General features: G+C 61.0%; 21 protein-coding genes across 40 annotated transcripts; 10 read left to right on the forward strand and 11 right to left on the reverse strand.

Moving 5' to 3' along the window:
• The first annotated feature begins 2965 nt into the window (after positions 1 to 2965).
• ENTPD8 (ectonucleoside triphosphate diphosphohydrolase 8) lies at positions 2966 to 6291 on the forward strand. 3 transcript variants are annotated; one of them, XM_081236333.1, is made up of 9 exons: positions 2966 to 3271; positions 3355 to 3472; positions 4062 to 4212; positions 4339 to 4498; positions 4587 to 4817; positions 4893 to 5156; positions 5304 to 5414; positions 5623 to 5757; positions 5830 to 6291. In XM_081236333.1, exons 1-9 carry the CDS (start codon positions 3146 to 3148, stop codon positions 6016 to 6018), a joined length of 1485 nt encoding a protein of 494 aa, XP_081092459.1. In that variant the 5' UTR covers positions 2966 to 3145; the 3' UTR covers positions 6019 to 6291. The 3 variants fall into 3 exon arrangements, with proteins under 3 accessions (XP_081092459.1, XP_081092458.1, XP_081092460.1); XM_081236332.1 differs by having other exon boundaries at positions 4587 to 5156; XM_081236334.1 differs by lacking the exon at positions 5304 to 5414.
• Positions 6292 to 6444: 153 nt separating this feature from the next.
• NOXA1 (NADPH oxidase activator 1) lies at positions 6445 to 15831 on the reverse strand. 3 transcript variants are annotated; one of them, XM_081237079.1, is made up of 14 exons: positions 15422 to 15831; positions 13802 to 13884; positions 12835 to 12943; positions 11610 to 11744; positions 11132 to 11239; positions 10118 to 10177; positions 9828 to 9871; positions 9189 to 9321; positions 7896 to 8040; positions 7615 to 7673; positions 7219 to 7373; positions 6964 to 7078; positions 6758 to 6872; positions 6445 to 6654 (listed from the first exon to the last, which is right to left on the reverse strand). In XM_081237079.1, exons 1-14 carry the CDS (start codon positions 15596 to 15598, stop codon positions 6566 to 6568), a joined length of 1527 nt encoding a protein of 508 aa, XP_081093205.1. In that variant the 5' UTR covers positions 15599 to 15831; the 3' UTR covers positions 6445 to 6565. The 3 variants fall into 3 exon arrangements, with proteins under 3 accessions (XP_081093205.1, XP_081093204.1, XP_081093203.1); XM_081237078.1 differs by lacking the exons at positions 11132 to 11239; positions 11610 to 11744; XM_081237077.1 differs by lacking the exons at positions 11132 to 11239; positions 11610 to 11744 and having other exon boundaries at positions 6964 to 7092.
• Positions 15832 to 16209: 378 nt separating this feature from the next.
• EXD3 (exonuclease 3'-5' domain containing 3) lies at positions 16210 to 98484 on the forward strand. The gene is given in 24 exon segments (XM_081238060.1): positions 16210 to 16279; positions 28944 to 29045; positions 38841 to 38905; positions 42187 to 42360; positions 42698 to 42865; positions 47850 to 47903; positions 48969 to 49108; positions 57003 to 57100; positions 63265 to 63338; positions 63444 to 63482; positions 64978 to 65144; positions 65537 to 65660; positions 65940 to 66150; positions 66265 to 66374; positions 66891 to 67053; positions 67133 to 67299; positions 67766 to 67826; positions 67829 to 67920; positions 77488 to 77541; positions 77757 to 77888; positions 91402 to 91495; positions 93174 to 93212; positions 93511 to 95447; positions 96585 to 98484. Coding segments are annotated over 22 exon segments (3153 nt in total). The 5' UTR covers positions 16210 to 16279; positions 28944 to 28963; the 3' UTR covers positions 94356 to 95447; positions 96585 to 98484.
• A 741-nt stretch (positions 98485 to 99225) lies between these two features.
• On the forward strand, positions 99226 to 100493 carry NRARP (NOTCH regulated ankyrin repeat protein). Its single transcript, XM_081237240.1, has one exon. The coding sequence runs from the start codon at positions 99305 to 99307 to the stop codon at positions 99647 to 99649; it is 345 nt and encodes a 114-aa protein (XP_081093366.1). The 5' UTR covers positions 99226 to 99304; the 3' UTR covers positions 99650 to 100493.
• A 26148-nt stretch (positions 100494 to 126641) lies between these two features.
• TOR4A (torsin family 4 member A) lies at positions 126642 to 133091 on the reverse strand. Of its 5 annotated transcripts, none has more exons than XM_081237288.1 (2): positions 133012 to 133091; positions 126642 to 128175 (listed from the first exon to the last, which is right to left on the reverse strand). In XM_081237288.1, exon 2 carries the CDS (start codon positions 128136 to 128138, stop codon positions 126888 to 126890), a length of 1251 nt encoding a protein of 416 aa, XP_081093414.1. In that variant the 5' UTR covers positions 128139 to 128175; positions 133012 to 133091; the 3' UTR covers positions 126642 to 126887. The 5 variants fall into 5 exon arrangements, with proteins under 5 accessions (XP_081093414.1, XP_081093410.1, XP_081093413.1 ...); XM_081237284.1 differs by lacking the exon at positions 133012 to 133091 and adding an exon at positions 130113 to 130412; XM_081237287.1 differs by lacking the exon at positions 133012 to 133091 and adding an exon at positions 129254 to 129484.
• NELFB (negative elongation factor complex member B) lies at positions 131924 to 141595 on the reverse strand. 2 transcript variants are annotated; one of them, XM_081237282.1, is made up of 13 exons: positions 141351 to 141595; positions 140854 to 141017; positions 140572 to 140671; positions 139991 to 140221; positions 137852 to 138037; positions 137170 to 137282; positions 136480 to 136582; positions 136186 to 136281; positions 135873 to 136015; positions 135693 to 135799; positions 133229 to 133370; positions 133012 to 133120; positions 131924 to 132803 (listed from the first exon to the last, which is right to left on the reverse strand). In XM_081237282.1, exons 1-13 carry the CDS (start codon positions 141450 to 141452, stop codon positions 132657 to 132659), a joined length of 1743 nt encoding a protein of 580 aa, XP_081093408.1. In that variant the 5' UTR covers positions 141453 to 141595; the 3' UTR covers positions 131924 to 132656. The 2 variants fall into 2 exon arrangements, with proteins under 2 accessions (XP_081093408.1, XP_081093409.1); XM_081237283.1 differs by having other exon boundaries at positions 141305 to 141358.
• A 5936-nt stretch (positions 141596 to 147531) lies between these two features.
• CIMIP2A (ciliary microtubule inner protein 2A) lies at positions 147532 to 151188 on the forward strand (the record flags this gene model as incomplete). Its single annotated transcript, XM_081237066.1, has 7 exons — positions 147532 to 147587; positions 149243 to 149457; positions 149539 to 149801; positions 149898 to 150024; positions 150170 to 150264; positions 150557 to 150674; positions 151100 to 151188. The coding sequence occupies 7 exons, from the start codon at positions 147532 to 147534 to the stop codon at positions 151186 to 151188; spliced, it is 963 nt and encodes a 320-aa protein (XP_081093192.1).
• Positions 151181 to 153661, reverse strand: TUBB4B (tubulin beta 4B class IVb). Its single transcript, XM_081237641.1, has 4 exons — positions 153523 to 153661; positions 153120 to 153228; positions 152931 to 153041; positions 151181 to 152403 (listed from the first exon to the last, which is right to left on the reverse strand). Exons 1-4 carry the CDS (start codon positions 153577 to 153579, stop codon positions 151343 to 151345), a joined length of 1338 nt encoding a protein of 445 aa, XP_081093767.1. The 5' UTR covers positions 153580 to 153661; the 3' UTR covers positions 151181 to 151342.
• A 4136-nt stretch (positions 153662 to 157797) lies between these two features.
• On the reverse strand, positions 157798 to 162555 carry SLC34A3 (solute carrier family 34 member 3). Its single transcript, XM_081237097.1, has 11 exons — positions 162269 to 162555; positions 161903 to 161992; positions 161424 to 161552; positions 161199 to 161342; positions 161013 to 161124; positions 160746 to 160941; positions 160457 to 160546; positions 160027 to 160360; positions 159838 to 159954; positions 159640 to 159764; positions 157798 to 158360 (listed from the first exon to the last, which is right to left on the reverse strand). The coding sequence occupies exons 1-11, from the start codon at positions 162351 to 162353 to the stop codon at positions 157896 to 157898; spliced, it is 1887 nt and encodes a 628-aa protein (XP_081093223.1). The 5' UTR covers positions 162354 to 162555; the 3' UTR covers positions 157798 to 157895.
• A 2237-nt stretch (positions 162556 to 164792) lies between these two features.
• RNF224 (ring finger protein 224) lies at positions 164793 to 165269 on the reverse strand (the record flags this gene model as incomplete). The annotated part of the gene is made up of 1 exon (XM_081237241.1): positions 164793 to 165269. The coding sequence occupies exon 1, from the start codon at positions 165261 to 165263 to the stop codon at positions 164793 to 164795; it is 471 nt and encodes a 156-aa protein (XP_081093367.1). The 5' UTR covers positions 165264 to 165269.
• A 1993-nt stretch (positions 165270 to 167262) lies between these two features.
• CYSRT1 (cysteine rich tail 1) lies at positions 167263 to 168825 on the reverse strand. Its single transcript, XM_081237735.1, has 2 exons — positions 168391 to 168825; positions 167263 to 168096 (listed from the first exon to the last, which is right to left on the reverse strand). The coding sequence occupies exon 2, from the start codon at positions 168086 to 168088 to the stop codon at positions 167693 to 167695; it is 396 nt and encodes a 131-aa protein (XP_081093861.1). The 5' UTR covers positions 168089 to 168096; positions 168391 to 168825; the 3' UTR covers positions 167263 to 167692.
• Positions 168826 to 172259: 3434 nt separating this feature from the next.
• On the forward strand, positions 172260 to 173220 carry RNF208 (ring finger protein 208; the record flags this gene model as incomplete). Its single annotated transcript, XM_081236847.1, has 1 exon — positions 172260 to 173220. One exon carries the CDS (start codon positions 172260 to 172262, stop codon positions 173055 to 173057), a length of 798 nt encoding a protein of 265 aa, XP_081092973.1. The 3' UTR covers positions 173058 to 173220.
• A 538-nt stretch (positions 173221 to 173758) lies between these two features.
• LOC308618523 (ring finger protein-like) lies at positions 173759 to 176075 on the reverse strand. Its single transcript, XM_081236495.1, has one exon. It carries the CDS (start codon positions 175305 to 175307, stop codon positions 174729 to 174731), a length of 579 nt encoding a protein of 192 aa, XP_081092621.1. The 5' UTR covers positions 175308 to 176075; the 3' UTR covers positions 173759 to 174728.
• A 128-nt stretch (positions 176076 to 176203) lies between these two features.
• NDOR1 (NADPH dependent diflavin oxidoreductase 1) lies at positions 176204 to 183982 on the reverse strand (the record flags this gene model as incomplete). Of its 3 annotated transcripts, none has more annotated exons than XM_081236493.1 (14): positions 176204 to 176501; positions 176641 to 176735; positions 176803 to 176921; positions 177007 to 177153; positions 177280 to 177394; positions 177562 to 177669; positions 177747 to 177967; positions 178075 to 178196; positions 178413 to 178616; positions 178738 to 178839; positions 178919 to 179017; positions 180049 to 180146; positions 183433 to 183510; positions 183848 to 183982. In XM_081236493.1, the coding sequence occupies 14 exons, from the start codon at positions 183980 to 183982 to the stop codon at positions 176378 to 176380; spliced, it is 1767 nt and encodes a 588-aa protein (XP_081092619.1). In that variant the 3' UTR covers positions 176204 to 176377. The 3 variants fall into 3 exon arrangements, with proteins under 3 accessions (XP_081092619.1, XP_081092618.1, XP_081092617.1); XM_081236492.1 differs by having other exon boundaries at positions 176204 to 176556; XM_081236491.1 differs by having other exon boundaries at positions 176204 to 176556; positions 177007 to 177394.
• A 139-nt stretch (positions 183983 to 184121) lies between these two features.
• On the forward strand, positions 184122 to 185662 carry TMEM203 (transmembrane protein 203). Its single transcript, XM_081236496.1, has one exon. The coding sequence runs from the start codon at positions 184356 to 184358 to the stop codon at positions 184764 to 184766; it is 411 nt and encodes a 136-aa protein (XP_081092622.1). The 5' UTR covers positions 184122 to 184355; the 3' UTR covers positions 184767 to 185662.
• Positions 185663 to 187892: 2230 nt separating this feature from the next.
• TPRN (taperin) lies at positions 187893 to 196309 on the forward strand. The gene is made up of 4 exons (XM_081236494.1): positions 187893 to 189837; positions 195289 to 195550; positions 195647 to 195753; positions 195864 to 196309. The coding sequence occupies exons 1-4, from the start codon at positions 187915 to 187917 to the stop codon at positions 195924 to 195926; spliced, it is 2355 nt and encodes a 784-aa protein (XP_081092620.1). The 5' UTR covers positions 187893 to 187914; the 3' UTR covers positions 195927 to 196309.
• A 1252-nt stretch (positions 196310 to 197561) lies between these two features.
• SSNA1 (SS nuclear autoantigen 1) lies at positions 197562 to 199210 on the reverse strand. 2 transcript variants are annotated; one of them, XM_081237644.1, is made up of 3 exons: positions 199105 to 199210; positions 198430 to 198629; positions 197562 to 198109 (listed from the first exon to the last, which is right to left on the reverse strand). In XM_081237644.1, the coding sequence occupies exons 1-3, from the start codon at positions 199154 to 199156 to the stop codon at positions 198002 to 198004; spliced, it is 360 nt and encodes a 119-aa protein (XP_081093770.1). In that variant the 5' UTR covers positions 199157 to 199210; the 3' UTR covers positions 197562 to 198001. The 2 variants fall into 2 exon arrangements, with proteins under 2 accessions (XP_081093770.1, XP_081093769.1); XM_081237643.1 differs by having other exon boundaries at positions 199090 to 199166.
• ANAPC2 (anaphase promoting complex subunit 2) lies at positions 199155 to 210357 on the forward strand (the record flags this gene model as incomplete). Its single annotated transcript, XM_081237642.1, is given in 16 exon segments — positions 199155 to 199232; positions 199234 to 199266; positions 199269 to 199296; positions 199299 to 199423; positions 199714 to 200336; positions 201302 to 201434; positions 202432 to 202606; positions 202777 to 202896; positions 203218 to 203335; positions 204028 to 204209; positions 204561 to 204702; positions 205062 to 205137; positions 205237 to 205440; positions 208930 to 209059; positions 209302 to 209537; positions 209626 to 210357. Coding segments are annotated over 16 exon segments (2616 nt in total). The 3' UTR covers positions 209839 to 210357.
• A 2652-nt stretch (positions 210358 to 213009) lies between these two features.
• On the forward strand, positions 213010 to 214001 carry TMEM210 (transmembrane protein 210; the record flags this gene model as incomplete). Its single annotated transcript, XM_081237067.1, has 4 exons — positions 213010 to 213097; positions 213261 to 213396; positions 213614 to 213643; positions 213815 to 214001. 4 exons carry the CDS (start codon positions 213010 to 213012, stop codon positions 213999 to 214001), a joined length of 441 nt encoding a protein of 146 aa, XP_081093193.1.
• Positions 214002 to 214995: 994 nt separating this feature from the next.
• LRRC26 (leucine rich repeat containing 26) lies at positions 214996 to 216048 on the forward strand (the record flags this gene model as incomplete). The annotated part of the gene is given in 3 exon segments (XM_081237259.1): positions 214996 to 215668; positions 215758 to 215956; positions 215958 to 216048. Coding segments are annotated over 3 exon segments (963 nt in total).
• A 931-nt stretch (positions 216049 to 216979) lies between these two features.
• GRIN1 (glutamate ionotropic receptor NMDA type subunit 1) lies at positions 216980 to 238993 on the reverse strand (the record flags this gene model as incomplete). Of its 8 annotated transcripts, none has more annotated exons than XM_081238348.1 (21): positions 216980 to 217048; positions 219471 to 219581; positions 220792 to 220937; positions 221043 to 221152; positions 221343 to 221504; positions 221703 to 221860; positions 221959 to 222107; positions 222192 to 222304; positions 222428 to 222546; positions 222622 to 222786; positions 223029 to 223156; positions 223245 to 223386; positions 226066 to 226149; positions 226247 to 226391; positions 227473 to 227647; positions 227718 to 227839; positions 230782 to 230882; positions 231628 to 231690; positions 233702 to 233878; positions 236432 to 236566; positions 238736 to 238993. In XM_081238348.1, the coding sequence occupies 21 exons, from the start codon at positions 238991 to 238993 to the stop codon at positions 216980 to 216982; spliced, it is 2832 nt and encodes a 943-aa protein (XP_081094474.1). The 8 variants fall into 8 exon arrangements, with proteins under 8 accessions (XP_081094474.1, XP_081094475.1, XP_081094478.1 ...); XM_081238346.1 differs by lacking the exon at positions 216980 to 217048 and adding an exon at positions 217300 to 217416; XM_081238349.1 differs by lacking the exon at positions 231628 to 231690.
• Between the last annotated feature and the right edge of the window lie 9445 nt (positions 238994 to 248438).

Consider the following 248438-nt stretch of genomic DNA (forward strand, 5'->3'; position numbering starts at 1 on the left):
TCTTTCATATTCTTTTCCATTATGGTTTATCACAGGATATTGAATATAGTTCCTTGTGTTATGCAGTAGGACCTTGTTGTTTATCCATCCTGTATATAATAGTTTGCATCTGCTAACCCCAAACTCCCATTCCTTCCCTTCCCTACTCCCCCTCCCTCTTGGCAACCGCAAGTCTGTTCTCTATGTCTGTGAGTCAGTTTCTGTTTCATAGATAGGTTGGTTTGTATCATATTTTAGAGTCCACATGTAAGTGATATCATACGGTATTTGCCTTTCTCTGTCTGACTTACTTCGCTCAGTATGATAATCTCTAGGTCCATCCATGTTGCTGCCAATGGCATTATTTCCTTCTTTTTTGATGGCTGCGTCATATTCCATTGTTATATGCACCACATCTTCTTTAGAAAGGATGGTCTGTTCAACACCCAGTGCTGGTGCCTCGGCCAACCACGTGCAGAGGAGGTGGACTCGACCAAGCCACACACCTTACAAAGAATAATTCAAAATGGTTCATAGATCAAGGTACATCATGAAACTAAGAGACTTGAGAAAGAACTCTTCATGACCAGGGGTTAGGCAAAAAGTTCTTAGTAACAACACAAAAAGACCATCCACAAAAAAACACACTAATAAATTTGACTTCATCAAGAATTTTAAAATTTGCTCTGTGAAATACACTGTTCAGATAAGATACGGACTGAGAGAAAATATTTGCAAACCTCACACAGGAGAAGGGGCTGCACCTAGAATATATAAAGAATTCTCCAAACTCAGCAGGAAGAAGTCAAACGATCCAACCAAAAGATGCGACACTTGACCAGAGAGGATACACGTGTGTAAAAAGCACGTGGGGAGACGCTCAGCATCCTCAGCCCTTGGTGCAAACTGAAGCCACAGTGAGGCTGGACTGTGCATTGGTCAGATCGGCTGAAATGAAAAGTTGTGACGCAGACACTGGAAGGACGCAGACACCGGCTCTCTCACACTGGAGAACATCTGCGCAGTTTTGCATCGAGTTAAACCCAACAGTCTGTCGCCGGGGTGGGAGCGAAAGCACAGGTCCAGCGAAGCCTCGTGCATGAATGTCCACGGCAGCTTTTCACAGTTGGAGAGCGGGAACCCCGATGCCTCCAGCACCGGGGGTTCAGCAAACGGTTCATCAGAGTAGCCAGTCTCCACGTGGGCACGGGGGAGACGCTGGGCCACAGGCCTCAAGCTGAGGGGAAGAAGCCAGGCTCAATTCATCTCTGAGACCGCCCTCCCAAGAACAAAACCTCAGTGAGGAGAGCCAGTGGGGTGGGGGCGCTGGGGCCGGGCTGGGCGGTTCTTGTTGTGGTGGCTGGGGTCACACAAATAGACCCGTGTGCACAAAAAGGGGCAATTTCACCGCACGCCTGCAAACCTCCAAACCACTGGACTGGGGCTGACTCTCGCCCTCCTCATGGGACCACAGCTGCCCTGACTCCGGGCCTTTGCTCTGGCCGAGCCCTCGGCCTTGGGCCCTTTCCAGTCACCTGACTCCGCTGACCTGCCCTTCCCCTGACCACTGGCACCGTCCTCCCGCTGGGGAAGGGCGGGGTCTGAGGGCAAAGTCTGAGCAGCCTCCGGAGGGGACCACCCTGGGCGGGGCTGGTGACCTCAGGTGGGGGTAGGCAGCAGCGGCTCGTCACCTGCCTGACAGCAGACCCGGGCTCAGGGGAGCGGTGACCAGCGTCGGGTGGTGGGCAGAGGCGGGACGGCACCTGGCAGGTGCCTGAGAGACGACAGACAGGCCAGCTTCCACGTTTCCGCCACTGCTCATCCACCAGCCCAGGTGAGGGGCCGTCTTGGTCTGGGGGTGCTGACCGGTCCTGAAGGCGTGCTCTGTGTGGAGTCTACCCAGCCTCTCTGCCCACCCACTGGGGGCTCAGGGTGCTACACGCCCTGGAGGGGGGTGTGAGGGGGGTACCGGTGTCCCTGGCCCTGCCTGTAACTTGTCTGTCTCTGTGAGGTGGCCTGTGGCCAGGGTGCTTTTGGGGACACAGGCTGGGTCCCGTCCAGCCTGGCCTGATGGTGGCTCGAGCAGGTCACCCGTCCTCTGTGAGCCGTGCTCTTCCCCTCCTTAAGATGGGGTCATGACGCAGACGGGCCGCCTGGAGCCCAGGGCCCTGCATTCGCCCTGAGAGGCGGACGCCCCCCGGGAACAGGCGCACTCCTGTGGGGATACTGATGCCGCACCAAGTCCATGAGCCTCAAAGCTCTGCAGACCTCAGACCATTTCCTTTGGACAGTGGTGGCAACTGGCCCGAGGCCCCTGGTGACCTCGTGTGCGTGGGCCCCCACTCAGGGACATTTGGGGGCTGGAGAGGGCCCTGCAGAGGCCTCAGCCACTGAGCTGGTGCCATGGCCCCGTGCAAACCACATTCCTGGGTCAGCCTGGGCCGGCTGTGAGGGACTGTCATGGGGCCAAGTGAAAAGTTTTAGATCAGAGAAGCCTGAGGTTGGGTTTTTAAACAGAAACCAGATGAATCTGTTCAGAACCCCTCGGCCTTCAGGTCCTTCAGTAGAGAAACCGTGCTTCCCGGGACCCGCTGACCTGCTTGGCAACAATTAGACATCCAGGCAGTCGGTCACCTGTCCCCACCGAGTTCAGGCCTGACCTCAGGGCTCTTAGAAAACTGTCCTGGGAGAGGCCTGGGGTGAGGGCTGCAGGGAGGAGCCAGGTAGGTGGGAGAGGCGGGGCCCGGGGTTCCCGGAGTTTACTGTGGAGCTGGGGCTCCTTATCCTGTGGGGGACGGGAGGAGAGCTGGGGTCCTGGGAGGGTGTGGGCAGTGGGGCTGCCAGATCACACGGGGGTAGCTCCGCTGGGCCCCGGCGTGGCACTAGAAAGGGGGTCTCCGGGACCTCCCCATTGCTGTGTGTTGCAGCCTAGCCTGTCGCCAGACAGGGCATCCTGGTGCCCAGCCCCTGCCAGCCCCTGTGACACTGTGACACCATGCGTAGCCCGGCTCTCCGGCGTGGTCTTTAGTCCTGCCCATCGACCCAGCCGGGGTGGGCTGTCTGAGCCCCGGGGAGGACCGAGGGGCTCTCCAGGGCAGCGGCACCTGCAGCCAGCAGAGTCTGGGTGCTCACTGCTGCCCACCCCACAGGTGCCAGTCCCGCCCCCATGGGGCTGACATGGAAGGAACGGGCCTTCACAGCCCTGCTGGGGGCTGCAGCGGTCTCAGGCCTCACCACGCTCATTCTCTTCCTGGTGGAGGCCACCAACGTCCTCCTGCCTGCAGACACCAAGGTGTGCCCCCAGACCCCACCCAGGGGAGGCTGGGCTGGGCCGTGACGGCCCCTACGCCCTCCTGACCCTGGTGTCACTCCCAGTTCGGGATCGTGTTCGATGCTGGGTCCTCCCACACATCACTCTTTGTGTATCAGTGGCTGGCAAACAAGGAGAATGACACAGGTGTGGTCAGCCAGGCCCTGGCCTGCCAGGCGAAAGGTCAGTGGGCAGTTCCATCAATGGTGGACGGGTGTTGGGAGCTGCCAGCCGCTGCCCGGCTGGGGTTTCCAGCTGGATGGAGGTTTGGGAAGTGGCACAGGCTGGAGCTGGGCAGTAGCAAATCAACCTAAAGGAAAGGGGCTCAGAGAGGTTCAGTGAGTTGCCCCAGGGGGCCTAGCTGGTTGGTGGGAGCTGGGCCAGGGCTCTGGATCTGTCCTGCCTGAGCCTGCAGAGATCCGAAGCAAACTCTTCCTGCTCCTGGGGCTCCAGACGTGGCATCCCTCCAATCTCTCCCCCGGACTTCACGTGGCCTCTCCCCTGTGTGTCTCAAATCTCCCTCTTCTGTCTCTTGTAAGGATGCCAGTTATTGGTTTTAGGGCTCACCTGTGGAATCCAGGATGAGCTCATCTTAAGATCCCTAACTTAATGACATCTGCAAAGACCCTTTTTCCAGATACGGTCCCATTTGCAGGCTCCAAGGGTGAGGATGTGGACGCATCTTTGGGGGCTATTTTTCAACCTCCCACAGGCCCTTTCAGCCCAGCTTCCTTTGGGGCCTGGAGCCTTGTCCTGTGGTGGTGTGTTTCAGGGCCTGGCATCTCTTCCTACGCCTCTGACCCTGCACAGGCTGGCGAGAGCCTGCAGGGCTGCCTGGAGGAGGCGCTGGCACTGATCCCAAAGGCCAAGCATCAGCAAACGCCCATGTTCCTGGGGGCCACGGCTGGCATGAGGCTGCTCAGGTGTGGGGGCTGGTGTGGGCCCGCACACGTCCCTGGGGTGCAGTGTGAGAGCTGTGGTCCCTGCTCAGGCGGGAAGGAAGAGGGGTGGCTTCTGCCATCTCCAGCGTCCTTGTCCTCTCCGTGCAGCCAGAAGAACAGCTCTCAGGCGGAGGACGTCTTCGCAGCAGTCAGCCGGGTCCTGAGCCAGTCTCCCGTGGACTTCTGGGGTGCTGAGCTCCTGGCTGGGCAGGACGAAGGGGCCTTAGGTTGGGTCACCATCAACTATGTCCTGGGCCTGCTGGTGAAGGTGCCACAGATGGTCCCAGGGTGGGAGGGGTGGGAGGGGGGGACATCGTGGCTGGCCCCAGGACTCAGTGCCCCCTGTCTGTGGCCAGTACTCTTTCTCTGGAGAATGGATCCGGCCTCTGGAGGGGACGTTGGTGGGTGCCCTGGACATGGGTGGGGCCTCCACCCAGATCACCTTTGTGCCTGGAGACCCCATCCTGGACAACACCACCCAGGCCACCTTCCGCCTGTATGGCACAGAACACAGCGTCTACACCCACAGCTACCTCTGCTTCGGGCGCGACGAGATGCTGAACCGGCTCCTGGCCGGGCTGGTGCAGGTGGGCTGCTCTGCGGGAGGTGGGCGGGGCGCCCTGCCAGGCGGGTGCTCAGAGGTGCCCCCACCTTCCCCGCAGAGCAGCCCAGGCCTCCTGGTGCGTCACCCCTGCTACCACAGTGGCTACCGGGGCACGCTGGCCCTGGCCCCCCTGTACGGGTCGCCCTGCGTCCAGGCCGCAGCCCCCAGAGACCTCGGCCAGAACCTCACCGTGGAGGGGACGGGGAACCCCGGGGCCTGTGTCGCCGCCATCCGGGGTCTCTTCAACTTCTCCAGCTGCGACGGCCGAGGAGACTGCGCCTTCGACAGGGTCTACCAGCCCCCCGTGCGGGGCCAGTTCTACGTGAGCCCCCACGGCCTGCCCTCGGGGCCCAGCTTCCCCTCGGGGCCCCAGGTGGGGTGGGGTGGGGTGGGGTGGGGTGGGGTGGGGCGGGGCGGAACCCGGCTCACCCTGGGCCCCCTGCCCGGGCACTTCGTCCCCCCCCCCAAGGCCTTCTCCAGCTTCTACCACACCTTCCACTTCCTGAACCTCACCTCCAGGCCGTCGCTGGCCACGGCCAATGCCACCGTCTGGGAGTTCTGCCAGAGGCCCTGGAAGCTGGTGGGTGGATCCGGGCCGCCCGCCCCCCACCTGGGCCCCAGCTCCCTGGGCTGCAGACTCCACTGAGCAGGGACCCCATCCCAGACAGTGTGGCCGGGGGGCTGGGGGGCTCCAGGCAGGAGACTCAGGGTCACATCTCCGAGGGGGACCAGCCTTGGGGGCCCAGGAGGTGAGGCCTCATGGGGCTTCTGGCCTCCCGGGCCCCCAGGTGGAGGCGAGCTCGCCCAGGCAGGACCGCTGGCTGCGCGACTACTGTGCCTCAGGCCTGTACATCCTCACGCTTCTGCTCGAGGGCTACGGGTTCAGCCAGGAGACCTGGGGCGGCATCGAGTTCCGCAAGCAGGTGACGGCTCAGGGCGAGGGGGGGTTGGGGCCTCGGGCGCTGCCCGCAGCCTGAGCGGCGTGTGGCCCGCAGGCCGGTGGCACCGACGTGGGCTGGACGCTGGGCTACATGCTGAACCTGACCAGCCTGATCCCCGCTGAGGCGCCTGCCCAGTGGCGGGCACAGAGCTATGGCGTCTGGGTGGCCGGAGTCGTCTTTTTGGTGCTGACCCTCATGGCCATTCTCGGGGCCACTGCGGTGCAGCTCTGGCTCCGGGACTAGGCCGGCTGCCACCTGGTGCTGGAAGGCAGAGGCCTGAGCTGGCCAGAGCCTTCCTGAGCCCCGACCCCCAAGGCTTGCCCTGGGGGATCTGGCCCCACGGTCACATGGCTCCCTTTTGCCCTTGGGGTCATTCTGGCCACGGAGGCTGTGCCGTGGCCCCGACCATGGCCTTCAGGTCCCAGCGCCCCAGCGTGTTTCCCATGTTGCACGAGGGCTGGGCCATCGCGACCCCTGCAGCCCTCAGGGCTGTGTGACTGCAGACCTACGGGTTCAGGGCCAGGCCGAGCCTGGGATTGGGGGCGACTGCTGGAGGTAGAGGGGGCCCGGCTCTTTGGGAGGGGCCAGCAGCGGGCCCTGGGCTCTCCAGGAGCTGTCAGAGCCAGTGTCCAGGCCCTGCGGGCTTTTCCCAGAGTGGCCACCCCACACCCTTGGAAGCCTCAGTCAGGCCCCCTCAGTGGCCAAGCCCAGGAGACGGCCACACCTCGGTAGGGGCAGATCTCGCCTTTATTAAACCCTCATCGCCACGGACTTCTTAGCGCCAAGCTCCTCATGTGCGCCGGACGGCCGGGACCACGAAGCACTTGGGGAAAATACCGATGCGGCCGTCACAGTGGCCCTCCAGCCACGCCTGGTCCACTGCAGGGGGCGTCAGGGCATCACCACATCTGCTCGCAGACACCGTGTCTGCCCTGGGGCCCTGGCAGGGCGATGGGTGGGGGGGGGGCAGTGCCAGCTCTACCTTCGCACAGGACGTCCACAGTGTCTCCCGGCTGCAGGGCCAGGTCCTCGGGCCCCTGGGCGGAGTAGCCGTGCCGGGCCACCACCTGGTAGAGGACAGGCCGGCCGCCCACTCCCTGTGGCAGCGGGGAGGGCTGTAGGGTAAGCTCGGCACGGAGAGAAGGGCTGGATGTCCCCGCCCCGGGCCGCCCCCCAACCCCGGCTCACCTGGCACTGTAGCCGCAGCTCCCCAGGGCCGGCAGCCGCGCCCCGCCAGGCCCTCTGCAGTGCCTCCTCCCCGGTGAGGGGCACCCAGCCCCTGCTGTCACTAGGGTCTTGGTAACTGCAAAGAGACGCCTCAGAGTGGGCAGCGCGGGCAGGGACTTTAGGGAGGGTGCTGACCTCTGACCTCAAAAGCCTCTCCCAGGGCCAGGACTAATAGGTGCCCAGCTTGGAGCCCTCCCACCCGGCTTTCCAGCTCACCTGAGCTGCCCAGTCTGGGCCTGGTGAGGGAGGGCCTGGCTCATCAGGGCCCGCAGGCTGGACAGGTCAGCTCCTCTTGGGGCCCTCAGGGCCAGGGTGAAGGTGCACTGCACTGTGAAGGTCACCAAGGACTCGGGGCCCCCTCCAGCCATACCCTGGGTCCAGGCAGAAAGGTGGTTGGTCTCCAAGGCCCCAGATCTGTGTGCCCAGGACTGCCAGGGTGGGCTTCGGGCCAGGGGGCAGGGCAGGGGCTGAGAGGGTGGGAGGGGCCTGGGGCTCTGGACTTGTGAGGCTTCTTTAGCTGGGGTCCCTAGAGGCATTCGGAGGATGGGGTCTGGCCTTGGAGCCCCACATCCCTGGGGGGTGGAGGGTGACATGAGGGCCAGTGCCTCTTACCCCAGCGCCTGCAGGATCCTCAGAGGAGCCAGGGCCCGGCCCCCCATCCGCCAGCAGCCCTGCGGGGCAGGGAGGAGTCAGGGACTCCGGTGGCTACCGATCCCCAAAGGAGAACATGTTGGAGTACAGGAGATGCTGGCACCACGCGCCCACCGGGAGCCCCAAGGCCACCAGCTTCCTCCCTGGAGGACAAAGAGGCTGCTCCCGGCCCCGCCCAGATGCCTGCCTGGGGCTCCTTCCACAAAGCACCCTCCCACCACCAGCTGCTCAGGGGGCCTCACCTGGAGGACCCACTGGCCAGCTTGCTCCACGTGGGGCCTCTGCAAGGAAAGCCACAGGCTGGGGCTCTGCCGGGCCAGGGTGGGGCCCTGAAGGCGGAGGTAGCTTTCCCTGGGCCTGGAGCTCGTCGGGGGTGGTGCCCAGACACTGTCCAAGCAGAGCCAGTGGTGAGGGGCATGGCCTGCAAGACAGCCTGGCCAGGCAGGAAGCCACAAATCTAACGCCGTTGGAGGTGAACTTGGGGCATGAACCAGGTCCCTATAGGCCTGGAGACTACAGACCGGCCACCTTGCACTGTGGGCACCAATCAGTCTTCCCCTGGCCCACCAGGAGGTGGCAGCTCCAGCTGGGGTTCCCAGTGACCCTGGGGCTGGGGACCGAAGCCAGAGACCTGCTGGACTTCACCCTGTGTTGGGACCCTAAGCAGTGGGTGTGCGGAGGGGCAGCAGAGGGCCCCAGTCCTGGCCACAGCGACCAGCTGGCTGAGATCCCGATTTCAGGTGGGATCTGAAGGTTGGACCAAGTCTGTAAACCGAGTGTTTAGATTTTATCAGACGTGGCAGCTGTTTAAAGCAGTCGGGAAGCTGCTGCCCATTGTCAGGGAGGCCAAGTGCTCCAACACCCAGTATGTGAACTTAGGGCCACGGGGTTTCATCAAGCACAGCTGTGATGGATGGCTTTCCAGGGCACCAATCTGTCCACCGAGTTAGCTGGACATCAGTGAAAGAGGAAGAGAAGTGACCGTCCTGTTTCAAACTGAGTCCTTTGATAAATTGAATGTGAAATTTAACCACCTTCTCTGTGCTGGGCGGCCTCCCGGCTCCTGGGGCTGGCTGCATACCCCTCCTGGCACACCTGCCAGCACACCTGCCCAGGAGAATCCTGTGCCCCTCCCTTCCTTGGCCTCACCCAGTGCCTGGAGCATCTCGGGGAGTCCCATGTCCAAGGAGGAAGGCTGGGGGCCCCAGCTGAGGGGTGGGAGCCTCATGGCTATGACGCACGAGCTGCAGGCCCCTCCCAGGCCCAGGGCGAGGAGCAGACACCCAGGCTCCTGTCTATGCACATGTGAGCGGCAGTGTGTCCCTGACCCATGGCGTCCGGTCACTGTGGCTGGCTCCCGCCAAGTCCCTGGCCTGCCTGAGGAAGCCAAATCTCTATCCCCCAGCAGGTGATGAGGCCACCTGCCCTGCCCTGAGACCCTTGCAGGGCCCAGCTGTGGCTGGTCCTGAAGCTCAGCCTGGGGCGGGGGTCCTCCAAACACTATGGCCCCTGCCCGCCCTGCCCGGGTCACCCACCTGCTCATCATTGGTGACCAGTGTGCCGTGGTCAGCCCGCCCAGCCTGGCCAGAGCTGACCTCCATCTCCGCATCAAGGGGCGTCCTGGGGCCACAGCGGGTACCAGGTCTGGAGGGGCCTGTGTCACGGGCCCTGCAGGGAAGGGGGAGGGGTCCTCGTCCTCAGGCCTCACCCAGCCAGCACGGAGGTCGAGGTCCTCTGGGAAAGGTGGGCCTAGGAGAGCCCTGAGCTGGAAACAAGGAGCACCCCAGTTGGACCGCCACCTGTGAGGCTGCATCTGGCGGGGCCGGCAGGGCTGCTCCCGTCGGCCTGCAGCCTAGCCTGCACCCCACCCCGGTGCCTCTGGTGCCCACCCCCAGGCCTGAGCAGAGCTTCAGTGAGGGGCAGGCAGGCCCCTTCCCCAGGAGCAGAACAGGTTCAGGACAAATGGGGGCACAGGGAGGGCTGAGCAAGGCGGGACCCCTTTCCCTGCACTGGGGCTCCAGCCAGTCCAGAAAGGGGACACAGCCACCCTGGCCCCTGGCCCGGAGTGGCCACACTGGGTCTGCAAAGGGGTTTTAGCCTCGGGCCGGAAGACAGGCCTCGCAGGGCCTCTGCCAACAGGGGAAGAAGAGTGGGGGGCCACGGCCCCTTCCTACCGTTCGGCAGCCCCAGGCCTGGCTTCACCACGTGCGTAGAGAGCCTGTGGGCACACAGTGACCCCCTCCTCAGGATGCAGACCCCAAGGAGCATCGAGGGCTGGGGGGCAAGGCTGCACAGTTTTCACTGGCTCTCTCCCGGGATGGGACGCCCCCCCACGTTTAGATCAGAAGGACGCTGAGAAGCCCGCGGGGAGGGTTTAAGGCGTCCTTAAGAGTAATGGGTCTGGAAGGCCCCAGCTGCAAAACGTCAGAGGAGAAGTCAGGTGGCTGGAAGGCTACCCACCCACCTGTGGCTGCTGAGGCCGGGCGTCCTCGTGCTGGCCGTCAGGGATGGCGGAGGCCACCACCTGGGGAGGGACAGCGAGGGGCCGGCCGAGTCAGGGGTGCCCAGCCCTCACTGTCCATTCTGAACCCCGAAGTCTCCCATCTGCCCGGGGGGCGCTGCCCAAGCCTGGCCCAAAGACGTTGGACCACGGTGGTGGGGGCAGGGAGGTGGGAAAAATACGTTTGAAGAAGGAAAACATCTGTGCTGATCATTTTAACTTATTTTTCATACAACCTTTAAAATATTCTTGTTTCTTAGAAGCAGTCATCTCCTGTGATAACAGGACTCCAAGTTGATGGATTAATGCAGCTCAGAGCCCCCTCCTCCATGCAGCCCTCCAGCAGAGACACACAGCACCTAGCCCTCGGGTGACCGGGGGGGTGTCAGGCCTGGCTGAGGGCCACCAGCTGGAAACCAGAGTGACTCTTCCTCTGTGCACCGGGAGTCCTCACTGCCCCAGCTACCACCCCGCCTTCGGGGTGAGCTGCTCCCCACTGTCCTGTGATTTTGCTGGTGTTGCCCCGCCCTGACCCACGGTGAGCAGAGGTGGCCCAGGCCAGCCTGCCTCACTCCTCCCCAGGGTCTTGCTCTCTGAGGCAGAGATGCAGGGAGGCCACAGAAACACAAAACCCAGGAGATGCTGAGGCCAGAAGAGCGAGTCGAGGGCGGAGGGAGGCACGGCTGGCACCGCCTTGGGGGTCCTCAGCAGCTTCTGGGGGGCTCCACCGCCAGGTTCCAAGACCCAGATCTGTGAGCCCCATTTGGAGACACTGCTGCCCACCCCGGGAGCCTTGTGTCCTCTGTCCACCCACCAAGGCCTTGATGACCCTGGGTGTCCCTGTGAACTCAGCCTGGAAGCTCGGGACACAGTGTGAGCTCAGCAGGGGCCTGGCTGCCCCCCGCTCTGCGGCCTGCTGGATGCTGCTGGCCCCGGAGTCCCTGGGGCCTGAGAAGCGAGAAGCTACCCCTTCCTTACCTTGGCCTTGCCCAGGAAATCCACGGGCTCCAGGTGTTCCAGGTGCCGCCTGTGCGGCCGGAAGACCTCACCCCTGGGGACCTGCCGAGGCTGCAGGGAGGCCTGTTTCTGGAGGGGCGTCCGGACAACGCAGACCTGAGCACTGGGCCAGGCCTGAGGCCACAGGAGCCGCAAAGCAGAAGGGACGGCTTGGCCCTGTCACCTACTTCCCATAGCCCATGGGAAGCCCAGCCCACACCTGGGCACACAGGCCGCTCCTTCCAGAATTTTCTTCAGCTCATATAGTCAGTCTTGGGGGCGGGACAGATGTGAGCCCCAAACTGCAGGCTATGGGCCTGGCAAGCCACCTGAGTCAGCTTAGGAGTCTGGCTCTGCTCACCTTCCCCCTCACATCCCCTCACCTGCTCCCCACCTTCCCCTCATCTCCCCTCACCTGCCCCCTCACCTGCCCCCCACCTTCCCCCTCACCTCCCCCCACCTGCACTTGGCCCAGGGCGATGTCCAGGTCATCGCGGGCCCCTTCTGGCCCCTTGGAGATGGCTTCCTCTAGGCTGTGGGTGGCCTCCGCCCAGAGCCCCAGCTGGCTCTGCACTGCAGCCACGTTGAAGAGTACCTGAGAGTGAGGCGTGGGTGATGGCAGGCCCAGGACGCCCCCCAGCCCCACCGCCTGGTCCCACACCTGGCCCTGCCCCTGGTCCAGCCACTGCGCTTCCCAGACACAGCTGCCCAGGGCTCTTCCGGGCGCCCAGCAGACGTGGAGCCCGCCTGGCTCTGCCCCTGGGCCGGCTCTGCCCGGCAGGCCTCATTCCCCAGACCCCCAGCCGGAGCGGATCAGCCCTCCCTGCTTTTCTGCTCTGAATGTCAGGCGGACCTCCCATCTCTGGAAGCAGCCTCTCGGCCTTTGCAGCCCCGTCCTGCACTTGGCCTGACCCCCTCCTCCCTGTGCTGCCCTGCTTACTGAACCCCCAAGAGTCTGGGGTGCTGTCTGAGGAAGGCCTCTCTCCGTCCCGCCCCTCCCCGCGTGTGGAAGGACGTTTTGGGCTGGATGTGCTGGGAAACAGCAGCAAAGCCGCCAGTGCTCCCGGGAGCCAAGGGGGGAGGGTGGGGAGCGCTCAGCCACGGCAGCCTCTGTCCCCACAGGGACACCCCGCTCCCACAGCTGCTGTCAGATGGCCTGCTGGGGTCACGGCCGGCCGACTCCCACAGTCCGCCTTGCACACAGTGCCCTGGGCCGGGGCCACCCCGGCGGGACTTCCCCCGCGGCTGGCTTACTGGGGCACGGGTGGTTCCCAGGGGCTCCGAGGCAGCACGTTTCCGGGAGCACTAGGAGCACAAGCGCTCCTCCTAAGCCCCTCCATCAGTGCCCGCCCCACCCCAGGAGGCCAGGAACGGCGCCAAGCGAGAACCCCAGGGCAGGGATGCCGGGGGCCCACAGCCAGGCCTGCTTCGGCCCAGCACCCCCCGCCCCGCCTGTCACCTCTCGCTGACCTCTGACCCTCCCCTGCGCCCCACGGTGGGATTTGGGGGCCCCTCTGGCCAGAGGGAGCACCTGAGTCAACACGGCCCCAGCTGTGACAGTGACAAGACAGCGGGACCCAGAGGATGGGGTCTTCAGGACGAGCGGCCTGGAAGGACCACCTGGGCCGCCTGCCCACAGACAGCACCCCCAGCGCCCAGCCGCGTCCCGCTCTCCGCACGCCCACCTCCCAGGCCTGCAGCTTGAACCGCAGGCCCAGCTGGGTGTAGTCGATGGCGGCATTGTCCCTCAGCAGTGCCAGGGTCCGCTGGAAGTCGGACAGGGCCTCCCGGAACCTGTGGGCGGCAGGGGAGCCTGGCGTGGAGGCCCTCAGCGGCCAGAAGGCAGGGGGCGGAGCTTCGCCCAGCCCCACGCTGCCCCGGCTCCTGCTGCAGTGGTGGAGGCCGTGGTGGTCACCCAGGTCTCAACACGGGGTCCACACACAGACGGGCTGAGCAGCACGTGGGGCTCCAGCTCTGCCCTCTGGGCGCCTCGCTCCCCTGCCCGCACCCCAGACCCTCTCCCAAACCTCGGTGTGCAGGGTGCCCTGGGCGTGTCCTGCCTGCTTCTCGGGCCCCACCCCATGGGCCTCCCCATGCAGAGCCCCGCTGGAAGCTCCCCAGCCCCCACCAGAATCCCCATCGCCCCCCCGGAAGGCTCCTGGGTCGATGAGGAGGTCTCCCCCAGAGCCCACCTGCCCCCAGTGGGACCTTCTGTGGGGGCCGGGCCTGTCCTGCAGCCCGGATCCCTTCTCTGGGAAGGGCCCGGCGCCGAGGGCTGGGTGGCTAGGGAGGACCCCCATCACCTCCATGTCCGGTGACACACCACTTCTCCAGCCCTGCCCTCGGTTTCCACGTGGGCAGAATGGGTATAATCGCGCTGTCCCGGCTACAGCAGGGATGCAGGAGCAAAGGAGGGGAAGCCGGCGCAAGCACTCTGTGATCCCCCGAACCCCGTAAAGAGCCAAGGGTCAAGGTGTGGCCCTGCCCTGCTTCTGCCACCACACGACCACAGCATCCTGTTCCTGGGCTCCCCTGGGGCCGCCCAGGAGCGGTGGGTAAGAGGAGGTGACCCGTGGGCAGAGAGGAACACAGGAAAGGGCTCTGCAGAGCCAAAGGGCCATCAGAGAAAGAACAGGGCACTTCTGTGCTCACCTCTCCAGCTGGAAGTTGGCCACTCCTCGCTGGAAGAAGCCAACGGCCATGCAGGCATCCTTGGTCACTGCCTGATCAAATGCCTGGGGACAAAAATGCCCATGGAACACCCAGGTCTGTAACCCCGTCACTCCTGTGTCACAGATGCGGTCCAGGCGGATGCCCAGCAATGGATCAAGGAATCCTGTTGGCCCCCATCATGGCCGCCTGCAGGAGAAGGTCTCCCGCGCCCACCCGGGGGGCCTCTGAGTCTGAGGCTGGGCGCACGCGTCACGGCCACAACCCCAAGCCGCCTGGGCTCCCGAGGTGCCTTGCGACGCACTCAGGGGCAACTCGGTGGCAGCACAAACCAACTTGTTTACCATGAGGACAAGGAAACCATCGCATTAATAATAGTTACTTTCGGGGGAGGGAGTTATGCAAGGTTTTTGTCTTTTTAAAATCCTAGTTTTGGTAGTTCGTACAAATTGACGCACTTCTCATCTATTAGAATCAGAAAGAGCAACAACACAAAAGTCTTAATATGTGTGTAAAACACAGCTCTTCCTGAAACTAGACTCAGAAATGACATCATCTGTTCCTAAGGGGAACAGCAGCCACCAGTTAAACACAAGCAAGAGGAGGGCATACAGCAGCTATCAAGTTAAATACAGGCAACTGGATTGGTGTCATGGCCAACTGGGGGGCTTGTTGAACTGAGTTTGACCCGAGTTGTCCCCTCTCTCTGGTTAAATCACGGTTTAGAGGAAGTGGTGATTGGATTGGCCTCACACTGCTGATTCCATGGTGTCCAGTGATCACACCCCCCTTGTTGGATAACATTTTAACACTGACATTGCTGCTGAGATAACTGTAGATTCATACACAGATGTGAAGAATGACAGGGTAGGTCCCTTGAACACGTTTTCGGTAGCTGTCACTGATGGCCTGAACAACACGGGAACCTGGCTCTTTCTGAGGGGGATTCGGTGTGCTGCTGGCTTTTTGTTGTCACCCGTGGAACGTGCACCACTGTAATAAACCTGGGGGCTTGAAGGGCAGAGAGTGGCCTTGCTGGCCCCTCGGCGGAGGCATGTGTGTGTGTGCGCCCGTGTGTACCCCCAGCTCTTGGTTCTGCTTTGGGGAGTGGGTGGGAGACAGGTGAGCACTCAGATCTGGGGTTTGGGCAGCAACCAGAGACCTTATCTCCTGGCCATCACCGCAGAAGGCCCAGCCCAAACCCTACACCCTGGGTGCCCCTTCCCAGCCCCATCCAGCTTCGAGCCTGTTTGCGGGTATGTTAGCACCTCGGCCAAGAGCACCTGAGCCAGTGTTCATCCCGGCCGTCCCCCAAAACTGCAGAGCCTGGCACATGGTCACCACACAGTGGAGGCAGTGCCAGAGCCCTGCACCCCCATCCCGGCCCTGACTCAGCTCCGCTGGGGTCCCCTGCCCACACAGGCCTCCCCTGCTTAGGTGTTCACTGAGGTGGACCTGGGGAGACATCCTCAGTGGCCATCAGGGAGGAAGGGCAGGGGTCCTGGGCTCACCCCTGCAGCTGGGACTTTATCCCACCCCTCACCGACTCCCCACCCAGGGCCAGAGAGCAGCGTCCCCCAGGGGGACGGGCCCCTGGCTCACCCGCAGCGCGGCCTCCGGGTCCCCGGCCAGCAGGTGCACGCAGCCCACGTTGAAGCTCATCCTGGCGGGCGGCTCCCGGACGCTCGAGAAGAGTCGCAGGGCGTAGTCCCAGTCCCCACGCGCCACGGCCTGCGCGCCCCGGTGCCAGTCGCGCACCAGGTCCCCGAGCGAGGGCATGACGACGTGAACACCAGCCCGGCCCCACGGCGGAAGTCGGAGATTCCTGGCCGAAGCGCGGCGGGCGCGGCCGGCGGCGTTGGGGGTCCCGTCACGGATCCGGTGGGGTGGCTGGGGGCCGAGGACCGCGGAGCAGGGGCCCCTGGATCCGGAGACCGGCGTGGGGCTGCGGGAGCCCTCCGAGGAGGACGGGAGGGTCGGGGACCGACACCGGCGCCAGGTACTCGGTGAGGGGCGGGGCGGGCCGGGGAGCGCCAGGTGCGCCAGGCGCGCCAGGCCTCCTGCGGCCCACGGCGCCCCCTGGCGGCAGAGCGGCCCCACCCAGTCAGCCCCGCCCCCGTACTGACCGCGCCCCCAAACGGCGGCCTGGAGGCTCTCCCAAGCCGGCCCCGCCCCACCGGCCTGACCAAGACCCTAGCCTGCCTCCCGGCTCCTCCCCGGACCCCGCCCCGCCCCTCCGGACTAACCACGCCCCCAAACAGAGGCCCGGCTCCTCCCCTCGAGTCAACCCCGCCCCTCTGGACTTCCGCCTGGAGGTCCGCCAGCTCGCGCTTCCCGGCCCGCCGCCCACAGCTCACCAGGCCTCGTCGGCCTCGGTGCGCTGGGGAAAGCCGTCCGGGCCCGCTGCTGACGCCGTGGCCGCGGCCGGGCCAAGGTTCCGGGCGGACCCCGCCGACTCAGGTAAGCGACCCCGGGGCGCGGGCCGAGCGTGCGAGGGGCGGGGGCTGTGGAGCACGTCCTGGGCCGGGCACTGGCCACAATTGGTGCCCCTGGGGCCTCCCGCGCCCGCGGCCGGTGCTGGACATGGGCACAGCTGGGAGGGCTCCGGGGGTGGGTCACCCTGGCTGGGCACAGCCAGTCTAGGACCCCGGGTCGGAGCCGGAGGGGAGGCCCGAGGCTCACGTGAGGAAGCAAGTCGTGGTCCTCCCCAGCGACCCTCTGGGGACGTCCGTCAGGGCGTCCTTCCGCCCAGGGAGACCCTTCCCCTCTCCGTCGTTCCCTCAGCCGGCAGGACTGGTCCAGCCCCCACCTCCCGTGGCTGGCGCTGCCCCTGTGTGGGCAGGTGGGCCCCACGTGGTGCGGCCCAGGAGACCCTGGACGCCAAGCATAGAGCCCCTGTGTACCCCCCCCCACAAGTCTCTGGTTGATCTTAAAGATAAAACATCCAGCTATTTTATCAGCAAAATGGGTTTATTAAGGAACAGCAGAGAATTGCAACTCAGGACAAGAGGGCTACAGCGAAAACTATAGGCAAGACCAGCTAATAAAGGAGAGGAATGTTACTTGACAGAGAAAAAGGAGGAAGTTGGGAGGAGCCGCTTGCAAGGAGAGCCCATTGGAGGAAACGGGGTTCAGGGTGGCGACGCTTCCCATTGGCTGGGCTGCTGCCGGCGGGGAGAAAGCCTCCCTTTTCCTCTGGGTCGATGTCAGGTACGTGTCTGCCTGTTTGGGGTCTGCAGACACGAGGAGTGGTGGTGTGTGAGAGCTCCCCCTTCCAGCCTTCCCGACTCCATTTTAATGAGGTTCCCTTCATTCAGTTTCACACCGTGAACACCAGAAGGTCCCCCTTTCTCCTTCACAGAGAAAGTAGAAGCCTGTAGAGACGGTGCACCTGCAGATGGAGCGAGGTGGTGCCTACCCACAGGGCCCTGGGGCTCCATCCCCAGGAGAGGCCGGGAGCTGCTCCTTAAAGTCGGGGGACCCATACAGGTGCCTGGACCTCTCCCTTCTCAGCACACATCCCACGGACACTCCTATTTATGTCTTATTTGCTGCCATGATCTTAGCACCTGTGTTAGGTTTTTTCAGAGAGAGTGATGATTGTTTTTTAAGGAATTAGGTCACGCACTTGTGGGAGCTGGCAAGTCCAGAATTTTCAGCCCGGGGATGGGGGGCGGGCGGTGACAGGCTGGAGACCCAGGGAAGAGTCTAGAGGCAGACATCCCTGTTCCTCAGGGGACCTCAGTCTTTCCTCTTAAGGCCCTCAACTGATTGGACAAGGCGCACCCACATCATGGAGAGTCTCTGCTTTACCAGTGTTGTTTTGTCTACTGATTTAAAGGTTAATTTCATCTGAAAAATAACTTTCACAGCAACATGTGACTGTATTTGACCAAATATCTGGGCACCATGGCCTTGTCGTGTTGACACATAAAATTAACCGTCACAGCACCCAACCCTAGAAACACTCCTGTAGATGGGCTCTGCCCTTTTCCGTACTCAGGACAGCACCCTCCAGGGTCCAGGGGAGGCTTGTGTCTCGGGAGATGTCAGAGCCCAGAGCCCAGCGGTAACACAGACACCCAACTGCCTCTGACGCTGGACTCCTCCTTCCTCAGTTGGGCCTGTGACTCTGCTCAGTTATGGCTGAGTCTCCTCCCTGTGTGGCCCTGGGCCAGCTCCCTGTACCTTACCTGTGCAGGCTTCCTTACCTGAGGACCAGGGACGATGAGGACGACCCAGCAGGGCTGCTGTGAGAAGGGCCTGCCATGATGCTTGAGAAGTGCTCAAAAGGTGTCCTGGGCCGCTGTGCCCCCGAGGACCCTGCTTCCTCACCAGTGTGGGCTTTGAGGTTTCCAAACTGCTGGCCTGGAGGTGGGCAGGGCCCGCACCGCACACGTGCTCCCTCCTCCCCGAATTCCCGTGTGGACGCTCCCTTCCTCTGACCAGACCTCCCACCCCCCAGCCTCCCCGCAGCCCTGCCCGGTCCGGCCTCAGGATTCCCGCCTCCCTCGCAGCCCCAGAGGGTCCCTGAGCTCAGCTGCCCCCTCCCACCGGCCCACCTGGGGCTCTCTGTCGCTGCAGCCCTCACCCCCACCCTGTCCGTCCTTGCAGCTCACGCCCTCCACCTGACGAGCCCCGCCCACCGGGGCCTCTGGTCCCCGGTCCCTTCGTCCGGGCTGAAGGAGCTTGGCCTCGCCGACTGGTCTCTGTCCCCCTTGACCGTGAGCCTCAGGGGGGTCACATGGGCCCCGTGCGGGCACTTGCTCCGCCCTCGGCCCAGCTCCTTCCTCATCCTCTCCTCGGGCCCCACCTCTGCCCCATTCTGCCTCCCAGCCCAGGACCCGGCCCCCAGGCCCCCCTGGCTCCCGGAGGAAAAGCGGCAGCTGGAAGGGGGTCCGCGCCTCCTCCCTGGGAACGCGCTGCTCCCGCGGGGCCCACCTGGGCTGGGCGCTGCCTCCTCCTCATCCCCACGTGTCTCCCTGGGGTGCTCCCTCTAGGTATCACATCCCCCCTTGAAACAGATGTTTGTCTTCGCATCTTGAACAAAACACTCCCCTCCTGTGCCCACACCATTTCTTTGTTCCCCTTTGCAGCAAGACTCCTTGAGAGGATTGCCAGTACTGCGTCTCTGTTACCTTTGCTGGGTGCTTTTTAGAAACTGTGGTATGACTCACGTATCATAAAGTTCATTTTTAAAGTGTACGATTCAGTGTTTTTGTCACGTTGACGGAGTTGTGCAGCCATCGCCCCTAACTCATCCCCCGCCGCAGTCAACTCCCTGTCACGCCTCCCCCAGCCCCGGGCAACCGGTGGTCCAGACTCTGTGCATTCGCCTCTTTTGGACAGTTCATGTAAGTGGAATCATAAAGCGTGTAGATTTGTCTCTGGCTTCTCTCCCTCAGCATCGTGGTCGTTGTAGCGTGTGTCAGTTCTTCATTCCTTTTAAGGCTGAATTACATGCTGTTGTGTGGATGGACCGGTTTTGTTGATCCACTGACAGGCATTTGCGTTGCTTCCACTGTTTGGCTCTTGTGAATCACACTTGTGTGCACGTGTTTGTGTGCACGTGTGTTTTCCGTTCTCTTGGGAACCAGGTCAGGTGGTCACTGTGTGTAGCTTTTTGACTGTTTTCCCATCGTGCTTTTTACTCTTAATCCTGCTCCAGGCAGCCTTCCCACCAGGGTTCCACCCAAGCACTTGTCAGGGTTTCTGGTGGCTTCCTTGGGGCTCTTCCGCCCGTCAGTGCCTGGCCTCTGGGACACGCCTTCTCCGGGTCTCCTGTGCTCCACCCCCAGCCCGCCGCCTCTTCCACCTCCTCCGGCTCTGTCCTGGGGCCCTGCCTCTGTGCACTCACCACCCGGGGTCCCGTTGTTTGAATCAATCTCTGGGTGTTCTCTGTGCCCACTACTCTGCACCTGTTCTATTTCCATAATAAAAAGATGACGACGTACCGTCCCTGTGCCCACCAGTGTACACGGATTACTGTTGCGGCTCTGCTGCTAATAGCCCAAAACTGGAAACAGCCTAGATGCCCTGCAGGGGGCGCTGGTCCAACAGACTGTGCGTCCACACTGAGGGAGCCCACTCAGCAAAAAGGATGAGCCTTGGGCACACACAGCAGCTTGTGTGCATCCCAAGGGAGTGTGCCGAGTGAACACAGACCCCGAAAGGCCAGACTGTGTGGTTCCGTCTATGCAACTTGCTTGGAACGACAGAGGATGTGAATGGAGATCAGATGGGCGACCTGGGGCGGCTGTGACGGGGCAGCAGGAGGGCCCCACGGCGCTGGGGCGTTCTGGTTTGCGACTGAAGCAACACAAGGGCCTGGTTGTGATTTGGGGTATGTGTGTATGGGTATATGGGACATCTATTGTTATTTGTTACAAGTATATGTATAGCTACAGTTATCGCAAAATAAAATGTTTAATTTTAAAAAATCCTTAAGAAGATTTCAGTTACAAGTCTTTTATTTTACAGATAGCCTGAAAATTGGAGTGATTAAATGACCTCTAAGATTCTTCCAGCTCTAAAATTCAATACTTTAGAGGTTGTTTAGAAAAACTTCCTTGTATCTGAGCTAAAATCTATTCCCCAGGGGACCTCCCCAGTGGTCCAGGGGTAAAGAATCCGCCTTCCAATACAGGGGACACGGGTTCGAGCCCTGGTGGGGAACTAAGATCCCATGTGCTGCGGAGCAACTAAGCCTGTGCGCCACAACTACTGAGCTTGTGCGGCCGCAACTACAGAGTCCACGGACCACAACTAGAGAGAGAAAACCCGCACACCACAACTACAGAGAAGCCTGTGCGCCACAAGGAAGACCCCACGCGGCCAAAAATATAAATAAATAAACTCTATTCCCCAGTAGCTGCAGAGGTGCCTGGAGCGGCTGTGGCCCAGAGAGCCCCAAGCCAGCCTTGGCCAGGACGTTGTTCGGCCGCTGCTGCCTGTGAAAACTTCTCAGGCTCCTCCTCCGTGGGGGCGGGGCTGCTGAGATTGGTAGGATCCTGTGATTCGTAAATCAGTAGAGGCCGGCACAGGGGCCGTGACCTGAGTGAGGACAAGACTCAGTGGCCAGCTTGGCGCTGGAACTTACTTCCAGAAGAGTTCAGTAACTGGTTGGTTCTGGAGCACAGATGTCAATCAAATGGGCAGGAATTGGGTACTTGGGAATTGATTTTCGCCCAGCTCAAAGAATTTTTGTTTTCTTTTTAAACAATGAGCACTTCCAAGAAAAAACAAAGTGCCACAGAAGATTTTTCTCCCAGGAAATAAAAACAGGCTCAGATGTGATAGGGGCACTTGGTGTCCGAGGCAGCCGTGTGGGTCTGGGTCCCCCCAGGCTGTGTCCATCGCACAAGGCCACGGAGAGCCTCCCAACTCAGAGCTCGGTGACCACGCTTCTCCCCGGGGCTCAGCCGGGGCACTGGGTGGGTCATCAGACCCACCGCTTCAGGTGTTTACAGGCTGCCGAGGTGAACACATTCGCCGAGGACCCTGCCCCTGCCCCTGCCCCGCCAAGAGGTCTTAAAGAAGAACAGCGCGAATGACAAGGAAGGGCGGCATTCGGACAAGAGCAGGGGCCCCTCCAGCTGGGGCAGCCCACGTCCAGGGAAGCCATGCACACAGCAAGTGGCTCCAGGTGAATCTCCTTGGAGGGTCAGAGTCGAAAGGAGAATGTAAAACAGGAGACTTTCAGTTCTGTCCTGTAGGATCCCGTGGTGAAGGGCTGCATCCTCCAGGGGGCTGGGTGTCTGGGTGCATGGGACCTGGAAGCAGCTGGGCACCCGTCTCTGCTTTCGCACACGGAGACCCCCTGCAGTTTCAGACCAGAGACTGACTGTGCTGCTGCTGGTCCCTGAGCTAATGTCCACTCGCAGCACCCCGCACGGCCACCAGCGTCCTGCCCCGGGATGGCTACCCTGCGGGCCAGGGCCTGTCCCTGAGCGAGGAGAAGCCAGGACGCTAGAAACTTCGAGCAAACCGACAGCAATGAGCCTGTAATACAGAACCACAGCTTGTGAAGGAGAGCTCGTCACGTGGAGTGATCTCTGGAGCCAGTGAGCGCTGCGGCTCCCAAATTCCAGGGGTGAAGGGCCGGTCCGGGGGGGCTTCCACCTCCCAAGGAAGGAGGGCCAGCCGGAGGGAAGAGGGACGTCTGGGCTATCACGACAAAAAGGCAGGTCCAAGACGCCTGCGTTTAACCAGAAGGCATTCGTCTGCAGTGGGGAAGGAAACTGTGCCCCCAAAGTCAAAACCAAGAAACAAAAGGAAGTAGAGGGAGTTAATAAAGAGAAAAGCTTAGAAGGAAATCATGCCATTTGCAGCAACATGGATGGACCTAGAGATGATCACGCAAAGTGAAGTAAGTCAGGCAGGAAGACAAATATCATATGGTCTCACTTATATGTGGAATCTGAAGGATGCAAATGAACTTATTTACAAAACAGAAACAGACTCACAGACACAGAAAACAAACTTGTGTTTACCAAAGGGGAAGGATGGGGTGAAGGATAAATTAGGAGTTTTGGATTAACATATACACACTACTATATTTAAAATAGATAACCAACAAGGACCTACCGTATAGCACAGGGAACTATATTCAATATCTTATAATAACCTGTAATAGAAAAGAATCTGAAAAAATATATATATAACTCAAAAAAAAGAGGAGAAAGCTTAATTAAATCAGGAGGTACAAAACCAAAACCAGTTATTTGTGTTTTCGTTTTTGTTTCTTTTTTTTTTTGGCCACACTGAGTGGCTTGTGGGATCTTAGTTCCCTGACCAGGGATCCATCCCAGGCCCTCGGCAGTGAAAGCAACGAGTCCTAACCACTGGACCACCAGGGAATTCCCCAAAATCTAGTTCTTTGAAAAGACCAATGAAATAAACTTTTGATGAGACTAATTAAGGGAAAACAAAAGAGAAGTAAAAACTTGCTGAACATTCATGAAAGGCAAGAACCACACACGTAAGCAAGATTTACACCGAACGCCCTGATGTTATGGTAATAAATGTGAAAACCTCCTCAAGAAATCGAGGCCTCCTATCAGAACGGGCCTGGGGGAAGCAGGAGACTGGAGCAGGCAATGAGCAGAGAGCAGATGGGCTCAGAAGTTCCCGCCGTCCGGGACGTGGGCCCCCGGGCTCCCCACCAGTCCTGACTGCAGCCCCAGGACCCTGAGTCAGGACCACTGGCCGCCGCTTGAGAGAGCAGATGTGTCTGGTGGTCACGGACAGCCATTGACACAAGCGGCCGGCTCTGCAGCTCAGACCCCTGGGCATCCGGGCGGGCGGGTGGCTGGCATCCCCTGTAAAGCTAAGATTCCATCGTAGTTTATTTTAACTTTTAAGAATAACATCTGTGGTTTGATTTCTTTTTTTCATGAATACAAAGCGGAGTGTGTTCATTGTATAATATTTAGAAAACACAAAAAGTAAAAGAGAAAACCCAGAGGACTGGCGGGTGCCCCCCGTGCCAAGTGGGTTGAGGCCCACGGGCCTTTGTTCCGACGTGGCCGCTTTGGGGACACACAGCTTCGTGACACACTGGAAGGATTTGTCCCCGTGACATTAAATATTTAATGTAAAATGTAGTTTTTAAGTAGCCATTCGTCATTCCTCCGATTTCTACCTCGTTTTTGGTTGTCAGGAGGCCCTCAGTCAGAGCCGGCAGGGAGCAGGAAAGCCCACCCGAATGGCGGTGACCCCTGACCTCTACCCCCTGCCCCCACTGCAGCCTGGCACCTGGTGAGAAAGGGTCCCGAAGAGCCTTCTGGCCGAGATTCCCAGGGCTGGTTCCTTTGTGCTGCAGGAGAAACTTGACTCAGTGTGACACCATCGCAGTGACCCTTGGTGTTTAAAGTTGGCGACCTTAATTTTTAAAGAAAGGAACAATCGTTAAGTCAAATCAGTAAGTTAAAAATCACGCCTCTGGCATGGAGGGACGAAGAGATCGACCAGTGTTGGCAAGGACTCGGGGGTGGGGGGTAGTTTCCTGAGGCAGCTGCCCTGGAAGAGGCCGCGGGTTCCCCGAGAGTTAAACACCAGCCGCGTCCGGCCCGGCGCTCGCTACCCACAGACGTGCCCGCGGCCGGGTCCACCCCGTGGCACGTTACCCAGCTGAGATGCCGCAGTGTGGATGAACCTCGAAAACATCGTGCTGAGTGGAAGGAGCCAGACAAGAAAGGACGTGTATTATGGCTCCGTGTGCATAGAGCGTCCTGAACAGGCAAAGCCACAGGGACAGGAGCCGGGTCATGGGTGCAGGAGGTCGGGGGGCCAGGGTGGGTGACTGCTGGCGGGGACAGGCGATCTTTTGGGGTGATGACAGGCTCTGGATTAGGGGTGATGGTTACACATGCCTGAATATACTAGAAACACTGAATTGTATACTTTAAAAGGGTCAATTCCATGGTATGTGAATTACACCTCAATAAAGCTTTAAAAAAATCACTGAGATGTACGCACAAAAGTTTACTTCAGTTTGAATGGCTTTCAAGTTTGCGCTGTTATTTAACTGAAGCGGCCGGAGTGACCACATCTGCAGGGCCCAGGCTTTGCACCCCCATGTCTCTGGGGATCCTGGGTGGCTCTGCATTTGGGATTGGGGGCAGCAGGGTATGTCTCCCCATAGCTGTTGTGGGGAGTGGCAGCTGGGGGTCCGGTGTCCCCTCGTCCTGCCCCAAGGGCCTGGGATTGCAGTGGAGAGGCATCCGGCCGCCTGCAGGGCCACTCTCCTATGTGGTCAGCTGCTTTTCTCAGTCAAGACCAGTGTGTCCAGCAGAAATACGTGAGCCACACGTGTGATTTTAAATTTTCTATAAAAAGAAAGGCAAATTTAACTTTAGTGATATATTTTATTTAACCCTGGCATACGCAACATGTTACTATTCCGACACGTACTGGATACACAGAAGTCAGTACTGAGACCCTTTCGGCTGTCACCCCGTATGCGTTCTGCGCTTACAGGAGGTGGGGAAATGGGGCCGGGAGGCCGCCCTTATCACCCTCCACCACCCCACCTGCCCCACGATGGAGGGCAGAGGGAATACCTGGGGGGACACGCAGCCAGCGCTCCCATAGTTGTGGAAAATGACACAGAAAAATGACAAAGGACGCATGATCTGGCGCCCAAACCAGAATGCTGTGCTGACCTCTCTAAAGGTCGCTCCGTCACTCCCCGTGGTGCAGAGAGAATGCATCATGTTCTGTGCTCTCCTGAGCCAGGTGGACAGATGGACAGATGGACGGGAGGCACGGGCGGGCCTGGGCCAGCAGTGTGGTTCTTTGTGGGGTCCTCCAGCTCTCCTTTCGCGGCTGTTTGAAGGGCAGCTTCGGGTCCGGACAGTGGGCGTGAGCAGCACGTGCGGGACAAGCGCGCACACAGGGCACTCCTCCCTGCGGAGCGCCCTGGCTGGGGCCTCGGTGTGGACGGGACCGCTGCGGCCGCGCGCCCTGGGACAGCACCGCCAGCAGAAGGGCCCAGAGACCAGCTCGAGGTGCTGCACTCCCTTCCCTGGTGCGGACTCGGCAGCTGGGAGGACGGTGCGCCCCCCGGCCACCCAAAGAGGGTGTGCGGTGGGGATGGGTCTCTGTTTAGAGACCGCAGCCTCCTGGAGGGGCAGGCCCCCCGGGGTCGGGTCAGACTTGGGGTGGGAGGTGGGAAGGAGCGTCTGGGGTTAGGTCCCGGCAAGGCGCAGGGTGCCTGTGCACAGGGGCCGGATTACCTGCCCCACTCGAGGTCTGTTAAAATGACAGTAAAGACATTAGAAAAGCCAACGTGCTTGAGGGCAGAGAGGAGGGAAGAGGGGCCTTGCAGGCTGGGAAAGCAGAGCCAGCCGCTGAGGGCTGCAGAGCCGGGGAGGCTCCAGCCTGGAAACAGGGCCTTGGGGAGGTCTGCGTGGGTGGGGACTGAGACCCCAGGTGGGGAAGGAAGGATTCCTTCCCGACAGACAGACGGACTGGTCTTCCAGGCCCCTGTTACCCACAGTGAGGCTCTTCCCAGGTGCCCCCCGCCCCAGGTTACCAAGCAGCCGTTCAGGGCCTCCTCTCCAGTGTAAGCAGCAGCCCCCAGACTCCGGAGGAAAACGGGACTGTGAACTGGGGGGAGGGCACTGATAGCGACCAACAAAACGAGTGGGAGCCACCAGGTCCTCGGGGGAAAGAACTCTTGGCTATTATTAAAATTCTGATAGTGGAAATGAATAATTAATGAAAGGGTTGCAAAATAAAGTTCAGGAAATCTCCCCCAGAGGCAGAGAAGAGGAAAGATAAGAATATTAGAGGTTCTTACAGGAAGCCTAGCATCCAAGTCAGAGGAATTCCAGGAGGAGAGGAGGGACAGCGGGAGGCCAGGACATAACCCAGGGGAACATGAGGACGTTTCCCAGGACGGAAGGACGTGAGCACGCCCAGTGGATCCTGCCCCACCCTGGATGCTGTCAGGGGAAGGTCCCCCAGGAGGAGAAGAAGAGTGTCCTACCTACGGTCGGGCGTCAGGTGGTTCAGGGCTCTCAGCACCGGCGTCAGGAGCTGCTGGAAGGACCGTCACCGTCACATCCCTGGGGACGGCCTCTCACCTACAGCCCGTGCACGGCCAGCCTTCCAGCCGAGGCTTAGTGCCCAGCGGAGACGTTTCCAGACAACCAAAGACCGGTTAAATGTCCCTCCCTTGTAGTTCTTCTCACGAAGCTCATGGAGAATGTGTTTGTCTAGAACCAGGAGGAAAACTGAGAAAGATGAAGGCTTAGAAATCAGGAAATGCCGGATGCACCAGGAGAAAAGATGGGGAGGGAGTCCTAGGGCAGCAGCTGTGCTGCCGGGCTAGAGAGCGGCCACCCAGATTGAGACAGGAGGGCAGAGGCTTGAGGAGGGATGGCTCTGGGAACAAGTGACTTCCAGGCTTGTCTGAACATCCTGGGGTGGTGTTATGATGCCGTCAGCGTCCTGTTAATGATGGCCTTGCAGGAAATCCAGCAGGGAAGAAGTCGTGTTATTTTTTCTTTAATCTTTCCCCCCGTTCTTTAGATAGGATAGTGTCTGTTGATCTGTCTTCAGAGTCACTGACTCTGTAATCTGCCATCTCCAATCTGCGGTCAAGCCCAATCAGTGGATTTTGCATTTCAGTTATTATACTTTTTATTGGATAACTGTCATTTAGTTCTCTTATGTAGTTTCATGTAATTTCCATTTGAACCTCTCTGTTTACTCATTTAAGACCATATTTCCCTTTAAGTTTTTGAACATGTTTTTCACGCATTCTTTGAACAGTTACAACGGTTGTGTTAAAGTCTTTGCTAAATTCAACCTCTGAGCTGCCTTGGAGTTGCTTTCCATTATGTGCTTTTCTGCATTTTTCTCCCCTTGAGTGTGGGTCTTATTTTCAGGCCTTGTGATTTTTATATGATGTACTGAACGTGGTAAATGTTACATTGTAGAGACTCTGGATTGTTACCTTCCACTGAAAAATGTTGAACGTTGTTCTAGTAAACAGTTATTTTCTAGCTGATTACCTTGAACTGGGGGGGGCATGGCTTGACATTTTGTTAGGGTGGATCTTTATCTTGGTGGAACTCAAGGTACAAAGTGTTCTATGGATTTTTTTATTTCTTTTTTTTTTTGGCTGCATTGGGTCTTCGTTGCTATGCGCGGGCTTTCCCTAGTTGCAGTGAGCGGGGGCTACCCTTCCTGCAGTGCGTGGGCTTCTCATCGCGGTGGCTTCTCTTGTTGCGGAGCACGGGCTCTAGGCGCGCAGGTTTCAGTAGTTATGGCACGTGGGCTCAGTAGTTGTGGCACGCAGGCTCAGTAGTTATGGCACACGGGCTTAGTTGGCTCCGTGGCATGTGGGATCTTCCCGGAGCAGGGCTCAAACCCGTGCTCCCTGCATTGGCAGGCAGATTCTTAACCAGTGCCACCAGGGAAGCCCTGTTCCATTGATTTTATGGGGGCTTGGTTTTAGATTTTGGCAGAGTTGGTCTAGGGCAGGGCTAACTTGCCACGGTGGCTGCGCTGGAGCCCAGAGTGTGCAGCATTGCTTGACTGTTAGTGCCCCTCTCGAACTCTCAGCCTGGGGACAGCTGCCTCTGGGAGCCCTGGGGATCCTGCATTGCTCACCTGCACTCCTGGCCCCGAATGACCCCTCCAGCTGGTGCCCTGGCTCACAGATGCGCGGCCTCCTCCTACACCGGAGGGACACTCTGCTCCCCAGGTTCTGGGTCATGGTCTTAGCTGGGAGGTCACCCCCAGCTGGGAGCCGGCCCATCCCTGGGGCCCCCACCCTGGGCATCACCCGTTGTGCACAGCCTATTGTCCAGAAGTCGGCTGCCTAAAACGTGTCTGGTGGACGTTGTCTGCAGTGGGAGGGCCGGCCCGACACCAGTCAGTCTGCATGGCCAGAGCACAAGTTTGGAGCAAACTGAACAAGGCAGGAAAGTACCCAGAGTTCACCCCAGCTCAGCCCTGCTATGCTCCTGTCTCCTGCAAATAGCGTGTCAGCAGAAGACACTCAGAGAGCTGTTTCGGGGCTGTCGGGTTCTGGGGGGCTGGGGCATGACAGTGAGTTCTCACCTTGAGCTTGGTCAGTCAGGTGTAAGACTGGACACTCAGGAAACAACCGAATCAGCGTGTTAGTGAGAAATGTGAATGTAAATGTCCAAAAGAATAGCTAAAAGCTTGTGGGAGTTGGGAAGGAGAAAGCTCCAAGGGCTCTCCCCTCCAGGCCTGTGTCAGGACTCAGGTTTACACAGGAGGTGCCGTGTGTGTCACTGTGGCATAAATCACACCGCAAATGAGGAAAAACTAGACCATCTCCGTAAATGTGGAAAAGTGTCTCGTATAAAATATACATTGGCAGGAGCCTGTCGGCCGCCTGGGAATGGTAGTACTTTGTTGCCAGCTGGATGGTTTAGAGCTGGGTGTGCCCGTGGGCTGGCTCAGGTGGGTCCACCCCTGAGGTCAGTGCTAAGTGTCCCGGGTCCAGCCGGGGAAGCTGAGGCCGCCTGAGCCACCCACAACCAAGCACAGAAGTGGGCCCTGCATGGCTGCCTGTCAGGGCCGTTCCCTTCTGTGTGGAGCCTGCAGCCTAACTGTCCCTCTCCACTGGTCCCTTGAGCAGCTCCCTGCCTTCCCCTGAGGATGGACCCTGGAGACCCCGCCGGAGAGCCTGCTGCTGGTGACACTGCTGGTGACCCAGCTGGTGGTGAGTGTGTCCCCATGGGTGAGTCTGCACCCCACACGGCCCAGGTCCAGCCTGGCTGCACTTGTCAGGGCTGGGCATGGGGTGGGTGTGGAGGGAGCTCTGTGTACAGGTGCATGCATGTGCACCAGGCGGGGACCCCAGGTGGGAGGCGTCCAGGCGATGTGGCTTTCTGGGGGCCTTGGACGTGTGGAGTGGCCTCAGTTGTGGACGGGAGCAGGCAGGTGGCTGCTACCACGGCCTTCCTGTCCTGAGGGCCATGGGCGGGCACCTCCCTTTGCCCTGGGAAATGTGGCCTTGTGGTCCTGCAGTGGACCGCCTGCTGGCCACTTGCTTGATGTCTGACACCGAGGGTTGGCCATGACTGGACGGACACTTCAGGGAGCCCACACTGAAGTGTGGGTGAAGCTGGGTGCAGGGGGCTGGTGGGAACGGCGGGGTTCTCTCTGGAGCCTAGCTCTGCGCCCCACACTAAGTGTGGACACAAGGCATCTTATCAGTCCTGCCAAGAAGGAGAGAGGACGAGGGGGCTGGGAGGTGTCTGAAGAGCGAGGGCCCCCAGACTGGCACTTTCAGCCTGGGAGCCCCGGGATCCCACGTGGTCCCTGGCCCCAAGAGAGCTGAGGCTCTGGCCTCCATTTCTCCTCCGGGAGCCCCGAACTCCTCGCGGTGGTGTCCGTGGGCTCCGGGAGGCTTTCTTTCTGAGTGTCTCCTGTGTTTGGTGAGTGTTGTGGGCAGGGCAGACGCGGGGCCACATGAAGCCTGATCTTGCCCTGCCAAGGACAGGTGGTGACATGGAAGAGGAGACCAAGGCTGGAGAAGGAGGGGCTCCTCCCAGGCCGGGATCAGGTGTCTGGTTGGAGAGTGGGGCGCCCCTCCCTGCTGGCCCCTGGCATCCTGGGGGGCCGTCCCTGTGCCAGGCTGGGGTCCTCTGGTGGGCACAGGGGTGGGAGGGAGAGCCCCCAGCAAGTAAGTAAAGCACTGCCCCTTCTTGCAGGTGGTGGGGAACCTGGGGCCTCTTCCCAACCTCTGCTCACCCACCCCAGGGTCCTGAGAGGCTTGTGGAGTCGGCCCCCCCATCTCCTGTGGGGTCCTCCGCAGGTGCACACAGCCTGCTCCAAGCAGAGTCTCCAGGGGGGCGCCCAGGCACCCTCAGCCGCCCGCAATGGGCTCGTTTTCTGCTCAAAATTCCCCAGACCTTCAGCCTGTGCTTTTCCCCACCTGTCCCCATTGTGCAGAGTCTTCAGGCCCTGACACCACCCTGTTGTGACTGGGGATCAGACCCAGCTCCTGGCCTTCTGCTGTGAGTGACCTCAGGCCAGGGAAGCCCTCTTCAGTGGGCACCTCTCCACCAGGGTCTGGGTACCTCCCCCAGGATGCTTCTGGCGCCTCTGCTGGTTTTGCCAAGAGCAGGGCCCTCATCTGTAGCCCCCGGACTCTTGACACCTGAGGCCCCAGGGCCTTGGCTTGTCCTGGACCATCTGGATGCCACCCTCCCCCGCCTGTCCTGAAGCTGGGGGCAAGAGGGGAGGGGACAGGCCGGGAAGACCTGTGGGCCTTCCCTCCCGTCCTCCCCTCTCCTGGGAACAAGAAGACATTCCCCAACTGAGAAGTCAACTGGGGTCAAACATTGTTTTTCTCCTGAAATCGTGGCCTTTGGATGAGCAAGTGTAGCTGAATCAGAAAAGCTGCCTGCTGAAGTCCAGCAGGTCCCCGGATCTTGGGCAGCAGTGGATCCCCCCTCCTTGGGAAATTCGAAAGTCAGGCAAACAGAGCTGAATCACTTCTCAGCATGGAGGGAGGGCCAGGCGCGAGCCTCCAGGAAGCCCTGTCCCCGCCCCGCCGCCCCTCACAGGCTCGTGCAGTACCAGGAGCCTCCAGGCCTGGCCCTCCCTGTGTCAGGGCTGGGGTGGGGGGCCGCCCAGCCCCTGGGGCTGTGGAACCATCCTTGGGCTGTGACCTGAGGGAGGCTGTGAAAACAGGCGACACAGCGCCCACCTTCCTGGCTGTGTGACCGTGGGCAAGTTACATACCTTTCTGTTTCCTTACCTGAGAAAAATAGTTGTCGCCCTATACTTAGCTCCATCTGTGAATGAAAGACTGCCGGCATGTGTGCTGTGGAGGCGTTAGCTGTGATCCTTTTTAGTCTTTGATCCAGTGGAATTTATTTTGCTGTGAGAGATGAGGAATGGGTCCATTCCGTCCTAGAGGACCACTGGGACACCCAACAACACTGAGTTCCCCGTGTTTGGAGTCTCCCCGGCTTTCTGCTCTGTTCGCCTATCTGCATCACGCTGTTTGATGGCGGTGGTTTTATGACCTGCTGCATCTGGCAGGACTAAACCTCTCGCTTTTCTCTCGTTTCTTGTTTATTTTCCATATAGACGTCAGAATGGCTTGTTTGCTTCTACAGAAATCCGTTGCTGTTTTTACTGGATTTCATTACATTTATGGTTGGCCAAAGAGGCATCTGACGCCATCTCATCCCAGTGTCAGGCAGGGCTGTGGGCTCGCAATGCCCTCCCACAAGGTGGGGTCTGCTTCCGCCCTTGAGTGGCGCTTCCTGAGCCCTTGCCCTGGGAGCCAGGCTCAGGTGTGTGCCTGAGGCCTTGGGGAGGAGCCCGTCTAAATTCCTGACCCACAGAATCTGGGATCCTGAGAGATGAATCGCTTATTTGGGGCCCGTTGCCTTTCTCTCTATTCTTCTGTCTTCAGCAGTGCTTTTTTTTTTTTTTTAATGTATCTTTGGCTGCTCTGGGTGTTCATTGCTGCGTGCGGGCTTTCTCTAGTTGCAGTGAGCGGGGGCTACTCTTCGTTGTGGTGCACGGGGCTTCTTCTCATTGTGGTGGCTTCTCTTGTTGCAGAGCATGGGCTCCAGGCACGCAGGCTTCAGTAGTAGCAGCACGCGGGCTCCATAGTTGTGGCTCGTGGGCTCTAGAGCGCAGGCTCAGTAGTTGTGGCTCACGGGCTCAGTTGCTCCACGGCATGTGGGATCTTCCCGGACCAGGGCTCGAACCCGTGTCCCCTGCATTGGCAGGCGAATTCTTAACCACTGTGCCACACTCAGCGTGCTTTTAAAAATAGATCTTGCACATTTTTATTACTTTTTAAAACTAGGCATGTCATCTTTTTAAAGTCCAGTTGTTCGTAGGACCTTTTCGTCCAGCAGATTTTCCGATTTGCTAGTGAAACCCAGAGGTTCCTTGTCGGTTCCCGTGCGCCCAGCTGGGTGGGCCCATTTGCTGGAGGGCCCCTCCCGCTGCTTCCTGGGGCCTCCAGGTGTGCGGTCCGGTCCCCAAGCAGCAAGGGCTTGCCTCTCCCTTGCCGGTGTCCGTGCTGTCTTTTTCTCCTCCCACCGCTGTGTGGCCTGATGTTTGGGCACCTGTGCTGGGGACAGGCGGTCTGTCTCTGGGGTGGGTGGTTTGCTGGATGAAGCAAGACCTTGTCACCGCACTTCCCAGGTGGGGGCGGCCCCCTTGGGCATCCCGGCGTGGCCAGACGTACACGGCCCGCTGGGTGTGGGCGCAGGGTGGGGGCTCCGAGGGGTCTGGCTCCGTCTCCTCACCCGTAGCTCTGTCCTGGCTGTACCCCGGCTCGGGGCGCCAAGCCCCTCCCAGACGTGTACGGAACCCAGACCAGGGCCCAGAGGACAGGGCCCAGAGGACCGACGGTGGGCTGGAGATAGTGGCAGCCCCCGCCTCTGCAGAGGGACTGTGTGTCCCTCTCCTGGCCATGCGCGGGCAGCAGGGAGCCTGCTGGCCTTTGGGAGGTGCCGCCAGGTGTGCAGACTGGTGGGGCTCCTGCTGCAGCCCCTCCTCTGGCCCCTCTGCTCTGCTCATGGGCAGGGCCGCTGCCTGCCAGCCACTGCCCGGGGGTGACTGCAGGCATCCTGGCTGCACCGCTGGGCTTTTAGGCTGCCTGCTGACAGGCAGGTGTGGTCCAGGCAGCCAGGGCTCAGCACGTCTGGTGCCGCCTCCGGCTGGTGCCGACTTAGACGACAGACCAGCTGTAGCAGCCTTGACCCATCCAGACCCTGAGCGTCCACAGGGCCAGGTCACGGGGTCACGCAAGGAGGGCCCAGGGGTGGAGGGGCTCTGGGTGGCTCCCTGAGGGAGGCCAGCTGTCCACGGTCCAGCTCAGCCACCAGATCCACCAGGAAAAAGTATCCGTTTCATTTCTTACCACCAGCTTTATGATAGCAAGTAACAGAGGTCTTTATAAAGTTAACCTGGCAGCTGGATTTTCTTCTAGAATGCATCTTTCCTGAAGTGAAGGTGACTAAGTTAACTGCGTGGTGTGTGTCTGTCCGGCCCTTCGTGTCCCTGCGTCCCTCCGGTGCCCATCAGGAGCAGCCCTGGAGGCAGCCTCGCAGCTCTGGGTGTCTGGTGGGCGGGATGAAGCTCAAGGACAGAGGGGACAGGGCAGAGGGCGGGCCACCCTAGTGCTACAGCTGGGCCCTCTGGCCGCCCCCTGGTTCTCGGGCCCCATGCATTAGAGCCTGAGCCACAGCACGTGTGGGGAGGGCTCCTGGGGCACCAGCGGGGCTCGCGCAGGGCAGGGGGCAGCAGCCCACGTGGCCACGGGAGTTCGATTCTTTTTTTTTTTTTTAATATATATATATTTTTTAAGTTAGATTTTTTCATTTTCTTTCTTTCTTTTTCTTTCTTTCTTTCTTTCTGGCCGCGTTGGGTCTTCGTTGCTGCACGCGGGCTTTCTCTAGTTGCGGTGAGCGGGCTTCTCGTTGCGGTGGCTTCTCTTGTTGCAGAGCACGGGGCTCTAGGCGCACGGGCTTCAGTAGTTGTGGCACGTGGGCTCAGTAGTTGTGGCTTGAGGGCTCTAGAGTGCAGGCTCAGTAGTTGTGGCGCACGGGCTTCGTTGCTCTGCGTCATGTGGGATCTTCCCGGACCAGGGCTCGAACCCGTGTTCCCTGCACTGGCAGGCGGATTCTTAACCACTGCGCCACCAGGGAAGCCCCAAAGTTTGATTCTTGAGCTTGAGTTTCAGTGTCCTCTGGACGCACTGCTGCCCACCCGCCCTCACCCACGTGCTCCTGGGGCGGTGTCGGGGCAGGTTCCAGGCCAGAGGCCACCTGCCCTGCCGCCCCTGCCCTGCCGTCTGGCCACCCCTGGCCAGCAGGTCCAGGATATCAGGGTGGCCCAGTCCCGGGCCCAGGGTGGGGAGGTGGCAGCGGTGGCCAGGCTGCGGCCGCGGCTGATGTCCACCCTGTGCACAGAAGGCCCCGTGCCTGCCCTGCTAGGTCGGCCCGGCGTCCTGTGGTGCATCCCTGAGTCGAGGGAGCGGGACTGGCCCACGCCTGGCTGGAGGGGTGGCCCCGGGCCGGGTACCCCGTGCTCAGTGAGTCCTCCTTCTGCCGGTCTTTGGTGCCCGCTGCAGTCAGGCCCGGGCCCACATTCATACCTGCCCCGGGGCCTCTGCAGCTCCACCTTGGGCTTCCCGGGTGTCTGCCCATAGCCACGGAAGCCAGTGACCTGTCTGCGCGTGCACGTCTGGCCGTGGCACCGTCCAGCAGTCACTACAGAGTGTCCCTCAAGGCCTGAGCCACGGCCTTGAGCAGGGCCGACAGGGTCTCCGCCGGGACAGGCAGCAAAGCCGCCTCCACGTGCAGTGCCCGGCGGGGGGGCCAGGCTGGCGGGTCAGCAGTGCTTGGGTAGCAGCTTGAGGGCCGAGGGGGTGAGTGACCCAGGGTGCAGCCTGGCCTGTGGCTTGGACCCAGAAGGGCACTGGGCCTGGGGGAGCCGTGAACGGAGAGCAGCCGGGCCCAGCCTGACCCTGTAAGACGTTCCTCACACGGGGCGTGGCCTGCAGGGCCCAGTGGGGAAGAGGGAGGCCTCTGGCTGGCGCCTGCTAGGCACTTTCTATTGGTAGGAATTCTCGACTTAACCGTGTCCCGAGGCCATCAAGGTATTGTGCAGGTGCCCTGCAGAGGCTCTGTTGATCTGTCTTCACAGTAAGATCTACAGCCCCTGGTGGGTTTTCTGTAGGTGTGAGATGGGGGTGACATCCCAGTGTTTTCAATAAGGTGATGCCGCTTCCCACACTGGCCGCACACCCTGGCCCATGCAGGCCCAGTTCCGGCTCCAAGTCCCCCCTCCCTGGGCCACACGCTCAGCCTTAACCCCTGTGGCTCTGGCTTGGGTGGGGCGGTCCTCTGGTTTCCCTGCGGTTGTTAAGACAGGCCCCCCGCACCCACTCACACTGCTACTGTTTGGGTTAGAATGTAGAATCTGCTGATTAATTTGGGGAGAATTGACAACTTTGCATTACTGATTATATGGTATAGCCCGTCCTTAATCAGGTCTTTTAATTTTTTTCTCAGTGACTTTTTTTTTTTAATTTATTTATTTTTGGCTGCGTTGGGTCTTCGTTGCTACACGCGGGCTTTCTCTAGTTGCAGCGAGCAGGGGCTCCTCTTTGTTGCGGAGCACGGGCTCTAGGCGCGCGGGCTTCAGTAGTTGTGGCACGCGGGCTCAGCAGTTGTGGCTCGCGGGCTCTAGAGCGCAGGCTCAGTAGTTGAGGCGCACAGGCTTAGCTGCTCCGCGGCATGTGGGATCTTCCCAGACCAGGGCTCGAACCCACGTCCCCTGCACTGGCAGGCGGATTCTTAACTACTGCACCACCAGGGAAGCCCCTCTCAGTGACATTTTATATTTTTTGCATGAACTTCTTTTGTTACATTTATCTCAAGAAATTTGAAATATTTTATGTTACTGTACCTGATTTTTTTTTTTTGCAGTACACAGGCCTCTCCCGTTGCGGAGCACAGGCTCCGGACGCGCAGGCTCAGCGGCCATGGCTCACGGGCCCAGCCGCTCTGCGGCATGTGGGATCTTCCCGGACCGGGGTACGAACCCGTGTCCCCTGCATCGGCAGGTGGACTCCCAACCAGTGCACCACCAGGGAAGCCCCCTGATATTTTTTAAATGTTCATTTCTGTCTGTTGCTAGTATGGAGGGAACAGTGGACTTCTTTTTTTTTTTTTATTTTTTGGCCGCACCAAAGTGGCTTGAGGGATCCTAGTTCCCCAACCAGGGATTGAACCCTGGCCCCCTGCAATGAAGTGCGGAGCCCTAACCACTGGACCGCCAGGGAAGTCCCAACAATGGATTTCTTAATACTGGCCTTGTGTTCACCATCCATGCTGAAATAAGTCCATTGATTAATTCTAATACTTGTCTTTAGATTCTTCATTGCTTTCTAAAAAATGAATCATCTGTTCAGTGCGTAACGACGTTTTTGGGTATTGTTTTTATTTTTAAAGACTTTATTTTTTAGAGCAGTTTCGGTTCACAGCAAAATGGAGAAGAACGTGGAGATTTCCCATCTACCCCTGCCCCTCCCACACGCACCACCTCCCCCGTTATCACCATCCCCACCAGATGGGACACTTGTGACAAGTGAGGGACCTGCCTGGACACGCCATCATCACCCAAAGTCCATAGTCTACCTTGGGGCTCACTCTTGGTGGTGTCCGTTCTGTGGGTTTGGACAGTGCAGAGTGACATGGTATCTACTGTTGAAGGTTCACAGAGCAGTTTCACTGCCCTAAACCCCCCTGTGCTCTCCCGTTCATCCTCCCTCCCCCCAGCCCCCGGCAGCTCCTGATCTTTATACCGACTCCATAGTTTTGCCTTTTCCAGAACGTCATAGAGTTGGAATCATACCGTATACTTAGTCTGCAGCCTTTTCAGATTGGCTTCTCTCACTTAGTAATTTGCATTTAAGTTTCCTCCCTGTCCTTTCACAGCTTGATGGCTCATGTCTTTTTAGTGCTGAATAATATTCCATTGTCTGGAGGGACCAGAGTTTATTGATCACAGTGCTGATGCTTTTATTTTTTCCTTTCTAAGTTCTATGGCCTTAATTTTTCCTTCTTGCTACTCTGCACTGGCGTTGAATGCACAGTGGGCATCCTCCTGGTGTTTCCGTCTTAGGGGAAAGCTTTCAGCATTGAGTTCTGTGTTCGCTGAGGGTTTTTTATAGATGCCTTTTGTCTGGTTAGGGAAGTTCCTTCTCTTAGTTTGCTGAGTTTATTTCTTAAATTATAACTAGAACTCTCCCTTAAGAGATGCTTGTTGTGCATCTGTTGAGAGCATCATGTGACTTCCATCCTTTATTTCACTAGCGAACCAGGCTGATGGACCTTCAGTTGTCCAACCAGCCTTGCTTTCTGGGATGGACCCTTCTGTGGTGTACACGGGTGTCTTGTCCAGGTCCGTGAGCCCGTGTCCTCAGGGGCTGTCCTCCAGGGTGTGGCTCAGGTCCCCAGCCTTTCCCTCCATCCCGCCTCCGGCGTGGAGCCAGCAGGTTGCCGTCGTCTCCTGGGCTCCTGATCCCCCAGGTTTGGCGGGGAGAGTCTGCTAGTGGCCTCGCCTGCCCCAGTGTGTGCACTGATGATCAGGTCCTGACTCTGACCCCTGACCCGGACCCACACCACGTGAGGGCATGGCTGGGGTCCTGACCCCTGACCCTGACCCCCACCACATGCGAGGTGTGGCCGAGGTCCTGGCTAAGTGCCAGGGGCGTCTCCCACCTCCTGGGCTGGGGTCGGGGACACGCCGGGAGCCCAGACCCCGCCTTGGCTGCTTTCCTTCCGTCCTCCCTGGGCTCTGGGCCCTGGCGCCTGCCGGTTCTGAACAAAAAGACCAGAAGGCTGAGACTCCACACTCCCAATGCAGGGGGCCCAGGTTCGATCCCTGGTCAGGGAACTAGATCCCGCATGCGTGCCGCAACTAAGACCCGGCGCAGCCAGGTAAATAAATACATACATACAGTGCGGTCATTCACTTAAAAAAAAAAAAAGAACCGGAAGGTTTGTCTGTAATTTCTCAGCGGGGCTGGAAAGGTTACAGCGCCCGGGCCTTTGAAGCAGAACTCGCAAGGCAAGGAGGGGCTGGGCCTCAAGGCCCAGGGAGCGGGGGTGGGGGAGTGGGTTAGGCCGGGAGGTGCTGCTGAGGCTGGCAGGGCTGCAGTGAGGCGCTGGGGGAGGCGGGAGCCCCGCCTGGAGTGCAGGGAGCATGAGGCCCCGGGGCGGGCCCGCAGCCAGGGGGCGCTGGTGGCCATGGGCACCTCGGAGCTGGGTCCCCAGTCCCCTAGCCTCGGAAACAGCGTTCTTTCCCAAGCCAAGAGCTGGCAGCAGCGACCTTTCCAGGCCAGCCAGCTCTCCTTGGCACTGACCTTGGATCTGGCCTGAGGGCGCCGACCCTTTTCCAGCAGGAGGGTGACCCCGACCTCCCCTGTCCCCGCCAGCACTGGGCTGAGTGTCACCTGTGTCATGACTCCACGCCCCGTTCTGCAGCAGGGACAGCGGCTTCCGGGAGCAGCTGCCATGGGGGTGGGGAAGGTTTGGGGAGTGGCCAGCCTGCATGGGGCTCACTGGGGCCGGGACAGGGCGGAGGGGAGACGGGGGGAGACAGAGGCTGGAACCACTTCGGGGCCTCGGCAGGGGCCAAAGGCCAGACATGGTGGGCAGTGGACGGGTGTGTGGGCGGCGTACCCCGCTGGGCGGGCCTTGCCCATGGGGGGCCAGGTCAGTACTGCCGACTTAGCCCGGGCGGTCGACGCCCCTTCCCCGCTCACACGGCCACTCTGAGGCCAGGCTCCCTGAGCTGTCAGGGGAAGCCCACCCCGGTGGGCACTGTGGGAAGCAGCCCTGCTGGGTGGCTGGGCCATGGTCCTGGGGAAGGGGCAGAGAGGGCACAAGGGGCCGTGGGCGCTGGGCAGCGTCTGCGGGAGCCCCCAGGCCTCGGCCCCCGCCTGCCTCTCAGCCCCTCCTCGGCCCTTGTCTTGTCCCCTCAGGCCGGGACCCGCTGCTGTTCCTGCAGACCCTGCAGACGCTGTGGTGCACTCGGGAGCTGGGACAGGTGAGCACTCAGGGTGTGGGCACCTGGCCGCCCGCCTCGGCAGGCTGCCGTGTCCGAATGTTCGGGGGGATGCATGGATTGGAGCCGTGGGACGAGGCCTGCTGGACGCTCAGAGCAGGCAGGGAGGGCCTGTGCCCACCACCAGCTTCCGGGCAGCGCAGGGCACCTGCCGGGCCTTGCCCGCTGCCCCCTCTCCCAGAGGGGCATCAGGACAGCCCGTCTGGACAGCGGGGGGGGATGCGTGTGGTCCGGCGGGAGGAGCTCTGGCGGGGAGGCTGCCAGGGTCTTCCACGGCCACTTGGGGGTCCTGCAGTGGCAGCCGCCACTGCCCAGACCGTGTCCCACCGTGACCTGTGCCAGGAGGGCATCTCTGCCTCGCAGCCCCCGGGGGTGGTGCAGTTACTGGCCCTCGGCCGCTCCTTCCCTGCACTTTGCTCCCTTGAGGCAGCGAAAGGGCGAGGGAGGCTGCCCTGGCTCCTGGGGAGGACGGGCCCACGCGTGGCTGGAGGGAGAGGGCCCCATCCTCTCGTGCCAGCCTGGCCTCCAGCTGCCCGCCGAGGGTGGGCAGAGTGCCCAGACCTGGGGCAGGCTGCTCGGGCAGGCGTCCGGAGCAGGTAAGCTCCAGGCTTCCACAGCGCTTCGTGGTGGAGGAGGGCCGGCAGCCGGCCTCCTCTCTGGACAGGCCTGGGCTCCCCACACGGCTGAGCTGCGGGGCCTTGGGCAGTTAGCGGCCCATCCACTGCCTGCGCTTAGGCCTGAGAGCAGCCGTCTCTAGCCATCAGCTGGAGAATCCAGAGTTTTTGCAAAAGCCAAACGTTTTTTGATTTTCCAGTTTCGTGCCCTGTGGTTTGAGGGTGAGACCCAGGAAACAGGGCTGTGGTGCTGTTCAGACTTCCTGTTGGGAGCGGGCTCGTTGGGAGGTTGTATTCTCTGCCCTGGTGTCGTGGTGAGCCGGCTTGTGAGCTCGGCTGGAGAGGACCCTCCGTCCCTGTTCACTGAAGGCAGGAGTCAGAGGCCCGCAGAGCCTGAGGACGAGCCAGGTGCTGCCCCAGGGGCAGCAGGGCGCAGGGTGGGGGGCCTGCAAAAGCAGCCTGGGGACAGTCTCCCTAATGGCTGTGCCTGGGCGGAGTGTCTGTCTCTGGATTTATTTCTCTGGGAAGCGTCTGCTTCCTCCACGTCACCACGCTTTCGGCCGGAGGTCCCTCCCGGTTCCTGAGCCCCGGCCTTGTGCCTCTTTCCCGGGGCTGATCTCAGCCTTCAGGTAGCCGGACGCCCAAGTCATCGGTTTCCAGGAGTCTTGGTTTCCGATGCTGCATTTAACGCCGCACCTTCCCCCCGAGTTCTGTTCGTCACTGGTTTGATGTGTAGGAGTGCATCGTCCTTCTTGTTTTCTGATTTTCACGTGTCTCCTTCGACTAACCTGTTGTTCACTTCCAAAGAAGCACAAGGCTGTGTCTTGATGTCGATTAGCTGTTTGTTTCTGGCTGTGAAGGAGCCCGGTCCATCTGTTTTGATTTTTGCACCAGACAGGCTTGTTTTGTGGTTAGTTATATAAATGCTCTGAGTTCCCTACTTGGCGAAAGCTCCCGCCTGGAGGGGACACACGTTTGCTCACCAGAGCTTGTCCTGGGTTCCTGTGAGCAGCCGGCACCACGCTGTGCAGTGTCCAAGCTCGGACATTTGTGATAACCAAGGAAGGACCCAGCAGCTGGCGATGCGGTGGCTCGAGCCCTGAGGACAAGGGTGCAGATGAGCCAGGGTGTCCCGGGGGCCAAGGGAGCAGCAGAGGGACCCGGGGGGCGGCCGCATGAGAGCAGCTGGAGCCCAGCAGAGCACGTGGAGTTTTCGGGGACCGGACAGGACAGGGAATCTGGAGATGGAGGGGAGGCCAGAGGGCAGGAGGGAGGGAGAGAGGAGGTGAGCCAGGGTCTCAGAGCCAGGGGTCCGGAGGATCGTCGACATGGACGCTGAGCCCACCACGCCAAGGGCAGGGGTATAGCACGGGAGGGTGACACGGGGCCAGACGTAAACCCCTGGGGCCCAACCCTGGTGCGTGAGGTCCACCCCAGGGCTGCAGCTACCGCTTAGGGCCACTTGCGTCTTATTCTTTACTTAGTTTTGATTATTTTTTTCTTTTATAATTTTAGACATATTTATATTCTGTTTTCATTCCCAAACCGATATCTTATTATTCTTTATCCTTAGAGCTTTGATCGCCCTGCTTGTGGTCGTCACTCACGGTGACTTGTTCCTTGTGTGTCCTGTCGTTTTTCATTGTGAGCTCACCTTAGTGCAGCTTTTTCCCTCTGGTGGCTGAGGGCCAGGTCCCCAGGGGCGTCCCCAGGACCAACCTCCTGAGCACACGTGGAAATAAATCCAAATCCAAAGGCCAGAGCTGGGTCCTTCTAGACCTTTCCTTTTCCCAAGCAAGGGGTGTGGTGCTGATGGAGACCCCACCCCCTCCTCGGGCAGTGCTGGACGGTGGCCCCCAGGCTCTGTGGGAACCGCAGCCTCCTGCTGGTGCTCTTCAGACCCCTGAGAGGTGTGTGTGGCCTTGCCCATCCATCCTGGAGGGTGACAGCTGTCCTCAGGGTCTGTTTGAGGCCATCTCAGGTGAGTTCCAACAGCCACAGCAAGGGCAGACCCTTCCAGAGGGCCCTTGGGTGCGAGGGCTTCGGCCCCCTGAGCTCACACCTGACGCCTGCAGCTCCACCCTGGACCGGACCCCAGCAGGTCCTCGGTCAAGGGAGCTGCAGTGACCTGAACCACTGGAGCGGGCATGGCGTGGTGGGCTGGCCGTGCACAGGGCCCCGCTGGTCACACAGAGGACGCCCAGCTGCTCTAGAGACGGTGGTGAAATGCACGTTGTACCCCTGGACGTGGGTGTCGGGGAGCACACCTGTTCTTGTCTCTGTCTTTCGGCTCTTATGTGTCTCCCAGAGCTTCCCAGCACAGGAGGTAGAAAAGTAAACAAAAGGCATTTTTCAGTTGGGTTTTTTTTCTTTTTTCTGTCTCCTGTCGCTTGCTGTGCCCTGCTGACCTGTCACCGTCTCTGAAGGGCCAGCGCCATGTCCCATGCGTGCCACGCGGTTGGTCAGGGCACAGAGGAGCTCCGCCCAGGGTCTGGCCTGGGGAGCAAGCCCCAGCCTTTGCAGGACCATTGGCCTGGACGGTCCCTGTGCCCGGACTGGGTGCAGCGGACCAGGAAGGTGTGGGCGGCTCCGTGCGGGTGGGGGAGGCCGGCGGAGGCCTCATCACAGTGAGGCCTTGTGTCTCCACAGCTCCGGGAGGAAGCCCAGAGGGGATTCGCCGCCCTGGAGGACCCGCTCGCCGCCCTCCTGGACATGCTGGACAGCAGCCGGGGCTGGCGGGGGAAGGGCCCCTCCCTGGAGGCCTGGGTCGCCCGCGAGCTGAAGCGCTGCTTGCAGGCACAGACGTGCCCGGGGCCGGCCCGGGTGAGCCCTGCCCGCGGCCCACAGCCTGCCCCTTCCCAGCCCGTCCCGGCCTCGGCACAGGGTTCCCACGCGCACCTGGCCAGGCCCCTGCGGCCTGTGGAGGTCGCCCACGGTGGTCGGGGGCTCTTGGCCTCCCGAGAGCCACACGCCGGGCCAACCTCGGCTCCCTTGCCTGTGCCCCTGCCTGCCAGCCCCTGCTCACCCACAGCGTCCACCCACTGGCTCTGGGCTGCAGGTGCTGGCCGCACTGGGCCTGCCCAAGCACCAACCCCCCACCCGCATCAGGCCCCGCGACTCCGGTTGCCTCCTCCACTGAAGCTGGATCTGGGGCCTCCAGGGCAGCCCAGGGCTGAAGCAGCTGCAGGCCCGTGCGGTCAAGCTCCTCGCCGAGAGCCCCCCCGGCCTCGTGGAGCCGCTGGTCAGCATCTTCCAGCTGCAGGACACAGACCGGAGCCCCCTGCTGGCTCAGGTCCACCGGCTGCACCAGGAGGGCAAGTTCAAAGAAGTAAGTGAGACCCTCCCTGTGGCTCTGGGCCTCGTCCACGGGCCGGGCCTCCACGTGGGTCAGCGGGGTGGGCAGGAGCCAGGCTGGGGCTCGAGGCGCCTAGCCCAGAAGTATCCCCTCTGCCCTCCAGCGTGGGGGGCCTTGCAGGGCTCCTCAGGTCTGGTATGCAGGGTTTTGGGGACCAGCTGCCCTGGGGACCATGTCAGGTTCGTGCCTGGTGTGGAGGCCCTGGGAGCCCCTCGCGCTGACCGGCTGAGAAAGAGGCTGGGTACAGCCCCCCACACCCTGCCTGGTCTGCACCACGTGCTCAGGGCCCTTCCTCCCCAGGTGCCTGCCGGCCTCTCCCCCTCGGTCAGCGGCGTGGAGACGCCCAGCTCTGGCCCAGAAGCCCACGTGGCTACGGCCCAGCTTCCTTTGTTAACTTCCAGAATTGCTCTCGGGGGGCTGAGGAGTGCGCGTGTGGGAGAAGCTAGCCGCAGTCTCTGTGCCCCGGGCCCAGATCAGACCCGGGGCCCGCTTCTGTCTTCTCCCGCCCCTGCCCAGACTCACCCAAAGGTCACTTGGTCCCATGTTGGCCTGGCCTGGGGGCGGGGGAGCCGAGGCCCCTTGGGGCCCAGCTGCTGCTCCATGAGGACAGACCCTCCCTGCGTGGGGGGCCTTGAAGCCACGACCACGCCAGGCCGGGGGACTGGCCACTGTGCTCTAGTCCTGGTCCGTAACAGCATGTGTCCGGGCATCTGTAGGCTGCCCTCGGCCTCCCGGACCTGTCGTGCGGCCCTGCCCCAGAGCCGGGGGCTGTGCTCTGGGTGGTGCCCACCCCTGCCTGTTTGCTGGGTCCCTCGGACTGGGTCGGGCCAGTGGTGGTGACCCTGTGAGGGTCTGCATCCCGAGGGCCCTGCTGGCTCTCACCCCGGGGACCGGCCCCGGCACACCTGTGGTTTTCAGAAGATCAGTTGTGGGGCATCGTGCCGGCTTGGGGCGCAGATTCTCAGCCACGTCAGTCAGGAGTCCCCAGTGTGTGCGACGCGTGTGGGTTGGGGGCCGCCCGAGGGGGAGGGCGTTTTGCTCCTTTGTCGTGGGAAGGGCTGGGCCAGGAGGGTGAACGTGGGGCTTAGTGGCTGCAGGTCTCTGGGTGGGAATTTGGGGGCTTTTGGAAGCTCAGTGGGTTTGCTGAGTCTCCTTTGTGAGCAGCACTGGTTCTCATTTAAGCCCAGAAGGTTCTGAGATGCAGAGGGAGCTCTGAGGTCATGGCCCAGTGTTCACCGGGGATGACCCGTCTGCGGGTGAGGTCGGGAGCGGCGGGGCCCACGGGTGAGCAGTGAGGGGGCGCTGTCAGCGAAGCTCTGAGCTGTGCTGCAGGCGCAGGGGGCCCGGGGCTCCGCGCGCCCCAAGGTGCGAGATACACGATGACCTCGCAGGGCAGGGGAGGTGGGGCAGCCCCGGGCACCCGGCTCAGAGGTGCCCTCTCCCTGGATGATGAGTCCAGCGCCCAGGGACCAGAGGCTCGCTCCAGGCTCACCTCCCCCGCTGCCTCATGGAGCCCAAAGATTCTGGCGCCAGGGTGCCAACAGGTGTGGGGTGCGGCTGGCACCCAGGCAGGTCCCAGGCCCACCCCACACAGGGCCCTCTTCCCGGTGAGGAGGCCCGTCGGAACGGAGGTGTGCGGCCCAGGCCGAGGTGGAGGATGTGCCGCGCGGCCACGATGGCGGTGCAGGGACCGGGCGCCCGGCTGCTCGGGGCTCGGCCAGGGCTGAACGGGCGCCGAGGCAGAAGGCGGGCTGGTGTGTCGCGTCTCCTGTTACGCTCAGGCCTTTCAAAGAGCGTCTGGGCGGCCGAATGCGCCTCCCTCGCGCTCTGAGGCAAGACTTGCACACAAAGGGGGCTCTTGTCCCGCACAGGCCCCTCGTGCGAAGAAAGGCCATTGTCCCCGAGCGGGGCGGCCCGGCAGGCAGTGCACGCTCCAGTGCCCACCGCCGCGCCGCCGAGGGGCCGCCTTCAGGCCTGTCCGCTCGGATTAGCGGGGACTCACGACTTAATGCGCTGCGATATTTCATGTCGAGGGCGGCGGCTGGCCCCAGCCGCGTGAATGCCTGCTTTTGTCTGCTGCATTATTTTATTTACATTTTTTAAACAGCTTATCAAGGTAAAAAGATAGCTTTGCTTTAAGAAAAAAAAAAAAAGCCCCTTGGCTCCAGGCCCGCGCTGAGCCGCCGAGGATGGAAGGCCCGTCCCGGGGCCCGGCCGCTGGGTCTGGGCACCTGCCCAGCCCCCCTGCTGGCCGAGCGGGCAGTCGGGCGTCCGTGCAGGGCTCTCCCCGCTGTCACCGCCCCAGCCCCTCTGGTCTTCTTAGTTACTTTCCCCCAAAGCGGCAGCTCTGGGGTCCGTCTGGTCAGAGGTCCCTGCAGCCCCGCCCTGACCCGGCCGCAGGGCAGCCCTCTTCTCGGTGGCTGGCTCTCAGCCTCCTGGGCGGAGGTCAGGGAGGCCCACAAGGTGCCAGGTGGGCCCAGCCCTGGGCAGTGTCCATCTGTAGGTCCCGGCCACTACCCTCCTCCCATTGGGCCTGCTCCCCGGCCTGGGTCTGGAGCCAGTTGCAGGCACCTGGGCCAGCAGGCGATCTTCCTGCATCCGCGGGGCCCCCCGACGTGGCCGCGTGTCCAGTGGTGAGCCGTGGGCAGCCTGGCCTGCTGGCCCCTCAGCAGAAGCTCAGACTGAGAAGTGACCAGAATCCAGTTCTCAGCCAGGCCCAGTAGATCCAAGGTGGAGTACAGGCTGGGGGCTTCCTAGAGGAGGTTCTGCTACCAGGTAACCGTGGCCGCCCCTGATGGAGTCAGGGCGCCCTCCCGTGGCCGGGTGAGGCCAAACGGTCCCCCTCCTCGTCTTGTGCCCCCCCAGCCTCCAGGCCACAGAGCCCCCCAGGGCTGCGGGGGCAGGATGAGGGCACTTCCCAGATTGTCCCTGGGGGTGTCCATGGCCTTCCAACCCTGGATGCTCTGGCCACACCCCTCAGTGTCCACACAGGCTGCCTGGCCAAAAGAGGGCAGCCTGGGTGCACAGAGGCTCCAGCCTGGCCTGGATAGAGGCTGGCTGCCCTGGAGGAAGCAGGCAGAAGAGAAGGGGACCCAAACCCTCTGACAGCGTCATCCTGTGGCCAGGGCTGTGCACCCCTCACGGGGAGGGGGGCGGGGGGTGCCTGTTGAGGAGCTGGATCCTCAGACGATGGAGGCCAACAGCCCAGCAGAGTGGTGAGAAGCAAGGGGCTCACCTCGCGGCCCCTCCCCTCCCCTCTCCCAGGTCACTGCCCAGGGCCTGATCTGGAGGGTGGGAAGGTCCCAGGCGCCCAGTCGTCCCTCCCACAGCCCCTCCTCCAACCGTGGCATGGCACGACCAAGCCCAGGTCCAGATGTTGGCCCTTCAGTAGCCTGGAAGCCAGGCAAGGGTCCAGCAGATGCAGGACACTGGGGACGGGGTTCTGACCACCCCAGGTTCTGAATAAAGTGTGTGAGGCAGCCAGTGTGTGCACTCTGGCCTTCTTGGATGAGGGTCCGGATCTCCCTCAACTTCTCGGGGGTTTCCTGTCCAGAAGAGGTCAGTGCCATCCTGTGAGGCTGGAGTGGTGCCCAGGAAGGCCCCCACGTGGTGGCACCTGCACCCTGCCCACAGCCCTGGGCCCCTCCCCCAAGCCCTGCACCCTCTCCTCAACCCTGGCTCCTTCCCTGGCCCCGCCCCAGCCCCTCCCCCATTTCTGCTTTATCCCCCTCGCCCAAGCCCTGCACCCCCCTTCCCCTGGCCCTGGGCCCCCTGGGGCCTGGCCGAGGCTGAGCTCCTGGACACCGGCCAGGCCGCGGGGCGCCGGGTCAGTGCTGCGCAGGGAGAGGCCCCCAGCCCCGCGCCCCCGCCGCGCGGTCCAGGCCTCCACCGGAGCAGCCTTTCCCAGGCCGCTATTTTGGGCCTTCTGTGAGCTGCAGGGGGCGGGGCCGGGCTGCCCGGCTAGTTATTTTTGCTCATAATGGGAGCACGATGTATGGAAATTATTAATAGCAGAGCGGCCTGCGCTACGTGCGGGCGCCCAGGGCCGCGCCGTTTCCTCTGCTGAGTCGGGGGAGGGTCACGCGCCCCGCGCAGGGCAGGCCGCTCAGCGTGCCCACTGCACCATCTGAGGGGCTGCCTGGGGGGGTGGGGGTGTTCAGAGCCTCTTGCTCTGGGGCTCCTGGGGCAGCTCTCTGCATGCCCCCAATGCAGGACCACGCCGGTCCCACTGCCATGGACCTGGAGCGAGCCTGCACCGTCCGACGACTCCTAGTCACTGGGGCACGCGGTGTGGCTTGTGGAAAGGGTTCAGAGGCCTGAAGGAGCCCCACGTGTCAGGGCCGCCGCAGCCCCTCGGGCCTCCCGGGCGCACAGAGTCCCACCCGCCCTCGCTGTGGGCACCGTGAATGGTGGGAGGGGATGCTCTCGGGAGGAGTGGGGCGGCAAGAGCGGACGTGGGGAGAGCGGTGTGCACCGTGTCCAGGCCCCATGGCTAGGGGATGCTCCCGGGGGGAGTGGGGCGGCAAGAGCGGACGTGGGGAGAGCGGTGTGCACCGTGTCCAGGCCCCATGGCGAGGGGATGGGGCTTCTGTCCCTCCCTCTGCGTCCTCCACCCTCTCATCGGCAAGCCAGGGCCCAGGCCACCTGGCTCAGCACGCACTTTGCGGCCCTGACCAGGCCGCACCCCAGTCTGGAGGGCACAGGGGTCGTTCCACCCGCCCCACCTCGTGTGGGGCCTGGCTCAGCACAGGGGGGCTTGTGGGCTGGAGCACTGCCTGATTTCCGGCCGCTTGGCCAGGGGCCACATGGCTGGAACTGGACCGGCCCCGTGGCTGTGCCTGCAGTGACTGGACGGTGACGGGGTGGGAGTGGGGGCTGCAGAAGGGCGGGAGCCCCCACCTGTGGCACCGCCTGTCCTCCCAGGCCCAGTGTCATCCTGTCCCTCTGTGTTTCCCAGGCCATCGTGCTGGGCACAAAGCTGCGGCTGCAGGCGGATCTTGATGTTGAGAAGGTAAGGGTCATTCTCATGCAAACTGCGTAGCTTCCAGCTCGAATAAGGTCCCGGGCTCCAGAAACATGGTGTAGGGAGGGTCCCTCCCACTGAGCCCTGAGCTTTGCTCCCCACACGGTGGGGCCAGGGCGCTGGAGGGCAGGGGTTACATGTGACTACCTGCTCATGTGAGGAGGATCCAGGACTAGGGGAAGGGAGGGGCCAGCAAGGGCCTGTGTGTGGTCAGCAGGCATTGGTGTAACGTGCTCAGAAAGTGGTCGATCGCCAGGAGCCCACCAGGCGTTCCTTCTCTGCTCTGGGGTGGCTGGAAGGGTTCTCAGGAATGGGGGCTCCCACAAGGACCGCCCACCTGGAGCCCTGGTTTGGCAGGTGGGCCTCCGTCCAATGTGGGCTCCAGACAGCCTGACCTATGTGACCACATGGGGGAGGGGAAGGCAGGTGAGGAGGAGTCTTCTGCAGGGGCCACTGGAAGGGGGCTTTGTCGAGACCTGGTTCTTTCAAGGGGAGTGGCCAGTATGTCCCAGCGCCCAACACCACGGCCAGGGGCTCCCTCGGGGCCTCCCTGAGGGCTCAGGCAGCTTGGGGTTCTTGTAAGCTTGCGCCAGGCCACGTGCTGGTGCCATCTTGCCCGTGACGGGCATTTCTGGGCCAGCAGGGCCATGGCCGGTAGTTGGTCTCCGTCCTGCCCACCCCACCCCGCTCGGTGACGACAAGGGGACAGTGGGGCCCCTCTAGGAACCCCCTTGTCTCTTGGAGCCTCTCATTCTTCCCAATGGAGATGGGGTGACCACAGAGCCCCCCAGGGACAGGGCCCAGGGAGCAGCGGGGCCTGTGTGGGTGTGCAGGGGCCCAAGCATGGGGCACAGGCCATGAGCCGGGCATGGGGCTTCGCGAGGTCCTCAGACACTCGGTTGGGCCCCCAAGCTCCCCGGGGAGGCAAGTTGCATGGAGCAGCCTCCAGGCCCCTTGGTTCTGATGCTCTGGCCACTCCCTGCACTGGGTTGGAAGTGAGTCTGGGGTCTTGGGTGTGGTGGAGCTGCGGCCTGAAGGTGTGTTTCCCCGTAGATGTGCATCCCCCTCCTCCTCCAGGACAAGGCAGACCTTGTGGAACGCTACGTGGATGGCTTTCCCGACCTCCAGCGGAGGCTGCTGGCCCTCATGGACTCCTGGTGCCAGCCCGGCTTTGACATCAGAGTCGTCGCCAGGTGAGCCCCATGGGGCCCCGGGGTGGGGTGGGGGCAGGGACTTGGCAGGGGCAGCAGGCACGTGGGAAAGTCACCCCACACCCCACACCACCTCGCCAGGTGAGCCCTGGCCAGGTCGGCAAGGGGCCTGCTTCGGGAGCCAAGAGGCTGGGCTGGCAGCCACCGGGTGAGAGAGTTTAATGCTCTGAGATGAACGCAAATAATTCTCCACGGGGACTCCTTCCTTATGCAGTCCTAGAAGTCATATCTCTTATCCATTCACTGGTTCCTTCGTTTCTTCCTTCATGTAATAAATCTTTGTGGAGAGCCTGCTGTGAACCGTATCCCAGCAGTTACAGAGAAGAGGCCGCATGCCAACAGGGAGCCCACGTGTGTGCGTGTGCGTGTGACACCAGGGTGTCCCCTGAGCATGGGCATCTGGAAGGAGAAGGGCTTCCTCCCACCTCCCTGGGGTGGCTGAGGGGCAGTGCACTGGGACTGCCAAGGCTCCTTGGGCACCTGTCCCTCAGCAGGCAGCGGGGCTGGGTGCCCTGTCCCTGCGCCCTGCAGCCCGGACCATCTCACTTGAGAGTCAGGCCTTGGGCTCTGGCGGCAGGCCTCCCTGGACCCTCCCTACGCTGGAGCTGAGACTAATTCTGTCTCAAAGGGCTGTTGTGACTTCACACCCTATGAAGTGAACAAAGCAGCAGGCCAGGCACACGTTGTGTTGCTGCCATTGCTTTTATTATGTATTAAAAAGGAGAGAGAAATATAGGTGGAGCAAACAAGAGTATGTACGGATGGGGAAGAGGGGAGACACACGGGTGGAGAGTGGGAGGGTCCTGTGAGTTAGATTTAACTGTGGATATTTAATGATTTTTTAAATCATATTTAATGACTTTTTTAAACGTCCTCGTGCTATGCTCTGAAAGGGCTCAGAAGCAATGACATCCCCTAGCGGTGAGCACGCCTAGCAGCCAGGTCTTGGGTTCTAGATACCATTCTCCATGAAAAGGAACAAAGGCTCCTTGGGGAGTAGACTGAGAATGAAAACAATAATAGAGCATAAAAACATGGTAATAGAGCATAATACCTTGGATTTTTAAAAAATGCAAGAGTTAGGGCTTCCCTGGTGGCGCAATGGTTGAGAATCCGCCTGCTAATGCAGGGGACACGGGTTCGAGCCCTGGTCTTGGGAGAATCCCACATGCCGTGGAGCAACTGGGCCCGTGAGCCACAACTACTGAGCCTGCGCGTCTGGAGCCTGTGCTCCGCAACGAGAGGCCGCGATAGTGAGAGGCCCGCGCACCGCGATGAAGAGTGGCCCCCGCTCGCCGCAACTGGAGAAAGCCCTCGCACAGAAACGAAGACCCAACACAGTCAAAAATAAATAAATAAATTTATAAAAATGTATGAGTCTGTGGGACTTCCCTGGTGGCGCAGTCGTTAAGAATCCACCTGCCAATGCAGGAGACACGGGTTTGAGCCCTGGTCCGGGAAGATCCCACATGCCGCAGAGCAACTAAGCCCATGCGCCACAACTACTGAGCCTGTGCTCCAGAGCCCGCGAGCCACAACTACTGAGCCCGTGTGCCACAAATACTGAAGCCCGCATGCCTAGAGCCCCGTGCTCTGCAACAAGAGAAGCCCGTGCACCATAATGAAGAGTAGCCCCTGCTCACTGCAACTAAAGAAAGCCTGTGTGCAGCAATGAAGACCCAACACAGCCATAAATAAATAAATAAATATTTTTAAAAATGCATGAGTGTGGAGTGATGCTCAAAGGCAGGGAGGAAAACTCTTTTATAGGGTATGTCACCTAATAAATGGAAAGGAATGATAAAGTTAGAAATCACCATTTTGTAACTTCCAATAAAATAATTGATTTAGGCACAGATCATAAAGAGATGCTAAGAAAGAAAGAGATAAACACAAATTACCCATATCAGGAATGAAAAGTAGAACATCACTACAGACCTTACAGACATTAAAATGGTAATAAATGGTGTTTACAACTTGATGCAAATATATTTAACAGTTTAGATGTAACAGACCAAATTCTTGCAAAACACAATTTACAAAACTGAAAAAATAGAAAATTTGAATAGTCCTATATCTATTAAATAAATTGCATCTGTAGTTTAAAACAAAGAAAACTATGGATTCAGATGGCTTCACTAGTGAATTCCTTCAAGCGTTTAAGGAAGAGATCGTACCAATCTTACACAAATTCTTCCAGAGAATGTAAAAAGAAAGAGCACATCCCAACTTTTTTTTTCTTCTTTTGGCTGCGTTGGGTCTTCGTTGCTGCACAGGGGCTTTCTCTAGTTGCGGCGAGTGGGGGCTACTCTTCATTGCAGTGCGCAGGCTTCTCATTGCGGTGGCTTCTCTTATTACAGAGCACGGGCTCTAGGCATGCGGGCTTCAGTAGTTGAGGCGCAGGAGCTCAGTGGTTGTGGCACATGGGCTCTAGGCGCGCGGGCTTCAGTGGTTGCAGCACGTGGGCTTAGTAGTTGCAGCTTGTGGGCTCTAGGGCGCAGGCTCAATAGTTGTGGCACGTGGGCTTAGTTGCCCCGAGGCCTGTGGGATCTTCCCGGACCAGGGATGGAACCCATGTCCCCTTCATTGGCAGGCGGATTCGTAACCACTGGACCACCAGGGAAGTCCCCAACTTGTTTTATTCAGCTAGTTTAAGGCTTGATACCAAAACTCAAAAAAGACATTAGGAGAAAGGAAAATTAAAGTGTATCTCATGAACATAGATGCAAAAATACTAAACAAAATATTAGCAATCAAATCAACTAATATATTAAAGAGTTAAGAAAATGAGAAGACAAGCTCAAAGTGCGAGAAAATATTAGCAAAGACACATCTGATAAAGGACTGTTATCCAAAACATAGAAAGTTACCTTAAAACTCAGCAGTAGGGGGCTTCCCTGGTGGCGCAGTGGTTAAGAATCCACTTGCTAATGCAGGGGACACGGGTTCAAGCCCTGGTCCGGGAAGATCCCACATGCCACGGGGCAGCTAAGCCCGTGAGCCACAACTACTGAGCCTGAGCTCTAGAGCCCACGAGCCACAACTACTGAGCCTGAGCTCTAGAGCCCACGAGCCACAACTACTGAGCCTGAGCTCTAGAGCCCATGAGCCACAACTACTGAGCCCACACACCACAACTACTGAAGCCCACGTGCCTAGAGCCTGTGCTCCGCAACAAGAGAAGCCACCACAACGAGAAGCCCACGTGCAGCAACGAAGACCCAATGCAGCCAAAAATAAATAAATAAATTTATTAAAAAAAAAAAAAAACTCAGCAGTAGGAAAACAAACAGCCTTGGGCTTCCCTGGTGGCGCAATGGTTAAGAATCTGCCTGCCAATGCAGGGGACACGGGTTTGAGCCCTGGTCCGGGAAGATCCCATGTGCCGCGGAGCACCACAACGACTGAGCCTGCACTCTAGAGCCCGTGAGCCACAACTACTGAGCCCATGTGCCACAACTACTGAAGTTGCACACCTAGAGCCTGCGCTCTGCAACAAGAGAAGCCACCCCAGTGAGAAGCCTGCGCACGGCAACAAAGAGTAGCCCCCACTCCCGGCAACTGGAGAAAGCCCGTCTGCAGTAACGAAGACCCAACGCAGACAAAAATAAATAAATTAAATAAATAAATTTTTTAGTAAAAGAAAGAAAACCAACAACCTGATTTTAAAAACAGACCAAAGATCCAGGTACCTCACCAGAGAAGATACACAAATGACAAATAAGCACATGAAAAGATGCTCTACATCATATGTCGTCGGGAAATGCAAATTAAAACAATGAGATATCATGACACCCCTATTGGAATGGACGGAATCCAGAACACTGACAGCACCAAGTGCTGGCGAGGATGTGAAGCAGCAAGAACTCTCATCGCTGCCGGTGGGAAGACAAAATGGTGCAGCCACTTTGCAGGACAGTTTAGTGCTTTCTTACAAAACTAAACACATTCTTACCGTATGACCAAGCCATCGCGCTCCTTGGTATTCACCCAAAAACACTGAAAACCTCTGTCCACACAAAAACCTGCACTTGAGTGTTTATAGCAACTCTATTTATAGTTGCCGACACTTGGAAGGAACCAAGCTGTCCTCCAGTAGTTGGATGGATAAATAAACTGTGGTCCATCCAGACAATGGAATATTATTCAGAGCTAGAAAGACATGAGCCATCAAGCTGTGAAAAGACAGGGAGGAAACTTCAATGCAAATTACAAAGTGAGAGAAGCCAATCTGAAAAGGCTACTGCTGTGAGATTCCAGCTACATGACATTCTGGAAAAGGCCAAGCTATAGAGACAGTAAAAGGATCAGGGATTATGGGGAGGGAGGAATGAATAGGAGAGCACTGAGGATTCTTAGGGCAGTGAAACTGCTCTGTATTTCACTGTAATCGCGGGTCAAAACGCGTAGAATGTACGACACCAAGAGTGACCCCAAGGTAAACCATGGACCGTGTGTGGGTGAGGACGACGTGTCCAGGTGGGTTGATCACTGTGACAAGTGGACCGTCTGGTGGGGATGCTGACAGTGTGTGTGGTGTGTGTCACCACACAGGGAACCTCCATGCTCTGCTCAGCTTTGCTGTGAACCTAAAACTGCCCTAAAAAGAGTAAGATCTATTTTTTCAGAAGTGAATACACCATGATCTAGTGGGATTTATTAAGGAACGCGAGGTTGGTAAACATTTAAAATTCCATCGTCATTCACCCTGTCAACAGATTAGATAGCAAAACTATGTAAGCATCTCAACGTATATAAAAATTGTAAAATTCAAACCTTATTTATGATAAAAACTCTCAGCAAACTACAAATATAAGGACACTTCCTTCATCTGATAAAGGATAGTACTGAAAATAAAAAAAAACTACAGCAAGCGTCATTTTCTCTTAAGTTTTCTTAAAGTATGGTTACTATATAATGAACTCTGTGTTCGGAGTGTGTAATTTTGTAACTTTTGATGTATGTATGTGTCCACGAAACCATCACCACAATCCAGGTGCTGAGCACAACTCCCGCCCCCCCACCCCCACCCCGCCATCCCCTGAGGACCGCTCATCTGCTTTGTGTTACTGTAGATCCCTTTTCATTTTCTAGTACATTATGTAAGTGGAGTTATGTCGTATGGCTTCTGTCCCCCAGCACAATTATTCTGAGATTCATCCACATTATTTCATTTCTTAGTGCTGAGTGATGTTGCCATGTGTAGGTGCACCATGCTTTGCTTATCCATTCACTCATCGATGGATATTTGGGTGTTTCCAGGTTTTGTCTGTTACACACCGCTGCTGTGAACATTCGTGCGCAAGTCTTTGCGTGGACGTGTGCCTTCATTTCTCTTGGGTGAACACCCTGGAGTGTGATGCCTGGGTCATGTGATACGTGTGGATTAATTTTTTGAGAAACCGTCAAACTGTTTTCCAGGGCGGCTGCACGTTTCCCATTCCCTCCAGCAGCAGGCGAGAATCGCCAGCCCCACATCCTCGCTGGCCCACGGCCTGGTCAGCCTGTAACGTCTGCGGTTCTAATGGGCGTGCAGTGGTATCTTTCTGTGCTTTTGATTTGCAGTCCCTACTGACTAAGGATGTAAAGTGTATTTTCATTTGCCTATTTGCCATCTGTGTGTCTTCTTTGGTGAATTAGCTGCTCCATCTTTTACACTTTAAAAAAATATATTTTTTTAATTTATTTAATTTGGTTGCACCGGTCTTATTTGTGGCAGGCGGGCTCCTTAGTTGTGGCATGCAAACTCTTAGTTGCCGCATGCATGTGGGATCTAGTTCCCTGACCAGGAATCGAACCCAGGCCCCCTGCATTGGGAGCTCGCAGTTTAACCACTGCACCACCAGGGAAGTCCCTACACATTTTTTAATTAGGTCGACTGTTTTCATTACTGAGTTTTGAGAGATTTAGAAGTATAATCTGGGTTATCAGACATGTTATTTGCAGACGTTTCACCCTGTGGTGCATCTTCTCATTCTTTTAATGATCTTTCAAAGAACAAAAGTTGAAGTCCAGTTTATAAATTAAAAAAGACTTTGCATCATGCTTTTAGTATCCTAGCTAAGAAATCTTTGCCTAACTCAAGGGCACCAACATTTTCTCCTGTTTACTTCTAGAAGCTTTATAATTTTAGGTTTTACATTTCGATCTATGGCCCATTTTTGGATAATTTTCATATGGGGTGCTAGGTGTGGATTGAAGTTCTTTTTTTTTTAACAGCTGCTGTCTGATTGTTCCAGCAGCATTTGTTGTAAACGACTGTCCTTTCCCACAGAGCTGCCTCTGGGCCTCTGTCTGGTGTCCAGATATGTGTGGGTCTCTCTGTTCTCTTCTACCGCTCTGTTTGTGGCACATGTTTTGACTGCCGTAGCCGTATAGTAAGTCCTGAGTCAGACAGGGTTAGCCCTCCAATGCTGTTCTTCTATGTCAAAGTTGTTTTTAATTATTCTGGACCCTTTGCATTTGTATATGAATTTTAGAATCAGTTTGACAATTTCTATCCCCCCAAAAAGCCCCCTGAGCAGGGGAACACAGCCAGGGCTCTGAGACCCCTGGCCAGCCTATCTGGAGCTTAGAGGAGGCAGAAAAGCACTTAAAAACAAACACGAAAGCTGTAATTGAGGCCCGTAGAGAGTTTCTGTGTCTGAAATAAACACCAGAGCTATACAGAGGGCGCCTTTGGAATACAGAACAGACTTGTCAGTTAAAGACGTGATGGCAGAATGAAAGTCTCAATAAAAGGTTTGGAAGATAAACTTGAAGATATCTTCCCAATGTCATACAAAATAAATTAACAAAGAAGGAAAAGCAGAGAGGAAGTTTTTTTTTTTTAAATGGCAGATTCTGTCAAGAAGACCCAACATCCAAATAATGGGAATTCCAGAAAGAAAGAAGGGAAAACATGGAGGAATTCACTCCAGACCCAGTCCTCGGTGGATGGAGAGAGACCCACACTGAGGACCAGGACCCTAAACCCTCAGAAAGAGCAGGAGTCAGACAGGTTCCAGGAGCAGTGCTGGCGCAGGCTTCAGCCCAGCCAGACGCAGTCCAGTGTGAAGCCTAGGGCACCATCTCCAGGTCCACGCCTCGCCCCTGGGAGGCGCCTGCAGAGCCGCTTTGCCCTGGCCTAGGGACAGGAGAGGCGCAGGGCCACCGGGACGGCGATGGACAGGGGCCTGGGAGCAGCCAGCGGCGGGGAGAGGGGCGCAGGGTGATGTGGGGTCTGTCCGCAGGACAGGAGGCTAAGGAAGCAATCAGACCAGCAAGGATTAACCCGCAGAGAAGAGGAGGCTGTGGCTAGGCCGCCAGTCATATTTGCACCGTCATGATATCATAGAAGCCGCTTGTGCCCAATTAACTGGAACCGTGGATGCTGTTGTTTGGGGTGAGACATCATACACAACACCTGGAACTGAATCATTGAGAGGCCACAGTACAAGGTGGTTCTTGGAAACATGGGGTAAATGTAGACCACCTCAGAATTGTCGTGCGGGTGACTGGCGGCAGGAGGGGCGTGCTGACGTGCTGCCTTTCTCTGAGCCTTGTAAGAAGACTTGGCTTTTGAACTGTGCACGTGTATGACATTGATGAAAGGTAAAATCTTTTTTTTTTTTGCGGTACGCGGGCCTCTCACCACTGTGGCCTCTCCCGTTGCGGAGCACAGGCTCCGGACGCGCAGGCTCAGCGGCCATGGCTCACGGGCCCAGCCGCTCCGCGGCATGTGGGATCTTCCCGGACTGGGGCACGAACCCGTGTCCCCTGCATCGGCAGGCGGACTCTCAACCACTGCGCCACCAGGGAAGCCCAAGGTAAAATCTTGAGATGCGTTAACCGAGAGAAAGCGGTGCTGGGCACGAGCCGTGTCTCTCTCCTGCAGAAGGTACCCGCAGACGACCTTGAGGCTGGAGAGGCTGAGCCCCAGAGCGCTGGGTCGGCAGGTCCTGCGACTGCTGGAGCAGCATGGCCTGGACCCTGGTGAGTGGGGCCCCCACACCCTGCGCTGGGGCGGGTGCCAGGCTGGTGCCGCCGGGGGTTCAGGCGGACCAGGGTCTCCCGACCCCCAGCTCCCTTCCCGTCTCCTCCCTGCTTCCCCTCAGCATCTGCCCACCTGGGGTGCCCCTGGGAGTCTGGGTCCCGTGGGTGAGGACCACCGAGGCCGCGCCTACACCGTGCTCCCTGCCCCCTCCCCCTTGGTGATCACGGACACTCTCTCAGAGGAGCAGTCTCACTGACAGTGTTTTATAGCTTCACTTTATGAGACTGTGGAAATTCTTCTCACTTCCTGGTCCATGAGAGTGTTGATCAGGAATGGATGTGGAATTTTATCAAATACTCTTTTTGCACCTGTCGGGCTGATGCTATGCTTTTCCCCCTTTGGTCTGTCCATGGGGTGGATTAGGTTGATTGACTATATAACATTAAATGAATCTTGGATCCCTGCCATGGCCCCGTCTCTGCCGGGTTGTGTTGCTACTTACGTAGACTGCTAGGTCTCGTTTGCCAACTGAAGCTGGATGTAGGCTTTGCCTTCCTGAAATGTCTGTTTCTGGCTTTGTGTACACGGTTAAGCTGGCCTCTGAACAGGCAGTGGATGAAGGCCTGTCCTTTCTTTAAACTGAGGGTGTTTGTCTAAGATTGGAATTCTTTCTTCCTGAGAAGTTGAGGGGAAATGGCCTGTGAACCTGGATTGCTTTTCATTGTGGAAACATGACTATTGATTCATCAGCTGTGGGGTTTTTTTTCAGGGAGTTTGTCTATGTCACTTACAGTTCCAAATGTACTGTCATAAGGTATTCCTAGGACTCCTTTTTTATGGCTGAGTAATGTTCCGTTTTATATTTACACCTCAGCTTCTTTGTCCACTCATCTGTCGATGACACTCAGGTTATTTCCGTGTCTGGGCTGTTGTGGATAATGCTGCAGTGAATGTAGGGGTGCAGGTATCTCTTTGAGAGAGTGATTTCATAGCCTTTGAATACATACACAGAAGTGGAATTGCTGGATCGTATGGTAGTTCCACTTTTAATTTTTTTTTTTTTTTTGTGGTACACGGGCCTCTCACTGTTGTGGCCTCTCCCATTGCGGAGCACAGGCTCCGGACGCGCAGGCTCAGCAGCTATGGCTCACGGGCCTAGACGCTCCGCGGCATGTGGGATCTTCCCGGACCGGGGCACGAACCCGTGTCCCCTGCATCGGCAGGCGGACTCTCAACCACTGCGCCACCAGGGAAGCCCCCATTTTTAATTTTTTGAGGAACCTCTACAGTGTTTTCCAGAGTGGCTGCAATGACTTACATTCCCACCAACAATGTACTAAGGTTCCCTTTTCTCCACACCCTCGCCAGCATTTGTTATTTGTTGGTTTTTGGATGATGACCATTCTGACAGGTGTGAGGTGATGTCTCATTGTGGTTTTGATTCGCATTTCCCTGATTAGTGATGTTGAGCATCTTTTCATGTGCCTGTTGGCCATCTGTGTGTCTTCTTTGGGAAAATATCTCTTCAGTTCCCCTGTCTTTTTTTTTTTTTTTTTTTTTTTTTGCGGTACGTGGGCCTCTCACTGTTGTGGCCTCTCCCGTTGCGGAGTACAGGCTCTGGACGCACAGGCTCAGCAGCCATGGCTCACGCGCCCAGCCACTCCGCGGCATGTGGGATCTTCCCAGACCAGAGCACGAACCCGTGTCCCCTGCATCGGCAGGTGGACTCTCGACCACTGCGCCACCAGGGAAGCCCTCCCCTGCCTATTTTTTAATTCAGATTATTTGGGGGGTTTTGCTACTAAGTTTTATGAGTTCTTTATATATTTTGGATATTAAGCCCTTATCTGTACGTGGTTTGGAAACATTTTCTCCTACTCCGAACGTTGCCCTTTCATTTTGTTGATTGTTCCCTTGCTGTGCAGGTTTTGTTTGATGTAGCACATATGTTGATTTTTGCTTTCATTGCCCTCCTTTTGGTTTTTTTGATCCTGTCTGTTGTATGCCCTGCTCAGCCCACTAAACTGAATCTTAAGCCTTCTTTCTTCTTGAATATATTCCCCAAGTTTCAATATGTATTATTTTTATTATTGTCCAGCTCAAGACACTTTAAATTTCTATTATAATTTTTTTCTTTTACCCATGAACTAACTAGAAGTGTGTTTCGTTTCTTTTTTTGTTTGTTTTTTTGGTTGTGCTGGCTCCTTAGTTGAGGCTCGAGAGCTCCTTAGTTGTGGCATGCAGACTCTTAGTTGTGGCGTGCATGTGGGATCTAGTTCCCCGACCAGAGATTGAACCCGCGTCCCCTGCATCGGCAGGCGGACTCTCAACCACTGCGCCACCGGGGAAGCCCTAGAAGTGTTTTTAATTTCTAAGCTATGATAGTTTGGGTTATCTTTCTGGTGTGGTCTGTTAATCTCACTGTGATCAGGGACCATGCTTGGTATGATGTCAGTCCTTTGGGTTGAAATGTGTTGTTGGGAAGAGATCTAACTTCTCCCCTTTGAAAGTAATCTCTCTTTTTCTCTGGATACCTTTAGACTCTTCCCTTTGTCTTTGGTGTTCTGCAGTTTCACTGTGAGGAGCCTAGTTATAGATTTCTTTTTAATTGTCTTGCTTGGGATTTATTGGGCTTTCGAATCTGTGGATTGGTGTCTTCAATCTGCTCTCGAATTTTTTCAGTCATTACCTCTTTCGGATATTGCCTCCTTCCCCTGTCTTCCCTCTGTTCTCTTCCTGGGACTCTGAATGTATATTGAGTCCCCGTATCTTCCATGTGTTTTCTTCCATGTTCCTTTCTTACATACTTTTCTTCCATGTTCCTTTCTTACATACTTTTCATCCCTTTTCTTCCGTGTTGTCTAATCCTGGTAACTGCTTCTGCTGTCTTTTTCACTTTACTAGTTCTCTCTTCATCTGTATCCAATGTACTATGAAATCCATCCACTATTTCTATTTCGATTGTTACGTTTTCAGCCCTAGAATTTATAGTTTGGTTCTTTTTCAGATCCGCTGTTTCCCTTTGTATGGCTTCCCGTTGCCTGAAGACATTTCTGATTTTGTTTTTTCTGTCTCTGCGTGCCGTGCTCCTGGCTGTGTTATGGTCTGTATCTAAACTTCAGCACTGTCTCTGGTCCTTGTCTGGTTTGTCTGCCTTGCAGGCTAACTTTGCACCTGCCAACCTTGAGAAATCATCTGATGAAGCTGCCTGCCCCCAGAAAGGAATTTATATATTTATTTATTTTTGGCTGCGTTGGGTCTTCGTTGCTGCGCGCAGACTTTCCTTAGTTGCAGCAAGCCGGGGCTACTCTTCATTGCAGTGCGTGGGCTTCTTGCGGTGGCTTCTCTTGTTGCGGAGCACGGGGCTCTAGGTGCACGGGCTTCAGTAGTTGTGGCACGTGGGCTTCAGTAGTTGTGGCACACAGGCTCTAGAGCGCAGGCTCAGTAGTTGTGGCGCACAGGCTCAGTAGTTGTGGCACACGGGCTTAGTTGCTCTGCGGCATGTGGGATCTTCCCGGATCAGGGCATAAACCCATGTCCCCTGCATTGGCAGGCGGATTCTTAACCACTGCGCCACCAGGGAAGTCCCCACTGACAGGTTTTGATTCAGCTCCTCTGGAGGCACCACGTGCGCAGAAGGGAGAAGCAGGAGGGGTGGGACCACCCAGGCCAGCGGCGCAGGTGCATCAGGGCCCTGGGAGCCAGGGCCACGGGCTGCGCTGGCGGTGGGGGGTGGTGGTTGGCACTCCACCTGAGGCACAGGAGCCCACCTCAGAGGCCTGGCTGGGCAGGAAGGAGCCAGCCCCCCTCAGGCTGCTGATTAAAACCCAAAGGGTGAGTTTTAGACTCAGGAGCTCTGAGGAAGGTCCCGACAACACAGACCGCTGGGGGGTGCTGGGCTCTGAGGGGCCAGGAAGACTGGAGTGCAGCGCCACCGCCCTGCAGCTGGGGACCTGTCCCTGAGCTGAAGCCAAGGGAATGGGCTGGAGGGACCCCCGACCCAGGCACAGGGGCCTCCAGGCTCACCTGCACACCTGCCCTGGGCACCCAGTCAGGGAGCTCTGAGAGCGTTGCCCGGTGGGAACGTGAGGTGGGGACATCCAGGCCCCGGCTGCCAGGGCCTCCCGCTAGGCTGGTGGTGGTTGGTTGAGGCAGGGCCCCGCCCACCCAGGACCAGGACCAGAACCTCGAGGGCTGGGGAAGGAGGTGGGCAGGAGGCCCACAGAGCCAGGCATGGTGGGCGGGCTGTGTGTGGGGCAGCCCACCATCCAGCAGCCCTGTCACACCTTTCTTTGACTTCAGGGGCCACATCATGGCCATGGTGGGCCAGCCCTGGCACCAGAGCAGCCTTTGGCGGCCTCAGGCTGGCCTTAGCTGCGTGCCTCCCAGGACAGGGCGTGCCCGCCTGGGGAGAGTCCATCCCTCCCCACAGGTCTCGGCCGGGCCCAAGGCTGGAGCAGTTGAGTGCCCGGAGCCCGCGGGACAGGTGGGGCCTTCCCTGCTGATCGTGCGGACAGGAGGGCAGCGGCAGGTTCTTTCCGTGGGGCCTCAGCCAGCAGCCCTGCTGGGGAGATAGGTGCCACCAGGCCCCCTCCTGGGTATATGCGCTGCCAGGCCTCTTCTGTAGCCCCCCAGCTGGCTCCAGGGACCTGTCCCAGCCAGGAGGCCTCACAGTGCAGGGCTGCCTCTTCTCAGTAGACCTGGCAGTTCCTAATTTCAGACAACACAGGCCAGTGTTTCCAATGTCCTAAAAGCTGACCCCCCCGAGGGAGGGGCACCAACGCCCCCCACGGTCCTTGCTGGGCATCCACCATTGCGGCGTGAGCCTCCACGTGGACTGACCCCATGCCCTCCTTGGGAGGACAGAGTCAGACACGATGCAGGGTAGGGCCCGCTCACCCCTCAGCCCTGAGCTCCCCCAGCCCGCCCTCCCCAGGCCTGGGTCCCGGTGGAGCCCCCAGTGGCTGGGCAGAGTCAGCAGGGCACGTCTGGGTTGTTTCCAGTTTGCAGCCTCTGGCAAGTGGCTGGGCCTGACCCACCTGCGCCTTTTCCTTTACGTTTGGGTTTGGATGAACCATCAGTGCAGGCTGCGGCCTGAATGCCTTCTGTCGATGTGATACTGTATCCATAGGCTTTTGACAAAGTATCTCATTGGCAAAGTGATGCATAGCATTGTAGAAATGTCAGGAAAGCTGGTGTCTGTCTGTCTCCATCTGAGTGAGCCTGGCTCCTGCAGCAGCTTCGACACCTTTGTCTCTGTCCTGAGCGTCTCTCCTGCCCGGAGTAACTCGTTCATCCGTCCCTCCCTCCCTGCTGCAGTCTCGTCCAGGCTCCCGAGCGGCCTGTGGGGCACGTCCGTGGGTCTGGAGCCCTCTCGTCTTGTGTCCCTGCCTCGGCAGGAAGCGGGAGGGAAGGCTGAGGGGCAGCTGGCAGGCCCCAGCCTCTGGGCAGCCCTGACCTCTGTGTGCTCGGACGGCGTCCTTGTAGCAAGGGTGCTCCTGTGCTGGCTGTGCAGTCCTGGCTGGGGCGGCCGCGGCCCCTCGAGAGCATGGGGTCCTGGCCAGGGTCTGGGGAAGGCCGGGGCCCCCACTGGGAGGTGCAGGTGGGCAGGCTCTGTGGTCAGCATCCCCCCCCAGACCACCAGGCTGCAAGGACAGCTGGCCCCAGGAGGGAGGAGCAGCAGCCAAGGGGGTGGACAGTGGGTGAGTGGACAGTGGGTGCCCTTCCCAGGCCCCCTTGGGCTCTGAACAGAATATGAAGGTGAGGCCAACAGGTAAGCATAGTTTGTGAACACATGAGCAAGACCACCCCTTCCTCGAGAAATTCACGTTCTGGGTGGGGGCAGGAAGCAAAGGCTCCAGCTGCCTGGAGACAAGGCAGGAAGACCCTGAGAGGTGGGCGTCCGGGAGACCCAAAGGGAGGATGGGCCCGGCAGGTGCGGGCGGAGGGCGCATGGAGGGCTCTGGGGTGCTGCACGGGGGCGGGGCACCCTCCTTCAGGGCTGGGAGGGCCACTCTGAGGCGGGTGGAATGGAGGCCGCCCGTGGGGCGGGTGGGGGGCAGAGGGGAGGAGGAAGACAGGCAGAGCCGCACGAGCCCCGACCCCTGCCCCATCCCGTACGCACTCCGTCCCAGCCCTGCCCAGAGCCCGCCCTCTCTTTCAGCCCTGTGTCCCAACGTCATCACCCAGCAGCGCCTGGCCGCCCTGCGGTATCTGTGCTACAAGCGGCTGGTAGAGGTGTGTGGACTGGGGCCCAGGGTGGAGAGGGGCTCCGAGCGAGGCCCGCTGTTGTGCTCCTGGGGCTGCCGCTAAGAAGGCTTGCACTGGTGTCCACTTTTGCAGAGAAGCGTATCTCGGGAGAGCTGGGCCGAGCATGTGCAGGTGAGTTCAGAGGGTCCCAGTGCGCGAGGACACCCCCCCCACCATGGGGCAGGGTCGGAGCGGCCGGGGGTCCAAGACCCTCCTTCACCACTTGTGAACAGAGCTCTCAGGCGCTGGATGAGGAGAGGTTCACGGAGAGGAAGTTCCAGACCATCCTCAGGCGCCCTGCTTGCCATGGCCCTGGGCCCCGAGGCCTGGTGAGCCTGAAGACCCCGAGAAAGAGGCAGGCGCCCCTTGGGGTGATGTGGGGACACGGAGGGCCTAGGGACTGTGACCCCATGGGGGTAGTGGCGTGGACAGTGTCGTCCTGCAGCCTCTGTCCTCAGGCCAGAGCTGGAGTGGGGGTCATCGCAGGTATAGAGCTGTCCCCAGCCCCAGGTGAATCGGCCTGGGAGGAAGGTGGGCTCTTGGGGGTCCCGGGTGCCGTGTGCACAGGAGCTCTGCAGTGGTCAGTGGAATGGGGGGGGGGTCCCCTCCCTCCTGCGCGCACGCGCAGGGCCCGGTGCCTGCGCAGCATCCAGTGGAGGGCAGTGCCGAGCCGCCCCCGGAGTGACCGGGCAGGGGGTGGTGAGTCACCGGAGAGGAACGCGGACCCCCAGGCAAGGCCCGGAAGGCCGGTCCCTCCTGGGTGCCAAGGCCGAGCCGTCCGGAAGGGCAGCGGACATCCTGAAGAATGTGAGGGGCTTCCACGTATTGTCCACGTGGGAACCTGCGGCCTGCGGGAAACGGACGGCCTGAGGCTGCTGGGGACAGAGCCGTGTGGGGAGGTGGCCCCGCTGCCGGCCAGCAGGGACTCCTCAGGAGGGTGGGGCCCACAGCGACCTGTGACCTCGCAGACGCGGACACCCCACCCCTGTTGGGACCCCTGTGGGCCACGTGGGCCTCTTGCTCCGTACCGGGCCTTGCCTCCCCAAGGGCACAGTGGGTGCAAGGGTGTTCCGTGGCCTCACCCTCCCCGGCACAGCGGCCACCCAGGGGCAGGGGTGAGGAGGTGCCGAGGGGAGATGCTGGTGGTGAGGGCCGGGGCAGACCATGCTCAGGGAGGCGGTGCTGGTCCCAGGCCGGCGAGCAGAGCCGCGGTGTTGGGCGGGGGCTCGTGCGTGCGGAGAAAGGCCGAGGCGGAGTGGGTAGCAGGACGGGCCGTGGGCTCAGGACAGCGACCCTTCACTCTGACACTTCCAGGCCCCTCAGCACCTTGGTTCAAGCCAGCTCGGTCACCATGGAGCCTCAGTCATAGGAACTGCTGGTCTTCAGAGGACAGCCACCTGCTTATAAAGGGCTCAGGGCCGGGTCTGAGCGGGGAGGTCAGGGCGAGGTCTGAGTCAGGGTCAGGGCCAGGTCTTAGCAGGAAGGTCAGGGCCGGGTCTGGTGGGGGGTTGGGGTCTGAGGGGGGATGCAGGGCCAGTCTAAGGGGCAGATCTGGGTCTGGGGGCTGCCTGGATGGGCCCACCCCCTTAGGGCAGACCAGGCGAGCAGCCCATATCCCGTCCCCCAGGGCCTCGTGGGGCAGGACCAGTGGCTGCAGGAGCAGCTGCTGCAGCTGCTGGTGTCTCACGACGACGCGGCCCTGGTCGCCCAGTGCGCCCTGGACCTCCTGCTACCCGAGGAGCGATTCCCGGCCTCGGTGGCTGCAGAGCTCCGCCAACTCAGGATCCAGGAGAGGTGAGCGTCCCCAGGCTCGGAGGGCCCACAGGAGGACGCCCTTGGGCCCCTGCCCTCGAAAGTGGCCACGAGTCGTACGTGCTGGTGGTTTGGGAATCAGAAGCACGGGAGAGCCGAGCAGGGGCGCAGGCAGAATGCAGACACACAGCAGGAGGCAGGCGGGTCTGCCCCTTGGGTGCTAGCGAGACCCCGGGGCCAGATCCCTCAGCCGGCCAGGTACTCCCAGGGGCCTGAGGACCCGGTCGCCTGCAGTCTGCGAGGGCAGGGGCGTGGGGGGCAGACCGCGTAGACCCCGGCCCACGCGCGGGCCCTGAGCACTCGCCTGCCCCTGGGGTCAGGCCGGGCTGTGGGGGCCCTGGTGGGGGCGGTGCTGCAGCCCTGCTCCTCCCCAGGACGGCCGAGGCCCCCCTGGAGGACGGGAAGGACGATTACTACCAGCTGCCCATCCCCAGGGAGCAGCTCTGCTTCCTGGCCTCGTGGGAGGACCTGGCCAGGCACCAGGACGAGCTCCTGCAGGTGGGTGCCTGACTCCCGTGGGCAGCCGGCTCCGGGGGCTGCTCACCAAGGCCTCCTGAGGCTCTGTCCCCACCGGGCACCCTGGCTTAAGGACTCTGGGCCTGAGTCCTGAGCATCGGTGTGGCGCTCGACCCCTCGTGTGGGCGCTCGCAGGGCCGGTCCAGATCTCCCCACAGAGGCCGCCTCCCCTGGACATCAGCCCTCAGGCGGCCAGGCAGGTTGGCGTGTCCTCCTCCCGGTCTTTGGCTGTGCCGTTCACGCCAGCCCCTCTGTCTGCAGCCCGGCCGGGTGGTCGGCATGGACCTGGAGTGGAGGCCCTCGTTCGGAGCCGGGGGCCGGCCCCGGGCGTCGCTCATGCAGGTGGCCGTGGAGGGCCGCGTGTTCCTGCTGGACCTGCCCCGGCTCTCAAGTCCGGCAGGAGGGCAGGCGCCCCAGGCCTTCTCCCGGCTGGTGTCCCGGCTGCTCGCGGACCCCTCCATCACCAAGCTGGGTGAGCGCAGCCCCCGGCCCCGCACCGCAGCCCTGCCTGCCCAGGGGAGGGTGTCAGGGTGAGGCCAGGGCCCCTTCCTTGGGTGCCCATCACAGCGACGGCCCCCGCCCACAGGTTACGGGATGGCGGGGGACCTGCGGAGCTTGGGTGCCTCCTGCCCGGCCCTGGCCCAGGCCAAGAAGCAGCTGCAGGGCAGCGTGGACCTGCTGCAGGTGCACAGGCAGGTCAGCGCCGGGGGGATGCTGAGGGCGGGGGGCTCCCTTCCGTGCTGAGCCGCCTGCACAGCGATACCGGGGCAGGGGTCTCACCTCGGGCTGGCGGGGTATCTGTGGGCCGGGACTTGTCCTTGGCCTCTCTGTGCCTTCTGGGCTGGCCCCGGCCCTGCTCCCTGGCCACAGGTCACCAGGGACCCAGGGCACAGGGTCCCCCAGGGAGGGCGTGTCACCACACGTCCCCACGCTTCCCCAGAACCAGCCCGGCTCTGCCTACCACCCCCCAACCCAGGAGCTCTCAGCACACACCCTTGGGGCTTAAGGCGTGGCCTCAGATCTGACCCGTGGGCAGGTAACCACGGCCCCGAGACCCTGACACAGCCTGCCTTGGCCGCCAGCACTCTCCTCCTGCGGCACCGTCCGCCATGGAGGACGCACAGGGCTCCTCGGGGGGCGGCCAAGGCGCGTGCGGTGGCCATCCTCCCTCTGGGGCGGGCCCCTCACCCCCAAGGGGGTGCTGTCTTGCAGATGCGGGCAGCAGACAGGCCAGCCCCAGGTGTGGACGGGGCCACAGGGCCGCGGGGCCTCAGCCTCCTGGTGCAGCAGGTGCTGGGCAAGCCCCTGGACAAGATGCAGCAGCTTTCCAACTGGGACCGGCGGCCGCTGGACGAGGGGCAGCTGGTCTACGCAGGTGGGCGCCCCCCGCACCCCTACCCCGCACCCCCGATCGTCCCCACGCTGGAGGCTGAGGCTGACCTTGCCTGTCCCAGCCGCTGATGCCTACTGCCTGCTGGAGGTGTACTGGGCTCTGTGCAGAGAGCCTGCCCGCTTCCACCTGTCGGGGGACCTGACCAGGAGCCTGAGGCTGGGACGCGGTGAGAGAGCGGGGGCTGGGGAGCTGCCGCCCCTTCAGAAGGCCTCGGCCTCGCCCCAGCAGGTAGGCGAAGCCCCCCGGGGCTCCTTTATCACGCTTCCTACGGGGAGATCCCTGTCCTTAGAACTGGGACCTTACAGGTGGGTGTGGGGTGTTGGGGAGAGCCGTCCAGAGGGCTTGCGTCCCGCACGCTGGACCCTCCACCGGGAAGGAAGGAGAGCAGAGCCGTGGGTTAGCTTCCTAAGGGAGGAGGAGGTCTAGGGCAGCCTCTGGCCGTGTCCCCGTGTGCCCCAGGGACCCAGGCCCTGCTCCAGCGTGCACACGACCACCCCCCCAGGAGACGTGTGCCGGCCCCTCTTGGGGCCCAGTGTGGGTGACCTGGTATCACGTTTGCTGCTTTTCTGCTGTTTTCTGCCTGAGTACACGTTGCTCAGGACGAGCTGACCTCACGGCCCTTGGGACCCTCTCTCCCCACTGGGTCCAGGGTGGCCCAGACGGGCCACAGCTGCTGAGCGGGGCTGTGTCGCAGGTGCCCACGGGTGAGGACGCGGCCCCCGAGGTCCCGGCCAGGGCCTTCCGCGCGGTGTGTGACAGATGCTGCAGGGGCTGGCGCGGAGCCTCCGCCGTCTGGGCATCGACGTGCTGGTGCTGACCACCGGCGAGGACCACCGCAGGGCCGCCGAGGTGAGCAGGCCTCCCGTGTCCGCTGGCAGAGGGCGCAGTGTCTGGGGTGGCCGCAGGGCCCCAGCTGCACGGACCCCCGCGCCACTGGGGCAGAGGGCGGGGCCCCCCTGGTTGCTGGGGTGGAGACATCTGTGGGTCCGGCACCTGTGGTCTGCAGGCGTGGAGCCCTGGAGGATCCTTTGGGGGTTGGCCGGACACAGGCAAAGTCGGGGTAGTCCTGGCCCCCTTGCTGTCTTTTGGCCCCTGGAAACGCTGTGTGCCCGCGAGGCCCTCCCCTCCTCCGAGAAGCAGGTGCTCACACCACCGCTGGAGGCACAAACCCCCCAGGGCCCTGCAGAAACCCCGGCAGGGCTCAGAATCCAGGGGTTAGAACATGGCTGGTAAGCGTTTTTTACCAGGTTTCCTGAGATGTGATTTACGCACCACACAATTTACAGTGTACAATTGTACATTCCCAGAGTTGTGCAGCCATCACCACAGTCAATTTTAAACCACTTTCATCACCTGTGAAGTTGTCCCCCGTGCCCCTTCCCCAGCGCCTGGCAGCCTGCCTTCGGTCTCCGGGGAGCTGCCTGTTGCGGACACTGCATGTCAATGGACTCGTGCACGTGGCCTTTCGGGCCTGGCTTCTTTCACAAGTGTGATGTTTTCCGGGCTCAGCCATGTCGTAGCATCTGTCAGCGCTTCACTCCTATTTACTACCAAATAACGTTCCGTCAGCTGGACCGCAGTGGATCCATCCACCTGGCCGCTGATAGACGCTCGGGCTGTTTCCACTCTCGTCTGCTGTGACTCCTGCAGCTGTGAAAGAGCATAGAGGTGGCCAGGTCATAACCTGGACTTTTAATATGTGGTTTCTTTTATGAATTTGAACACATTCTTCTGGAAGGGGTCCCCAGGCTCACCAGGTGGGTGGCCGGAGCACAGAGCTGGCCAGGGGCCCTGGGACTGCAGAGCCGTGGGGCGTCGTCAGCAGTGGCCCTTCCCTCCATGCTCTGCACTGCCAGCCGGGTCCTCCCAGCAGCCCCCACCCCCAGTAATGAGGAAGCTGGGGCCGGAAGAGCAGAGGGGATCTGCCCGGGGCTGCAGGGGGAAGCCGGGAGCCTCCCGTGCCAGTCCCACGTCCGTGCGAGGATGTCCACTCTCCCCAGCCCTGGCCCCTCACAGCCGTCTCTTCCGGACGCCTGGTCCTGGTGCCCAGGGGAGGAGGACGTGGTCGTGCCTAGGGTGGCTCTGGACGCCGTCCCTGTCGGAAACCCCTCTGTCCCCAACCAGGGTTGTTTCTAGCTTATGGGGGCTAAGACTAGGAGGGCCAGCCTGGCATCTCGAGGACCGCAGACCAGGCGTCAGCGGTCACAGGACCCAGGGAGGAGGGGCCTTCCCAACCGGCCCCAAGAGTACCCCAGTCTCCAGCAGATGGAAGGCAGGGTTTGGCCCCTAGTCTGCACCCGCACTCCCACGTTACCCTCTGAAGTTTTACATGATGCGGCCCAAGGGAGTTGCAGGTGTGATTTACTTGTCAGCTGACCTCAAAGGGGCCCGCCCCGGATGGAGGACCTTGGAGTATATGGGTGGAGCTTGTGTCATCACGTGAGCCCTTGACAGCAGAAACGGAAGGCAATCATCAGACTCAAAGCACAGGAAGGATTCGGTGTGGGCCGCAGGGCAAGGAGATGGACCTCCATCCAGCAGCCCCCGGGACTGAATCCTGCGGCAGCGAAGGAGCCTGGAAGCGGGTCCGTCACCAGAGCCGGGCCGCCGGCACCAGAGCACCGGGGGTCCTGTGCGTGAGCCCCTGGGGCCCGCCCGCTCCCACCCCACAGAGCTGAGTGTGAGTTCATGCTCAAGTGGCTGTGGCCACGTTAGAAAATCAGTAGATCTGGGAGCCAGGAGTGCAGTGCTGCTGTGATGATGCCTCAGACACGGGAGATGGAGCAGCCAGAGAGGCTGGGGAAGTGCTGGGGTCGCCACGGCCCAGATGGAGCAGAGGGGGAGCCGAGCAGGGGCTGGACTGGAGCCGGGGGCTTAGACCTCGGCACCTGGAACATCGCAGCCCAGGAGGCCACAGGCCCAGGGCCCTCCCAAGGGGTGTGGGAGGGGGACCGAGGTGCTTATTCCCGGGGTTGGAGCTGCAGCTCGAGCCCCTGCGTTACAGACGGACTTTACCCACGTCTCCCGTGAGGCTTTGTCCCCTCAGCCTTGTGGTCGGAGCCCCCAGGGCCTTGTTCTCAGTGCCCGCCCTGCGGGGGTGGGACGGTTTACTGCCACCCGCGTGGCGCTCGCGACAGCATTCTGGGCCGGGGTGACTGTGCGCACTTCTCACACCTGTGATGGTCTTGGGCGCGGACGTCTCTAGCGTGGGAGCTGCTGTGTCCCTTTGGCCGTTTACATTTTCTCTTCTGTGGATCTTTCCCAATCCTGCGTTTCCTTGTCCAGACCCCCCGAGTGGATGCACTGGCTGTTTCGTATAGAAGGGCTGTACTGTGGGTTTTGTCTTCTATGATGAGCGCTGCTAACACTCATAAACATTTTTTAAAGAAAGGCAGCACTGCTGGTGAGGGAAGGGAGGAGGGTCCTGCCACGCAGGGCAGGGGCCCGGGCGCTGTGTCCACGCTTGCGGGGAGTAGACCTTTCAAGGATGAGCCGGGGCGCCAGCCAAGCCGCACTGAGGTGCACCCTGGGCCTCCTGCTGCTTGGGCTCAAGCGTGAGAGGACGGAGTCCGCTGAGCGAAGAGCCGTCCGGCAAAGGGGAGCCGGGGCGTGACGTCTGGGTGGAGGAAGATGCCAACGCTCAGTGGTGGCTTCCCCGGGCGCGGCCTGAGCAGAAGCTGGGGGGCACATGGCCAGGCCGGGCAGCCACCCTGGCAGGAGCTAGACTGAGAAGCAAGTCCACGTGCGGACAGTGGCGCAGCGTCTGCCCCGACGGTCCCCCCGCCGCCGCCTTCATCCTCGGCTGGCTCCTTGCAGTAGACCCTGTGCCTCCAGGCGGTCCTGCTGCTCTGGGGACCCCGAGGGATACAGACGTGGGGAGGGAAGTGCATCCAGAAGAGTCTCCAGGAAGTGAGCTCTGAGCGGTTCTGGGGCCTCTGGGACTGATCCGCTGGTCTGATAGACGCAGGGCACTGAGGACCGGCCCCCAGGGCTAACGGGGCCACTGGTGGGCCGTGCTGTGATGCGGCCCGGCTCCTCGGAACATGGCTGCGGTTCCCCGTGGAGGCCCTGCAGAAGGAGAGCCCGAGGGGCTGGCCGGTGGCCGGGAGGGCCCAGGAGGAAGCCCCTCAGTCCTGGGGCCGCGGTGCTGAGGCAGCTCAGAACCACAGCCGGGGCTCCATCCCGTGAGCCGCTGGACGGCAACACTCAGGTTACACTCGCGGTCGCTGCTTCACCGTCGTCTTGCCTGTCTCGTCGGCAGGAAGTCACATCTCGCTGCACTTTGGCTCGCTTTCCTCCGAACATTAGTGCAGCTGAGCATCCTTCCACACGCTCGCTCGCTGCCTGTGCCCTTGTACTGTGAGGTGCCCCGGGCAGAAAGCAGCAGGCCTGACCCTGGCCTGGGAAGGCCCGCTGGCACAGTTGGTCCGGCCGGTAAACAGCTGATGGAAAACTTTCCCCGAGTGGTGGGAGGGGCTCATCATGCCCCAGCTGTCCAGACGGTGTGGTCTGCGTGGACGCCTGCTTCCCTTCCGGGTTGCAGAGGGTGCCCGGGTGACTGAACCGCAGCGCACACCGTGGGTGCTGAGTCACTAATGCGTCTGCCCGGTGACGCGTGTTGCGGTGGCCGTGCAGGGGGGACTCAGCACAGGCCGACTCCACCAGGCAGGCTCCGGGGCTTCAGTGGTTTCCTCTGCGCTTCGCCCAGGTGCTTGCTGTGAGCTGGTTCTGCTTCCTGTCCTTCCCTGATGGTGTGCTGAGTCCTTCCAGCGAACCCCCGGACCTAGGGGTGGTGTGGGGACCCTGCTGCCATCCGTCCTCCTCCCTCTGGCCTCACAGTTCACCTTGGCATCTGCAGGGGGAGCCCCACCTCGCTCCCCCTCTGCCTCCGCCTTCCCGTGATGGTCTGGAAACAGCCCCTCCGTGGGCTTTGCTTGGAGCTCGCTGACACTGTGAGCCAGGGTGGGGACAGTGACTGTCATCACGCCGAGTCCTCTGTGCGTGAGTGTTGGTCTCGCTCTTCTCCGAGGGTTCCACGCACGTTTTGTAAGCTCTTCACGAAGCCCTGCCGCGTCTATGAGGTTTCACCCCAGGAACCTTCTGCTTTGTTGCCATGACGTGTGGTGCTGCTTTCTTTTTTTTTTTTTTTTTTTTTTAATTTTAATTTTTTTGTGGTACACGGGCCTCTCACTGCTGTGGCCTCTCCCGTTGTGGAGCACAGGCTCCGGACCCGCAGGCTCAGCGGCCATGGCTCACGGGCCCAGCCGCTCTGCGGCATGTGGGATCCTCCCGGACTGGGGCACGAACCCGTGTCCCCTGCATCGGCAGGCGGACTCTCAACCACTGCGCCACCAGGGAAGCCCATGGTGCTGCTTTCTGTTCTGCAGATACACAGAACTGCAGTGGACCTTTAGTTCTTAGTTGCCTGAGCATTGATCTTATATCTGGAAACCTTGCAAAAGTCTCTTAAATTCTACTGAACTGACTGCCAGTTGGGGTTCTCTTTGTGGACATATCTTCTGCAAACAGGATGGTTTCATTCCTTCCTCTCCAGTCTGTATGGGTCTTATTTCTTTCCCTTATCCTGTCCCAGTGGTCGAGGCCCCCAAGGTGGGGTTGACTAGGTGGTGACCGTGGCCGTCTGTCTCAGTTCTGACTTGACAGGGAATGTTTCTCCGTGAAGCATGGTGGTTGCCAGGCCCCCACACCAGGCTGGGGAGGCTCCCCGGCTGCCATATCCGCTGCACGTTTCATCATGAAAGAAGCTGAATTCTACCTGATGCTTTCTCTGCAGCCATTGAGAGCGTCCCTGTGACCTGTGGATGTGACGAACCTTTTCAGTCTGGACCCAGCCTAGCCAGCCTGTCACGTGGCTGGGTCTGCCTCCAGGCCCGTGTCTGACACAGAACTTCTCTTCCTCACCATCTTCTCTTCCACCTCATAAACAAGCTGGGGAGTTTTTCCTCCTCTCTGCTTTCTGCTGCTTTGAGTAACATTTGGACTATCCTCTCAAACATTGGCTGACTTCCTGCAAGGCCTCCTCAGCCTGGTGTTTCGGGGGGGAGGCGTTTCCAGGAGTCTCTGATTCTTTCTTTTTTTTTTTTTTTTTTTTTTTTGCGGTAGGCGGGCCTCTCACTGTTGTGGCCTCTCCCCTTGCAGAGCACAGGCTCCGGATGCGCAGGCTCAGCAGCCATGGCTCACGGGCCCAGCCGCTCTGCGGCATGTGGGATCCTCCCAGACCGGGGCACGAACCCGTGTCCCCTGCATCGGCAGGCGGACTCTCAACCACTGCGCCACCAGGGAAGCCCGATCCTTTCTTATTTAATAGTTTTAGGACTACTTAGTTGTCTGCATCTTCTTGAGTCACTTGGTAGTCCGTACCTTTTTCTGGATGTGCCCATTTCACAGAGTGTTTCACGTACGTGGTGGTGTCCAGCTCCTCTGTGAAAGCTCCACGGTACCTGCAGGTGGTCAGCTTCATTCTGATTGTGGCTCACTTGTGCTCCCCCTCTTTGCTGATCTCACAGAGGTTTGTCAACTTACCAAGTCTTTTCAAATAACTAGTATTTGGCTTTGTTGATCCTTTCTATTTCATTCTTGTGGTTTTTGTCTCATTAATTTCTCTTCTTATCTTTATAGTTTCCTTCCTTTTGCTTGCTTGGGGTTATTTCCAAGTGGAGTGTTTAGCTCTTTAATTTTCAGCCTTTTAAATTTTATGATGTAAACATTCAAGGCAATAAATTTTTCTTGAAGTACGTTTTCACTGCATTCCATCCATTTTGATATGTAGTATTTTCATTACTTTTTAGTTCTAATAATTTTTGAGCATCTGTTATAGTTACTTATTTGACTTGAGTTCTTTAAAAGGCTGTTTTTCAGTTTCAGAAAACTTGGGGTTTGGGAGCTTTTTAGTTATCTTTTAAAAATCAATTTCTAACCTATCTGAATTGTAGTCTGTATACTGCTGATTGAGATATTTGTGAAGACTTGCTGTGTAGTCAAGCAGATGATCCTTTTTATAAATGTTCCATGTGGACTTTAAAAGGACACAGTCTCCTCCAGCTATGTTCATTTCCCTCTCTTGCTCCCACACCCTCAATAGGTCAAGCTTACTTAATGTTTGCTCAAATCCTGTGTATCTTGTTTGGTTGTTTTTCTGCCTGCTTCTATCAAAGAACTCGACAGTGGGTTCACCAAGTTCTCCTTGTAGTCATGTCAGTATTTGCTTAATATGTTTTAAAGTTGTTATTAGGTGCACATGCATACAACTTTTAGAATTCTTATATCTTCCTGTTGAGTGAAATCTTTTACAGTTATGAGGTGAACCTCTTTGGCTCTAGTACTGCTCTTTGCAGTAAAGTCTATTTGAACTAATATTAATACCACTTCTCCAGCATTCTTTGGTTAGTATTTCTATATCCTTTTCTCACCCTTTTGCTTTCAACCTTTCTTTGCTCTTATTAGGTGTATTACTGTACTTATAAGCTGCTTCTAGCTGGATTTTTAAAAATCTAGTCTGACAGTCTTTGCTTTTCAACCAATTAGTTTAATCCATTTACATTTATTGTAATTACTGATATAATTTGTGTTTAGTTGTACTATACTAATTTGTGCTTTCTATTTCTCCTACTTCTGATCTTTTTTCCCTTTATTTCTTATATTTTTTTGTCTTTTTCACCCTGGTTTCTATTTTTTTCCTCTATTAGTTTGAAAGTTATAAATTCTATTTCTGTTCTTTTAGTGATTGGCCTAGAAATTTTAACATTTATTTCTGAGTTAACAAAGTCTAAAGTTATAATTAATCCAGGGACTTTAGGTCAATTTAGCTTTCTTGCCTGCTTTCCATTTTACCTGCTATTATTTTCCAGTATTTTTAACACATTGTGGTTTTTCTTAGTTCTAAAAATTAGACATCATTAAATCTGTTTTATGTATTCTGTCCCTTTTAGAGTTTATGATGTATGGACATGCACATGCACTCCAAGAAAAAGCAGGCTCTTTTTCACTAAAAGAACTTCCTTTGCTTTGACCTTTCATTGGGGCCATTTTTCCGTGAAAACTCTGTTTCCTCTCTCTTCTGACAAAGAATGTTGCAGGGTTTATAGCTATAGCTTGACAGAACTCTGATAAGAGTCCACTGTCTCTTATACCTGTCGTTGATGTTGGGACATCTGCCTTCCGTTCTTGTCACTCCTGGTTTTACTCTTGACTGCCTTTTGTTTGGGTCTTTCCTCATATTTACTTCAATTGTGTGTGTTTGTTTTTAATTTTGTTTTTTATTAATCACATAGATATATATTTGTTACCACTACGAAGTAACCACTTATTGCTTTTTTTTTAATTGTGGTAAAATATACATAACATAAAATTGATCATTTTAACCATATTTAAGTGTACAATTCAGTGGCATTAAGTGCATTCATAATGTATGCAACCATCACCACTATCTATATCCAGAACTTTTTCATCATCTCAAACAAAAACTCTATATGCATTAAACAATCATTCTCCTTTTCCCCCTCCCACAGAGCCCCTGGTAACCACTGTTTTACTTTCTGTCTCTGTGAATTTGACTCCTCTAGGGACCTCATATTAGTGGAATCACATAATGTTTGTCCTTTTGTGTCTGGCTTATTTCACTGAGCATAATGTCCTCGAAGTCCATCCATGCTGTAGCACGTCAGAATTTACTTCCGTTTTGAAGCTGAATAAATTCCATTGTACATATATGTGTGTGTGTGTGTGTGTGTGTGTATTTGTTTTTGTCATCTGATGGTGGACACTGGGTTGTTTCCACCTTTTTGGCTATTGTGAATAGCGCTACTACTGTGTACCTTGATGTACAAGTACCTGTTCAGGTTTCTGCTTTCAGTTCTTTTGGATCTATACCCAGAAGTAGAATTGCTGGATCATATGGTAATTCCTGTTTAATTTTTTGAGAAACTGCAACACTGTTTCACACAGCAGCCACGCCATTTTACATTCCCACCAGCACCTCATGAGGGCTCCCAATCGCTGTACATCCTCATCAACACTTATTTTCCTTTATAAAAATAAAATAAAAGCGATCCTAATGGGTGTGAAGTGGTGTCTCATTGTGGTTTGCGTCACATTTCCCTGATGACTGATGACGTTGAGCAGCTTTACATGTGCACATTGGCCATTTGTGTGTCTTTGGAGAACTGTCTTTTCAGGTCCCTTCCTTGCCCATTTTTTAAGTGGATTATTTGCTCTTTCTGCTTTTGAGGTGTAGGAGTTCTTTATATATTCTGGATGTTAATCCCTGATCAGATAAATGATTTGCAGATATTTTTGCCGATTCTGCGGGTTATCTCTTCACTTCCTTGATAGTGTCCTATGATGTACAAAAGTTTTTAATTTTCACAAAGTCCAATTTATCTATTTTTAATTGTGTTGTCTTTGCTTTTGGTGCCATTGCCAAGAAATCATTGCCAAATACGTCATGACTTTCCCCTACATTTCCTTTTGAGTTTCACTGTTCAGCTCTCACGTTGGTGAGTTGGCCCCTCACACTATCCAAAGATCACTAATGAATTTTAAGGAACCATGCTGGACACGTCAAAGTTGTCACCTCATTGATAGATACTGTACCCCACCGTGGCATATGGGGGCTTCCATCCTGAGTCCTTTTGACATGACGCTTGTAGACTTTTTGATAACTTCTTTGCTTTCTGATCTAAGGAGATGCTCCAGCTCCTCAGATCTAGAAACAGCTATTTCTCCAAAAAGGCCTGGTTCCCTTTAGCATGGACCCTGTCTAGAAATCAGTCTGGGTGAGGGTGCCCGTGGCTGCAGGGTTGGTTCTTGTTTCTAGGCCTTTGCGGTAGGCAGAGTGATGAAATACTTTTAAATATATATCATACATCAAAAATATATATAACATACATCTGAAGCTTTCCATTCAGATCTGGGGCTTATTGTGTGATCTCACCACACCAGCGTTACCCATCTGTTTCATGTTACAATTCACACACAGATATTTCAGAATAGCAATGTTGATGTTATATCACCAACAATAGTATTACTGCCGGGTATTTTTCATTTGGGGTCTGTAGCCCTAGAGATACATGGTCGATTCACTGTGGCTTCGTGTCATCTGGAATGTTTCTCTCTTTGTGGTTCACTTGTTTCATCTTTGGGTTTTTAGAGGTTGCTTTTTAAATTTAATTTTGTTTGCAATTCTGTGAAGTGTCTGCACGATTCTGAGACCAAATCTATAACAGGAGGCGATGCCCGGCCTCAGGCTGCGTGAATCTGGTGGCCACTCAGGTGCCAGGCGGAGACAGCTCTGGGGCATGGAGGGGGGGGCGGGGGCTGACGAAATGGGGGCAAAAGAAGCCCCAGCCCCAGGAGTTGGCCTGACACCCTCACCTGCCAGTTTTTCCTCCTGCCCAGGTTGCCAGGCAGGAGGGAAGGATCATCCTGACCTCAGGGCTGCCGTACCACAAGGTGAGGACCCCACAGATGACTCACATCTGAGCCTCGACTTCCTGAGCCGCCCACACCTCAGGGTCTGCTTGCCGTGGGGCCAGTGGGAGGGGGGCTGAGCGGCACCACTGCCCCACCCTGGGCAGAGTGGAGGCTCTCGGCCTGGAGCTGGGAAGGCGGGGCCTGGGTGGGCTCTGGGTTCTGGCCCACCGCTTGACGGCTGCACGTGTCCACAGCTCCGGGCTCAGGTTGGGGCTGGGCGCTGCCTCTCGGTGGACTGCTCCCTCAAGGCCCGGCAGCAAGCCACAGCCGTGATCAGGCATTTCAACGTGCGTGTCACCCACTCGGACATCTTCAGCCGCTGCCAGGTGGGTGCTGCGTGCCCCTTGCCGGCCCTGGGCCAGTGTGGAAGCCCCAGGCTCTGACAGGTGAGGCCCGCGAGGCCCTGGCGGTGGCGGGACGGCCTTGGCATTTCTGCTCATGTGAGCTGTGGCCACTGCCTGGTCTGTGCGTTTCTCCTCTCCGCCACCCCCAGACGCCCATGCCCACGGCACGGGGGAGCTTGGCGGGGGTGGGGAGGGGGCGGTCACTGTAGTCTGTGGCCAAGAGGTGGCAGAGCGTCGGGGCCCGCATGGCCAAGGTGGGCAGCTGAGAGTGAAAGGGCAGCTCAGGGCGGGTGTCCGCTCAGGGTTGGGAATGTCCTCCTGGCCCAGGGCTGGCCTCCTATGGGGCTTCTGGAGGGAATACAGGGAACCCACCAAAGTGCCTCTGTCTGGGGCGGTTCCCGTTTTCCGAGGGCAAGGTCCAGAGCCACGGATTGCTGCTGGGTCCACCCTGATGTCTAGAAAGGTCTGGCTGAGGAAATCCCCAGGTCGGGGCAGCCGTCCCCAAGGTTAAGGTCCGTGAGGAGTCTGCAGCCTGGGCGCCAGGGAGGGGCCCCTCTCTGCTCCCCTGCTGGCCTGGGTGCTCTGCCCTGAGCTGTGCAGCTGAGGGGAGGTGATGCGGCCTTTGGGCCCAGCCCTGCCAGGCTGGGGCATGGCTGCCCTCGGCGTTGGGGTCTGCACGGGTGCGGCGGGCAGGGAGTGCCAGGGCCGGTCCCCGTGCAGAGTGCTGGCTATCCCCAGAATATTCTGGAGTTCAGGCCATGACGATGTTGCATTGGGAGCAGCTCCCCAAGCCCAGCTGTTTGGTGGCAGCTCAGCCTGGCTTCCCCCATCCGGGTACACGTGGAGGCCGGCCGGGCCCCGCGCTTCTGCACAGCCCCCCGGGCCAGCGCCCAGCAGAGTGGGAGGGAGGGAGGAGGGAGGGAAGCCCCTGTTTTCTGGTCCTTGGACCCCCACCGCCTGGCCTGGGGTTCAGTCTGTGCAGAAGCTGGGCCCCTGCCCTGCCAGGACGGACGGTGGCCAAGCTGGGCGGCGGGAAGTGCTTTCCCTTGGGCTGGAGCTCGGGAGGACGGTACCGGGTCCCTGCTCAAGGCTGCAAGTGTTGTAAAGACCCCAGGACGTCAGGCGGGGCCTGTGGGGGCATTTTCCTGAGCTTTTCAGAGCCTCTGCTGGTGTCTTCTTGAGAAAACGGAAGTTGGGTAGCCAGGAGGAAAACCCCACTCGCGCCGCAGGCCACTGGCTGGGGAGCGCCTGAGCCTTCGCACCTGTGAGGGCACAGAAGGCGGCCACTGCCCTTCGCGGGAAGAGCATCCAGGGCCCCGCTCCCCTCACCCCACCTGGGCCCCGTGGGGGGGCGTGGAGCTGGTGCAAAGGCAAGAGACAGAGCCGCACCCTGGCGGGGCCAGCCAGTGCCCCCGGGAGACAGGAGACAGTCCCGAGGGGGCAGCGGGGCCCAGGGAGGCCGCAGCAGGCGGGACAGATTTGCAGAATTCTAACCGCAGGGCGGGGAGGCAGGAGACCTGGAGCAGGTGGTGCACCTGCCCAGGTAAGGGGTGGCGGCAGCTTGGGGGGCGGGGCGCAAAGGCGAGGCACAGAGGATCCAGGATACGATTCAAGGGCGTGGCTGGGAGCCTAGGTTTTAGGCTGAGCCCCTGGCCGGCGGCCCGGCAGGTGCAGGGTCTGGGCTCTCGGGAATCTGGTCTGGAGGGCGCACCGGGGTACAGCAAGCTCTTGGGGCGGGGGGAAGGGGCTCACTGCCCAGCTGGGGCCCTGCCCAGCGCTGTCCTTCTGTGGTAGATGTGCATTCCACACGTGCCCAGCTGGTGAGGACAGAGGCAGGGTCCACGGCTCACGGCCCAGAAGCAGAAGGCGGCCACAACAGTGGCCACACGGGGCTGCCGGGGGTGGGGCGGGGCGCCAGGCAGAGACCTGTGTGTGCGGCCACACGGGTGGCAGGTGGGAGCCCGGGTGTGAGGCTGGGCAGCAGCGCCCAGTGGGCCTTAGTCGGGAAGGGGGTCCCAGGGCCGGGGAGCCTCTGAGGCCCGTGGCTGTCCGGCAGCCTCCAGCGGGGCTCAGCTCCAGAGCGAGGCAGGTTGGGTGTGCCCCAGGGCAGGACCCTCCCTGGGTGGCAGACAGCTGTTTGGGGACATCTACATCTGTGCACAAGGACCCCAAAAGGCCGGCATGGCAGGGCCAGGCGGGCAGAGAAGGGGGTCCCTGAGAAGCTCGGATTTCTGAATTTGAGCCCAGCCTCGCTCACCACAGAAGCATCTGGGGCAGGGTGGGAGGACCCAGCTGGCTCTGGGTTAGTGGACTGGTTCCCACCGTGGTCTTCAGGCCGTGGAGCTGGTCACGGCGAGCAGAGGAGTCTCACTGCCGACTTGCAGCAGTGTCTGCACCCGGGCTGGGCGCCTCGGGCCATGCTCTCCCCACCTGCCCCCAGAGCCCCTCGGCCACGGTGCTCGCGGCCTCCCCTCAGGAGCTCAGCCTGAGCAGCGGCCAGGAACGGCTGCCTGCCCAGCCCTGCACGCTGGCTACGCCTACACCCAGTCCAGCGCCAGAGCAGTGCTGTCCTCGGGGCTGGCCCAGGGGAACCAGTGGCCCTCTCGCAGGTGGACCCCAAGAAGCCCAGAAAAGGGGCTGCACAGATGCCCCGAGGTGATGGCCTGAGGCCCAGTGACCAGTAGCTCCTTGTGGCTGCAGACCCTGCTCTGCACTGAGAGGCCACGGCCAGGGCCAGGGTGGCTCCTAAGCCCATCTGGACATCAAAGGGCACTGGCCGCCGGCCAGCAGGGAGCACACGCTTAGGACTGACCCAGGGAGCGCCTCCGTGCTGTGCTCAGCCGGCAGGGTCCTGTCCTGCACCCGCGAGGGCCCGAGCACCCTGGACGCTGGCTCAGAGCCTCTGCTGCCCCTGCCCAGGCCAGAGCTGGTCACCTCCCTGGAGAGCTCCCGCCGCCAGGCTGAGTTTCCATTTTCTTTTCCTTCCTTCTGCTATTTTGGTGCCGTTCCCAGAGGGGAAACCCACTTGACACACGAAGCGTTCCCAGAGCCTGCCCGGCCACTCTCGGGGCTGCTCGTCGGGGTGCGAGGCCAGAGCAAGTGAGGCTGGAGGGACTGTGTGCCTGGCCACGTCGGGGAGGCCCCTGTCACAGGGAGGTGGCCCGCCCGCCCACCCCGGGGCCCAGTGGGCGAGGGGCAGTGGGTCTCTCGTAGAGGGCAGGGTCATGGCCCACGAAGTTGGCGACTTGGGCCTGGGATTGTCCATCGGGAACGTCCGCCAAGAGGACATTCCCAGTGCTGTCCACCATGGGAAAGGATCTTATCAAAGAAATTTGAGTTTAAAAAAAACCCTAAGCAGGAGCCCAGGCGTGGCCGGGCATAACGTCTATTTTTCTGTCCCTCCGGCCCCCTCTGCTGTGGTGGGGATTGGGCCGTGGCCCCAGTGACGTCAGCCCTTAGAAGTGGGCCCCAGGAGGGGAGGCCACTGCAGGATGACAGTCACCCCACCTCAGGGAGCTCTCAGCAGAGCCAGCTCAGGGGTCCCCAGGAAGGGGAGGGTGATGGGGGGGGAGCCTGCAGTTACGGGAGGCTGGGCCTCGGGGACAGGCTCACAGACCCCCCCGGGAGACCCCAGGGCTGGGCAGGGGCCCTGAGAGAGAGGAGGAGGCCGCCCAGGCTGATCTCTGGCACGGGAACGGGTGTGGGCAGAGGGCTTTTGGGGCCTGGGCATGCGAGGGGGACCCCGGGCCGGCGGCCCCCCAGCGCACACACCCACACCTTGGGGGCCTGCAGTGGTGGGGGCCCCGGAGCCCTCCCAGACCCAGGGGCCGGCCGGGGCGCCCATGCCCAGCCTGTCCCCGAGCATGGAGAACCTCCCTATACCCTGATGGCCAACTGCAGACGTAGGAACAGACAGGAAGAGGCGCAGCGGCCACTGACCCCGCCCCTCCCCGGCCTTTGTGCTCCGTGGCCCCCAGCCCCGTTCCCACACTCGGTGCCCCCAGGGTCACACAGGCACAGAGGCTGCAGAAGGAGCGGCCCCCACCCTGCACAGGCAGAGACCCCGGGCGGCTGGCTCCTGCAGCCGCAGGCGGGGCCTGTCACAGGCCTCGAGGGTGGCGGGAGCTACCAGACAGGTTTCATCAGGGGTTGGGGCCCAGCATGCCCCAAGACTCAGGATGCCAGCCGGGGTGTCGGCCCCATCGGCAAGCTCGGCATAGCCCCGCAGCGGTGACAGCAGGGAGGGCCCAGCTGATCACCCCAGGAGGCCCTCCCCCCGGCCTGCAGGGCCTTCCTCTCGGTCCCACCCCTCCCCTCTGGGTCTCATCCAGAGCCCAGCCTTGGTTCCCACCAGATGGCTCTTGGGGGAACTGAGGACTTGGATCGCGCTGGCCTGGGGACCCCTGCTCCCGGTGGCCCACTTCTTTAGGGAGGATCCTGGGCTGGCGTGACAGCCGTACCCACACCCGCGCATGGACGCAGGGCTGCCCGGGCACCAGCCGTCTGGTAGTCTGCCACCATGCCTGCCCCACGTGGGACTCTCATCCTCCCGCAGGGCTACCAGGGGCCCCCATGCGGTCCGAGATTTGTGATGAGTCCCTGGGAACAGCCTGGGCCAGGGGACCCTCTGGTCAGCGCCCGGGGAGGTCGGGTGTGTGCGTCCCCAGCCCAGCTCACGCCAGGCGCCCATCCAGGCACCCAGCTCCTTGCTCCTTTTGTGTCTGTCTGTGGGGAAGGTGCCCCGGGGCCCGGCGGTCAGGGCCACTCCCCTCTGGACCCTGGTCCTCACCGTGTGCTTCTAAGAGGTGCTCCCCTGTGCGGTCTGGGGGCCCCCCCAGGGTGTACCTCCTGGATGTTGATGGATGTTCACTTTCTAAAAGGGCTGAGATGCTTCAAGTCAGAACTCAGAGGACGCGGACTCGCCTGACAGAGGACAGGTGTGTAGCCCGGACAGGTCACAGTGCAGGGTGGGACGGCGGGCACACTGGTGCACAGACACACAGGATGGAGGGAACAGTCCACAGCCACGGCCAAGACGCTGGCCCCAAGCCAGGCCGGTGTGACGTGGCCTCAGGGGGAGCTGGTGGAGGCCAAAGAGGACAGGCCTCTTGGAGCTGGAGGGAGGGGCAGAGACCACGTGGGCACCCTCGGCTCAGTCCTCTCAGGCCCAAGGTCAGTAAGACACAAAGGCTGGGGTCTCCCGTCCCTCCGCTCTGTGCCCCCCTGGCCCACGTCAGTGCCACTCTCTGAGCCCCAGCCGCGGAGCCAGCAGGAGCCACTGGCCAGAGGCGTCAAAGGCCAGCTCTAAACCTGCCGCTCACTGGACTCCAAAGAAAGGGGAGGGAGGGTGGGGCGCAGATGACTTGCCTTCCGGGCGAGGGGCAGGCGATGCCAGCCAGGCCCGTGGGGTGGGTGGGGGAGGGCACCCAACTCAGTCCGAGGGTCCTGTGGCCGGGGCTGGGGCTGGCGGAAGGGCAGGAGGCGCACCCTCCCCCAGATGTCAGACATCACAGCCCGCGAGCTAAATCACTTGAAATGCAGACTTCAGGGTCCGTAGATAAGGTTTTGTTGGCAGCAGCCCCGCCTGTGTGTTCGTTCGCATACTGCCCACAGCTGCTTTCGCAGAAACCAAGCAGCCCTTCCAGGAAAGCCCCTGCCCCCCACCGCTGCTGCTGGGGTCGGTGGCAGGGATGACCGGGCCCAGGGGCCAGGCTGGCATCTAGCAGGGGAGGTGGTCTCTTCTTCCTTTTGAGGACCTGCCAGCTCCAAAGCCAGGGGGCCTGGCCCAGGATAGCAGGCCTAGCTTCTGCAGACCCACTGTCCCCTCAGCCCTGGATGCAGCAGGTACGACAGGCTCACCAGCCTTGGGGTCAGGGGCCAGAGGCAGCCAGCCCCTCAGGGCTGCAGATGGAGGAGGCCCCAGGTAGCTGTGGATTGGGTCTGGGGAGGGTCCTCAGGGTGACAGGGTAGGGCCTGCTCGGCAGTGACTACTCCTTCTGTGTCCGAACAGGGCAGGGGCCTTTGGATCGACGGGCAGTGCAGTGGGTGCCCTGTGGGTGGGAGACAGCGGGGGCAGGCATGTGTCACCCCCACTCCCACCCGGCCACCTGCCCCTCCCCAGCTGCACGGGTCAGACCGGCTGGGGTGTGGGGGCACCCCCTTCCCAGCCCCTCCCAGGCAGCCCCGCTCTCTGCCCACCCGCCACCCTGAGCGGGGCCACTGTGGGTGGAGCTCTGCTGAGAGCCCATCGTCGGGTACGTCTGGGACCAGCACAGACCCCGAAGGTCTCCACAGGGATACGGGGTCTCCACAGGGGAGCAGCGTGGCCGGTGGATACCTGGGCAGGTGGGGGCCTAGGTGTGCCCCCAGCCAGCCAGGGGTAGGGCAGGGCCTCGGGAGAAGGAACGGTGCTGTCCTCCCTGGAGCTGGGGGAGTGGCAAGGGAGAGTGCATTGCGGGGGCCCCCGGGAAGTGGGGGGCTTGGCTGGGTAGGGACTGCTTCTTCCTCCCCCTGTCTCGGCAGACGCACTGCACCAGGCGCAGGTGGCAGTAGAAGAGGGGCCCCTCTCCTGCTTGGCCTGACTCAGTGGCCCTGGAAGGTGCAGGAAGGGGGAAGGGCCGGGGGACGCCCGCCCCTGGGCTCAGCCCCGCAGCCACCGCTCCACACTGCCAGCGCCCCGACTCGTTCCAGCCTGCTGTCCACACCGGCCCCTCCTGACCTCACCGGACCCCACATCACACCCCAGCTCCTGCAGCACCTGAGCACCCACTCTCTCCACCAGGCCTGCCAAGCCCCAGTTTAGATGTCACCTCCTCCAGGAAGTCCTCCAGGCCCCCAGCCCAATCCTGGGAATACCACCACCCTTTGGAGAAGTACTCTGGAGCCCCCCTCTCCTTGGGCTGAGAGCACGGGGGCAGGAACTGTCCCCTGGCCCCCTGTGCAGGCCTGATGTGAGTGGGTGACTGCAGGGCTGTCACCTGCTGTCTGAGGGCCCAGCTCCACTTGTCGGTGGGAGGGGGACAACCAGGGCTGCCCCCAGCCCGTACCGCATCGGCCCCTCCCCGACTTCCCCAGCCTGCCACCCCTCTCTCCGCCGGCTGGCGCCCGCCCCCTCCCACACGGCCCTAGGCAGCCGAGGTCCTCCGCCCCCGCCCCCGCCGGCGCGGGAAGGCTGGCGGGCGGGCGGCCGTTTGCTTTTGAATCTGGGCCGGGCGCCCTGAGTGGCCCTTTCAAAGGCCGGCGGGGGCGGGGGCCGTTCCCAGGCGCGCCCCGCCCTCCGCGCCGCCCCTCCTCCCGCTTTCCCACGCGCCCGCCGCCGGCGGTTCTCACGGCCCGCGCCCCTCCCCCGTCTGGGAACGGCTCGCGCCTGCCGCGCTGGGGGTGCCCGGGAGCCCCGGGAAGGGGGCGCCTCCCGGGCTCATCGGGGACGGTGGAGGGGTATGGCCACCGGGGGGGGGGGCTTCGGGACCACTGGGAGGGGGCTGTGTGCCGCCTGGGGGTGTGCTCGAGGGAGGGGTGCTATGTGCTCGCAGTGGGGTGCTCAGGGGCCACAGGGGAGGTGTACGTGCCGCCTAGGAGGGTGCCGGGGCTGTGGCGGTGTGGACGGTGGGGGGAGGGGGAAAAACAGCTAGTGGGGATAACTGGGGGCCACGGGGAGGGGGCTGTGTGCTGCCCAGCGTCTTGCCAGGGATGGGCGTCAAGGGGGATGAGCTGCCTAGGGGGAGGTACTGAGGGGCCAAAGGGGATGGGGAGCCACCCCAGGGCCTGGTTCCAGAGGGCATCCTCTGGCCCAGATTCTGTTTGATTTAACCCAGGGCATGTGGCTACCCACCCACCCTCACCTCACAGGGAGAGCTAGGGGGTCCTGGCCATGCCTGCCTGGGGACAGTGAGCGCTGCCCCTCGTTGGGGTCTCCCTGCCGTGGGAGCACGTCCGGGGCCTCCCGTGCAGCTCTCTCACTCTCTCTGTTCCTTCTAAGAGCCTGGGGGGGCTGGGTGCCGGACTTGGGAAACGCAAGGACAGACCCCCGATAAGTGCGAACTTCAGAGCAGAATCCCATGTTTTATCTGAAATTCACATATTGTCCGCGTTCTCCCTGGTCCCCCTGGAGGGGGACTGTGACTGTCGTGTGTCAGAGTCCAGGATGCGAGGAGGAGGGGAGGACTTGGCCACCTGTCCAGGCCCAGTGGCTCACACCCCTCTGTCTGCCTCAGTGGACACTGGCCCCGACCCATCCAAGTGAGCTGGACGTGGGGTCTCATTCTGATAGGCTTTAGATGGTCTAAGCGGGGCTGTCAGTCCGGCTGTCGCCATGCAGTGGGGTCTGCACGTCCAGGTCCTAAGTGGGCCCTGGGCTGGGGCTGGCACAGTTGGAAGAAGAAGCGGGTGAAGGCTTGAGAGGATCAAGGCACACAGGGCAGGGAGTGACCGATTCCCGGGCCATAGGCCTGCCGGCCCCAGAGAGTCTGAGGAAGGGGCTCAGACCCTCCCCTGTGTCCCTAACCGGGGTGACCCTAGCCGGGCAGTGCCCCTCAGTCAGGCCTTGTGTCGTCCAGACTGCGTCTTGGACACCATGCTTATCTTTCTGCCCGGGGCACGTGGCTTTCCTCCCATTGTCCCAGATGCCACTGTCCCCTCCCCATCTGCTTGGAGAGGCGGACTCTCCCGGTCAGGACTCCTCCCACCCCAGGAACACACCTCCGGACCTCCACCCCCACCCCCACCCCCGGATGTGCGGGGCACTGCAGGCTGCTGGGCGAGCGCTCAAAGGCACATCCACTCACGCAGGCCCCGTGTCCTCACGTGACATGCCGGGTCACACAGGCTCCGTGTTCACACGCCTGACTCACACCCACACGTGGACACACTTCAGCTGCTCCAAAGCTGGTGCTCTTGCACCCCGAGGACCTGGGTGCTTCTGAGCCCCAGGCCTGCAGAGTGCCAGTGCACACGCGTGTGCCCAGACCTGGCTCTGTCAGGGTCTCTCACACACCGCAGGCCCCAGCACCCGTGGCCCCTGACCCCCCAGGGTGCCGACAGCGCCAGAGGCCCATCCCCCGCTCTGTCTGCAGAGACATTGTCCCGGCCCCACAAAGGGGATGGACCATGGCCTGGTGGGGGAGGGGCCGGGCCTGTGGGAACTGACCTTCCTGGGCCTGGGGGCAGGGCGGGCACAGAGCGGGGGGCCCCTGCAGGGCTGCCATCCTAGGTCTCCTGCAGTGGGGACAGAGGGCCGCAAGCCTGCTTCACAGGTCAGAAGAGCACTGGCTGGGGGTTTAAACCTTCCCAGGCAGCCCCATCTCAACCGCACACCTCCCCGGGGGCCTGGGGCCTGGTCCTGCTGCCCTAGCACGTGCCCCTGGCTGGCAGGTGGGGGGTTGAACCCTGCAAGGGCCTGGGATCTCAGCTGTGACGGGAGGGGCCACAGTGCTCCCAGCCCCCAGCCCAGTGCCAGGGCCAGCAGGGCCTTCCTGGGCCAGGCCAGCTTGTCTTGAAGGAGGCTCACAGCCCCACCCCCCGGGCACTTGGGGGGCAATTGACCCAGGACCCCTCAAAGTGCTGCCCGACAGCGTGGGAGAGTGAGGTGTGGAGCAGACCCAGGGCGGCGCCTAATTGCTTCCTCCATGGCCTCCGTCTGCCTGTCCGCGAGGTGTCAGGCCCGCCCCCAGGCCGGGGGTCTTTCATACCAGCCCTTTGTCCCTGGCCCTGCACCATTTGTTGGGGGCAGCTCTGGGGGCTCATGGTGCACAAGCCAGCCCAGGGAGGCCTCTGGACCCACCGGTCTCAGGACCTCAGGCAAGGCCGGGGAGGGGTGGGGCAGGGGGTGGCGCTTGGCAGGGACCAAATGGGCCATAGGGCCCTGGGAACTGACGCTGGTGCCCTGCAGCTCCTCTGGCACGAGTAGGAGACACTTGCCGAGTGTAGGTGCGTGCGGGAAGGTGCCAGAGACCCCGCCACCCCATGCTGGCTTTTCTCGCCCAGTGGTCGTATGGGGATGATGTTTATTTTCTTCTGCTCTTTTTTGCTTTGCTGTAAATTTGCTCTAAATGAGCAAGAAATGGGCCACTACTCTAGAGCGTGTCACAGCTTCTCAGCCCAAGCCCCCTTCCTCCCTGCCTATGGGGTCTCCTGGGGCCTGGGTACCAGACTGACCGTACCTCACATCCCACTGGGTGGTGGGCCTGAGGGCAGGGAGAGCGGCTGGCCTACCAGGGAGCATGGTCAGGCCGGCTGCTGGCTGGGCAGGGAGCCTTGCCCAGGTCCTCCTCAGAATTGGGTCCCTCACTAGGCTCCCAGCCTGGAAAGGCCACTTCCTGCCGCCCTGTCCCCTAGGGACCACTGGTCCTCTCTCACGCCCTGTGCCCTGGCAGCCCCCGGTGAGGCCCATCTCCCACCGCACCCCCCTCAGCGCCCCACTCGGGGAGGCCCGGGGCTGATGGGGGTCCAAGGGTGTTTATAAGCAGTTTGCACGGTGCTGCTCTCAGCCCTAGGAGGGGCTGGTGGGCTCTGGGCAGGAGCGTGTGCAAGGCCCCTCCCACCGCACTCTGTGGCCCAGTCCGGCCTGCCTGTGACAGCCCTCTCCCCACTCCCGACACCGGGGCACCAGCCGTCCACTACCTGGTGGCACAGCAGACGCCACGGACCACGGCAAGTGTGCGTCCACGGCTGGTGGGAGCAGATGTGCCTGGGGACACACAGTTCAGGACAGACCCTGTGACCTCGCCCCTGCTCAGCTCTGGCTGCGCTGGTGGCAGTCAGTCCCCGGGGGGAGTGATGGGTGGGGGTGGGATTCCTGGGCTCAGAGCTGAGAGCTGGCCTGCTCATGGGCATGGCTTCCAGCACCTGGGAACCGACCCCTCAGCCCTCCAGCTTCCCCCTCCCCAAGTCCCAGTCTTAGAGGAACAGAGGGTGCCAGCTCGCACACCCACCAAGCCCAGCGAAGGGCTGGGGGCGCCTCCCAGGGAAGTGGCCTTTCCTGCCCTCCTTGGGCCTGGGGGGAGGGAACAGGCCGTAGAGGGTGGGCCACCAGGCCTGGCCCGCCTGGCTTTGGGTCCCGGACCACCACCAGTCTCCTGGGCCAGTCCCGGCTGGCAGCCCAGCCCCGGAGAGGCCGCCTCACGCCCTGGGGTTGGGGGTCACGGTGGACGTTGGCCCCAAGCACCCTTGGAAGCTGTGGCAACCAGGCATGCAGGTGGACCCCTGGGACAGGGGAGCCAGGAACCTTCCCAGCCCCTCCTGCCCGACTCACCTGGCCCCTCCCACCCAGCCAGGCTCTGGGGGTGGAGGCCCGCCCTGCCCCCAGGCTCCCAGGCTGGATGGGGGCAAGGAGACTGAGCGGGACCAACAAGACCACACTGTCCACCCGTCCAGGGCGCCCATGGCCCCCAACTGGTGTCTGTCCAGATCTGCTGGCATCTGAGGCTGGGGTCTGCACACCCCCTGTAGGAAGTGGACCTGGCTCAGACACCACCTGCACGCATCCCTTCGGCTGGGGGCTGGCGGGGTAAGGACCCTGCCAGGTGTGGGGTCCTGGCCAGCCAAAGTGTGACCATGAGCAAGCTACTCAGCTCCTCGGAGGCCCCTTCTCCACAATGGGAGGTCAGAGGCTCCGTCCCCCTTTGCGTGGGGAGGGTGATAGGTGTGTGCTCAGCTCCGAGCCCCACAAGGGCAGGGCCGCAGCCACCCACAGCAGGTGGTCAGGCAAGTGTTGCTGGGCCGTGAGGTGGACAGGAGATGGACAGGGAGGCCCTGGGTGCCAGGCCCTCCTACAGATGGGGACCACAGGACGGGGGGTGGGCAGGTGGCCCAGAACCGGCTTTTCCAGCCGGGAGTGGGGGTGGGGGCCAGGGTGACAGCAAGACCCGACAGTGGGCAGCGGCCGTGGGAAAACTAGCACCGGTGCTTCCCGAGGGTGGGGCCGGCCCTCGCGGACAACAGCACCGGGCGTTTGTCTGCGCGCAGTGACTCAGCATGAGCTGGCGGCCCCGCCCAGGCGTGCACAACCACCGGTCCTGGGAAGGCTGGCAGACCCCTTGCAGAGGACCCCACCCCACCCTCCTCCCGCTGAGCCGTCCCTCCCACACCTGCTGGTGCTGTCCCCTCGGGTGGCCTGGACAGGGAGAGCCTGGGCCTCTGTGGCAGGCAGCCCAGGGCAGCGGCCGGAGGCTAGACGGCCCGCCTTTTCTCAGCTTCTTCCCCAGCTGGACCTGGAGTGACCACGGGCCTGACCTGCAGCCGGGGCTCTGCCCTCACTCCTGCCCCAAGAGCCCCTGGACCTGCAGCCAGGAGGGCAAAGCCCACAGCGGTCTCCCTGTGCCGGAGGCCAGCCCAGAGTCTGGCCGGGGTCAGTGGGAGGAGGCCCCCCGGAGAGACCCAGGGGAGGGGCCTGCGTGAGGATCAGCCTCGCCCCCCCCAGCCTCCCAGCAGAGGCGGCCCTGCCCTCTGGCGCCTGCCCACCCCCCTGCCACCCCGGGCTGTGATGCTGGAGGCCAAGCAGTGAGGCCACAGGTAAAGCAGGCTCCGTGATGAAAGGCCGTGGGAAGAGGGTGTGGGGGGGCAGGGCAGGAGCCCTCTCCCGGCCCCAAGCCCGTGGCTCCAGGAGCCCATGGCCACCGCCTACTACCCACCCCAGGCGCTGTCGTCCAGGGCACTGACAGGGCTCACCAGGTGAGGAGGGGCCCGGAGCCGTCGCTGGAGCACCCGTCACGGCCCCTCCTCCCCGTGGACAGAACACCTGCGTGCACCCGCCTGGGAGCTGGGTTTCAGCGGGCGCCCGGGCCCCCCACCCCATCTTCCTGCCTCGCTCTGGGAATCCTATGTCCAGACCTGACACCCTGCCCCGCAGTGGTTGTCATGGAGCAGCCCCGGGGTGGCCACACTGCGAGGGCAGGACGGGCCCCACAAGCCCCACCCCCACCCTCGGGGACAGTAAGGTGGGTGGGGCTGAGCCCGCTACGTGTCCTCGACCCGGACTCTGCGTGGAAGTGGAAATGGCTTTGCTCCCTGCCCCTCACACACTCGGTGCCCAGTAGCTGCCAGACCATGCCAGCTCCTGGCGCAGGGCAGGCAGCAGGCGTCATTAAGAAGCGTGGACACTGAAATGGCCCCGGCATGCCCCAAAATGGGCTGAGGGGTCAGAGCAGCTCTAGGGCCGCCCACCCTGACCCTTTGATGCTGGGCCTGCGTCCCCCACCAATGTTGAGCCATCCCAGGGGGCCTAGGCTTGGCTCTGGATTTGGGGAGGACAGCTGGGTGATGGCAGAGACCTCTAGCATCTTAGGAATTAGAAGAGGCTGCCCAGGGCCCACTTGGAGCCCATGCAGTCAGGGAGGGCTCCTAGGACGTGGTGCGCCCCATGGTCTTGCAAGAAGAGGAAGGGAGGTGTCGTGCGTCTCTGTGAAACCCCCTGGGCAGACCCAGAGCTGCAAGGAACACAGGGCTGGGGCTGGAGGGACGGAGAGCACCTCCGCAGACTCAGCACCTCCTCCGTCCCTAGGCTTGCAACTGTCACCAGTACCTGAAGGTCTCCAAGGATGTAATGAAGCAGCTTGTGTGGCTCAGCGGCTACCCAGAAGGCCCTAGCGGTACAGGTGAGTGTGCCTCGCTCAGGAGAGGGCTCCGTGGAGTCTGTGGGCAGTGGCCCAGCTACCGGGTGCTCCCAGGGCTAATCTCTGGGGACGGCCAGGGAGGTGCCGGTGCCAGGGTGGGGTGTGGGGGTGGACAGACAGGGTCCAGGGCCGGGGTGAGGGCCGCAGCCTCTGCTCCCCTCTGTGTGGTGTGCAGGCCACTCATCCAGGAGACCGGGAAGCTCCGGCACTCAGGGCCCCCGGGATAGTGTCCCCCACTTTCTCTGCAGTGGGCCCTGCTTAATCACCCTGCCCCATACGTGGAGCGCACCCGCACACGGACACATACGTGTATCTTGCACATGAAGACACACACGCTCACTGGCACATGTGCTCTCACACACGCGCCCGTGCACACTCGGTCACGCGCGCACACAGATGAACACGCACCGGCAGAGCGCACACGTTCACCTGCATACACTTGCATTGCTGGCCTCGCCAAGTAGCGGTCTGAACGTAGGTGAGCCTGGGTGCACAGGAAGGAGGTCGGGCCCTGCTGTCCGCCCCCAGCAGGGCAGGTCCTACTCAGGGGCCCGGCCTCAGTTTCCCTCCGTGGAGGGCGGGATAGGGTGGCTACAGAGGGCATCTTGGGACAGCCGAAGGGGTGAGCTTGAGGCCAGGGCGCCTCCGGGCCCGTCTGCACAGCTGGTGCTCCTCCAGGGAGCTGCCTTCTCACTGTCCTTCCCGCCTCCCTCGGAGATTTGGGGCCCCCCACGTAGTGGTTGCGCTGTCATGACGGCCTGTGTCTGGCCCCGTGCAGCTCTCTCCACAGCATGGCCAGGATGTGCTGGAGGCTGGGGGGAGGGGCAGGGCACGAGCAGTGCACCCCACAGGGGCCCCCCCGGGCTCCAGCCCCGCCGAGCCCCCGACACCCCACCCAGAGGCTCACACGTGTCCTGGGCAGCACCCTCACGAGCTGGCAGGTAAGGGCTGGGGCCAGACAGGCTGTGGCGGAGCAGGGAGGCCAGACGGAGGTTACGGCCTCGCTGGGCTCCACGGGGACAGCAGGGCTGGGGTGGGCGCCTCATCCGTTCAGATCAGGCTGCAGTGAATCTGGAACCATCTGCAAAGAAATGCTTGCCAAGCAAATTACGAGGGTCAACGGGCCTGGGGGACGCTTCTCCCGCCTGCTGGCCAGGGCTCCTCGGCCATCGCCACCTCCATCCCGCACTGGCCCCTTGGCTGCTGCCGGCCTGGCCGTCACACCGTGCCCTCAGTGCGGGCGGGGCCCTCTCGCGGGGTCTCTCCCACACCCTGAGCTCCAGCGGTCCCTTGGGCCCCTGCCCGCCCACCGACCTGGTGCTGGCTGGTTGCGAAACTCCCTCCTTGGCAGTGGGCTTATCTGCTCATCACCACCCACAGGGCCGCCCCCGCCCCACCCTGCCCGCCGGTTCTCGGGCCCCCAAGTGCCCTAATCGGCCGATCTTACTCCCAGAACATGGTTCCCAGGGACCTTTGAGCCCCAAGAACCTCCCAAGGTGTGAGTTCCCATGGGAGGGGACTGGGCTGGTGCCAAAGCTTCTTGGCTCCCTGCCCTTTGCCCTCTCTGCTGGGGGTGGGGGAAAGGCTGGGCACTCCAAGGTGCCCTGTGGGCACTGGGGCTGCCAGTCTATCCTTAGACCCTGACAACCTGGATTGACAGGTGACGAGGCCGCCCAAATCGAGGATGAACAGGAGACAGGTGAGCCCTGGGACCGCCCACCAAGGACACAAGGGGCCCTGGCATCTGGACCCACCCCAGGATGGGGCAGAGGGGACCACTCTGAGGGGACGGTCCCTGTGCCCTGGGGGGCTGGGGGGCAGTGTCAGGGAGGGCTGGGAAGAGAGAGGGGTCAGTCACCTGTGCCCCAGAGGTCCCTGGGTAGGAGAGGTAGGGGGTGGGGTGGCTAGGGAAATGGAAGGAGGGGCCCCTGGAGAGAGTGGGGTGGGGGCCGCATGCCTAAGGGCGGGGGCTCAGGGTGGCTGCTCCGCCTGTCCAGGCTCAGCCCCAGAGGAGGCCCCCGGGGGCTGCACCTACGAGCCCTCTTGCCGCTGGCTGGAGGAGGAGGACCTGCAGAGCCGCGTGCCGGCCACGCTGGGCAATGGCACCCGACTGCAGCTGTCGGGGGTCCCAGCAGGCGTGCTGCGGAGGCCGGGGCTGCGGCATTTCTACTGCTGCACGGGCTGCGGCAAAGTCTTCTGGGAGGGCTCCCACCTGGGCCGAGTCGCCGAGAACTTCCGAGAGGTTCTGGAAGGTGTCCCCGGCTCCCGCGAGCCGAGCCGAGCCGAGCCCCCAGCCCGGCCGGCAGCCTCTCCTGAGGACTGGGCCCATGGCCCCATGGCCCCATGGCCTGCGTCACCCCTGGGGGCCCAGGCAGCCGGCAATAAAGTGGAAAAGCTGCACGGGTGGTGGCCGTGGACTCCTGCTGGTTTCCATTTCACCCCACACCCCCGAGCGTGCTCAGCGCCTCGCAGCCATCCCGGGAAGACGGAGCTTTCCTCGTGGTCAGGAGGCTTGGACCCTGAGCCAAGAACTGCCCAGCGCTCAGCAAGGAGGCATTCGGGAGGCATGCCTGGAGGAGGAAACGGCCTGGGCAAAGGCCCGAGGGCCGCACCGGGGGGCTCCCCAAGTCTGCTGGCGCTCAGCGGGGCTGGAGGGGTGCAGGACGGGTGGCTGGGCCCCATGTGCTGCGTGGTCCACCCACTTTGCTGTGGCGGTACGTGCCGGCCCCCGCACCACTCACTCCCCACAGTGGGCCCAGGGCCCAGCCGGGCCACCCTTGAGACCCTCCTGGCACTTCAGACTCCAGTTAGCGCGGACGGGGGGCCTGGGGGCCCTCCCTAGGGAACAGGCCCCAGCTGGGCCATGTCCCCACAGGGCCTCCTTCCTTCACGCAGGCTCAGGGCTGGGTGGCCTCCTCGCGTGAGCGAGACCAGCAGTTGGCACTGTTGGAGGGCCCTGAGCACATGTGCGTTTGAGCCTCCATCCTCCCAACGGCAGGAAGTAGCTGCTGCCGCCCCCCCATCAAGGGAAACTAAGGCTCAGAGCCAGTGCCAACACCCAGAGGGCCCACAGGGCCGGGCGGTGGAGCCGGGTCGGGGCTCCTGCGAGCAGAGGGCCTGGGCACAGACCCGTCTTGCCCTCGCCTGCCTCCTCCTGGCTCACCCCCAGGAATGCGCACCCACCCCGGCTCACATCCCTTTCCTGTCCTTCCTGCCCCGGGGCGGAAACCAGCTCAGATTTGCTGAGGAGCCAGGCGGAAGCCTCGGAGTGGCGGGGCCTGGGGGCCGGGGAGGGTGCCGCCTCTCCCCAGGGCGGGGCACGTCTGCAGGCCCGCGGGGCACAGGCGGTGCCATGCCGGCCTCTGCCCCGTCCCTCTGTTCCTGACCACACGAGGGTGGCCAATGCCTCTGAGCCCCCCAGGGTGCAGACCCCCGCTGGGTGCCCAGCACTGTCCCACTCAGCTCCCCAGCAACCCAGGGGCCTGCTGGGCCAGGGCGTCGCCCCACAGATGGAGAGAGGAAGGCCAGCCCAGGGACGTGGGCTGCGTGCGAGGGCCAGCTCTGCCACTGCAGCCTTCCTCCACCCTGAGGCCACTGAGCCGAAGGGGCGGGCAGGGGTGCCAGGGTGAGCGGGCCCCTACCAGGGCGGGGACCCTTTGCGCTAGGGTGCTGCTTCCAAGAGCGGGACCTCCAGCCGCACATCCTGTCCTGGGACCGCAGCCCCGTCCACACTCCTTCCCCCCGTAGGGTTAAGAGGAAGCAGCCGGGGGTGCCGGCCCCACTCCCCAGCCCAGCTGCATCCTGGAGACTCTTCTGTGACCCGAGGCCCTGGTGTCGCAGCCAGCCCTGGACAGACAGAGGCCGGAGCCAGGGAGAGGCCAGGACCACAGGCTCAGGGAGACGAGGCCCGTGTCCTTCCAGACCCGCCAGGCAGGTCCGCCCCCAGCTCCACTCTGCCCTTCCCCCTGCGCAGCCCTCTAGGGAGAGGAGAGGGCAGCTGACTGGGACCTGGTCCTCACGCCACGCCCGCCCCATCCAGCTGGGCTTCCCGCCTCCCCACCCCTCTGCTGCCTAGACTGACTGCGTCTGTCCGGGGACCCTCCGGGCTCACTTGCTCACTGCCAGCCCATCCTAGGCCCCAGCCCCCACCCTGGTCCTGGCCCATAGGGAAGTGCCTTCCTTGCCCCGTGACCGCTTCAGGCCCCTTTCTGGGCTAGGGGTCAGACGCCAGGCCGACATGGTGGGCTGTGGCCCCGGTGCCAGGCCTGCCGCTGCAGCGATTGTCTGCTGCAGTTCCTGCCCCGGGCGTCCTTCCTCCGCTCAGGCCGCCGCTGGCCCGGGGCTGAGTGTTTGTTATTTGATCTCTATCCTCTCGGCCCTTCTACCAGGTGTCTGGGCTGCTGGGAAGAAACACTCTCCTCTTTCCCACGCTCCCCGACACATTTTAATGAATTAGCTGGAAGCCCCGCCCCCACTGCCCGCCTGCCCGCTCACCCTCCCACCCCTGCCGAGCGCTTTAAGGTGGCCACGGGCCTCGGCCCAGCTCTGGCCATCGCCCCTTCCACACTGTCCTCTCTCGGCCGCCCCTCCCAGACCTTCCCAGCTTGGGTCCCTGGGTGTGTCCCACCGCCCACTGCTCTGAGCCTCTAAAGGAAGGGGGTCCCCAGAAGGAGGAGGGAGCCCTCTCCAGCCCTGGACTCCATCCCACCATGGCCTTCCAGGGTGTCACCCCGGGCCAGCTCCCAGGAGGACAGGGGTCCAGCCTTGTAGTCAGGGTTGGGTCTGTCCCCCCAGATCCAGGTTGAGGGCTTCTCCTTCAGAGCCAGTGAACCCCTTGCCTGTTTGTGGAAGTGTCCACATCACCAAGGAATGCCACGCACGTGGGAGGGGGCTTCTCTGAGCCCCAGGACTGGGTCTGGCAGGGCTGAGCCTCCTCCCCCCCTCCCCCCGCCCCCCGCAAGGCATTTGGAACAAACGTCCTCCTTTTGGACGTGTCCTTCAGCAAACATGAGCAAGTGCTTCCCGGAGCCCATGCCCCACGTGTCCCTCTCCCTCTCCTGTCCTTGAACAGGGCAGCTCCTGGCACATGGGGTGTGGACCAGAGCGACCCCGAGAAAAAGTACCCTCCGCCGCGGTGGAGCAGAAGCCACGGGCCTTCCATCAGCTCCCCATGGACATGTGGGTAGGGTGGCCATCACCCCAGCCCCACAAACGAGCAGCGCGTTGAGGGGGAGGCTCAGGTGGTCGCTGGGGCTACACCTGTCTGACCCATGCTCCGAAGCAAGGGTGGGGCGGGCGGCGACCTCAGGCTACGCCCCTGTGGCCACTCCAGCCGCACCGTCCCTGCCAGGGGCACCGAGCCGACGATTTCATGGCTCGAGGTGGCGGCCTCGCGTTCCCACACTGAGCTCACAGGGGCCCTTTGTCTGACGCCCGCCAGGGGCGTCAATGGGACTTTTCTCCCAGCCTCTGCTCCCGGACCCGGCGGGGTCTCCAGATGCTCTTCTCCAGGCCAGGGGGCCTCAGCCCACCTGGGCTGGGGCTTCTCTGTGAACCTACCACCTTCTGGGGACGGCCCTGGGCACAGCCAGGCCCTGGCAGATACACAAAAACCACAGACGTGACTGGAAGGAGGTCCTGCCCTAGACACGTCCTCAGAGCTCCCTCCCCTCCATGCTGCTCCAGGGAGCGGCAGGCAGGGGCGGGTTGCCCAACAAACAGGTCATGGCCTTGCACAGGGTCACACCTCCCCACTCCAAGGGTCCCTACCCAGAGGTGAACGTGGGCCTGGGTGCACAGAGCCCAGGACAGCCTCGGCTGGGCCTCCCTCTGAGCCATGCCTTGACTCTGGTGCTGGGGAGGTAGTCAGGGACCCCACCCGCAAGGTGTTCAGTTCAGCAGCCACTAATCCAGGCCCCCTTACTGCGCCCAGGGACACGTCCCCACAGGATGAGTGGGGCAAAGGAGGGGCTCCCAATAGCAGCAGCACCCCCGTCACACCCACGGCCAGGCCAAGCACAGCCCCGGGCTTACCCACCTGCATAGTGGAGAGCTCCTGGGGGTCGGGGGTTGGGGCATGTCTGAGCAGAGCAGCTGGACCACCAGCCACAGGAAGAGAAGAGCTAAGCAAGGGGCTCGGGTGGCCCTCCCTGGCCACTGGAAGGACCCCAAGGGAGTCAGCCAGGGTCAGGCCTGAGGTCTTGCCCAGTGTTTCCTTCGGTTTGGCTGCAACTCCTCCCAGGTCACGGAACAAGGTGAGGGCTCATCCATGTGAGTCTCGAGGCCTGGGGGGCATGGGGCAGACACCCACCAAGCTCTCCCCAAACAAGGCCTAACAGGGTGGTCTCCCCAGCTGAGGCCCTGAGCTGCCTCCCCGGGAATTCCCAGCAGCCTCTGAAACAATTCCAGTGCCTTCCCCAGGCCTACTGCTCCGAGATTCATTCCTCCTTAATTTCCAACGACCACAGCAGAGCTCTAGACTGTTAAATCCTATCGAGGAAATGGGGCCGCAGTGTTAGAGTGTCAATAAAAGATGGGTTTACTGTTGAGAAATGAGTCGTTTCAGAGTTCTCTTTCAGAGCAGCACTGGCACCTGCCCTGGGGCTGCTCACCTGGCCAGGCCTTACCGGTCCCGTTCGTGCTGATGGGGGTGGCCCAGGAGAGCGCGGCAGGCCCCCACTGAGGAGCCCCACTGCCAAACTGCCCCCAGCCCTGGGCCTCCGCACCCACAGACCTGCTTCTTCTCCGGGCAGGGCGGAAGCCTCAGGGTCTGGCTCCTCATGCCAGTCAAGTTAGGGAGCAAACTCGGGGTGACCCGGGCCGCCAGGGGAGCCGTCCTCGAGCGGGAGGGCCCTGCGTGGCTGAGGCCACACGCCCGAGCTCTTCGTGGGGGTGTCAGCCTCGTGGAAATGCGTCCCGCGGGCCGGGCTTGGCGGGTCTCGTCACCGCGAGGGCCCGGCGTGCTGGGAACGCTGAGGGTCCGTGGCCAGCGCTCCAGGAGAGCAGAGTGAGCCCCGGGGTCTCTACCCAGGCGCCCCCGAGTCTGAAATGCCCGCGAAGACCCCCCCCCCAGGGGAGGCCTCCTTCGGATCCCCTCGGGGTCGCGCTCGGCCCTGGGCCGGGCCTGTTCTGTCCCCACAGGGAGCTTGGAATTCCCCAGGTGGCCGGAGGGAGAGTGGGCGGGACGACGGTAGAGACGCGGAACCCCCCCCCCCCCACACACACACACACACACGGCCACCTGGCTCCCGGCCCCGTGCGGCCGGCGACCAGCGCCCCCTGCCGCGCTGCACGCCCCCCGACACGCCCCCGACACGCCCCGCCCCGGCACCGCCCCCACGCGGGCGCCGCCCAATCGGCGGGCCGCCGGCGCGCGCGTCACGGGCGCCCTATTGTTATGCAAATATAAAGGAGGTAAAAGTCGCCCAGGCGCGGCGGGCGGGCGGGCGAGTGCAGCGGCGCGTGGGGAGGCGCGTGGGGGCCGCGTGGGAGCCGCAGCCGGAGCGAGCAAGGACCGGGAGCGCGCGGCGCCGCCGCCCCGGCCCGGCCGGCCCCGCGAGCGCAGCGCCCGCCCCCGTCGCCCGCCCGCCGGGCGCGGCTGGATGTGGCGGGGGTCCCGCGGCGGCGGCCCCTGGCCCCCATTGCCCGGAGCGCCTAGCGGCGGCGTGCGGGGCCCGGGGGCGCCGCGCCCTCCATGCGCCGCGGCGCGCCCCGACGCAGCCGGGGGCCCGCGCCGAAGCCGCCGCCCGCGCTGAGCCCCGGCCCGGCCTGCGGCCAGCGCCCGGCGACAGCATGAGCCAGGCCGAGCTGTCCACCTGCTCGGCGCCGCAGACGCAGCGTATCTTCCAGGAGGCCGTGCGGAAGGGCAACACGCAGGAACTGCAGTCGCTGCTGCAGAACATGACCAACTGCGAGTTCAACGTGAACTCGTTCGGGCCCGAGGGTCAGACGGCGCTGCACCAGTCGGTCATCGACGGCAACCTGGAGCTCGTGAAGCTGCTGGTCAAGTTCGGCGCCGACATCCGCCTGGCCAACCGCGACGGCTGGAGCGCGCTGCACATCGCCGCGTTCGGCGGCCACCAGGACATCGTGCTCTATCTCATCACCAAGGCCAAGTACGCGGGCAGCGGCCGGTGATGCCGGCCCGGACCCCGACCCGCGCGCGGGCCCCGCGCGTGTCCTCCCTGCTGTACCTTCCCTCCAACTACCTCGGTGTGCGCCCGGCCCTCGGCGCCCGCGGCCACCACAAGTCCGGCGCGCAAGTCGGTGCCCACGGGAGCTGCGCCCGCCCACCCGCGGCCCGGGGTCGGCGCCCCCCCGCGGCCGCCGGGGACCGGCCGGAGCGCTTCCCACGGCCCCGCCCGCCGCCGCGCGGGTGGGGGCAGGGCGCGGGCTCCAGCCCCTTTGAAATTTGAGTCTCGCTACCAGCAAGTTCGGAATCCCGAGACACCGGATCCTCCGCTCAAAATGTTCTCCTGAAGGTGGAAGGACCCGTGGCCGATGCGCGACGGAGACGACGCTCTGCTCTTCCCGGGGTTCTAAACTATTTATCACGTGTGTGCATATTTGTGGGTGATGTTTGTGCGCCTGATTTTTTTGTTTGGAAAATATTTCGCGTGGTCAATGTGGTTATGGGGGGGAAGATGCATTTTTTTTTCTAGTCTTAAAACTAAAAACTTGAGTCTGTCATTTCTTGGTTGCACTGAAATACCGCCCAGCCTGATGGTTTCCCCATGCTGCTCCGTCTCCCTCCGGCTTCTCTCCGTCACCTCTCTCCCCTCCTCCCCGCCCTCCCTTCCCTCCTCTCTCTCACACTCACACACACAATTCCGCGTGAGTTTTGGAAGCCCCCGGCCTCCCTCCGCCTTGTCCGGTGAGAGGCCACCATCCCCCAAGCCTGCCGGTTTGCAAAGCTTCCGCGGGAGCCTGGGTGCTCGGGTGTGGTGGCGGTGATGGGGGGGTGGGGGTGGGGATCAAGCCTTTTCTAGTGAGTTCTATTATAGTTAACAGTCGATTGCACACTTTTTTAAAAAAAGTAAATGGATTTGCCACGATTAAATGTCATAACATTTATGACAGAATATAAAATATTAACATATTTTAAGCCAAGTTTTAGGTGTATTTTTTGAATCTTGGTTATAGACCCCATTTTAAAGGGCGTTGTATCCAGCGTTGTGAAGGCAACTGTACCCATATTTATATTTTTATAAAATGCCTATAAGACTGTGAATCTCTTGTGCTAATTGCTGAGTGAGCTGAAGGGCCGCTTTGCCCCTCTTCAGCCTCCCGGAGCTTCAAGGACCCGATTCGAATCCGAAAATCCTGCCACGGGGGAGGGGCCGCCGGGAGGGGCCGCGCGAGGACCTAGGACGGAGGCGGTGCTTCTGCGTCACTTTCTGTCCCGAAAGGCGCCCTTCCTGGTTTCAGAGGTTCCAATTTTCTATGCAACCCCACACCCCTTGTTGTTTTGATCCTGAGAAATAAAAGGGAGGCTGAATTATTCAAATTTAAATGAGGCTTCCCCTGGGTAGAAGTGCTGCTGACCCTTCGTGCAAAAATGGGGAGCACTTGAGGACACAGGTGGGTGGAGGCCCTTTGTGCGTGGCTGGTCAGATTTGGGCAGTCATCTGTGGCTTTTTATAAAACTTTGTGTGAGAAGAATATATTGATAATGTCAGTGAAACAAGCAGACATTGAAACTGAGGCACAGATTACTCCAAAAGGAGTTTTTCTGTATATTTTTTCTAGATGCAAATACCTTTTTTAATTATGTTAATTAATGTTAAGACTTTCTAGGCTTACATGGAAGCTGTGTATGGGTCCCGGTGTGATCACTTTTAACTGGATGAAGTCTGCAGCACATTCCTGAGTGTACGATATAGACTTGTAGCCCAGCGTGAAAAATTTATAAATAAATTTTTCATTGATCTTTTTATATTAAAAAAAAGTTTGTTGGTTCTTCTTGGGCTTGGCACCGGGACGAGGGTCAGGCTGCAACATGCTGTTTGCGGGTGACGGCTGTGCAGCGCTTGGCTTGTTTCCACCTCAAGACAGAGCCTGGTAAGCTGCCTCTTGGCTCAGCTCAAAGGCACCGCAGTGGCCACGCACAGGACTTGTGAGGGCCCGCCTGCCTTCTTCCAGCCATGGGAGTGGGACACCTGAGGGCGCCAGAACCACTTCCTCTGCTCCCTGGCAAAGGCCTCCACGTGGAAAGTTCTACTTGAAGCTCTTCCCGCCCTCCCCCCTCCCAAAGCCAGCCTGAGATGCCACAGGTCTTAGGAGGGCTCAGGCCCCTCTTGGCTCCCTGCTCCCGGCTACTGTGGGTTTCTGCTGGACCACCTGCTGCACAGAAAGGGTATCTTTTAAATTTGGGGGAACTTCTGATGAGTAAAGGGCCCCTTCCTCTGCTCCGGTCCCTGGTGGTGCCTGGGAGATGAGGCAGCCACTCCCCCAGAGCACAGACCCCGAGTTTGACTCTGGGTCCACCCCCGAATCTTGCATGGGAGAGGGTGCAGGGGAGGACATCCACCGGAGGCAAGAGTAGCCTGCCCAGAGGAGACCGGGAGAGCCAGTGGGCCAAGGAAGTTTTAACTTTACTGGGACTCAAGAGTTACAAGATAACTTTCTCCTGTAAAGCTTCCAGAGCCCCCTGTGAGAAGCCTGAGGGTGTCAGCTTCCCCTCCTGGGGTGCAGCTACATTTTGTCCCAAGACCGGAAGACAGACGCATTGCCCTTACCCTGTTCCTACATTGCATCTCCAACTCTGTTCTGCCCTGAGGATTTTCCGAGTGAATTTTCAGTTGGTTACACAAGCATTTACTGACCCCCAGCTGGCCCACTAGATGGACCAGCTCCCTCGTTAGACGTCACAGAAGTGAGTGGAATATTTGATGCAAATGAGGCCCCAGGGGAAGGCCTGACCTGCGCCTTCAGGGGGAGTGGCTGAGGGTGCTGGGGGTGCCTGGCCCCAAAGGAGGAGGTGCTAGAACTTGGACGCCGTTGGGACATAAGGCCTGGGCACTACCTGGACCCCAGGTGGGCCGGACCTCGTCTCCACTTCCCACCCCAGACACTCGCGCAGGAGAGGGGCTCAAAGCTATAAACAAATGAGCAGAGGGTGCAGGCTCCCGCTCCAGGACCCAGTGCTCAGCAGTCAGGGATGGGCGCGAACGCTGTCACCTGGGAGTCCCCACCACCCCGCCTCAGGCAGGTCTTCAGGGGTGGGAACAGCTCTTCAAGCCTTTTTGTGGCCAGGGTGAGAAAGAAGGCGCAGCTGACCCTCTCTGGGGCTGGGCCTCTGGGAACCCCTGGAGTGGCTGCCATGGAGAAAGCAGACAGACCAAATGGGCAAGGGCAGGGCCCGCCCCACTCCCCCCCACCTCCCACCCCCCCCCCCGGCCAGGAGTGTTGGCAGCTGCTGTCCAACTGTCCATCTCTCTGACCTGACCCTGGCCGGACGCAGGAAGTGTTTACTGTTGGAAGGGATGCCACAGAGAGACCAGGAAATGCAGGAAAATGGTCAGCCAGAAAGAGTGATGTCCAAAGCCAGCAGGCGTGGGAGCCAGGACAGAGCCGGCCAGAGCGAAGGGCCAAAGAGACGGGTTAGGAGGAGGAGAGGGAAGGGGCTGCCTTCTGGGTTCTGTCCCTCAAAGGCCCTGGCTCAGCACAGGGAGGCACAGCCCGGGTCGCACACAGGCACAGGGACGCGGCCCTGCAGTTCTGACCTTCGGAAGGCCAAGTGCCTCCTGACGTCGCAGTGGAGCCTGCGGAGAGGAGGCCGGCGTCCACCCGGGCCTTGAGGACAGGAAAGGAGGCCCGGCGCTGCGTGCAACTGGGAAACAAAGCCTGCGGGTGCAGGCCCTGGGAAGTCTGGGAATCACCGACGGCTCCTCTCCTCCCGAGGCCTCCAGCGCAGCCCCTCCCGGGGCTCCCGGGGCTCGGGGAGGCCGCCCTCCCCCACCACTCCGCCTCGGCAGGCCTGGGCTCCCCGCTCGCCGCCAACACGCCCCTCCCTCTGCCCGGCGCATTCTTCTGCTTGGCTGTACGTCGGACTGTCCCTCGGCGCGTCCGTCTGTCGGTCTTTCTTCTCTCGCCCCCTCCAAAGCCGCGGGCCCCATTCATCCTCGAGGCCTCTGCCCTTTCCTGCGAGCGGGTTCCGCTCGGCGAGCAGCTGCTATGCTAATGAGAAGGGGGTGGGGGGCGGCGGGGGATCGGCGGGGGAGGGGGGATGAGGTGGGGGCACCCGCAGGGGAAACCAGCGTCGGGAGGCCGGGGGCTCGGCAGTGGGGGCCCGGCCGAGAGAGGGGAGGGACGGGCGCTCACAGAGGCCCGATCTCTGCATTCAGAACCGGCGGGGGCCACTCTCGGGCGCTGGGAAAGGGCGCCGCCCCCGCCGCCCCCGCCCCGCGCACCCACTCGCCGAGCGAGGGGTGCGAGGAGTAGAGACCAGCTGTCATCTCTGTTCTGGGGTCGCGGCCTGGAGGGCGGCTCGTTCCGGAGGCCGCCCCCCCACCACCGCCCACCAGACGCCGCTGCGCGTGGGGCTTGGGTGCGCCCCGCGCGGGCGGGGGGTCTGAGCCGGAGACGGAGGGCCGGACACCCCCGCAGCCCCCCGGCCTGGGTGATTGGACGCTGGGGCGGGCGCGTGCTGCCCCCCTCCCGGCGGCGGCGCCCGAGGACCCCGGGCCTCGGCGAGACGGGGGAGGGACGGAGGCGGCCCGAGCTGGACACGGGGACCCTGACCGCCGCCCAGCCGGCGTCCTAGGGGCGACGAGGGATGAGGACGAGGACCCCCGAAACGTGGCTCTCGGAGCCCGGGACGCCCCCCGCCTTGGGCGGGACTCCCACCAACGGGCACGGCGAGCAGCGCCCGAGGGCAGGGTTCGGACCCGGGCGAGGACGCCAGCCCAGAACCGCGCGGTGCGGGCTGTGCTGCCACCCTGCGGATGCAGCGAGCACTGCGCCCTGGGGCCCGGGGGCCCGGGCGGCGAGACCCCCCGCCGGCCCTTCGCTGAGCGCAGGCTCCCGCACCCCCCACCCCCGCCGCCGCCTGCTGCGGACCCGGGCCTACTGGTCGCGCCGCCCCACACCACCCTCGCGTGCCTGGAGCCCGCGACCTCATCTCCTGAAAGGTGGCCGGGGCCCTTGGGGGGTCGGCCGCGGGGCGCCGGGGCCGCGGCGCGAGGGGTTAGGGTTAGGGAGCCGAAGGCGCTTCGGATGGGGGCGCTCGGGCCGAGAAGCTGGGTCCGCTTCACGCGGTGGCCGTCCCATGCGAGGCGGGGCGAAGGTGCGCGCTGCGCAGAGGAAAGAGCCGGAAAGGCCGAGCGCACGTCAGGCGGGCCCAGGTCTCACTCGGGCGACCACGGGAGAGAATGTCCAGCAGACCCTGGTCGGTCTTGGCTACAGTGACAACACCGGCAATCTGTGGGGCTTGGGGGAGGGGGCAGGGCCAGAACTGGGGTCACCTTGCGGAAGGGCGGCCACAGAGGCCCGCTGCCCGGCAGGGAGGGCCCTGGAGCAGGGTGGGCGTGTCCCTGGAAGGGGCAGCTGTGTTGAACCTGTTGACTGACATTAAACATGCACAACGTAGGAGCCGTGAGCTGAGTTTTATTCCGGATCTTACCGAGGACTGTAGCCTGGGAGACAGCTTCTCAGTAGCTCTGAGGGGCTGCTCTGAAGAGGTGGGGGAGCGGCCAGGATCTGTGTGGTCTGGGCCAGGGGGTGTGTGCAGCCAAGCACACATCTCGGTAGAAGGTATGGAAAGATGCAAGAATCCGGGTTCATTAAAATTTTTCCTGAAATATATCTAACTCTCTAAGGGGCCTGTTTTAGCCTGTTTTCCCAAATCACAAGGTGCCTCATCCTGTCTTTCCTCCTGAATCCCTTTCAGGGTGCACTGTAGGTCAGCGACTGCAGTGGCCAATAACTTGATCTTTGTAGAGCTGGCCAGTGGGCCACATTCTTGGTTTTACAACCCATAGTGGCTCCTGGCTTCTACAGGCCCCGGAAGTAGAACCAAACCAGGGCCTGGGGAAGTGACCCCATCACGGTCCTCATGGAGCGATTGGCCATGGCGCACTAGTCTCCCATTTGGTCAAAAGGGGAAGGGAGGACATTTCAGGGCCCCGGAGTCACAGAGAGTGGATGGTCAGCAGGACACAGGATATGTCACAGCCCTGTGGACATGGCCACCACCTGACTCACTTCAAGAAACAGACCACGTCTGTCAGAACCATCAGGACCAGCAGTGGGGTGCTTCCAGATCACCCCACAGAGCCTGGAGCCTCAGCAGAGGGTGGCGGGGAAGGCTCTGATGGTCAGGTGAGGCTGGCATTGGAATTGCAGAGTCTGCCAGCAGTCTCCCCACCCCATCCGCCATTCCACAGGAAGTGTCTGTGTTGGGCATGAGCAAGGAAAGGACTTCTCTCTCTGTCTGAACTCTTGTCTGGCTCAGAGATGGGGCCTGGAGACCAGGTTTACCCCCAGTACGTGTCCCCCCGGTGGATAAAATCCACCTCTGCCTCCTCATTGGTACCCTATGGACAGGAACCCCCAAGGGAGCTCAACCCAAATTGTCCCATAAACTTTCCAAAGAGATATGACAATATACAGAACAGCAGCCATGTAAACAAGATAGAATGCATTTCTCATCACTGAAGTTAGAATAGGTGGTCCGGGGCTGGTATGTAGCATTAGATACAGGCTGTTATTCTGCTGGGTGGACCTTTCATTCACATGGCTCAAAATGGCAACCCATGTCCAGCCATCAAGTCTACATTCCAGCCAACAGTGAGGAGGAAGAGGTGAACTAGGGCCTGGGCCCCCTCCCTCCAGGACACTTCCTAGAAGTCTGTTTTTGCCAAATCTGCTCACATCCCATTGGCTAAAGCATAGCCACATGCCCAACCTCATGGCAAGGGAGGCTGGGAAATGTAGTCTTTATTCAGTGATGTGCCCAGCTTAAAATGGGGCCATAGACGAAGAAGAGCTGCAGAGTTGTCTGTGTCTGTCTTATGCTCTGCCTTGTTTTCCCTGGTCAGGCAGAGTTGTCTGTCTGTGTCTTATGCTCTGCCTTGTTTTCCCTGGTCAGGCAGAGTCGTCTGTGTCTCATGCTCTGCCTTGTTTTCCCTGGTCAGGCAGAGTTGTCTGTGTCTCCTGCTCTGCCTTGTTTTCCCTGGTCAGGCAGAGTTGTCTGTGTCTCCTGCTCTGCCTTGTTTTCCCTGGTCAGCCAGAGTTGTCTGTGTCTCCTGCTCTGCCTTGTTTTCCCTGGTCAGGCAGAGTTGTCTGTCTGTGTCTTATGCTCTGCCTTGTTTTCCCTGGTCAGGCAGAGTTGTCTGTGTCTCCTGCTCTGCCTTGTTTTCCCTGGTCAGGCAGAGTTGTCTGTGTCTCATGCTCTGCCTTGTTTTCCCTGGTCAGGCAGAGTTGTCTGTGTCTCATGCTCTGCCTTGTTTTCCCTGGTCAGGCAGAGTCGTCTGTGTCTCATGCTCTGCCTTGTTTTCCCTGGTCAGGCAGAGTCGTCTGTGTCTTCTGCTCTGCCTTGTTTTCCCTGGTCAGGCAGAGTCGTCTGTGTCTCCTGCTCTGCCTTGTTTTCCCTGGTCAGCCAGAGTTGTCTGTGTCTCCTGCTCTGCCTTGTTTTCCCTGGTCAGGCAGAGTTGTCTGTGTCTCCTGCTCTGCCCTGTTTTCCCTGGTCAGGCAGGGTTGTCTGTGTCTCCTGCTCTGCCTTGTTTTCCCTGACGGGAATACACTCTACACTCGAACTTTGGAGGTTTGTGCTGAAGAACTTTCTAAGGATTAAAACTGTCCAGCAACGGACTGAACAGAATGAAAAGCGGGAGCGCTCCTGGGTGCTTGTTTGCGCTGAGATTTACACCTCCCGGGCCTGACCGATCATACGTGCACAGCCCCACGAGAAACACGAGGGGGTGAGCACAGCCCGTCTGTGTAGTGATGGGTCCAGCAGACATGCTGCTGTGCCCTAGGAGCCCCAGAGCCATTCTCCACGGGAAACGATGCTGCAGGTTAGGTGAACAAGGCCCTGCTGTGTGGCCGTCAGGAAACGGAAGGCCCAGGAGGCACTTGGGACACCCCTGCTCCCTGCACGAGGCGAGGGTAGGACTGGGTACAGAGGAAAGTCAGCCTTTGCCCCTCCGCCCCCCGTCCCCGGTTCTCCAACCTCCCTCTCCCTTATCTCGAAGCAAAGTAATAAGTAACCCAGGACTTGGAATCCTCAAGGTTATTTTGTCAATAAAGTTCTCCTTCTCAAGTGTCCCAAGATGTCTTTTGGGGCATGGCTTCTTTTTGTTTTAACCAAGGTCGAAAGAAAATCGTTAGGTTTATCATTCATATTCCTAAAAATCAACTTTACTGCAGTATAATTTATGTACAATAAAATGCAGCCATTTAGAGTGTGATGAGTATGGACTGGTGTGCATGCCCACAGAACCTACACCATAAGCAAAGTATACAACATTTCCATCAGCCCCCAAAGTTCTTCCGCACCCCGACTCAGCTGGCTCCTCTTGCCCCCCAGTCCCGGGTCACCGCCGACCACTTCTACCACCACGGGTCATAGGATTATCTATAAAAGGACTGGTGTGGTTTGTACTTCCTGGCTTTCTGGCCCTCAGTGCCAGACTCACCCATGTTGTTGCAGTAACTTTGTGGGGGAGGGGTGGGTCTTTTTTTTCTCTGGGTTTTTTTTCCCCACTAGAAAAATCTGGCTGGTACCACACAAAACACAGGATAGTTTCCACTGGTAGTTTTTCAGTCGACAGAATTATCCTTAGTAAATGTGCTGGCAGCACAGGGTACCTCAGAGAGCCCAGGGGAAGGGGGGCACAGGCCCACCCCTTACATTTCCAAAACACGCCATTCCCTTCTCCTGGACACTGATCCTTAAGGACTGGGTCTCTGACCCCAGAGTGTCTTTAGAAAATCATCTTATCAAATTAACATTTAGAAAATGAAACTTTAGGGACTTCCCTGGTGGTGCAGTGGTTAAGAATCCGCCTGCCAATGCAGGGGACACGGGTTTGAGCCCTGGTCCAGGAAGATCCCACATGCCACGGAGCAACTAAGCCCATGTGCCACAACTACTGATCCTGCGTGCGACAACTACTGAAGCCCATGCGCCACAACTACTGAAGCCCGTGTGCCTAGAGCCCGTGCTCCGCAACAAGAGAAGCCACTGCAGTGAGAAGCCCGCGCACCGCAATGAAGACTAGCCCCCGCTCGCTGCAACCTGAGAAAGCCCATGTGCAGCAACGAAGACCCAATGCAGCCAAAAATAAATAACTAAATTTATAGGAAAAGAAAAAATAGAGTTTCCACATAACCCAGCATGTGTATTACTCTTTTCCAAGCTTAGGTATACGCCCAAGAGATATTAAAACATACATCCAGGGACTTCCCTGATGGTCCAGTGCAAGGGGCCCGGGTCTATCATGGTCGGGGAAGTAGATCCCACATGCAGGCCGCAACTAAGAGCCTGCATACTGCAACTAAAGATTCCTCATGCCACAATTTAACATGCTGCAACGAAGATCCCACGTGCTGCAACAAAGACCCAGCGCAGCCAAACTAAATAAATAGACATTAAAAATATATATATACATCCACACAAAAAACTGCATGCAGGGACTTCCCTGGCGGTCCAGTGGTTAAGACTTCACCTTCCACTGGAGGGGGCATGGGTTCCATCCCTGGTCAGGGAACTAAGATCCTGCAGGCTGCACAGTGCAGCCAAAAAAAAAAAAGTTGCATGCAAAAGTTCATAGCAACATTATTCATAATAGCCAGAAAGTAGTAACAACCCAAATGTCCATCAGCTGATGAGGATATAAACAAAGTATGGGATATATATGCAATAGAATATTATTCAGCCATAAAAAGGAATGAAATACTGATATGTACTTGAAAATTAACCTTGAAAATATTATGTTAAGTAGAAGCTGCCAGACACAAAAGGACAAATATTGTATGATCCAGTTATGAACTGCCTAGGGCTGGGGGTGGGGTTGGTAAGAATAATGGGGAAGCACAGGGTTTCTTTTTGATGCGACAAAACTGTTCTAAAACTAGATTATAGAGGTGGTTGCACAACTCTGGGAATACACTAAACCACTGAATTGTGCACACTATGGTGTGTGAATTGTATCTCAATTTCTGAAAGCTCTTTAAAATAAAAATAGGTTTTTATAACTATGTAGTTATAATCTGCAATTTGTAATGCAGATTATTAACAAGTACAGAGAAGAGCTAAAAAGGGCACTTGAGGCTTCCCTGGTGGCGCAGTGGTTGAGAGTCCGCCTGCCGATGCAGGGGACACGGGTTCGTGCCCCGGTCCGGGAAGATCCCACATGCCGCGGAGCGGCTGGGCCCGTGAGCCATGGCCGCTGAGTCTGCGCGTCCGGAGCCTGTGCTCCGCAACGGGAGAGGCCACAACAGTGAGAGGCCCACGTACCGAAAAAAAAAAAAAAAAAAGGGCACTTGGTCCCTTCGTACCGTGGGTCTGGGACTCAGAATGTCAACTTGGAACTAAAAGCTACAGCACACAGCGGACATCAGGACACGGAGCATATGGCGTTTCCACAGTTTGGACATCCTGTGGAGTGATGCATATACCCCAGTGATGCAAAACTCTTCTACCTGGAACCACCTTTGAGACACACTGGAATGTTAGTCCCATAACTTTACAACTTGAAATGCCCAAAAGTGTTATCAGACTTGTCCTGAGTGACTTTGGATTATTTCAAAACCTGCAAAACTTCTTCACAGGATGATGACTTCTGACCATGAAGGATATTCAAAAGAATGGGCCACTCGTTCTGAGGTTAATCCTGAAAAAAGTTCCAAGCATTCTGTACATTCCTGGGAAAAGTGTTCCTACAACGTTCTGTCAACTACAAATTGGCACTCGCCATTGTCACCTGCCAGCTTCCTCTACAAGGATTAAGTCCTGTGCTGCTGCAGCTGCTGACTTTCAACACCCCCTGAAAGGAGTTCAGGTGCAGAGCTGAACTGAGGCACTCTGGGCTCTGGGTAAAACTGGCAGAGCAGGTCTTCCGATAGATGGATCTTTTCAGGAGACAATTTTGTGAGCCCAATCCTGTATCTCCTCGTATCTAGACAAGCACTAAAACCCTTCACGGCGACGTCTGCTCCTCGTGACTGGCAGTGACACGCACGAGACGAGCAGAACCTTCTACAAAAGCTGTGTGCTCGGTTGCACGCACTCCGCCTTCACCCCAATCACATCTATGCTGACCTTCCCCCCTGCCTCTGTGGAGCAGCTTCTCAGAGCGATCCGGGATGCTGTCTCCCGGGCTGCAGTCCTCATTTTGCCCCAAAGAAAACTTAACTCGCAACTCTCACGTTGTGCATGTTTGTAAGTCGACAGTTCCCGTCACTTCTAGAAAAAACTTAAGGAACCCTATAGCCAGCCAGTCACCTCCAAAGGCGAGAGGGTGGAGAATACCAGCTCAGATGCCAGGCAGTCCCCAGGAGCTGGGAAGTCTGCCATCCCTCTCCTCTTGAGCATCTTGTAGCAGGAAAGCTGCAGAAGGTCACTGACAAGACCCAGAGCAACAAGTGGTGGGCGGGCTTGCAGCTGAAGCTCCGGAAGTTTGAAGCCGGTGAGGGATCTGGCTGTTGGGTGCTTCTCTTCCCAAACTGTACTGACCCCTTCTGGAAGCACTGAGTACTTTTGCCCATAAAGGCCTGAAGCTGCCCCACTGATAATTGCAGTTCCTCTATAACCATTGCCATACAATCTAAGACCTTCCTCTGGTTCTGTAATCTTTTGTGGTAGTCAGGATTTGTGTGAAGAACTTCACACTGGGAAGATCAAGATATGTCATAGGTTCCACTTCTATATCCGTCATTTTGGCTTCGATTGATTCTTGTATCATGTAATAAGATGCATCCATTCTGATAGTGCAGCTACAGCTGGCCCCAAGTCTGGCATTCTACAGAAAACTGTGCTGTGCAATCCTTCATCTCAGCCGCCGGTGTTTCCAGAGGCAAGTCTGAGGCTTTTCCTTTGGATCTTCAAAATATTTTTGTAGACTTCCATCACTTTCTACTGTCTGCAAATATTTCAATTCTTCAGAGAGAGAAGGTGCTTAGGTTCTAAAACTTTCAAGACTGAAAATAATGGTTTTTTGGAAAAAAAAATAATGGTTTTTTGTAATAAAGAACTGCAAGACAAAAAATAACCAAATGGAAAAATCTGGAGTTAAAAAGCACAACAGGGCTTCCCTGGTGGTACAGTGGTTAAGAATCCGCCCGCCAATTCAGAGGACACAGGTTCAAGCCCTGGTCCGGGAAGATCCCACATGCCACAGAGCAACTACGCCTGCGCACCACAACTACTGAGCCTGCGCTCAGAGCCCGCGAGCCACAACTACTGAAGCCTGCGCACCTAGAGCCTGTGCTCCGCAACAAGAGAAGCCACTGTGATGAGATGCCTGTGCACCGCAATGTAGAGTCGCCCCTGCTCGCCGCAACTAGAGAAAGACCACGCACAGCAATGAAGACCCAATGCAGCCAAAAATAAAATAAATAAATAAATTTATATTTAATAAAAGCTCAACAAATGAAATAAAAAATCCACAAGATTCTGGTCCTAGAGCAATTGGACATCCACATGCAAAAAATTAATCTGGGGGAGTGGGATGAATTGGAATATTGGGACTGACATATATACACTACTATGTATACAACAGATAACTAATGAGAACCTACTGTATAGCACAGGGAGCTCTACTCAGTGCTCTGTGGTAACCTAAATGGGAAGGAAATCTAAAAAAGAGGGGATACATGTATATATATGACTGATTCACTTTGTTGTACAGCAAGAAACTAACACAGCATTATAAAGCAACTATACACCAATAAAAACTAATAAAAATTAATCTAGACACAAACCTTACACCCTTTGTAAAAATTAACTGAAAATGGATCAGACCTCAATGTAAAATGCAAAACTATAAAACTTCTGCAAGATAACATAGGAGGAAATCTAGATGACCTTTGGGTGGGCCCGGGTTCAATCCCTGGTCGGGGAACTAGATCACGCATGCCGCAACAAAGATCTCGTGTACCACAACTAAGACCTGGCACAGCCAAAATAAATAAATATTAAAAAAAACAGAAAACAAAAACCTCAACAACAAGAGAACAAACATTTTAAAATAAGGCAAAGTTTTCTTGCTCCTCAGCCATCCTGGTGGCTGCTCTGGGTTAGGGAAGTCCCGCTCCTAAGGCAAGATGCTGGCCTCGAAGAAGATGAAAAGGTCACCGGGGTCGAATGCAGGATTTCTTTCCATTTATATAGGTCTTCTTTAGTTTCTATCAGCATGTTTTTTATTTTTTTATAAATGTTTTTTGGTTTTTTTGTTTCTTTTTTTTTTTCTCCTGGCCCAGTTTTATTAAAGAAAAATTGTGCATGATTTACTCTTCACCAGTCTATTCTGGCTTCTAATGATATCAGAATCACCTGGATCAATGATAGCCAGTGTGCATACTCTGTAGTATTTTCCACATGCTGTATCCAATTCAATATTATTGCCACTGTAGTGATGGACACCAGTTTTGGCCAACATGGCGTAATACTCTATATCAGATTTCCTCAAGGCTGGGCAGTTGTTGGCGAGGATGACCAGTTTTGCTCTGCCTTGTCTGATCGTTTTTGGAGTCTGCTTGTACCCCAGGAGGTACTTTCCACTTTTCATAATGAGTTAGAGCCTAAATAATTGAAAAGCAATTCTAAGTGTGATTAAATATTGTTAAGATGGCAGTTCTCTGCAACTTGATCTATAGAGTCAATGTAATTTCCATCAAGACCAGGAAGCCTTTTTTTTCCCCCAGAAATTGACAAGCTGATCTTAAAAATTATATAGAAAGGCAAAGGACCCAGAATAACAACAACAACAACAAAAATCTTGAAAACTAAGAACAAAGTTGAAAGACACACACTTCCCAATTGCAAAACTGACCATAAAGCTAAGGAATCAAAAGAATGTGGTCCTGGCATAAGGACAGACATATAGATCAATGGAACAGAATTGAACGTCCAGAAACAAATCTGTTAACTTTTTACAGAGGTGTTATGACGGACAGTTTTAAGCGTTATTCAATCAAAACCTGACCTAGGTGTTTCTGTGAAGGCATTTTGTAGATGAAGTTGAAGTCCATAATCATTTGACTTTAGGTAAAGGAAAATATCCTACATGACCTGGGTGGGCCTAATTCAATCCACTGAAAGGCCTTAAGAGCACAGCTGAAACTTCCCTGAAGAAGAAGCTCTGTCTATGGATAACTCATGGCAGAGGTTCAGCCTGCCATTTCCAACTCCTTCCCTAAGATTTTTTTAACTTGCCTAGTTAGCCCCTACAGTCTTGTAAACTGATTCTAGAAACAAATTCCTTAAAATATATTTCCCACTGATTTTTTTTCTCTGGTCGAACCCTAACTGACACAGGGGTCAAGGCAAGTCAATGAGGAAAGGATAGTCTTTTCAAAAAATGGTGCTGGGACAATTGGATATTGATGTGTAAAAAGGTTAATTTAGACCCTCGTCTCACAGCATGTACAAAAATTAGTACAAAAATGGTTCATAGACCTAAATGTAAGAGCTAAAAACATAAAACCATTTAGAATAAAACATAGAATAGGACTTCCCTGGTGGTGCAGTGCTTAAGAATCCGCCTGCCAATGCCAGGGGCACAGGTTCGAGCCCTGGTCTGGGAAGGTCCTACATGCTGCGGAGCAATTAAGCCCGTGCGCCACACTACTGAGCCCACGCTCTGGAGCCTGCAAGCCACAACTACTGAGCCTGGGCACCACAACTACTGAGCTCTCGCTCTAGAGCCTGCAAGCCGCACTACTGAGCCGGGCACCTAGAGCCCGTGCTCTGCAACAAGAGAAGCCACCACAATGAGAAGCCTGCACACCGCAACTAGAGAAACCCCGCGCACAGCAACAAAGACCCAATGCAGCCAAAAATAAATAAATAAATTCATTTATTTATTTAAAAAAAAAACTTACAAAAACCTTTACGACCCTGGATTAAGCAGCTCTTAGATACAACATCAAAGTCATGATCCATTCCAGAAAAAAGAAATTTGACTTCATAAAAATTAAATACTAAAAAAAAAAACCTTTTGCACTTCAAAAGACATTTTTAGGGCTTCCCTGGTGGCGCAGTGGTTTAGAATCTGCCTGCCAATGCAGAGGACACAGGTTCGAGCCCTGGTCTGGGAAGATCCCACATGCTGCGGAGCAGCTGGGCCCATGAGCCACAGCTACTGAGCCTGCGCTCCGCAAGAAGAGAGGCCGCAACAGTGAGAGGCCCGCACACCATGATGAAGAGTGGCACGCGCTCGCCGCAACTAGAGAAAGCCCTTGCACACAAATGAAGACCCAACACAGCCAAATAAATAAATAAATTAAAAAAAAAAAAAAAGACATTTTTAAGGGAACTATACTCACTATCTTGTAATCACCCATAATGGAAGAGAATGTAAAAAAATAATATATATACATATATATACACACACACACATATATATATAATTGAATCACTTTTTTGTACATCTGAAACTAATGTAACATTGTAAATCAGCTATATTTCAATAAAAATATTTAAAACACAAAAAATACATTTTAAAATTATGAACATTAAAAACAACCTACAGACTGGGAGAAAATATATATTTGCATATCATATAGCTGATAAAACACTTATAGCCCAAATATAAAAAGATCAACTCAATAATAAGACAAACAACCCGAATAATAGAAATGGCTGATAAGCACATGGAAAAATGCCCAGCACCGTTAGTTATCAGGGAAATGCAAAGTAAAACCACACACTAGTATCACTGTAATAAAAAAGACTGTTAGTAACAAGTGTTGGCAGGGATGTGAAGAAACTGTGACCCTCAGACTCTGCTGGTGGAGTGAAAAATGGTGCAGCCACTTTGGAAAGCAGTTTGGCAGTTTCTTTAAAAATTAAACAAAAAAAATCTTTTTATATGACAGCAATTCCACTCCTTCGTATTGATTCAGGATAAATAAAAACACATGTCCATATAAAGAAATTTTTGGCAAATGTTCCTTGCACCATTTATGCGTAAGAGCCAAAAAATGGAAACAATCCAAATGTCCATTAACTGGTGAATAAGTAAACGAAATGTCTTTGATCCATTTAATGGAATATTATTTAGCAATAGAAAGAAAGACACCAACTGCCGATATGTCCTAGGGCATGGCATGGGTGAACCTCAAAAACGTGCTAAGTGAAAGAAGTCAGATGCGAAAAGCTACATAAGATTCCATTTGTATGAAATGCTTTTTTTTTTTTTTGCGGTACGCGGGCCTCTCACTGTTGTGGCCTCTCCCGTTGCGGAGCACAGGCTCCGGATGCGCAGGCTCAGCGGCCATGGCTCACGGGCCCAGCTGCTCCGCAGCATGTGGGATCTTCCCAGACCGGGGCACGAACCCGCGTCCCCTGCATCGGCAGGCAGACTCTCAACCACTGTGCCACCAGGGAAGCCCATGAAATGCTTTTTTTTTTTTTTTAAGATTTTATTTTGATGTGGACCATTTTTAAAGTCTTTATTGAATTTGTTACAATATTGCTTCTGTTTTATGTTTTTTTGGATTTTTGGCTGCGAGGCATGTGGGTTCTTAGCTCCCCAACCAGGGATCAAACCCTCACTCCGTGCACTGGAATGCAAAGTCTTGACCTCTGGACCGCCAAGGAAGTCCCCTGAAATGCTTTTTTATTTTTATTTATTTATTTATTTATTTATTTTGCGGTATATGGGCCTCTCACTGTTGTGGCCTCTCCCGTTGCGGAGCACAGGCTCCGGACGCGCAGGCTCAACGGCCATGGCTCACGGGCCCAGCCGCTCCGCGGCATGTGGGATCTTCCCAGACCGGGGCACGAACCCATGTCCCCTGCATCGGCAGGCGGACTCTCAACCACTGCGCCACCAGGGAAGCCCTGAAATGCTTTTTTAAAAAGGCAAACCTATAGAGGCAGAAAGAGGATTAGTGGTTGTCTGAGAAACAGGTAGGAACAGGGATTCATGGAAAATGAGCAGGATGGATCTTTCTGGATGATGGAAATATTCTAAACCTGAATTGTGGTGATAATTTGCACAGTTCTGCAAATTTACTAAAAAAATCAATAAATTAGCGGGACTTCCCTGGTGCTACAGTGGTTAAGAATCCGCCTGCCAGTGCAGCGGGCACAGGTTTGAGCCCTGGTCCAGGAAGATCCCACATGCCGCGGAGCAACTAAGCCCGTGTGCCACAACTACTGAAGCCCTCCGGCCTAGAGCCTGTGCTCTGCAACAAGAGAAGCCACTGCAGTGAGAAGCCTGTGCACCACAAGGAAGAGTAGTCCCCGTTCAAGGCAACTAGAGAAAAACCCGCACACAGCAATGAAGACCCAACCCAGCCAAAAATAAATAAACGAATAAAAATTTAAAAAAAATTTTAAATAGAAATAAATTGTCCACTTAAAACAAGTATATTTTGTGGTATGGAAGTGATACCTCAATTAAGCTGTTTTTTTAAATAAACAAACAAGAAAGCTACAACATAAAAAACAAACTAAACCAGACTGGTTAGGGTTATAAATTTAGGTGGTTGAAGTATGAAGAATACAAGGTGGTAGGGACTTCCCTGGTGGTCCACTGGTTAGGACTCCGTGCTCCCAATGCAGGGGGACTGGGCTCGATCCCTGCTCAGGGAACTAGATCCCACATGCCGCAACTAAAAATCCTGCATGCCACAATGAAGATGCCGAGTACCGCAACAAAGACCCAGTGCAACCAAATAAATAAATATTAAAAACAAAAAACACCAAGGTGGTAATTATCTTGAAATTTGGGTGGTTTTCGAGTGGGGCAGGAGAGAGGCACCAGGAAGGGGTGGGGATGGGAGCCAGTGAGTAGAGGGGAGGCTAGGGGGCTCCTAGGAGACTGACCACGTCCTGTTTCTTGACCTGGATGGTGAGCACATGAGTGCTTGCTTTACAGTAAAACTTTTTTATTTTATTTATGTATTTATTTATTTATTTATTTATTTTTAAGTTTATTTATTTATTTTTTAATTAGTTTCTGCTTTTATGTATTTATTTATATATATATTTTGCCACACCACATGGCTTGCAGGATCTTAGTTCCCCTACCAGGGATTAAACCTGGGCCAAGGCACTGAAAACACTGAGTCTGCTGGACTGCCAGGGAATTCCCATAAAACTTTAAATATATATTTTGTTTTATACATGTTTCTTTTTTTTTTTTTTTTTTTTTTTTTGCAGTACGCGGGCCTCTCACTGCTGTGGCCTCTCCCGTTATGGAGCACAGGCTCCGGACGTGCAGGTTCAGCGGCCATGGCTCACAGGCCCAGCCGCTCTGCGGCACATGGGATCTTCCCGGGCCGGGGCACGAACCCGTATCCCCTGCATCGGCAGGCGGACTCTCAACCACTACGCCACCAGGGAAGCCCCTACATGTTTCTTGACATATGTTATATTACACAATAGTAACCCTTTACAATACCAACCAAAAAATGTATTGTTTCTGGGAATAAATCTAACAAAAACGAGCAAGACCTGTCTACAGCGAGTTACAAACTTTACTGAAAAACATTAAATCAGCCCTTAATAAGTGTATAGTAGGGCAAAGGGATCATTATTCCCCAAATTGATTTGTAGAGTTAACGCAATTCTGATCAAATCCTAAAAGGTTTTAAAAAGAATTTAACAAAATCAAATTAAAAACAAGCCCAAGAAGAGCCACGTGACTCTTCAAGAATAAGGATATCCTGCTGGCTATTATGGCTTCTGCAGACTTATAAAGCTGTGACTATCCGGACAACATGATCTTGGCCCAGGGAAAACAAACTGATCCACAGAAGGCAATGGAGAGCCCAGAACAGTCCACAGGCACATACACAACCTGGAACACTGATTATAGAGCATCTGAAAAAGAAGGAACTAGTTCATGAATAAATCAATAAAATAAAATATCAAAATCAATACAAATGAAATACAATAATATCTCATATGTAGGGTTGAAACAAAGGGACTGAGTTAAAGTACTTGGACAAGAATGGTCCTTAGGTCGGAGAGGGCTAAACGGGAGCCCATGAGATGGAAAGTCCCTTCACTGCTCCAGTGAGGATATAAGATGTGTTGGATTAGGTGTGCCTGGTATAACTGCCAACCAATTAAGGAGAAAAATGGAACACTGGGCATTGGAGGGTGCCACTACAAAAAGAAGTGAGAAATAAGAAAAAAGAAGCATCGAAGAAACTGGACAACTAAAAGGTACAAAATAAAGTCACACAAAGAAGTTTAGGGCTTCCCTGGTGGCGCAGTGGTTGAGAGTCCGCCTGCCGATGCAGGGGTCACGGGTTTGTGCCCCGGTCCGGAAGGATCCCACATGCCGTGGAAAGGCTGGGCCCATGAGCCATGGCCGCTGAGCCTGCGCATCCGGAGCCTGTGCTCCGCGACGGGAGAGGCCACAACGGTGAGAGGCCCGCATACCGCAAAAAAAAAAAAAAAAAAAGAAGAAGTTTAAGTTGTGGAATTAATTATAGAACCCTCAGTTAAAGTTGGAGTCAGGACGGGTCTGTAGGGAGCTCTCCCCACGAATATGCACGTCAATTACCCCAAAGAGGAAGAGATTTCCACTTACATCTTGGACAGGAAGGTGCGTCTACTTACCATCAGGCAGGAGGAAGGAAACTTCCCTCCACCCCCGACAGCCCAGCCAATCAGAGACTGCAGGGGCCCAGTCAATGGGAAGCCTCCATTGAACCCCCAGCTCCTCCAATGAAATCTTTGGTTATCACAGCACCCCCCCCCACTCCTCCTTTTCCCTATAAAAGCAAGTTCCCCCTCCTTGTTGTCTGGATTTAGCTTTTTTTTTTTTTTTTTTTTTGCGGTACGCGGGCCTCTCACTGTTGTGGTCTTTCCCGTTGCGGAGCACAGGCTCCGGACGCACAGGCTCAGCGGCCATGGCTCACGGGCCCAGCTGCTCCGCGGCATGTGGGATCTTCCCGGACCGGGGCACGAACCCGTGTCCCCTGCATCGGCAGGCGGACTCTCAACCACTGCGCCACCAGGGAAGCCCTGGATTTAGCTTTTTTGTCTGCCATAGTTTCCATATCCCAAATTGCAATTCCTCTGCTATTCCCGAGTAAACTCGCTTTCACTGGTAAAATAACTGGCTACCATTTATTAAAGTTGATATATTTATAGGGTGTCAGAAGTGGGATCTGAAGGAGGCGAACCCCAAGAGATGACGGGCCTGGGAATGGAGCGAGGTACCCACACTGTGAGCCCGTCATGCTCATCACTTCCCTGAGTCTCGTCTTGGATTCCAAACTGCTTCTTTGCGTTTTGAGTTCTCTGGCTTTTTTCCGGATCTGGAAAGGCTTTGTCCTTTCAGGGGAGAGGTTTCATCCTTTCTGGTTCAAGGTTTCACCCTTGGTGAGGGCTCAGTTGTTTTCTGGAGTGTGCAAGAGTGAGGGGGATCGAGCTAACTGGAATCCAATAATTTGCTTTATTCCTTTTGGAATCTGGGCTAGGACTCCAGCAACTTTCTTGGGTTTCCAGGAGAACCTAAGGAAAAGGGATCCTGGTCATCTAAATGCTCTGAGGGCAGCCCTCCCTCAGGGACTCTGGAAGGTTCATGTTTGAAAGCTATGGACCCTGACATGCTCATTTCTTTTTCCCCTGACATGCTCATTTTTAACTAAGTGGGCTGAACCAACTAAAAGTAATCCAGAATTATCATGGCCATTACAGGGAACTTTCAATCTTCCCAAACTTGTTTTTCTTAAGATTAAATTGGAGAACTGTGGTTCTAAAATTTTATTTAATTTATTATTTTTTTAATTAGTTTATTTACTTTTGGCTGCGTTGGGTCTTCGTTGCTGCGCGGGCTTTCTCTTGTTATGGTGAGGGGGGCTACTCTTCCTTGCAGTGCGCAGGCTTCTCGTTGCAGTGGCTTCTCTTGTTGCAGAGCATGGGCTCTAGGCGCACGGGCTTCAGCAGTTGTGGCACGTGGGCTCAGTAGTTGTGGTACGCTGGCTTAGTTGCTCCACAGCATGTGCGATCTTCCTGGACCAGGGATCAAACCCGTGTCCCCTGCATTGGCAGGCGGATTTTTAACCACTTCGCCACCAGGGAAGTCCTATGTGGTTCTAAAATTAAACAAGAAGAATGGGATATTTATTTTCATTGGTACTTGGAAGCTTTCAAATGTGCACAAAAGTTTAAAATTGCCTCTTTACAAAATATCATTTTTAAATTGGCCAAAACAACTAAAAAACTTGAAAAGAACAAAACAGCTTCCGAAGCCTTGTGCTCCTTGAGTTCCCCTCCCCTAACTTCTTTGTCTCTGGCACCATCTTGTGTGTCTTCTCCGCCCCCTTTGTCTCAGACTCCGCCCCCTTTGTTTCTTCCTCTCCCCTCCCCTGTGAAAACCTGCCCCTTTAAAATCGGACCCTCAGGGGGACTTCTCTGACGGTCCAGTGGTTGAGCCTTCACCTTCCAATGCAGGGGGTGCAGGTTCAATATGTGGGCAGGTAGCTAAGATCCCACATGCTTTGGGACCAAAAAACCAAAACATAAAACAGAAGCAGTATTGTAACAAATTCAATAAAGACTTCAAAAACGGTTCACATAAAAAAAAAAAAAACGTTTAATAAAAAATAAATAAAAATAAAATAAAATTGAACCCTCTTAGGGTCCAAATGCTTAACCTCTAATTATAGTTTTTAAGTTAACTGGAGCAGGACTCCCCTGGTGGCACAATGGTTAAGAATGCACCTGTCAATGCAGGGTGAGCCCTGGTCCGGGAAGATCCCACATGCCACGGAGCAACTAAGCCCACGCGCCACAACTACTGAAGCCCGTGCGCCTAGAGCCTGTGCTCCACAACGAGAAGCCACCACAATGAGAAGGCTGCGCACTGCAACAAAGACCCAATGCATCCAAAAATAAATAAATTGAAATAAATAAATTTATAAAAAATAAAAATCAGTAGTGTACTTAGGTAAAACAATTTTTTTCATCTACTGAAAGGACAAGATTTTCTTGGAATATTGGTCTGCTTCTCATGGGAGATTATGAAGAATTTTTCTTTACCTTTTTTTTAAAGTAATCTGCTTAGAAAGCAAAGATTTGTGTTTTAACAAAATTATTTCCTGTGCTTACGTTGTCTTATTCAGGCCTTTCATTACTAAAGAAAACTGAATCTTCTCAATATTATTTATTTATTTATTTATTTTTGGCTGCACTGGGTCTTCGTTGCTGCACGCGGGCTTTCTCTAGTTGCGGCAAGTGGGGGCTTCGTTGTGGTGCGCGGGCTTCTCATTGCAGTGGCTTCTCTTGTTGCGGAGCATGGGCTCTAAGCTCACGGGCTTCAGTAGCTGTGGCTCGCAGGGTCTAGAGCGCAGGCTCCAGTAGTTGTGGCTCACGGGCTCTAGAGCGCAGGCTCAGTAGTTGTGGAGCACGGGCTTAGCTGCTCCGCGGCATGTGGGATCTTCCCGGGCCAGGGCTCAAAGCCGTGTCCCCTGGATTGGCAGGCGTATTCTTAAGCACTGCGCCACCAGGGAAGTCCTCTTCTCAATATTAAAAGAGCTAAGTTTTGCTTACAACTATGTAACCTCTTGTATTTGCCTTTGAAATCTTTTTTTTTTTTTTTTTTTTTTGCGGTACGCGGGCCTCTCACTGTTGTGGCCTCTCCCGTCGCGGAGCACAGGCTCCGGACGCGCAGGCTCAGCGGCCATGGCTCACGGGCCTAGCCGCTCCGCGGCATGTGGGATCTTCCCGGACCGGGGCACGAACCCGTGTCCCCTGCATAGGCAGGCGGACTCTCAACCACTGCGCCACCAGGGAAGCCCGCCTTTGAAATGTTTTATTGTTACTTTGGTCAGACAGGTAATTATCATTTCATAATGATCTGTGGTCCTGTTTGGTCAAATGTCCAAAACCTTTTGTTACTTTTGACAAACTTGCCCCAAATCAAGTTCTAAATGAAGCCTTGCTGACCTTGCACTAACTGGGCTCTTCCAGAGGGCCCCTGGGGCATCTCAAAGGATTTGTCTCTCACCTGGTAAAATGCTGAACTAATCAGGCTTATTTGATGAGCTAGATTACATGGGAAGCTTGTAATAGGCTTTTAAATAAGAAGGAATACAGAATCTTTTAACCTTATAGTTGTATAGGTACATACTAACGTGCTCAAAATAATATGAAATTGCTAAATTCTGAGATGTCCTGATATAATGTTATTGGTCATGATTTTTGTTTTGTTTCTGTTTTTTGTTGTTTTTGGTCGTGCTGTATGGCTTGCAGGATCTTAGTTACCCGGGCCCCAGCAGTGAAAACGCCAAGCCCTAACCACTGGACCACCAGGGAATTTCCAACCACTCACTATTTTAAACATATGTCATAGAGATAAGCTGATCCCCTTGCCACTCCCATTATAATGAATTCTCATCAGATTTTTAATAATGGGCATTTTCAAGTCTTTCTGTCATTATAGTTACTGCTTTACTCTGATGCTTCTCCAAATGTGTTCCTCTTTAAAGGGATTCATGGAAAGGACTCTGACGGGTTCTCTGAAACAGTTTTCTTTCTTATAACTCTAAGATCATACGACTGAACTGTGTAAGAATTTCTAAAACTTTAATGGAAAACCAATTGCTTTAATGTTTCGTTTTCCAGACATAACGGATCCCCTTTTCTCCTCTCCTTTAAGCTGTCTATAACTTAAAACAATTTGGTAAAGTGTACCTTGGCATCAAAGGTTGACGCATGTACATTTTCTCCCTACCTGGTCCCTCAAGAGTTCTGAAACTCTTATTAACTACTTTTGTTTCTCATGACAGTGGACGTACGTGCACACGTTCAGTGGAGTCTCTTGTCCCTGAACAGGACACCCAAAGCACGTGGCTCCTGCTTCTTTGATCCAAGCTGAGAAAGGGAGAAATACTTCTGCACTGTAAAGGCCTCATTGCTTCTACTGAAAATAACCAGCTGGGCAATTCCCCGGCGGTCCAGTGGTTAGGACTCCGTGCTCTCACCGCTGAGAGCCCAGGTTCGATCCCTGGTGGGGGAACTAAGATCGTGCAAGCCACATGGTGTGGCCAAAAAAAAAAAAAAAGTTTAATGGTTAGGATTAACATATACACACTACTATACATAAAACAGATAACCAACTCAATATTTTATAATAACCTATAAGGGAAAAGAATCTGAAAAAGAACATTATGTGTGTGTGTGTGCAACGAATCACTTTGCAGTCCACCTGAAACTAATACAACATTGTAAATCAACTATACTTCAATTAAATTTATAAAAAACTAAAAAAGAAAGAAAGAAAAGCACCAAGCTCTGGCAGAACACTCCTTTTGCGGCGCACTCCCGGAGGACCAAGACCCCGAACGTCACAGCCCACAGCCTGGAGACTCTGGGTACTGGAAAAGTCACCTCCAAAAGGATTCTCTCCAGCCTCGCCGGAAGGGCCCCATCAAGTCCTGTTGACTAACCCTTGTGCCACCAAACTCCAGAGACGGGACTCCTGGGTTCAGTGTCACATCTAAAGGAGGTACCAAATCCCAGCTGGACCTGTACACTCTCTGGCGACCTGAAGATAACGCCCATTAGGACCCGAAGCAGAGGACATCTGAGGCCAACAGCTTTCCCAAAACGTCTGGACCAGGCCTGTATACCTTTACTTCAATACAGTCCCTCACCTTGTTCCTCCCTCCTTTCTATGGAAGGCCAACACCCTCATTCGTATCTCCCAGTCCCTGAAGAAAGGGGGAAACCTCTCTGATTGCTCGATTTGCCATTGGAATCCTCAGCTGGCCCAGCATAGCAATGGCCCTTTGGTTCAGCCTATAAGTAATTTCACTGGGGTTCCAGATGCTGCTGTCTGTCCAAATTGTTCTGCAGGCCCATTTTATAGAGTTAGGGAGCTAAGCCCACCTAAATTTATTCCTTGCTTCAATTTGACCCAACCCTGGGATAGGAAAACAAGACCTTTTGAATATCTGCATGAAAGATCAACGGAGCTGGCAACGCAAGTTGAGTCATCTGTAAACTTGCTGACAGATCTGTACATCTAGGTAACTTCCTGTTGTGTAACAACAAAATTTCCGAGCCTTGGCTAAGTAACGCCAGTGTCTCTGCGCCCGTGAAGGAACCCATAGACTCCATCACTCGTGTGGAGGCTTTATGTGCGCCCCCTGGTTTCACCTTCATATGTGGAAGTTTGGGGGATGGCCTTTATGCTTGGGCAGCCCATTGTCTTGATGGCTGGAGAACACAGGACGGTGAGCCCTGCTGTATCCACTGTCCTGTTCTCCTGACGTAACTGAACAGAAGCCTCACGTTGATCCGTCCCGTTAAACCTCTAGAACTGCCTTAAGCAAGAACTCCCAGCAGGCGTAAGAGATTCTGCCTTTACCTCTGTAGGGAGAGCTTTCCTCCCACGGATGGGAGTGAGCACCAGCGAACATATGATCAGGAATCTCTCCCTGACACTAGGAGAGTTAGCCAACTCCGGAGCCAAAGCAGCTTCAGCTCAGTGACGGTCACTTAACTCATCTGCCAAGGTGGTTTCGGGTAACCACGAGCCTGCGATTACCTACTTGCTGAGCAAGGAGGTGTCTGCAGCAGCAAACCCGTCTTGCTGCAACTGGTTAAATGCCTCTGGGGAAGCAGAGACCCAATGACATAAAACTAAAGAGCAAGTGCATTGGTTAGAGCAATATCACCGGACAACCCGCTTTTTGGTGTATTCAGCTGGATACCTGCAGGTCTGGCTGCTGGTTTAGAGCCATCGTGCAAACTGGCCATCCCTCGCAGCCCCCAGGGAGCCCTGGAGCTGGGAGGAATCCAGCCTTTCCGGGCAGGACGTGCCCCCTCCCCACCCTTCCCGTCAGGGCCCAGGGGCCCAGGGGCTGCATGCCAGCTTGGCAGGTCAGCCGCTTCCCTGTGCCGGGACAGGCTCCTCTCCCTGACAAACCTCAGCCCATCCAGGTCTGCAGCCGACCACCATGACCACCACTAAGAGAATGGATGGCAGCGAGGCGGCTGTGACCGTACGGGACCCCCAGGGATGGGGCGTCTGCCAGGGTCTCTAGAGACACCAGCCCCCGTGGTCCTTGAGGTTCTGGAAGGGCAGGGGTCGGGCTGAGCTCGGCGGTGGGGGCCTGGAGCTCCTGGCACAGTCCACGCTGGCGGTGCCTCCACCCTGACCAGCCCTCCCCTCAGCCCCTAGCTGTGCTCCTGTCCCCCCACCTCCCAGGCCGCGCCCTCCTCCCGGGTGGGTGGGGCCGTGCTGACCCGCATGCCCACCAGGAGACAGCACTGAAACTGCCTCGCTCCCCTTGGGAGCCCAGCCCAGGAGGGGCCCCAAGGCTTGGCGCTCACCGGCCCCAGGCAGCCGGCACGGTTCCTGCAGTCCTACTCAGGGAGACATGAGCCTGCAGAGCCAGGGTTGGGGAGAAGCCAGGATGGCAAGCGTGAGGCCCCAGACCAGGCCTGGGAAGCATTGGACCTCTGCGGTCTGAGGGATCCCTACTCGGAGGCCTCCCCCGAGGTCAGCACCCTGGAGCAGGCTGGTGGGCAGCGCAGGGGGACCCGGAGGTCAGGGCCCCCGACGTGGACCCCCCTCCTGCTGCTGTCACCGAGAGTCCCCCTTCTGGACCACTTAGGGGATATCCCACTGGACCAGCTCAGTGGGTGGAGCCCCCCACCCATCCCTTTGCCTCCCGGGGAGCTCCTGGGCCCAAAAGGCCACGAGAAGTCCAGGCAGACCCATGGGATTCTTGCAGTGGCGAAGCATCCAGAACTTTAGGCCCCCGGGATGAGCAGGTTATGTGGGGGGGGGAGTGTGTATTCGGCTGCTGCCAGCATCCGAAAGACTCGTGGCCACATGCGGCTCTGCAGGGGACCAGCCATGTGTCCCTGGGGTCTGTTCACCCTCTCTGCCGTCACCTATTCTCTGTCCCACGGACACAGACCTACCCACTCCTGGGGAGCCAGCCCTGTGGGACATACTGGCGCTGAAGAATGCAGGCTGAATTAAGGACCCAGCAGGTGGCAGACTGGGGCTCTGAAGAGGGTTGGAATTGGCAGAGGAGCTCAGAGCTGACCCAGCCCCACCGGTCCCCCCAGGTCCCAGTGTGAACCGGCGGAGGGCCATGGACAGATTTATTCGGGGCTTAGAGGCCTGGGGCAAATCCACAGGGTCCCCTCCCTCCAACTGCCACTGTCAAACCAACGTCCCGTCGTGCCCGTGGGCGTCCACTGCGCCCGGTGGCGCCTGCGCTACAAGAGGTTCACGGTGGCCACCACCTGCTTGCAGCCAGTGACGGCGAACTCGCGGCCAGCCACGCGGTAGTAGCTGAGCTGCGCGGCCAGGAGCTCGGCGCGGGCCTGCTCCGGGAAGAAGCCCTCCCCGGCCATCTCGTCCCGGAAGCAGTTGACCACGTCCCCCTTGTCCAGCAGCAAGAAGGGCACGATGGCCGCGGCCTGCCACACCGGGTGCTCGCGGACCAGGAGCGCCCTCAGGCTGGCGCGCAGCTCCTCCTCGGCCTGTGCCGCCACTGCCGCGGCCCCGGCCCCGTGGGCGCCGTCTGCGCGCAGGGCCAGCGCGCGGGACGCGTTCTGCAGCACGAAGCGCGTGACCTCCGCGCCGCCGTTGCCGCTGAGGAGCACGTAGATGGCGTTGTGGAAGTGGTGCGAGCGCTGCGGCTGCAAGAAGCCGTGCAGCTCGTCCAGCAGCGCCGGCGGCAGGAGCTCCACGTCGTCCAAAACCAGGAGTGGGGTCTTCTCCTCCGCCTCGGCCCGCGCCACCACGTCGGCCACGCGCCGCGCCAGCTCCTGCCGGCAGTCCTCCGCGGCGCGCGGCTCGGGGCAGTGGTGCCGCGCGTGGTACTGTAGCACGAGCGCGCCGTCCTCGAGCACCGCGCGGAAGTGGCGCGCCAGCAGGCGGCCCACATGGCTCTTGCCCACGCCGCTGGGCCCGTGCAGCGCCAGGAGCAGCGGGCGGCTGTGCACGTGCGTGGCCAGGTAGTCCCGCAGCAGCGCCACGATGCGCTCCACGGCCGCCGGCTGGCCGAACACGGCACGCTGCAGCGCCTTGTCCAGCCCGTCAAGGTCATAGCGCTGCGCGTTATCGTCCAGGTTCTCGATGGCGTTGAGCACCTGGAAGCCCACGATGGCCACGAGCAACAACAGGCAACGCTGCGCGCGGCTCCGGCGCTCCGCCCGCGGCCGGTACTTGCGCGACGTCTCGGGGTAGAGCACCACGCGGCTGCGCCGGCGCTTCTTTCGCGGCGGCCTCGAGGACAGCTCCGCTGGGCCGTCGAAAGTGAAGAACTGCGGCTGGTCCGGGTCCGCGCGCGGCGCCCGGGGCTCGGAGTCCGGCCTCACGGCCGGAGGCGGGAGGCACCGCTTGCGCAGGAGGCGCACACAGCGGCGCAGGCGGACCACGGCGCGCACGGGCGCGATCACGCTCGGGCCGGGGGCGACGGGGTCAGCTGCCGCGGGCTCCGGGCTGGGCTGGCCACGGTCCATGGCGCAGGGGCGGCGCTTGGCATGCAGGTCACCCTCCCTGCAACAGGAAGACGGGGAGGGTCTCCAGACTTCCGCCTGGCCGACTGTGACCCTCCCCCGAGATCTCAGCCCCCCCCCCGCGAGGCCCCCCGGAGTGCGGCCCGCTGCCCCGAGGCCAGGGCCTGGTACCGGCCTCGCCCCTCTGACCAGGAAGCGGCTCTCCGCCGGGCCCCAATGCAGATCTCTCGGATCCTCGCATAAACAGCCTCGGGCCTTGAGGAAGTGGCTGCGGGGGGGGTAGGGGGGGTGGGGGGTGGGGGGCGGGGGCGCATTTTATCGGACGGCCGCCGCCCGGCCTTCCTGGAGGAGGAGTCGGAGTCGGTGCCGACCTGGCGCCAATTAGGGGTGGAGCAGGGTCAAGGCCGGACCCCGCCCCTGACGCTGCTCGACTGCCGGGCGCCTGGGGCCCTCCGGTCCCTAGAGGGGGGCGTGGGAAGCAGAGGCCCAAGCGTCCCCAGAGTTCAGAGATGCCCCTCCCCCACGAACACTTGGTGGTGGTGGGGCGGTCTGGCCGGAACTTCTGCTTTCCAGAATGGGCCCCTGTCCCCAAGCTGAGCCCAGGCCTCCCAGCATCGCTCTAGTGGGCACACTAATGGAGTTGGGGGCAGGGAGCCCCCTAGAGGCGGGTGGGGTAGGGTGAAAAGAGGGACAGAAAGACAAGACCCGGAGAAGGAGAGATGAAGCCACTGAGGAGACAGCTGGAGAAAGGTGGGGTGGGTGCCCCCGGCCCTCCCCACTACCTGCAGCTGCGTCAGCTCAGGCTCTCGCTGGCCCGCCCCCAGCCCCCCAGGGCGGCCCCCCGCCCACGCCAGAGGCTGTGGCCTGCGACGCAGGAAGCAGAATGTGCTGGCTTCCTGGCGGGGGTCGGGATGGGGTCCGGAGCCTCACTGGGTCAGCTCAGGCTCAGAGGGGCAGCGACACCTCCTCCGAAGCGGAGGAAGCTCTGGGGAGGTTTCCGCTTCTTTGCAAAGGAAGTGAGTCAGGGGTGTGGAGCGGGCGGGACTCAGGCTGGACGGAGGCACCCGAGGGGGAGGCCGGCTGACTCGCCCAGGTACCGCGGCCGGTTGGTCACCTACCTTAAAGCCCTCCCAGCCCTCCTGACTCAGCCCAGGCCCCGGTCACCCGGTGAGGCCGAGGGCATTGCCTCCCCTGGTCCCACGTGCCTTTGCTCCTCTGCCTGCCCTCCACAGGACCCCCACCTCCCCAGGGACATCTGCGCCTGACCACCCCCTGCCCCCCGCAGGGCCCACAGCGAGGGGGGATAGGCGTGTCCAGGCTGCCGGTTAGCAGAGGCGGAGCGGGCGGGCAGGGTTCTCTCCCAGCTGGGGTCCTCCAACCCTCTCCCCTCTTCCCCCCGCCTAAGCCCAATCTGGGTGCTCACAGAGTAGGGCTCGTTTCCTCTTCCTCCCCCTCTTCCACCAGGTCCCGGGCTCCACGGCGCTCCCACCCTCAGCCTCCCCCTTTGTCTTCTCCTGTACCCCGACCTAGAGCCCCCACCCCAGGACAGGGCAGGAAGTTCTAGAATGGGGGAAAAAAACCCACGCATGACTCAGGGCCCTGGTCGGAGGGCAAATTTAGAAAGAACTTGGGCCAGGAGTTGGCAGATGGAGACTCTGGACCCTTCCCCGGCCACCAGTTTCATGTGGCCCCGCCCCTACCCCCGTTCCCATCTCTGTGTAGACTGGCCTGCCTGGATGACCCTCCCCTCTGGAGCGGGTCTGCTAACCAGTAATGCCCCCAGACCAGTCCTGGCCCCCGAGCTCAGCTGTGTCCCACGGGCGGTGGCAGTCCTGAGCCCCCATCCTCCAGCCTCCCTGTCCCTCACCCTCCACACTTCTGCCCACACGGGTCCCTCTGCTGAGCATGCCATCCCTCCCCACTTCCCAGCTTCCCTCCACCTCCCTGCCCACCCTGCATCAGGGAGAAGTCACTCACGGGCTTGGGGGTTCCCATCCTCCCCAGAATACGGGGCTCCTGCCTGTCCATGTGTGTCCGGTGCCCTCTGGCAGGATCACTGAGAAACCACTGCTCCTCCGCTTCCTCCTCTCCAGCTGTGAGACCCGCTGCCCCTCTCTGTGCTGGGCCAGGTGCTTAGGGACCCCTCGGGCCTCACCCACCATGTGGCCCTTGCCCAGGCCTTCCTGGAAGCAGGACGGAAGGATATCTGTCCAGGTCTCTGCTGGTGCCCCACGGCCCCGGTATGAGGGTGGGGTCCTTTGGGGTCTTCAGGCTTTCTACAGTCTCCCAGCTTCTTCTGACACACAGAACCCCAGGGGACCCTGACAGGCAGACGCCGGAAAAGGTGCACAGGGGTGGGGGCGGGGGCGTTGGCTGGCAGCTGCTTCTGCCAGATGCTGGTCCCAAACCTGCTGGGGTCCAGAGCCCCATCACTGGGTGAGGAGGGGGCCTGTACGTGGGGTGTGGCAGGAGTCAAAAAAGTCGTGCCTCAGAGGGCCTGCCCCCAGCGGGGTCAAGGGTGAGCCTGAGCCCTGCACTAAGGCCCGCCTCCTCTGTACTTTCTCCCCCATCTCCAGGGGTGAAGGGGGCCCCACCTGTCCCTACCCTTTAGGACCAGGCCCACCACGCCCGTATGATGCCCTCCTACCCCTCCCTCCAGCCCGTGCCCCGTCCAGCCCTGTCCAGCCCTGTCCCCAGCCCCGAATTCAGGTCCACATCTTCAACCTGGTCTCTGCAGACTCCTCACCTCGCTGCCCATGCCCGACCCCTCCACCAGCCCAGTGTGGGCTCAGGTTCCCAAACTGCTGGCCTGGAGGTGGGCAGGGCCCGCACCGCACACGTGCTCCCTCCTCCCCGAATTCCCGTGTGGACGCTCCCTTCCTCTGACCAGACCTCCCACCCCCCAGCCTCCCCGCAGCCCCAGAGGGTCCCTGAGCTCAGCTGCCCCCTCCCACCGGCCCACCTGGGGCTCTCCGTTGCTGCAGCCCTCACCCCCACCCTGTCAGTCCTTGCAGCTCACGCCCTCCACCTGACGAGCCCCACCCACCGGGGGCCTCTGGTCCCCGGTCCTTTCGTCCGGGCTGAAGGAGCTTGGCCTCGCCGACTGGTTTCTGTCCCCCTTGACCATGAGCCTCAGGGGGGTCACACGGGCCCCGTGCCTTCCTCATCCTCTCCTCGGGCCCCACCTCTGCCCCATTCTGCCTCCCAGCCCAGGACCCGGCCCCCTGGCCCCCTGGCTCCCGGAGGAAAAGCAGCAGCTGGAAGGGGGTCCCCGCCTCCTCCCTGGGAACGCGCTGCTCCCGCGGGGCCCACCTGGGCCTGGCGCTGCCCCTCCCCCGCTCAGTGACACCCCAGCCGTCCCCCGAAGCCCCATCCGCTTTTCATCCCTTGTTGCTCCCATCAGCGCACAAACACCGGCTCCTCCCGACTGCTGACGCCCACACCCCGGGGGTTTGCTTCCTCAGTCACCATCTCGACCAGTCCCTCCCCAACACCTGCAGAGCCGCACCTGTCAAGGTCACAGTGACCTCCACACAGCCTGCCCCTCGGCAACATGTCAGCACTGGTGATGGGCACTGAGGCCCACCCAGGGCTGACCGTGTCGAGTCTTTTGGCCCCGGGCGCAGCCAGCCCCAGGCCTCACCATCCACAGCTGCTGTCCCGGACGGGGCTGGGCATCCAGACTGTGCCCACGGAGAAAGGCGCCAGGACAAAGGCGCCAGGAAAGCACTCGCCAGCCTGCACTGCAACCAACCCTGGGCATGCACAGAAACAGCTCATCTGCTGGATTTACCAAAACGCCTTTTATTTACAAAAGTGAACGTCTCGCTATGAGCAGCAGCAGACCCTCACGTGGCCGAGCACACGGAGCTGAGGGCAAATCGAGGCGGCAGGGGAGCCTGGGCTCTCCTCCCCCATGTGCTGCACGGGACTGTCAACAGGGGAGGAGCTCCGTGGAGAGCTGGGCTCCACCTGCAGACCCCCGACCCCAGCATGCTCCTCGATTCTGCCAATCTGGGCGCCAACCCTGCCGGCCCGCCCTCTTCCCCTCAGGGCTCGGACCCTGCCCCCCGCCCCTTGGAAAACAGGTGTCCTTTTCCTAATGCCAACTGCTGCCTGTCTGCCTGACAGCAGTGGAAACCCACACGCGAGGAGGAACAAGCAAGCAGCTTTCCAGGGCGTGGGAGTGCGAGGGGCCAGGCAGGGGGCAGCAGACCTGCAGCAGGCCTGTGCTCCAGGGAGCCGGCCGGGGACCACAAGCAGCAGGGACACGGGTCCCATTCACGCAGGAGGCACACACCTCCCAGGACCAAGTTCCAGGGGAGGCTGAGGTGCAGAGCACGGGTGCCCTGCCCACAGGACGGTCCCCGGGGTCCCTGCTCAGCCCACCCCCAGTCAGTCCACCTCCAGGAGAGACGGGCTCCTGCTCTCACAGGCACAGAGGAGCCTCTTCCCCTGGCCCACCAGGGCCACATCCCCACCGGGGGCCCTGCCCACCCCTGAGCAGCCCCAGGCAGAGCCTCAGAGTACAGCCGGGGCGGGCACGCTGGGGAGGGGCAGCTCCAGGGCTGGGGTCTCTGTGGCCTGCGCCGGGCTGGGCTTCCTCCGATCCAGCTGCTCCAGCTTCTCACCGAGCTGGGAATACAGCTCCTTCACTGCCTCTCCACTCTGTGGGGGGGAAGCGCGTGGCTTCGGGGCAGGCCCAGAGCGAGTGCACACAGATCTCTCTCCCTCTCCCTTTCTCTGTCTCTCTGTCTGTCTGTCTGTCTGTCTCTCTCTCTCTCTCTCACACACACACACACACGCACACGCACGCACGCACGCACACAGGCAGGCAGGCCAGCCAGCCTGGGGCGGGGCGGGGGAGGGCACCCACCTGGCCCGTGGGCTCCAGCGCCTTCTGCAGAGCCTCCAGCTTGGACGGGGCCACCCGGTGGTGCAGGTGGAGGAGGAGCCGCAACACGTGCCGCTGCACGTTCTCCTTCCTGGAAGAGGCCGCGCTGGGCTGCAGGCGGCTGCAGAGCCGCCCTCCCACCCCCTCCCCAGCTGTGCCCGGCGCCCCTGACCGAGATGTGGACCGAGAGGACGGGCACCTCGGGGAAGCGGTGAGGAGAAAGCCGTCGAAGAGGCTGCTGCAGAAGTCCTCCAGGGCAAACTCGTCCGCCAGCAGCGCCAGGTTGCCCGTGAGCAGGTGCAGGAAGATGTCCCCGAACGCCAGATCGCTGAAGGTCTCCACTGCAAGCACAGCAGGCGTCGCCCAGCTCGCCCGACACCCACCTCCCCGACCCGGGCCTGAGGGCCAGAACCCGGGCCTGGACAGGGGAAGCAGACGGTAGGGGCGGGGCTCCAGGGCAAGGGTGGGGAGGGGACGACAGCCCATCACGGGTGGCTCTGCCCAGCAGCCAAGGGGCTCAGGATGAAGTGGACTCCAGCAGAGGGAAAGCTGAACGGGCCGGTAGCGAGAGGAGACACAGAAGTGCCGAGGGCCGGCCCGGCAGGTCTACCAGACCACGGGCTCTAGAGGAGAGAGAATGGAGCAAACGGGCCTTCTTTTTTTGAAGCCACGGCCGTCAAACCTCAGAAGAGAGAGATGGCGAAAGTAACTACCAACCGATCGCAGCAGTCACCGGCCAACACCGCCGAGCGCACGTGGGCAGGCACAGCAGCTGAGACAGAAACGCCGACGCGACCCCAGCCACCGAACCCCTAACGCACAGGAGACGCGACCCCACCGGACACGCCTGGGGTGCGCCCCTGCTGCACAGCTGACCGGGGGCTCGGCTGGCCTCGCGGCCAGTTTACAGGACACTCGGGCGGGCACATGGTCACTGCCCCAAGGGATGCTGCCAGCAAAGTCCCGACCGGGGAACAAACGCCCTGGTTCCCCCAGCAAACCCCACGTAGCCCTACAGATCACAAGACCTGAGAGGTAGCCGGAGAAGCCAGGTGAAGGGAGGCCCTTGTTTGACTCCTGACTTGAACAAACTATCCGCACAAAAACGTTATGACAACTGGGGCAACGCGGCCAGTCGGGGGACCTGGACCCCAACCAACCACGTGCCAAGGTCGTGGGTTTTAAGAGTCTGTCTCCTGTAGAGACACTTGCTGCAGCGTGCCAAGCTAGTCTGCCGGGTTTACGTACAGACTGCTGGGCGGACGGGACGGCAGCTGCACGCGGACCCCCGTGCAGGTGGGCGATGGGCACTGGCCTTCACGATCCTGTGCTCTTTACTTGGGTTTCATCAAAAAACCCCACCAATGCAGGGGGCGCGAGTTCATGCCCCAGTCCGGGAAGACCCCACATGCCGCGGAGCAGCTGGGCCTGTGAGCCATGGCCGCTGAGCCTGCGCATCCGGAGACCGTGCTCCGCAACGGGAGAGGCCACAACAGTGAGAGGCCCGCGGACCGCAAAAAAAAAAAAAAAAAAAAAAAAAAAAGAACAACAAAAAAACCCCACCAAAAAAAAGTTTAAAAATAAAGAACTTTAAAAACCAGCATCCTTTCTTTCTAGAAGCTACTAGTTACACCAAAGAACGAGATCACTCTCCCTGAACATGATTGAAGCCCCGCACCCCACCCCCCAGGCGGCAGCTTGTGGCTGGGAGACACTGATGCTCCCGCCTTGCGGGACATCCTGTGTCTACAGACACGATTAAACAAGAAAGATACAGAAGTTCAAAAGTGAGCAGAAAGGATGAGGCAAATCCAAGTTCCTTATGACTGTGCTCCTGGAAGCCCCCGAAACAGAGAGACAAGCTGTCGCCCCTGAGATCGCCACGTGCTGACCCAGGAGCCTGTGACCGCGCCACCTGAGGGGCACCGGGCCCCGAGACGGAAGATGGCCCTGCACGCCCCGGGTGGGCCCACGGTGATCACGGGTCCTCAGAAGAGGAAGGCGGGAGGCAGGAGTCAAAGCCAGAGACAGGAGGACGGGAGAAGCTGGACAGATGAACTGGGAAGGGGCCAGGAGCCAAGGACGCGGCTCCTGGAAGCTGGAGGAGACAAGAAGGGGCTTCTCCCTGGAGCCCCAGGAGGAGCCCGCCCTGCCCCCACCTGATTTCAGCCGCGGGAGACTCACTGCAGACTTCCGACCCCCAGAACCGCAAGGATAAGTTCCTGTTGATCGGTTAGGTGGCGGCTGGGTAGAAACTAATACCCACAATGGGCCGCTTCCTCCACGTGGAAAAGTCGGGAAACAGCACGCACCACTGTCAGACAGTGCGGCGTGAGATCCTCCCCAGGAAGCCGCAATGCCTCGGGACAGGCCAGCAGAGGCCCCGGGCCTGTCGTGCAGCGCGCTGGCCGGGCACTCCCTTACCCTTGAAGGGGTCCACTCAGATCCCTCCCTCGAACCCCAGGCAGAGCAAGGCTCCCAGGGGAAGCGGCCTCTTCACCCCCGCGGAGGGGGGGCTCTCTCAATGGTCTGAGGACTTGAGGGGCTCCACGCCTCTCGCCCCTTAGGAAAAGATTAAGGTGGCTCTTCGCAAACGCGGGCTGCGGTGAGAGCCGGGCGTCTGTGAGGGGACACGGCTGGGCCCTGCTGCCCACCTGACTCACCGAGCCCCGGGAGCAGGCGCAGGAGCGCGTTCTTGTTCCTCTGCTTGGTGACGTGCAGCACGTAGTACAGCCCCACCTCGCAGGCCATGCGCTGCTCCTGCAGGAACCTGCGCCCGAGCACCGTCAGCCCCGAGGGGCCCCGAGGCGAAGGCCCTCCCACCCAGCGCCCGCAGCCCGTACTTGGTGAAACTCTCCGGCAGCGTGCTCGGGTATGTGACTGGGGCCTTCTCCTCGGCTGGGAGCTTCTGATCCACGTTGAAGGTGTGGTCGTCCACCACGAAGGACATGAGCGTGGGCAGGAACCTGGTGACCAGCTCCACCTCCTGGGGCAGAGGCCCGAGAGCTGTCCTGCACCGTCCCTGCCCCTCGGCCCCCTTCCCCCGTTCTTCCTCCTGGACGCGGGCCTGGGGCCCGTCCTCCTCCCCACCTCCCCAAACCCCATCCCACAGCCCCTTGAGAAGGCAGCAGGAAGGAGCCCGCCTGACCCCGTTACCATCTTGGGTTCCTTGAAGACCTGGCTGTCGATCATGTCCCATGCCCCCTGGCCCAGCGCCAGCAGCCGCAGCAGCAGCAGGAGATCCGGGCTGTCCTGTAGGGAAACACAGGCCTTGGCTGTGCTCACCTGAGCTTCCCGCCCGGACCGCAGTCAGCCAGGGGGTCTGGCTGCACGTGCCCTCCACCTGGCGGGTGTGTGTGCTCTCCCCAGGCCCGGCTGGGACCTGGGCGACCGGGGTCCACACCCACACGTCGCCCAGAAGGCAGCATGCGGCCAGCCGGGCGCACTCACCCTGGGCAGCAGCTCCTGGCCCACCAGCTCCTGCAGGTGCCTGACTGTGCTCAGTGACAAGGTGTTGATGGCGAAGGGATCACACAGGATCATGGACAGGTCCCTGTGAGGACGTGCCCGCGGCGTCAGTGAGGGACGCTCCTGGCCCACCAAGCCACTGACCCAAGGAGATGGCCCTTCCGCATGGACAAAGCCCACCCCGCTCAGGACCGCTTTCCAAAAGCTTGTGGTTCGTAACTTGCCCTTAACTTACTTAACAAACTGAAGAATCAAATAGTTTTTTAAAGAATTAAGGTCCAGTCCCGGTTGAGAACCTGACCCAGACTCCATAAACTCAATCAGGTTCCCACAGAGACAATTCCAGGAACGAGGAGCTGAGACAGGAGGCCAGGCAGAGCCCACCCAGAGAGGGCCCTGCCGGGAGCCAGGTCCCACCACCTCCGGGCGCGGCGGGCCTCTCAGCTCACAGGCAGGCCCCACGTGGCTGCAGCCACCGGAGCCCCAGCCCGGGCGCCCAGCTCGCCTGGGACGGTGACGGCCTCACCCCAGCAGCCGAGCTTCTCAGCCATGGGCACGGGCGCCAACCAGTCCTCCTAAAATGTACTGGAAGAAACAGCCGCTCCCGACTGCGGCCACAGCACGCTCGTCCGGACGCCCGAGGACAGGACCCGGCGCGAGGCCGACCCTCACCCCAGGACCTGCTCCTGCCCCTTCTTCACTCCGTCAAGGAAGCCCTGCAGCTCCCGGGCCCTCTTGCTGTCCACGAAGCGCTCTCGGATGCAAGCGTCCAGGCACCATGTGAACTGCAGGGAGGAGGCATGGTCAGGACTCGGCCAGAGACCGCAGCCTCCAGGCAGCACTCACCGCTGCCTGAGCTTTCTTGAGCCTTGGGTGAACGTCGGGACCCCCACCTCGAGTCGCCGAGGCATGGCTTGTGCCCAGGAATGGGACAGCACGAAGGAAATAGGCCCAAGTGCCCACATCCCCACAGGCCAGGTGGTGCAAGAAAGAAGCAAAATGGGCGTTTTGTTCTGAAATGGGCCCCTCCAGGGCCCCCACTGTGCGGGGGGGCAGTGCAGGCTCAGAGCGTGACGCTGCGAAGCCCCTTGGAAGGGACGCCGTCTGGGGCCGCACGGCACCTATGCCAGGACAAGGGCAGTGCAGAAAGCCCTGTTCCTGAACACAGAGCTCGCCAATGAGCAGCCCCCGAGGGCTCTGGGTCAGGCGTCCAGGGGACATCACGGTCCCCCAGCCGGGTGGGCAGAGGTGGCACAGGGGCTAGGGCAGAGCCCACGTGCCTGGACCGCCACATCCAAGGGGAGGGGAAAGAGAAGCCGAGGGGGAGAGCAGTGAGGGCGGGGCGGGCACCCACCTTGTGGCAGGGGTCCACGGAGCAGATGTCGCCCACGTCCAGGTCATGCAGGGACATGAGCAGCTCGGCGCGCAGCGTGCAGTAGTGCACGTTGCGGGTGCGCAGGAAGAGCGTGCGCAGGAACTGCAGGACCATGTCGTACAGCTTCACGTTGCGGCCCACCATCCGGGTCAGCCTCTGCACCACCTGCCGGGACACCAGGCCGGCCTCGCACACCCCGTGACCCCGTGGGGCTAAGCTTCCTCTCTCACAAAATCAGCTTGTGCTGGGTGGCGACGGTTCTTGTCTTTAAGGCACCCGCCATCAGGCCCTGCGGCTCCTCTGAGGGGCCGTCAGCCCGGGTCCCAGACTCCACCAGAGTCGGCGGGCGGGGCAGCCGGTGGCGTGGGGGACTCGGGCCCAGATGAGCATGGGCGGCACCGCCACGCTCAGCCTCTGCTCGAGGCCCTGCTGCAGCCACCCCACTCACGCCTTCTCCCGGCGGCCGCCACCCCCCTCTGCACCCTGCCCCTATTTGGGAGGCTCCTGCCAAGGCGGCAGCCAACAGGAGGGGGCCCCGCTTGGGGCACACTGGCCGTAAGGATGCACAGGGCCACCTGGGGTGACAGACACCAAGGCAGCCCAATAGGCTGCATGCAGCGAGTGGGGAGGTCAGCAGGGACGGCAGCCCACCTTAGGGCCCCTGCCGAGGACCCACCAGCAGGCCTTGGTACCCCGAAAAGTGGGGCAGGCATAGAGCATCACCCGAGTCTCGGCACCGACGTACCGGCACCTCTAACACGGAGACAGGCGCGCACTCCAGCCTGACCACGGCCTGGCCTGCTGGGCACAGAACCACAGCCCCAAGGCCCAACCCGCCCGAGGACGGCGGGGCAACGTGTCACCTGCCACCGCGCTCTCCCTTTACACTGGCAGGACTCCAAGGCGGACCCTTGGCCTGGAGGGGAGAGTGAAGAAGGGGCAGGACCACGGCCCGAGGCCAGGCTCCCCCAAAAGAAAGAGGAGGCAACGCAGGCAGGGCTCTGACACACTTAGCGGCCTGTCCAGAGAGTGGTGCTGCGAGCACCGGCCCAACATCTGAGAGAAAACATTAGGTGAGGCCCTACCTCAGGCCACACGCACAAAACCCCAGGTGAGAAGGCTGGCGGTGAAAGAACACAGAGAAACGTCAAACGCGCCTCGGCCAACGTTTGGCCTCTTACCGTCACCTCCCTCCCAGGTTGAGGGGTCATCCTGGAACCAGGCCAGGGACCCCCACCTCACCAGGAAAGGTCAAGTGTCCACGGTGGCCTCCAGCCCTGTCCCCCCCACCCCGCATTGCTCTGTGGCCCCCCGTCTCCACAGCCCTCCTCTACCCCCGGAGCTCTCAGGGACCGAAATGTGACATCTACTGCATAGGGTCTGCCCCACACGAGCCTGCAGTACCCCAGGCAGGTGCCCCAGTACCCCAGGGGTCACTGAAGGGTGCAGGGTCCAGGGCAGTGAGTCAGCACCCTAAAAGCATTTGTTGGGCTTCCCTGGCACAGGGAAGTAGTAGTTAAGTGGCGCAGTAGTTAAGAATCCGCCTGCCAACGCAGGAGACCCAGGTTCGAGCCCTGGTCCAGGAAGATCCCACACGCCGCGGAGCAACTAAGCCCGTGCGCCACAACTACTGAGCTTGCGCTCTAGAGCCCACGAGCCACAGCTATGGAGCCCGTGTGCCACAAATACTGAAGCCTGCGCGCCTATAGCCCGTGCTCCGCAACAAGAGAAGCCACGACAATGAGAAGCCTGCGCACAGCGACGAAAAGTAGCCCCCGCTCATCACTAGAGAGAGCCTGCGCACAGCAATGAAGACCTAAAAGAGCCATAAATAAATAAATATTTATAAAAAAAAAAAAAGCGTTTGTTGAAGCAAGGAATGAATCAAACAGACAAACAGAGGAAAACTCCCAGGGCTGAAAGAAGACACAGAGAGCTTAGCTGAAGAGGCTGGCCAAGCTGCCGAGCTCAAAGTACGCAGAAAAGACCAAGTAGACCCACACCCAGGCGCAGTGCTGCAATGCCCCTTGCCAGCCCCACATCCGAGCCCAGCCTTCTAGAAGCAGACAAGCCGGGCTTCACGGGGGAGGCCGTGCACGTGTCCCCACCCCGCCTCACCTCGCCCTGGCGCCTGGTCTTGGGGGAGGGGCTGAAGAAGTTGTGCAGGACGGAGAGCTCCGCGCTGAAGAGCGCGCCCTCCTTCTCCACGATGTACTGTTTCAGCAGCGGGGAGACCTCGTCGCCAAAGAGCGCCTGGTTGTCCTGCCAGATCTGCCGCTTAACCTCCACGGCGCAGGCCCGGTACAGCTCCTTGTCGGCCATCACCAGCTTCAGCTTCTTCTCAGGAACCTACATGACCCCAGAGGCCACCTATAAGCAGCACCTGTGCCCCAGGGGTCTCCCTCAAGACAAGCCAACAGGCCTCAGCCCCCCACAGCAGAAGCCACATCCAGCCCAGCCCCAACTGACAGGGGCACCTGTAACTGGCCCCCCAGGCTCTGACGGGGCAGGAGCCCTGCTGCCCACAAACAGCTTTTTCCCAGAAAGGGCGCCACGCTCCAGAGCTTGTGCCAAGCTTCAGTCAATGCGCGGCTCGGCTCAGGGAGAAGCCAGCGTGGAGAACGTGCTCCAGAGCTGCCGTTCCTGAGGCAGGCAGCTCAGGAAACCTCCCCAGGGCAAGCTGGCCCTGCGGATGTTACCTTGGGCAAGTGTTTCATGACGCACATCACCACTGGCTGCAGAGATGGCATCTTCACCAGAGAAAAGCTCTTCTCCAGAAGGTCCTCGAGTTTCTTGTACCTGGAAAGACTCTCAGCACTGAGGGAGCAGCCCAGGACCAAGTCAGAAGCAGCTCCCTGCCGGTCCCCAGACCGGCAGGTGATGTGCACAGGCGGCCCCTTTTTCAGTAGGGATGTGTAGCCACCGGGGCACATTCAGTTCCCGGGCTGGGGAGGGGGCTGCCCATCTCACCGCCCACTTACCTCTCCTCGGCCTTCCCCTCTGTGGCAATGGCTGACACGCGCTCCAGCAGCTTGTCCCGAAGCTCATCAAACACTGACTGGTGGAATTCCAGTCGGGGCGTCCCATGCAGGTCCAAGAAAGGCAAGGCCGACTGCAGGGAGGGCAGCAGCACGCCATTTTCTGTCTAAAGAAGCAGAGCTCGATGTGACTTTTCGGGCGACAAGAGAAACCTCAGCCACAGCCCCGTCTGGCCAGGCACTCCGGATGCCCTGAGTACACAAGGAGGCAGGCACAAGGATGTTCCCAGCCACGCTGGCTGTAACTGCAAAAATTTGAAACCACTCAGATGTCCGTCGACGTAGTCCCAACTCAGGACACTTGGTTCCTCCAGCCCGGGGAACAGACGCAGCGATCGGAAGGGAGAGAAATCTGCCCGCTTTCCCACGCGACCTCGCCCCCCGCCGGACTCACACCCAGACGCTCGGCCTCTCCACCCGGCCCCTCCACCCGGCTCCACCTGGAACTGCTCGATGGCTTTGAGCGGCTCAGTGCAGTTGGTCAGCGTCTCCTTCAGGTCCTCGCCGTTGGCCACGCCCAGGTCCTGCAGCCCCGCGAACATGGCCGAGGCCCCGGCCCCAATCCGGCTCGGCGCCCCATCTCCTCCGCGATCCCCGGGCACCGCCGCGCTCGCCGCAGGCCCCGCAGCTGTCCGCTCGCCTGGGCCTCGGGGGCCGCCCGAGCTCCGCTCCCCGGCGCCCTCCAGCTCGGCCAGATTCCGCCCGCAGCGCGGCTCCCCTCGGACCGCAGCCGCCCACTTCCGCCCCGCACAGGAGCCGGGTCCGCCCGCCAACCGACTCCCCGGAAACACCAACGACGCCCCGCAGAGGTTCCCGGGAACTGCGCCGCGGCCCGCGCCTGGCGGAGATGGAGCGCGAAGGCGGTGCCAGGACGACGCACAGGGCGTCAAGGAAGCCCCGCCCCTCCCACCCGGGCCCCGCCCCTCCCACCCGGGCCCCGCCCTCCTGCGCGACCCCGCCCAGCCTCGCGGCGCTTGCAGCCGTTTACTGGCAAAGGAGAACGGGGTTGGCTCGGAGGGAGGGCGGAGTGCTGCGGAGCGCCTGGGGGAGGGGGCACCGGTGGAGGGGGATGGAGCACAGGGGGCGGGGTGCCGCGGTCTGCTTCAGGAGATTCATAGCTGCTATTTTAGCCGAGAGCGTTTTAGTAATCATGAAAAATCTTGTTGCTGACCTCACAGCGCCCACCAGGTGCACGACCCTCTCTCATCCTGGAACTTGGTTTCTTCCTTGTCCAACCCGGCGAAGCTCACACCGTAGTGTTGTCGCAAAGACCAAAATCTAAGTGTGGGGACTTCCCTGGTGGCGCAGTGGTTAAGAATCCGCCTGCCAATGCAGGGGACACGGGTTCGAGCCCTGGTCCGGGTAGATCCCACATGCTGCGGAGCAAAGAAGCCCATGCACCATAACTACTGAGCCCTCGGTGCCACAACTACTGAAGCTTGCACGCCTAGAGCCCGTGCTCTGCAACAAGAGAAGCCACCGCAGTGAGAAGCCCGCGCACCACAACAAAGAGTAGCCCCCCGCTCACCGCAACTAGAGAAAGCCCGTGCGCAGCAACGAAGACCCAACACAACCAAAAGTAAATAAATTTAGGAAAAAACAGAAAACAAAACTAAGTTTGCCTCAAGTAGGGAGTGCCTAGCAGAGACCTGGGCACGCAGTGACAGGGTGACAAAGGATGGCTGTCCTCTTGTCACCTTGAGCATCTAGCCCCCTTGCTAACCAAAAGTGTTAGGCCCTCAGGCTGAGGTCCAGCCCAACTCGCTGCAAATGTGAGCCCTGGATTCCATGGTGTCCCTCATCTCTTGCAGTGCAAGATGCCCATACAGTGCCTGCAGCAGTCACTGCCCGCCCGCCACCCTCCGTGGGCTCCCCACTGCTAAGCATCAAGCCCCCGAACCCAGCACGCAGCCCGCTGCAGCTTCTCCATCCCTCCAGCTCACCTCCTTCTGTCCCGCCAGCCCGGGGTCTTCCCAAGCTTGGCCACACCAAACATCACACCCTCTCCCTTTTCACGTGCCTTGGCTTCTGAGGTCTGCTCCACCAGAAATTCCCTTCCTGCTGCCCGGCAAACTCATCCTTGAAAGCCCCCTCCGGAAAGCCCTCCCTCCTCAGCCCAGCTGGAGGGGATTGCTGCATCCTTCCTGCTGGTCCCACTCCTGGCTTTGAGACCTAGGGATTGCTTGTGGTGCAGCTGAGAGGAGGGCTCCTGGTCCTCCCACCCTGGGCCAGACTCCCAAGGCCAGGGTGCCACAGGTCTGTCTCTGTTGCCCACTGGCTGAGCTGGTCAGCCCAGGGCTCAGTGCCAACAGTCTGCAGTCCCACTGCTCTGATTCCTGAGGGTGCTGGGGCTTGACCCCCAGCTGGTTCAGTCCTGGAGGAGGTCACAGGCACGACGCTCAGACTCCCTTGTCCTTGGCTTCCCTGCGGAAAGGGATGATGCCAACACCATGGGAGCAGCTCTTGAGCGGTGACTGTTTGAAGGGGTTGAGCTTAGACAGAGGAGACAGAGAAGGGGGCCTGGCCCAGGGCTTGGTTGACACAGGGAGGACCCCTGGGGAAATTGGTGCAGAGACAGGAGCCACCACCAGCTGCAGGTGAGGCCCCTGCAGGGAGGCAGTCTTGGGACCGACCACTGGGTAGGAGGGCGGGTCCATGGTGATGAGGAGTCCAGTGGCCAGGCTGCTGCTGTGGGCAGGGGCCGGGCCCTCACGGTGAAGCCTGGGGAGTCTATCGGCTGCAGCTTGGCCTGCACGGCCCCGTGTGAGTTCACAGGGTCTTTGGGCAGGTGCGGGAAGAAGGGGGGCCAGGCCCTAATGACCTGGTCCTGTGGGCCCTACCTGGTGGCCGGGCAGGCTGACCTTACCTCAGGACTGCCCCCCGCTTCCACTGCAATGGTCAGTTCCTCGGCTCGGCAAGCAGCCTGATCCTTGGGTAGACTGGCAGCCAGACCCTCTCCTGGATGGCACGGCTAGATGGGGGTGTCCCACACTGCCCACGGGGCCCCCTCCCACCCTGTCCCAGGCCACCCCACCCTAGAGGAGAGAGCACTGAAGGGGAAGTGGAGCCGGACATGACAGGTTAGCTGCAGGCCACGTCTGCAGGGCAGTTCACCAGGCAAGGCCACCAAGCACACCACGGAATTCGGAAGAAGCAACAGCATCTCTATGTAACAAGGGGGTGGGCAGATGGGGCTCCAGGCTGGGTCCACAGGTCAGAGGGGTCGGCCGGCTGGGAGGGTGGATCACGGGTGCCCAGAGGGTCAGAAGGCGAGGCTGGGGGCATTGAGTTCCAGAGAGAGGCCCAGGAAGGCCCCCAGGCCCAGAAGGCCAGGGTTTCATGTGCTAACTGGGCGGGCCAGCTGCACCCACTGGGCTCGAGAGCGCACAGAAGGGGCCAGTGTCGCGGCACTTGGGACTCCGCAAGCCTTGGATGACCACCCCCGTGTGCGGAGGGGAAGCGCGAGTCATAGCGGTCCTCCACGTCATAGGCAGCCGGGCCCAGGGTGCAGGGTGCAGGCTGCAGAGGGAAGGCGGGTGCAGTTACCGCGCCCGTCCCCTCTGCCCGGTCCCCACCTCCCCCCCCCGCCCCCCGCCCGCCTCCTTACAGGAGCCCACCCAGGAGGCCAGCAGGGGCGAGCGGCTCATGGAGAAAGTGGACGGGCAGGGGCCCGGCAGGTGGCACCCAGGAAGGATGTCGTAGGCGATGGAGCCAGGGCCGGTCTCGTCCCCCGTCGGCAGAGGGGCCTGCAGGAGGGGCTGGGCCCGCGGCCCTGCACCCCAGGCCTGCAGCATCCCCAAGTGGGCTCGTGCCTCGGGGGGGCCTGGAACAAGGCGGCCCCTGAAGCTGAAGGCCGGGCAGGCGGGCGGGCTGGGCAGCTGGTAGTCGGCGGGCGAGGGCCACTGCGGGTCGAAGCCGCCGCAGGCCCCTCCCTCGGGGGCCCCGCCCCCGCCCCCACCCCAGGACCCACCGGGCAAACCCGCTCTCAGTTGAAGTGGGCGTTCCGGGTGAAGGGGCTTTCGCTAGGGAACCACACGGTCTGCCACGCCCTGCAGCCACCACCCTCTGCGGTGGGGGCAGCGTCATGGGGGCGCTGGTGGCCGGGGTCCCACTCCGGGGGTGAGGGCGCACACCACGGGTGGGGTGCCGGTGAGCCGATGGTGAAGTGGGGCAGTGGGGAGGACTCTCGCGCCGAAGCATCTGGCATCCAGTACCTGGTCGGGCCCGGGAGGCCCAGATCGGTCACGACGTGAGGGCGTGTCTCCAGCCCTGGCGAGAAGCAAGCTCTGGGCCTGGGTCCTCCAGGTGGGCCTCCCCCAACCGGCCTGCCTCCCCGGACCGGCCCGGGGCTGGGGGTCCTGAGCCCTCACACAGCTCCCTCAGGTTGTGGGCGCAGGTGGGTGGGGCTTCCTGGAGGGGCCCGTTAGCATCCTGAGGCCTGCCTGGAGCTCTTGCACCCCTGGGGGCCACCATGCCCCCAGCCAATAGCCACCCTATGCCAGCTGCCCGCCCCCCAGCCCGCCCAGCGCCCTGGGAAGTTACTGGGAAGTCACAAGTGGCTTCTGCTTCAGGGGGCCATGGGTCCAGTGTTCGCCTGCATTGATGTGAAAATTTGCCAGGAATTTCACCGCCTTCTGGTCAAAATTCATTGTCAGGGTCTCTGGCTCCCTCCCCCAGGGACATCTCTGGGGCTCTCTGACCTCGCTGGCTGGTCATGGGCACCCCCTGTTGCTGGGGACTCGCTGGGGAAGCAGCCCTGGAGGTGCCCCTCCCCTGACCTGCCAGGTGGGTTGCCCTGGGATCAGCCGTGGCCAGGAGGCCCCCAGCCGCCCCGCGCCCGTGACTCCTGGCTCGGCCACCTTTCCTCCCTTCCCCGCTTTCTTGCCCCAACCCTTCCCCTCTCCTGGACTTTGGGGTCTCTTGGGGGGCTGGGTTCCACTCTAGTAGGTCTTTGGGGAGGACTGAGCCCCTGGCAGAGGGTGGAGAAGGGGGCAGGGGCCAGCCGAAGGAGGCGTGGGGGTAGGTGCAGGGTCCAGGAGACTCCCTAGAGCAGAGGAACCCCCGCGGCAAACCCAGCCTCGGAAAAGTGGAGCCACAGTGGTTGGCTCTGAGCGGACCGTGCCCGCCCCAGAGGCAGGCCTGGCGGCCCAGGTGAGGCTGAGGCGGGGAGGCCTGTCTTCTTGGGGGCACAGAGGCTGGAGGGTATCACAAACGGCTGGGGCTGCTGAGGCTGAAACGCAAAGGAATGACAATGACGAGGCCCAGTGAGCGAGACCCCATCTGCACACCGGGCCCTGCAGCGCCCTCCAGAGCTGACCAGCCAACCAGCTCAGCCCTGGCCTTGGCCTCATCCAGGCAGGGCCCGGCCAAGAATGTCTCCTCCTCCGCACCCCCTGTCTCTTCCTCTCCAGAGCCCTCCCATCGGACGCTGACCCTGCCTGGCCTCGGGAGGTGCTCCAGATGGACAGGCAGACTGATAGAGACTTCCTTGAGGAAACCCACCTTTTATCAGGGCGGGGGGGGCTCCCAGTCTGTGCTCTGGGGCCCTTCCCGTGGTGCACAGTGTTCTCTGAGGGCATAATCGCCCACAGATGCAGGTATAACTTGTCAGAGCCCTTGTCACTGGGCGTGAGTAGCTGGGAGTTCTCCCTGTAACAAATACTGCCATCCACCATGGCGGACGACGTGCACACCTGCCTTCAGCTAAACATGGATCATTTCCTCAGGATAGACGCACCGAGTGGAAGCAGTGGGTCAAAGCCTGTGCAGTCTTTGTATCCCCAAATTAGAGGTGGTCCTCATGCTGGCAAGGAGCATCAGAAACTGCCAGCATCAGCGTTTCATTAGCATTTGTTTGACCGAGGCTCTGCCGTCATTGACTATAGGCCCATTTCACATGTATTTTTCTATTGGGGTGTTAATTTTTCATAGGTTTGTTTTGTAAGGTTTCCACTGATATCACATCTGCACATAACACTTGTTGCAAACTTTTTCCCCAGTTGGTCATCTGCCTTTTAGTATTGTTTATACTGTTTTTTTGACACGTATTTGAACCTGCTAATCGTTCCCTTTATATTTTTCTTCGTTTTTATGGCTAGAAAGTCCTCCCTACACACACGCACAGATCAGGATTTCTTCAAAATGGAGAGCAGTGCCCAGCTCCTGGGGAAAGGCCCTCCAGGACAGAGTCCCAGCAGCTCCCCAGCTCAGGAACCTTGTGGCAATGCCTCCAAAGCGTCCAGGGCCTTGCATCTGAGGAGGGGGCTTGGGGTGGGGCTCCCTTCGCCTCACCCTGGGAGGCTGCCCTTCAGTTGGCTACTGGCCTCCTGCGGGCAGCAAGCGCTCAAACCTGACCCTGCCTCTCACTACCTAGCAGGACCGACTCAGCTGCAATTACAGTCCCCGTTTTCCAAGCTCTAGGTCTGTCCTCAGTGAGATGCCTCCCCGGGCCTCCCGTAAAACGGGAGTGCTCACAGGGTGTGGGAAGGGGCCTGGCCCAGGTGCTGGCCAACAATGCCAGGCCTCTTCACAATGGTTGCCAGGCAACAAGGACTCCCCTCTGGAAGAGCCAGGTGCAGGCACGAGAGGGGCTGAAGGCAGCCCAGGCAGAGCTGAGGCGCGATGACAGCTACTCAGAAGAACAACCTCTTCTCGCCGAAACCTCACTACATCCCTGGGTAAGCGCCGGAGCCCTGGGGGGAGGCTGGGGTCCCCGAGGATGGGGGAGCAAGGCCGGGGCCTAAGGGCTGAAGGTTGCTCGGCTGTGAGGGGAGCCCCAGAGCTGGGTCTCCAGGAAGCTGAGGCCAGAGGGTGAGGCCCTTGAGCAGGAGCCTGGGAACCCGGAAGGCCAGGGAAATGGGGGTGAGGCCGAGGGCCGGAGGGGCCGGGCAGGAGGGCTGGGGTGGGTTCGAGAGGGCCCGGCCGACCTGCCCTGCTGGTGCAGCCATCTCAGGTGGCCAGCATGTTTGTCGAGAGCAGAAACTGGGGACAGCATGACTGCTGGGGAGGCTGGCCTCTCCTTCCATAGCGCACTCCGCGCTTTAAAGAGGAGATGGGGCTTCCCTGGTGGCGCAGTGGTTGAGAGTTCGCCAGCCGATGCAGGGGACACGGGTTCGTGCCCCGGTCCGGGAAGATCCCACATGCCGCGGAGTGGCCGCCGTGAACCATGGCCGCTGAGCCTGCGCGTCCGGAGCCTGTGCTCCGCAACGGGAGAGGCCACAACAGTGAGAGGCCCGCGTACCGCAAAAATAAATAAATAAATAAATAAATAATAAAATAAAGAGGAGATGAACTGGGGATTCCCTGGCGGTCCGGTGGTTAGGACTCTGCACTTCCACGGCAGGAGGCATGGGTTCAATCCCTGGTTGGGGAACTAAGTTCCTACATGCCGTGCGGCCAAAAAAAAAAAAAAAAAAATTAAATTAAAAACATAAAGAGGAGAGGAGCATCTGGAGTAAACTGATGGGCACCGATGCCAGGCCACCTTGCTAGGTGTCCCGCATGTCAGCAACAGAAACGGGGTCTTCCCTGGCGGTCCAGCGTTTAAGACTCTGAGCTTCCACTGCAAGGGCCACGGGTTGGACCCCTGGTCGGGGAACTAAGATCCTGCATGCTGTGCGGCACAGCCTAATACATAAGAATAGAAACAGGCCTCCAGAGTGTGTGTGCACACCAACACACACACAGACCACGGACAAGGAAAAGGCTGGGAGGAACCAGACCCAACTCTGGTGACACTGAAGAGGCTCTCACCTTCAGCCCCAGCCTCGCTCAGCTTGTTGACTGACAAACCTGCATTCTCTTGAGCAGTTTTTAAGAGGAAAGCAATGCACACCCCTTGGATGTTACACAGGCCCCGGGCAGCACTGGACACCAGCTGCCCTCAGGGCTTAGCCATGGTGCCCACACCACTTCCCCACAGGCCTCAATGACGCTTGGCTCAAGTGCCACCTCCCACCAGCCTCCCGGGTGGCCACCATCAGGGTCCAATGCCCACCATACCTTCCTGGCGGGACCGACTCGTGTACAGTGGGCTCCCCTGTGCCTCAGACCACCCGTGCAATGCTTTGTGGGGGGCAGAGCTCCCCGTTGCCTCATCTTTAAGACCCTTGTTGTTGGAAGATGGCTGGGTGGATGGGACCCCGATGGTGGTGATGACAGAGCTCCCCTCCCGTGGGCCAGCCCTGTTCTCAGTGCTTGGCCTGTGCTGCCCATTCAAGCCCCAAGAGCCCCGGACGGCAGGTGCTGCTGTGACCCCATCCTGTAGGCGGGGTCGAGGATCTTGCCTGTGGCCAGTAGGCTGGACCCACCCCTGATCCTCTCTCCTCCACAGCTATGCCGGCTTCTACCCGCAGCTGCGCTACCAGGTGGGGAACACCTATGGGCGCACCACGGCACAGCTGCTCACGGACGCCAGTGTGCAGAAGAGCCCGTGCTCCGTGCTGTCCCCCATAGCCCAGCCCAGGTCCATCGAGGACTTCAGCAAGTCCAAGCCGCCTTTTACGCCCTGCCGTGAACTGACAGAGCCCTGCGTCTCCCAGAACACCAGTAAGCCGCCCGCCCACGGGCCCTGCAGCCCCCGGGACGCCCCCATGTCCGCTGTGGCTCGAGGCTACACTGTCCATACAGGTCTGAAGCCCTACAAGAACTTGGAGATTCTGGGCCAGTTCCCACCCCAGGAGGTGGATGCCCAGGTGCCGCTGGGAGGAGAGAATGTATCCAGGGAAGTCCCACTGCCTGCAGGCTTCATGCCCTACCACCCCTCCCCCCCTTGCCCACCGGGCAGGAAGGGGGGCTCCAGGGACCTTGGACACCCGGGCCTGCAGTTGGCACTAGGGGAAGAGGCCTGGATGAGTGCCACCCCTGCCCATGAGGCCCCCACGCAGTACCAGGTAATTGAGAGACACACTGGGAGCACTGGGATCAAGCCTCACCCCAGCCAGAGCCGGGTGGGGGCTGGGGCGCTGACTTGCCCCTCCCCATTCCAGCTGTGCTCCTGCAGGAGGGAAGAGTGCCCGCCCCCAGCCCACCAGCAGGAGACACTACACGTGGGCAGCTTCCACAGGCCGCCCCAGCTGGACCACCCCGACCTGATCCAGCGCAAGGCCATCTCAGGTGGGTGCCTGGGGCCTGGGCACGACACGCCCCCGCAAGGCTCCAAGGGCCCAGGCAGGACCTGGGCCCGAGCAGGTGCGAAGGCCCGGGGGGCGGTGGGAGATGGGCATGACTGGGAGCAGGACCCTGGCTCCTCCTTCCCCAGGTTACGCTGGCTTTGTCCCTCGGTTTGCCTGGGTGATAGGGATGAATTTTCGCGATGGAGTCGCACAGGCCACAGATGAGTTCGACAAGAGCCAGGTGTGTGGACGCCATCCCTGGGCGAGCGCGGCAGCCTCCGCGCTCTGGCTTCCCTGGAGAGAGGGAGCTCTGCCTGGCCCAAAGAGGCTGCTCCCCCTCCGCCCGCCCCTGCCCCCAAACGTCTTCCTGACTAGGTCTTGGCTCCCTGCTCCGGAGTGCTGGGGACAGACGGGTAAAGACCCCGAGCCACTCATTCCCAGGAGAATGCCAGCCTTGCACCCACCGGGACATTCTGCTCACCGGTTACCAGTTGGGGGCGGCAGCACATAGCAGCGCCTACCTGTTTCCGCAGTTCCTGCTCAGAAATCCCATCCGTGCCCCGGGCGAGAGGCCGCCCAGAACGCAGTGGTCTAGCAACACCATATACAGAAGCCAAGGCCCGATACCTTTCTACACAGGGTTCATACCGTGTGAGTGCAGTAGGCTCCCCGCCCCCACCCCAGACAAGGTCATGGTTATGGGTCACTGTGGGGAGGCATCGGGGGCTGGGCCCCATTACCCGCGCTGAACCTCAGGCAGAAGGCCAGCTGTGTGACCACAGGATTCCCTTGGGGCAGGACTACCCAATGTCCCCTCTTCCCCAGTGTAGAAGGGTTTCACAGCCCTGACACTAAAAGTCAGACAGAGGCCAGCTGCCTCCAGACCACGCTGGCCTTCTAGAGATTTCCTGTGCACAGGCCAGACCCGCCTTCAGGAGGCAGGGGCCCAGGGCAGCCCCAAGCTCCCAGGAGTCTGCATGTTCGCAGGCCGAGCTGACCCCTCCAGCAGCCACTCGCGTGCTCAGCCTGCGCACGTGGCGAGCCCAGGGGCTCAGCTGCAGGGGTGCCCCTCGCAGCCTCGCGGGACAACTACACGCTGACGTTTGGCAACAGCACCCGCAAGGCCTATCAGGAGGAACTGGAGAGGCGCAACCAGACACGGTGAAAACGCTTTAATGGTGGTACCTGTACAGCATGTGATGTCAGGACAAGAAGAACAAACACACACACAGAAAGACGGGGCACCCCTATCAGAGAACAGGCTGTGAGTGAATAAAGAGTTCCCACGGCTTCCATGCTTCACCCGGTACCGCACAGCCCTAGGCCACCTCTTCCTCGGCCTCCTCCTCGAACTCGCCCTCCTCCTCGGCTGTGGCGTCCTGGTACTGCTGGTACTCAGACACCAGGTCGTTCATGTTGCTCTCCGCCTCGGTGAACTCCATCTCGTCCATGCCCTCGCCGGTGTACCAGTGCAGGAAGGCCTTGCGGCGGAACATGGCCGTGAACTGCTCCGAGATGCGCTTGAACAGCTCCTGGATGGCCGTGCTGTTTCCGATGAAGGTGGCAGACATTTTTAGCCCCCGGGGTGGGATGTCACAAACAGCTGTTTTCACGTTATTGGGGATCCACTCGACAAAATAGCTGCTGTTCTTGTTTTGGACGTTAAGCATCTGCTCGTCCACCTCCTTCATGGACATGCGGCCCCGGAACACGGCGGCCACGGTCAGGTAGCGGCCATGGCGGGGGTCACAGGCCGCCATCATGTTCTTGGCATCAAACATCTGCTGGGTGAGCTCGGGCACCGTCAGCGCCCGGTATTGCTGGCTGCCCCGGCTGGTCAGTGGGGCGAAGCCGGGCATGAAGAAGTGCAGACGGGGGAAGGGGACCATATTGACAGCCAGCTTTCGCAGGTCAGCATTGAGCTGGCCTGGGAAGCGCAGGCAGGTGGTGACCCCACTCATGGTGGCTGACACTAGGTGGTTCAGATCACCATAGGTGGGCGTGGTCAACTTCAGGGTTCTGAAGCAGATGTCGTAGAGAGCCTCGTTATCAATGCAGTAGGTCTCGTCTGTGTTCTCTACGAGCTGGTGCACGGAGAGGGTGGCGTTGTAAGGCTCCACCACGGTGTCCGATACTTTGGGCGAGGGCACCACGCTGAAGGTGTTCATGATGCGGTCGGGGTACTCCTCGCGGATCTTGCTGATGAGGAGGGTGCCCATCCCGGAGCCGGTGCCGCCCCCCAGCGAGTGGGTCAGCTGGAAGCCCTGCAGGCAGTCGCAGCTCTCGGCCTCCTTCCTCACGACATCCAGCACCGAGTCCACCAGCTCCGCACCTTCTGTGTAGTGGCCCTTGGCCCAGTTGTTCCCGGCACCGCTCTGACCTGCAAAGGAGAGCAGCCAGTCGCTCTTCGGCCAGGCATGTGGTCACCACGGGTCACCCGTGCCAAGAAGGCCAGATGACACAGCGTGAGGTGACACACAACCCCCCCACCGCAGGTACAGCAGGTGGACCCCCAAACGGATAACGTAACGACGTACCGGATTAAATATAAAGAGTTCAAGCTAAAGTAGTTGAACAACAAGCCAGCTGCTCCCACGGGCAGCCTCCGCCAACTCCCAAGGGCAGATGAACTGCCACTGCCTCTGACTCAGCCTGCACGGCTGGCAGATTACATCTGCCTGCTCCTTCCGCGCCTGCGGACAGCTGGGCCTTCCCCCCAAAGCCGCTTTAGGAGAGGGGATTGAGTGACTTGAGGAAGGAGAGTGTCCTTGAACCCCGCTTCTACTGGGAGTGCAGAGTGAACCAGGACCTCGGCTCTGCGGTCCTAAAAGTGGCGACCTTGGGCACCCCTTGACCTTTGAGCCACCCTGGCTATCAAGCCACCCCCCAGCCCGATCTGCAGCTCACCGAAGACGAAGTTGTCCGGCCTGAATATCTGCCCGAAGGGCCCCGAGCGCACGGAGTCCATGGTGCCCGGCTCCAGATCCACGAGCACGGCGCGGGGCACGTACTTGCCACCTGGGGGGGCGGGAAGGCGTCAGCGAGGGGAGGGCCGCGGGGTGGCAGGGGGGTGGGGAAAGGGCGCGGGGGTCTCACCCGTGGCCTCGTTGTAGTACACGTTGATCCGCTCCAGCTGCAAGTCGCTGTCCCCGTGGTAGGTGCCGGTAGGATCGATGCCATGCTCATCGCTGATCACCTCCCAAAACTGCGAGAGACGCGGGCGGGCCGGGCCGGGGCTGAGTCACGCCAGAGGTGCCCGGAGCCGGCCCCGCCCCGGACGGAGCGGCCCTCCCCTCCCCCGCCGCCGCCGCCGCCGCCGCCGCCGCCGGGCCGTCCCCAAGAGCCCTCGCTGCCGCCCCCGCCCCGGCTCCGGTTCCGGTTCGGGCGCCGCGCGGGGCCGCAATGCGGGGCCGCCGCCGCCCGCCCGCTGCCGCCATCTTTCCCGCCGCCCGCGTGCCCCTCCCGGAAGACCTGCGCCGGCCCCGACGCCCCCGCTCACCTTGGCGCCGATCTGGTTGCCGCACTGGCCGGCCTGCAGGTGCACGATCTCCCTCATGGCGTCGGCGGCGGCGTCGGCGGCGGGGGGGAGTCGACGGTACCGGTGGGCTAAGAGATAGAGCCGAAGAGCTGGCGCGCAGACTGCTACAACTGACTCGCCGCCGGCGCTTATATAGCCGCCGCTCCCGCCCCCGCCAGCCCCGTATTGGGCTTCCAGAGCGAGGCTGGCAAGCGTCCTCATTTGATTGGCTGAAGCTCCGTCAATCGATCCACTTAACGCCCGCCTTCCCAACGCCTTTGGCCCTTTATTGGTCCGCCGCGGCCTCCGCTCTCCCTATCAAAATACCCCCCCTCGCTCTGCGGTGCTCTGTCCATTGGGTGTTTCAAATGATTGATTTGTTCTTTCATTGGTTGGCTCCGGAGAGCACGCCGACAGGCTGGCGCTATTGGCTGCGCTCGGCCAGCGTCCTGGTAACCGCCGCAGTGCCGCGGGGACCCACGCGGGCGGGGGCGCGGGCTCGGGAGGGGCCAAGCGGGGAGGGCGGGGGAGGGACGGCCCGAGGGCCGGGGAAGGTGGGCGGGGCGCGCCCCGTGGGCGAGCGCTTAAGCCCGGGCCCCCCTTGCGCCCTCTCGAGGGTGGCCGAGTGCAGGTTGCGGGGTCTCCGTGCCGAGGAGGGGCGCGGAGCCGTTCATAGCAGAGACATACGGGGCTCAGGGGCCGAGGGGCGGCGGCGGCGGGGCGGGTGTGTCGGTGGAGTCGGGCCCTCCCCTCAGAGCGGCGGAGGCCTTGTGGCTCCCTGCTCCCCTCCTTGGTCCGCACCCGTCGCCGGCAGGTGGGGGAGCACGTGGGGCCGCTGCGCCGGGCCTGGGAGAGGGGGCAGAGGAGGGGAGAAGTGGGCCCGGTGGGGCGGGGAGGGGAAAGGAGAGGGGGGCAGGGCAGGGCGGGAGGGGGCCCTGCCTGGCAGCGGCTTATTGTGGAGACCGCGCTGGCCCTGCGCCCGTTGCCTTGAGGCCTTGGCCCCAGGAGAGAACAGAGCTGCGTGGAGACGAGGGCAGCGTCCAGGCCTCTGGGCAACCACGGACTAGTACACCTGGGTGGACAAATGTTTTTACTCGTCCTTGATTTTTGTTTTGGGGGAAGAAAAATTTATGAAGGAAAAACAGTTAAATTACACGTGGTCACACCTTTAATCAACCCTTTTGAAAACAGTACACTTGCATTATATTTTCGTAACATTTAAGAAACCAGGAATTACGCTCATGGGTCTGCCCTGGACAGCCTCCATTGCCATAGCCACTGGGTCCTCTCTAGATTTTGGTTTTCTCAGTGCGGTTCTTACCCTCCTTTGCTCACCAACCCAAGGGTGTTGTGGGCGATACCTGGTTATTTCTACCTAAAGAGAATGCGCTTCCCTTTTCACCGTGTAATACATGACACTACGGTACCATGGCATAGTGCAGCGTTAGGACACGTTATGCTATACTTAATCTGTGGATGGAATTGTTGGGGCAAGCAGCATGCTGGCATAGAGATTAGCCTTGCCATCCCCTGAGAGTGGTCTGCAGCTGCAGTCCTGACCTGGAGGGTGAGTCAGCATGTCAAAGTGCTGGTCAGTCCCCTCCTCCATGCCAGTCCAGGAAGGTGGGCCCGGCTTCTGCTGGCCACAGGCAGTGGCATGTGGGGTGTGCAGGGTCACTGCCTGGCATCCGGGGTTCTCACGGTGCCCTGCAAAGTGGCTTAGCTGCCCAAGCAGCAGTCTGCAAGGCCTTGGCCCTGCAGCAGGGAGGCTCTGGGGCCTGGTAGCACTGAGTTGTCACAAACCCACAAATTGGTGAGAAAGGGAGAAGCTCAGATTTTCCTCCAAGTGAGCCAGTGAGCGGTGCTCTTTGAGATGTTTGTCAAAGCTTTCTCTCCTTGCCCCCCACCCTTGGCTGAGATCCCCACTGGCAAAGGTCCCTGTTTCCTGTGACCAGTCCCCACAGGGCTGGGAGTTCAGCATGGCACCCTTACTTTACAGGTAACAAAATAGAGGTTGTGTCTCCCACCCAGGTGTGAGCCCCAGAGCCCCCCGTGGCACCAGGTTGTCCACCTTGCAAAGTGAACACTGGGAACAAGACAGCAGGAAGCTCCCCGTGGCCCTCGGCCAAGGACCACAGTTGCCACTGCTGCCTAGGGCTGGCGGGGGCAAGCCCTGCAGGTTCCCACCCTCAGCCAATGGTGTTCCTGCTGCAGGGTGGAGAGGTTGGGCTGGGGGCCAGTCTGGGCCCAGTGCGGATCTGTGGCCCAGCGGGACGCAGGGCAGAGTGGGCAGGGGCTGTGGGAGTGCTAGGCGCCTGGCCCTCCTGCCCCAGCCTGCAGCTGTCGGAGGCATCCACAACGACGGCTCTGTTTACCGGTGGCCATGGTCCCAGCGGGAGGGTGCGTTACCGCCAGGCAGGAGCAGCAGGCAGACAGTCGTTCACGGCCTCAAAGGACCCAGCAGGCAGTCTTTGTGGGCGGCCTCACCCGCCCCCGGAAGGAGAGGTGCATGGGGTACTTTCTTCCCCTCTCACTGCCTTCCCACCATGTGGAGGAGGAGCTGCCCCCTCCATGTCCCCAGGGAAGCAGCCAGGCCCAGTCCCTCCTCAGGGGACTTCCATGGGAGTGAGGTTGATGTCAGAACCACAAGTGTGTCCTGAGGTTACAAAAGTGGGGGGAAGCCAAAAGGGGGTAATGAGCCTGCCCCAGGGGTCTTGTTCCCATGAGGCCCCTGTGGCTCTCAGAACGTGTGGCTAGCTCCTTCCGAGGCCAGGGTGAGCCCCAGGCTCAGGAGACCTAGGAGCGTGTTGGGGGGGACAGGAGACCTGGAGGGACTGAGAGGGACTAGGGGACACGGAGGGGGGCGGAGAGACCTGAGAAGAAGTGAAGGACATGATCCTGGACAATATTGGTCCTGGGGTCCCCTGGTCTCATCTTCCTGACGATTCACACCTGTCCCCCCGGGTTTGGTTAGGCAAACCTGGCGGCCAGGGAAGGAAGGTGCCCCCATCAGGGCAGCATCCACGGACCGGGAGGCGGTGACTGGCCGCAGCAGCTAACGGGGCAAACCAGACCCCGAGCGGCCCGCAGGTCTGCGCGTGCGCGCCCCTCTCCGTGCGCGACTTATGCCGGGAGACGTGATCCGCCAATGCCCTCCTCTCATGGCGGAGGCGTGAGGTCGGGCTGGGGTTGTGGGCAGCCCTGGGCTGGACGGGTGTCCGGTTACCACCCGGCCGCCAGACAAAAGCGGTCCTGTGTGGAAACCCGCTGCGCTGCGGGGAGGAGCAGGGGGCGGGCGGGGGCGGCCCCCTCCCGCACGCTCCACCCCCAGGTGGGCACCTGGCCCAGAGGCCTTCGACCGCCTCGCGGCCGAGGTGTTTCGCGTAGGTGGGGGCCTCCAGGTGCGAGCGGCGCCGGGCGTCGCGGGCAGGACCCACTTCCTGGGGTGGGGGGCACTGAGCACCCCCTTTGCCCAGGCCGGCGGGGTGGCGCCCTTGGCGGCCGGCCAACTGTAGGCCGGCGGACCCGGGAAACCGCGCACTGCCTCGCCTGCCCCGCGCTCCGCCCGCAGCCCCGCGCCCGCCCACTTCCCTCCCCGCAGGGCCTCCCCCCCGCCCCCAACCCCGCTCCGGCCACGCGCCACCCCGCAGCCCCGTGCTCTGCAGCGCTGCGCCGCGCTCTGCGGAAAGAGAGAGAGAGGCAGAACGGGGACGGAGAGGAGTAGGGCGCCTTGGGGCCACCCGGTCCTACCTGTCCCCTCCCCACTCCCCGACGCACCTGCGGAACTCGGGGCCCTGCCGCGACCACGTGACGTCCTCCAGCACGACCGCCGACAGGGGGGCTGGACGGCGTAGGAGCTGCCCGCGCGCGGCCGCCGCGGCCGCGGTGCATGGGAGCCGGTCGCCCTTTCCCTCCTGTACCCACAAAGAAGGCCCCGGCCACTTCCAGCCTCCCTGGACCCTGAGCTTCTTGCTGCGGGAAGTCTCCACGCTCTGGATTGGCCACTACTTAGGGCCTTCTGTCCCCAGTGGCCGCGGAGAGAAACAGAGTCACAGCTTGGGCCTCGGGGATCAGCTGTGTAGCCGCACCTCCGGGGAAAGCCAGCTCCCACGAGGGCTCAACGCGGGCCCCGGGTGTCCGCTGGGGGGCAGCAACGGCGCTGCCCCACTCCCAGCTCCCCACGGAGGCGGGTGGGGCCCTGCCCATGCAGCCCAGGGTTGGGGAGAGAAGACCACCCACACCTGGGTACAGGCTTGTTTATTTGCAAAGAAGGTGATCCAGGTGACACAGATGTCCGCAGCCACTAGGGTCCCTCAGGGCACCCAGAGGTCAACGGGGTTGGGGGCGTCCGCCCTTCACAACTGCTGGGAGGCCAGGACCTCGGGGTTCTCATAGCAGTGGGCCTCCTTGGCCGCAGCCTGAGGGGGGCTGCCGGCCTTGCAGGGGCAGCAGTGGCTCACCAGGCGGTCCCAGGGCTCCAGAGAACGGAGCCACAGGGGCAGCCAGGCCCAGGAGCGCAGGCGGCGGGGCAGCCAGGCTGGCCGGTGCCGCTGCAGGATGGCGATCAGGATGATGAGGAGCACCAGCACGACCAGGGGCCCCCCAACTGCAGCCAGCACTGTGCTCCCCGCCAGGGAGAGCCCGAAGGCGGCCAGCGGCAGCAGCAAGAAGCTGAGCAGCAGGTAGGCGACGGCCACCCAGCGGTAGCGGGCAGTCAGGTCCCCAAAGCGCTTGGCCAGTGGGATGGGCAGCCGGAGGACGGGCACCACGTACCACAACAGGATGCCAGCCAGGTTGAAGAAGAAGTGGATGAGGGCGACCTGGAGGGAGGGTGGGCAGGCAGGGTTCAGGAGCCTGGGCTCTGTGGTACAGGGTCCCCTGGGCTCCCCAGGACGCCTGCCCCTCCCTTTCTTGGCAGAAAGGGCACTAAGCCCAAAGACAGTTTGGGGTCCTGCTTGTTAGCCGGGACGGCGGCCTGGGAGGGCAAGTTCTGGCCAGCTGTGCTGGGCCCGCTCCTCCTGCGCCCTCCAGCACTTTGAGGGTTGGGACCCTAGTACGGCATCCCCACGTGGTAACTGCATCTATGATGACCTCGTGGATTCGACCTTCCCCTGAGCTGGCTTAGCTTGCCAACGCGTCGTCCACGGTGACCCCGCTCATGTCATCCCCGAGCGGGCTTGGCCACCCAGCCCTGGGCTCTGGCCTGGCTCCTGTGAGGAGGAGTTGCAGGGCCACACGTGGAGGGAACACAACTCCCTCCAGGGGTTGCTGAAGAAGTCGAGAAGTCGGTGTGGTGGGTGCAGTCCGGAGGGCTTCCTGGAGGGGGTGGATCAGGGCCCTGCACTGGGAGGTTCTAAATGGACAGAGAGCCAAGGCAAGAGAGCAGGTGGAAGTCCGAGAGGGCTGGGGTTCATCTCTTCTTGTGGGCAGCAGCCCAGCAAGATCCAGGCTTTCAGGAGCTGCACCTGTTAGGGTGCTGGGACAGAAGCAGTGGAGCACAGGGGATGATCTGGAGAGAATCCTCAGGACTGAATGGGACTGGGCGTGGGGTGCGCAGCTGGGGGAGGCGTCCCGGAGGCAGAATTGTGACCGGGCAGGGGTGCACGGAGGAAGACGGTGAGTCGTCCACGTAGGGGCCTGTGGGGTTTAGGTGCCTGGGGGTGGGGGACATCCTAGAGGTGTTGGCATAGAGGGGCTTGAGGCCCCCGAGGGCTGGGAGGCCTCAAAGGGACACAGCCAGCAGTATGCAGTGGTCCCTCAGGAGAGGTTGGGGGGAACTGCCAGCTGGAAAGGAGGAGAAGGCACCCTGGGACTACAGGATCCTAGAAATGATAAGGTTGCAGGGGAAGAGGAGAAGGCCTGGGATCCTGAGAAATGCCCACAGGGCCCCTGGGGTCCCAGGAGATGAGGACGCTACAGGTTTGAGCAGGCAGCCAGAGGTGGGGCCCAGGAGAGCTTGAGCCTGAGGCCCCAGGGTAGGCCTCCCGCCTCCAGCCCACAGGGCTGGGCAGGAGGGGACTGAGCCTGAGCGCAAGCCCCAGGCCTGTGTTGGGAGTGGGAGGGGCTTGGGGGCAGGGGAGGGGTGCGGGAGTGTGGTACCTGGACGGCGCTGATCAGCATATCCGAAGGGCTGGCCAGGGCAGCCAGCAGGGCCGTGGTGGTGGTGCCAATGTTGGAGCCCAGGAAGAGGGGGTACGCCCGCTCCAGGCTGATCACCCGGACCCCTGGGGGAGCCAGGGGTCATCACGGGCCCTGAACCCCCTGCCCCCTCGGTCAGGTGCCACCTGTTGTGCTCACCCATGAGTGGCACGATGGCTGCGGTGAAGACGCTGCTGCTCTGGAGCGCGAAGGTCAGGCCGGCCCCCACGAGGATGGCCAGGTAGCCGCTGAGCCAGCCGAATGGGAAGGGGAAGTCTGGGGAGGGGGAGCCGGTCACCCCCAGCCGGGCCTCCTCGCCCCCACCCTCACCGCCTCCTCAAGGCCCACCGGCGTTGATGACGGTCCTCACGGCCTGGGCGACGCGGCCCCGCAGAGCGGAGTTGAGCAGCTTGACGATGAGGACGAGGCAGATGCAGAGCACGAGCAGGGAGGCGGCCAGCAGGATGCAGCCCACGGCCAGGTCCGCGAGCGCTGTGCCCTCGAACAGGTGGCGGCCTGGTGGCAGGGCAGGGGTGGGTGAGCTGCAGCCAGCGTGCGGGGTGGGCGGGGGCCGGGGCGGACGCGGGGCCTCACAGGGCAGCTGCTCCTCGGCGGCAGAGCTGTTCCTCTCAGGGCAGGGGCCCCCGGCGGCCGCTGCACAGTTGCTGCTGTTCCCGGCAGTCTGGGGAGGGAGGGCGGGTTGGGCTCAGGACAGGCTCCGAGTAGCCAGGACCGGCTCATTCAGTGGGTCGGAGGTCAGGGGTCCGAGGCACCTCACCGTCTGCCCCTCGGTGCCACACCATCGCTTAATGAGGCTACTGTTGGTAGCGTTGCCCGTGCCGCTGCCCGTAATGACATCAGCGTCCAGCTGGGGGACAGAGGGGTCTGGGTCTGGTGTTGGACTCCCCGGGGGCTCAGAGGACCGCAGCCCGGCCCACTGTGCTCTCTCTTCCCCCAACCGACGACGCCCTGCCCAGATCTACCTCGGCTGTCGCCACCTCCCCAAGAAACCCACCCCCTGCCACGCCCGGCATGTGGGTCCTGCCAGAAGCAGCGGCTGGCCTCACCTGCACGATGAGGCGTGTGAGCGGCCGTGTCAGCACCTTGAGGATGTCAGGCGCGTGCCCCCCGGGCTGCAGGTTGGCAGCACCCAGGGCCAGTGCGCTGAGCCTCTCCAGGGGGGCCACAGCACTCTCCAGCGGCAGCAGGATCAGCGCCGTGAGCCAGTTGAAGACACCGTGCACCGCTGAGCCGCCAAACGCCCTGAGGCCACACGGAGTTGGGTGGTCGGAAGCCTCAGCCGCAGCCCCTGCCCTCCCCCGCACCTCACTCACCTCCGAAACTCGTCCCGGTCCCCCGACTGCGCCATCGAGACCAGGGTGCTGGTGATGGATGTGCCCACGTTGACGCCCATGATGACGGGCACAGATACCCGGACGGTCAGCACTGTAGGGGCGCTGCATCAGCCTCTTGCCCCTCACCCCGCCACCACCATCCCCGGGGGGGGAGGGGGCACTCACGCTTGGAGGCCACCATGCTGACCACGATGGAGGAGGACGTGCTGGAGCTCTGCATGAGGACCGTGACCAGCACGCCGATGACCAGTCCAGCCACAGGGTTGGACAGCACCGCGTTGTCCTTGAAGATGTCTCCAGCTACTTTGCCTACGCCCGGGGGACAGGTGCCCTGAGGCTGGGGAGGGTTGGCTGCCTGCCCCACCCCCAGCCACCTAGCCGGTCACTCACTGCCCAGCAGCTGGAAGGCAGAGCTGAGGATGTCCAGGGAGCAGATGAAGAGGTAGAGGCTGCCCAGGAGCCCACAGGCCTTGAGGAAGCCAGCAAACCCCTGGAGTGCCCTGCCGGCCACGCTGAGCTCTGAGGGCAGAGGGCTGTCCTCAGCCGGTCCCACCCTGCGCCCCCGGCTCCCCTTCCAGCACGGGGCCAGGGTCCCTCTCCTCTGTTCCTTTGCAGAATGGCCAAGCAGACAGCCCCTTAAGGCCTCCGGGGAGCCTCACTGCCCGCAGGAGGGAAGAGGGGGGCAGGCGGGCAGGCCGGCCATTGAGCCGAGGGACCGGGGTGCCCTGGCAGGGGTCTGCATGGCGGGTTTCCGTGGGGCCCGTTGGGGCAAACCCCCTCCTTGCTCTCCCTCCCCAAGACCCTCTCACGTTCACACCCTGGCAGGTCGGAGCCTCGTTTGTCCAGTTACCCAGCATCTCCAGACCTACCTTTCCAGGACTGGCCAGTGTCCTTCAGCTGAGGGAGGGCCCAGGGGTCCATATCCCCATCTTCCAAGTTGGGGGCAGAACCGGAGGTCCCTGCAGGGGTCAGGGTCAGGTAGGGCCAGGAACCTAGCTGTTTCCTGGACACCTTTAGGTGGTGGCAAAAGGGGGTGGGGGGACTACGGCACAGGGGCTTGGGGTGAGGAACAAGAGTGGGAAGGAGGGGGGCCCCTAACTGTTCTGGCCCCTGGGCTCTCCTGGGGACGGATGGGCTGGAGCCCCTCTCCCAGCTTCCCCAGAGCAATGGGTCAGGGGCCAGGTGGGTGGGCAGAGAGGCAGGCCGAGGCTCCGGGACCCCAGGGCTCCTGGTACCTGCATTTCCCAGCCTCTGGTCCACCAGGCCAACTGTGTCCAGAGTGGCAGGAGGGGCCTGGGCGCGGGTGAAGGAACTCGGCATGGATTTGGGGCAGGGACAGGCCCAGGCCCAAGTCTCGATCTGCTGGGGGGAAGGGCAGTTCAGACGCAGCTCCTCCCCCTGCCTGCCAGGTCGTGGGGTCCCCTGGCCTGAGGCCTCACCGCTGTCCTCCCTTCCCACCTGCTGTTGGCCTTGGTGACCTTCCCCTTCCTCCGTCCGCAGGGAGATGGCTATAGTGACCTCAAGTGGCTGTCAGGTGAGCCCAGTCCAGTTTGGGGGGACGGAGTTGAGGGATCCCTGGCTCCGTTGCTGGTCCTGGCTGGAAGAAGGCCTGGTGGGTGGCCTAGGGTGCTGGGGTGTGGCCGGAAGTGGTCGGGAGCCGGGGACTCGGGGACCTCTCCCATCAGGTGTCACAGAGACCACCGCAGCTGGTCGCGGCATAGACTCTGGCATTTGGTACCAAACGGCAACATCTCCGCTTGATAAGGGCCCCACCTCCAGTGATGGGGAGCAGGACAGGGGGCTGGGTCGCCCCCACCCCACCTCAAGGCTCCCTCCTCAGCCTGCTGGGTCTGGAGCCCCCATCGAGCCCCCTACCTCGGTTCCCAGTGCCCGAGGCCCGGGAGCTGGGGAGCCTGCTGCCCTCCCCCTCCTGCTGCCCCCAAGCTGCTCTCACCCTCAGCTCCTAGAGTGTGGGGGGGGGGCACCTAAGCCTTGGGCCTGGAGGTCACCCAGCCCTGACCCCAGTGTCCTGGGTCCCCACCTGGTTCTAGAAGCTCCTACCTGTGTGGGTAGTGAGGGGCACCTTCGGGGAGGAGACACAGGCCAGGAGCAGCTGCAGGTCAAAGATCCGCTGGGCGCACACATGACCTGCTGTGTGCTGAGCCCCATTAATGTTTACCCAGGAGCCGAGGCCCCTGAGGGGTACCATTGCAGCCCCGGTACCTGCCTTGTCCAGGCCCCACTGTCACCCAGGGGTGTTGCAGGGCTGGGCAGGTGGCCCTTAGTGCCGGACTTCCATGAATGGATGTCTCAGTGACACTGCCAGATGCTGCATGCTGCCTGCCCAAGGCAGGGCAGGATGCTGGGGCTCTGGCTGGCCAGCCTGGGGACCCCTTGGGAAGTCTGCCCTGAGCTCTACGGACCTCACTGTGGTTTTCCTGCCCTGGTCAGATGGCCAGAGGGAAGCCCTTTGCACCAGGTAGGCGGGGAGGGCAACAGCCCCTGAGGTCATCCAGTTCAGGTCTGGGCTTGGGGCAGGGCTGGGCCTGGCAGAGCTCCCAGCGGGCTCAGCCCCAGTGGTGGCCAGCAATGGTCACGGTCACGGGTGTCATGCCTTCATCTGCAAGGGGGAGGGTGGGCAAGGCCCCTCCCCCAAGCCACATTGCTGCCCAGCCCACTGCCCAAGCTCACCTGGGCCAGGAGACTCGGCCCATCCTGTTCTCTCTCCAGCTGAGCCCTGACCGGCCCCCTTGCTCGTGGAGTGCCTCTTATTGGGGTCAGTCCCCTTCCTGCTCCTGGGATGTGGGGAAGAAGAGCTGCCCGGCTGGGGCCGGCCCCTCCCCGTCAGGCCTGGTCTTCCTGGCCCCCTGCTTGCTGCCCACTGGTCGCTGGTGCAGGGGGACTTTGTCCCCGGGAGGGAGGAGGTTCCTGAGTGTCCTCTCAGCACATTCTCTTGTCCGTCCCTGCCGCCCGCTGCCCAGCGCGGGCCCCGTGGGCCCTCCCAGGGGCTCCTTCCTGTGCGGGGGTGGGGATGCCGCAGCCCAGTTGGTGGGGTCTGCGTCCACTGTCTCCAGCACCTGCTCTCGTCTCTCCCAAGGGTCTGTCTGGTGGCCATTGGGAGGCAGAAGGAAGCTGAGGGCCTGGCATGGGAGCGGCTGTCCTGAGCAGCCCCTCAGGCAGGTCCCCCCACCCCGGGCCTGGACCTCCTTGGACACCTGTGGCAGCAGTGACTGTGCCTGCGGGGGACCCTCCCCAAACAGCTCCCAACACAGCGGGAGCTCAGTGAGCAGACCAACATCGCAGGGCTGCCTCACAGGCCAGGGGTGAAGGGAGAGGCCCTCCCTCCCTCCGGGCTCACGCCTCTGGGCCGTTCTGTAGAGGAGGGGAGACCTGCTCCAGAAGGACCCGGAACAGCCTCTGCCGGGCCCTGCCACTCCGGCCTGCAGCCCAGTCCCCGGGGTCTGGTCCCCAGACCCTTTCAGGAGCCACCCTCTGAGCCGGGTCTGGACCCGGGCTGGGCTTGCAGGCGACTCTGACAGCAGCCCCCCTCCCCTGCACACAGACCAGCGCGGGGCCTGGGAATCCTGGCTGGGATTCCAGCTCCTGCAGGGGCTTACGGTACTGTGGGCACAGCTCCCGACCTTAGGTTGTGGCCCTGGGGTGAACACGCGGAGTGGCACCCAGGACACTCTGCCGCCAGGCTGTTCTGGGCAGGCGTGCCAGAGGTTCTGGGCAGGCGTGCTGCAGACCGGCCGGAGCTCAGGCCTCGGGGCTGCCTGGGGGGTCCCAGCAGAGGCTGCTGCAGCCCCAGCAGCAGCATCTGGGCTGGGGGAAGTGGGGCTGGGGGCCCAAGGCGGGGCAAAGCCTGGCCGGCTGCTGAGTGATGGCGGTGCTGCCTTTGAGGGGCGTGGGGGGCTGGGGTTCTGTGCGAGGCGGCTCCCGTTCGGCCCTGACGGCCAGGAAGGCAGCCAGGTCGAGGTCCAGCATGGCCACCCCTCCGCGGGGTGTGGGTGTGCTCTGGCGGCACTGCGGGCAGGGGATCCAGCGCTGCTCGTGGGCTGGCGTGTCCAGCCGCCGCACGCACGCCTGGCAGAAGGTGTGGCCGCAGTAGAGGCGGCGGGGTAGGTGCCCAGTGAGGTCATAGGCCGAGTAGCAGATGACGCAGTCGCCTCGCTGGGGCCCAGCGGCTGTGCCCTCTTCGGAGGCCCGGGGACCCTCTGGCGGCAGCATCCTGGGGGAGGCATGCAGGGAGGCTGCAGCCTACCCATCCCAGGCTGCCCATGCTTGTCCTGCATGGTTGGGGCCTCAGCACCAGAAGCCCCCCCCGGAGGACAGGAGCCCAGGAGCCCAGGCCTCTGCAGACCTGGGAGGGTGGGTGGTGGCCAGTGGGCCTGGTGGACACCAGGATCTGGGCACAGCCTGGGTCCCTGTGACTGCTGCTGGGCAGCATCCTACCCTGCTGTCTGGTCTCTCTCTGTGGCCCTCGTGTGCCATCCCAGGCTGGAACCCACCCCAGCCTGCCTGAGCCCCAGGCCTCTCTTACCTGCATCCGTTCTGCTGGGTGGCTATGTCCAGCCAGAGGGTGGCTGGGCATAGGGGGGACCCAGGGCGCCCTGCGGCTCCCTCCTTGGGGCTCGCGTTACTGGCCTACCACGGACCAGTCAGCAGGGAGGCAGGTGGTGGCTGTGGGCAGGCGTGGGCTCCCCTTTCAGCCACAAAGAGCTTGCAACTGGATCCACCAGCACCACCAACTCATCAGGAGATAAGGGCCCCCCCACTCTGCCTGCCCCGCCCCCTTCATGCGCAGACCCGGCTCCACTAACCCCTCACCCAGGCCTGGCTTTGCCACTCAGCTTTGCCCATCTTCCCGCTTCGTCCACCCAGACCTGCGCCCACCCCACCTGCACTCATACTCCACCCCCACCTCATGATGGGAAAGCTTTTTGGTTTGACCTGGGTGATGCCTGTTCTTCAGCTCTTAGTTCAAGCGTCACCTCCTCCAGGAAGCCTGCCAGGACCCCCACCAGCTCAGAGCTCTGAGGGGTCCTTCTGCTCTGTGGCTCAAGCACAGTGTGTGTGTCCATGTTGATTTGTCCCATTGCCTTTGTCCCTGTCTGGGCTGGGCCTGTCATGTTCCCATCACAAGCCAGCCCCATAAGGCTCCAAGGAGGCCCTCAAGCACAGGAGTGGAGATCCCCACTCATACAGAGACCACTCAGAAACTCTCTGAGGTGCAGGGCACCGTGGGCAGCTCCGGAGGCCCTCCTCAGAGGCCACCTCCCCCTGGCCTCTGCCTGGTCAAAGCCCTGGGGCCAGCCCAGTGACATAGCAGAATGGGGTGTGTTGGGAAGGGTGGGGTTGAGGTCAGGACCCCAGAACCCTCTCCGTCCCGCTAGAGGAAGCCAGGCCCAGAGGGTCCCCTCCTTACTCCTGCCGTCCTGGCAGGCCCCCGCCTCCTGGGCTGGTCAGACGGGTTTTTGGTGGCTGGCCCGGGTGGGTTCATCTTCCTGTGCGGGCCAGTCATGGGGCAGGGCCGGGAGCCTGAGCCCTGTGGAGTCAGGCCAGTGACACGCCTGCCCACGCCCAGGGACCAGTCCTGCTGTGTGGCCAGTCACCAGGGGTCGGGGGAGGGCTGGCACCAGGACCCGTCCATCCTGCAGGGCCAGCTTGGCCTCCTTCTCCGGCTCTCTCTGCCCAGTCCCGGAAACATCAGTGTGCCTGGTACTGGCCTCGCTGCTCAGTCTTCACACCGGCATTCCAGCCTCATCCCCGTGCCCCCGACGCAGGTGCACTGTGCTGCTCGGACAGGTGGGAGATGGGTCTGGCCCAGTGCCTTTTCTGCCCACCTCTGTGAAGCCCAGGCCCCAGAGGCAGGACAGCGGGGAGCAGCACACAGCAGATGTTCAGGAATTGGGTGTTCTGTGGGAAACCAGAAAAACACCCCGGCCGAGGCAGGGCAGTGACTCATGGGTGGGCAGGGCTGGGTGCTGGCCACCTGGGCTCCCACTCCTGGAAACCTGCCCACACTGGTCCCACCCACCACTGTGCTGCCAGCACGGTTCTCCTCCTGGAGGCTTCTCTCAGGCTCTACTGCTGGTTCCAGGCACAGCATGGCCCTGCTGTCTGACCTGCAGACTCTCCTGTCTCCCAGGCTCACCCTCAGCCCCGGGGAATGCAGGGCAGCTCAAACCCAGGCCCGACCGGCCTTCCTGTCCAGCCTCTGGGCCAACCTGAGAGTGCAGTGTAGGTTAGGTTGTCATGAGGCTGCCCCACCCCGGAATGTCCCATAGAGGCTGGCAGCCTGTGGGGACGTCTAGCCTGGGACCCTCCCAAAGCGGATAGCAGCAAAGGAGAAGAGTGGCCGGGACGAAGCTCGCTCTGCTTTATTGCCCGGCCCTGGGCCTTGAAGAGGTGGTCAAGGGTGTCCCCGGGGCTGCCATCATGGCCAGCGCCCAGGGCTCTGTTTCAGGGGCGGGGGCTGAGCTGTCAGCCTTCTCGGTGGGTAGGTGCCGCTGTCCAGGGTGGGGAGCGGCCAACACCCATGACAGCAGGCCAGTGGCTGTTCCAACTGTCCAGGCACTGCTGTGGCCACCTGAGCAGAGGCCCGGGCTTGCCATGTGGGGGCGCCCCACAGCAGGCCCTGCGGCCCAGGGGCCAGGCTAGAAAATGACACAGCAGCAGCTGTGGCAGCGGCAGAAGCGGGGGCAGTGGCAGCAGGAGCAGCAGGGACAGCAGCAGCAGTGATGCGCAATGTCGCCACGCCCCGTCGGCGGCAGGCCAGTGTAGGTCAGTCCTGCCTGGTGCTGCCCACTGCCATCGGGGGTGCAGGGCTGCTGCCAGGCCTGCTGGCCCTGGTTGGAGGCAGCCCCCTTGGCACCCTTGGGCCCTGGGGCCTCCTCGGTAGGCTCCAGGGTGCAAGACCCCACGGGCAGAGGCTGCGACTCCGAGGAGGATGGAGCCGCCTCCAGCTGCTGCCCCAGCTCGGGCCGCAGGTGAGCCCTCGGGATGCTGACATGGGCATATGGGTCCTTGACAAACATCTCAGGGGGGTCCATGGCTTGGCCTGGCAGGGGTGGGCAGAGGAGACAAAATCAGCTCAGTGGAGGGGAACCCAAGAAAAGCCAGGCTGTGGAAGCGCCTGAGTGTGTGTGTGAGGCCTATGTGTCAGTGCGTGTGCAAGGTAGCGGAGTGTAGGGAGAGTGAGGGCCAGTGTCTCCTAGCTGCCCCCAGGTGTCCCCCACCCTCCCTGAGAGACAGTGCCCTGTGATGGAGCTGGGAGTGGGGTGGGGGGCTGGGATATGCAGCTAAGCTGGTCCTGCAGGGGGTGCGGAAGCCCCTCAGCCCAGGACGGACCCACCTGAAGTGGCGACAGCAGCAAGGTGTCTTCTTGTTCTCTGGGCCAGGTCCCAGTGCCTGTGAGCTGAGCGACTGGCGGCTGCCTTTTCCCTCCTGGGGAGGGGCGGGGCTGTGGGCGCGGCTCAAAGCTGGGGTTCCCAAGATCCCAGGAGGCCCCAGCTCCTGGAGCACAGCGGCCACCCACCCTTCCTTTTTTGGATGGGCGTTGGCTGTGGCCTGGCCTCCCAGGGACATTGCCAGCCTGGGTGATTCAGCCTCAACGCATCTGGGGCATGTTCTGGCCCTCCAGGGACCTGCAGCTCACCAGAACGCAGGACAGGAGGCAAGTCTGGGGTCAGGCCTGCAGGTGGTCTGGGGGCCCAGCCATTACTCGCACGTCTCAGAGCCTCTGCTTTGAAGCAGAGGGCAGAGGTCCTCACTGTGACCCAAGCCTCTACCCCGCAGGCAGAGACCAAGATGTTTGCGAACACACGGTTTGTAGGTTTGTTGTTTTTTTTTTAACTGATAAGAAATGCTTGGTTTACACACCTTTGCCGATAAAACTTACTTTTCTTACGATTGGCGACATGGGCTTCATACACAAGTGACGTTTCTAGCTCATTTCTGAAACTAGTTTCCCTCTGGTTGGTGGCCTCGTGGGCCACAAGCCCCTGATCCCTCAGCGTCCCCATCCTTGGCCCTTGCATCCCCTCCATCTGTGAGGTGTCACGTAGCACCTGCCACACAGGGTCGCTGTATGTGGGGGGTGGGTGGATGTGAGCACTCGGGTCTTGGGTTTGGGCCTGGCACGGCGAGCTCTGCCTGGGGCAATCGGGACAGTAGGGTACGGCCTGGACACGCACCCCTAGTCCTTGGCGCTCGGGGGGAACCCCCAGGAAGGGCGGGGTCAAATCAGACACGGCCCAGAGGCCAGCTGACCAGAGTGGCCTGCATGGGGCCGGTCAGGCCGGTCCGGACATGAGTAGTACCGATGCGGCACCAGACGTAGGGGCAATTAGGCCCAAAGGCCGGGAAATTGCGAGGCGGACAACAGAGGTCCAGTGCGCAGGCGCCAGAAGCCCCGCCCACAGCCCCTACAGATTCTGTCCCTTGCTGAGAGGAGGCTGGCGCATGCGCAAAACAGGACTGACAGGGCGGGGGGTGGGGGTGCGCCCGGTGGGAACTATATTCCCCAGAAGCCTCTGCGCTCAAGGGTTTTCCTAAACACCCGGTTCGGGGCCAGCTGGCCTCATCTGTCCAGGACCCGGCTTGGGCTGCACCAGCTCTGAGACGCCCGGCTCGGGAGGCGTGGGTTTGGGCGGGCTCTGGGCGGGAGCCTTGCACTGGATGGGCTTCATCTCTAGGGGCGGGGCCTCGGGTAAGGGGTGGGGCCTAGTGGCCGGTACCACCTTGGGTGCGCGCCTAGGTAGTCGGTGGGGAGATGAGCAAAGCCCTTGCCTAGGCTGGACCCCCAGTCCTCCCCTGGCCGGGTCTGCCGCAGTTACCCTGCCTTCGCGCCAGGGCCCCATAAGCACCCCGCTGCCCCTCCCACGGGGCACCTGCTAGCACACATGCTGTCGCTGAATGGTGGAGGACACTGAGGCGCAGACACTAGCCTGAGATGGCAAAGAGCGGCAAAGTCAAGGCCTATGGGCCAGGGATGCCTCTCCAGCCTGTTTTGCCCGCGTGGGGCCCTTTATCAGGAACGCCGACCTTTCCGGGCTCTTCTGCCTGCAGGACTTGGGGCTAGGTCTAGAGCCAGGTGCAGTCTGGCCTGTACAGAGCGGAGGAGCTGTGGCCAGAAGGGGCTGGGACTGTCCGGGGTTAGGTGCACGGCCCAGTGCTGATCAAAGAAGGGCCAGCAGGCCATGTGGTGGCCCTGGCAGGTTAGGGAAAGGTTCTCTGGAGGCCCACGCAGCCCTGGTCCTTTGCCCTGTATTTGTCAGCATGTCCTCTCTCCTCTCTCCTCTCTCTCACCTGCGAGTGCCTCACAAGCAGAGGGCGTATCCCGGGGGGGGCAGGGAAGCCTGGCCTGAGGAAGAAGCAGAAAGGAATGGGGCCTCTGTGCTGGGTGCGGTCAGGTTAGCACACAACTCTGTGACAACGGGACACGTGCTGACCTGCTGGGATGCCGGAAAGGGCCACCCCACCCCGTGTAGGTGCGTGTCCTCCCTGAGCTGCCCCATGGCGGCCTGTCCAGCTGTCTGACCTTCCACCTACCCCTCACACCACCCATCTGTCCAACTGTCCTGTCCTTGGAGCATTCTCCCAACTCCCGTTCCTCCCTCCACTCGCTCCTCTGATCGTCGCTTGCCCGCCCCTGCTCACCCTCTTGTCACATCGCGGTCTTTGAGCCTGCCAGTGCTGGAAACAGCCTGCTGCACCTGTGAGCCAGAAAACCCTGGAGGCATTCCCACTGGGGGCCGAGTGGAAGGACAAGCAGAGACCCTGACTCTGGGGGGGACACAAGGCAGCCCCACAGTGGTGTCCTGGGAACCAGCTTTCATGGGACCACCCCTGGGCTCTCTCCTCCCCTTCCTCCCTGTGGCATTGTGAGAGCTCAAAGCAGGCTTTCCCTTCCAGAATTGAGGCGGGGGGCTTGACTAGGACCCAGGCTCAGCCAGGCGGGGACGGGGGAAGGGGAGGCAGGAGGGGGGACGCCACGGGGATCCTGACCCCCACGCGGCCCGCGGGGGGGAGGAGGAGGGCGACCCCGAGAGCGGGCGCCAGGCCCGCGGCGGATCGAGGGGCGGCAGAGACTGGCCCCGCCCCGCGGACCCCGCGCGGGTCCCCAGACGGGGGTGGGGTGGGGGGTGGCGCTGCGGGCGCGGGCGGGCGCCGCGCGCACTGCGGTCCCCGCGCCTCCGCCGCAGAGCGCGCCACGCTCGGCACGCACCTGCCGCCGCCGCCGCCGCCGCCGCGCCGAGCCGAGCCCCGCGCCCCACGCCCCCGGGAGCCGCCGCGGCCCGGCCATCGCCCGAGGTCGCCGCCAGAGCCGCCGGAGCCGCCGGGCCAAGGCGCGGGCGCCGCATCCAGGCCTGCCTTTGAGACAACCTCTGCGGCGGCGGCGCGCGGCCCGGCCGGGAACGCCAGGCTGGGGCAGGTGAGTGCGGGCGGGGCGGGACAGCGCGGGGTCGCCGCTCGCCGGCCTCCACTCCTAGGCAGAGGTCGGGCCTCGGGAACGGGAACTGGGGAGGGGGCTGGGTTCCGAGTCTGGCGAGGGTAAGGGTCAGAGGTCGGGCGTCCTGTCTTTTGTGCAGAGTGAGGGTGAGGGTGAGGGTGAGGGTGAGGGTGGGCCCGGGCGCTGCCCTCACGCTGTCTCTCACCTGCAGCTCGGGCCCGGTGAAGGCCTCTCCTCTGCTCCCCCCGCCGTCGCCGCCGCCGCCGCCGCCGCCGCCGCCGCGCTTGCAGCCCGGGTCCTTCCGCAGCCAGGGCTCAGGCTAGCTGCCTTCCCTGGGCGCCCTGTCCTGGAGCCATGGGGCCCACCTAGCCCCTGCCTGTCCGGATGTCCCGGTCCCGGGACGGCTGATCTCGGCTGCAGGGGGACACCCCCCAACGCCCCCTCGCCAGCCTCAGCAGCCAGAGACCCTGGGTGAGCCCCTGGGCCCGACCTCCAGCCCAGGGCAGTCTCCCACACCCCCCTGCCCCTGTTCCTCTCCTCCTCCCCCGCTCCTTCCTCCTCCTCCTCCTCGGACTGGACCTGAGAAGCCACTGTGGCCACTGGGGGGGGCCCTTCCCCCCAAGCTCTTGCCAGCCTCCCCCAGGAGTCCACAGGGCGTCCAGGGTCCCCACCAGGCCTGGCGGGACCAGGATGCTGCCCCGTCTCCTCCCCCCCGGCCTCACCCAACTCCCCCACCCACCCGAACACCCAGTCTGACTGGAGACAGCCGGATGCCGGCTGACCCTGGGCCCGAGGCGGGCAGTGGCTGGCCGGGCTTCCTCATGTCCTGCCTGAAGGGCCCCCATGTCATCCTCAAGATGGAGGCCATGAAGATGGTCCACCCTGAGAAGTTCCCCGAGCTGCAGGCGGCCGCCCCCTGCTTCCCACCTGCACCCCGGCCCACCCCCGCTCTGGCACCCAAGAGAGCCTGGCCCTCAGACACAGAGATCATCGTCAACCAGGCCTGTGGGGGGGACATGCCTGCATTGGAAGGGGCTCCCTGCACCCCGCCGCTGCCACGTCGGCCCCGCAAGGGCAGCGCGGAGCTGGGCTTCCCCCGAGTGGCGCCAGCGGACGAGGTCATCGTGAATCAGTACGTGATTCGGCCTGGCCCTGCGGCCTCAGGGGCCTCCGCGGCAGCGGCAGCGGCTGCAGGAGAGCCTCTGGAGTGCCCCACCTGCGGGCACACGTACAACGTCACTCAGCGGCGGCCCCGCGTGCTGTCCTGCCTGCACTCTGTGTGTGAGCAGTGCTTGCAGATTCTCTACGAGTCTTGCCCCAAGTACAAGTTCATCTCCTGTCCCACCTGCCGCCGCGAGACTGTGCTCTTCACTGACTACGGCCTGGCTGCGCTGGCCGTCAACACGTCCATCTTGAGCCGCCTGCCACCCGAGGCACTGACCGCTCCGTCCGGTGGCCAGTGGGGGGGCGAGCCTGAGGGCAGCTGCTACCAGACCTTCCGGCAGTACTGTGGGGCCGCGTGCACCTGCCACGTGCGGAACCCGCTGTCCGCCTGCTCCATCATGTAGCGTCCACCCGCCTGCCACCGCCCACCGGTCCTCGCTCGCTGCTTCTTCAGGGGTCTGGCCCTGCCCTGTTGCCCACTGACCCCTTGCCCACCACAGCTTCTGGCCCCCACCCGCGTGGCACTGTCGTTGCAGCCAACCTTGCCATTAAAACTCTGCCAAAGTCTGCACCTCGTTCCCTGGACTGAAGCCTAGGCCTGTGCACAGGCCTGGGCCAGGGTGGGCACCCAGGGCTGCAGCCCCGACAGGGTCCAGGCTGGAGCAGCCAGAGGGAGGCCCAGTGCTGTTTGGAGTCAACCTGGTCTGCTCGCTGGGGGCCAGTCTGGTCCAGGCACACTGCTCAGGAGGGCTGGGCGCGCGTGCGTGCGTGTGTGTGTGTGTGTGTGTGCACGTGTGTGAACGCCCCACACCTCTGTGCAGAGCCAGCCTCCCGTATGTGCCAGGCAGGGCTGTGGGGGCAGGTGTGCAAAGCAGGCCCAGCTGGGCAAAGGGAGGACGCTTCCTCTGCACTGGCCACTGTATGTGAGTGCAGCCAACGCGGGGACAAGTCAGTCCAGCTGTGGCCCCTGGTGCCTGCCTGACCCTCTGAGGTTGTGTGAGAATAGCCTTGGGGCCAGCCTGGGCTGGGGTTGGGACAAAGGTTGGCCGCAGTCACAATCAGGTATGAGGACCAGAGAAGGGCCTCCTGTCTGGCACCGGGACGACCTGGATGTGGAGAAGGAACTTTGTTGCCTGGTTGGTGAAGGCAGAGTAAAGATGACAGCGATGAAGCAACAACAGTTATCAGTAGCAGCTACCGTTTATTACCGAGAGCCATCTTGCACGCTGGGCACAGGGCTCAGCATGTCACCAACAAGCCCAGGAGGTGGTGCTGTGACGGCGCCTGTCCTTCAGATAAAGTCCCCAGCTCCACGAAGGGAGGTCACAGAGGAGGCGGGGGCAGAACTGGGGCCCAGCTTGGTGCTCTGTGTCTCCAGGGCCTGGCTGGGCCCGCGTCCCTTGAAGCTGAGGGGCATGTGCTGACCCTCCGGCTGCTCAGGGCCGCCACTCGGATCCTGACTGGCCAGGTGAGCAGGCCCTTTGTGGGCTGGGCCTGTGCGGCAGGGGCCCTCCCCTCAGCTACCCTGACCTTCAGGGAACACACGCTGGGCCTTATCTGGAACGTGGGCAGGTGGGGGGCCTGCAGCCCTGGCCCAGGGCTCCGCCCACTCCAAGGACTCGACTCCCTGCCAGGCCTCTGTTCACTTTCATGTCCACTGCACCCGTCCGTCCTGCTCCTGCAAGCAGGCCAGGCGGGAGGGCAGAGACAGCCCAGCAGCAGTGTGGGGCCTGTCCATCGAGGGGCACTTGGGGCCCTGGTCACAGACCTCCTCCAGTCCTGTCCTGGGCACCAGTGGCTCATGTCCGGGCAGCAGGGCAGTCTGGAGTCTCTGGCTGGGTCAGATGCTGAACACAGGCTCCTGGGTGGCCCTCCCTGCCCAGGTGCTGGGTCTTGGTTGAAGGCTAGTGCCCCGGTCACCCTTGGGTCCTTCAGCCTGGTCATCGGGCCTCAGGGCAAGGTGCTCCCAAGGCCCCATGGCACCAAGGCTCGGGCCAGTCTGGGCCTCCTGTCCGCTGGCGGCCATGGCTGTCCCAGACCCAGGCCGTGCTGGTGGCGGACGTGACGGGCTCTGCTTAGTGGCGGGAGCTGTCCAGCAGCACGAAGAGCAGCCCCAGCAGCGCGAGCGGAGCGAAGATGAGCAGCAGGCCCAGCAGCTCGAGGGCCAACAGGCCCAGCAGCGCCAGGCGGCGGGCGCAGGGCCCCCGTTCCCGTAGGGCCCAGAGCCAGGTGCCCAGGCAGGGTGGGCAGGGCAGGAAGGGCAGGCAGCCTCGGTTGCCCACAGGCCCCGGCAGGAAGCGCAGCTGGTAGCGGTGCTCTAGGGAGGCCCAGGGCCCGGGGCCCCGGTGGGGGGGCACGCGGAGGGCAGCGGGCGCAGGGCGCTGGGGCCCATCGGCCTGTAGCAGCTCCTCCTGCAGCCGGCAGATCGCCCACTCAAGCATGGGTGTTTTCTGGCGACACAGCGGGCAGCACACCCGGCCCAGGTCAGCACTGGGGGCTGCGCCCAGCAGCCGGTGCAGGCAGCCAGCACACAGGCCGTGGCCGCAGTTCAGCAGGGCGAGGCGGTGCTCCCCGGGCCCGTAGGGCTCAGTGCAAATGGGGCACTCCTCCTCGTCCTCCTCGTCCTCTGTGGGCCTGGCCCAGGGGCGGGCCATGGCTGCGGCCCCCAGCAGGGGCTCACTGTCTGGAGTCCTGGCACCCTGGGGGCTCCCAAGGGCCCCGCCGTCCGACCCATTATCTACCAGCACTTGGCGCAGCGGGTCCAGGCGCTCAGGGCCCAGGGAGGCTAAAGGCAGATTGGTGAGCCCAGAGCTGAGGTCAGCAGGGCCATGAGTGGGGGCCCCAGGGCACAGTTCAGGGGCGGTGCCTCCAGGGCAGGGGTCGGGATGGGTGGGTGGGGACCCCAGGGCGGCGACGGGGGAGGCTGGGGCTGTGAAGGTCAGTGTGGCCCTCCGGGGCTGGGGCACGGCCTGGCACTGACCTTGCAGCAACTGCCACCTCCTCCTGGCTCCAGGCCCCACTCAGAGTAAACTTCACTCGGGCCCCAATAGCCGTGCCAGCTCCGGGTGGCTCCTGGGCCCAGCGTGCCGTCCCGTCCCCAAGAGGGTCTGCCAGGCCCAGCCGCAGCGATCCGTGTCAGCCAGCTGTATTCTAGGCGGCGGCGCTGTGGGTAGGCCAGCCTAACTCCTCCAGCAGGAATTCCGCTCCCGGGGCGGGGACGCCACTCACACGTCCCTCCCCAGCCAGCCTGGGCCACGCCCCTCCCCTCCCGCCTGAGGCCGCGCCCCCTCCCTCCCAGGGCCCTGGGCCGCTCTGCCCTGGGCTGGGAGGGGATGGTCGACGCCAGCCTTGCCCGGTGCCTCTCCAGGCCTCCCCCTACTGGGCCATCAGGGCCAGGGCAGAGCTTGTACAAGGAGGGCAAACAGCTGGCACCCACCGCGTGAGAATCGGGCACCGAGGCGTGGGGCTGAGCCACGGTGCCCTCACGCCAAGCAGGGCAGGTGAGCTGTGGGCCCACCCACCACCTGAGAAGCACGACGGCACGAGGAAGCACAGGTAAGAAGCGGCCGCCCAGCACCCGTCCTTTATTGCTCAGGCTGTACGGCGTGGGCTGCTTGGGGGCCTCCTCCCGCTGCTAGGGGTCTGTGCAGAAAGGAGAGCAGACTGTCCTCCCAGCTGGGATTGGACAGGGAGAGAGGTAACAATGGTCTCCAGAGAGCAGCGGTCAGAGTGGCCGCGGCCAACGGCGGGACGGCTCCTCAGGCCCACGTCTCAGTCTGGAAACGCAGGGTCCGCTGGAGCCTGGCGAGGTAGGCGGCCGCGGCGGGGCCGGAGAGCCCGCCCTCCTCCTGGAAGATGGACGTCAGGGCGTCCGACACGTCAGCTGGCATGTACTTGGCGTTGCTGGAGGGAGAGGCAGGCTAGGGCTCAGCACGGTTGGAGTCCCCAGGGGGCTGGTCCCCCACCACGACCTGCGCCCGGGCTCACCCTGCCAGGTAGAAGTGAGCGCCCCGGAGATCCAGCAGCCCCCACACCAGCGGCCCGAGCTCCCGGAGCCGGTGCTGCACGTACACCTTCTGCTCCTGCAGGGCGGGGGGACGGGGTGAGTCTGTGCCCCCCAGAGTCCCTCTCCGACCCCCACACACCCACCTGCTCCCGGGAGAAGGCCGTGACGAGCGTCAGGCAGCCCCGTGTCTGCAGCTCCTTCCACTCAGCCTCCCAGTAGAAGTCCTGGTCCCGCTGGCGGCAGCCAAAGAACAAGACGTTTCCTGGGGAAGCGCGGGGGCCTTGAGCCAGGACTTGGGCCCTTGAGGTTCAGCCCGGCTGCCACCCCGCCCGAGACTCTGTGCTCACCTGTCTCACCCTGGGCCACTCGCTCCTGGATGGCTGCTCGGAAGGGGGCCACGCCAGTGCCCGGCCCCACCATGATCACAGGCGTGTCTGGTGTCTTTGGGAACGTCAGGCCCCCGGACCGCACCCACAGGGGCACCCGAACAGGTCCTATCGCGGGAGGGAGGCGGCGTGAAGAGGCTTGGAGGCCCAGGGCCCTAGCCCGGGGCTGGCTGTGGTGCATGCAGAGGAATGGGACCCCGCGCACAGCCCCCTGCCCCAGAGAGCCAGGGTCACCTTGCCCAGGGTCCAGAGATGCCAGCCAGTTGGAGCAGAGGCCCCGGCGGGGCTCCTTGAGGCGCGTCTGGTACCGCACCACGGCCACGAGGATCTGCAGCCTCGAGGGGCGGGCCTGGGGGAGGGGACAGTCGGTACCCCACCCTGCTTCAGGCTCCAGCCACTTCACCCGGCTGGCCCCAGTGGCCAGTGAGGGTTGGGGGAGGCCCAAAGCCCTCACGCAGGGCCCCGCCACCCACCCTGGGGGCCCCGGCCCTGGCTGCCCCGAGGCCGGCCCCTCACCAGCAGAGAAGAGGCAATGGAGAAGGCCCGCGGCCGGATCAGGGGGACGAGGTCCAACAGGTAGTCTGGGGGGATGGCGCCAGCCGTGTGTGGGAAGTCGCACAGCACCTGGCGGAGACAGCCTCAGGAGGGCTGCGGCTGCAACGGCCACGCCCACCCGCCCGCCCGCCCGCCCCTGCCCGCACCTCCAGGACCGTCCTGCGGGGCCGGGTGCAGTACTCGCACAGCTCCTCCTGGCCCTGGGCCGAGCTGAACTCCAGCAGCTTCTCCCGCTCGAGCTCATGGCAGGAGAGGCAAGCCAAGAGCTCAAAGAAGGAGCGGCGGGGGACGCTGGCGATGTCCAGGTACTGGGACACGAGGCGCTGAATGGAGCAGGGCTGGGGCAGCCGCGCAGGGCAGGGGACACCTGCAGTGGGGAACGGGAGGCTGTGGGGGGCTGGGGACGTGGGGTGTGGGCAGCCCGGGGACTGGGGGCACAGCGCACGGGTGGCAGCAGCGGCAGCTGGGGCTCACCCGGCTCTCGGGGCTGCAGCGTGAAGTGCTGGGCAGGGTCCAGGCCCAGCACCTGGCAGAACTGCTGGACGTGGCGGGCCGTGTTCTCGGGCTGGATCAGCACCACGTCGCCGGCCACAAAGCTGTGGGGGACACCCAGGGCTCTGGGGAAACTTCAGAAGAAGGAAGCAAGCAGCCAGGGAGGGCTGGGGGGGGTCCTTGGTCCCCCCTCCCTGGCCGCTGTCTCTCTTCTCTGCCCCGCTGAGTGCCCGCTTTGGAAGAGGACCTGCTGAACCCCAGACCACGGTCCCCCCCTGCTGCGGCTGCGCCCTCCACGGGTCCCCAGGACCAACCCTCACCTGACCCCAGAGCCCGTGATGTCGAACTCGATCAGCCGAACATCCTGGAAGTGTGAGGGGCCGGTGACCCTCTGATTGGTGACCATGGGTGCCAGGAAGGGCTGTAGCTCTGAAGGGGGTCCCTGAGGGTCTGTCCCGGCCACACACAGCTCCTGAGAGGAGGGGACCTCCTGGAGGAACTTCAGGGTGAACTTAGAGGGCCAACTGTGAAGGGGGAAGACACCTGTCGGACCACTGGCCAGCCTGGATGAGCGGCCGAGGGAGGCCTGTGGCCAGGCCAGGCCTGCTGCGCCTGCAGGCGCCGCCGCCCCGAGGCCACACTTACAGGACTCCGGGTGGGGTCAGGCCGATGTCAAGGGGCAAAGGGTGCGGCCCCAGCACCTTCTCCCACAGGTCATGTAGCCAGGGGTCGATGGTGGCATCGGGCCTGCAGAGAGCACATGCATGCTGGTCTGGGGACCCTGCTCCCGCTGGGCCTGCAGGAGGGTGCTCCGCCCCCCACTCACCCCAGCTCGTGCTGGTCATCGCCCAGGCACACGGGCAGGAGGGCGCTGCCCCCGAGCTGCAGCAGCCGTCGGTGCAGCTTCTTGGCCACAAAGTTGAACCTACGGAGAGACGGAGGCTGGTGCTGACCCGGGCCCCAGGCGGGGGCAGGAGGGAAGCGCCCAGCTGGCTGCGCAGGGTGGAGGGTCCCAAGTCTTCCTGGGGTCACTTCGCTGCTCCCTGAAGGGCAGCTCCTCGCGGGGCCACTGTCAACGGAAGGGTCTCTCACCCCTCCTGTGGGCGCGCCCACAGCAGGAACGGATGTCTACGTCACGCACTGCACAGAACCCCCAAGGCCCTGCAGGCAAGGATCACTGTGCCACCCGTGTTCTGTCCTTTTCACCTGGACGACTGCAGGCCTCATGCTGCTTCCGGCTCTGGAGGTGTCTGTACCCAGCGACCCCTCCCTCAGCTCCTGTGCTGCACAGTTACGGGTTTTAATATTTGGGGAACCTAACGCCATGCATACCCTTGAACACAAAGCCCTCTGTACTTCCCCAAGAAATAACGCAAAGCAATAGCATTCTCTGCTTAGGACGTGGCTACGTTATGAAAACACTGAAAGAAAAAAAAGCAGAGGCAGGCAGTCCCATGGCCACGTCCAGGGAAGTGCTGGCTTCAGGGCGGCTCCCAGGGGCTGGGGTCTTTTGTGCCTGCCGCCTGTTCGCAGCTCACTGTTCTGTGTGCTCTTGGTAAGCCGAAATGTCTCACGAAAGGCTTTTAATAAAAGTGGGGGAAGAGCCAGGTCGGCCTTTGTTGCCCTACGTCACACGGTGACAGAGGATGCTGGCTCAGACCTTGGACGTCCGGCTCCAAACATCACCTCCTGCCCTGGAAGGTGCCTTGGGCGTGGCCCCAGCCTGGTGCCCCGCCCACTTCCGGCATGGATCCTGCCTGCCCTCCGAGCCCTGGGGCCTCTGGCCACGGAGGAAGTGCCCACCAGAGAGCATCTGTGGGACGAGGACGCGTGGCCAGGGCCACGTCCCAAAGTGGGAGCCCTGGGGGCTGGGTCACCCAGCCCTCTGCCAGGACGCCTTGTGCTTGACCCCAAGGACAGTCCCTGTGGGCCGGCAGCCTGCCCACCCTTACTCACTTGGCGTAAGATGAGTCCCCAAGGCCCAGGACAGCGAAGTCCATCTGACAGAGGGAGGTCGACGGCAGGTTCCTCCGGAAGATGAACCTCCAGAAGTTCTGCAGCAGGAGAGACCGAGCCCAAGTCCCTCTCCTTCCCTGGTCGCAGGCTTACCCGCTGGGCGGCCCGTGCGGGAGCACATCCCGTCCCACGCCCTGCCCTGGCCTCCCTGCAGGCCGACAGAGGGGCTTTCAACAAAGCTCCCCTTCACCTTTGGCCACTGGTGACCTGAGCCCTGAGACACTGCCCTCTGGGTACGGTGCAGGCTTTGCCTCACAGCCCACCTCCCTTCTGCTTTGTACCTGGCCAGACAGAGGCCCCCTGGGGTGGAAGGGTCCTGGGCCTGTCGGGACACAATTCTGCCTACTGGCCCTGGACCACGCCCTGGCCTTCTCAAGACTTTCCTGCAGGGGCCACCGCTGGGGACCACGCCTGCCCTGCCTCCTGAGACCCCCCTGCTCATTCCTGTTTAGACCTTGTCTCAGGCAGGCTGGGGAGCCCCCCCAGGGTGCTTCCTGAGAAAGGGTCCCGAGAAGATGCAATTCCCACGGCTTATGTCTGAAAATGCCTGGCCTCCCCTCACACTGACTGGTAGAAAACAGGGCACACTTTAGATGGAATCGTCTCCCCCAAGAGCCCGAAGCTTTGCTCTCAGCTGGTCCAACTGGGTGGTGGCTGCCGAGAAGCCAGCGTCCCTCTGTGCCCTGCTCTGTGCCCCGCCAGACACCTGGGCACTCCGTAGCTCTGCCCAGGTTTTGCGTGTCTGGGTTCTGCTTGTGCTTCTCGTGGTCACTGTCCTTCACGGGGGTCTTTCCTTGAGCACGTGGTCATTCTTTCTGCTCTATGTGTACTTAAGAATGTGATAGAGGGGGCTTCCCTGGTGGCGCAGCGGCTGAGAATCCGCCTGCCAATGCAGGGGACACGGGTCAAGCCCTGGTCCGAGAAGAGCCCACATGCCGCGGAGCAATGAAGCCCGTGCGCCACAACTACTGAGCCTGCGCTCTAGAGCCCGTGTGCCACAACTACTGAAGCCTGTGTGCCTAGAGCCTGTGCTCCGCAACAAGAAAAGCCACCGCAGTGAGAAGCCACCGCAATGAGAAGCCCACGCACCGCAATGAAGAGTAGCCCCTGCTCGACCCAACTAGAGGAAGCCCGCACGCAGCAACGGAGACCCAATGCGGCCAAAAAATAAACAAATAAATAAATTTATTAAAAAAAAAAAAGCCGATAGAAAACCCCAAGTTCGCGCCTGTCACCAGTGGGGCAAGGCCCTGGCTGCCTGGGAGGGCACACCTAGCCAGTGTCCTCAGAGGACCATGACAAGGAGGCTGGGGTCTTCCTGTTTAGTGTGCAGCCAGTCCCCAGGCCCCTGGTCTGAGCCCTTCAAAGAAGCCTCCGCTCCGTGCTATGTTGGGAGGGCCCCATCCTGACCACTTCCGTAGGGTGTCCATCCCGGCACTCTGCCCTCCTTTATCCACCCTCGTCCCAGTGTGACTGTCACCACCTTCATGCTGTTGGATTCCGACGTGAAGTCTGTACCTCTGCCAGCTGACCTGACGGAGGTCTTCATCGCCTCCCCCGCCCCACCCTGCGTCTCTGGCATCCACCATCCTCCTACCTTTGGTCTCCCAGACTTGCCTCCTCTCCCGTGCGTGCTCCTGTGTGGGCTCTCCCACGGCATCCCCACTCCAACCCAGTTCTTCAAACTTCTGCCTCCTTTCCCCCACCAACATTTAAACAGGCCTGCGTTTCTCCATCTCACGAGTATCCTCTTTTTAATCCCTCAGCCCCACTCACAGCAATAAGCTTTGTTGAATTGTTTAGTGTACAGACGTTCTTCAAAGCTTCTCTTCCCGAGATCACCAGCAGTCCCTTTGCTGATAAACCCCAGCAATGCCTCTCAGGCCTTATCCTACTTCATTTCCCTGCAGCTTTGAGTGCAGGAGACCATCCTCTGGAAACAGTCAACTCTCTGCCCTTGACCTTGGAGATGGTGTGCTCCTTCTTCCTGCTGCTGGGGCCACTTTCCTGCCCCTCACAGGCTTTTCTCCACCTTCCACGCCCTTCGTGCTTAGGGCACCTGCCCTGGGGGAGGGAGGTACTACCTTTCTCTCGCCTCCACATTTTGGTCACCGTGACATCCAGCTCCACCCAGGATCCTCACCGGAGCTCCAGACCAGCTGTGCGTCTCCACCTGGATGATGTCCAGGCACCTCACCCTCCCTATTCTCTTGCTTCTGTGCCTGGAACCACCATCCATCCTACTACCTGAGCCCAAATTCCTGTCTTGATTCCACCTTCTTTCTCATCTTTGAGATATGATTACACATTCGATCAACTCTACCTTAACATCTCTGGAGCGGGTCCACTTTCCTCTACTCTGCCACCGTCCTGGCTCAAGCCACCAGGCTCTTGGCTGTGCTGTGCTCCCCCCACCCCCCATCGTCCCTGCTCTCCTGCAGCCCGTTCCCCCTGCAGACAAGTGCTAGTTTTGCTAGAATACGGACGTGACCACATCATCCCATGGGTTCCATGGCCCTTTGTTTCAAGTCCATCTGCCTCCCTGTGACCGCTGGGCTTCTTGGGATCCGACCTGGCTGCCTGCCCCCTTCTCCTCTCCAACCCCGACCATCCTGAACTGCTTTCTGCTCATCCCAGAGGCTGGGCTGTTTTTCTCCTCTGCAGAGGCTGCTCCCTCTTTCCTGGTGCCTGGCTAGCCCCCACTTATCCTTCAGGACTTAGCCTATACTCCTTTCTTCCAGAAAGCTCTCCCTGAGCTCCCAGAATGAGCTAGATAGCCCTTATGAATGCTACCATAACATTTGGCCCTTTCTCTGGAAGCATGCACTTCCTGGCATAGTAACTACCTATTCAACTCTTTTGCTTTTGCTATATTTTGAGCTCCGAAAGGGTAGAAATGTGACTACTGGGTTCCTAGCTAGATTCCCAGCACTAGATTATGCTTGGAATACAGTGTGTAGATTCCCAGCACTAGATTATGCTTGGAATACAGTGTGTGCTCAAAAGATGGTCAAAGAATCGAAGAACGTTCCCTGAAGGTCAGTTTTGAAATACACACAAGACCCGTACCAGATATATATATAGTCCTGGGAAAACATGAAAAGCTAAAGTGGTAGCCTGCGAAGAGTTTATTAAGGAGGACATCCAGAGCCCCCAGCTCCACCTAAAGACCTCCTCCCAAATCCATGGCTGACGTGCAGCAGATATAGTAAGGCAACTATTTATTGTGCTTCTCAAGACTTTCCAGGCAATGAAAATGGGGTGAGGGCCGAAGGCAGGAATCTGAGCTCCTAAGCACAGTAAGCCACTTCAGGTCAGCCTTACCTTCATGTTGTCCGGGGGCTCTCCTTGGCCTGTAGTTGCACAAACAAATATCACCAGGGGCTCATTTATCAGATTCACCTCAACAAAAAGACACACACGTAAGGCCTCGGGCTGTAATGACCAGGCATCCTCCCAGCAGCCTGGCTCCGTCTCCTTCACTCAGAGAGATGGGGTAAATGTACTTAACACCCGCGAACGGCTGGCCTGCCTTCTCTCTTTCAGGGTCCACCCTCCTACCTCACCCCCTCCTCCATGTGCTAAGCTGGCCGCTGTTCCCAAGCTTTCTCGGCCCCTAAATCTGCCGTAACGGAAGGGCCCGCTCTCAGACAAAACGCGGCGCCCTAGAGTCGAGGGCTCTGGGGGCCGGCGCCCCAAGCCTGCTGGGTCTCCCCGCCGAGGCCCAGGGAGCCCTCACCACGGGGTAGGAGTCCAGGGCCTGCACCCGGCAGCCGAGCTCCCTGCGCCGGGCCTCGCGGCTCAGCCTCTCCGACACATCTTGGGCTGTGCCTGTCTGGCTGCCGAAGAGCACCAGAAGCCGCGTGTTCGGCATCGGGGTGCGCCCCGGGGTCCCCTGCATTCAGAAACTGGATCGGCAGGAAGCTCCCGCTGGCCCGGGCGGCCGGGATCGGCTCGGACTTCCGACTTCCGGCGTCGGCCGGAAGTGACGACCTTCGGCCGCGCCCGGCGGGGCATGGCGTCCGAACAAGGCGGTCGTCGGCTGGCGGCCAGTGCTGGGTCCCGGGCGGGGGCCGGGGGATCGGCTGCGGACCGGGGCCGAGGGCCGGGGCAGGCGGGGCCGCTTTCTGCCTCTCGCTGGCCGCGGCGGCGACGGCGTCAGGTGCCAGCGAGGCCCGTGGGGAGTGGCGGCGCAGCCTGGCGGGTGGGACCATCGGCCGGGCCCTGGCCCGCGCTCAACCGGCGCGATGCTTTTCTCGCTCCGGGAGCTGGTGCAGTGGCTGGGCTTCGCTACCTTCGAGATCTTCGTGCACCTGTTGGCCCTGTTGGTGTTCTCCGTGCTGCTCGCCCTGCGTGTGGACGGCCTGGCTCCCGGCCTCTCCTGGTGGAACGTGTTCGTGCCCTTCTTCGCCGCTGACGGGCTCAGCACCTACTTCACTACTATCGTCTCCGTGCGCCTCTTCCAGGATGGAGAGAAGCGGCTGGCCGTGCTCCGCCTTTTCTGGGTCCTCACGGTTCTTAGCCTGAAGTTCGTCTTCGAGATGTTGTTGTGCCAGAAGCTGGTGGAGCAGACTCGGGAGCTCTGGTTCGGCCTGATCACGTCTCCGGTCTTCATCCTCCTGCAGCTGCTCATGATCCGTGCCTGCCGGGTCAACTAGCCTCGCAGAAGATAAGCTAGAAGGCGAGGCCCCAGGCTGAGGTCCCACTTCTGCCGCACCAGAGGAGAAGTCTGGGTCTGAAAGCCAGCTTGTGCCCTGCTGGGTGCCCAGCTTTCTCTCTATCCGTCATGTCAGAAATTGTTCCCTCAGCAGGGCTAAAAAGAGCAGCCTTGATTCTTAAAATGTATTCCCTCTTATTTCATGCTTTGAATAGCTAATCTTGCATTGAGATCCTGAGAAGGATCCTGAGAAGGCCAGACAGTCTTGAACTCCTCTAACAGTTGGAAACTGCATATAAGTAAAATGTCCTGATGGGCTCTGAGTATTTTCATGGATCCTGGGAAAGTACCCACTGTGCAAAGGCTGCAAAGCTGGACTCGGGATCTCCCCTGGCCAGCAGTGCTGACCTGAGAGCTTACTGCCCCATCCCCCCAGACAAGACTTCCTTAGACGCTTGAGCTCTAAAAAGTGTAAACCAGCTTGTGTCTCCTCCCCAGTGCAACTGGGGAGGATGGCTCTTTCTTCATTCCAGCCCAGGCAGACAGGAGTATGTTGAATAAGCATGATCGGGACCCTATCTGGATATCTGTCGCCTGAGAAAAGAACTTGCTTTCAACGCGCTGCTTGTCTTCCTATCCCAGCAGATTGCAGTGTCACGACTTTTCCACCACCTCATGGCCGGCACTGTTAGTGCACCTGAGACCTTTATGCCGCCCTAAGGGACCAGAGAGAGGAACAGGTGCTCTGACACGCATAGCCATTGAGACCTACAGATGGGAAGTTTGCAGATGGTCTCAGGCCACGCCTGTTGGCCTAAGGGCTTTGGTTTGATGCCAGTCAGGTGCCAAATGAGAACATTTGCTGAGATAAAAATAAAAGAGAATGTTTTGCTGAAATGCACAGTGGTTGCCTGACCTATTGAGGGTGAAATGAGATGAATCCTGAGACGCTCCCTGCTGTGTGGTGTAGCTGGTTACAGAGCTGAGGTTGTAAGGGGGGGGGGTGCTGGAACTTGGCTAGAGCGTGCTGGGTGGATGGGGGCCAGTTCCCTTGGAGAATCCCTGCTTCCTGCCTAGGGAGCCAGGGTGAAGACAACCCAGGTGGACCAGTGTTGAGGACCTACCAAGCAGTTTGTGTGACATCAGAGTCTTTGTGGGCCTTGCTGATCTGCAGAGCAGGGGTCAGCAGTCTGTGGCCTGGGATCTGGTTTTGTGCTGCCCATCAGCTAAGAATAACTTTTCCATTTTCAAAGGGTTGTAAAAACAAAGAAGAATGTGACAGAAAGCGAATGTGGCCTGCAGCGTACAGGGTCTCTCAGTCTTGGCACAGTTGGCCTTTTGGGTCGGATCATTGCTGTGTGTGCAGAGGGAGAACTCGTTCTGAGCATTGTAGAGTGTTTAGCGGCGTCCCTGGTCTCCACTCACTAGATGCCAATAGCACCCCTCACTTGTGACAACCACAAGTGGCTCCAGACATTGCCAAGTCTCCTGGAGGACAAAACTGTCCCTGGTAAGAACCACTGGGCTAAAATATTTACTGTATGGCCCTTTACAGAACATGTCTCTGGACCCTTGTTCTAGTGAAGCAGCTTCATGACCCCTGTCCTGGGATGGATGCTGCATGGCCTGAACCATTGATATGCTTGAGTTGCAGGCTGGTGTAGTTTGTGCCACAGCTACAAAAATGTCTCCTACCCAGGATTGCCATAACTTGTGTCAAAGCCAGATACAAGCTGACCATTGGGAGCAGGTTTCCTTTTCATGTTATTCTTAGTTTGTGTGTTTTGTTGCTCCCCTGTTGTGTTCTGGTCGTTTAGGATTAGGTAACCCTGTCGGCATAGAAGTGTGAGCATAAGAAGGCTTAGCTTCCTTCGGAAAGGTGATTTGAGCAGAGTCCTGAAGGAGCACTTGACCTCTGGAAGGCTGAAATCCAGTTTCTTTTCTCCAGCTGAATAAACAGGGCTGTTAAACTACTGTTAACGTAGTGGTAGCTGCAGACTGCCATGGGATCCAGAAGCTGAGAAGGGCCCTGGGTTGAAACCCGCCCCTGGTCTCTGCAGAGCCCCCAGCGCTCTTGGAGCCTGGTCCCTGACAGGTTAGTGGTGTGGGACTCAGTAGTGTCATTTTTGAACATCTGCTGACTGTAGGGCGGGTGATGGAAAGGCAGGTAACATTTGTCCCTGCCCGTGCCCACCAATTTCCCCTTCTCTCCTTGGCTCCCACAGGCCTGAAAGATTGTGGTGGGCACTGTGCAGCCCTCCACGGAGAGTGCACTTCCTCACGGCAAGTAGGCAGAGAAGCTGTGCCCTCAGGGTTAGCCTTGGGATGGGGCCGGTTCAGCGGCTGAATGGAATACACGCCCTGGCTTTTGTGGCTCTGCGTTGGAGAGTTGTGGGCCTGCTTGTGTGCGAGGAGAGAGTCCCCTGCCTCTGTGCCTGTTCACAACTTCCGCACTCCCGTCCGTGTTTGCTGGGCCCTGGATGACAAAGTGCGGGTAGAGAGTTTCCACCACCTGTCTGAGCCACAGAGTGGATTCTGGGGCCCGGCAAAAGCTAGGGATTCCTGAGAAACCGGTTCCTCAGCACTGGTTGGGGCTCCAGCATTGTCATCTCCGTTAAGGCCCGTAGGGGACCGAGGACCGCAGGTGGGCAATCCCTGGACCCGGAGGGTCCTGGACCGGGAGGCAAGAGGCTGGCGTGCAGCCGGCACACCGCCCACGGGAGCGGGACAGCCTTCCGGTCCCGGGTTGGCCCTTCCTCCACCGCGCTTTCCGCGGGGGTAACAGGCGGGCAGAGTGCTGGCACGATGCGGAAGGACCAAACCCGGCCAAGGTCACACGCCACCTGGGGCCCAAGGGTCCGACCCGCCCACCAACCAGGATTCACTCCCTCCGGGCTCCGCCCCGCGGGCGCGGCGGACCAAGGGAGCAGAGGCGGAAGTGGGGGCCTCCACGGAGCGGCGTGAGGCGTCGCGGGCGTGTCCAAGGGGGCCTCCCCAATGGGGACAGGCTCCAGCGATGGGCGCTGCTCCACTGAGGCCCGCGGGAAGGCGGGGTCGGGGAGAGAACTCTCCAATCAGCACGGCTGGCCATCCTCCCTCCCATAGGTGAGGCCGCCGGGCACGGGGCGGGTCTGAACAGGCCTCCCCCAATGGGCGGCGGCCAGGGGGTGTGGCCGCGGCGCGAAGGCCGGCGGCGGGCGGCGGCCGCAGTTCCCGGCGCGCGCTGGCTCCGGCGGCCGCTCCGCAGCATGGCAGCCCTGGGGCGGCCGGGCCCGGGGCCCCGCGCCACGATGCCTGCCTGGAAGCGAGAGATCCTGGAGCGGAAGCGGGCCAAGCTGGCGGCTTTGGGCGGGGGCGCGGCGCCGGGCGCTGGGGCGGGCGCGGAGGAACCCGCGGGGCCGGCGGCCGAGCCGCTGGTGCTGGCCGAGAGCCTGGGCCCGCTGCGCGACAACCCGTTCATGCGGCTCGAGTCGGAGCGGAGGCACGGGGCGCGGCGCGGCGGGGGCGCCGGCGCGGCGGGGCCGGGGGCGCGGCCCGCGCAACAGCTGCTGGAGCTGTACCGCTGCGTGCCCGGCGTGCGCACTATCCGCGCCGACAACATCCTCATTATTGAGTCGGCGCCCGGCTTCCCTCCCACTCCCGGCCCCGGCCCCGGGCCGGGCCCGGCCGCCCGCATCCGCGCCGCCGAGGTGCTCGTGTACGAGGCGCCGCCGCCACCCGGCCGCGTTAGCCGCCTGCTCCAGAAGTTCGACCCGCCGGCCGCGCCGCGCCGCCGCGGGAGCCCGGAGCGCGGCCGCCCTGTGCCGCCGCCCTCCCCCGGTCCGGCCCTCGTCTCGCGCGTGGGCGAGCGCGCCGCCTGCTTCCAGCCCGAGCCCGAGCGCTGCGGCGCAGGCCCCGGCCCCGGGCCCCGGCGCAGCGACTTCCTGCACAAGACCGGCAGCAACTCCTTCACTGTCCATCCACGGGGCCTGCGCCGCAGCGCGGGCACTCGCCCACTCCCCAACGGGCCCGCGGCCCCCGAGCTCCGGGCCGGCGCTGCCAACGGCCTCACGGGCTCCGCGCCTGGGCCGGGCGAGTGGAAGCCAAAGGTGGAGTCGGGGGATGCCCCCGCCCACCCTCCCCCCAGCCCCGGAACCCCCAGTGCCACTCCAGCCGCGCCCCCGGCATTGCCCACCCTCAGCCCTGCTAGTGCCACTCCCAGCCAGCGCCAGTGGGTCTCCGCGGCCACCAGCGCCAACGACTCCTTCGAGATACTGCCGGCCTCCAAGCCAGACGTGGACACGATCCCTGCCGGGGACCTGCAGGCCCGGGCGCTGGCCAGCCTTCGCGTGAACTCCCGAAACTCTTTCGTGTTCATCCCCAAGCGCAAGACCTCCGGGGCCCCTCCTGCGGAAGGGAGGCAGTCCGTGGGGCCTCCAGAGGGAGAAGTTGGCTGGGCCTCCCAGCACCAGGAGCCTGAAGCCCAGCAGGTGCCTGGAGCAGATGGTGTGTTTGCCGGTGGGAGGAGCCCCTCGGGGGTCGAGGAGGGAGGCTGCCCCATGCCAGGCACTGCCCTTGTGGACTGGACCGTTAGGTGGCAGAGGCTGTCCTCACCACCCCCGTCCCCACTGGTCGCCTCTGAAGCTGAGCCTGCCCAGGGCTTTGGGGTTCCTGGCTTGACCAAGAATGGCAGGGAGCCTGGGAGGCCAGGGCTGCCCGTCACCTTCATTGATGAGGTGGACTCGGAGGATGAGGTTCCCCAAGAAGCCAAACTGCCCTGCCCCGGGGCTGGTGCGCCTCCCCAGTACCACCCGCATCCCGCCGGGCCTGGGCACCTGTCGGAGCTTCAGCACCGAGGTGGCAACACCTTCACGGTCGTGCCCAAGAGGAAGCCAGGGGCCCTGCAGGCCAACGGAGAGGCCAGGCCGAGGGAGGCTGAGGAAGAGGGGCCGGGCAGCCTTTCGGAGCCCCCTGCTGCCTTGGGGACCTCAGTGAAGAAGCGCTACCCCACTGTACATGAGATTGAGGTGATTGGTGGCTACCTGGCCCTGCAGAAGTCCTGTCTCACCAAGGCCGGCTCTTCAAGAAAGAAGGTCAGTGGTGGCGAGTCACGGAGCTGTGGGTATAGCATGTGCCTTGTTCCCAGGACACCTGGCCTGGGTGTGGGATGGCTTCTACGTGGACCAGAGGAGAGCTGGAGCTGGGTGGCCGTGTAAGCTCCAGGAGAGGTCAAGCTGTGGGGGAATCCCTGGTCTGGGTTCCAGCGGAACCCTAATGACCCTGGGGCTGCGGGGACGGCTTGCCTGCTCTGCACCTTGAAAGGCTGGTGGGGAGGGTCAGTCCAGCCAGGGCTTCGTCTGCTTGTTGGTTCTCGTGGCTCTATCTGCAATTGGCTGGGCAGGACTGTCCCTTTGTAGGTCCCGCTGTTGGCTCCACCCCAGCCTGGCATGTTCTTCTGGAGTCCTGGCCTGTGCGCGTGGCAGGTGCCAGGATGGAAGTGGGAAGGGGCAGGAGACCTTTGATTTGGGTGGGGTCGGATACCTAGTGTCAGCTCTCAAGAAGGCATGGCCTGGAGCTTAGCAGGACTTGGCTTCGTGTGAGCGTTTATTGAGCTCCTAGTGTGTGGCAGGCCTGGTCTGACCCTGGGGTGTGATGCTGGGGAGCGAGGAAGACGCTCCCCTCGCTGGGGAGGAGAGGCCGAGGATGGAGAGAGACCCGGGTGCAGGGCCAGGGGCCTCTTGGAGTCTCGCTCTCGTGGCAGGGCTGCTTGGTGGCCTGGAACCCTCTGGGCACAAGGAGACGTTCCTCAGATTCTTCCTGGTCATTCTGGCACCTGGCACCTGTGTGTGGCCCTGGGGCAAATTCCAAGGCCATCCCCACATGACTCCAATCAGCAGGTGCGCTGGGCGGATGCACCCTCCCCCGGAACCGCGATGGTGTGTGGCAGGCTTCTCCTTTGGCTGCTGGTGTCTTGGCTCATCCCCGAGGCCACCTCTGCCCCAGCCTCAGTTTCCTTGGGGCCATGGGGGACGGTGATGTGCCTTGCGTCACTGGAGCCCCCTTACCCACTGTCCCGCTGGCACTGTCTAATTAGATGTGGCATTTCCTCTCTGTTGGCTTCCTTTGATTTCCTGCCTCGGTTTGGGCCTTGGCACTGTCCTTCCTCCCTGCACCATCCTCTCCTTCTCGAGTGAGGGCATTGGCCCTCCTGCCAGCTCCATCTGCCGGGCTAGGCATCCACACCCGTCCCCCGCAGCGCTTCTGGTGCGCCCCCAACCCCCCGCCTGTCCTGCTCGTCTGACCTTGCCCCACCCTCTACTCAGTGCTGCGGTCATCTAGTAGCCATGGTCACCAGCCCAACCCCCGTGCCTGCCCTCTCCACCTTGTCTGCTCCTCCTCCTGCTTCCTGACCCTTGACCCCAGCTGCTCTGGGAGGCATCCTTTCCCACGCTAGCCTGGGGTGGTGGACGTGACAGAAGCCCCCTGCTTTGTAGACAGAGGATACTGAGGCCGGTGGAGGCCACGGAGCTCGTGGGGCGGGAACCGAGTGTGGCATGCTGTTAGAGCCCCTGTCCTAACCCGGCTGCCCTTATACTGGGAGCCTGGCTGCAGCCCGGAGCCTGGTCATTCTGTCCCCAGCTGGGGGCAGAGCCGTGGGGGTCACTTGGGGCTTGGTTGGAGTGAGAAGGGCAGGGTGGGGGCCTGAGGGCCTCTCGAGGCACGAACAAGCGATGGGAGGGAAGCAGGCCCTGGCCCAGCCTGGCCCCCGTCTCCGTGCCAGCCTGAGGGGTTGGGGGTCCAGAAGGATGGTTCCTGGCGTAGCCCTGTGGCCTGGCTGGGGCCGTGCCAGAGCAGCACGACCTGCTGCGGGTGATCTTCTGCCTGGGCACGTGCTAGCTTCCCTGTCCAGGAAGAGCCGGAATGCCTATCGGGTGAGACAGAGGCATGGGGCTGCCCAGCCCTTCAGAATGACCTTGGGCTACCCCTGGCTTTATCCACCCCATCGTCCCACTTGCCTGCTGCCCCTGGTCCTTGCCCAGCCCACTCCAGCCAGCCTGTGGTTTCTATCACTGTCCTGCTCCCCCCGCCCCGCGTTCCAGGGACGTGGTGGCCTGGAGGCCAGCAGGACCTTGGGGACCCCCCAGGGCAGGGGTCCGGTGCTTTTTCCAGGGGACGGGTGAGGTGCAGCTCTTGACAGCGTGGAGCCTGCCCTCGGGTTGCCACCTCTCCGGTGCAGGGTGTTGTGCTCTCACCTGGCCTTGGAGGGTGGCAGCCCTGCCCTGGGTAGTGGACGCCCAGCCGGCCGGGCACGCGTCCCCACTTAGTTGCCTCTTGGTGGAATCACAGATGCCCTCTCTCTCCGTCCCTTGCTGGCCCAGCCGACCCGCTGCAGGCTGTCTCAGCCACACCCCCTCTCGCCCCCGCCCCCAGGCTGTCCCGGAGGGTGGGGCCGGCCTGCAGCTCCGCACACCTGCCTCCCAGGGGGTCGGCGCTGTGGGCCTCTCCCCTTTGTGAGGTGCCAGCTGGCTGGGCTCCTGCCTGTCTGGCAGCTCCTTCCCCTCCCCTTTGCCCTCCTCACTTTCTAACCCACTGATCCCCTGCCCAGCCCGAGCGTGCCACGTCCCCACGCCCTCACCCTCTCCTGCGGTGTAGCAGCCACCCTCACCCCGACCGCTCGGGTCCTCAGATCCGAGGCGCCGCTGCCCTGGGGGCCTGCTCCTCCACCCGCTCCCCTGCTGGCAGGCACGGCCTCTCCTTTCATCCGCTCTCCCCGCAGGCGCCGCCCGCCCCCAGTGGTCTTTTTGGACCCTCCTCCACTCAGCTTCCCCACTGGTGGGGGCAGGGGGAGGCTGCCCCTGACTCAGGGTATCCCACCTGGGCAGCTGTGGGAACTTCTGGGGGGCCATGTGTGGCCCCCGGAGCTCGGGCTGAGTGGGGGATGGCGCGTGCTGGGGAGTGTGGCATGGGGTGGGTGCTCACCTCAGGCTGGGGCGGCTGGAGTCCAGCTCCCAGCCCAGACTGCAGGGTGGACACCCTTCAGTAACCCGAGCTGGGTGTGCCGGGCAGGGTGGGGTGAGGGGAACAAAGGGCTCTCTCCCCGTGAGCATCGGGAAGTGGGCCGAGCCAGGACCCACCTGCTGGCTGCACGGTACAACGGGCAAAGTCCCTGAGCCCGGTGATCAGGTGTGTGCAAGTGCCAGCCCCTGGCTGTGCGCCCCCCCCCCCGCCGGTTCCATCTGCCCGGGGTCTGGAGGCTGCCCCCACTGCCCGAGCATTATGAGTCACGTGGTGTTCTGTGACCCACAGACCCGCACTCACGAGGAGCCTGGAGACTGAAGGCGAGGTGGGACGTGACCGGAGCCCCAGGCCCCAGCCGGGCGCTGACAGGCCTGTGAGCCCCGCCCCTGCCTGGCCTGGCTGTGCCAGGCTCGGGGCCTGCTTGCACCCAGCCCCCTCGGTCTCCCCGCTCAGAGTTGGTCATGTGGACTAATGAGGACGTGCTGACCCGCTGGGTCTGGCAACTGGCCCTTCCCTGTCTTCGGTGGTGGGGGATGGGCCCAGAGGGCTCAGGGTCATCAGGGACAATGCCGCGTACCCAGGAGCACTGTTCGCTGCGGGGCCCAGGATTGGGCCCCTGTGCTGGCAGCCCCATTCTGCCTTGGGCTCCTCCTGGGGTCTCTGGCCCCAGGTCTCAGGGAGCCAGTCTCGGGGGGCCCAGGTGACTCCATCCCCATAGGGGCTACAGGATCACCCCACATAGCTGCCCAGGTGGGATGCCCTGAGTCAAGGGCAGCCCCCAGCCCAGGGCAGGCCCTCTGCCAGTGGGGAAGCTGAGTGGAGGAGGGTCCAGGCCTGCTCCAGTGGTCCCTGGGCAGTGGGCGGGCACCTGTGGGCTCTGGTGATTACCCCGTGCCAGGCCTCTGCTCTGTTTGGCCTCCGGGGGCGGGGGCAGCTGGAGGTCCGGGTGGGGCCCATGCGGGGACAGTCACGAACATCTCCATCCTGGTTTGATCCATCTTTGGTGGTCATCAGCCCGTCTGCTTGCATCCCTGACTGCTTGTCTGTGTGAACGGCCGGGGCGAGGGCAGCAGCGACAGGGCTCGGGACCTGCCCAGCAAGTGCCTGTGTGGGCCACGCTGAGACGCGCAAGTCCAGGAGCTCGGGGGGCGGGCGGGGATGCCCACGGCTGTGCGGGGCTGTGTGTGCCCGTGGGGTGGTGGGAGGAGCGCATTGCGCTCCTCTCTGGACACCGGATTGGCAGGGCAGTGCCTCCCACTCCTGGCCGGCCCTGCATATGTTACCCTGAGGCCGGGGTCCCTCTGCTGCCCAGGGCTGCAAGCCTGGCCCTTCTGCGAGGCTCCTCCCCGTCCTGCTGTCCCCAGGCCCCAAGGTTCTCTGCCTGGGGGCCCGACTCCCGCCCCTGGCTCTTTCCAGGGGAAGAGGAGGAACTTGAGCTGGCTGCGGTGTCCTGTGCCCTGGAGTTTAATATTTCGAGCTCCAGCAGGGCTGCTCCCATCTGCTGCAGGCGGGCAGCTCTCGTATTCATTACCGCCCTGCCAGGCCCGGCCGAGCCCTACCGAGCAGGCCTTGGGGGACGTGCGACTCTTGTGGGGAGCCTAGTCCTGGGTCTCGGAGGGTGAGGATCCTGACCCCCAGCGCCCAAGTCCTACCAGTGCCTGTCCCCACAGCCCCTCAGAACCGGCAGCCTTCTGGCCTCTGAGGCCTTTGGGAAAGGAGATTTGCCGCACATGAAATTCTGGAGCCTGCAGAGTGGGCAGGGTGGACATGGGCCATGTGGGCAGTCTGAGTGGGAGGAAAGGGTCACTGACCCCCACTCGGTGCAGCCTCGGGCTACCTACCTCTGACTCAGTCTGCAAAGTGGGTGATAGCACTTGGTGCCACTTTCCCAGGGCTGGCACGTGGTAGCCGCCCGGCTTCCATGCGGGACCTTGGGGGCCTGGCTTTGGGTGTGCCGGGCTCTTGCCCAACAGTGGTGGTCCGTGCCGAGCTGGGCGGGCAGGATCATCCGGGGGCCTGACGAGCTGGGGACGTGAACTCAGCCCTGGAGGGAGGCACCAGCCGACAGGAGGGGCTGCTGGAAGCGTAGGTGTGGGCTCCCCAGGTGCAGCCTCACCTGGACCTTGCTCTTGCCGGGGAGCCTCTGGCTGGGAGATGTGGCTGGTGCCCTGCTCCGCTGAGAAGGCAGATCTGCAACCCTGGGAACTGCCGTAGAGGCTTCTGGAGACCCTGAGGCTTTACGCTCTTGGTGCTGGCTGGGGTCTGGCCCTTGGGAGGGGCGGGTGGGTCACTTGGGATGCGGTGATCCTGGGCTGGGGAGGGGATGGGTGAGGCCTGGGATGCAGGGTCCAAGTGGAGGGGACTTCTCTGATGAGGGGCAGCCCCCCACTTCTCAGAACCTTTGAAGGGCCAGCGGAGTGTTCGGCTCTTGCTCTGGTCCGACACCCGCACTGTACCCGCTCGGTCCAGCTGGAGGAGCCCTGTGGCTGGGACCAGCACTTTCACTGACCTGCCTCCTGCCCTAGATGAAGATCTCCTTCAATGACAAGAGTCTGCAGACTACGTTTGAGTACCCCCCCGAGAGCTGCCTGCAGGAGGAAGAGGCTGAGGCCGAGAAGGGGAGAGATGAAGAGGAGGGGAGCGAGGAGGAGGAGGGGGAGGGGGAGGGGGAGGCGTCCGGCTCAGACACAGCGGCAGCAGAGAAGCCCTTCGTGCTCTTCCTGCCCCGAGCCACGTTCGTGAACAGCGTGGGCCCCGAGAGCCCTCGGCTGCCGGACGGCAGCTCTGGTGAGTGCCCGCCTGTGGGGATGGGCAGCTCAGGGGGTGGCCCGGGCCACATGATCGTGCATCCGCACATCCCCCGGTGTGCCTGTCGGCCCGCAGGCCTGTCCAGCTACACTCCGAAGCACTCCGTGGCCTTCAGCAAGTGGCAGGAGCGGGCGCTGGAGCGTGCGCCGAGCACAGAGGAGCCCCCATCCAAGGAGGTCATGGTGAGTGGGGTGGGGCAGGCGGGCGGACACCCAGGGAAGGGGGGCGCGGCAGTGGGGTGGCTCTAACGCCTGGACAAGCCCCATCGACCACCTCTGTTCCCCTCTCTCAGCTCACCCCTGCCGGTCAGAATGACCTCGCGGACTTCCGAAGCGAGCCGGCCCTCTACTTCTGAGCCCCGCCCTACCAGGAAGACGAAGGCTGAGCCCCAGGTGCCCGGGAGCTGCACCCCTTCTGCCCCACCAGGCCTGCCCTCCCACATCCTGCTCTCCCTCCCTGGGGCCTCCCAAGTAGGCCTGTACTCAGGGCCTGAGCTTGGGGCACCCGGGACTCACTCTACCCCAGCTCGGGGGCACTGCCTGTGCGGGAGGGGTAGTGTCCTGCTGTACGCCATGCCCAGCTGTTGTCGGGTGCGTCTGGGGTGGGGGCTGATGGGACCCTGACACCACCCCCAGCCCACACTCCCCATGTCAGCCACTCCGTTTCTGATGAACGGCAAGTCTTTTCCCGCCTCTGATGATGGACTCAATAAACAGCCCTGGATGAGGCCGCCTCTACCTTCCTTGCGTGGTCCTCGGCTGGAAAAAGGGGGAGCGGGGCTCAGGTCCGCTGAGGCACTGGCAGCTGGGAGGCGGCCACCCACCCAGGGTGTGATGCAGGCCAGCTTGGGTTTCCGTGCCCGGGGGAGACAGTCCCGGGTGACACCCCACACTGCACAGCCCTGGTGCCCCAGGCTCTTTCCCCACCCCTGTGGCCCTAGTTGCCCTGCTTCTCCTCCCAGCCACCCCCTTGGCTGGGAGAGGGACTTCCGTGTGCCTACCCTGTGAGCACCCTCAGTCTCTGGGGCTCCCCTTGCCTCCCAGAAGCGGCTCAGTGGGAGCTATGGTGGGAGGTGGGACGCCAGGTAAGCTCTCTGGGGTCTGGAACTCTCTGTGGGCCTGGGGGGTTGCTGCAGCTGTCGGGTCCAGAGTGGTTTCCCGGAAGGGCCAGAGCCTCAGGGATCTTGCCTCCTGTTTGGATTGAAAGGTTCCCTGACCCACAGGGGCCTGCAGGAAGGCTGTGGCAGGCAGACCACTCCCCTGGGCTAATGTCAGCAGGGAGGTCTGATGGATCTGGAAAGGTGACAGAAGACAGAGCTGCCCACTAGGGAGTGGTTCCCGGCTGGGCTGACCGCCTGTGCCGAGACAGGCCGTTCACAATCCTGGCATCAGATGCGCGTCTTTTCCTCTTGGAGCATCAAGCCCACGGGAAATGCCACCTGGCCAGGCTTGGGAGGGAGGGAGGCGTTTTCTTGGGAATGGTGGGCCCAAGTTTCTGCAGACCTTCTCAACCAACACATGCTTCCCAACCCCCCTATCCCCCACGGACAGCAATTGCAGGGACCCCACGGGGGCTGACAGGCCAAGGCAGATGGACCCATGGAGGACTTGGGATGGAAGGCAGGGCCCTGGGCTGCATGGGAGACTGGCCTGTGACCAGAGAGTGGGAGCAGGGGTGCTGCTGTCCGGCAGAATCTGGAATCACTGAGCTGGGGTGCAGCCATTCCCAGGGGACCTGAGCACAGGAAGAGCGTCTCCTTGGGCCAGGCCTTATGCTAGAAACCAGGACCAGTGGCCCTGATGGGAGAGGTGGGTGACGGGGGTCACATGAAATGCTTAGGGGCACCCTTAGCTCTGAATGCAAGGCCGGTCACAGGGAAAGCCATCCCTTCATGGAGGAGCCGTATTACAACTGGGCAAGGATTCGTATTTTGACTCTAGGCGGGCCCGGCAGCCCCACACTCCTGACACAGGCGGCAAGCTGACGTGGATCTTTACAAAGACAATCTTTATTGACAGTCACAGGCCCCAGGCAAGCTCTGAGGTGAAGGAGGGCCCCAGCCCCTCCCCCACTTGCCTGGGCACCTGCGGGCTGAGGGAGGGGTGACAGGACTCCCAAGGTGCTGAGACCAGAAGCGGGCCTCCCCCGCAGCCCCAGGCTGGTGTGGAGGCCTCAGTGGGACCCTGAGTAGAACTGCCCTCCCTAGCGCCTGTGTGAGCTCAGAGCCAGGATCCCCACCTGGTGGGCTACGCTCAGGTCTTTCCTGTCACCCAGAGCCAGTGAAGGTTGGCAGTTGCCTGTCTTGGCACCCAAGACAACGAGAAGAAAAAGCTGCTGCCGTGAAGGACAAAGATGCTTTGAAGACAGACTTGCCGGGGGCTGAGCCGTCGAGGGGGCGCAGTGGAGGCAGGCCCTCCGCCTGTGGCCTCATCAGCTGTCCTTGCCTCCGCTGCTCCTCTGCTCGGGGGCTGCGGCCTTGGTCAGGTTCCCCGCTTCCCTCTTCAGGACACTAAGCAGAGTCTGCGAGCTCTCCAGGATCTGCGAACAGAGACACCAGCCGGTTAGCACTGCTCCTCATGTTGGAAAGCTCCCGCAGCCCAGCCCCACTCCTGGGCCAGGGTCCTTCTCCCCTCTGAGTCTGGCCCAGAGCCCCTTTCTCACACCCTGGGAAGCCAGGCGGAGGTCAGCTCTGGCTCCTACTGCTGCTGCTGTGCGGCTCACAGTCCGGAACCCGCTACGCGGTGATGAGTATGGTGCCAACAACAGGACCCAGGTCACTCTGAACGCCGTACTGTCACCACGGGGGTGACACGAACCCTTGACGGGCTCGGCCCAGCACGCGGGCCCCGGAGCCCCACCTTGAGGTAGGCAGCCTCCGTCTCCGCGATGGTCCGATCGAACTCATTCCGAGAGGCTATCTTGCGAGCCAGGTTCTCGTTGACTCGAGCCAGCTTCTCCGTCAGCTGCCTCACCTCATTCTGCAGCCGCTGCTTCTCCTCCTCTTCCTGCTGGATCTGCCGGCACAACTCTTCCCGCTTCTGACACAGCTCCTCGATGCCTAGGGTGGGCCGAGAGAGACAGGCGCGGTGGGCCCGGGGCAGGAAGGAGAGCACCGCCCCTCCAGCTCTGGAGCCCCCTGCTCTGGAGGAGAGAAGGCTAGTGGATAGTGGAGGACCCGGGTGCTGGATGGGCCTCCTTTCGCCCGAGCCAGGCCAATGTCCTGCGTCCGAGGAGTCTCAGAGTTAAGGAAAGCACCGCGAGAGGCTCGAGGCGCGAGGCCGGGAGGCCGTACGTACTCAAGCCCATCGTCCTTTGCTCACTCCACAGATACCTAGCTCTCGGGGCGGGCCACACCGCGGCTGTGCGCTGGGCAGGTCCGCACGGCGTCCGCGCCGCCCCGGCCCGGAAAGCCGCGCACGGACCGTACAACATGCTCGGCTGCGCGCTGCGGGCCAGCTACTGCCCGGGACGCAGGCCGGCGAGACCCACGCCCTCCCAGCCTGTCCGGCGGGCCCCACCGCTCGGCCGCTCACACTTGACCAGCTCGTTGTTGTAGTTCTGCAGCGCCGCGCCCTGCTGGGTCATGGTCGCCGCCCGGGGTCCCGGCCGCTGCAACCGCCGTTACCGCATCCGGGCCCGCGCCTGCGCACTGCTTACAGACGGCGAGTCCACGGCGCACGTCACCGCCGCGCGCCTCTCGTTTGCGTCATCGCCGCGCGCCGCGCCGGCGGCTCTAGGAGCTGGTGGGAGCAGATGGCGGCGGCGCACAATGACCCCGGACCTGCCCAAGAGCTGCTGGTGGCCTGGAATACCGTGAGCACCGGACTGGTGCCGCCGGCCGCTCTGGGACTGGTGAGGCCCGAGAAGAGGGCGGCGGGCCCGTGCGGGATTCCCGGGACCCTGCGCGTCCACTCTCGGGTTCATACGGATCCCTCCGCCCGCTTCTGTCCAGCTTGTTTCCCCCAGAGTCCTTTCTTGTTCCACGGCCTGTCCCTAAGCGTGGGCCCTGCATCCGTGCGACGAAGGGCAGCGGGGTTTCCGTAGCCTCCCCTGTGCTTTATCCCTTTCCTGTTTATGTCTATTTGTCATTGCTTTTTCCACCTCTGCGCTGTGTTCTCTTCTTAAAGTTTTCTGTACTCCAGGCATCCTCCCGGACCAGCGGTGCGGTCCCTCCAAAAGAGGAGGAGCTCCGGGCGGCGGTGGAGGTTCTCAGGGGCCACGGTCTGCACTCGGTCCTGGAGGAGTGGTTCGCAGAGGTGCTGCAGAACGACCTGCAGGCTAACATATCCCTCGAGTTCTGGAATGCCGTCTCCCAACGTGAGAACTGTGCAGACGAGCCCCAGTGCCTTCTGCTGCTCCTCGATGCTTTCGGGCTCCTGGAGAGCCGCCTGGATCCCTACCTGCGTAGTCTAGAGCTCCTGGAAAAATGGACTCGCCTGGGCTTGCTTATGGGCACCGGTGCTCAGGGGCTTCGGGAAAAGGTTCATACCACGTTGCGGGGTGTCTTGTTCTTTTCCACTCCCAGAACTTTTCAGGAGATGATCCAGCGCCTCTATGGGCGCTTCTTGAGAGTTTACATGCAGAGTAAGAGAAAAGGAGAAGGAGGAACCGACCCCGAACTGGAGGGGGAATTGGACAGCAGATACGCCCGCCGCCGGTACTACCGCCTTCTGCAGAGCCCACTCTGTGCGGGCTGTGGCAGTGACAAGCAGCAGTGCTGGTGCCGCCAGGCGCTGGAGCAGTTCCACCAGCTCAGCCAAGTCCTGTGAGTACTTGTGCCTGCGTGGCCGTGCCCCTGTTGCTCCTGGCTCCTGCTTGCCCCTCTGGGTCCAGCTGGCCCCTGCAGAGAGCTGCTGAGCTGGCTGGGGGTCTCTGCCACCTGTCCTGGTAGCCAAAGAGAGGGTCCCCAGGATCCGTGTGTCGTGAGTTTATACCTTTCGCCCTGGACACAGGTGCATCTGTCACTCGCCCTAGCTTAGGGTTTCACACTTTGCTTATGCTAAGATTTCACGTGATTCTGAATTTCCTGGGCTGTGCAGAATTTTGCTGTGCTGTTTGTAGGCTCTCAGGAGAGGAATGTAGTTTATCCTATGGTTGCAAAAGGTGTGACTGTTCTTTTTTCTTTCTAGAAGTTAGAGTCAGAAATTAGACCAACGTGGCGGGAAAACTGATTGCCCTCTGGCCTCTCGAGGAGGGAAAGATCTTGTTGTTAGAGCCAGGTCTTGTCGCGTGGTCCCTCCACTCTCTGTGGCCACCACTTAGGATGATTTTGTCCCTTTGAGTGAAGGGGCAGCAGTGCAGCTGTTAGAGAGTTTCTTAGCTGGACTGAGGGTGTGGCCTGATCCACAGAAGCTTCGTTCTCTCAGGAGCCTTTGTCCTCGTAGATCGGCATCTGCACCAAAGGGCACAGACAGCTGCATCTGTGTTTGTGGGGCCAGGGTAGTGACGTACTTAACCATTGTCTCAGGGCCATTTCTGGGAGATGAGCCTTGGCCCCAGTAGCCAGACATGCTGATCACGTGGGGAAGGCTAGTGTCCCGGCCTGGGCAGAGAGGCCAGCTGGGGAGGGCGGGCAGTCACTGGCCAGTGCTTGTCCTCACAGCAGCTTTTCCTCGAAGCCTCTGGTGCAGTTGTGCCCCCGACGGGAGAGCTGTGGGAGGCACGTGCTGGGGTGGGGTTGGGCGCGTGTGCGTGTGCTCTGCGTTCTCCACGGGCAGGGCTCTTCTCCAGACACAGGCTTAGTCTGCTGGAGCGGGTCAGTGCCGAGGCTGTGACCACCACCCTGCACCAAGTGACCCGGGAGAGGATGGAGGACCGCTGTCGGGGCGAGTATGAGCGCTCCTTCCTGCGTGAGTTCCACAAGGTGAGGACCCCCCGCGGGCTCTGTCCTTGTGGATTAGAGGTTTCTGGCAAAACTGACACCTCGGTCTTAGAAATGGCCAGAGCGTGGAGAGCCGGGTGCATCAGGATGTTGCTGGTGATGGAAGTCGTCTTGGTGCTGGGTGGAGGCCAGTCATTCCGGGCCCATCCTGGTGATAGCAAGGAAGAGCCTGTGACGTGCTTAGTGAGGTCTGCGCAGGGTCACGGGGCTGGAGGCCATGCCAAAGTCTGGGGTATCCCAGTGGGGGGGCCTCGGGGGCATCCATGCTGTTGGGACATGGTCTGGGATCTGCTCTGGGCTGCACAGAGTTGAGGAAGAGCTGCACCCAACCACGGGGGGCCTCAGCCCGCTCCCACTTCCCAGCTGCTCCCCTCCACTGCTCCTGCTGTCTGTCTCCTGAGGATTCAGGTAAGCTGTGGGGGTGAGGGGTGGTGTTCAAAGCAAATGTCCTTGACACGGGAGGGGGGCGGGGGTGAAGCTGGAGGTCTGGCCGGTAGCTGTGCCGTCCCTAGGCGGCACATCGTCCGGGTGGTCTTTCCGGTGGCTGGGCGGCCGTGGGAAGACATGTACGTGCTCGGGTCCGTGTGGTAGGGTGTCCTGCAGATTTAACGTGCACGGGCTCAGAAGTGTTCCCGCTAGGTCCTGTGAGTTGTGCGTGGGGGGGGTCTCGTTGTGCATGGGACTCCCAGGGTGTGTCCATCCGCTCCGACGTAGCGCCCTGTGTCAGAGCCACTGTCGGCTGGGGATGAGCACGGGTGCTGGTGTGTGTGGAAGGGGCCTGGGTGTGTGTTCATGGAGGCCCTGGGAGGCCTCCTTTGGGCCCCTCGTCCTGCTGATTTTAATGTGCTCCTGGTCTTCAGAGTAGGTGGCCTTGGGGGCTCCCAGGGCCCAGCCAGAGGGGCAGGTAAGCTGTGTGGCTTCTCCTCGTCTCTGTTCTGGGCTTGGCCCCCAGAGCCCCACACTTGTGTTCTCCCGACAGTGGATTGAGAGGGTGGTCGGCTGGCTGGGCAAGGTGTTCCTGCAGGACGGCCCCAGCAGGCCTGCGTCCCCAGAGGCTGGGAGCACCCTGCGCCGGTGGCGCTGCCACGTGCAGAGGTTCTTCTATCGCATCTACGCCAGCCTGCGCATCGAGGAGCTCTTCAGCATCATCCGAGGTCGGCCCCGCCTGCCAGGGAGCCGTTCTCCTGTGCCTCTGCCCTTCAGCTCATTGAGGGTGGGGCGGCGGGCACATCTGGGACCGCGGTGTCTCGAGCAGAGCCGGGCCCTCCGCGCACAGTGTGTGCTCGCCACATGTGCACGTGCCAGGACCAGCCTCTCCCTGCAGACTTCCCGGACTCCCGGCCAGCCGTGGAAGACCTCAAGTACTGCCTGGAGAGGACTGACCAGAGGCCGCAGCTTCTTGTGTCCCTCAAGGCTGCCCTGGAGACGCGACTCCTCCACCCAGGTGCCGCCCACCCGCCATTCACCCTCAGGGCCCGGATCTGGAAGCGCAGGCCTGGGGCCTGTGGAGGGAGTGGGTTAGGAGGCAGTTTTGTGTGGTCCTTCGGGGGCAGGGGCAGTGCCCGGTCCCTTTAGAACAGACACCACTTGGCAAGGGGAGAAAGCAAGTGAGCGCAGGGGTAGGGGAGGGGACAGCTCCCTGCAGATCACGCAGGTCTCCTGGGGGTGAGGTGGGACCTGCAGGTCACCTGACCAGGGTGGCTGCCTCCGCGTCCCTGTGTTGCCTGGGCCCTTCTGTGATGGAGCTCTCCCATCCCGGCCGTAGGCGTGAATACGTGTGACATCATCACCCTGTACATCTCCGCCATCAAGGCGCTGCGTGTGCTGGATCCGTCCATGGTTGTCCTGGAGGTGGCCTGTGAGCCCATTCGCCGCTACCTGAGGTGAGCGCCAGGGGCCGACTCCAGGAAGCTGCTTAGAGCCCCCAGCCCCACTCGTGCAGCTGCACTCCCCGTGGATCTTGCTGGAGACAGAGGGCTGTTGTCCTTGGGGAGCCAGGGATGCTCCATCTCTCCTCCTGGGCTGGGCGGCTCAGGCTGGGCTCCTTCCTTCTGCCAGTGCTGGTTCCCATGCCTGTAGCCCAGGGTCACCAGGCCCGTGTGCAGGCCGGGAGGCCCACACCAGCACAGACAGGAGCCCCTGCTCAGCTTTGCCTCGTGCCAGCCTGGCCCCAGGGCTGACGGGAAGGGTGGGGCCTTGTCTTGCTGGTCTTCCACCACGAGGGGCAGAGCCTCTCAGGCTGTCTGCTGGGGAATGTGTTTGAGCAGGTGCCACGCACCGCCACCCAGAAGCCCCTAAGGGCACAGTGGAGGCTCGGGCGTGGGGCCGGGCAGCGTCTGGAGCTGCCCTGACTCAGTCAGGCCTGCTGCGTCCTGGCCACGCATGGCCCGGCCTGGGGTCTGTCTCGTCATCTCAGTTCCTACTCTTAGAAAATGATTTAGTTTTAGGGGGGGCGGGGCGGGGGAGGGAGTCTCACGGGCTTGCCTTTAGCACGTGACGGACAGCCCTGGCTGCAGGGGTCAGGTGGGGTCCCGTGCTCAGGTGGGACAGGCGGTGAGGGGCTCGTGCCTGGCAGGACGCGGGAGGACACGGTGCGGCAGATCGTGGCAGGGCTGACCGGGGACTCGGATGGGACGGGGGACTTGGCTGTTGAGCTGTCCAAGACGGACCCGGCAAGCCTGGAGACTGGCCAGGACAGCGAGGATGACTCCGGCGAGCCAGAGGACTGGGTCCCCGACCCTGTGGACGCGGATCCAGGTCAGCGCCCGCCGGCCCTGCTGCCAGGCTCTGGATTTCGGGGGGTGGTCCAGTCGGGCAGGTGCTCTGGTCTCCAGTTTGTTGCCATGTGGGCTCTGGAGCTCGAGGGGATCCATGGTCAGAGTGTAACCCCGCCTGGTTCCCTAGGGTTCTCCACCTGGCTTGGGTGGCATCCCCGTCCAGACCCGTGGGAGGGTGCCCTGCCTGCCCCACCTGCTTCTGCTGCTTCAGCTGGAGAAGGAGTGGGTTTTCGGCATCCCCACCTCATGGGCTTGGCCGGGCAGGAGCCGCCTGGCACCATCTGTGCCGCCTCTGTGTCTGAGAGGCGCCGGTGGTGCCCGTGCCATGCAGGGAAGTCCAGCTCTAAGCGGCGCTCCTCGGACATCATCAGCCTGCTGGTCAGCATCTATGGCAGCAAGGACCTCTTCATCAACGAGTACCGCTCGCTGCTGGCCGACCGCCTGCTGCACCAGTTCAGTTTCAGCCCCGAGCGGTGAGGCCTGTGAGGTGCTCCGGGTCCCCGGGGAGGCGTGGCCTTCACTTGCAGGGCTGCTCTCTGTTAGCACTGGTGCGCATCGGGAACGTGCTGGGTCCCCGAGGCTGGGCGGGGACTGACCTGTGCTTGGCCTCTGCCCCCCGGGGTGGGGGGGGCCTGGGGGCAGCCAAGGAGCCTGGGGTGGTAGGTCCCAGGGCTTCCGGCCTTCCTGGGGTGGAGTGGGCACAGGGCTCCCGCCCCTCCTCCTGGGCTGGGGGTGTCCCTGCTCCAGGGAGGGGGGAGGGGGGGCAGTGTCGCTCTGCAGGTGCCACTTGGGGTGGGGGCACACCGCAGCCCTCAGAGATGCGTCCTTCCAGGGAGATCCGCAACGTGGAGCTGCTGAAGCTGCGCTTTGGCGAGGCCCCGATGCACTTCTGCGAGGTCATGCTCAAGGTAGGTGCCTGGGGCTCCCCGCCCCTGCCGGTCCCGGACCTTCAGGAGGCCCCGCCCCCACTGGTCCCGGACCTTCAGGAGACCCCGCCTCCCCCGCAGGACATGGCAGACTCGCGCCGCATCAACGCCAACATCCGCGAGGACGACGAGAAGCGCCCCGCGGAGCAGCAGCCGCCGTTCGGGGTCTACGCTGTCATCCTGTCCAGCGAGTTCTGGCCGCCCTTCAAGGACGAGAAGCTGGAGGTCCCCGAGGACATCAGGGAGGCCCTGGACGTCTACTGCCGGAAGTACGAGAAGCTGAAGGTATGGCCGCGCCGCCAGGCACCTGGCACCTCGGGCGAGTCCCTCGGTGTCTGCGCCCTGCGCTCAGCACCCTCCCCTCCCCTCCTGGGAGCCTGTCTGTGCAGGTGTGCACACTCTGTGCACGCCCTCCTGTGCCCCCAAGGCGCTGGGAGTGCGCGTGCCTCTGGGCTGCCTCTTCCACCGTCCACCCTCTTGGCCTCAGAACCAGGGGCTGCAGTGGCCGCCCCAGCGGGGGTCGGGAGCTCTGTCTCCTCCGTGGGCGTCTCCAGGTTGCTTTTGAGGTGTTTGACCTCCATGGTCCTCCGCCACCCTGCCCCTCCCTGGCTTGTTTCCCGGGAAGCCGCTTTCTGGAGTGCCCGGGCACTTGGGGACCCAGGCCATGCTGTCTGCTCTCAGGTCCCTGGGGCCACAGGGCTCGGCAAGGAGAAGGGGGGTGTGGGCTGGTCAGGAGGCCGGGGGCCGGGAGTGGCCGATTGGCAGAGTTTGTCTCTCGTCCCCTCCAGTCCTGGCGTTGGGGGTCCAGGTGAGAGGTGTGGGCAGGTGGAGCCTGGCGTGGGCAAGGGTCCGTGGCACGGAGGACCCTTCTCTCAGGTGATGGTTCAGAGGAGCCGTGTTGGGAGAGAGGAGGGAGTTTGGGGCACCTGTCCCAGGTTTCAGGGGACAGGTGGGGAAGTGGCTTCTGGGGCGTTCAGTCTGATGAGTGGGGTGTGGGGCCTGAGAGGCCACCGGCCGGAGGAGACGTCAGGCACCCCAGCAGAGGACAGGGCCGCAGGTGTCCAGGGTGCAGACCCTGAGCCTTGGAGGGACCTGGGACACCCCTGGAGGTGGGAGCCCTCAGGACAGAGCCCCAGAAGGGTGGCAGGTGGGGCCGGGCCGGGCCCCTTCCTGCCCCTGCGTGGTGGGTGGCGCTTGCTCTGTGGGGCCTCAGCGCTGCCCCGCAACCCCCCCCGGTTGAGGACATCCACGTGGCCCGCCCGTGTGCTCGGCACCCTCCCCTGCCGCTCTGGCTGCCCTGCTGGCCTCTGCGCCGCAGCTCGCCTGCCTGGAGAGGCCCTGCCGGCTTCCTGCGGAGTTCCCCCTGGCGCCTGGGGGGGGCTCAGGCATGTCCTCCATCTCAGGCCCATGTACCCAGCGTGATGGCGCTGGAGCCGGCCGGGCAGGCCCCCGGTCTGTGCCAAGAGGTTAGGCCTGTGGCCACGGTGCCTCTGCCTCCAGCCAGCCGGGCTCCTGGCCCGAGGACTGCGCTGGACACGTGGGGGTGGCCGTGCCCGTGCCATCTGCTGCTGGGCCTCGCATGTGCCCGCTGCAGGCTGGAGTGGTTGTAAAGGTCATGGCCTTGGAGCCAGAGTGCGTGGTTATGAGCTTGGCCAGCTGCCAGCTGTAGAGAGGTTAGCTGCGCCCCTCTTCAGAGCTGGGCTCAGAGCTGGGCTCAGAGCAGCGCTTAGCCCAGAGTGACCAGTGTCCCCCGGGCCGGCCCTAACAAAGTACCCCAGACACGGGCCACCGATGCACCGGAAATTTATTGTCTCAGTTCTGGCAGCCAGAAGTTCAAAGCCAAGGTGTGGGCAGGGCCGCGCTCCTTCCAAAGGCTCCAGGGGAGGATCCTCTTGCCTCTTTCACCTGCTGGGGCTCCAGATGTTGTTGGCTTGTAGAGGCGTCACTCTGACCCCTGCATCGTGCCCCACGGTCTCTCCCGGTGTCCCTGTGTCCAGATTCCCCTCTTCTTATGGGGACATCAGTCATACTGAATTAAGGGTCCCCCACGCCAGTGTGACCTCACCTTAATTAGCTGCATCTGTAGTGACCCGACTGGCAAATAGGGTTACATCCTGAGGCACTGGGAGTGAGGACCTTAACGTCATCTGTGGAGGTCACAGTTCAACCTGTGAGAGTCTACTCTCTGGCCCCCCAAATTCACGTTCTTCTCACGTGCAAGATACATTTAGCCACGTCCAACGTCCCTACAGTCTTAACCATTCCGGCACCAACTCAAAGTCCCAGATCTCTAAGTCAGGTCAGGGTGAGAGCTGGGGCACGATTCTCCTTCAGCTGTAAACCTATGAATACATATCTCTGCTTCCGAAGTCCAGTGGTGGGACAGGCGTTGGGCAGACACCTGCCCTCCAAAAGGGAGATACTGGAAGGAAGGGAGGGTTCCCAGGCCCTAAGCAAGTCTGAGATCCACTGGAGGAAATTCCACTCCATTTGGCTGGATGCCAGTCTTCTCTGCCCTCGGGGGCAGCCCCACCCTGCCAGGCCAGGCCTCTGCCGCACGGCCCTGCCCTGAGTCATGCTCTCCCTTTGGCCGTCCCTCCCTTTCCACCCAGGCTGGCATCGTTCCCACTGCTATTAAATTCTCAGGGACCTTGGCCTCCATGCAGTTCTCGACGTCCAGTCCATGGGCCTGGGGGCTCTCGCGCCTCTACTGGACCCTCTCTGTCCTGGCTCCTGGGCACTGCTGGTTGGTGCCACCTTGACACAGGTCACCTCTAGGGCCACACCGGCTCTGTCTGCAGAGCACACGGCAAGATGTGCAAACCACCGAGCGCGGCTGGCTCCTCTCTGCTCACCAGGCCCTTCCTCGGTTTTCCCTCTCAATTCACTCCAAGCGGTGAGGAGAAAGCAGGCTGCACCTTCCATACTTGGCTTGGAAATCTCAACCTAACGTCCAGGTTCCTCCCTCGTGAGTTCTGCTTTCCACCCAGCAGAGCACGTCTCTGTCGCCGCGTGACGGGTCGCCTTTCCTCCCATCTCCGGTGATGTGTTCCTTGCTTCAAAAGGCCTCCCTGGAATGGGCTTTCCTGTCTGTGTTTCTACCAATAGCCTCTCCAGGGCAACCCAGGAGTTTATGAGCATGCGGCTCAAAACTTTCCCGGCCCTCCCCATCCCCCAACACCACAGCCACGTCCACGTGTTCTAAAAAGGTATTTGCTACAGCAGCACCTTCCCCTCCGGCTGAAGTCTGTATCGACGTCCCGTGGTGGCTGTAACAAAGTACCGCACACCAGGTGCTAAAACAGGAACGTCTCTTAGCTCTGGAGGCCAGGGTGTGAGATGGAGGTGAGGGCCTTCTGGAGGCCAGGGTGAGTCCTTCCTGCCTCTTCCAGCCTCCAGGGGGGCCTGTGTCTCTCCAGCCTCGCACACCGTCTGCCCTCCCGTGAGGACACTGATGGAGTTAGATTTGGGTTCGCGGTACTCCAGCACGACCTCTTCTTCCCCAATGACATCTGCAAAGGCCTAGTTTCCAAGTCAGGTCACTTTCTGAGGTCCTGGGGCCAGGACGTGGACGTTTCTCTCAGGCACAGGGGCCCTCGCTGTTAGGGGTGCCGGTTGAGGGGGAGGGGATTGGAGTCCAGCCATGTGCTGGTCCCGTCGCTGCCCACCAGGGTGGGGGCAGGTCAGGGAGCCCTTCCTCACCTGGTCCCAGGTAGCAAAGCCGTGTCCAGCCGGACCCGCTGGGCGGCCTGTGCTGATCCCAGCCCTCCCCAGGCCATGCGGACGCTCAGCTGGAAGCACACCTTGGGCCTGGTGACCATGGATGTGGAGCTGGCTGACCGTACCCTGTCCGTGGCGGTGACCCCTGTGCAGGCAGTGGTCCTGCTGTACTTCCAGGACCAAGGTGAGCCCCCAGCCGCCCTGCTCTGGCCGCGCCTCCCGGGAGGGCACCGTTCTGTGTCCGGTGGAGGGTGGGTGGAGGGTGGGCGGGACCCAGGCGGCCCAGAGCCACGCGGGCAGCAGGCCCTTCCCCACCCCGTCCCGTCCCCCCCGCTGGGGCCTGGCTGTGCCGTGAGGGTCCTGCCGACGAGCTGAGGGGGCACAGCCCCGCCCAGCATGCCATGTGCGTGGCTGCCCCGCCCACAGCCAGCTGGACCCTGGAGGAGCTGAGCAAGGTGGTGAAGATGCCCGTGGCACTGCTGCGGCGGCGCATGTCGGTGTGGCTGCAGCAGGGCGTGCTGCGGGAGGAGCCGGCCGGCACCTTCTCGGTGGTGGAGGAGGAGCGGCCCCAGGACCGGGACAGCATGGTGCTCGTGGACAGTGACGACGAGAGCGACTCGGGCCTGGCCTCGCAGGCTGACCAGAAGGAGGAGGAGCTGCTGGTGCGCCGGGGCCCGGGCCAGGCGAGGGCGGGTGAGGGCGCAGCCCGGCGTGGCCTGACCGCCGGCCCCCCGGCCGCTGTGCCCCTAGCTCTTCTGGACGTACATCCAGGCCATGCTGACCAACCTGGAGAGCCTGTCGTTGGAGCGCATCTACAGCATGCTGCGCATGTTCGTGGTCACCGGCCCCGCGCTGGCCGAGATCGACCTGCAGGAGCTCCAGGGCTTCCTGCAGAGGAAGGTGCGCGACCAGCAGCTTGTCTACTCCGCTGGCGTCTACCGCCTGCCCAAGAGCTGCGGCTGAGCCGTCGCCAGGACCCGCCCCCGGCCCACACCCCGCCCAGCCCCCAGGATGAGAGTAAAGCAGACGGTTCTTCCTCCTTCCCTGTCCTGCTGGCTCTGTGGGCTTCGTGGGCATGCGGTCAGGTTCTCCCTCCAGACCAGCCTCCGACAGAGCCTGGCAGAGCCCGGCCCCCGGGAGTCGGTGGGGAGCTGCACACCCGTGTTCGGGCTCCAGGCCGCGAGTCCTGGCACGTGGTGTCTCTGGGCCACCGTGGCTGACAGAGGCCCCCGTCACTCTCGTGGCTTGGGCAGGAGCTCACCAGGGGTGGGCTGTCTGGGAGATGGGCCCTCCTGGGCCGCCCTCCTGAGGGACCTCCAGCTCCAGCCTCACCCCTCTGGCCTTTGAAAGAAGCCCTCGGGTCCCCCCCGCCTCTGCCTGGCACGAGGGTCTGGCGCCCAAGTGCTGGGCTGAGAGCCCCAGGGGCTGCTGCTGGGGCCCGGGGCGGGGGGGCTCCATCAGAATGCGTGAGGTGGGCGGGTGGCCAGGCAGCCCCCGTGAAGCCAAGAACTTCTTGTGTCTCCAGCATGACGTGCTGCCTGGGATACGCCTAGGCTCGGGCAGCTGCAGTGCTGGGGGCTTCCAAGGAAGAGTGCTTTCAGAAAGGCCAGTTCTTGCCGTGCCCCGAGGCATGTGGTCAGGGGCGCCTGGGGGCCTCGATGCTCCTAGCACAGGATGCCGGGCCCAGTGAGTCCAGCCATCCCCAGAGCTGCAGCACAGGGCTGTTGTGTCCGGAGCACAGGGTCCTGTCCAAGGCCGCCACTGGGGGCCCCGCACTGCCCTTGCTCCCAGGTCCCGGGGGCGGGGAGGCTGTTAGCTCTGCCAGGCCCGAGGCCTTCAAAGCTGTGCTCAGTGCCTCAGCCTCCGTGGCCCAGACCTTCACTTGTCCAGCGGGAACTGCTCGAGCCTGGTGGCGCTGTCCCCACGGGCAGCAAAGGCCCTTTGGAACGAACGTCTCCACTGCCCTGCTCCTCCGTGCGGTGCGTTCCCAGGCCTGGAGCCATGCCCACTGCCCCCCAGACACACTGCGGCTCCCCACCAGTCTGTGCCCCAGTGCCCCCACTCCTCTCTTTGGCCTGTTCTGCTCGAGGGCCCTAGTGTCAGTCCTGCTCTGGGGCTTTTCTTTTTTTTGTTTCTTGGTTGTGCCGTGCAGTTTCTGGGATCTCAGTTCCCCACCCAGGGATTGAACCCAGGCCACAGTAGTGAAAGCCCGCAATCCTAACCCCTAGACCGCCAGGGAACTCCCTCTAGGGCTTTTTCCTTCTTGCTCCACAGGGTGGTGTTTGCTATGGGGTTTGGAGAGATTAGCTGCATAGCCTTAGCAGTTTGAGGACTCTGACAGGCCAGTGGGTCCCCACCTTGGGCTCCACCTGCTTGGCCCCCACCTGCTTGGCCCCTCCAAGGCGGGCTGCACTGTGGTCACAAGAGGGGCTTGGGACTTCCCTGGTAGCGCAGTGGTTAGGAATCCGCCTGCCAATGCGGGGGACACGGGTTTGAACCCTGGTCCGGGAAGATCCCACATGCCGCGGGGCATCTGGGCCTGCACGCCACAACTACTGAGCCTGCGCTCTAGAGCCCGCGAGCCACAACTGCTGAGGCCCTCGCGCCTGGAGCCTGTGCTCCTCAACGGGAGAAGCCGCCACAATGAGAAGGCCCCGCACCGCGACGAAGAGTGGCCCCGGCTCACTGGAACTAGAGAAAGCCTGCGCGCAGCGGCGAAGACCCAACGCAGCCAAAAATAAATAAGTAATAAAGACACTTAAAGAAAAAAAAGAAGAGGGACTTCCTGCCTGGCGCTGGGCTGGGCATGCCTTCGTCATCCTAACCAGGATGCAGACCTGCTGGACCGGCCTGGCAGGGTGGCAGTGCCAGCCGCTGGGCCTGGACGTACCTGCCCTGAGTCCCTTTGGACTCAGTTTGTGGATGAGTGTGGTAAAACCCAGTGTCTCAGGTCATAGGATCACTCAACAGGTGAAGAGGTGTGCCAGGAGCTGCCACTAGGAGGGGGCTCCTGTGTGAGGGTCAGGGAGGTCCACAGTGACCAGGGGTTGGTTGCGGCCCAGCGGGGCGCCCCCCACCCCCCCCAGTGCCCTGTGGGGTTAGCCGTGGTGGGGGGCAGGTATTTGCTCCTGCTGCCTGGGTTTGCTCGGCAGGTCCTTAGGGGAGGAGGCTGAGGGTAACCCTAGCCGTGCCAGCCTCCCGTGGACAGCGCTTGCCTGGTCTGCGAGAGGCTGCACGGGACAGACCGTGGCGGTGGTCGTGAGCTCCAACTGTAATGACACACTTAAGCCAGAGCCCCAGACGCTGTCTGCAGCTGTTTCGAAGCCACCTGCACCTTGAGGGTGTTCTGCAAGACACTGCTGGGGCCCGTATGGGGCGGTGGGTGCGTGTCCACCCCCGGGCCTCCCTTGGTCCCTGCTTGTTCCAGTCTTGGGGGGAGGGTGGTGACATCAGTCAGCTGGAGCCCAGGCCCCACCTGAGCTGCCGCAGCCCTTATCCTGACAGAGAAACAGGCCCAGGCTTGCCCACTGTGGACCTCTCTGGGTTTCCAGGCCGTCGCCTCTGCGACCCCAGGGTCCCAAGTGCAGCCGCTGCCCCTTTGCCGTGAAGCGCTCTCCGTCCAAGACCACAGCAGCCCCACCACTGCCCCTGCCTCAGATCTGGCCAGGGCACTCTGGAGTGACTCCCAGGCCCCGGCCACCCTACCTGCCCTACCCTGGGGCTGCCTGCCCACGGCTGCTCGAAGCCCAGCGCCCGCCCGATGCCCCTTTGGAAACCATGCCAGGTAACTAACGCAGTATGTGAGGAAACAGTGCATTCTCACCTCCACACGATTTTTTTGGAAATCAAACTATTGTTTAAAAAAACAAACAAACAAAAGACAACTGTTAAGCTAAATTCTGAAAAAAACAAGAGGGATATGAAGCAGAGACCCCATATTCTCCAGGAAAAGTAAAAGGTGAGGAGGAAGAGAGCTTGGGTCAGAAAAGTTTCCTACACGCCAACTTGCTAGGCGGTGCCCAAGGCGAGGCCCTGCCCCCACCCTCCCTGCCTCACAGCTCCATTGTGAGGTCAGCGCCTTCCGATGAGTTCTGTCCAGAGGCAGCGCCTTCCGATGAGTTCTGTCCAGAGGCCATGGCCCCCTGGCCCCAGCCTGACTCCTGCCTGGTTGGCAGCCCCCTCGGCCTGATATGTTTGTCCCTTTTGCTCATCTCTGCTGCAGGTGCCGCCTCCTGTTCCCCAACCCTGTCCCCAGCCAGGGCCCCTCCCTGGCCCAGGCAGGCCAGGCGCACCCGTGTCCTTCTGGTGGCTGCCGGGGGTGGGAGGGCGGGCTTGGGGGTCACGCACTGGCAGGTGACGACAGCCCCTTGGCCCTGTCTCTGCAGCTGGAACCTACTGCGAGTGTAGCTTTGGCCTCAGCCGCGAGGCCCTCATTGCCCTGCTGGTGGTGCTGGTGGGCATCAGCGCCAGCTGCTTCTGCGCTCTCGTCATCGTGGTGGTCGGCGTCATTCGAGCCAAGGGGTGCGTGAGCCCCAGGGCCAGGGCGGACGTGTGAGGGCTGCGGGAGCAGGCCGTCCCCCTGGGCCCTTGGTCTCTATGGGCGAGGTCACCAGGGACTTGGGAATGGAGTCTCCCAGAATGGGATGGGGAGAGGTGTGGGGAGCACCGCTGGGCTCCTGGAGAGCAACCCCACTGTTCCCAGACTCACGGCTTACCTTTGTTTCCCCCCACCCGTCAGTGAAACATGCCCCGGACACATGGACAGCAGGTGAGTGACCCTGGGGGAGGACCCCCAGGGCGAGCTGTGCCCCTGCTCCCTGACCCACCCCCCCCGGGAGGTGTGGTTCACAGACACGGCAGGAGCCCCGGGTGGTTGAGGCCTCATGAGCCCATGCCGATGGCCGCCTGCAGCTAGCCTGACCTGGACCACGCTGTGCAGGTTGGTGGGGCACTTCGGGGCTCAGGAAGATCACATGGACCTGCACGCGGGGCATGTGGAGCCCCACTTCATGGCCCCTGAAATGGAGGTCTCCATGATGCCGCCCCTGGGAGATCATGGCCTCATGCCCATCACCATGGACTCAACCCCAGAGGAGCTGCCCACACAACCCCCACCGCCTGAGTAGGGCTTTGGGCAGCTGGGAGAAGGGGAATTAAACAGTGGTTGGCGGGTCTGTGTTGTCCTCCCTGCTGGCCCCCCTCGAGCCCTTCTGCAGATGCATATTGGGGTGGGGGAGGGGTCTGTACCTACCTGCGTGGCCTCCTGTCTCTTCAGTGGGGTGCCCAGTGCCCATGCTGGGCTCCCGCTGTCTACCCTGCAGGGCAGGGAGCACACCCCTGGGGTTTCCACTTCCTGCCGTCGTGGCCTCAGCCCAGCTCCTCCCTGCATCTTCCTGCCGCTTTGTCCCATGAAGCAGACAGCACCCACCCCGCCCCCCGTGAGCCCCTGCCCATCCCACCCCCACCCCCACCCCCACCCCAGGAAAATGCCGGGACAGGACCTGCAACTCTGCTGAATCCGGAGGGAGCAGCATGTGGCAGGAGGACTGGGGCTGGTGCCCCTGCTCCACCCACTCTGTCTCCTCCAAGTTCCAGCAGAGTCCTTGGTGGGCAGGGTGGGGCGGATGTGATGGCCTCCCCTTCCTCAGGCGCGCAGCCCTCCCTCTACCTCACTGCCTGTCCCCTGGGTTCAGGCCCCCACCATGTGCTGGTGCCCCATGGGGATGGGACCATCCCTGGCGGGGGCTACTGTATATGCGCACTAGGGTCACTGCCGAGAGGAGGCGGCGGAGACTGGGGTGAGAAGCGGGGCTCACTGGGTCCTGTTCCGTGTGTCGCAGCCATGAGTTCAGTGTGGGTGAGGCTGCGGGGGCGACGGTGCGGTCCAGTTGCCCAGGCCTCACCCGGGTACGGGTCGGTGGACCACGCAGGTGAGGAGGGGTGGCGTCTTGTCAGTGCTGCTGCTGGCGCCGAGCCAAGAGGAGCTCAGCGCTTCAGGACAGGTGGCTGGCAGTGCCGGGCGCTGGCTATGTGCCCAGCCTCCGCCCTAGGCGCGGGACCAGCCGTGGGACGGACGGGCTCCCGGGACGCCTGGGCAGCTGGCCTCCTACGGTTGCCCCCATGCGGAGCCCCTCCTTTCTCTCGCGGCGGCCGCCGCCGCTGTTCCTACTGCTGCTGTCGCCGTGGCCAGTCTGGATCCAGGCGCCCCCCGCAGCCGCCCCCTCGGCAACCCCGGGCGCCTCGGACTGCCCTGAGGCGTGCGCGTGCGCGCCAGAGGGCCAGGCCAACTGCTCCGGGCGCGCGCTGCCCGCCGTGCCAGGGGGCCTGAGCCAGCGCGTGCGCGCGCTGCTGCTGGACCACAACCTCGTGCGTGCGCTGCCGCCCGGCGCCTTCGTGGGCGCTGGCGCGCTGCTACACCTGGACCTGCGCGAGAACGGGCTGCGCTGGGTGCACGCGCGAGCCTTCTGGGGCTTGGGCGCGCTGAAGCAGCTCGACCTCAGCGCCAACCAGCTGGAGGCGCTGGTGCCCGGCACCTTCGCTCCACTGCGCGCACTTTGCGTCCTCTCGCTGGCCGGGAACCGGCTGGCGCGTCTAGAGCCCGCGGCGCTGGGCGCGCTCCCGCAGCTGAGCACGCTCAGCCTGCAGGACAACGAGCTGCCTGCCCTCGCGCCCGCGCTCCTGGCGGGCCTGCCCGCTCTCAGCACGCTGCGACTGCGCGGCAACCCCTGGGCCTGCGGCTGCGCGCTGCGCCCACTCTGCACCTGGCTGCGCAGGCACCCGCTGCCCGTGACAGGTGAGCCCTCGGGGGCGCGGGCGGGGCGGGGCGGGGCGGGGCGGGCCACTGCCGCCGCCGTCGCCTGACGCCGCTCCCGTGTCCCGCAGAGGCCGAGACGCTGATCTGCGTGTCGCCGGGACGCCTGACGCTCAGCCCCTTGACCGCCTTCCCCGACGCCGCCTTCAACCACTGCGCGCGGCCCCTTGCCGCGCGGGAACTGGCCGTGGTCTACGCGCTCGGGCCCGTCTCCTTCCTCGCTAGCCTGGCCGCCTGCCTGGCGCTGGGCTCCGTGCTTACCGCCTGCCGCGCGCGCCGCCGCCCGCCGCACACCGAGGAGTCTGCCGGATCCCGGTGCCGGCATGGCCTCGCCTGCGGCAGTCGCCACCGCCCAAGCCTGAGCGGGCCGCGGCCGCCCTCCAACCTTCCCCCCATCCCCTGCCCTCCTTCGCACTCCCTGCGGGCGTCAACAAGCGACACAGATAGAAGTTTTCTTGACATTCCTTTCGGCATCACCACTGCACACACCGGGTTGGGGGGTGGGGCTGGAGGGCGGTGCGCGCCGGGCCCCTGGGGCGGAGGGGCAGCGCGCGGCGGGGCTCGGACCGCAACGGGGGAAGGCACGCCTGGACGCGGGAAGGGCTGGGCCTGTACAAGGTGGCGCGCGGGGCTGAAGACAGTCCCGAGCCGGCGTCCGGGGAAGCGCATCCTGGGCTGCGGGCCAGAGGAGGCGAAGAGAAGGCTCAGCCCTCACGGAGTCCGGAGAAGGGGGAGGCAGTGGGGAGCCCGAGCGCGCTCCTGGGAGGCGGCTGCCAGCTGCGGGGTCAGGGTCTGCAGTCCGGGAAGGGCAGGGCCAGCTCAGAGGATGGGGTCAAGAGGAAAAGGGGTGTGGGCAAGAAGGGAGAGGTGGGGACAAGGCTGTGAGGTGCCGGCGCTGCGGGAGCGGGGGACCCAGCCAGCCGGGGCCAAGGGCCCCCCATGGTGGCTCTGGTGGTGGCTGGAGAAGGATGGGGCTTCAGTCTCTGCTCCAAGCCCCTCTGCCCGGGGCCAAGTCAGCCCCTCTCCCCACTGCTCAGAGACCCCAGGGCCCTGCCTCTGCCGGAGCGCCCTGCGGCCCTGCCCAGCCAGCTCAGCTCTGACCCGTCCTCAGCAGCTCTGGCCCGAGCCTCAGTCCAGCAGGGGCTGCCCGCCAGGCAGCAGGGCAGACGGACGGACAGGAGGCCCAGGGTGGGCAGTCTCTGGCAGGTGGGCTTCCCTCAGGCCTTCCCGAGCAGCAGGACCCCTCAGTGTCCTTGGCCGGGCTAACTGGGCAGGTGGGCGCCTCCGGGGGCCTCACACCACGGTGCTGACCGAGGGATCTGAGAGGTTGAGCGGGCCCGTGATATCAGTGGGATGGTACTGCTGCAAAATAGAAATACACAGACAAGGCGCCCGTTAGCCCGACACTCAGGGGGCATGCGCGGGGCCGGGACGGGTGGACCGGCCAGCCGGCCGACCGGCAGGCAGGCGGGCGCGGCCTGGGGGAGGCTGGGGGGGTGCTCCTCCCCCTGACCCCGTCGTGCTCCGGGACTCTGCGTGGGCCGGGCCGCTGTCCCGTCCGTCTGTCTGTCTGTCTGCGGGGGAGGGGGGCAGAGGAGGGCGGGCAGGGCGTCTCAGCTCTCCCTATGACGGGCACACATCTGCAGCTGGCCCTCCTCCCTCTCAATAGCGCGTCGCGGCAGCACTGTGTCTTTTTGGTTTTGCAAAGCGCCGCGTCCACCCCCGGTGCTCTATAAATAAGAACCAACAATCAATACCCGCTGGCCCCGCCGGCCGCCAGGGACCCCAGCCCTGAGCGCCCAGTGCCGCCCTGGCCCAGACCAGCCACGGGACAGGGGCAGAGGATCTCAGCAGCCGGACTGACCCCACCCCTCCCGACAGAGCCCCCCACCCAGGCTTCCCTCCGAGCAGGCGCCCAGCCTGAAACAGTGGGAGCTAGGCTGCCCTCCCCCGCCCAGCCCCCAGCTTGCAGTGTCCCCAGTCACCCCTGCAGGGCAGGCCAGCCCCAGATGCCACGTGGCACCAGAGCTGGCCTGGAGGATGGTCCCTGGGGAGGCTCGGGCAAGGAGTCTGCTGGGAGCGTGTCCCCGGAAAGGCACCATGAGGGTCTCTGAGCTGCGCCTGGACCAGCTAAGGGGCCTGCATTTCTGGTCCAGGCCGGGATGGGGGGTGGGACTCAGTGACGTCCTCAGAAAATGGCCCATTTCCTGCGTGACTCTCTTGCTCCTCCTTTCAGCTGCGGGCCCCCAAAGCGCTGTCTGCTGGGTACCTTCTCGCCCCTCCCCCCGACTGCCCCACCCCTGCTCCTGTCTGATCCTCCTCTTCCTGCACCCCCTGGTGGGTCCCCTGGCTCAGGCTCCACCCACTTCCCGGGCCTGGACCGCCCCAGGCCTGTGCTCCCAGCCCCACAGACCCTCCCTCTCCCCCGACTCTGTCTGGGCTGAGCTCTGGGAAGTGGAGCAGCCAGGCCTCACAGGCCCCTCTTGGGGCGTGCTGGTGGCTTCACCTGGGACTCAGAGGGCTCTGTGCTGAGCCCTGTCTGTGTCCTGTGTCTGCCCCTCTTCCCACGCACTGGGGGTGACGGCTGCAAACCCTGCTTCCTTCCGCCTTGGAGCAGGAGACCCTGTGGGTGATGCTGCCCAGGGCTTAGGGGCTCCCTGTGGACCGGAGGCCGACCCACCCCTGACCGCAGGGAGGCCGCCGGGCTGAGGGCTGTGCTGGCTCTGGGCGGCCCCCTCCTCACCTGGGGATGCTCCTAGCAAGGCTGGGTCAGTCTGGGGGGGCCTTTGGTTCGAGCGCGCACATCTGGGCCAGTGACAGGCTGCCCAAGGCAGAAGGGCAGGGAGTTTCTTGGCTCAGGTGGAAGGCCTGGCTCTGAAGGGGTGGGGGGTCAGGCGCTGAGGCACTGATCTCCGTAGAGGCCTCCCCTTCCTGAGCCTCCGTCTAGGAGCCTCAGTGCCCACGGCTTGGAGGCCACGGCTTTCAGGGCCACCTCCATCCGTCCTCAGATCCCTGGGTGCTGCCGGCACGCCTCCTGCAGGGCCCCTGCTCGGCCTGGGGTGGGAGCCGCCTCCTTTGGTCCCACCCATTCCCCACCTGACGCCCCTGTGGCCAGGGGCCTGTACCAACTCCAGGCCCCAGCCGTCCACCCAGATGGAGCCAGGCCCGGCCCCCAGCCCCGGCCCACACAGAGACCACATGGAGGGAATGCAACAGGCATGGCTCTGGTGAGACACGTGAGACAGGTGTCTGGGTGGCAGGGCTGGCGGCCAGACAGATGGGCGGATGGGACATCACAGCCATCCCTCCATGGAGGTCGCAGGGAGGGAGAGAGGGCGGTGGGCCTCTCTGGGAGAGGCTGGAGACGCGGACGTAACAGAGAGGTGGTGCGGCCTCCTGACAGGTGAGGAGCCTGGGACAGCGTGGTCCGGGCTCCCGGGGCCCCGGGCACAGCCCCGAGGCGGTGAGGCTGACTGGCTGACCAACAACATGACACGGCTTCAAGATGGCGCATGGCGTCATGGCATGGGTGGGGGGCAGACTAACGCAGAGACACACGGGGAAGAGGACCCGGTGAGGGCCAGCGGGAGAGAGGACCAAGAGAGAAAGATCTGGAGCGTCAGAGAGAGAAGACCTAGTGTGCTGGGCGAGTAGAGGCAAGGGCAGAAAGGCCACGGCAGTCAGAGGTGGGAGCGGGTGGGATGGCACGCCTGATGCACGGGACACAGACACGGAGGGGCGAGGTAAGAGTCGGAGACGTGGAACTGGGCGCTCTTCCCCTTACCGTGTCTTTGGAGGACCTACGTCTCTTGAAGCTGGAAGCCAGGGTGGACGTGATAGCCCTAAATGTGGCTTTCTTTTTAGGGTCGGGCTCTGCTCTACCACTCTTTCTATCCTAAAATGAATATGTATAAGTGATTAGACGGCTAAGGGTGGCGGCCACACCTGCCCTCGCCTGCTCCTTGGGGGCTGCTGCCCGGCCTGGCTGGCCACTCGGGCCCTCACCCCGGCCTGCCGCCCTGTGCTGGATGGACCGACCGATGGTCGGACACTCGCAGGCGGCCTCTGCTCCTGCCCGGCTCTCGGGCCTGACCTCGCTCATGCTGGGGCTGGGCTCGGGGGTCCCATCTGGCTCTCTTCCTGGGAGGCCCGCCTGGCTCCCTGGCTCCGAGGTGCCCCTGGCTTAGGGGCGTCCCGAGGAGGAGGAGCCCTCCGAGCACGGGAGGAGTGGCCCCACCGGCCCCACCGGCCACTCCGACCCCCGAGGAAGCGCACCAAGAATCAGGAAGGGGCTGAGGGGCCGAAGGCAGGTGGCGAGATGCACTGGAGTGACGGAGAGACGGAGGCAGCTCCTGGGACCCTGGCCTCGGGTCTGATGCTCAGGACGGGCCCTGTGCCCGCCAGCGAGAGCAGCGGCCAGGTCCCAAGAGCAAGAGTGGGCAGATGAGAGGTGTGGGGTTCCAGCCGCCCCATCGCTCCGGCCCTCCCTCTCTGCAACACCAGCTTCCTCCCAGGGCACGGGCTCCGGGGAGGCACCCAGAGGAAGAGAAGAGATGGGGCAGACCGGGGCTGGACTGTGGGGCACAAGCCCGTCCCACGTGGGCTGTGGCCACCCCACGTGCAGCCTGTCCTCTGCTGGCGGCAAATTCCCACAGACACAGCCTGGGGTGCCAGGCACGAGCAGCCGGCCAGTTAAGACTGGAGTTATATGGAGCACAGGACACACCAGGGCAGTGGGGAAGGGGGTCCCCAGAGGGTGCCAAGGAGGGGCGTGGGGCGGCGAGGGCAGAGTGCATCTTGGACTCACATGCTACACCCAGGTGGGTCCCTGTCTTACCCTGCCTCAGTTTGCCTTCCTATGGAATGGGCGCCGGTGCGCGACTCTGGAGACAGAGGGGCCAGGCGGACGCTTGAAGCCCGGCTTTGCACAGGTGGCCACCTGCGGGTGGCCCCCAGCAGCGCGGCCTTGGCTGTGGCTCCCAGCTCCAGTCCTTGCCACAGGGGCTCCTGGGAGCCAGAGCCAGCGCTTCGGCCTGCGGGGATGGAGGAGGGCCGGGGCCAGGCCGAGCCGTGGGCACCAGGCCTCGGAGGGTGGCCCGCCCTACCTGCAGGTTCTTCCTCCACACGTTCACGGCTGCAAAGGCCAGCTGCATCTGCTTCCGGCGAGCGTCCTTGTGTCGCTTGTAGGCGATCTCGATGAAGATCAGGAAGATCCCAGCCACGATGCCCCCGGCCACCAGCATGAAGACCCCTGTGGGCCAAGACCCAGTGCCTCAGCTGTGGGCGGGCCAGGCAGCCGGCCCCCTGGGGCGTCCACCCCGTGTCAGCAGCGGTGTCGAGGGGCATGGGGGCCCACCTGCCATGTTCTCGAAGGTGAGGGTAGCAGGGGCGTTGCTGCGCGAATCACACTCCTGGTACCGCACCCACGTCTTGTCCAGGTCTTCCATGAAGCCGTTCTCGTGGGACCTGGGTGGGCGGGACATGTGAGCCGAGGGAGGCAGGCGGGCCCGCGGAGGAGGCCAGGCCGGCACAGGCCGGGTGGGGCGGGGCGGGGCGGGGCACGGCAGGCGGGGTGCATCTGGGGGCTGCGCCGGTGGGGGCAGGTGGTGTGCCTTGGGTGGGGCTCTTGGAGCGGGGCGGAGTGGGGCCGGCTCACTTGAGGATGGACAGGGAGACGTTCTGCTTCCAAGGACTATCCTTGCGCATGCCGATGCCAAAGCCTGAGCGGAAGAACAGCTCGCCGGTGGTCACCAGGTCGCACTTCTGCGAGGCCTCGAACTCCAGCACCGCCGAGTCCCAGATGAAGGCATGCAGCTTGCTGCGGGCAGGGGCAGGGTCACAGGGGCCCACACATTCGGGCCGCCCTGGCTCCCTTGCAACCCCTCTCGCCAGCCTGGAGACCCCCTGTCTATCCCCTTCCCGTGGTTCCCATCCAGCCTGGACACTCTGACTTTCACTGGAAAGATGGACGCCCGCACTTGTCCCGCCCAGTCCGGCGCCCCGCCCCGCCCCTCACTTGTCCCGCACGGCCTGGATGGCCTCGGCCGCGCTCTCGTAGTTGTGCTTCTCCATGTGCCGGTACATGGTGCTCAGCTCCACCTGCCGCCGGAAGTAGATGTCCACGGAGCTCTGCTTCACCGTCGCGTAGATGAACTTGTCCGAAGGATTCCTCAGCTGCAAGGTCAGAGGGCCCGGCTCGCGGCTGCTCCCCGGCCCCACCCCAGGCAGCCGCTGACCTCACGCCCCCCTCCCCCAGCCGGGCCAGGCCTCACTCGTGGGTCGTTGATGCCGGTGATGCGCTCCTCGGGCCGGTCCAGCACCAGGAAGGCCGCCAGGTTGGCAGTGTAGGAGGCCACGATGATCATGGCGAAGCCGGCCCACACCATGCCCAGGATGCGCGCCGAGAAGCTTCTGGGGGCGCCTGCGGGCAGAGGACGGTCAGCTCCCGGCGTGGCGGGGTGAGGGTTGCGGAGCAGCATGGGGCCCGGGCCGGGCGTGGCCTCACCTTCCCCGATGCCCGAGTTGAGCAGGACGCCCCAGGAGAACCACATGGCCGAGGACAGGGTCAGCGCGTCCTCCTCCTCGTCCTCGCTGTTCACTTTGAACCGGCCAAAGGGGCTGCGGGGGCGCAGAGGGCGGGCGGGAGAGGGCGGGAGAGGCAGCTCCGCCCCGCCCCTCGCCCGCCCCGCCCGCCCCGCCCGCCCCGCAGGTGGAGGTGTCCGGCCCCCGGGCCGCGCTCACCTGAAGCGGTCCAGCAGGTACAGCATCACGGCCACCACGTGCACTGACAGCCCCACCAGCAGCCAGAGCGTGCTCTGGAAGGGCTGCATGAACGAGTCCAGCGTGCTCCGGGGGATCTCCTGCGGGAGGCCGGGCCGTCAGCGCCGCCCAGGCCCTCCCAGGACCCCGCCCCGCCCTGCTGCGCCCCTGCGCACCTTCTTGACCAGAATGGTCAGGCCCTGGTACTTGAAGGGCTTGGAGAACTCGATGTACTGTGCGCGCTCGTTGTTGATGGTCAGCGGTGCCACGATCATGTCTGCCTGCCCGCTCAGCAGCTCGCCCATCATCCCGTTCCACTCCTTCTTATTGCTGTTGTTCACCTGTGGGGAGACACAGCCGGTGGGGACACGGCCCCCGCGGGCGGGCCCTGCTCCCCGGACCCGACGGGCTCCCGCCCTGACCCATCTCGGGATCTCCCACTCCAGACCCCGCCTGGCTCGAAGGCCCCGCCCACCCAGGCTCCACCCAGCCTGCAGGCCCCGCCCACCCGAGACCCTGCCTTTAGCCAGGCCGGGTCCACCTGGACTGGGTCCCGCGCCGGCTCCCGGAGACCCACGCGTACCCGCTCCTGCGTGCCGAACTTGCCGTCCGCCACTAGGTGCACCTCATACGTGAAGTTCATGGTCCGCGCCAGTTTGATGAGGAGGTCGATGCAGAAGCCGTAGCAGCACTGAGGCACGGGGTGGCGTGCTGGGCGCGGGGGAGGGGCCGAAAGTGAGGGGCTCGCAGGTGCGCCGTCCCGCCCGCCCCGCGGCCCGCGCCCCAGCCCCGCACTCACGGCTGCCCGGCGACGTGTCGTTGGGCCCGGTGCAGATCACCTTCTTCACCGGATCCCCGTTCACGGTGAACTCCTCCTTGCACGTGCCGTCGCTCAGCGTGGGCTTGACATACACGAAGGGCTCCTGGTGGATCGTCACGATCTGGAGGGGAGGGCGACACCCAGCCTGGACCACCAGCCCTGGGCTGCCCTGGGGTGCTGTCCTCTTCTCAGCATCCAGACTCCCCTGGACACCCCCCCCTCCCGACCCGACCCGCCCCCTGCAAATGCCCCACACTGCCCCCTCTGGAGCTTCAGGAAGTTGGTCGGCCTGCTGCCTGCAGGAGGGGCCCCAGACTCCCCAGTCGTGACCAGGCCACCTCAGCGTTCAGAAGGCGCCTGGCCTCCTGAAGCACCATTCCTGCTCTTGGCCACTTTCCTTTGGGCCTTGGCTTGCACATCACTGAAGTCTGCCCTGGGCCCCTTCTCTGACTTCTCAGGGCTGAGAAACCACCTGTCCCAGCCCAGAGCCTGCCCCCTGCCCCCACCCCTGCCATGAGGACAGGGGCATGTGCACTCAGAGCCTGCACAGGTCCGGGGACCCGCAGGGATTGCCCTTGTCTGGTGTTCCAGCCTCTCCTGGCCTCAGCCTCCCCTGCAGCGGGTCTTTGTCTGATCATCTATCCTTCCTCCCTTCCTCTTCCCCGTTGATGCCGCCCTCTCTGCCGAGGCCCCTTCAATCCAGGGGCTCCTTGGGGCTCATGCTGGGGAGCTCTCTCCTCCCTGTCCTTCAGGGGCCTGAAACCTGGGGGCGCGGAGGACAGATACAGGCAAAGGGGGCTGAACCGAGCACGGCATGTGACGAGGGGTCCCAGGGGACATGGGGTCGGTGTGAGAGGCCCCTTCTCCTCCAGGGCGGGCAGCCCCCGGCCTCAGCCTGGAGGGCAGGAGACTGGGAGCCCCTGAAGGAGCTTATTTGCCTTTAAAAGTTTCCTCATCGTTTTCTATTGTGCGAGTAACATGCTCGTGCTTTTAAAAAATCAGTGAGGGGACTTCCCTGGTGGTCCAGTGGCTGAGTCCACACTCCCAATGCAGGGGGCCCGGGTTCGATCCCTGGTCAGGGAACTGGATCCCACATGCTGCAACTAAGAGTTCGCATGCCACAACTAAAGATCCCGCACACCACAACGAAGATCCTGCATGCTGCAACTAAAAAAAAAAAAAAAAAAAAATCCCACATGCTGCAAGTAAAGATTCCGCATGCTGTAATGAAGATCCCTCGTGCAGCAACTAAGACCCGGCGCAGCCAAATAAATAAATAAATATTTTTTAAAAAAATCAGTGAGATGGGAGGGATAAATTGGGAGACTGGGATTGACATATATACACTACTATATATAAAATAGATAACTAATAAGAACCTACTGTATAGCACAGGGAAATCTACTCAATAACCTGTAATGACCTGTATATGGGAATAGAATCTAAAAAAGAGTGGATATATGTATATGTATAACTGATTCACTTTGCTGTACAGAAGAAACTAACACAACATTGTAAATCAACTATCCTCCAATATCAATTAATTAAAAAATAAACAATTTAGTGTCCAAAAAATCAGTGAGACAGGGCTTCCCTGGTGGCGCAGTGGTTGAGAGTCTGCCTGCCGATGCAGGGGACACGGGTTCGTGTCCCGGTCCGGGAAGATCTCACATGCCGCGGAGCGGCTGGGCCCGTGAGCCATGGCCGCTGAGCCTGCACGTCCGGAGCACAGCTCCGCAACGGGAGAGGCCACAGCAAGTGAGAGACCCGCGTACCGCAAAAAAAAAAAAAAAAAAAAAAAAAAAATCAGTGAGACGAAAAAAAGTTGTAAAAAGCCATCTGGCTTTCGAAGCCTGTGTGGGACCATCTGGCTGACTGTTTTGGCTGTTTTACACTCAGACTTTTCAATACCAGGTGTCTTTCCTGAGCGTTGGCTTTGGGAAAGTCCACTCTGCCCCTTGAGAGGGGTGGTGACCTGTGGGCAGGTGCTGACAAAGGGGTCCAGGTGAGAGGCCATGGGGGAGCTAGCTCAGAAAGCAGACAAGGTTGAGAGACATTTGAGGACCTGGGGGTGGGGGGGGACACTGGGAGAAGCACAGTGCTTGAAGGTCCTTGCCTTTCGTGAGCTCAGGTACCAGCCCGGTGCTGGTGTGGGTCAGTGTGGGAGGGACGCTGGGGAGGGCACCCTGGGATGAGTCCAAAGGAGCATAGAAGAGTCAGGCCAAGGAAGAGAAGCTGTGAGGGATGAGGTCAACTGGGGAAGGGAGCTCCCAGAGGCCCAGGGAATCACGGAGAGGATGGCCGGCCATAGGGAATGCTGTAGGGAGAGCGGGCTCAGAAGGGCAGTGAGACCGAGTCACGGCAGGAGGCCAGGAAGGCTAAGCGCGGGGGCTTGGCTAGGACCACTTGGAGGTGTGATGAAGAGTATGGGGGCATCATCTCCAGGACTCAGGGCAGAGAGCGCTGAAGCTGAAGTCCACCCACCTGTTCCCCTGTCCCCGATCGGCTCATCCCCAGGGGAGTCCTGGCCCACATGACTTCCCCAGATTTAAGTGGAGTTGGGTCAGAAGGGGTGCTGGGGAGAGCCCATGAGACGGGGGGCCGGCGGCTTCCCTCCTCCCTCCACCCACTCTCCCTGCTGCCCCTGCAGTGCCAGGTGTGTGCAATGGCAGCGGGTGCTGGTCCCGTCCCCACTTCCTTTAGTCACTTTCATTGACCTCACCGTCCCCTCCTCTGCACCTGAGGGGCGGGATGGAGTACACCGTGTGTGGGGGCTAGGGCAGGGTGGCGGGTCCCCCACCTTCAGCCTGGTGGACATCTGGTAACCTCGGGGCTTCTCTGTCTCTCCGCCTGGCCAGATGATCTTCCTGTCGTTGGGAATAACCTGGGGGTGGGAGTATGAGATGGAGGGTGGCCACGCAGGGGTCTCGGCCCCAGGACCCTAAGGCCCCAGCCCCCACCCCCTCATGACCCCCACCTACGTGGGTGCCGTTGTAGATGCCCACTTGCACCAGCTTGCGGTTCTGCAGGTTCATGATGCTGTAGTTGGCGAACTTCCGGTCCCCATCCTCGTTGAATTCCACGCGGCCGGTCACGCCGTCTGCGTACTTGGAAGACATGAGCACTCTGGAGGGGGGCGGTGCGGGTTAGAACGATCAGGGCTGCAGTTAGCCCCGCCCACTGTGAGTCAGGTGGACGGCACAGCTACGTCAGTCGAGCAGCTCCTGGCCTCTAGACCCTGTTTTGAGGGCTTTCTGTGGGTTGGGGTGTTTGACTCTCAGAGCAGCTGTCCTAGCTTTACAGATGAGCAGGCAGAAGCCCAGGGAGGAGCAGTGGGCGGCTCACCAGCCAGTGGCGGGGAAGCACTCTTCCTGAGTGTGCACGCCTGTGTGTGGGGGTGTGTGTGTGTCTACTGGGCCATATATGTGTGCACACAAGATCTTTGTGTGGGGTGCAACCCTGTGCATGTACTTGTGGCACGTGTGATGTGCCATGTGCCTCTTTGAACCTGTGTACACATGCATGTGCCCGTGTGCACATATGCTGCCTGTGTCTGCAGCTGTGTGTGTGCTCCTGTCGTGGGCCCCGTGGACCATGGCTCTGCACAAGCTACTTGGGGGTGGCGGTGCTGGTGTCGGGCTGGGCCTCCCCCACACTAGTGCCATGGTGTCCAGGGTTCTCTGAGTTAACTCCTGCCCTGCTGTGGCCATCCACTTGGGTCTCCGGCCAGCCCTGGCTCTCTACAGGCTTGGGTGCCATACCTGGATTCCTTGTCTGGCCTCCTGGGCCCGTGGACTCTCCCAGTCCCCACCTGAGGCAAGATCCTCCTCCCCAGGGCTGTTAGCCATCCTGGGGAGTGGGGTGGGGTCTCAGGGTGGGCAGCAGTGTTAAAAGGTGGGGGCAGGAGAAATGGAAGCAGCCGTGACTTCAGTGACATCCGAGTGTTGGAAATGGGGCAGATGATTATCATCGTGGAGATGGAGGTGAGGGTGGAGCGGGGCGGGGGACACAGCAGAAAACTGGGGAAGGTGGCGGTATCCATAGGATACAGCAGGCTGGGCTGGACCACCCTGTGAAGAGCGACTGTTCCCAACGCCGCAACGGTGGCCCGCCCACTTTAGGAGATCAGCCCGCTCAGCTAGGAAGAGGGGCCCCGCCCACCTCAGATGAGTGGTCACGCCCATCTTAGACGAGCGGCCCCGCCCACCTCTTGAAGAGCGGCCCGGTCTTCCAGATGTTGGTGTTGCCCACGCAGCCCCGCGGTGGGTCGGTGATGTTTTCCTTCTCGAGAAGCTCGTGCACGGCCTGGGCCACCACCCCCACGGCATCGCTGATGTGGGCCGACTCGTTTTTGCCGTTGATGAGCTGCAGCCCGATGATGCCTGGGGCAAGCGTTGACTTAGAGCCCGTGGGGGACCCCTGCCCACCGGGACCCTGGAGCCCAGCACTCACCGTCCGGGGCGTAGCGCAGGGCGTTCCCCGAGATCTCACGCTCCCCCACCAGCCACACGTACCCCGAGCCTGTCATGTTCAGCATCGCGGCTGCGCGGTACACGGTGGCAGCGTCGTCCTCGCTGTGGGGCAGAGCGGGTGAGGGGCCAGGATTCCAGCCCTCCCCACCCGCGGCCGGCGGCGGCGGCTGCTCCACGTTCCCAGGGCCTCCTCCGCAGCGTGGCCTACCCACGTGGCCTCTTCCCCAACCCTGCCTCCCCCAAGGGAGGTCTGGAGACACTGCAGAGAGGGGGTGCAGCCGCCACCCCAAGCCTGCACCGCACCTGGGCCAGGAGACCCCCACAGGAGCGAGCGGGTGGGCCCAGACCCCCTGAGCTTCCCAACATCTCTTGCTGGCCCGCTGCCCTTGGTGGGCAGGGTTTGGGTGACGTGGGATGGTGATGGATCCTTACTGGTTGATGACTCATTCACCAGGTACCAGGCACTATTCTGAATGCTTTCCATGGACCATCTTATTTAATTCTCACAACCTCCCTGTGAGATGGGCAGAAGTACTACCCCTGTGTCAGGAGGGGAAACTGTGGCACCCAGGGCACACAAGTGGTAAGTGACAGAGTCGAGTGTGTGCCTGGACTGTCCACCCCTGAGCCCGTGCTCCTGCAACTTCCTGGACAAGCCCTACCCCTCTGGTGCTCCATGCCTAAGCTTGTGAACTGAGGGGCTGGGGGCTTTCTGGTTGGTCAGATGCTTCTGGGACCGAGACCCAGGGAGCTGCCCTGAGCATCACAGCAGAAGCCACCGGAGAGAGATGAGGGCACCTGCTCTCCCTTCTGGAGTCTGCACAAGCAGCTGTGTTCTCTCTGCCACCCAGGGCTGGGGCCCCTGGCAAGACACAGCACAGGCCTCGCCTTGCAGGCACGCATGGTCCTGAGTTTTTGGCGCGTCCTTACAAGTGAGCCTCTGTGGACCTGGTCCCCTAGGGCTGGGCTCCCTCTGGTCAGGACAAGGACCCTGGGCCTGGTGGAGCTCCCACCCTCTGTCCCCTGTTGGGCCGAACTTGGTCCCAGATGGGCCTGGACCACGACAGACACTTTACTTCTCTAATGCATGGGCATCGGGGTACAAAGAGGTTGGGGAGATTGTCCGAGTGCTGGGTTATCTTCCCAATGGCTGAGCCTGGAAACTAAGATGGCCCTAGGTTCCCTAAGAGGCCTGCCCCCAAGTTTCTCAAGGAAGAAATGCAAATCTTCCGCGTTTGCTCTAAATGAGAACGCTACTGTTGGATGAAAGCAATACAAACTAGAGGCGCTTCAGGCAACATCCAGCCAAAATCGCCAGCAACACCAATTCGTGCGTGCCAGGGCACGGTGTGCCCCTGTCAGTGGTGCCCACAAAGCCTGGTGGAGAGGCCTGTCTGCTTGACACCATCCAGGTCTGTGAGGTTGGCCTTGGTGGGATGAGCACACACCTATGCTTGTGTCCGTGTAAACTGATATCTTCAGTAAAGCAGTTGCAGGCAAAAGCCTGATCGACCCGTCAAACTGTTTTATGGAAATAACTGATCCCAGTAAAGATAACTTCAGGAGGATTATTTTTTAAAGTTTTGGAAATAAATTAGAAACTCTGAAGCACTCTGTAGAAAACTGGTCAAAAATTAAGATTGGCTCAGTGGGGTCTCTCCACAAAACGCTCTCATCAGCCCTCGTGAGGGAAGCCAGAATGTATCAGGTTGGGGGGCCAGGGTGAAGAAGACCTGCGTCTGCCCTGCCCGGTGGACCGCCGGCTTCCCCGGGCTCTGGGAGCTGAGCGCGCTGGGCAGGCGGGTCCCCCTGTGCGGTGGGACTCTGGCCTCTCCTGTCCGAGGAGCCCCGGGTGTGAGGGGAGCAGTCCCTTCCCGCCTGACAATCCAGAGGCCTTGCGTGGATTCAAGAGGTGGGCATGTGGTTGACAGGTGCTGTGCCTTTGTGAACAGTAAGTATTGCTACATGTGTGGGGTTCGTGCACGTATGTAGTATGTGGTGTGTATGTGGCGTATGTACCTATGCACGAGAGCACTGTGCACTGTGTGTCGGTGCGGAGCACGTACATGTGTGGTGTGTCTGCACGTGTATCTAGGTGAGCATATGTCTGTGTGTGTTATATGTAGCAGCGTGCCCGTGTATGCATATGAATGTCCTGTGTGCACGTGTGTGTGGTGTGTATATGGCACATGCATGTGTACAGGAGGGCATGGAAGCATGTTGCGTGCACATGTGTGTATACGGCATGTGCATGTGTAGACAGTACGTGGGTGATGCGTGTCCGTGTGTATGCGTGTGAGTGCCTGTGCTGGTGTGCATGAGTGGAGGGCGGTGGGCGTTAGCGCCCACTAATGCCTTCCAGCCCAAGGAGCCCTTGCTGGTCCCACCCTGCCCTCTGCCCAAGGACGGGGGGCACCTGGCTCTGTGCCAAAGGTTTGTTGCCTGAATGTGCAAACGAACACCTGCCCTGCTACTCAGGGTATTGCTGGCTCCCGCTGGCCGGCTGCAGGGTGACCCCCGCCATTTTTCTCCACTCTGCTGGAGCCTGCAGAGCTTCTGGGACAGGCAGACAGTGGGGGGGGGGTCTCCCCAGGCTGTCCCATGTATGTCCCATGAGGCAGGGCTCTTCCTTTTCCTATTCCTGGTGGCCTGGCCTTTCCCTTCCCAGGAGGACACAGATTTTTACTGGGGGCTCAGCCCCGGGGTTACGGTGGGGACCAGGCCCGTCCAGCAGCAGCCTGATTTTGGGTTCCCCTCTCGTGCTGCCTAGTCCAACTGCTCCAACCCTTCAGCCCTGGGACCCCGGCCCTGTCCCTGCTGTGGGCCTTCCCCCGCAGGCTCACACGCAGACCCCACGTCACTTCCCCAGGCCCTCTCCCTGACCCAGTTCCCAGAGCCCCGCGTCACCCCATCTATCGCCTGGGCCGCGTTTGCCTTCCTAAGGGCAGGGCCTTACCCCTCTCCCACGCCCGAGGCCCAGTGTACGCGTGCGAGGGGACCGTCCTGGGCGAGGACGCCAAAGCCCACGTCCAGCCTGGCCTCACCTCGCAGAGAGGACGATGACCCGCGCCTCCAGCTCCCGCGCCTCCATCAGCAGCGCCGTCACGTTCTTGGTCCCCGGGTCGAACTGCAGCACCTTCTCGGCCTGCGGTGTGAGCGGGAGCGTTAGCAGGTGGCCGGGGCGGGGGATGCAGCGCCTCAGGGGCCAGAGTTGAGCCGCAGCCGCTAGGAACCCCGAGGCAGCTCCGCTAGGGCCGCCTCGGCCTGCGCCGGCCACCTGCACTGCCACCTGCCTTCCAGGCTCCTCGCCCGGCCGGCCTCGCTCGTCCTTTCTTCAGCCTGCTCGCTCTCTGCGCTCCGCGTCTCTCTCCACCTCTCACTCCTGGCCTCACTTTTGCACTGAGCATGCAAGCTGAAGTGGACCGAGACTCAGAAAGAGGCGTGCAGCGGACAGGAAACAGAAAAGAGTTTTGGAATGCAATCGGGAGCGGAGGCTGGGCCGCCTTTTCCAAAACCACGGGAGGTCGTCTGGGGCCTGGTCCACAGGCCCTGCAGGAGCAGCCCGGACCGCAGGCAGGTCAGGCGGGCAGGCGGGCTCCCTCCTGGGCTCCACGAGGAAACCCTGGGGTGCCCGGAGATTCGCATGCACTTCCCGGAGAGCAGCTCCTCCTGCGGCCGTGCCTGCCCCTCGGCCCGGTGGGCGGGCTGCGGGGCCCCGGGTGGCCGGCACCTGCCCTCTCCTGCCTACGCTGCCTGCTCTCGACCTCACTCTCCTCATTGCTCGGGCCTGCGGCGCGGCGCGGCTGGGCCCACGGTAGCCCTAGCGGCCGAGGCGCCGGAGGCCGGGGCTCCCTAGTCGGTGGGTGGCGTGCACGTCCATGCATATATACCTTGGGTCCGCGCTTGTTGTCATAGGACAGTTGGTCGAGGTTTTCATAGTTCCTTTTTTTACTCTGATGAATAATGTGCACAGAGAAAATATGCAGACACAGAAGAAGATTATAAACGGTTGAAAATGACGGCGCTAAAGCAATCACACCACCTCCTCGGCACGTCTGCAGACGGGCACGTACCTGGAGCTCGCAAACACCTAGGCCCGGGGTGGGGCTGGGGGCCAGGGAGGTGCTGGGGGATGAGGGGGCGTGGGGGCCACCGAGGCTCCCTGCCATGGAGCTGAGCTCTTGGAAACGGTCACGTTTGGGAGAAAGGGAGGTCCTGTCTGCGTCCAAGCCAAACGCGCCCCTTGGGGGTCCCATCCACCCGCACCCCGCCAGGCACCTGCTATGTGGTGCCAGCAGCACCCACTCCAGCCCTGTCAGTCCTGAATGGGTGATGTCCCCTCCCCCAGCCCTGCCCCTATTCCCCACCCCTCCCAGCACCCCCTTCTGCCTCTCTTAGAGGTCCAGCTGCTCTGCCCTCGCTGACTGGTGTGTGATGGGCGCGCCTGTCAGCCCACGTGTGCGCTGCAGAGCAGCTGTGACAGGAGTTCGTGAGCACGTGTGCGTCTGTGGGCGTCTGCATGGCAGCAGCAGCCTACGTTAGTCTGTGGTGGGTGGGGGTGAGGGCCAGTGCTGTCTGAGCATACGTGTGTGCACGCGTGTGAGTGGGTGAGCCCCCGGGCCGTGGAGGTGTGGAGGGTGCCTGCGAGCCTGTGGCAGGAGTAGTAGAGTGTGAGTGGATTGTCCTGGGAACGGCCGTGTGTGCTTGTGAGAGGGAGCACGTGTGGCTGGGCGTGCAGGGGGGCGCGTGAGTATGCACTGGGCATGCGCGCAGCCACAGGTGGGCACGCCAGGAGGTGACCCGCGTGCCTGGTGCTGGGTGCTGTCTCAGGGGGGTGGGGCCCTCCCTCCCAGACTCAGACGGTCCCCCCCAGCAGGACCCCAGGACCCTCTGGGTCTGCCCTCTGGTTCACCCCCAGCTGGGCCCTCTCTTCCCTTCGGGGCCTATGGCACCCTGGGGGACCCGGGTTGGCACTCAGCTTATTGAAGCCAACTCTGACTTTGCAGACCGCACATGCTCCCCGCCGCCCCTTGGTCTGGCCTCCCGGGGCCCTCCCCAGCCTGGGCCTCCCTCCCTCTCTGCCCAGCTTGGCCTCCACCCAACCCCGGGGAGCCTTGGCCCAGGTGCTGAGCGCCCAGGGCTCCAGGCTGGGTGAAGGCGTGACCCCGGGCCTCCTCTGGTGAGCACCAGCTCCTCCTCAGGCTGGCAGTGGGGAGGGGTGGGGGTGGGGTGGGGGTCGCCTGGACCCCCAGAAACGCCACTCTGGCCTCTCCACAGCCCACACGTGGGTGCCGGGCTGGGATGGAATGTTCAGTTGGAGCCAGGCGTCTACTCGATCCCCAGGAGTCCAGAGCCCAGCCCCCATGGTGGGGGGGGGTGAGGAGAGGAAGGGCGCGGGGTTCCGTGGGGAGAGTGGGGGGGCACGAAGAGGGGCAGGGCCCAGGCTGGGCTTGGGGGTGGCAGATGTCCGTGGGTGGGGCTTTGGGGAGGGTGATGGGGAGCTGTGAGGTAAGGGACTGCGGCGGGGGTGAGGCCGGCACGAGGACAGGGTACGGGTCACAGCAGAGAAGGAACCGGGTCCTTTGTGGAGGGGACACGGTGAGTGGTGCCACCGCACTGAGGGGGCACCCTAGGGAATTTTGAGCCTAGGGCCTGTGTGGGCTGGGAAGCGCGCTGCGGGGGGGGGGGGAGGGGAGGGGAGGGGGGAGGAGAGCGGGGGCGGGGCGGGGTGTTTGCGGAGCTCCAGGTGGTCCTGTCCTCGCCCCGCAGGGACTGACACGAAGGAGATTTCGACTAATGGCAAAAGCGAGTGAAATGAGCCGAGGACAGGCTGGGGCGGGCGCTCGCCAGACGCACTGGTGCTGACCATGCACGATGAAAAGAGAAGGGTGTTCACACGGGCCACAGACACAGCGGCGGCTCGCCGGCTCCGCTCCGCTCGGGACACCCCGGTCCGGGCCTCACCTTGGACTCGCGCTCCTCCAGCAGTGTCTCCAGGCGCTTCTGCGCCGCCCGGCCCTCGTGGTCGTCGCTGACCAGGAGGATGATGTGGTTCCAGCTGTAGACGCGCATCATCTCGAACCAGACGCTCGACTGGTGGGAGTAGGGCGGCACGGTGCGCAGGAAGCTCAGGTGGATGCTCTGCGGAGGACAGGGTGGCTGAGGACGCGGGCCGGGACCTCCGCCAGGGGGCGCGCGCGCGCGCGCGGGCCGGACGCTCCCCCTCGCTGCTTCCAGACCCCGGAGCCCGGGGACCCCGCCTCCCTCACTCCTCCCTTCCCACCGCTGGCCTCTCTCCCCACCCCACATCATCTAATCTGAGAGCCGGAGGATCGGTTTGCCCAGCAGCACCCTGACTGAGACGGGGTGGGGGCGTCTGTGGAATTGTTCCTGGGGTCGTTCCCCTCCTCCCCTGCAGCCACCGCTGCTGAGCTACTTGAGATCAGAAACTTCTTGCTGGCGTGCAGCATCTCAAAGTTCCCCACTGGGTCCTTCCCAAATTCACATAACCAGTATTTAGAGGAAGTCTTCACTCTTGGGGCGAAATACTCCATCTCTTCACCGAGCCCAGAGGTTGTTGCTTGCTGACCTCGCCTTGCTTCTCTAAGTGCACTGCCAGGGAGGGGACGGAGCAGGACCCTCCCGCCTCAGCACAGGGCCTTTAAGGCTGCCCAGGGAGCAGTGTTCCTGGGGACCCACACCGATCCTGGGGTCCTCTGAGCCCTCCAGATCCTTCTTTCACCTGCTCCCTCTTTGTGCCTTGGAATCAGAGTGCAAGAATGCCCCTTTGCCTCTGTCTGTCATCCAGCAGGTGACATGGCTGCAAGGGGGCTGTGGTTGGGGTCCTGGACTAGCCCTGACCCAGGCCCTTCTGGTCCACGTGTTGGGCACAGATGGTCTGTGGGTTGTACCAGGAGTGGGGTCAAGGTGGAGCTCTAAGATTTGGCTGCAGGTTTGCCCTCATGCTGGGCTTCAATCCGGATCTGGGGCGGGGACACGTTATGGGCTGGTGTCCTGCTCTGGGAGAGGGCTCCCCCCACCCCGGCCTCTCCTGTGCTCCACCGCCTGGTCTCCTCAGTAGAGGCATTGTTCTCCCATTTGCATGTGAGGGGCCTAGTGCCCAGAGAGGTAAAGGAGGCTGGAAGGCCTGAGGCGGGGGGGGGGGGGGGGCGGCCCTCCACTTCTCACAGCTGAGGGTTAAGTGCCTCTGAGCAGCTTGGGTGCCTCTGCTGTGTGCTGGGGTTTCCAGAGCCTCAGGAACGGGTGGCCGTCCTGGCCTCCACTGGCCTCCTCCCTTGTGGGCCGTCCCAGAGGACCGCTCACTCTGGCCTCGCTTTCCTATCGCCTCCAGGAGGACCCCTCCCTGACCTCCCCAGACACCCTGGGCCCGGCTGAGATGACCTCCGTGCCTTAGGCAGCGTTATCCAGGACCCGGGGCTCCCAGCAGGACGGATTTGGAGAAGATGGGGAGAGCTGGGAAGCCCCCAACAGCCCAGCCCTCTGGCCGCTCAGCTAAGGCACCAAGCTGGAGTCCCCTGCCGAGCAGCCCCTCCGGGCCTGTCTGCAGGTGACACCAGGCCTGGAGGGAGATGTGGAGGAGGCTGCCCCCCCAGCCTCTTAGTGGCCAGTTTGCCTCCCCAGCTGACCAGTCCTCCCAGAGCCGTGGGCAGACACTGCGGGAGGGCTGGGCAAACTAGTGCAAGGTCCCGGCTGCTATGGGGGTGAGTTTCCTGCCAAACCGACTTGGTGACCTCTAGACTCTTCCCAGTTGCTGCTCCACGACTGGGCGACTCCAGCCAGACCCCCAGCCCATGGGCCGCGATACAGCCCTGAGGCCCGAAACCCCCAGGCCAGCCCCCCCAGCCACGAGCTGCCTCCTCTGTTCACCTGGAAACCTCTTCCAGCTGTGCCCTCTAGCGGGAGGTGCCGGTAACTACACCCTCACTGCCACCTGGTGTCCCAGCCACTTCTAGGCTTTTCCTCCTCCTGGCGCCCCTTCCTCCAAAGTGCCCCGTCCCGCTGTCCAGGAAGCTGCCCTGTCTGCCTCTTCTTCTGGCCCACGACGGCCTCTGCTGCTTCCCAGGGCTTGCTATTGGCGCCCGTCACCTGTCAGTGGGCCGTGTGCCCAAGTGTGCGTGGGCATGTGTGTCAGTGTGTGAGTGTGGGCCCGTCTGAGTGTGTGATAGAGCGTGAGTGTGGGGAGTGAACACGTTAGTTATGTGAGTGTGCACATGAGCATGAATGTTTGAGTGGGTGATGGTGTGAGTATGCGTGTGAACGTCAGTGTGTGCGTAAGAGCTTGTGAGTGTCCCTGTGCATGTGTGTGACTGTGTGTGTGTAGGTGTGAGTGTATGGATTTGTTAGTGAGTCTGTGTGAGTCTGTGTGACTGTGAGTTTGTGTGCTGTGAGTGTGTACTGGTGTGCCTGTGTGTGGGTGAGTTTGCGTGTCTCTGTGAGACTGTGAGTGTGTTCCGGTGTGAGCTGTGAGCGTGCCTCAGTGTATCACCCTGTTGCACCTGGAGCTCAGAGCCCATGGTTTGAGCCCCTCTACCTGTGCCCCCCTATCCTGGCAAAGCACCTGCCCCCCAATCTCTCCCCCAGCAGCTGCTGGCGGCTCTGGGCTGCAGGAGCGAGCCACCGGGTCTGAACACGGGAGAAGAGCTGGCTGGGTCCCCGTCCAGCAGTCAGGCTTACCTTGTCTGAGTAGATGGACATGCGGGTGGTCAGCCCCAGGACGGGGATGCGGTAGAAGCCAGCTGTGTAGGAGACGGGGGTGGGAGTGAAGTGGTCGTTGGGGGTAGGTGGGTGGCTAACTAGGATGGCGTAGACCTGTGGACACAGGGGACAGGGTCAGCTCGAGTGGGGAGCGGGGGACACTGCCCTGGAGCTGGCTGTCCAGCAGCAGCAGAGGCTGAACGCAGAAGCGGGGGGCAGGTAGTGTCGGGGGGACACCACCTGTGCTCACACAGCCCCGGGTGCAGGCCACCCAGCAGGGGGGACCAGACCCCAGTCCCACCTTCTGAGTGTAAGTGAATCATAGGGATGAGGCAGAGGCCGAGCAAGACTCCTGGGACCAAGAAGACACACAGGGAGATGACAGGCCCCTCCCCCCCCACCCCCTGTCCAGGGCCTCCCCTCTCGCCCCTCACCCTGGGGGGCTGCCCTGAGCTGTGTGGTGAGACCCTGAGAGGGAGGACGAAGGCCAGTCCTTGGCGTGTCCTGGGACCGTACATGCTGCCCCAGCGTGGGCTGGGGAGAGCCACACCAAGCCCCACGCTGACCCTCATCCTGGGTCAGAGATGGACGGAGGCCAGCACTCCAGAGGTGGAGGGCAGCTCCGGAAGGTGCATCGGACATCACAGACTGAGTATTAGCGGGAGAAGCTGGGCAAGGAGCCGCCTAGAGGCCCGGGGCCCCCCGCTGGTGTCTTCCAGGGGCAGGCTGAGCCCCGCTCGGTTTGAACAAGACCCAGTGCTGACCTGGGCACTGACCACATCCTCAAGGAAACCTGGCCTTCCTGCCTGGACCAGTGGCTCTGCCCCCGAGGCAGGGAGACGGGGCAGATGGCTTGGCAGTTCCGTGCTGCCCTCACATTAGCAGGACCTGTCAGTCCCAATTCTGCCTTCCCACCTCTGAGCTACAGGACCACCTGCTTTTGCAAACGGGGCGGGGGGGTGCGCTGGCCCACGTGCTGGTGGCGATGGCTGCCGTGCCGGGCCCTGGCCCACAGCGTGTGACAGGAAGTGACAGCTGCCGCTGTCACCTTTGCTCCTGGCACCGGCTTTTCCCTGGGAGAACAGTGCCCACAAACAGCAAAACTGTAAGCTGGAGGAGGGATCCCCAGAAAGCACCATACCTCTTCTCCCTCCTTTTCCCCGCACAGTCTGCACCCAGAGGGGCCTGGTCAGTGTTTGCCTGAGCGTGTGTGTGCATGCGTGTGACCATGCAGGTGCTCACAAGTGTGTGCTGGGTATGTGTGTGTATACTGCATGCCCCAACATATCTGTATGTGTATGTGCATGTATGATTGAGTTTGTGTGAGCACGCGTGTTTGCATGTGTGGCACAGGAATGTGTGTGCTCGTGGATATGGATGGGGGTCGGCTGTGTGTGAATCAGCGTGTGCAATTGTGCAATTACGATGTGCATGAAGAGGTGCTGGTTTAAGTCTATGCATCTCTGTGCACAAACGTGGATAAATGTGTGTGCACATGTGAGCGTGTGTGTCCATGGATGTGGCGTGCCTGTCAGGTGAGTGTGTGAGCAGCACTTGGACCGGTGTCGGTCCCGCCTGTTACATAAAAGGCTGCATTGCAGTGATCCCGAGGCCTCATTGGGATTCAGCAGGCAGCGCAGCCCGGGGGCGGACAGCTCTGACAGGCAAAATCCGGGAGTCGTGTCCTCCCCCACAGCGCTGGCAGCCAGTGGCTGCCATGCTCTGCCCTGATACCTCTCACATACGCAGTCGCCGTTCCCACCCTGGAGAACACCCTGCTTCAACACCTGGGCCATTTCCCATCTCAGGCAGACCTGTGGATGGGGGAAGGGGAGGGAGGAAGGGAAGGAGATCTCCAAGCAGGAACAAAGATGGCCCCAGGCCCCATCCAGTTTAAAGCCCTGCAGTCCTGCATGTGGCTGGGACAGGCACCTCTCAGGCAGGCCTGGAATGCCCGCCCCGACCCTGACACACAGTGACCAAACAAACGGCCACATGTCTGCACACACCAGTCTGGACCTCGAGACCTGGAAACCCTGTGAGGACAAGCCCCGGTGGCAGGTGATTGATCTGGGGCTAAGATGGGGAACCGGCCAACACTGGTGTTTAGCTGCTAGTGAGGCCAGCCCCCTGGGTCCTCTCTCAAGGGGAGGGAGAGGGCTAGGAAAGGATGGAATGAAACTGGGACGGGGGAGGGATGGCGGGTGAGGGAGGGAGGGTGGTGGGGAGGCGGCGGGGGCGGGGCAGGAGCCGGCGCAGCGTGAGCCCTGGGGGCGCTGGCACCTGGCTGGAGATGAGGTCTTCGCACACCGACAGGGCCATCTGGATGGCGTTGGGCTTGTGGGTGACGGAGGTGGCGTTGAGCTGGATCTTCCAGGAGCCGAGCCGCTTGTTGGCCTGGCTCACAGCTTCGCGGAACATCTGCTCGTGCTTCCGCGTGCTCAGCACCGCGCCGATGTTGACGATCTTGGGGTCGCAGGCGGCGCGGGCGAAGGAGCAGGAGAAAAGCAGGGCGAGTGTCAGCAGGCGCATGGTGCTCATGGGCTCCGGGCGGCGCCCTGGCTCTGGGCAGCGCGAACGCGGGGCCCTCGGCGCATCCCCAGAGGGACGCCCCGGCCGTCCTGCGCGCGCCCGATCCCGCGGGCTGAGGGCGCCACGTCTCCCCCGGGAGCCTTAGTCCTGGGACGTCTGCACCGAGCAGGTGGCACCGAGCCTTCGGCCGGCCGGGCGGTCCCGGGTGCGCGTGGGTTCCGGGCGCTCCGTTCCAGGCGGCTGGCGCTGTCCGCGGTGCTGAAGCGGGTCTCGGCGCCGCTCCGGGTGCCCCGCGCCGAAAGGACCCGGCGGCGGCAGCTCCTCCGCGGGCTTCGCTTGTCCCGGTCCCGACGCTGCGGCGGCTGCGGCGACTGCGGAGCGCCGAGCGGGACCAACGTCTCCTACCCCTCCCGCCGCCCCCGCTTCCCAACACGGAGCCGGAGCGGGGGCGCCTCCCGCGCCAGAGTGTGCGCCTGCGTTCGTGCCAGCGTTTCTCAGAGCGCGCGCGAGCGGGGGACGTCTGTGTGCGCGTGTGTGCGGGCGTGTGTGCGCGCGTGTGTTCAGGGGTCGCTGAGACAGTGACCTGGGCTGTCTCGAACCTGCAGGGAGCCGAGTTTGGAGAGGTTAGAGGGGTCCGTGTCACTGCGTGCAGCCTTGCGTGTCCTTTAGCACGACCGAAGGTCTCGTGCCAGTTTGTGTGTGTGCGCACACGCGCGTGCACGAGTCCTCACCCACAGTCAGTGATATTTCAGGGCCTGACTCTGCCGGCTGGAAACCAAGGCGTGTGGAGAGGCCCTAAACCATGCCTCTGGGAGAGGGACGGTGGCGACCTCTTCTCCAGAAGGCTCAAAAATGGGGGAGAGACCTCATCTGCCTGGCCCTGTGACTTGGACTCCCCCCAGAGGGTTAAAAAGAATAGAAGGGGTGACAGTGGCCGCCTCTTGTTGAGCTGGATCTTCCAGGAGAGTCTGAGGGTCTGAACCAAACCAGCTGTGGAGAGACCACGGCCAGAGGGAGTCGTCTCTGCAGCAGACGGGACTAAGGTTAGACATCAGGTAGCACTTGCTGATGCCGGGATAGAAGTGCCATACACATCCCCCGTTTCCACTCTCCTCCCCTTGGCAGCCCCTCTCCTAACTCACTCCCAGCACCCCCTCCTGCCCCTTCCAGAAGCTCCTTGTCCTCTGGTCCTTGTGATCCCAATTCTTTGTCCTCACCGTCCCCCCCACGCAGTGTGCTTCCTTCTCCCTAATTCAAAGGATGGCTGAAGCTCCGCCTGCTGCCGGTGACATCACCGTTTCCAATAGCAACTGAGGATTCTGCAGACCCAACAGCAAAAGCCCCCAATGGGGACAAAGCAGGGTCGTCCCCACACCTAAGTGATGTCCGAAGCAGTGGAGAAGGGAGGAGCCATGTCCCTCCCAACAGGGCCACACCCCCTGCAGCTCTCACCACTAGGCTTACCTCCCCACACCCAGCCCAAAACAGACCCTGCGGGACTTCCTGGCTCTGAGGCAGGGGCTGCAGTGCTTGGCCTGCTCCCTTTCTTGTCCCCTTCTCTCCCGATGCAAGAAAATCGTTGCTTGGAGGCTAGTCTGCCTGCTTCCGGCTGCAGCCCCACAACTCTCTCTGTTCTGGGATTGAGGTCTATAGTGGAAGGAGCACCAGCCCTGGGGACACAACTCCTCCTGTGGAGTCTCAGGAGGGCATAGGGGGTGTGCTCAGGGGCCCAGAGTGGGCCCTACCTCCACAGGGTCTGCGGCCTCTGGTAGCTCAGAGCTTGGAGGCTGCATGCGTGCCTGGGAATGGGCAGCCAGCAGCTGCCAGCTCTGGTGTGGCCCAGACAGCTCCAGGACATGGCAGGGAGGGAGGGATTCAGCAGGGGGCTGCCGCCAGAGGTTCAGTCCCCTTCCATCCACCCCAATCCCCCAGTCGGGGGTTCTGCAGAAGCTCCTACTGGTCCTGGAAAAAGAACTTCTAAACAGCCAGAAACCTGAGGGCTGGCTGTTACACAGCTGGGAGCTTGAACTTGGTCACGGTCGGAGTACTTATACCACGGAAATTGCCAAACCCTGCAAATCAGGTCTCTTTTTTCCCTTTAGAGGCCAGTTTGCCAGCACACCACCGCCTCCCCCAGGCTGGAGGTGCTCAAGCTTCTGTCCTGAGGCCCTTGCGTGCCCCAGGCCTCAGCCCCTCCCGTGCTTGAATCTCTCCTGGGCTCCTCACTCCCTTTCACCTTGTAGGCTTCTTCCACACCCCCAGCAAGGGGGGTGCGGTTGCAGAAGGCCTCGACCTTGCTTTGTCTTGCTGTGAAAGATACCGCTGTGGGTTGGGGCTGCCTGAGGCTCCGGTCCTGCGTTGAGATTCTTGAAACCTTATTAAGAACGTCTGGATCCCCATGAAGCCCTACACCCAAGAATACCAGGAGATTTGGGTAGGAATGGGGGTGATGGGCGTCATCGTTTATAAAATCAGGAGTGCCGATAAAAGAAGCAAAGCCCTGAAAGCTTCCAGTCCTGCACCTTCTCATGGGCATCATTAACCAGATGGGACGTCAGTCTGGCTGTGTTGTGGGAACGTGGGACATCGTGTTGACTTGCAGCAGTGCCGCTGCCTTCATGCATGAATAAACGTACCTGTGAGACACACACACACACACACACACACACACACAAAGATACTGGGCTTGGACCCCTCTGAATCCTGGTGTATCACACTCTGTGGTGAGGACCAAGGAGACCTGGGTTGCTGCGTCTGGCCTCGGTGGGGCCTCGGTGGGAGCGAGGCCCTGTCTGCCCCACGGGGAGGGGCTGCTTCAGTGCTCAGTCATTCTTCCCAACCCGTTCCTCCCTCTGGGAACTGCAGCCCCATGTGGAGGGAACTGCTTCACCTCCTCCCCGACTCCAGCCCAGGCGCTCTAGTAAGGGCTGTCAATCATAGATACAGACCCTCCTTGGCCTCGATCTATTGGCCGAGAGGTAGTCACATGACCCAAGCAGCCCACTCAGGGTTTTTCCCTAAGATTTTGGCTAGATCAGAGACTGTGACAAGAACCCATCTCTGCCATCTTCTCTGGAAGTGAATCTCTGAGAATTGAGCCACCTGTGGTCGCATTTCTCTCAGGAGGAAGCTGACAGACAGGGAGGAGCCATTATGCAAGCTCTCTGTGCAGACATCTTGCCTGTGGCCGGCCAAGTGGGCAGAGGATGGGCCTTTGCCTGGTGTCCACCCACTGCAAGGGCCCGCCTCCAGACCAAGACTGGGGAGATGGGGCTGGCTGTCAGCAGGCCTGGCCACCAGGACTCTATCCTTGATATGGGGGAGCCCAAGGACCCTCACAGACCACAGCTGCAGACACCTGTGGTGCCATCTTGCTTGCCCTCAAGTTGACTTCCCCTCGCACACCTTCATCCACATGGTTCTACTACCTGCCTCCCCACACCATCTCTCCTCTCCCTGTCCCCACCCTCTCTGACTTTCCAAATCCTACCTTTCCTGGAAGCCCATCTTCCCAACATCACAAACTCCCCACAGATCCCACCATAGGCAAGGCTGGACTTTTTTTGCGTGTGTGTGTGGTATGCGGGCCTCCCACTGTTGTGGCCTCTCCCATCGCGGAGCACAGGCTCCGGACATGCAGGCTCAGCGGCCATGGCTCACGGGCCCAGCCGCTCCGCGGCATGTGGGATCCTCCCAGACCAGAGCTCAAACCCGTGTCCCCTGCACCGGCAGGCGGACTCTCAACCACTGCGCCACCAGGGAAGCCCAAGGCTGGACTTTGACATTTAATTCACTCACAGACATTTATTGAGCTCCCACTGTGTGGCAGGCACTCCTCTAAATTATTGGGTTACAGCCGTGGAAAAGTTAGATCCCCGACTGAGCATGTGGAAGACACATAAGCACCTTAGATCATTTCATGCCGCGTTATGTACTTCAAGGAAAAAGAAAGCAGAATACAAGGATAGAGCTTGATGGGACCGTGTGGTGGTTTCAACATGTCTGCAATTTCTTTGACATGCATCCCTTCAAAGGGGAGCCCAGCTCCTTTCTCCTTGAATGTGGATGGACCGAATGACTCTTTTACTGAGTGGAACGTGGAGGAAGTGGCAGTGTGTGACTTCTGAGCTGAGGTCTAGAAGGAACAGCTTCCCTCTGGCACTGCCCTTCCTGAGTCACCTGCTCTGGGGGAGGCCAGTGTGGGGAGGAACTCTTTGTCAGTGGCCCCCTGCCAGTGGCCAGCATCAACTTGCCAGCCAAGGGAGTGAACCACCTTGGAAACTCCAGGGGCCCTCCGGCCCCCTTCGAGCCTTCAAGGGATGACAGCCCTGGCTGATGTCTTGAGTGTCACCTCATGAGAGACCCCAAGCCTGAGCCACCCTGTCAAGCTGCTCCAAATTCCTGACCGGGGAAACTGTGAGAGATAATGAATGTTTATGGCTGTGTGAATCAATAGATGACTAAGTAATCAATCCAGGTTGCTTTTTTTTCTGAATGAAATGAGAGAGCAAGCCATGCAAATATCTGAGGAAAGGGTGTTCCAGGGAGGGGGCTGCAAGGGCATGGAGCAGAGGGAGGGAGGGGGAGACAGGAAGGAGGCCAGAGGGGTCGTGGGCCAGGTCCTGTGGGACGGGGCTGGCTGTGTAGAGGGCCCCAGCTTTATTCTAATGAGATTGGAGGGATTAGTCCAGGAGAGTGACACTGTTCAATTGACCTTTTAGAAAGGACCACCCGACTGCTATGTGGGTAACAAGGGAGGAGGGGGTGACCAGCCAGGAAGTTACTGGGATAATTCGTGTGCCAGGCAGGAGGTGTAGAGGTGACAAGACGTGGACGAGAAAGTGAGGAGTCACGAATAACTCCAGAGCAACTGAGAGGGTGGTAGTACTCCCACGGGGAATGGGAAGGTGGGGCTCAGGAGGAATCAAGGAATCAAAACTTTTATTTTCTTATAAAGTTCCCACTAAGCTTTTAATCCTGCAAAGTTTGATACGTTGTGTTTTTTTTTTTTTTGCGGTACGCGGGCTTCTCACTGTTGTGGCCTCTCCCGTTGCGGAGCACAGGCTCCGGACGCGCAGGCTCAGCGGCCATGGCTCACACGCCCAGCCGCTCCGCGGCATGTGGGATCTTCCCAGACCGGGGCATGAACCCGTGTCCCCTGCATCGGCAGGCGGACTCTCAACCACTGCGCCACCAGGGAAGCCCATATACGTTGTGTTTTTGTTTTTGTCCAGTTACATATTTTTTCTAATTTCCCTTGTAATTTCTTCCCTGATTTATGGGTTATTTAGAAGCCTGTTGTTTAATTTTCAAATATTTGGAGATTTTCTGCATGTATTTCTGCTATCAATTTTTACTTTAACTTCAATATGGTCAGAGAACATATGTTGTATGATCTTAAATACACTGAGACTTATTTGAGCGTCCATAATATGGTTTTTCTTCATGAATATTCTATAAGCACTAGAGGAAATTGTGTATTTTTCTGTTTTGGATGTAGTGTTTTAATAAATGTAAATGTTTCTCATTGTGGGTTTTTTTAAATTAATTAATTATTTTATATATTTTTGGCTGTGTTGGGTCGTCATTGCTGTGCGTGGGCTTTCTCTAGTTGTGGCGAGCGGGGGCTACTCTTCGTTGTGGTGCGTGGGCTTCTCATTGCTGTGGCTTCTCTTGTTGTGGAGCACGGGCTCTAGGCATGTAGGCTTCAGTAGTTGTGGCTCGCGGGCTCTAGAGCGCAGGCTCAGTAATTGTGGCGCACAGGCTTAGTTGCTTCGCGGCATGTGGGATCTTCCCGGACCAGGGCTCAAACCTGTGTCCCCTGCGGATTCTTAACCACTGAGCCACCAGAGAAGCCCCTCTCACTGTGGTTTTAATGAGCATTTCCCTTAATGACTGATTAGGTTTAACATCTTTTCATGTGATTATTGGCCTTTTGTATACTTTCTTTGGAGAAATGTCTATTCAAATCTGTTGCCCATATTAACCATATTATCAGATATATGTTTTGTAAATATTTTCTCCAAGTCTGTGACATATGTTTTCATTTTCTTAATGTTGTCTTTTTTGGGGTTTTTTTGCGGTACGCGGGCCTCTCACTGTTGTGGCCTCTCCCGTTGCGGAGCACAGGCTCCGGACGTGCAGGCTCAGCGGCCATGGCTCGTGGGCCTAGCCGCTCCGCGGCATGTGGGATCTTCCCAGACCGGGGCACAAACCCGTATCCCCTGCATCAGCAGGCGGACTCTCAACCACTGCGCCATCAGGGAAATCCAAGTGTTTTAAATTTTGATGAAGTCCAATTATCAGATTTTCTGTTGTTGATCGTGCTCTGGTATATCTAAAACATCTTTGCCTAACCCAAAACCACAAAGATTTTATTTTATGTTTTCTTCCAAGAGTTTTGTAGTTTTGGTTCTCGCATTTAGGTCTATGATCCATTTTGAGTTAATTTTTTATATGGTATGAGGCAAGGTGTAAATTCATTCATTTGTATCTAGGTATCCAATCGACCCATCACCATTTGTTGAAAAAAAGCTATCCTTTCCCATTGAATTTTCTTGCTACCTTTGTAGAACATCAGTTGACCATAAGCGTAAGGGTTTGTTTTTAGAATCTGGATTCTGTTCCATTGATCTGTATGTCTGTTGTTATGCCAGGACCACACTGTCCTGGTTACTGTAGCTTTGCATTAAGTTTTGAAATCAGCTAGTGTTACTCCTCCAACTTCGTTCTTTTTCAATATTGTTTTGGCTCTTCTGGGTCCTTTGTAATTACATATACATTTTAGGATCAACTTGTCAATTTCTGCTAAGATTTGATAGAGATTGCAATGAATTCATAGATCAATTATTAAGACAACTGCAGTCTTGGGACTCTCCTGGTGGCGCAGTAGCTAAGAATCCGCCTGCCAACACAGGGGACGTGGGTTTGATCTCTGGTCCGGGGAGATCCCACATGCCGCAGAGCAACTAAGCCCGTGCGCCACAGCTACTGAGCCCGCGCACCTAGAGCCCGTGCTCCACAACAAGAGAAGCGACCCCAATGAGAATCCTGCACACCGCAGCGAAGAGTAGCCCCTGCTCTCCACAGCTAGAGAAAGCCTGCGCACAGCAACGAAGACCCAACACAGCCAAAAATAAAATCAATCAATTTATTTTAAAAAAAGACAACTTCAGTCTTAACAAAATTGAGTCTTTCAATCCCTTTATTTAGATCATCTTTACCATCAGCAATGCTTCGTGGATTTTAATGTAAGTAAGCTTGCACTTATTTTGTTAAATTTATTCCCAAGTATTTTATTCTTTTGTCTGCAATTTTGAATGAAATTGCTTTCTTAATTTTATTTTTGGCCTGTTCGTCAGTAATATGTAGAAATAAAATGGACTTTTGAGTATTGATCTTGTACCTTGTTAGTTCTAGTAGGTTTTTTGCTTGTTGTTGACTCCTGAGCATTTTGTAAATCATGTTGTCTGTTAGACAGTTTCCCTTCTTTCCCAGTCTGGATGCCTTTGGTTTCTTTTCTTGGGTGAGTGAACTAGACAGAACCTCTAGTCCCAAGACTGAAATGGTAAGAGCAGCCATCTGTGCCTCGTTCCCAACCTCAGAGGGGAAGCATTTGGTCTTTCACTACCAAGTACGATGATAACTATAGGGTTTCATAGGTGCCCTTAGCAGGTTGAGGAAATTCTCTTCTATCCCTAAATTGTTGAGAATATTTATTGTGAATAGGTACTGGATTTTTTCAAATGCTTTTTTTCTGCATTTATTGAAATAATCATGTGGTTTGGGTGCTTTTTTAAAATTATTTATTTATTTATTTGTCTGTGCCGGGTCTCAGTTGCTGCGTGCGGGATCTTTGTTGCAGCATGCGAACTCTTAGTTGCAGCATGTGGGATCTAGTTCCCTGACCAGGGATCGAACCCGGGCCCCCCGCATTGGAAGTGTGGAGTCTTAGCCACTGGACGTCCAGGGAAGTCCCTTGGTTCTTTATTATGTTAATAAGGTGTATAACACGAACTAATTTTTGGATGTTAAACTCATATTCCTGAAATAAATGATCATAATGTACAGTCCTTTCCATATGTTGCTGAATTCTGTTTGCTAATATTTTGTAGAGAAGTTTTCCATTTATATTAATGGAGGATATTGGTCTGTAGTTTTCTTGTGATGCCTCGGTCTAGTTTTGGTTTTAGGTTAATATTGGCCTCCTAGAATGAGGTGGGAAGTGTTTACTCCTCTCCTATTTTCTGGAAGAGTTTGTGAAGGATTGGTGTTAATTCTTCTTTAAATGTTTGGTAGAATTCACCAGCAAAACCACCTGGGCTTGGGCTTTTTTTTTGGAGGGGGGAGGGTTTAAAATTACTAGTCCAATTTCCTTATAGGTATATTCATATTTTCTATTTCTTCTTGCATCAGTTTTGGTAATTTGTATCTTTTTAGGAATTTTTCCATTTTATCTAAACTTTGAGTTATTGACATAAAGTTGTTCATAATATTCCCTGATAATCCCTTTGATTTCTGCAAGGTCAGTTGTGACGTCCCTTCTTTTACTCCTGATTTTATTTTTTCTTGATCAGTCTAGCTAAATAATTGTTGATCTTCCCAAAAAAACAACTTGCTGTTTCATTGATTTTCTCTGTTAATTTTCTGCTTTCTATTTCACTGATTTCGCTAAGTTTTATTTTTTGCTTGCTTTCGATTTAGTTTGATCCTTTTTTCCTTAGCTCCTTAAGGTCGAAATTTAGTTTTTTAAAATTATTTATTTATTTATTTGGCTGCATTGGGTCTTCGTTGTGGCACACATGGTCTCTAGTTGCGGCACGCTGGCTTAGTTGCCCCGCAGCACATGGGATCTTAGTTCCCTGACCAGGGATCAAACCCACGTCCCCTGCATTGGAAGGTGGATTCTTAACCACTGGACCACCAGGGAAGTCCCAACTTAGGTTTTAAATGTTGAGATCTGTTATCTATTCTAATATAAATGTTTACAGTTATACATTTCCCTCTAAGCTCTGCTTTAACTGCATCCTATAAATTTTGATTTTTTGTTTTCATTCAGTTTAAAATATTTTCCAATTTTCTTTTTTTTTTTTTTTGATCGCTGTGCGCGGGCCTCTCAGTGTCACGGCCTCTCCCGTTGCGGAGCACAGGCTCCAGACACTCAGGCTCAGTAGCTGTGGCTCACGGGCCTAGCCGCTCCGCGGCATGTGGGATCTTCCTGGATCGGGGCACGAACCCGTGTCCCCCGCATTGACAGGCGGACTCTCAACCACTGCGCCACCAGGGAAGCCCCTAATTTACTTTTTGATTTCTTCTTTGAACCTTGGTTTATTTAGAAGTGTGCTGTTTTAATTTCCCTAGTATTTTTGGATTTCCAAAATCTTTCTTCTTTTTATTTCTAATTTAGCTCAATTGTGGTTAAAAAAAATACGTTGCATGACTTCAAACATTTTAA

The sequence above is a fragment of the Mesoplodon bidens genome (genome assembly GCF_964165515.1).
Source record: "Mesoplodon bidens genome assembly, chromosome: 6".
Classification (NCBI taxonomy): domain Eukaryota; kingdom Metazoa; phylum Chordata; class Mammalia; order Artiodactyla; family Ziphiidae; genus Mesoplodon; species Mesoplodon bidens.

What these genes read in the sequence shown, in the direction of transcription:
- ENTPD8 (XM_081236332.1), top strand. Translation starts at nt 3,146, where the DNA reads ATGGGGCTGACATGGAAGGAACGGGCCTTCACAGCCCTGCTGGGGGCT. An exon ending in TCCTGCCTGCAGACACCAAG is followed by an intron (nt 3,272 to 3,354) that starts GTGTGCCCCCAG and finishes TGTCACTCCCAG; the next exon opens with TTCGGGATCGTGTTCGATGC. An exon ending in GCCAGAGGCCCTGGAAGCTG is followed by an intron (nt 5,415 to 5,622) that starts GTGGGTGGATCC and finishes CCGGGCCCCCAG; the next exon opens with GTGGAGGCGAGCTCGCCCAG.
- NOXA1 (XM_081237079.1), bottom strand. Translation starts at nt 15,598, where the DNA reads ATGCCCTCGCTCGGGGACCTGGTGCGCGACTGGCACCGGGGCGCGCAG. An exon ending in CCCGGCCTCAGCAGCCACAG is followed by an intron (nt 9,872 to 10,117) that starts GTGGGTGGGTAG and finishes GTGTGCCCACAG; the next exon opens with GCTCTCTACGCACGTGGTGA. An exon ending in TGTGGACGTCCTGTGCGAAG is followed by an intron (nt 6,655 to 6,757) that starts GTAGAGCTGGCA and finishes CGCCCCCTGCAG; the next exon opens with TGGACCAGGCGTGGCTGGAG.
- NRARP (XM_081237240.1), top strand. Translation starts at nt 99,305, where the DNA reads ATGAGCCAGGCCGAGCTGTCCACCTGCTCGGCGCCGCAGACGCAGCGT.
- TOR4A (XM_081237284.1), bottom strand. Translation starts at nt 130,297, where the DNA reads ATGGTGGGTGAGGCCCGAGGGGTCCCTAAGCACCTGGCCCAGCACAGA. An exon ending in GGATGGGAACCCCCAAGCCC is followed by an intron (nt 128,176 to 130,112) that starts GTGAGTGACTTC and finishes TTCCTGTTGCAG; the next exon opens with GGAGGGTGACCTGCATGCCA.
- NELFB (XM_081237282.1), bottom strand. Translation starts at nt 141,452, where the DNA reads ATGTTCGCGGGGCTGCAGGACCTGGGCGTGGCCAACGGCGAGGACCTG. An exon ending in CCGTGGACCCCTGCCACAAG is followed by an intron (nt 137,283 to 137,851) that starts GTGGGTGCCCGC and finishes TCCTCCCTGCAG; the next exon opens with TTCACATGGTGCCTGGACGC. An exon ending in GCCAGGAGCTGCTGCCCAGG is followed by an intron (nt 136,282 to 136,479) that starts GTGAGTGCGCCC and finishes GTTTCCCTACAG; the next exon opens with GACAGCCCGGATCTCCTGCT.
- TUBB4B (XM_081237641.1), bottom strand. Translation starts at nt 153,579, where the DNA reads ATGAGGGAGATCGTGCACCTGCAGGCCGGCCAGTGCGGCAACCAGATC. An exon ending in GCAACCAGATCGGCGCCAAG is followed by an intron (nt 153,229 to 153,522) that starts GTGAGCGGGGGC and finishes CGTCTCTCGCAG; the next exon opens with TTTTGGGAGGTGATCAGCGA. An exon ending in GCCGGACAACTTCGTCTTCG is followed by an intron (nt 152,404 to 152,930) that starts GTGAGCTGCAGA and finishes TCTCCTTTGCAG; the next exon opens with GTCAGAGCGGTGCCGGGAAC.
- SLC34A3 (XM_081237097.1), bottom strand. Translation starts at nt 162,353, where the DNA reads ATGCCGAGTTCCTTCACCCGCGCCCAGGCCCCTCCTGCCACTCTGGAC. An exon ending in GTGGCACCGAGGGGCAGACG is followed by an intron (nt 160,361 to 160,456) that starts GTGAGGTGCCTC and finishes CTCCCTCCCCAG; the next exon opens with ACTGCCGGGAACAGCAGCAA. An exon ending in GAGGACCGTCATCAACGCCG is followed by an intron (nt 159,955 to 160,026) that starts GTGGGCCTTGAG and finishes CCCCCTCCCCAG; the next exon opens with ACTTCCCCTTCCCATTCGGC.
- CYSRT1 (XM_081237735.1), bottom strand. Translation starts at nt 168,088, where the DNA reads ATGGACCCCCCTGAGATGTTTGTCAAGGACCCATATGCCCATGTCAGC.
- LOC308618523 (XM_081236495.1), bottom strand. Translation starts at nt 175,307, where the DNA reads ATGGCCCGCCCCTGGGCCAGGCCCACAGAGGACGAGGAGGACGAGGAG.
- TMEM203 (XM_081236496.1), top strand. Translation starts at nt 184,356, where the DNA reads ATGCTTTTCTCGCTCCGGGAGCTGGTGCAGTGGCTGGGCTTCGCTACC.
- TPRN (XM_081236494.1), top strand. Translation starts at nt 187,915, where the DNA reads ATGGGCGGCGGCCAGGGGGTGTGGCCGCGGCGCGAAGGCCGGCGGCGG. An exon ending in CCGGCTCTTCAAGAAAGAAG is followed by an intron (nt 189,838 to 195,288) that starts GTCAGTGGTGGC and finishes CTCCTGCCCTAG; the next exon opens with ATGAAGATCTCCTTCAATGA. An exon ending in CCCCATCCAAGGAGGTCATG is followed by an intron (nt 195,754 to 195,863) that starts GTGAGTGGGGTG and finishes CCCCTCTCTCAG; the next exon opens with CTCACCCCTGCCGGTCAGAA.
- SSNA1 (XM_081237643.1), bottom strand. Translation starts at nt 199,156, where the DNA reads ATGACCCAGCAGGGCGCGGCGCTGCAGAACTACAACAACGAGCTGGTC. An exon ending in CAAGTGTGAGCGGCCGAGCG is followed by an intron (nt 198,630 to 199,089) that starts GTGGGGCCCGCC and finishes GGCCCACCCTAG; the next exon opens with GCATCGAGGAGCTGTGTCAG. An exon ending in CGGAGGCTGCCTACCTCAAG is followed by an intron (nt 198,110 to 198,429) that starts GTGGGGCTCCGG and finishes CTCTGTTCGCAG; the next exon opens with ATCCTGGAGAGCTCGCAGAC.